This window comes from Hevea brasiliensis, chromosome 9 (genome assembly GCF_030052815.1).
Source record: "Hevea brasiliensis isolate MT/VB/25A 57/8 chromosome 9, ASM3005281v1, whole genome shotgun sequence".
NCBI lineage: Eukaryota > Viridiplantae > Streptophyta > Magnoliopsida > Malpighiales > Euphorbiaceae > Hevea > Hevea brasiliensis.
The window spans coordinates 17,853,227-18,126,136 of NC_079501.1; the positions used below are offsets into that span (position 1 = coordinate 17,853,227).

Here is a 272,910-nt window from a genome sequence, read left to right on the forward strand (position 1 = left end):
ATGCAGAATGGAAAAGTAGTGGCTTATGCTTTAAGGCAGCTGAAGAGGTATGAGCAAAACTACCCCACCCATGATTTAGAAATGGCGACTGTAGTCTTTTCACTAAAGATCTGGAGACACTACCTGTATGGTGAAGTGTGCGAGATATACACCGACCATAAGAGTTTGAAGTACATCTTCCAACAGAGGGATTTAAACTTGAGACATAGGAGATGGATGGAGCTTCTGAAAGACTATGATTGCACCATCCAGTACCACCCTGGGAAGGCCAATGTAGTAGCAAATGCTTTGAGCAGAAAATCTTCTAGCAGCTTGGCCACATATCAGTGGAGAAGAGACCGTTGATTCAGGAAGTACATGAGTTGATGGATCAAGGTCTAATCTTAGATATTTCTTATGAAGGGGTATTGTTAGCTCATTTTTCAGTGAGACCAGACCTACGAGACAGAGTTAGAGTTTCCCAGTACAGAGACCAGCAATGGATGAAGATCATAGAAAGAGTACAATAGGGTGAAGGTGGTGAGTTTGGATTTGCCAATGATGGTGCCCTTATGCAAGGTTCCAGGATATGTGTGCCCGACGTGGACAATCTCAGAAATGAAACCACAAGAGAGGTACACTATACACTGTACAATATCCACCCAGGCTCCACCAAGATTTAGCATGATGTGAAAGATAGTTATTGGTGGAATGGCGTGAAGAGAGACATAGCAGACTTCGTGTCCAAGTGCTTGACTTGTCAGAAGGTGAAGTTTGAACACCAGAGGCCATCAGGGAAGATGCAAGAGCTCCCTATCCCAGAATGGAAGTGGGAGATGATTACAATGGATTTTATGACTGCGTTGCCTCGTACCACGCAAGGATATGATTCGATATGGGTAATTGTAGACCGCCTAACTAAATCAGCCCATTTCTTGCCTATGAAGACTACATATTCTGTGGCACAGTACGCCTGACTCTATATTCAAGAAATCGTCAGATTGCATGGAGTTCCTGCTTCCATAATATCTGACAGAAGGCCCTAGTTCGCTTCTCGATTTTGGAGAAAGTTGAAGGAGGCACTTGGCACGCAGTTAAACTTTAGTACCGCTTTTCACCCTTAGACAAACGGACAATCCGAAAGGACAATCCAAACACTGGAAGACATGCTGCGCATGTGTGTTTTGGATTTTGGAGGTCAATGGGATTATCAGCTACCTTTGGTGGAGTTTGCCTACAATAACAGTTATCATTCCAGCATAGGGATGGCACCCTATGAGGCATTATATGGCAGAAAGTGTAGGTCTCCTCTGTGTTGGATGGAAATGGGAGAAGCGAAGGTGCATGATGTAGACCTAGTGCAGTACACTTCAGAGATGGTTCCTTTAATCAGGGAACGATTGAAAACAGCTTTCAGTAGGCAGAAGAGTTATGCAGATCCTAGGCGGAGGGATGTAGAGTTTGCAGTAGGCGACTATGTATTCCTGAAAGTTTCTCCAATGAAGGAAGTCATGAGATTTGGAAAGAAGGGCAAGTTTGCACCTCAATATATTAGACCTTTTGAGGTTACTGATAAAGTTGGAGCAGTTGCCTACCGGTTGGAGTTACCACCCAACCTTTCTCATATTCATCCTGTATTTCACATCTCCATGCTCAGGAAATACATTCTTGATCCTCCTCATGTGCTACAGTCGGATGTAATAGAGCTGAAAGAAAACCTGACGTTTGAGGAGCAACCTGTAGCCATAGTGGACTACCAAGTGAGGCAGTTAAGATCAAAACAGGTCCCTATAGTTAAGATTTTGTGGAGGAGTCAGTCAGTGGATGAGTGCACCTGGGAGTCAGAGCGGGACATGTGTAGCAAGTACCTTTATCTATTCAATGTGTAATTTTGTACTTTATTCTGCCTTGTGTAAATTCGAGGACGAATTTTCTATAAGGGGGGGAAGAATGTAACACCCCAAATTTTTAAATTTATTATTTTTGGGTAAATATTGATATTTTATTTTAGTTAAATATTAGGAAATTATTTGAAATTTTTTGGATTTTAGAAATCCGGTTCGATTTTTCGAAAATATAAAACTTTGATGATTTTTAAAAATTAATTTAAAGACCACGTGGCAAAACTAAAAATATATTTGGATCCTATGGATTTTTCTGAGTTTTCTGAAATTTTTTCAAAATTTTTGGACCTCGTTTTTGGTCCCAAGGTGGAGTAAAAATTTAATTTCAGATACCCTGAATCGAACCGATCGAATCGAACCGGCTGAATCGGGCCAGCTCCTTCTTCTTCTTCTTCTTCCTTCCCACGCGCGTTTTCCTCTCTTCCTCTCTATCCCGTTTTCTCTCTCCTCCCTCACCCCCAGGCTGCGCCACCGCCACCCAGCCTTCCCCACCTCGTCGGCGCACCGCCCCATCGCCTCCCCACAGCCGGCCGACGTCCCAGGCAGCCAGAAAATGCACGCGAACTCCTCCCCTACGCGGGCGTGACGCCTCACATTCCCGGCTGAAATTTGGCCGATCCGGCCACCGATTGGGCCGGGTCTTGTGTCAAATACTATCTACACCTCGAGAGCTTTCCATAGACACCAAAATCCATTGAGCGGTTTGTCTAATTTTTGTCCAGGAAGTTTTAGCCCATTTTGAATTTTGGGCTAGATTTCTCGCAAACTGTGAACCCCACGAGAAAACCGAGAGTACTAGAGCGCTCCACTCGTCGAGAGCTTCGCGGCAATATAAATTTCAAAATTTTTCGACACCGTTTTTTGGTGGGTCCCATGAAACTTCGTAGTATTTTTTCGAGTATTAAATGAGCTTAGAAAATTTCGCAAAAATTTTATACTAATCCCCGTGTTGTGGGCTTCGTGTAGGTACCTTCAATTCACGGAAATTCGACAGTTGTCTGGGTCTATGAATTTCCGGCCAGACAGACCGGCTACCGAAAAAGTCATGGAATTGGATCGAGATTTTGGCTACCCCAACATTGTCAGACATCCCGAGTGCGTCCCCGGAGTCGGAATCGGCACAGGTAAATCCGAACCTTGATTTTTCATAATTTTCTAGTGCTTAAATGGGATTAAAAATCCATAAAATATTCGTGGTAGCTCAGAAAATTATAATTCTTTTTGCATTAGCTTGGTAATATTGCTAAGGACCGCGGGGCAAAGTTTTAGAATTTTTAGAGTTTATTTGGGTAGTTTTTGCAAAAAGGATCAATTATAAAGACTAAACTGTAATTATACATATTGTGATTGAGTTGTGGGTGTATGGTTTGTGGATATAGAAGTGCGTTTTAAGCCCTTTTGCAGGTTGGGTAGGTCCTAGGTATAGGGAAGACTCTGCCGGATTTTCGGCACGACTTATGACATTTTTCATCTTTTTCTTAGTTGGTATTGAGTCAAATTTATTAAATGATTGTAATAAAATTATCAGGTGAGCCGGGATAGCCTTCCTCCTCCGCCCAGCCGCCACAGTGACTTCGGTTGAGTCTGTAAGTAAAATATTAATTTTAATTGTAATTTCGATATTATTATATGTTTAAGCATGCCCATGCATCACTTATATGTATATATCTATGTAGTTAAACTCTAGGCACGTTTTATGTTGCATTCACAACTGTTAAAGTGCCATGGTTGTTGTTATGATAATTTGGAGCCATGTGCGTGCGTTGGCGTGCATGTGATGTGGTGTTGGCTATGGACAGGATGGGTAAACACGGCTTGAGATCTTCGCTGGGACCCGGTCCTTCTGGGTAGACACGGCTTGCTGGGACCCCGATTTGGTTTATTAAGTGGAAGTCCGAGCTGAGTTCTTCGCTAGCACAGGTTGGATTAAGAGAGTTGTATAGGGGATCAGCTCCCATATATGTATTGTTTGACATTATCGGGTGTGTGAGTGCTCCAAATTACCTCTTTGCTATTATGATGTGAAAATATTGCCGATGTTGCATTTCACTTTACAGGGTGCATTAGTTTTAGATAGTTATAGAGATTATGGTTAAAATTGATATTTTACTCTCTGAGTCGAACGCTCACTCCTGTTTAATATTTTTCCAGGCTACAGGAGGATTATTGTTGTGGTTAACCTGCTTTTCTCCCTCGCAGGTCTTCTATTCATGTTTGTGTAATTCTGTTAACTTCTAAAATTTTCGCATGTGTTAGAAATATTTATTTGATTTGGGTCTGAAATATAAATTGTCATGTTGGACCTGTAAACTTATTATATGCATGTATGTTGGACTGGATGAGGGAGTTGAGCTCCCATTTATTTTTATGTTGTTATGAGTATGTGGAGGGTGAGCTAAGCTCCTCAATTGATTATATATATTGTGTTTACAGGTCGGGTGAGTCAAAAACTCCCTGTTGAAAGGTCCATTTTATGGCCGGACTCTGTCCGATTGAATTTTTGAAATTGGGCCCAAATGGGCCTTAGAGTTGGATTGAGGAATAGTTAGGCTTACTACAGGCTTCGGGGGCTTTAGACTGGCTCAAGTCCTAGTGCCGGTTCGGCCTATAGGTTGAGTCGTGACATAGATAGAGAGAAAATAACAAAAAAAAATTTTCCTTCTTTTAATTTTTTCTAAACAAGAAAAAGTGTGATTCCTCTTTATTGTTTTTTAATTATTTTTCTTCCTCTTATTGTCCACATGTCTAAAAGTTGCTCTCTCTCTCTCTCTCCGTCTCTCCGAATGGAAGACTTTGACGTTAGACTTAGAAGACATGAGCAGTAAAACCCAGCAAACACGCTAAAGAATTTCCAAGCTCCAAACTTTTAATTATGGCCACACCTTCAAAAAAAAAAAATAAATAAATAAAATAAAACGCAAAAGAAAAATCCCCAATCCCTAATCTAGAGAATATAACTATATTAGGAGTGAACAGATTTCGATTTAAAATGAAAAATTAAATCAAATTGAATCAATTTAATTCAACCGATTCGATTTTAAAATTTAATTGATTCGGTTCAGTTTATAAATTTTAATAAATTCAGTTAATTAATTCGGTTATTTTCATAAAAAAAATCGAAAAAAAATCAAACCAAATCAATATATATATATATAAAGGAAACCTCATGATTTTTTAGTTTTATTTTTTAAATTTTTTTAATTGAGATTTAATGTTGAAAATATGAAATCTTACAAAATTTGATTTGATCGGTTTAAAATCGAATCGATATTTATCGATTTTATTCGGTTCGATTTCCTCTTAATAATCAAGTTGGTTTGATTTTTAAAATTTTTAATTTTTGATTTTCGATTTTATCAGTTCGAAATCGAACCGACCGTTTACACACTCCTAAACTATATCACATTAGATTAGGGATTAGTATTTTTTTAATTAGAATTAATTTTTTTAATTTAATTATGTGTCAAGTGAATTTTATTGACTTCCAATAAAATAAGTCTGATGATTTGTCATGTTAGATTAGAGATATTTTACTCAAATTATTTTAAAAATTGAAAATTTTAAATTTTTGACCTATTGTACTAAAAGAAATTTAAATTAAATGGTGAAAACAATATTAAAATTATTATTATAATTAGGCTCTCAATATATTATTAATTATATATTTAATTTATAATAAATTATAACTTTAAATTATAACATTCTACTTCTCTTTATAAATTTTATTATAACCAAAAAAAAAAAAAAAACCGTCAATTAATTTGTTTTAGATGGGATAATGACTAGCCAAGGGTTAGTCATATGTTGGCACAATGCAATTTTACTTCAGTCTTCATCAATGGCTTTTCTAGGTTGCAATAGTGATATGAGAGAGCAAATCCATGAACAAAATTGTCTATGCACAAATAGAACGAATCAATTCTTGCGCTTAAACATACAAATTTAATAAATAATTTTTTAATTAAATTTTCGATTGTATTAGAAAAATGGTGAATTATTTTTTAAAAAATTATTCAATCAAAATTATTTATAAAATTTAAAAATTTATTTTTAAAAATATTTCTTATATTTAAGGTCTGCAAATTTTAAGAATGGTAATTCAAAAACTGTAATGTGGCATTTTTTTTTTTAAACTTTGTTTATCATTCTATTGGTATATATCAACTAATTTAAAAAATAATAAAAATAATCTATTAATTAACTTTTTTACATAATCTATTAATTAACTTATTTATTTATTAACACTTAAAATAAAATTATAACTAATTAAAATTTTACAATATAATTATAAAAATATGAAATTTAAAAAATATATATTAAGTTATGTTAATAAAATAAAAAATAAATAAATAATTCATGCAACAAAATGATTAGTTATTATTATATCTCAAATTAAAATTAAAAATATGAAATATAATTGAAATTAAATTTAAAATAGTTCAAAATAAATAAATAAATAAATAAATAAAATAAACTAAAATCAACCGAATTAATTAAATTCAATTCAGTTTTCTCCACAGTGCAATTTAGTATAATTTAATTTATTACAAATTTAATTATTATTATTATTTTATTATTTTTCAAATCAAACTAAATTGATTGATCTTCGGCCTCCTCCAAGTCATAAAATATCAAGAGCAATAAAGAAAGACATGAAGTCTTCATATTTTCCAATGAAACAAAAGTATTGATATTTGTCTAGATGATGTTTATTTATTGAAAAATATTAGAAAAAAAACTTTATAAGTTTTTTGCAATATTGCAAATTATAATATAAAAAATGTAAGAATTTAGTAAAACATATTATTGGTTATTAATTATTTTTTCATTATTTGAAAAAGTATATTATTATTTAATTAAATTTTTAAATATTTTGTATTTAAATAATTATAATTATAAAAATATTTAATATTCTATATATAATATTTAATTATTTAAATACAAAGTAAATAATTACTTAAATATAAAATTTAAAAGTAAAATATTTTATTAATAAAAAAAATTTATGAACTAAATTGTTTCAAATTAAAAAGAATATAATATAAATTAATTGTTAACTTAATGATAATGGGTAATTTATTAATGAAATTAAATTTCAGGAATAAATCGTTGATAAAGAAATATAAGGACTCATTTATACTTTTGATATACTTAAGAAATTAATATCTATTTATCTTAAAAAAAAATAGAAACACAAATACAAAATATAAACAATCACCTGAAAATAATTTGAGAAATAAATCAATAAAAATGGGAACAAAATTAAAATAAAGTAAAAAAAATGTCAAGGTATAATAAAAATATATTTTTTATTTTATTTAAAAAAAAAATTAAGTGAGGGGAGAATATATTAGTACAGGTTAAGGCACACCACCAGCCTTATTAAGAAATTATAGTGTAGTTTACTGATCATTCACTAAAAATGATGATTAGTAGGACTCGAATTCTTTAATTAACGGAAACATTGATTAAATCTTATTGGCTGATTTTTTTTTTTTGACAAAAATATTTTTATGATTTGATGCTCATGCATGATTCTAAGATTAGCATGAATTCTAAGATTTTACATCATTCTACCGCTTGGATAATCGAGTTTCGGGAGTAAAAAATGTTAGTATGTGAAGCTCAATCTTAATGTTACACTTTATTTTTTATGTCTATTATATTATAAGAAGACATTAAGTATTTTAATATAAATAATTAGGAGTGTGACATTGAAAAAGAATCGTAATTATAGAAATCAAACTATACCGGGTAAAATTTATTTTACTATTTTGATTCGATTCTTATTTTTTATTAAGAATTAAATCAAATTGAAAATCTGATTTTATACATATATTTTTTTTATTCGGTTCTTATTTTTTATTAAGAATCAAACCAATTTGAAAATCTAATTTTATACATATGTTTTTTTTTATAATTTTTTAGATATATTATATAGGTTGAGTAGAATTATATCTATAATCTAATATTAAATTTTATTCCTTTTAATTATCAATGCATTAAATCACTTTATAATAATTAATTTTATAGTTAAATTACCTTTTAGTTATATAATATATTTTCTAATACTTAATTATATATGTATCTTCTAGTTAAATATTATATAATCAAGAAATAGGTGAAAATAATATAATATACTTATTAAGGATTATATGTAAAATATATTTTTATATTAGTATTGTTATTTATATGTTTGAATTATTATTTTTGTTGGTATTTTAATAATATTTTTCTTTAAACTCACTTTTTTTTTTGTAATGAAATTAATTATATGAAAATGAAGGTATTATCATATTGAAAGAATGCTTAGAACTTGAAAGTGATTGTAGTTTTTTAGAGTAAAAAATGTGGCAATAAAATTTGACTTTATGCTATGCTTACTTATTTGGTATTATTTTATATTTGTGATGCAAATATTATACGGCTTATTATTGATGTTTAGTGCTAACTTTTATTTTTTATGTGAGGATTGTAAATTTGATTTTACTTATTAATTTTTTTAAATAAGTCTTCATTTTTATGTTAGCTTATTAGTTTGATATTAATGATCCGATTTCAATTCTAAAAAAATAAAAAAAATTGAAGTTTGAAATTGAAATCATATCAAATTGAAACTGCATACCTCTATAAATAACACGTGTTTCTCTCAAATTTTCATAAATTTAAAAGAAAATATTTTAAGTTAATTATAAAGAGTTGAGACATAAAGTTTCACCTCATTTCTTTTATTTTTCTCTCCCTTGCTCTTTCCTATTTAATATTCAAATAAGATAATTTAAAGAAACAATTTTTTACCTCTTTCTTTTCATTTTCTCCAATGCATCAAAATGTTTAGGTCAATGAGTTTGAAAAACTTTTTAAAGGGAAAAGAAAATAAAGGAAGGAAAATAAATAATATTTTTTTATTATTTTATGTATTTTTATTGAGATAAAAGAAAAATAAAAGAAATAAAAATAAAATAAAGTTATTTTTTTATTTTAAATGAGTTAAAAATAAAAAGAGGAAAGAAAGTTGTGATAAATTCATAATTTTATTTTATATATTCTTAAAAAAAATTAAATTAAAAAGATAATTTTGTGATTTTTCATGTTAAAAGCAACTTTTCTTCACATTTTTTTTTGAAATTTCTGTCTTAATTAGAGAAAAAATAACAAGAAAATTTTTGCTTCTTTTAATTTTTTCTAAATAAGAAAAAGTGTGAATCCTCTTTATTTTTTTTTTTTAATTATTTTTCTTCCTCTCACTGTCCACATATCTGAAAGAGGAGACTATTTGGTCACCTAAGGCCTGTTCACTTGTAGAATAGTTTTTTGAAAAATGTTTTCATATTCACATGTGTCAATTTTTTAAATAAAAATGAAAAATTTAATTTTTTAATTTTCTAAAATTTAATTAAAATATGGAAAACAACTTTCAATTGTTTTTCTTTATTGCAAAAATTTTATTTTCAAATTATTTTCTAAAAGGAAAATAATTATTTTTTCATAACAAAAATATACTTTTTATAATTAAAATTGAATAATTATTTAAAAAAAATATTTACAATAATAAAAAATTAATTTTATTATTAAAAACTAAATAAAAAACATATATTAAAAATTTTAAAAATAAAAATAAAATTTTAAATATATTCCACAATAATTTAAATTATTTTTTAACAATGAAAGATATTAATAATTTTTTTAATTTTTAACTATAAAATATTTTTCTATTATTCATATAAGTAAATATATTTTTCATATTTTTTTATAAAAAATAAAAATAATAATTTTCTTAGAAAATTGAAAACGCAAAAAGAAAACTGTTTTTCATCGCTGAACAGCCCCTTAATATTTCCTACCTTAATTAGAGCCCATCCCTTACTTTGGCCAGATCTTTACAGCTATCAAGTCGTGAAAGACCCGTCAAAGGAGAAATTTTATGGTATGGCGTAATTTCTCCCATCAAAGACACACACAGGTGTGAACAGAAAGACTCAAAAGACATGAAACTATCTTCAAAGCCCATGCCTATATCAGTGGCTCTCTCTCTCTCTCAACTGGCCAGACCTTTACAGGACTTAGAAGACTTTACTTAGTCTTATCGTATTAAGAGAAGACATGAGCAGTCAGACGCAGCAAACCCGCCAAAGAATTTCCAACCTCCAAACTTTTAATTATGGCCACACCTTTTGAAAAAAAATGGCAAAACGCAAAGGAAAAATCCCTAGTCTCTAATATGGAGAATGAAGTTTTAAAATTTGAAATATTAAAAATTTTATCTCATATAAAATAATAATTATTTAAAATTCTTTCACTACATCTTTTAAGAATTTTAAAATTATTAAGTTTATAATTTTAGATATTATAAAACTCCGCTTATTATGTTATATATTCTAAAAATCAACAATTTTTTAATTAAAATTTTTATTATATTAAAAAAATATGAATTATTTTTTAAATATTATTTATAAAATTTAAAAATTTATTTTTAAAAATATTTCTTATATTTAAGGTCTGCAAATTTTAAGAGTGATACTTCTATAACTGTAATGTGGCAATTTTTTTTTTACTTTGTTTATCATTCTATTGGTATGCATAAACTAATTTAGAAATAATAAAAATAATCTATTAATTAACTTTTTTACATAATCTATTAATCAACTTATTTATTTATTAGCACTTAAAAAAAATTATAATTAATCAAAGTTTTATAATATAACTATAAAAATATGAAATATAAAAAATATATATTAAGTTATGTTAATAAAATAAAAAATAAATAATTCATGCAACAAAATGATTAGTTATTATTATATCTCAAATTAAAATTAAAAATATGAAATATCTCTCTCAACTCTCAACTAAGCCTTTATCCCGAAAATTTGGGGCCGGCTGTATGGATTCTCTTTCTCTACTCTAAACAATTTTGGATTAAATCATCGGAAATGTGTAATGTTTCTAGGTATTGTTGTACTACTGTCCTCCAAGTTAGTTTAGGTCTACCTCTTTTTTTCTTTCTATCCTCTACCATGATGTGTTCTACTTGTCTAATTGAAGCCTCCGTATGTCTACACTTCACATGACTAAATCACCTCAGTCTCCATTCTCTCAACTTATCCTCAAGGTACCACTCTTACTTTTTCTCTAATACTCTCATTACGGACTTTATCTAGTATAGTATGGCCACTCATCCACTTTAATATTCTCATCTCCGCAACTCTTATCTTAGACACGTGCGACTCCTTCAGTGCCTAACACTCACTACCATATAAAATGGCCGGTCGTATGACTGTACGGTAAAATTTTCCTTTCAACTTATTGAAAATTTTGCGATCACATAAAACTCTCGTGGTACATCTCCACTTCAACCATCCAGCTATAATCCTATGACTAACATCCTCCTCACATCCCCCATCTACTTGAAGGACTGAGCCGAGATATTTAAAATGATTACTTTGGGACAGTATCACTCTATCCAAATTAACTCATTCCCTTTCACCAGTTCGACCTTTACTAAACTTGTAATGCATGTATTATGTATTCGTTCTACTTAACTTAAAACCTTTTGACTCTAGAGTACTTCTCCAAAACTCTAGCTTTCTATTGACTCTTTCTTACGTCTCATCTAATAGAACTATATCATCCGCAAACATCATGCATGTCACGACCCAACTTATGGGCCGGATCGGCACTAGGACCTGGGCCAGCCTAAAGCCTCCGAGACCCGTAGTAAGCCTAACAGTTTCTCAACCCAACTCTAAGGCCCATTTGGGCCCAATTTCAAGAATTCAATCGGATAGAGTCCGGCCATAAAATTGATCATTTAACGGGGATTTTTTGACTCGCTCGACCTGTAAACACAATATATAATAAATTGGGGAGCTCAGCTCACCCTCCACATAATAAAAAGGTCATAACTCAAATGAGAGCTTAGCTCCCTCATCCAATCCCATCATGCACATAATTAATAATCTTACAGGTCCAACATAACTTTTATAATACAGGTCCAAAATAAAATAAGTACTTTTAACACATGCAGAGTCTAAAAATTTAACTCAATTATACAAAATACATTAAATGCTATCAATGGACTTGCGAAGAAGAAGAGCAAGTTAGCCACAACAAATAATCCTCTTGTAGCCTGGAAAAAATAGATGAACAAGAGTGAGCATTCGACTCAGAGAGTAAAATATCAATTTTAACCATAATCTCTATAGCTATCTAAAGCTAATGCACCCTGCAGAGTGAAATGCAACATTGTCAATATTTTCATATCATAATAGCAAAAAGGCAATTTGGTGTAACACCCTAGGCAAATCCCACATCGATAAAACACGGGAGAGATGCTGGGTTCATAAGTTGACAGTTCGTAACCCCTATTGACGCGTTTTAAAACCGTGAGGGCTTCAGCCCAGAACGGACAATATCACTAGTGGTAGGGCCATTACATTTGTGGTATCGAGCGCTCGCGTGCAACCTTGAACGATGGTGGGGCAAACCTCAGCGAGGACGCTGAGTCCCATAAGGGGGGTGGATTGTAACACCCTAGGCAAATCCCACATCGACAAAACACGGGAGAGATGCTGGGTTCATAAGTTGACAGTTCGTAACCCCTATTGACGCGTTTTAAAACCGTGAGGGCTTCAGCCCAGAGCGGACAATATCACTAGTGGGCCGGGCCATTACAGCTAAGATCAAAACAGATCCCTATGGTTAAGGTTTTGTGGAGGAGCCAGTCAATGGAATAGTGCACCTGGGAGTCAGAGCGGGACATGCGTAGCAAGTACCCTTATCTATTCAATGTGTAATTCTGTACTTTATTTTGCCTTGTGTAAAAATTCAAGGATGAATTTTTTGTAAGAGGGAAAGAATGTAGCACCCCTAATTTTTAAATTTATTATTGTGTAGGTAAATATTAATATTTTATTTTATTTAAATTTTAGAAAATTATTTGAAAATTTTCAAATTTTAGAAATCTGGTTCGATTTTCCGAAAATATAAAACTTTGATGATTTTTAAAAATTAATTTAAATATCATGTGGCAAAACTAAAAATATATTTGGACTCTACGAATTTTATAGAATTTTTTTGGAATTTTTAGGCCTCGTTTTCTATCCCAAGGCAGAGTAAAATTTAAAATTTTGTATTTTGAATTGGACCGGCCGAATCGAACTGGACCGGATTGGACCGGCTAGCTCTTTTTCTTCTTCCTTCCACCACACGCCCGACACTTGTCCTTCCTCTCCCATTTTCTCTCTCCTCTAACCTCCTCTCGCCGTGCTGCCGTCACCCCAGCCCTCCCCACTCGCGGCGCTCGGTCGGCACCTCCCCACGTGGCCAATGCTCCAGGCCACCGGAAAATACGCGCAAAGTCCCCCCCCCCTACGCGCGAGCGTCGCTTTCCCTGCCAAAATCCGACCGATCCAGCTACCGATCAGACCGGGTCTTGTGTCAAAACTCTTCTACACCTCGAGAGCTTTCCATAAACACCAAGAACACCAAAATCCATCGAGCGGTTTGCCCAATTTTTGTCCAAGAAATTTTAGCCCATTTCGACTTTTGGGCTAAATTTCTTGCAAACCGTGAACCCCACGAGAAAATTTAGAGTACCGGAGTGCTCGACTCATCGAGAGTTTCGCGGCAATATAAATTTCAAAATTTTTTGATATCGTTTTTCAGTGGGTCCCACAAAACTTCATAGTGCTTTTCCGAGCATTAATGAGCTTAGAAAATTCTGTGAAAATTATATACTAACCCCCGTGTTGTGGGGTTCGTGTAGGTACTTTCAATTCACGGAAATTCAATGGTTGTCCGGGTCTGTAAATTTCGGGCCTGGCAGACAGGCTACCGAAAAAGTCTTGGAATTAGGTTGAGATTTTGGCTACCCCACCATTGTCAGACGTCCCGAGCGTGTTCCTAAGGTCAGAATCGGCATAGGTAAACCCGAACCTTGCTTTTTCTTAATTATCTTGTGCTTGAATTAGATTAAAAATCCATAAAATACTCGTGGTAGCTTAGAAAATTATAATTCATTTTGCATTAGCTTAATAATAATGCTAAGGACCGCGGGGCAAAGTTTTAGAATTTTTAGAGCTCATTTGGGTAGTTTTGGCAAAAGGGTTAATTATAAGGACTAAACTGTAATTTTCAATATTCTGATTGTTGACTATTTGGGGTTGTGTGATGTGATTGAGTTGTGAGTGTGTGGTTTGTGGATATAGAAATGTGTTTTAAGCTCTTTTGCAGGTTGGGTAAGTCCTAGGTATAGGGGAGACTCTGTCTGATTTTTGGCATGACTTAGGACATCTTTGGTCTTTTCTTAGTTTGTATTGAGTCAAATGTATTAAATAATTATAATAAAATTATCAGTTGAGCCAGGACAGCCTTCCTCCTCCGCCCAACCGCCGCAATGACTTCGGTTAAGTCTGTGAGTAAAATATTAATTTTAATTGTAATTTCGATATTATTATATGTTTAAGCATGCCCATGCATCACTTATAAGTATGTATTTATGTAGTTAAATACTAGGCAAGTTTTATGTTGCATTCATAATTGTTGAAGTGCCATGGATGTTGTTTGTGGTAATTTGGAGCAGTGTGTGTGCATGGCGTGCGTATGGTATGGTATTGGATATGGGCAGGACGGGTAGACACGGCTTGAGAGACACTCGCTGGGACCCGATCCTTCAGGGTAGACACGGCTTGAGAGACACTCGCTGGGACCTCGCATTTGGTTTATTAAACGAAAGTCCGGCTTAAGAGACACTCGCTGGTAGAGGTTGGATTAAGAGGGCTGTATAGGGGATCAGCTCCCATATACTTATTGTTTGACAGTGTTGGGTGTGTGAGTGCTCCAAATGTCATGACCCAGGGATGGGGTTGGGATGTGCTTGTTCAACCAGCTACGCACTGGGGTGGAAACTTCGTGTCCCACATCGGAAACGGGAAGAAAAGATTTGGGCCATATATGTGGGAGCCTTCCTCACCTGGTCAGCGCGCTTTTGGGAATGAAACCTCCCAAGGGACAACCGTGAGGCCCATGGGCCAAAGCGGACAATACTAACTGGAGAAGGATTGGGCTGTTACAATTTGGTATCGTGGACTCCTCTAGTACGGTGTGTGGTGCGAGGGCTTGTCACGACCCGGGGATGGGGTTGGGACGTGCTTGTTCAACCAGACTACGCCGGGTGGAAACTTCGTGTCCCACATCGGAAACGGGAAGAAAAGATTTGGGCCATATATGTGGGAGCCTTCCTCACCTGGTCAGCGCACTTTTGTGAATGAAACCTCCCAAGGGACAAATCCGTGAGGCCCATGGGCCAAAGCGGACAATACTAACTGGAGAAGGATCGGGCTGTTACATTAGCTGCCTCACTTGGTAATCTATTATGGCTACAGGTTGCTCCTCAAACGTTAGGTCTTCTTTCAGCTCTACCACATCCAGCTGTAGCACATGAGAAGGATCATGTATGTATTTCCTAAGCATAAAGATGCGAAATACATGATGAACATGAGAAAGATTGGGTGGTAACTCCAACCGGTAGGCAACTGCTCCAACTCTATCAGTAACCTCAAAATGTCTAATATAGCGAGGTGCCAACTTGCCATTATTTCCAAATCTCATGACTCCCTTCATCAGAGAAACCTTTAGGAATACGTAATCGCCTACTGCAAACTCTACATCCCTCCGTCTAGGATCTGCATAACTCTGCTGCCTACTGAAAGCTGTTTTTAATCGTTCCCTGATTAAAGGAACTATCTCTGAAGTGTATTGCACTAGGTCTATATCATGCACTTTTGCTTCTCCCATTTCCGTCCAACACAGAGAAGACCTACACTTTCTGCCATAAAGTGCCTCATAGGGTGCCATCCCTATGCTGACATGATAACTGTTGTTGTAGGCAAACTCCACCGAGGGTAGCTGATTATCCCATTGACCTCCAAAATCCAAAACACACATGCGACGCATGTTTTCCAATGTTTGGATTGTCCTTTCGGACTGCCCGTCTGTCTGAGGGTGAAAAGCGGTACTAAAGTTCAATTGTGTGCCAAGTGCCTCCTGCAACTTCCTTCAAAACTGAGAAGTGAACTGGGGCCCTCTGTCAAATATTATGGAAGCAGAAACTCCATGTAATCTAACTATTTCTCGAATATAGAGCCAGGCGTACTGTGCAACAGAATATGTGGTCTTCATAGGCAGAAAATGAGCTGATTTAGTTAAACAGTTTACAATTACCCATATCGAATCATATCCCCACGTGGTACAAGGCAACCCCGTTACAAAATCTATAGTAATCATTTCCCATTTCCATTCTGGGATAGGGAGCTCTTGCAGCTTCCCTGACGGCCTTTGGTGTTCAAACTTCACCTTCTGACAAGTCAAGCACTTGGAGACAAAGTTTGTTATGTCTCTCTTCATGCCATTCCACCAATAGCTATCTTTCACATCATGGTATATCTTGGTGGAGCCTGGGTGGACATTGTACAGTGTATAGTGTGCCTCTCACATGATTTCATTTCTGAGATTGTCCACGTCGAGCACACATATCCTGGAACCTTGCATAAGGGCGTCATCATTGGCAAATCCAAACTCACCACCTTCACCCTGCTGTACTCTTTTCTATAATCTGCATCAATTGCTGGTCTCTGTGCTAGGAAACTCTGACTCTGTCTCGCAAGTTTGGCCTCACTGAAAAATGGGCCAACAATACCCCCTTGATGAGTGGAGCACTCCGGTACTCTTGATTTTCTCGTGGGGTTCACGGTTTGCTAGAAATTTAGCCCAAAAGTCAAAATGGGCTAAAACTTCCTGGGCAAAAATTGGGCAAATCGCTTGATGGATTTTAGTGTTCTTGGTGTTTATGGAAAGCTCTCGAGGTGTAGAAGAGTTTTGACACAAGACCCTGTCTGATCGGTAGCCGGATCGGCCCAATTTTGGCCAGAAAAGCGAAGCGACGTGTGCGCGCAGGGGGGGACTTCGCGTGCATTTTCTGGCCGCCTGGAGCATTTTCTGGCCGCCTGGAGCGTCGACTGGCGGTGGGGAGGTGCTGGGGCGGCGCGCCGGCGAATGGGGAGGGTTGGGGTGGCGGCGCGGCGGCGAGAGGAGGTGAGAGGAGGAGAGAACGGGAGAGGAAGGAGAAGTGTTGGGCGCGCGGCAGAAGGAAGAAGAAAAAGAGCTGGTGGTCTGATTCGATCAGTCCGATCTGGTTCGATTCGGTCGGTCCAATTTAGGATACAAAATTTTGAATTTTTACTCTGCCTTGGGACCGAAAACGAGGCCAAAAAATTTTGAAAAAATTCTAAAAAACTCAGAAAAATTCGTAGAGTCCAAATATATTTTTAGTTTTGACACTGTCTTTAAATTAATTTTTAAAAATCATCAAAGTTTTATATTTTCGGAAAATCGAACCCGATTTCTAAAATCTGAAAAATTTCAAATAATTTTCTAAAATTTAAATAAAATAAAATATTAATATTTACCCACAAAATAATAAATTTAAAAATTAGAGGTGTTACAATGCACCAAGGGATACTTTTTTGTATATATTTCGTTAAGAATTGCAGTTTCTTAATTTTGAAACTAAATTTCTTTATTTTTTTTTATTTAAGCTAAAGAAATTAAGTGCTCAAATTTTTAATTTTCTTGAATTTTAGGCTAAATTGAATTTTTTAAATTAAATTAAATAAAAAAAATAAAAATAGACTAAATTAATTTTTTTTTCAGTAAGTAAAACCAATATTCAAATTAGGATGATTCTTCTTTTTATATAAAATTTAAAATTAAAAAATAAATTGAAATAAAAAGGGAGAAAAAATCTGAGCTCTACCATGGGAGGAGAGAGAGATTGATAGATACTTGGATACATGGAAACAAAATAGATAAATTATGAGTTTTATTAAACACTTTTTAAAATTTTTTTTGTTATATTATAAATTTATAAAGAGAAAAAGGTTATAAAAATTTCAACCCTTTAAGTTTTGTAGTACAAAATAAACATTAAACTATTAAAGTGCATTTTGAAGCAAATTTAAAAAAAATATTTAATAATTCCACTAATTTTTTTTATAATTAATCTAATTAAATAATAAATAAAATAATAACTAAATAATAGTGAGAATTAAATTTAAAATCTCTTGATTTTAAATGCTTAAACATTAGTGTTCATATAGAGAAAAATATTTATTTTATTTTATTTATTAAGTTGAGCTAATTCATATTTGTGTCTGAATTTACCGTGTGGTGGCATTAACGTAGATTTAGCGGCAGAGATTTCTCATCAAAAGTGAAACGGAAAAGAATAATGTTCGTAGGAGATTCATTAAGTTTGAACCAATGGCAATCGTTCACGTGTATACTTCTTGTGGCTGTTCCTAGTGTTAGCTATACCTCCGTGAGGACCAGAGGCCTCTCCACCTTCACATTCTCGGTGAGAATATCATTCCCTCTCCAATCCTACATTTTTATAATTTTACATGCATGCTTATGTAATATTTTTTACATGATGAAAATCATTGTCATTGAAATATTCATTGCTCAAATGCGAACAATACGATAATTATCTAGTCTTATTTAATTCAGCGATTAAAGATATATTATTTAGCTATTATATTTGGGTTTAAATTCTCATTTTTCTAATTTTCTCCTAAAAAAAATTATAGTAATATATAATAATAAAGTATTATAAAAGAAAAAATCTAATGCATGTTCGAATTTCCATTTTTCATTTAGTTATATTTTTTATTCAATGTACATAATATTTGAATTTTGTCACTTTTCAGTAATATATGTGATGTTTAGAGTTTAAGTATAATAAATCTGGATTAATGCACGGAAGTAACCTAAATTATATTTTCTCCACACAAAATATATATTTTTATGTAATTTATCCTATAATTAATATATCTAAATGTTAAAAATCTTATTTTGCAGGAATACAAAACAAAAGTGATGTTTTCACGCAATGCATTTCTAGTAGACACAGTGAATAAAAGTAAAGGCGCTGTTCTGAAACTGGATTCCATTGAAGGTGGAAAGTTATGGAAAGGAATTGATGTTTTGATATTCAATACTTGGCATTGGTGGCTTCACACTGGAAGAAAACAACCGTACATATATATTTTGCTCTTATTATTTCTATAATTATTGTATGTCAAGTATTCGTATATAATTTAGTTTTTTTTTTCAATTGTTAATTAGATGGAATTTTATCCAAGAGGGGAACAATGTGTACCAAGACATGGATCGATTGGTAGCATATGAGAAGGCTTTGAATACTTGGGCTAAATGGGTTGACACCAATGTAAATCCTGCAAAAACCATGGTCTTCTTCCAAGGAGTTTCACCAGATCATAACAAGTTCATTATCATATTAATTTTACCCAAAACCTTACATTAATTTTCATTACTTGATGATGGAATTAAGGAAAGCTAAATCTTTTTGTGGAATTACAATTTAATGTATTGATTTTAATTTGGCTAATTTTAATACTTTATTAAATTTTTATTCAATCAACCAAATTAAAATTCTAAATTTTACAAATTTTATCAATAAAATTAAGTTATTTTTTTAATCAAAGTAAAAATTAAGTTATTTTTATAAAAAATAATTAAAATTATTTTTAAATAATTTTATTAAAATATAAAAATTTTTATGAATGTGTGATATTAATACATGCTAATAATTTAATATTATAAAATATATTTTCATTTATATATAAATTACTTTTCATGAAATAAACGGAGATCAAGAGTAATAACATTAACAGGCTTTCTTACAAGAGCATATATTATTATTATTATTATTATTATTATTATATATATATGTTGTTTTGAAAACAGTGGAAGTGACTGGGGGGAGGACAAAGCAAGGTACTGCGAGGGGCAAAAGCAGCCAGTCTCAGGGCCAAATTATCCGGCGGGTCCCCACCCAGCAGAGCTCGTTGTAGAGAAATTATTGCGAGGTATACAAAAGCCAGTGTACTTGCTTAACGTCACTGCCCTTTCACAGCTAAGAAAAGATGGCCATCCCTCCGTCTATGGCCATGGAGGCCACAACGATATGGATTGCAGCCCTTGGTGTCTACCTGGTGTTCCTGATACTTGGAATCAACTTCTATATGCACTTCTCCTTCAATTTTATAACTAAACTATAGCCACCTACCTCACTTTTAAGTTGACCCCATCCCATCATATTATTATTATAGAGAAAGAAACGTATTATAGTTATTTGATGCACAAATTAATTTCTCCAAGTTATTTAAAAAAAATATTAATCTTTTATATTTTGATGTATCTTATTCTGATAATCAATAAATACAATATAATGAATATATATGAATATTTTGTTTGGACTTTTTTCTTAGTTGTGGTCAAATTATTATGATATCGATGTACCTTATAAGCATATTTGTGAAATCCAGATTATTTAATCAGAAAATTGGGAATTGAGCTATGGCTAGTCTAGTCAGTATTTAAAAACTGAAAATTACGAAAACTCATTAAAATTTATAAAATTCGTCAAATCCGATCATGAGTCATGCAAATTAATCGAGTTTTGATTTTCTTATTAATTTTTTTGATATTTTTGGATAGTTAATTTTAAAAATATTATCCATTAAAAATTAAGTAATATTAATTGAAAAAAATGATATATTTCTGGTATATGATAATATATTAAAATTAATTTATAAAAATTGCACGTATTTATTAAGGAAATATTAATTTATAAAAAACTTAATTGCTTAATATAAATTAAAATTATTAAATAGTATGTAATATAAATTAATATATTAATATTAAAAAATTATTGTACTAATGCCAATATATAAAAAGACTATTAGTTATTACTTGATGTAAAAATTTATACTTATTGAATAGTATTAATGATCAACATTGTGCCAATTCAATTACGTTTCAACTCCAACTAAACTTTAAATCTTTAATTATCTATCTTCATTAATTCTTAGACTGAACCAATTTTAAATATGATGATTATAAGAAATTCACTTTATTCATATAAAATAGATGCATCACAAATCAATTATAAAAGATAGTTTAGTTAAAGACATTAACTAAGAACAGTATCCAATACAAAATTATTTCAAAGCTTAGTAGAGGCCCATTATCCATAAGATGAAACAACAACACAATCAAAAGCTTAATAGGAAATACAATTTGCCGTCGCACTATCATCTTCACTATTTATTAACATAAATGCTTGTGCTAGTTTCTGTCAATTAGGAGTACTACATGCTTTCCACTTGAGTCATCTTGTGCACCTTCGAATAAAAGAATTAAGAATAATTAATTAGAGTTCTAAATCTTTGATTTTAAGTTGATATTAAGACTTTATAACAATTATCATAACATTTTAAATTTTTAACATAGAGAAAAAAATGACAAGCAATATACATATATGTGTGTGACTTCATATATACTTAGATTTGAAGATAGATGACAAAATGAATACCTGCTTCGTCAAATGTATTCCCTTTCTCTTAATGCACTCGAGCTTTAAGAAGTTTCTTTTTTGTTGAATTAAGTTGAGCAACAACATCATTGATATTCATTCGTTCTCTTGGTAACTCAACAGAACAAGATATTCCAATTTCAAATATTGAAATCAAGCACTCAATAATTATGTTATTCTGAACGCTACTAAAATTGTGATTATGGTTTGAAATTGAGTTGCCCAGGGTCATAGATCTTCCTTCAAGAAGAATTGGATCTACAATATCTGCGACTCTTTCAGGTAAAGCTATTTTGACAAAATTATGAAGGTTCAAACCTTCCATAAATATGCTATCAGTAGGTCTCTTCGCTGTGAACATTTCCAATAAGATTATGCCATAACCATATACATCACCGTAAGTTGATATTTTGCATCCCGCGCCATACTCTATGCATAGAAATGTACAAAAATTTGTTAAATATATAACTTTTTTGTATTATTAGTAAAAAAGAAGTGAAATTGTAGATATTAATAAAGATAAGCTATCAATGCATTTTACTTGCATATTTTTATAAAATTAAGAATAAAAAAGAGAATAAGAAATAAATAAAATATAAAGAAAGTATATTTACCTGGAGGAGTATAACCGATTGTTCCTCTTACACCGAAAGAACTTGACTTGTTTTGAAGGGTTTCCTCAGAAAAGAACTTTGCTAACCCAAAATCACTGACACGCCCAATCATTTCATCATCAAGGAGAATGTTACTTGGCTTGAGATCACAATGAATTATTGGTGTTTCACAGTGAAGATGGAGATACTCTATTGCAGAGGCAATATCAATTGCAATGTTTATTCTCTGAACAAGATTCAAAGTTTTTGCTGCTTCATCTGGCGTGGGAGTAGGATGCAACCATTCCTCCAAACTTCCATTGGTCATGAATTCATAAACCAAAGCCTTGAAATCATTGCCATGATGGTCAATGCTTGAGCATGCTGTTAATACCTTGACAAGATTTCGATGTCTGATGTTCCTCAATGCTTCACATTCAGCCATGAAACTCCTAGAAGCACCTCGACGCTGAAGGTTAAATACCTTGACAGCAATAGGAATAGCTCTTCCCTCTTCATCAAGCATTCCTTTATACACAGAGCCAAAGCTACCTGCACCAATTAAATTTGCTGAAGAGAATTCATTTGTTGCTCTTAGGAGACTATGATAAGACACCTTCAAAAGTGTATTCTCATAAGAGCTTGATCTATTATTGTCTCTTCTTTTCTTTCTTGATCGATAAAGAATGAAACATGCAAATACAAGTGTTACTCCAAGAAGTGGAGAGATTATGGAAATCACTATTGTCTTCATTCTCTTCTTCGGCTTATGATCAAAAGTGCATATAGGCAGCTGAAATTCAGGAATCCCACCACAAAGTTTATTATTTCCCTTGATCCATGTTGCACTTGCATTCTTGAAAACTCCGTTTAGTGGCACTTCACCTTCAAAATCATTGTATGATAGATTTAACTTTGCCAATAACTTAAAATCTTGCAGAAACTCTGCAATTTTGCCAGACAAATTGTTACGGGAAAGATCTAATACTCTAAGACCCCTCAATGATTCAAAGGATGAAGGAATGGGCCCTTGGAAAAAGTTTCCATCCATGTGCAACACTTCTAAACTATTGCAACTTCCAAGACTTTCAGGAATCTTACCCGACAACATATTATTAGAAACATCCAAAACCCCCAAGCTACCCAACTTTCCAACTTCTATGGGAAGATCACCATTCAAATGGTTATAAGACAAATCAGCAAGTATAGATAAAGAGGAGAGACTCATAAGTTGTGGGGGTATGGTACCACTAAGATTGTTGAAAGAAAGTTCGAAAGCTAGCAGTTTTTGGCATTTCCCTAGGCTGGAAGGGATATTGCCATGAAGATTATTTTCTCTCAAGCTGAATTGAAGCAACTCGGTCAGGTTTCCTAAAGATGATGGAATGTAGCCTGAGAAATTGTTGGTAAAAAGATACAATATCCTGAGGTTTCGAAGCTTTCCGATATTAGAAGGAATATTGCCTGAAAGTTTGTTACCATTTAATTGGAAAATTTTCAAGCTGATGAGGTTCTCAATTCCACTGGGGATTTTTCCATATATTTGATTGTCATGGAAAAATATTTCTGAGAGGTTTCTTGAGAAGTTGCAGATTTGTTGAGGTAACCTCCCTCCAAAATTGTTCTCCTCTATTCCTAATCTTACTAAAGCTGTGGCATTTGTCAAGGAGGGGAGAAAACTCAGGTCATCATCTTCGCCACTACCCAGGTAGTTTTTTGTAACAGAAAACCCTTTGAGCTTGTGTAGGTTTCCCGCCGAAGGCACTTTCCCAGTAAGCTTATTTCTAGCTAGCTGAAGCGTGACTATGTTTGAAGCATTGGATATTGAAATTGGAATTGAACCCGTGAAGTTATTGGTGGAGAAGGAAAGAATTTGAATATTTGGAAAAGTATTGCCTATCTCAGAGGGAAGGCTACCTTCAAAATGATTATAACCTACATCAAAAAGCACAATCGAAGAAAGATTGAAGATGGATGGTGGGATGGTACCTGAGAACCCATTTTCAAATAGATCCAATTCAGTAAGATTCATTAATTGGCCTAGAGAATGAGGAAGACTCCCAAACAAATTGTTATCACTGGCAAAGATTGCTTGAAGGGATGACAAGTTCCCCATAGAGGGAGGGATGGTTCCTGTCAGATTGTTTTGTCGCAGATCAATGATTTGAATCTTGGACAAGAAGCCAAGCTCCATTGGAATTGATCCTTCCAGCCGGTTATATTGAACTTGGAATGTAACAAGGTTAGAACAACCAGATATGTTAGGTGGGATTTCGCCGCTAAACGAGTTGTTCTGCAGAAATAAATTCTGCAGACGGTGTAAACGACCGATTTGGGGAGGGATAGCTTGGGTGAAGCTATTGTTGTGGAGGTTTAATTCCCGCAGAAAGCTCAAATTGCCAACATGTGGTGATATGGAGCCAGAGAGCTTGAGGGACTGCAAGTCTAGCACAGTCACCCTCTGGTGTCTACGGCCACACGTAACACCATGCCAATGGCAGAAGTTCAGGGTAGAATTCCATGAATGGACAACTCCTAGCGGGTCGCCATTAATGTTGGCCTTGAATTTGAGCAAGGCAAGCAGGTCTGTCTCATTATTGCCAGAGGCAGCCAAGATGTTGCAAGCAAGAACAAGAACAATAATATGTACGGAAAAGGATAGCGAGGGCACCATTGGATACGTGTGAGAAAGCATAATTTTTACTGGGTTTAATTTGGGTTGTATGTGCGGATTGGTCTCCAGTGATGCAAATAACCATTATTTATAGAATTTAATGCACCATGTGAACATGTCCAATGATCTCAAATTAAGCATACATGTGACGATAATAATTTTTTGAAACTCGAAGAAAATATAATACTAGTTTAACGTTTGTTTAGTAGTTTGATTAATATATTTGGTAACAGTTAAATGTCATTTTTTTTAAATAAATGCTAAAGCAATGCGTCTATTTTTTGTAGTGCGAGTAAAATTAAAAAAAAAATGTGAGTCAATTTGATCACGAAACTTAAAATTAGACCTTGTTAATTTCAAGTCAAGTCACACAACACAGATGTGAACATAAAGACCCAGCAAATGCACGAAAGAATCTCCATAAACCCCAGACATTTGCCCCTTGGATACTTAATGCTGCATGAGAAATGGAGAAAATAAATAAAAGAATTGAAGAGAAAAAAAAAATTTACATTTTGTTGTTTTGATAGATTATTAAAATATAAGATAATATAATTTCTCTCTTAAAATAATATTATACTTTATTTTTTTATGTCGTCTACTATATTATAAAAGGACATTTAAGTATTTTAATATAAATAACTAGGGGTGTGGTATAAAAAAAGAATCGTTATTATAGAAATTGAACCATATCGAGTAAATTTATTTTATTATTTTGATTCAATTCTGATTTTTTTTTTTCTTTTTCAAGAATCAAATCAAATTGAAAATCTAATTTTATACATATATATATATTTTTTTATGAGTTTTTAGATATATTATATAAGTTCAGTAAAATTATATATATAATCTAATATTAAATTTTGTTACTTTTATTTATCAATATATTAAATCACCTTATAATCTTTAATTTTATGGTTAAATTCCCTTTTAGTCATATAATATTTTTCTAATACTTAATTATATACGTATCTTCTAGTTAAATATTATATAATCAAGAAATATGTGAAAATAATATAATATACCTATTGAGGATTATATGTAAAATATATATTAAGGATTATATTTAAAATATATTTTTTTTATATTAGTATTTTTTCAGGTAATGAAATTAATTATAAAAAAATAAAGGTGTCATCGTATTGAAAGAATGCTTAGAACTTGAAAGTTGATTAAAGTTTTTTAGAGTAAAAAATGCAACAATAAAACTTGACTTTATGCTATGCTCACTGATTCGGTATTATTTTGTATTTGTGATGCAAATATTATATGACTCATTATTAATGTTTAGTGCTAACTTGTATTTTTTTATGTGAGGATTGTAAGTTTGATTTTATTTATTAAATTTTTTAAATAAATATTTATTTTTATACTAATTTGTTAGTTTTTTATTTTAATATTAATGGTTAAGTTTTGATTCTAAAAAAAATGAAAAAATTGAAGTTTGGAACTGAAACCATATTAAATCAAAATTACACACCCTTATAAATAACACTCATTTCTCTTCATTTTCTCACAGTTTTGAAGAAAAATATTTTGAGTTGATTATAAAGATTGAGAAATAAAATTTCACCTCATTTCTGTTATTTTTCTCTCCCTTATTATTTTTATTTAATATTCAAATAAGATAATTTAAAGAAGTAATTTTTTTCCTCTTTCTTTTCATTTCCTTCAAATGCAACAAAATGTTAAAGGTCAGTGAGTTTGAAAAACTTTTTAAAGGAAAAGAAAATAAAGAGAGAAAAATAAATAATATTTTTTATTATTTTATTTATTTTTATTGAGATTAAAGGAAAATAAAAGAAATAAAAATAAAGTTATTTTTTATTTAAAATGAGTTAAAAATAAAAAAGGAAAGAAAGTTGTGATAAATTTACAATTTTATCTTATATATTCTTAAAGAAAAACTTAAATGAAAAGGATAATTTTGTGATTTTTCATTTGAAAGGCAACTTTACTTCACATTTTTTTTTTAAATTTCTGTCCTAATTATAGAGAAAATAACAAGAAAATTTTTCCTTCTTTTAATTTTTTTCTAAAGTGTGAATCCTCTTTATCTTTTTTTTTTTTAATTATTTTTCTTCCTCTTATTGTCCACATATCTATAAGTGGAGGACCATTTGGTCACCCAAGACTTGTTCATTTGTAGAATAGTTTTCTGAAAAAAGTTTTTTAAGAATATCAAAAAACAGTTTCATATTCACAAATGAAAAACTGAAAAATTAATTTTTTAATTTTTTAAAATTTAATTAAAATATTGAAAACAACTTTCAATTGCTTTTCTTTATTACAAAAATTTTATTTTCAAATTATTTTCTGAAAGGAAAATAATGATTTTTTTACAACAAAAATGATACTTTTTATAATTAACATTTAATAATTATTTAAAAAAATTATTTACAATAATAAAAAAATTAATTATATTATTAAAAACTAAATAAACAACATATATTAAAATTTGTAAAATAAAAATAAAAATAAAAATTTAAATATATTCTACAATAATTTAAATTTTTTTTTAACTATGAAAGATATTAATAATTTTTTTTTAATTTTTAACTATAAAATAATTTTCTATTATTTATATAAGTAAATATATTTTTCATATTTTTTTTATAAAAAATAAAAATAAAAATTTTCTTAGAAAATTGAATACACCCTTAATATTTTCTACCTTAATTAGTGCCTATCACAATCACTCTTGGCCATTCCTCACTCAGGCGGAAAAGACTCAAAAGACATGAAACTATCTCCAAGGCCCACACCTTTATCAGTGGCTCTCTCTGTCTCTCTCTCTCTCACTCTCTCTCTCTCCGTGTGGAAGACTTCGACCTTGGACTTAGAAGACATGAGCTGTAAAACCCAGCAAACACGCTAAAGAATTTCCAAGCTCCAAACTTTTAATTATGGCCACACCTTTTAAAAAAAAAAAAATTGGTAAAACGCAAAAGAAAAATCCCTAATCCCTAATCTAGAGATTATAACTATACCCCGTTAGATTAAGGGTTAGGGATTAGTATTTTTTTAATTATAATTAATTTTTTTAATTTAAATTATAATTAATTTTTTTTTAATTTAATTATGTGTCACGCGAATTTTATTAACTTACAATAAAATAAGTCAGATGATGAACACATTTTACTTAAATTGATTTTAAGAATTGAAATTTTTAAATTTTTGACCTATTGTACTAAAAGAAATTTAAATTAAATCGTCCAAACAAGATTTAAATTATTATTATAATCAGGCTCTTAATATATTATTAATTTTATATTTAATTATAATAAATTATAAATTTTAATTATAAATTTTAATTAAAAAAAACCTTTAATTAATTTGTTTTAGATGGCATAATGACCAGTCATATGTTGGCACAATGCAATTTTAGTTCAGTCTTCATCAATGACCCTTAATTAATTAATTTTTTTTAATAAATTGATTCAGTTTTTGAAATTCTATCTCTTCAATTCTATTTGATTTTTTTTTTTAAATAATAAAATGAAACTAAACTGAATAGTATGTATATATATATATAAAATCTGAGCCTTAAAAATGTGTCGTGCTTAAAAAAGTGTTTAAAAAAATTGTCATGTGAAATAACCTATTATATATATATATATATATAACTTATCATATTAAATATTAATTTTTTATTCAAATATTTTTAAATTTAAAATATTAAAATGTTATCTCATATAAAAATAATAATTATTTAAAATTCTTTCATTATATCTTTTGAAAATGCAAGTTGGGAAATTACCAGAAAGATGATTGTCAGACAAGGCTAATATAAAAAGATTCATCAGCTGGCATAGAGTAGCAAGAATGTTACCAAACAAAGTATTTTCGTAGGCATAGAATCTCTGAAGGGAAGTTGCATTTCCAAAGGATAGAAAGATTTATCCCCACGAACTCTGCCTTAAATAGTTTACACTTAGTCGATCCCAAGCCTAGATAAAGAAGGAGGGTTGCGGTAGGTGACAACCAGTATAAAAATTTCGTCACACCCTTATGATATGGATTTAAATGATATAAACGTTGGGCATTCTCTACTTACGACGCGCTACATTAGAGCCCGGGTGTAGTGAGAAATATGCAATGGTGTAGGGCGTTCACCCAAAGCGATGCGTCATGACGGCGCCCTGGTGTGGTGTTAAATGAGCAAGGGTTTCCATATCATGGATGAGTGTGGGTAAAGAAGTTAATCCATAGGACAGATAGTAGAACAAATAGTGAAATATAACACAAGATAGGCATAAAGAACAATAAAAGATATCATAGAAAGATATAAATTAGGAAAGAACATGATAGGAGGAGAATCAGGGTTGGTACTTGGAATGTTGGATCACTTACAGGAAAACTAATGGAGCTCGTGGATACCTTAGAAAGGAGAAGGGTGAATATTGCTTGCATTCACGAGACCAAATGGGTAGGAGAGAAAAGCAAGGAAGTGGGTAATTCAGGGTACAAACTGTGGTTTACTGGAAAGGAGAGAAACAAGAACGGAATATGCATAATCATAGACAGGACATTGAAAGATGCTGTAATAGTTGTGAAAAGAGTAGAAGATAGAATTATACTAGTGAAGCTAGTGCTAAAAGGAGAAACAATAAATGTAGTTAGTGCTTATGCCCCACAAATAAGACTAGACAGTGAGAGTAAACAAAGGTTTTGGGAAGATATGGATGATCTAATGCAAAGCATACCGAATGAAGAGAATGTTTTCATCGGTAAAGATTTGAATGGACATATAGGAAGTGATAGGCAAGGTTATGAGAATGTTCATGAAGGTTTTGGATTTGGTAGCCGAAATGAAGAGGGAAAAAGCATTCTAGATTTTGCTATGGCATATGACCTAATACTAGCAAATACCTACTTTATAAAAAGAGAGTCACATTTAGTGACTTTCAAAAGTGGGTAACATAGAAGCCAAATTGACCTCTTCTTAATCAGGAAGACAAATAGAGCTCTATGCAAGGATTGCAAGGTCATTCCGGGAGAGGCTTTAACAAGTCAATATCGGTTAGTGGTCTTAGATGTCAAGTTTATGAACAATTCAAATAAGGTTAGAAGAAATAGTATAACTCGAATAAAGTGGTGGGAGTTTAAAGGGTAAAGCAAGTGAAGTTTAAAGATGAGCTTCTCGAGTCCGAAGCATGGAAGCTGGATATGGAGGCCAATGTTATGTGGATACAAATGACATCAAAGATTAGAGAAGTAGCTAGAAAAGTACTTGGAGAGTCTAGTGGACAGGGACCACCCTTAAAAGAGATATGGTGGTGGAATGAGAAAGTACAAAAGGCAATGAAGAGAAAGAGGAAATGGTATAAGAAATTACCTAAGTGTGATAATAATGAGGCATATGAACAGTACATGATAACAAAGAAATAGGTAAAAAAGGCAGTTAGTCAAGCAAGTGCGCAGGCCTTTCAAAAGTTATATATTTTTGATATTATTTTCTTTTCTTTGTTATAAATTTAGAATATATATTTTTTAGTTAATATAATTTTGATATAAATAAAATAAGTTATAAAAGGAAGATATGAAGTAATTAATTGAAGAAATAAAATATTTTTTAAATATGTTAATTTATATTTAAATAATAGAATAATTAAAATTAAATGTACAAATTAAATTATTAATTATTATACAAAGCATAAAAATTTGAATCTATAAAAGAATAAATAATATTAAAAATAAAAAATAAAATTCCTAAAAGTACAAATATTAAAAAATATATAAAATATAATTAAAAAATAAATATAAAAATAAAACATTAATTTAATTTGATGAGATTAATTTATAGTTTATATTAGATGAAATACATCTAAATTTCTTTAAAAAATCATTTATTGCATCTTGTAATTTAAAGTATGGATATATATATATATATTAAGAGAAAAAATTGCAATTATTAAAGCATATATATAAGATTTATTTAATTTAGAAGTTCTTGGAGTGTCTGATTTGAAGCCTATTCTTGTTATGATAAATGAAATGAGAGATATATTGGATTCTTTTGGGGTATGATTACTTGTTAGTGATGGCACATGAAGAGGTCCAAAATTTAACCAAACTCAGAATCTTGATGGGTCCAAAATGCAGCTGGTATTCTCCCATTCTCTTTGGACTTATTGCAAGAGCAACTTGTCAACTTAATTACAAAGACAAAATGATTTGTTGATTTGTTCCTTCACACATCAATGCTTTTGAAAAATTTTATAAAAATCGACATTTTCAATTTTTTTATAAAAAAAAACTGTAAATTCATATTATTTTAATTTGATAAATAACTAGCTGATTAATGTAATATTTTAATTTAAAAAGTAAATGAAAAGTTAAAGTGTGCTATAAACTATTTGATTAATTATAAAAAAAAAATACGTTACATGATGTATGCAAAAGATTAAATATTCAAAGGTAAAATGGTTAATTTAGCTCTTATACTTATTGGAAAGTTCAATTTAATTTTTTTTAACTTTTTTATTTAAATTAATTTAAAATTTTTAATTTTAATTTAATTTAACTCAAAAATTAAAATTTATAGACTAAATTTCTTAATTTTTTGATTTAAATAAAAAATTAAGAAGTGCAATTTCTTAATTTTAGAACTAAATTTCTTAATTTTTTTATTTAAGCTAAAAAAATTAAGTGCTCAATTTTTTAATTTTCTTGATTTTAGAGCTAAATTGAATTTTTTAAATTAAATTAAATAAAAAATTAAAAATATATTAAATTAATTTTTTTCAATAAATACAGAGTTATAATTGAGCTTTAAATCAATATTCAAATTAGGATGATTCTTCTTTTTTATATAAAATTTAAAATTAAAAAAAATTGAAATAAAAAGGGAGAAAAAATTTGAGCTCTACCATGGGAGGAGAGAGAGATTGATAGATACCTGGATACATGGAAACAAAATAGATAAATCATGAGTTTTATTAAAATTGTGAGAATTAAATTTAAAATCTCTTGATTTTAAATGCTTAAATATTAGTTTTCATATGGAGAAAAATATTTATTTTATTTTATTTATTAAGTTGAGCTAATTCATATTTGTGTCTGAATTTGCTGCGCGGTGGCATTGACGTAGATTTAACGACAGAGATTTCTTATCAAAAGTGAAACGGAAAAGAATAATGTTCGTAGGAGATTCGCTAAATTTGAACCAATAGCAATCGCTCACGTGTATGCTTCACGTGGCTGCTCCTAATGCTAGCTATACCTCCGTGAGGACCGGAGGCCTCTCCACCTTCACATTCCTTGTGAGAATATCATTCCCTCTCCAATCCTACATTTTTATAATTTTACATGCATGCTTACGTAATATTTTTTACATGATAAAAATCATTGTCATTGAAATATTCATTGCTCAAATGCTAGCAATACGATAATCATCTAGTCTTATTTAATTCAGTGATTAAAAATATATTATTTATCTGTTATATATGGATTTAAATTCCCAATTTTCTATTTTTTTTTAAATTATAGTAATATATAATAATAAAGTATTATAAAAGAAAAAATCTAATGCATGTTCGAATTTCCATTTTTCATTTAGTTATATTTTTTATTCAATATACATAATATTTTTAGAGTTTAAGTATAATGAATCTGGAGTAATGCATGTAAGTAACCTAAATTATATTTTCATCACACAAAATATATATTTTTATGTAATTTATCCTATAATTAATATATCTAAATGTTAAAAATCTTATTTTGCAGGAATACAAAACAAAAGTGATGTTTTCACGCAATGCATTTCTAGTAGACAAAGTGAATACAAGTAAAGGTGCTGTTCTGAAACTGGATTCCATTGAAGGTGGAAAGTTATGGAAAGGAATTGATGTTTTGATATTCAATACTTGGCATTGGTGGCTTCACACTGGAAGAAAACAACCGTACATATATATTTTGCTCTTATTATTTCTATAATTATTGTATGTCAAGTATTCGTATATAATTTAGTTTTTTTTTTCAATTGTTAATTAGATGGAATTTTATCCAAGAGGGGAACAATGTGTACCAAGACATGGATCGATTGGTAGCATATGAGAAGGCTTTGAATACTTGGGCTAAATGGGTTGACACCAATGTACATCCTGCAAAAACCATGGTCTTCTTCCAAGGAGTTTCACCCGATCATAACAAGTAAGTTCATTATCATATTAATTTTACCCAAAACCTTACATTAATTTTCATTACCTGATGATGGAATTAAGGAAAGCTATATCTTTTTGTGGAATTACAATTTAATTTATTGATTTTAATTTGGCTAATTTTAATATTTTATTAAATTTTTATTCAATCAACCAAATTAAAATTCTAAATTTTACAATTTTTATCAATAAAATTAAGTTATTTTTTTAATCAAAGTAGAAATTAAGTTATTTTTATAAAAAATAATTAAAATTAATTTTTAAAAATTTAATAATTTTACTAAAATATAAAAATTTTTATGAATGTGTGATATTAATACATGCTAATAATTTAATATTATAAAAAAAAGTTCATTTATATATAAATTACTTTTCATGAAATAAAAGGAGATCAACAGTAATAACATTAACAAGCTTTCTTACAAGAGCATATATTATTATTATTATTATTATTATTATTATTATTATTATTATATATGTTGTTTTGAAAACAGTGGAAGTGACTGGGGGGAGGACAAAGCAAGGTACTGCGAGGGGCAAAAGCAGCCAGTCTCAGGGCCAAATTATCCGGCGGGTCCCCACGCAGCAGAGCTCGTTGTAGAGAAAGTATTGCGAGGTATACAAAAGCCAGTGTACTTGCTTAACGTCACTGCCCTTTCACAGCTAAGAAAAGATGGCCATCCCTCCGTCTATGGCCATGGAGGCCCCAACGATATGGATTGCAGCCATTGGTGTCTACCTGCTGTTCCTGATACTTGGAATCAACTTCTATATGCACTTCTCCTTCAATTTTATAACTAAACTATAGCCACCTACCTCACTTTTAAGTTTACCTCATCCCATCATATTATTATTATTGAGAAAGAAAAGTATTATAGTTATTTGATGCACAAATTAATTTCTCCAAGTTATTTTAAAAAAAATATTAATCTTTTATATTTTGATGTATCTTATTCTTATAATCAATAAATACAATATAATGTATATATATGAATATTTTATTTGGATTTTTTCTTAGTTGTGGTCAAATTATTATGATATCAATGTACCTTATAAGTATAGTTGTGAAATCCAGATTATTTAATCAGAAAATTTGGAATTGGGCTATGGCTAGTCTAGTCAGTATTTAAAAACTGAAAATTACGAAAACTCATTAAAATTTATAAAATTCATCAAATCCGATCATGAGTCATGCAAATTAATCGAGTTTTGATTTTCTTATTAATTTTTTTTTTATCAAATGATGTCATTTTATGCACATGATAGTCATTAGTTAGTAACATGTGATAACTTTCTGTATGATAAAAAACTATAAAATAGATAGCTCTAAAGTGCTGTTATTGATGGCACAAATTTATTATTGATATTTTGGATAGTTAATTTTAAAAATATTATCCATTAAAAATTAAGTAATATTAATTGAAAAAAATGATATATTTTTGGTATATGATAATATATTAAAATTAATTTATAAAAATTGTACGTATTTATTAAGGAAATATTAATTTATAAAAAAATTAATTGCTTAATATAAATTAAAATTATTAAATAGTATGTAATATAAATTAATATATTAATATTAAAAAATTATTATACTAATGCCAATATATAAAAAGATTATTGGTTATTACTTGATGTAAAAATTAATACTTATTAAACAGTATCAATAATCAACATTGTGCCAATTCAATTACGTTTCAACTTCAGCTAAATTTTAAATCTTTAATTATCTGTCTTCATTAATTCTTAGACTGAACCAGTTTTAAATATGATGATTATAAGAAATTCACTTTATTCATATAAAATAGATGCATCACAAATCAATTATAAAAGATAGTTTAATTAAAGACATTAACTAAGAACAATATCCAATACAAAATTATTTCAAAGCTTAGTAGAGGCCTATTATCCATAAGATGAAACAACAACACAATCAAAAGCTTAATAGGAAATACAATTTGCCGTCGCACTATCATCTTCACTATTTATTAACATAAATGCTTGTGCTAGTTTCTGTCAATTAGGAGTACTGCATGCTTTCCACTTGAGTCATCTTGTGCACCTTCGAATAAAAGAATTAAGAATAATTAATTAGAGTTCTAAATCTTTGATTTTAAGTTGATATTAAGACTATAAAAATTATCATAACATTTTAAATTTTTAACATAGAGAAAAAAATGGCAAGCAATATACATATATGTGTGTGACTTCATATATACTTAGATTTGAAGATAGATGACAAAATGATTACCTGCTTCGTCAAATGTATTCCCTTTCTCTTAATGCACTCGAGCTTTAAGAAGTTTCTTTTTTGCTGAACTAAGTTGAGCAACAACATCATTGATATTCATTCGTTCTCTTGGTAACTCAACAGAACAAGATATTCCAATTTCAAATATTGAAATCAAGCACTCAAAAATTATGTTATTCTGAATGCTACTAAAATTATGATTATGGTTTGAAATTGAGTTGCCCAGGGTCATGGATCTTCCTTCAAGAAGAATTGGATCTACAATATCTACGACTCTTTCAGGCAAAGCTATTTTGACAAAATTATGAAGGTTCAAACTTTCCATAAATATGCTATCAGTAGGTTTCTTCGCTGTGAACATTTCCAATAAGATTATGCCATAACCATATACATCACCGTAAGTTGATATTTCGCATCCCGCGCCATACTCTATGCATAGAAATGCACAAAAATTTGTTAAATATATAACTTTTTTGTATTATTAGTAAAAAAGAAGTGAAATTGTAGATATTAATAAAGATAAGCTATCAATGCATTTTACTTGCATATTTTTATAAAATTAACAATAAAAAAGAGAATAAGAAATAAATAAAATATAAAGAAAGTATATTTACCTGGAGGAGTATAACCGATTGTTCCTCTTACACCGAAAGAACTTGACTTGTTTTGAAGGGTTTCCTCAGAAAAGAACTTTGCTAACCCAAAATCACTGACACGCCCAATCATTTCATCATCAAGGAGAATGTTACTTGGCTTGAGATCACAATGAATTATTGGTGTTTCACAGTGAAGATGGAGATACTCTATTGCAGAGGCAATATCAATTGCAATGTTTATTCTCTGAACAAGATTCAAAGTTTTTGCTTCTTCATCTGGCGTGGGAGTAGGATGCAACCATTCCTCCAAACTTCCATTGGTCATGAATTCATAAACCAAAGCCTTGAAATCATTGCCATGATGGTCAATGCTTGAGCATGCTGTTAATACCTTGACAAGATTTCGATGTCTGATGTTCCTCAATGCTTCACATTCAGCCATGAAACTCCTAGAAGCACCTCGACGCTGAAGGTTAAATACCTTGACAGCAATAGGAATAGCTCTTCCCTCTTCATCATGCATTCCTTTATACACAGAGCCAAAGCTACCTGCACCAATTAAATTTGCTGAAGAGAATTCATTTGTTGCTTTTAGGAGACTATGATAAGACACCTTCAAAAGTGTATTCTCATAAGAGCTTGATCTATTATTGTCTCTTCTTTTCTTTCTTGATCGATAAAGAATGAAACATGCAAATACAAGTGTTACTCCAAGAAGTGGGGAGATTATGGAAATCACTATTGTCTTCATTCTCTTCTTCGGCTTATGATCAAAAGTGCATATAGGCAGCTGAAATTCAGGAATCCCACCACAAAGTTTATTATTTCCCTTGATCCATGTTGCCCTTGCATTCTTGAAAACTCCGTTTAGTGGCACTTCACCTTCAAAATCATTGTATGATAGATTTAACTTTGCCAATAACTTAAAATCTTGCAGAAACTCTGCAATTTTGCCAGACAAATTGTTACGGGAAAGATCTAATACTCGAAGACCCCTCAATGATTCAAAGGATGAAGGAATGGGCCCTTGGAAAAAGTTTCCATCCATGTGCAACACTTCTAAACTATTGCAACTTCCAAGACTTTCAGGAATCTTACCCGACAACATATTATTAGAAACATCCAAAACCCCCAAGCTACCCAACTTTCCAACTTCTATGGGAAGATCACCATTCAAACGGTTATAAGACAAATCAACAAGTATAGATAAAGAGGAGAGACTCATAAGTTGTGGGGGTATGGTACCACTAAGATTGTTGAAAGAAAGTTCGAAAGCTAGCAATTTTTGGGGGGTATTTCCCTAGGCTGGAAGGCACTTTCCCAGTAAGCTTATTACTAGCTAGCTGAAGTCTGACTATGTTTGAAGCATTGGATATTGAAATAGGAATTGAACCCGTGAAGTTATTGAAGGAGATGGAAAGAAATTTAATATTTGGAAAAGTATTGCCTATCTCAGAGGGAAGGCTACCTTCAAACTGATTATAAGCTACATCAAAAAGCACAATCGAAGAAAGATTGAAGATGGATGGTGGGATGGTACCTGAAAACCCATTTGTGGATAGATCCCATATAGTAAGATTCATTAATTGGCCTAGAGAATGAGGGAATCTCCCAAAGAAATTATTTTCACTGGCATACATTGCTTGAAGGGATGACAAATTCCCCACAGATGGAGGGATGGTTCCTGTCAGATTGTTTCTTTGCAGATGAATAATTTGAACCTTGGACAAGAAGCCAAGCTCCATTGGAATTGATCCTTCCAGCTGGTTATTTTGAACTTGGAATGTAACAAGGTTAGAACAACCAGATATGTTTGGTGGGATTTCGCCGCTAAACGAGTTGTTCTGCATAAATAAATTCTGCAGACGGTGTAAACGACCGATTTGGGGAGGGATCGCTTGAGTGAAGCTATTGTTTTGAAGGTTTAATTCCCTTAGAAAGCTCAAATTGCCAACATGTGGTGATATGGAGCCAGAGAGCTTGAGGGACTGCAAGTCTAGCACAGTCACCCTCTGGTGTCTACGGCCACACGTAACACCATGCCAATGGCAGAAGTTCAGGGTAGAATTCCATGAATGGACAACTCCTAGCGGGTCGCCATTAATGTTGGCCTTGAATTTGAGCAAGGCAAGCAGGTCTGTCTCATTATTGCCAGAGGCAGCCAAGATGTTGCAAGCAAGAACAAGAACAATAATATGTACGGAAAAGGATAGCCAGGGCACCATTGGATACGTGTGAGAAAGCTTAATTTTTACTGGGTTTAATTTGGATTGCATGTGCGGATTGGTCTCCAGTGATGCAAATAACCATTATTTATAGAATTTAATGCACCATGTGAACTTGTCCAATGATCCCCTAATTAAGCATATATGTGATGTTAATAATTTTTTGAAACTCGAAGAAAATATAACACCAGTTTAACGTTTGACTAGTAGTTTAATTAATATATTTGGTAACACTTAAATGTCTTTTTTTTTAAATAAATGCTAAAGCAATGCGTCTATTTTTTATAGTGCGAGTAAAATTAAAAAAAAAAAAATGTGACCATATCGTATAGGGAAAATATTATTTAGTCTTATATTTTTAACAAAATTAAATGTCTTTTTTTTTTTTTTAATAAATGCTAAAGCAATGTGTCTATTTTTGTAGTGTGAGTAAAAGAAAAAAAAATGTGAGCATATCTTATAGGGAAAATATTGTTTAGTTTTATATTTTAATAAAATTAATTATTTAGTTTATGTATTTCTAAAAAAAATATACTATTTAGTCTTTATATTTTATTTTCATTGAATTATTTAATTTTTTTTGTTAAATTTTCTTTTAGTTAATCCGTGTTAAACTATTATTTAATCTCTCTATTTTAGTGAAAATAATTAGTTGATCATTGTATTTTGAAAAATACTACTATTTAGTCCCTTTAATTTAGTTAAACTAATTAGTTAGTTCATATATTTTGACAAATATATTTCTACTTGAAAATTTATTGTAGAAAGACTAAATCTGCAATTACATTTTTTTTGTATTGTTTAAATTATTTTCATTCAATTCTCTCCACATCATTTTTGTATTTTCTTTATTTAAAAATAATTTCCCTATATTATTACCTTAATTACTTGAAAATTTAGGAGAATTAATTAATCTTTTATATGTATAGCATATACCAATTTCCATCAAAAGATGAAAAATAGAAAGAGAATAAAAAGTAGAAGGGTATGGGTACAAATGAAAAGAAATATAGAAAGAGAAAAATAATGAAGGATAAGAAAAAAATAAGAGGGATACGGTCGTAATTTGGGTAAAAAAAAATAATATGAGAAATTAAATAATTAATAAACCCAAATTACAGATACCAACTAATACATTTTTTAAAATACAAGAACTAACTAATTAGTTTCGTTAAAAAACTAAATAGTAATTCTACTAGCATTAAACCTTTGACTAATAAAAAATTTGATAAATATACTAAATAGCTTAATAGAAATAAAATATATAGACTAAATAATATATTTTTTAAATAAGAGACTAAATAATTAACTTTATTAAAATATAAAGGCTAAATAATAATTTTTTTTCTAATAAAATTAGCAAATATTTGAAATAAGCTAACAGATGATTATAATTAAAATCAACACTATAAATATTTAAAAAAAAAACGATTTTAACAGCAAATTATTTTACTTCTAAAACACAAAAACTTTTTGTCAAAAAGAATAAACAGCAAGTACCATAATTAAAATTATTTAACAGTATTGAATTGATACCAACATTTAATATTATGTGAATGGTGTTGATTATTATTATTTTTAATATCAAATATCTTATAATGTTAAGTTTTATACTATTAAATCAATTACTTATTATATTAAAAAAAAGTAAATAACTGATAAAAATAGAATAATACACTTAGTTCAGTGTGGATGTTGATTTAGCGAAGGGACAGAATTGATGAATGAATGGGAACAAGCGATTGAAAATGTAAAATGAAGAAAACTGAATTTCAAAAGTTGAATTAAATTCAATGGAGCAGATAATTTTTCACTTTGTGAGTCAATTTGATCACGAAACTTAAAATTAGACCTTGTTAATTTCAAGTCAAGTCACACAACACAGATGTGAACATAAAGACCCAGCAAATGCACGAAAGAATCTCCATAAACCCCAGACATTTGCCCCTTGGATACTTAATGCTGCATGAGAAATGAAGAAATTAAATAAAAGAATTGAAGAGAAAAAAAAAATTACATTTTGTTGTTTGATAGATTATTAAAATACAAGATAATATAATTTCTCTCTTAAAATAATATTATACTTTATTTTTTTATGTCGTCTACTATATTATAAAAGGACATTTAAGTATTTTAATATAAATAATTAGAGGTGTGGTATCAAAAAAAAATCGTTATTATAGAAATCGAACCATATCGAGTAAATTTATTTTATTATTTTGATTCAATTCTGATTTTTTTTTCTTTTTCAAGAATCAAACCAAATTGAAAATCTAATTTTATACATATATATTTTTTTTATGAGTTTTTAGATATATTATATAAGTTCAGTAAAATTATATATATAATCTAATATTAAATTTTGTTAATTTTATTTATCAATATATTAAATCACCTTATAATCATTAATTTTATGGTTAAATTCCCTTTTAGTCATATAATATACTTTCTAATACTTAATTATATATGTATCTTCTAGTTAAATATTATATAATCAAGAAATATGTGAAAATAATATAATATACCTATTGAGGATTATATGTAAAATATATATTACGGATTATATTTAAAATATATTTTTTTATATTAGTATTGTTATTTATATGTTTGTATTATTATTTTTATTGGTATTTTAATAATATTTTTTCTTTCAACTCACTTTCTTTTTCAGATAATGAAATTAATTATATGAAAATAAAAGTGTCATCGTATTGAAAGAATGCTTAGAACTTGAAAGTTGATTAAAGTTTTTTAGAGTAAAACAATAAAACTTGACTTTATGCTATGCTCACTGATTTGGTATTATTTTGTATATGTGATGCAAATATTATATGACTCATTATTAATGTTTAGTGCTAACTTGTATTTTTTTTACGTGAGGATTGTAAGTTTGAATTTATTTATTAATTTTTTTAAATAAATATTTATTTTTATACTAATTTGTTAGTTTTTTATTTTAATATTAATGGTTAAGTTTTGATTCTAAAAAAAAAGAAAAAATTGAAGTTTGAAACTGAAACTATATCAAATTAAAATTACACACCCTTATAAATAACACTCATTTCTCTTCATTTTCTCACAGTTTTGAAGAAAAATATTTTGAGTTGATTATAAAGATTGAGAAATAAAATTTCACCTCATTTCTGTTATTTTTCTCTCCCTTATTATTTTTTATTTAATATTCAAATAAGATAATTTAAAGAAGTAATTTTTTTTCCTCTTTCTTTTCATTTCCTTCAAATGCAACAAAATGTTAAGGTCAGTGAGTTTGAAAAACTTTTTAAAGGAAAAGAAAATAAAGAGAGGAAAATAAATAATATTTTTTATTATTTTATTTATTTTTATTGAGATTAAAGGAAAATAAAATAAATAAAAATAAAGTTATTTTTTATTTAAAATGATTTAAAAATAAAAAAAGGAAAGAAAGTTGTGATAAATTTACAATTTTATCTTATATATTCTTAAAGAAAAACTTAAATTAAAAGGATAATTTTGTGATTTTTCATTTGAAAGGCAACTTTACTTCACATTTTTTTTTTTAAATTTCTGTCCTAATTATAGAGAAAATAACAAGAAAATTTTTCCTTCTTTTAATTTTTTTCTAAAGTGTGAATCCTCTTTATCTTTTTTTTTTTTTAATTATTTTTCTTCCTCTTATTGTCCACATATCTATAAGTGGAGGACCATTTGGTCACCCAAGACTTGTTCATTTGTAGAATAGTTTTCTGAAAAAAGTTTTTTAAGAATATCAAAAAAACAGTTTCATATTCACAAATGAAAAACCGAAAAATTAATTTTTTAATTTTTTAAAATTTAATTAAAATATTGAAAACAACTTTCAATTGCTTTTCTTTATTACAAAAATTTTATTTTCAAATTATTTTCTAAAAGGAAAATAATGATTTCTTTACAACAAAAATGATACTTTTTATAATTAACATTGAATAATTATTTAAAAAAATTATTTACAATAATAAAAAAAATTAATTATATTATTAAAAACTAAATAAACAACATATATTAAAATTTTAAAAATAAAAATAAAAATTTAAATATATTCTACAATAATTTAAATTATTTTTGTAACTATGAAAGATATTAATAATTTTTTTTTAACTATAAAATAATTTTCTATTATTTATATAAGTAAATATATTTTTCATATTTTTTTTATAAAAAATAAAAATAAAAATTTTCTTCGAAAATTGAATACACCCTTAATATTTTCTACCTTAAAATAAAGTAAAAAAAATGTCAAGGTATAATAAAAAATATATTTTTTATTTTATTTAAAAAAAATTAAGTGAGGGGAGAATATATTAGTACAGGCTAAGGCATACCACTAGCCTTATTAAGAAATTATAGTGTAATTTACTGATCGTCCACTAAAAATGATGATTAGTAGGACTCAAATTCTTTAATTAACGGAAACATTGATTAAATCTTATTGGCTGAATTAATTTTTCTTTTTGACAAAAATATTTTTATGATTTGATGCTTATGCATGATTCTAAGATTAGCATGAATTCTAAGATTTTACATCATTCTACCGTTTGGATAATCGAGTTTCAGGAGCCAAAAATGTTAGTATGTGAAGCTCAATCTTAATGTTACACTTTATTTTTTATGTCTATTATATTTTAAGAAGACATTTAAGTATTTTAATATAAATAATTAGGGGTGTGACATCGAAAAAGAATCGTTATTATAAAAATCAAACTATACCAAGTAAAATTTATTTTACTATTTTGATTCGATTCTTATTTTTTATTAAGAATCAAACCAAATTGAAAATCTGATTATATATATTATGATTTTTTAGAAATATTATATAAGTTGAGTAGAATTATATCTATAATCTAATATTAAATTTTATTCCTTTTAATTATCAATGTATTAAATCACTTTATAATAATTAATTATATGGTTAAATTACCTTTTAGTCATATAATATATTTTCTAATACTTAATTATATATGTATCTTCTAGTTAAATATTATATAATCAATAAATAGGTGAAAATAATATAATATACTTATTAAGAATTATATGTAAAATATATTTTTATATTAGTATTGTTATTTATATGTTTGAATTATTATTTTTGTTGGTATTTTAATAATATTTTTCTTTAAACTCACTTTTTTTTTTGTAATAAAATTAATTATATGAAAATGAAGGTATTATCATATTGAAAGAATGCTTAGAACTTGAAAGTGATTGTAGTTTTTTAGAGTAAAAAATGTGGCAATAAAATTTGACTTTATGCTATGCTTACTGATTTGGTATTATTTTATATTTGTGATGCAAATATTATACGGCTTATTATTAATGTTTAGTGCTAACTTTTATTTTTTATGTGAGGATTGTAAATTTGATTTTACTTATTAATTTTTTTAAATAAGTCTTCATTTTTATGTTAGCTTGTTAGTTTGATATTAATGATTCGATTTCAATTCTAAAATAATAAAAAAAATTGAAGTTTGAAACTGAAATCATATCAAATTGAAACTGCATACCTCTATAAATAACACACGTTTCTCTCAAATTTTCATAAATTTAAAAGAAAATATTTTAAGTTAATTATAAAGAGTTGAGAAATAAAGTTTCACCTCATTTCTTTTATTTTTCTCTCCCTTGCTCTTTCTTATTTAATATTCAAATAAGATAGTTTAAAGAAACAATTTTTTACCTCTTTCTTTTCATTTTCTCCAATGCATCAAAATGTTAAGGTCAATGAGTTTGAAAAACTTTTTAAAGGGAAAAGAAAATAAAGGAAGGAAAATAAATAATATTTTTTTATTATTTTATGTATTTTTATTGAGATAAAAGAAAAATAAAAGAAATAAAAATAAAATAAAGTTATTTTTTTTATTTTAAATGAGTTAAAAATAAAAAGAGGAAAGAAAGTTGTGATAAATTCATAATTTTATTTTATATATTCTTAAAAAAAATTAAATTAAAAAGATAATTTTGTGATTTTTCATGTTAAAAGCAACTTTTCTTCACATTTTTTTTTTAATTTCTGTCTTAATTAGAGAAAAAATAACAAGAAAATTTTTGCTTCTTTTAATTTTTTCTAAATAAGAAAAGTGTGAATCTTCTTTATTTTTTTTTTAAAATTATTTTTCTTCCTCTCATTGTCCACATATCTGAAAGAGGAGACTATTTGGTCACCTAAGGCCTGTTCACTTGTAGAATAGTTTTTTGAAAAATGTTTTCATATTCACAAGTGTCAATTTTTTAAATGAAAAATGAAAAATTTAATTTTTTAATTTTCTAAAATTTAATTAAAATATGGAAAACAACTTTCAATTGTTTTTCTTTATTGCAAAAATTTTATTTTCAAATTATTTTCTAAAAGGAAAATAATTATTTTTTCATAACAAAAATATACTTTTTATAATTAAAATTGAATAATTATTTAAAAAAAATATTTACAATAATAAAAAATTAATTTTATTATTAAAAACTAAATAAAAAACATATATTAAAAATAAAAATAAAATTTTAAATATATTCCACAATAATTTAAATTATTTTTTAACAATGAAAGATATTAATAATTTTTTTAATTTTTAACTATAAAATATTTTTCTATTATTTATATAAGTAAATATATTTTTCATATTTTTTTATAAAAAATAAAAATAATAATTTTCTTAGAAAATTGAAAACGCGAAAAGAAAACTGTTTTTCATCGCTGAACAGCCCCTTAATATTTCCTAGTGCCCATCCCTTACTTTGGCCAGATCTTTACAGCATTCCAGTCGTGAAAGACCCGTCAAAGGAGTAATTTTATGGTATGGCGTAATTTCTCCCATCAAAGACACACACAGGTGTGAACAGAAAGACTCAAAAGACATGAAACTATCTTCAAAGCCCATGCCTATATCAGTGGCTCTCTCTCTCTCTCTCTCTCTCTCTCTCTCTCTCTCTCTCTCTCTCTCAACTGGCCAGACTTTTACAGGACTTAGGGTCTGTTTGGTTTAACTGTTAAATATAACTAATAGCTATTAGCTGATAGCTGTTACTGTTAATGATAGCTGTTTTATGTTAAGTATTTGATAAAATTATATTAGCTGTTGCTGTTAATATGTGAAATGACTAATAAGGGTATATATCATATAATTTATTTAATTTCTAAATAAATATAAAATTATAAATTTATTACATTATATTATTTATTTTATTATTAAATTAAATATATAATTATTAAATTAATATATTATATTATTTAAATAAATATATAATTATTAATCTATTATATTATATCATTTATTTTATTATTGAAATAAAAAAATAATTATTTTTTAAGATAATTAAATAATTTTAAAAATATAGATAAAATAATAAAATAATTATTATTGTTAATAGAAAAATTTATAATTAATTTTAAGTTTTTAGATATAAATAAATATTTTATATTTTATGTTATTAATAAAAAATATTTTAACAAAGTTAAAATAATATTAATTTTCAAAATAAATAAAAAAGGATAATATAGTCAAAATAAAAAATAAAACCAAATCAGTTATCAGCGGATGAGAAACAGCTCTAAAAATAGAGTTGATACAATTTGCAGCTGATGGGTATCATATTAGTTGTACATCGCCATCACTCTATTTTTAAACTTGCAAACACTATAATTTCTGTTTGGGTGTTCATCGCCTATCACCATCACCAGCAACTAAACACTCTCTTAGAAGACTTTGAACTTGGACTTAGTCTTATCATATTAAGAGAAGACATGAGCAGTCAGACGCAGCAAACCCGCCAAAGAATTTCCAACCTCCAAACTTTTAATTATGGCCACACCTTTTGAAAAAAAATGGCAAAACGCAAAGGAAAAATCCCTAGTCTCTAATATGGAGAATGAAGTTTTAAAATTTGAAATATTAAAATTTTATCTCATATAAAAATAATAATTATTTAAAATTCTTTCACTACATCTTTTAAGAATTTTAAAATTATTAAGTTTATAATTTTAGATATTATAAAACTCCGCTTATTATGTTATATATTCTAAAAATCAATAATTTTTTAATTAAAATTTTTATTATATTAAAAAAATATGAATTATTTTTTAAAATTTATTTATAAAATTTAAAAATTTATTTTTAAAAATATTTCTTATGTTTAAGGTCTGCAAATTTTAAGAGTGATACTTCTATAACTGTAATGTGGCAATTTTTTTTTTTTTTAACTTTGTTTATCATTCTATTGGTATACATAAACTAATTTAGAAATAATAAAAATAATCTATTAATTAACTTTTTTACATAATCTATTAATCAACTTATTTATTTATTAGCACTTAAAATAAAATTATAATTAATTAAAGTTTTATAATATAACTATAAAAATATGAAATATAAAAAATATATATTAAGTTATGTTAATAAAATAAAAAATAAATAATTCATGCAACAAATGATTAGTTATTATTATATCTCAAATTAAAATTAAAAATATGAAATATCTCTCTCAACTCTCAACTAAGCCTTTATCCCGAAAATTTGGGGTCGGCTATATGGATTCTCTTTCTCTACTCTAAACGATTTTGGATTAAATCATCGGAAATGTGTAATGTTTCTAGGTATTGTTGTACTACTGTCCTCCAAGTCAGTTTAGGTCTACCCCTTTTTTTCTTTCTATCCTCTACCATAATGTGCTCTACTTGTCTAACTGGAGCCTCCGTATATCTATACTTCACATGACTAAACCACCTCAGTCTCCATTCTCTCAATTTATCCTCAAGGCACCACTTTTACTTTTTCTCTAATATTCTCATTATGGACTTTATCTAGTATAGTATGGCCACTCATCTACTTTAATATTCTCATCTCCGCAACTCTTATCTTAGACACGTGCGACTCCTTCAGTGCCTAACACTCACTACCATATAAAATGGCCGGTCGTATGACTGTACGGTAAAATTTTCCTTTCAACTTATTGAAAATTTTACGATCACATAAAACTCTCGTGGTACATCTCCACTTCAACCATCCAGCTATAATCCTATGACTAACATCCTCCTCACGTCTCCCATCTACTTGAAGGACTGAGCCGAGATATTTAAAATGATTACTTTGGGACAGTATCACTCTATCCAAATTAACTCATTCCCTATCACCAGTTCGATCTTCACTAAACTTGCAATGCATGTATTATGTATTCGTTCTACTTAACTTAAAACTCTTTGACTCTAAAGTACTTCTCCAAAACTCTAGCTTTCTATTGACTCTTTCTTACGTCTCATCTAACAGAACTATATCATCCGCAAACATGATGCATGTCACGACCCAACTTATGGGCCGGACCGGCACTAGGACTTGGGCCAGCCTAAAACCTCCGAGGTCCGTAGTAAGCCTAACTATTTCTCAACCCAACTCTAAGGCCCATTTGGGCCCAATTTCAAGAATTCAATTAGATAGAGTTCGGCCACAAAATGGATCATTTAACGGGGATTTTTTGACTCGCCCGACCTGTAAACACAATATATAATAAATTGGGGAGCTCAGCTCACCCTCCACATAATAAAAAGGTCATAACTCAAATGAAAGCTTAGCTCCCTCATCCAATCCCATCATGCACACAATTAATAATCTTACAGGTCCAACATAACTTTTATAATACAGGTCCAAAATAAAATAAGTACTTTTAACACATGCAGAGTCTAAAAATTTAACTCAATTATACAGAATACATTAAATGCTATCAATGGACCTGCGAAGAAGAAGAGCAAGTTAGCCACAACAAATAATCCTCTTGTAGCCTGGAAAAAATAGATGAACAAGAGTGAGCATTCGACTCAGAGAGTAAAATATCAATTTTAACCATAATCTCTATAGCTATCTAAAGCTAATGCACCATGTAGAGTGAAATGCAATATCGTCAATATTTTCATATCATAACAGTAAAAAGGCAATTTGGAGCACTCACACACCCAACACTGTCAAACAATACGTATATGGGAGCTGATCCCCTATACAGCCCTCTTAATCCAACCTCTGCCAGCGAGTGTTTCTCAAGCTGGACTTTCGCTTAATAAACCAAATGCGGGGTCCCAGCGAGTGTCTCTCAAGCTGTGTCTATCCCGAAGGATCTGGTCCCAGCGAGTGTCTCTCAAGCCGTGTCTACCCGTCCTGCCCATATCCAATACCATACCACACGCACGCCACGCACACACACTGCTCCAAATTACCACAAACAACATCCATGGCACTTTAACAATTATGAATGTAACATAAAATATGCCTAGTATTTAACTACATAAATATATATTTATAAGTGATGCATGGGCATGCTTAAACATATAATAATATCGAAATTACAATTAAAATTAATATTTTACTCACAGACTTAACCGAAGTCATTGCGGCGGTTGGGCGGAGGAGGAAGGCTGTCCTAGCTCACCTGATAATTTTATTACAATTATTTAATACATTTGACTCAATACAAACTAAGAAAAGACAAAAAAATGTCCTAAGTCGTGTCAAAAATCAGGCAGAGTCTCCCCTATACCTAGGACTTACTCAACCTACAAAAGGGCTTAAAGCACACTTCTATATTCACAAACCACACACTCACAACTCAATCACATCACACAGCCCCTCCTGGGCCCATCCAAATAGTCAACAATCAGAATATTGAAAATTACAGTTTAGTCCTTATAATTAACCCTTTTGCAAAAACTACCCAAATGAGTTCTAAAAATTCTAAAACTTTGCCCCGCGGTCCTTAGCATTATTACTAAGCTAATGCAAAAGGAATTATAATTTTCTAAGCTACCACGAGTATTTTATGGATTTTTAATCTAATTCAAGCACAAGATAGTTAAGAAAAAGCAAGGTTCGGGTTTACCTATGCCGATTCTGACCTTGGGAACACGCTCAGGATGTCTGACAATGGTGGGGTAGCCAAAATCTCAACTTAATTCCAAGACTTTTTCGGTAGCCTGTCTGCCTGGCCCGAAATTTACAGACCCGGACAACCATTGAATTTTCTCGAATTGAAAGTACCTACACGAAGCTCACAACACAGGGGTTAGTATATAATTTTCACAGAATTTTCTAAGCTCATTTAGTGCTCGGAAAAGCACTATGAAGTTTCGTGGGACCCACTGAAAAACGATATCAAAAAATTTTGAAATTTATATTGCCGCAAAGCTCTCAATGAGTGGAGCACTCCGGTACTCTCAATTTTCTTATGGGGTTCACGATTTGCGAGAAATTTAGCCCAAAATCAAAATGGGCTAAAACTTCTCGAATAAAAATTGGGCAAATCGCTCGATGGATTTTGGTGTTCTTGATGTCTATAGAAAGCTCTCGAGGTGTAGAAGAGTTTTGACACAAGACCCGATCTGATCGGTAGCTAGATCGATCGGATTTTAGCAGGGAAAGCGAAGCGATGCTCGCGCCCAGGGGGGGACTTCGCGCGTGTTTTCCGGTGCCCTGGAGTTTTGGCCAGCGGTGGGGAGGTGCTGGGGCAGAGCGCCGGCGAGTAGGGAGGGCTGGGGTGGCGGCGGCACTGCAAGAAGAGGTGAGAGGAGAGAGAAAATGGGAGAGGAAGGAGAAGTGTCGGGCATGTGGTGGAAGGAAGAAGAAAAAGAGCTGGCCGGTCCGATCCAGTCCGGTTTGATTCTGCCTGTCCAATTCAAGATACAAAATTTTAAATTTTTACTCTGCCTTGGGATCGAAAACGAAGCCCAAAAATTTCAAAAAAATTCAAAAAAACTCAAAAAAATTCGTAGAGTCTAAATATATTTTTAGTTTTGTCAAGTGATCTTTAAATTAATTTTTAAAAATCATCAAAGTTTTATATTTTCGAAAAATCGAACCCGATTTCTAAAATTCGAAAAATTTTAAATAATTTCCTAAAATTTAAATAAAATAAAATATTAATATTTACCCACAAAATAATAAATTTAAAAATTAGGGGTGTTATATTCTTCCCCTCTTACAAAAAATTCATCATCGAATTTTTACACAAGGCAGAATAAAGTACAGAATTACACATTGAATAGATAAGGGTACTTACTATGCATGTCCCGCTCTGACTCCCAGGTGCACTCTTCCACTGACTAGCTCCTCCACAAAACCTTAACCATAGAGATCTGTTTTGATCTTAACTGCCTCACTTGGTAGTCCACTATGGCTACAGGTTGCTCCTCAAAAGTCAGGTCTTCTTTCAGCTCTACCACTTCCAGCTGTAGCACATGAGAAGGATCAGGTATGTATTTCCTAAGCATGGAGATGCGAAATACATGATGAACATGAGAAAGGTTGGGTGGTAACTCCAACAGGTAGGTAACTGCTCCAACTCTATCAGTAACCTCAAAAGGTCTAATGTACCGAGGTGCCAACTTGCCATTATTTCCAAATCTCATGACTCCCTTCATCGGAGAAACCTTTAGAAATACGTAATCGCCTATTGAAAACTCTACATCCCTCCGTCTAGGATCTGCATAACTCTGCTGCCTACTGAAAGCTGTTTTTAATCGTTCCCTGATTAAAGGAACTATCTCTAAAGTGTACTGCACTAGGTCTATATCATGCACTTTTGCTTCTCCCATTTCCGTCCAACACAGAAAAGACCTACACTTTCTGCCATATAGTACCTCATAGGGTTCCATCCCTATGCTGGCATGATAACTGTTGTTGTAGGCAAACTCCACCGAGGGTAGCTGATTATCCCATTGACCTCCAAAATCCAAAACACACATGCGAAGCATGTTTTCCAATGTTTGGATTGTCCTTTTGGACTGCCCGTCTGTCTGAGGGTGGAAAGCGGTACTAAAGTTCAAGTGTGTGCCAAGTGCCTCCTGCAACTTCCTCCAAAACTGAGAAGTGAACTAGGGCCCTCTGTCAGATATTATGGAGCAGGAACTCCATGCAATCTAACTATTTCTCGAATATAGAGTCGAGCGTACTGTGCAACAAAATATGTGGTCTTCACAGGCAGAAAATGAGCTGATTTAGTTAGACGGTCTACAATTACCCATATCGAATCATATCCCGTCACAAAATCCATAGCAATCATTTCCCACTTCCATTCTAGGATAGGGAGCTCTTGCAGCTTCCCTAACGGCCTTTGGTGTTCAAACTTCACCTTCTGACAAGTCAAGCACTTGGACACAAAGTTTGCTATGTCTCTCTTCATGCCATTCCACCAATAGCTATCTTTCATATCATGGTACATCTTGGTATAGCCTGGGTGGACATTGTACAGTGTACAGTGTGCCTCTCGCATGATTTCATTTCTGAGATTGTCCACGTCGAGCACACATATCCTGGAACCTTGCATAAGGGCACCCTGCTGTACTCTTTCTATAATATGCATCAATTGCTGGTCTCTGTGCTGGGAAACTCTGACTCTGTCTCGCAAGTTTAGCCTCACTGAAAAATGGGCCAACAATACCCCCTTGATGAGTGGACCACTCCGGTACTCTCGATTTTCTCGTGGGGTTCACGGTTTGCTAGAAATTTAGCCCAAAAGTCGAAATGGGCTAAAACTTCCTGGGCAAAAATTGGGCAAATCGCTTGATGGATTTTGGTGTTCTTGTTGTCTATGGAAAGCTCTCGAGGTGTAGAAGAGTTTTGACACAAGACCCTGTCCGATCGGTAGCCAGATCGGCTGAATTTTGGCCAGAAAAGCAAAGTGACGTGTGCGCGCAGGGGGGGACTTTGCATGCGTTTTCTGGCTGCCTGGAGCGTTGACCGGCGGTGGGGAGGTGCTGGGGCGGCGCACCGGCAAGTGGGGAGGGTTGGGTGGTGGCGCACCGGCTAGAGGAGGTGAGAGGAGAGAGAAAACGGGAGAGGAAGGAGAAGTGTCAGGCGCACGGCAGAAGGAAGAAGCAAAAGAGCTGGCCGGTCTGATTCGATCGGTCCGATCTAGTTCGATTCGGTCAGTCCAATTTAAGATACAAAATTTTGAATTTTTACTCTGCCTTGGGACCAAAAACGAGGCCCAAAAATTTCGAAAAAATTCTAGAAAACTCAGAAAAATTCGTATAGTCCAAATATACTTTTAGTATTGACACGTTGTCTTTAAATTAATTTTTAAAAATCATCAAAGTTTTATATTTTCGGAAAATCGAACCCGATTTCTAAAATCCGAAAAATTTCAAATAATTTTCTAAAATTTAAATAAAATAAAATATTAATATTTACCCACAAAATAATAAATTTAAAAATTAGAGGTGTTACAATGCACCAAGGGATACTTTCTTATATATATTTCATTAAGAAGTGCAGTTTCTTAATTTTGAAACTAAATTTCTTAATTTTTTTTAGTTAAGCTAAAAAAATTAAGTGCTCAAATTTTTAATTTTCTTGATTTTTAGGCTAATTGAATTTTTTAAATTAAATTAAATAAAAAATTAAAAATAGATTAAATTAATTTTTTTTCAATAAGTAAAACCAATATTCAAATTAGGATGATTCTTCTTTTTATATAAAATTTAAAATTAAAAAAAAATTGAAATAAAAAGGGAGAAAAAATCTGAGCTCTACCATGGGAGGAGAGAGAGATTGATAGATACTTGGATACATGGAAACAAAATAGATAAATCATGAGTTTTATTAAACACTTTTTTAAAATTTTTTGTTATAATATAAATTTATAAAGAGAAAAAGGTTATAAAAATTTCAACCCTTTAAGTTTTGTAGTACAAAATAAACATTAAACTATTAAAGTGCATTTTGAAGCAAATTTAAAAAAAAAAATATTTAATAATTCCACTAATTTTTTTATAATTAATCCAATTAAATATAAATAAAATAATAACTAAATAATAGTGAGAATTAAATTTAAAATCTCTTGATTTTAAATGCTTAAACATTAGTCTTCATAGAGAGAAAAATATTTATTTTATTTTATTTATTAAGTTGAGCTAATTCATATTTGTGTCTGAATTTGCTGTGTGGTGGCATTGACGTAGATTTAACGGTGGAGACTTCTTATCAAAAGTGAAACGGAAAAGAATAATGTTCGTAGGAGATTCATTAAGTTTGAACCAATGGCAATCGCTCACGTGTATGCTTCATGTGGCTGTTCCTAATGCTAGCTATACCTCTGTGAGGACCGGAGGCCTCTCCACCTTCACATTCCCGGTGAGAATATCATTCCCTCTCCAATCCTACATTTTTATAATTTTGCATGCATGCTTATGTAATATTTTTTACATGATAAAAATCATTGTCATTGAAATATTCATTGCTCAAATGCAAACAATACGATAATCATCTATTCTTATTTAATTCAGTAATTAAATATATATTATTTATCTATTATATATGAATTTAAATCTAATGCACGTTTGAATTTTCATTTTTCATTTAGTTATATTTTTTATTTAATGTACATAATATTTAAATTTTGTCACTTTTCAGTAATGTATATGATTTTTAGAGTTTAAGTATAATGAATTTGGATTAATGCACGTAAGTAGCCTAAATCATATTTTCACCACACAAAATATATATTTTTATGTAATTTATCCTATAATTAATATATCTAAATGTTAAAAATGTTATTTTGCAGGAATACAAAACAAAAGTGATGTTTTCACGCAATGCATTTCTAGTAGACACAGTGAATACAAGTAAAGGTGCTGTTCTGAAACTGGATTCCATTGAAGGTGGAAAGTTATGGAAAGGAATTGATGTTTTGATGTTCAATACTTGGCATTGGTGGCTTCACACTGGAAGAAAACAACCGTACATTTATATTTTGCTCTTATTATTTCTATAATTATTGTATGTCAAGTATTCGTATATAATTTAGTTTATTTTTTCAATTGTTAATTAGATGGAATTTTATCCAAGAGGGGAACAATGTGTACCAAGACATGGATCGATTGGTAGCATATGAGAAGGCTTTGAATACTTGGGCTAAATGGGTTGACACCAATGTACAACCTGCAAAAACCATGGTCTTCTTCCAAGGAGTTTCACCCGATCATAACAAGTGAGTTCATTATCATATTAATTTTACCCAAAACCTTACATTAATTTTCATTACCTGATGATGGAATTAAGGAAAGCTATATCTTTTTGTGGAATTACAATTTAATTTATTGATTTTGATTTGGCTAATTTTAATACTTTATTAAATATTTATTCAATCAACCAAATTAAAATTCTAAATTTTACAAATTTTATCAATAAAATTAAGTTATTTTTTTAATCAAAGTAAAAATTAAGTTATTTTTATAAAAAATAATTAAAATTATTTTTAAAAATTTTAATAAAATATAAAAGTTTTTATGAATGTGTGATATTAATACATGTTAATAATTTAATATTATAAAAAATATTTTCATTTATATATAAATTACTTTTCATAAAATAAAAGGAGATCAACAGTAATAACATTAACAAGCTTTCTTACAAGAGCATATATTATTATTGTTATTATTATTCTTATATATGCTGTTTTGAAAACAGTGGAAGTGACTGGGGGGAGGACAAAGCAAGGTACTGCGAGGGACAAAAGCAGCCAGTCTCAGGGCCAAATTATCCGGCGGGTCCCCACCCAGCAGAGCTCGTTGTAGAGAAAGTATTGCGAGGTATACAAAAGCCAGTGTACTTGCTTAACGTCACTGCCCTTTCACAGCTAAGAAAAGATGGCCATCCCTCCGTCTATGGCCATGGAGGCCACAACGATATGGATTGCAGCCATTGGTGTCTACCTGGTGTTCCTGATACTTGGAATCAACTTCCATATGCACTTCTCCTTCAATTTTATAACTAAACTATAGCCACCTACTTCACTTTTAAGTTTACCCCATCCCATCATATTATTATTATTGAAAAAAAAAAAGTATTATAGTTATTTGATGCATAAATTAATTTCTCCAAATTATTTTTAAAAAAATATTAATCTTTTATATTTTGATGTATGTTATTCTTATAATCAATAAATACAATTTAATGTATATATATATATATATATATATATATATATATATATATATATATATATATATATATATATATGTGAATATTTTGTTTGGATGTTTTCTTAATTATGGTCAAATTATTATGATATCAATGTACCTTGTGTGTATAGTTGTGAAATCCAGATTATTTAATCAGAAAATTTGGAATTGAGCTCTGGCTAGTCTGGTCAGTATCTAAAAATTGAAAATTACGAAAACTCATTAAAATTTACAAAATTGGGTCAAATGATGTCTTTTTTTTATACACACGTCAATCATTAATTAATGGCACGTAATAACTTTCTTTAAGATAAAAAAAAATATATAAAATTATATAGTTATAAATTACTGTTATTGATGATGTAAATTTATTATTCATATTTTTGTATAGTTAACTTTAAAAATTATTGTTCATTAAAAATTAAGTTATATTAATTGAAATTAAGAGTAAATTAGATAAATTTACTAAATATTAGATAAATGATATATTTATGGTAATATATTAAAATTAATTTATAAAAATTGTACATATTTATTACGGTAATATTAATTTAATATATTAATATTTAATTTAATTATATATATTAATTTATAAAAAAATTAATTGCATAATATAATTATAATATTAATTAAATAGTATGCAATATAAATTAATATATTATATTAAAAAATTATTATACTAATATCAATATATAAAAGACTATTAGTTATATTACATGATATACAGTATTCATTCATGATGAACGTTGTGCTAATTTAATTACGATTCAACTCCAACTAAACTTTAAATCTTTAATTATTTACCTTCATCAATTTTCGAGCCGAGTCAATTTTAAATATCAGGATTATAAGAAATTCACTTTATTCATATAAAATAAATGCATCACAAATCAATTGTGAAAAATAGTTTAATTAAAGACATTAACTAAGAGCAATATCCAATGCAAAATAATTAAAAAAGCTTAGTAGAGGCCCATTATCCATAAGATGAAACAACAACACAATCAAAAGCTTAATAGGAAATACAATTTGTACATTAATTGTCGCACTATCATCGTCACTATTTATTAACAAAAATGCTTGTGCTTGTTTCTGTCAATTAGGAGTACTGCATGCTTTCCACTTGAGTCATCCTGTGCGCCTTCGAATAAAAGAATTAAGAATAATTAATAAGAGCTCTAAATCTTTGATTTTAAGTTGATATTAAGGCTATATAACGATTATCATAACATTTTAAATTTTTAACGTAGAAAAAAAAAAATGGCAAGCAATATACATATGTGTATGACTTCATATATATTTAGATTTGAAGATAGATGACAAAATGATTACCTGCTTCGTCAAATGTATTCCCTTTCTCTTAATGCACTCGAGCTTTAAGAAGTTTCTTTTTTGTTGAACTAAGTTGAGCAACAACGTCATTGATATTCATTCGTTCTCTTGGTAACTCAGCCGAACAAGATATCCCAATTTCAAATATTGAAATCAAGCACTCAAGAATTATGTTATTTTGAATGCTACTAAAATTGTGATTATGGTTTGAAATTGAGTTGTCCAGGGTCATGGAACTTCCTTCAAGAAGAATTGGATCTACAATATCAAAGACTCTTTCAGGTAAAGCTATTTTCACGAAATTATGAAGATTCAAACCTTCCATAAATATGTTATCAGTAGGTCTTTTTGCTGTGAACATCTCCAATAAGATTATGCCATAACCATATACATCACCGTAAGTTGATATTTCGAATCCCGCACCATACTCTATGCATAGAAATGTGTAAAAATTTATTAAATGCATAACTTTTTTGTATTATTAGTAAAAAAGAAGTGAAATTGCAGATACTAATAAAGATAAGCTATCAATGCATTTTACTTGAATATTTTTATAAAATTAAGAATAAAAAAGAGAATAAGAAATAAATAAAATATAAAGAAAGTATATTTACCTGGAGGAGTGTAACCGATTGTTCCTCTTACACCGAAAGAACTTGACTTGTTTTGAAGGGTTTCCTCAGAAAAGAACTTTGCTAACCCAAAATCACTTACACGCCCAATCATTTCATCATCAAGGAGAATATTACTTGGCTTGAGATCACAATGAATTATTGGTGTTTCACAGTGAAGATGGAGATACTCTATTGCAGAGGCAATATCAATTGCAATGTTTATTCTCTGAAGAAGATTCAAAGTTTTTGCTCCTTCATCTGGCGTGGGAGTAGGATGCAACCATTCCTCCAAACTTCCATTGGTCATGAATTCATAAACCAAAGCCTTGAAATCATTGCCATGATGGTCAATGCTTGAGCATGCTGTTAATACCTTGACAAGATTTCGATGTCTGATGTTCCTCAATGCTTCACATTCAGCCATGAAACTCCTAGAAGCACCTCGACGCTGAAGGTTAAATACCTTGACAGCAATAGGAATAGCTCTTCCCTCTTCATCAAGAATTCCTTTATACACAGAGCCAAAGCTACCTGCACCAATTAAATTTGCTGAAGAGAATTCATTTGTTGCTCTTAGGAGACTATGATAAGACACCTTCAAAAGTGTATTCTCATAAGAGCTTGATCTATTATTGTCTCTTCTTTTCTTTCTTGATCGATAAAGAATGAAACATGCAAATACAAGTGTTACTCCAAGAAGTGGAGAGATTATGGAAATCACTATTGTCTTCATTCTCTTCTTCGGCTTATGATCAAAAGTGCATATAGGTAGATGAAATTCAGGAATCCCACCACAAAGTTTATTATTTCCCTTGATCCATGTTGCCCTTGCATTCTTGAAAACTCCGTTTAGTGGCACTTCACCTTCAAAATCATTGTATGATAGATTTAACTTTGCCAATAACTTAAAATCTTGCAGAAACTCTGCAATTTTGCCAGACAAATTGTTACGGGAAAGATCTAATACTCGAAGACCCCTCAATGATTCAAAGGATGAAGGAATGGGCCCTTGGAAAAAGTTTCCATCCATGTGCAACACTTCTAAACTTTTGCAACTTCCAAGACTTTCAGGAATCTTACCCGACAACATATTATTACGAACATCCAAAATCCCCAAGTTACCCAACTTTCCAACTTCTATGGGAAGATCACCATTCAAATGGTTATAAGACAAATCAACAAGCATAGATAAAGAGGAGAGACTCATAAGTTGTGGGGGTATGGTACCACTAAGATTGTTGAAAGAAAGTTCGAAAGCTAGCAGTTTTTGGCATTTCCCTAGGCTGGAAGGGATATTGCCATGAAGATTATTTTCTCTCAAGCTGAATTGAAGCAACTCGGTCAGGTTTCCTAAAGATGATGGAATGTAGCCTGAGAAATTGTTGGTAGAAAGATGCAATATCCTGAGGTTTCGAAGCTTTCCGATATTAGAAGGAATATTGCCTGAAAGTTTGTTACCATTTAATTGGAAAATTTTCAAGCTGATGAGGTTCTCAATTCCACTGGGGATTTTTCCATACATTTGATTGTCATGGAAATATATTTCTGAGAGGTTTCTTGAGAAGTTGCAGATTTGTCGAGGTAACCTCCCTCCAAAATTGTTCTCCTCTATTCCTATTCTTTCTAAATCTGTGGCGTTTGTCAAGGATGGGAGAAAACTCAGGTCATCATCTTCGCCACTACCCAGGTAGTTTTTTGAAACAGAAAACCCTTTGAGCTTGTGTAGGTTTCCCACGGAAGGCACTTTCCCAGTAAGCTTATTACCAGCTAGCTGAAGTCTGACTATGTTTGAAGCATTGGATATTGAAATAGGAATTGAACCCGTGAAGTTATTGAAGGAGAAGGAAAGAAATTTAATATTTGGAAAAGTATTGCCTATCTCAGAGGGAAGGCTACCTTCAAACTGATTATAAGCTACATCAAAAAGCACAATCGAAGAAAGATTGAAGATGGATGGTGGGATGGTACCTGAAAACCCATTTGTGGATACATCCCATATAGTAAGATTCATTAATTGGCCTAGAGAATGAGGGAATCTCCAAAAGAAATTATTATCACTGGCATAGATTGCTTGAAGGGATGACAAATTCCCCACAGATGGAGGGATGGTTCCTGTCAGATTGTTTCTTTGCAGATCAATGATTTGAACCTTGGACAAGAAGCCAAGCTCCATTGGAATTGATCCTTCCAGCTGGTTATTTTGAACTTGGAATTTAACAAGGTTAGAACAACCAGATATGTTAGGTGGGATTTCGCCGCTAAACGAGTTGTTCTGCAGGAATAAATAGTGCAGACGGTGTAAACGACCGATTTGGGGGGGGATCGCTTGAGTGAAGCTATTGTTTTGGAGGTTTAATTCCCTTAGAAAGCTCAAATTGCCAACATGCGGTGATATGGAGCCAGAGAGCTTGAGGGACTGCAAGTCTAGCACAGTCACCCTCTGGTGTCTACGGCCACACGTAACACCATGCCAATGGCAGAAGTTCATGGTAGAATTCCATGAATGGACAACTCCTAGCGGGTCGCCATTAATGTTGGCCTTGAATTTGAGCAAGGCAAGCAGGTCTGTCTCATTATTGCCAGAGGCAGCCAAGATGTTGCAAGCAAGAACAAGAACAATAATATGTACGGAAAAGGATAGCCAGGGCACCATTGGATACGTGTGAGAAAGCTTAATTTTTACTGGGTTTAATTTGGATTGCATGTGCGGATTGGTCTCCAGTGATGCAAATAACCATTATTTATAGAATTTAATGCACCGTGTGAACATGTCCAATGATACCCTAATTAAGCATATATGTGATGTTAATAATTTTTTGAAACTCGAAGAAAATATAACACCAGTTTAACGTTTGACTAGTAGTTTAATTAATATATTTGGTAACAGTTAAATGTCTTTTTTTTTTTTTTAATAAATGCTAAAGCAATGTGTCTATTTTTTGTAGTGTGAGTAAAAGAAAAAAAAAATGTGAGCATATCTTATAGGGAAAATATTGTTTAGTTTTATATTTTAATAAAATTAATTATTTAATTTATGTATTTCTAAAAAAAATATACTATTTAGTTTTTATATTTTATTTTTATTAAATTATTTAATTTTTTTTTGTTAAATTTTCTTTTAGTCAACGTGTGTTAAACTATTATTTAATCTCTCTATTTTAGTGAAAATAATTAGTTCATCATTGTATTTTGAAAAATACTACTATTTAGTCCTTTAATTTAGTTAAACTAATTAGTTAGTTCCTATATTTTGACAAATATATTTCTACTTGAAAATTTATTGTAGAAAGACTAAATCTGCAATTACATTTTTTTTGTATTGTTTAAATTATTTTCATTCAATTCTCTCCACATCATTTTTGTATTTTCTTTATTTGAAAATAATTTCCCTATATTATTACCTTAATTACTTGAAAATTTAGGAGAATTAATTAATCTTTTATATGTATAGCATGTACCAATTTCTATCAAAAGATGAAAAATAGAAAGAGAATAAAAGGCAGAAGGGTATGGATGAAAATGAGAAGAAATATGGAAAGAGAAAAATAATGAAGGATAAGAAAAAAATAAGAGGGATACGGTCGTAATTTGGGTAAAAAAAATAATATGAGAAATTAAAGAATTAATAAACCCAAATTACAGATACCAACTAATATATTTTTTAAAATACAGGAACTAACTAATTAGTTTCACTAAAAAAATAAATAGTAATTCTACTGACATTAAACCTTTGACTAATAAAAAATTTGACAAATATACTAAATAGCTTAAGAGACATAAAATATATAAACTAAATAATATATTTTTTAAATAAGACACTAAATAGTTAATTTTATTAAAATATAAAGATTAAATAATAATTTTTTTTCTAATAAAATTAGCAAATATTTGAAATAAGCTAACAGATGATTATAATTAAAATCAACACTATAAATATTTAAAAAAAAAGGATTTTAACAGCAAATTATTTTACTTCTAAAACACAAAAACTTTTTGTCAAAAAGAATAAACAGCAAGTACCATAATTAAAATTATTTAACAGTATTGAATTGATACCAACATTTAATATTATGTGAATGGTGTTGATTATTATTATTTTTAATATCAAATATCTTATAATGTTAAGTTTTATACTATTAAATCAATTACTTATTATATTAAAAAAAAGTAAATAACTGATAAAAATAGAATAATACACTTAGCTCAGCATGGATGTTGATTTAGCGAAGGGACAGAATTGATGGATGAATGGGAACAGGCGATTGAAAATGTAAAATGAAGAAAACTGAAATTCAAAAGTTGAATTAAATTCAATGGAGCAGATAATTTTCCACTTTGTGAGTCAATTTGATCACGAAACTTAAAATTAGACCTTGTTAATTTCAAGTCAAGTCAAACAACACAGATGTGAACATAAAGACCCAGCAAATGCACGAAAGAATCTCCATAAACCCCAGACATTTGCCCCTTGGATACTTAATGCTGCATGAGAAATGAAGAAATTAAATAAAAGAATTGAAGAGAAAAAAAAAATTTACATTTTGTTGTTTTGATAGATTATTAAAATACAAGATAATATAATTTCTCTCTTAAAATAATATTATACTTTATTTTTTTATGTGTCTACTATATTATAAAAGGACATTTAAGTATTTTAATATAAATAACTAGGGGTGTGGTATCAAAAAAGAATCGTTATTATAAAAATTGAACCATACCGAGTAAATTTATTTTATTATTTTGATTCAATTCTATTTTTTTTTCTTTTCCAAGAATCAAACCAAATTGAAAATCTAATTTTATACATATATTTTTTTTTATGATTTTTTAGATATATTATATAAGTTCAGTAAAATTATATATATAATCTAATATTAAATTTTGTTACTTTTATTTATCAATATATTAAATCACCTTATAATCATTAATTATATGATTAAATTCCCTTTTAGTCATAAAATATACTTTCTAATACTTAATTATATATTTATCTTCTAGTTAAATATTATATAATCAAGAAATATGTGAAAATAATATAATATACCTAATGAGGATTATATGTAAAATATATATTAAGGATTATATTTAAAATATATTAGTATTGTTATTTATATGTTTGTATTATTATTTTTATTGGTATTTTAATAATATTTTTTCTTTCAACTCACTTTCTTTTTTGGGTAATGAAATTAATTATATGAAATTAAAGGTGTTATCGTATTGAAATAATACTTAGAACTTGAAAGTTGATTAAAGTTTTTTAGAGTAAAAAATGTGACAATAAAACTTGACTTTATGCTATGCTCACTGATTTGGTATTATTTTGTATTTGTGATGCAAATATTATATGACTCATTATTGATGTTTAGTGCTAACTTGTATTTTTTTTATGTGAGGATTGTAAGTTTGATTTTATTTATTAAAATTTTTAAATAAATATTTATTTTTATACTAATTTGTTAGTTTTTTATTTTAATATTAATGGTTAAGTTTTGATTCTAAAAAAAATGAAAAAATTGAAGTTTAGAACTGAAACCATATCAAATCAAAATTACACACCCTTATAAATAACACTCATTTCTCTTCATTTTCTCACAGTTTTGAAGAAAAATATTTTGAGTTGATTATAAAGATTGAGAAATAAAATTTCACCTCATTTCTGTTATTTTTCTCTCCCTTATTATTTTTTATTTAATATTCAAATAAGATAATTTAAAGAAGTAATTTTTTTTCCTCTTTCTTTTCATTTCCTTCAAATGCAACAAAATGTTAAGGTCAGTGAGTTTGAAAAACTTTTTAAAGGAAAAGAAAATAAAGAGAGGAAAATAAATAATATTTTTTATTATTTTATTTATTTTTATTGAGATTAAAGGAAAATAAAAGAAATAAAAATAAAGTTTTTTTTATTTAAAATGAGTTAAAAATAAAAAAGGAAAGAAAGTTGTGATAAATTTACAATTTTATCTTATATATTCTTAAAGAAAAACTTAAATTAAAAGGATAATTTTGTGATTTTTCATGTGAAATGCAAATTTACTTCACTTTTTTTTTTAAATTCTGTCCTAATTATAGACAAAATAACAAGAAAAATTTTCCTTCTTTTAATTTTTTCTAAAGTGTGAATCCTCTTTATCTTTTTTTTTTTTTTAATTATTTTTCTTCCTCTTATTGTCCACATATCTATAAGTGGAGGACCATTTGGTCACCCAAGACTTGTTCATTTGTAGAATAGTTTTCTGAAAAAAGTTTTTTAAGAATATCAAAAAACAGTTTCATATTCACAAATGAAAAACCGAAAAATTAATTTTTTACTTTTTTAAAATTTAATTAAAATATTGAAAACAACTTTCAATTGCTTTTCTTTATTACAAAAATTTTATTTTCAAATTATTTTCTAAAAGGAAAATAATGATTTTTTTACAACAAAAATGATACTTTTTATAATTAACATTGAATAATTATTTAAAAAAAATTATTTACAATAATAAAAAAAGTTAATTATATTATTAAAAACTAAATAAACAACATATATTAAAATTTTAAAAATAAAAATAAAAATTTAAATATATTCTACAATAATTTAAATTATTTTTTAACTATGAAAGATATTAATAATTTTTTTTATTTTTAACTATAAAATAATTTTCTATTATTTATATAAGTAAATATATTTTTCATATATTTTTTTATAAAAAATAAAAATAAAAATTTTCTTAGAAAATTGAATACACCCTTTATATTTTCTACCTTAATTAGTGCCTATCACAATCACTGTTGGCCATTCCTCACTTAGGCGGAAAAGACTCAAAAGACATGGAAGACTTTGACGTTAGACTTAGAAGACATGAGCAGTAAAACCCAGCAAACACGCTAAAGAATTTCCAAGCTCCAAACTTTTAATTATGGCCACACCTTTAAAAAAAAAAAATGGTAAAACGCAAAAGAAAAATCCCTAATCCCTAATCTAGAGATTATAATTATACCACGTTAGATTAGGGGTTAGGGATTAGTATTTTTTTTTAATTATAATTAATTTTTTTAATTTAATTATGTGTCACGTGAATTTTGTTGACTTACAATAAATAAGTCAGATGATTTGTCATGTTAGATGAACACATTTTACTCAAATTGATTTTAAAAATCGGAATTTTTAAATTTTTGACCTATTGTACTAAAAGAAATTTAAATTAAATCGTCCAAACAAGATTTAAATTATTATTATAATCAGGCTCTTAATATATTATTAATTTTATATTTAGTTATAATAAATTATAAATTCTAGTTCTCTTTATAAATTTTAATTAAAAAAAAACCTTTAATTAATTTGTTTTAGATGGGATAATGACTAGTCATATGTTGGCACAATGCAATTTTACTTCAGTCTTCATCAATGGCCCTTAATTAATTAATTTTTTTTAATAAATTGATTCAGTTTTTAAAATTCTATCTCTTCAATTCTATTTGATTTTTTTTAAATAATAAAGTGAAACTAAACTGAATAGTATATATATATATATATATATATATATATATATATATAATCTCAGCCTTAAAAATGTGTCGTGCTTAAAAAAGTGTTTAAAAAAATTGTCATGTGAAATAACCTATTATATATATATATATTTATATTAAATATTAATTTTTTATTTAAATATTTTTAAATTTAAAATATTAAAATCTTATCTCATATAAAAATACTAATTATTTAAAATTCTTTCATTATATCTTTTGAAAATGCAAGTTGGGAAATTACCAGAAAGATGATTGTCAGACAAGGCTAATATAAAAAGATTCATCAACTGGCATAGAGTAGCAGGAATGTTACCAAACAAAGTATTTTCGTAGGCATAGAATCTCTGAAGGGAAGTTGCATTTCCGAAGGATAGAGGAATTATCCCCACGAACTCCGCCTTAAATAGTTTACACTTAGTCGGTCCCAAGCTCGGATAAAGAAGGAGGGTTGTGGTAGGTGACAACCAGCATAAAAATTTCGTCACACCCTTATGATATGGATTTAAATGATATAAACGTTGAGCGTTTTCTACTTACGACGCACTACATCGGAGCCCGGGTGTAGTGAGAAATATGCAAGGGTGTAGGGCATTCACCGAAAGCGATGCGCCATGCCGGCGCTCTGGTGTGGTGTTAAATGAGCAAGGGTTTCCATATCATGGATGAGTGTGGGTAAAGAAGTTAATCCATAGGACAGATAGTAGAACAAATAGTGGAATAGAACACAAGATAGGCATAGAGAACAATAAAAGATATCATAGAAAGAGATCAATTAGGAAAGAACATGATAGGAGGAGAATCAGGGTTGGTACTTGGAATGTTGGATCACTTACAGGAAAACTAATGGAGCTTGTGGATACCATATAAAGGAGAAGGGTGAATATTGCTTGCATTCAGGAGATTAAATGGGTAGGAGAGAAAAGCAAGGAAGTGGGTAATTCAGGGTACAAACTGTGGTTTACCAGAAAGGAGAGAAACAAGAACGGAGTAGGCATAATCATAGACAGGGCATTGAAAGATGCTGTAATAGCTGTGAAAAGAGTAGGAGATAGGATTATACTAGTGAAGCTAGTGCTAGAAGGAGAAACAATAAATGTAGTTAGTGCTTATGCCCCACAAATAAGACTAGATAGTGAGAGTAAACAAAGGTTTTGGGAAGATATGGATGATCTAATGCAAAGCATACCGAATGAAGAGAATATTTTCATCGGTAAAGATTTGAATGGACATGTAGGAAGTGATAGGCAAGGTTATGAGAATGTTCATGGAGGTTTTGGATTTGGTAGCCGAAATGAAGAGGGAAAAAGCATTCTGGATTTTGCTATGGCATATGACCTAATACTAGCAAATACCTACTTTATAAAAAGAGAGTCACATTTAGTGACTTTCAAAAGTGGGCAACATAGAAGCCAAATTGTCCTCTTCTTAATCAGGAAGACAAATAGAGCTCTATGCAAGAATTGCAAGGTCATTCCGGGAGAGGCTTTAACAAGTCAATATCGGTTAGTGGTCTTAGATGTCAAGTTTAGGAACAATTCAAATAAGGTTAGAAGAAATAGTGTAGCTCGAATAAAGTGGTGGGAGTTTAAAGGAGTAAAGCAAGTGAAGTTTAAAGATGAACTTCTCGAGTCCGAAGCATGGAAGCTGGATATGGAGGCCAATGGTATGTGGATACAAATGGCATCAAAGATTAGAGAAGTAGCTAGAAAAGTATTTGGAGAGTCTAAAGGACAGGGACCACCCTTCAAAGAGATATGGTGGTGGAATGAGAAAGTACAAAAGGCAGTGAAGAGAAAGAGGAAATGGTATAAGAAATTACCTAAGTGTGATAATAATGAGGCATATGAACAGTACAAGATAGCAAAGAAAGAGGTAAAAAAGGCAGTTAGTAAAGCAAGAGTGCAGGCCTTTGAAAATTTATATGAGAAACTTGTAACTAAAGAATGGGAGAAAGATATTTATATATTAGCAAGGAGGAGAGAAAAGAAATGTCAAGATCTTAATCAAGTTAGGTGCATTAAAGATAAAGAAGGAAAAGTGTTGGTGAAAGATGAGGACATTTAAGAAAGATAGAGAAATATTTTTGATGATCTCTTTAATAATAGTCATATTAGAGTCCAAGTCCAATTATAATTAGGAAGTATAATTAATTTAACAAGTATAATTAGTTTAGGAAATTTAGTAGAATTTAAATTATAAAGTTTAATAATTAGAGTTCTAAAAGGACTAGGTTTTAGTGGCCTATATATATGAATAGTTGGTTGGCCATTATATGGAATGTATTGCAGAGAGCCCATAAAGTGGAGAGGTGTGTTGAATTCTGTGAGTTTTATTTGAGTGATTTTGAGGATGAGAAAAATAATTAGTGGTTGTAATTATTTTTCCTTGATAGTGAATTTGTTGATGGAGTAGGTTTACGCTAAACCACGTTAAATTTTGTGTTCTTTATTTTGTATGAGTGTGATTTTCACAACAAGTGGTATCAGAGCTGTGGTTTGAGATGTCAAAGATGGTGAGCACAAAATTTGAGGTGGAGCCGTTTGATGAGAAAAATAATTTTAGTTAGTGGCAAAGCACCGTAAAGGATGTCCATGTGCAACAAGGATTAATCAAAGCAATGAACGAGAAGCAACCAGCGACCATGAAAGATGATGAATGGGAAGAACTTCAACAAAGGGCTGTGAGTACTATTAGATTGACGTTAGCCCCAGATGTGAAGTACAATGTCTTAGAGGAGACCTCGCCTGTTGTTTTGTGGAAGAAATTGGAGAGCCTGTGCATGTCAAAATCACTCACAAATTGTTTGTACTTGAAGAAGGAGTTGTACCAACTCAGAATGGATGAAAGTAATGATGTGAGAGATCATCTTAATATTTTTAATAAATTAATTACCCAATTGGCTAGTGTTGGTGTGAAGATTGATGAAGAAGATAAAGCCCTCTTGCTTTTAACCTCTCTCCCACACTCTTATAAAAGCTTGGTATCAGCTCTAACAGTTGGGAATGAGACTTTGAAGGTGGAGGAGGTTACCGCAGTTATCTTGGATGATAAGAAATTCAAGAAGACAGGTAATAGCAATGAAGGTGGAGCTTTTGTTGCTGGTTCTAATCGTGGTAGAAGCAATTCACGTGGAAATAATTGGAGAAGGAATAGTAGATCTAGTTCAAGACCACGAGTAGACCATGAAGATAGAGAATGCTACTATTGTCATGAGAAGGGCTACATTCAATACCATTGTATGAAGATGAAAGAAGATCTTGTAGAATTTAAACAATTCAAAAGGAGTCGCGGAAAAGAAAAAAAAGGAACTGCTGCAATTACAATGGATGATGATATTGATAGTGAATGTTTGAATGTGGATGATGATAAGGAAAAGGCAAAAGATCCATTACAAGATGAGTGGTTAATGGATTCTACTTGCTCATTCCACATTTGCTCAAAGAAGGAGTGGTTTGATGTGATTGAAAAAAAGAAGGGAGAAAAAGTGAAGTTAGCTAATGGGAACAAGATAGAAGTTGAAGGTATTGGAAGAGTGAAAATCAAGCTGCATGGTGATTAAGTAAAAGTGTTCGATGAAGTGAGAAATGTTCGTAAATTTGAAAGAAACTTAATTTCCTTGGGTAAATTGGATTCTTTGGGTTATGGGTGTTCGATTCATGGTGGAGTTATGAGAGTTAGCCGAGGTGCTCTTGTGATCATGAAGGGTGAGAAAATTGGTATAAAGAATCTCTACAAATTGGAAGGAAGAACATTAATTGAAAGAATGCAAGTAGAAGCAAGAGGCAACATCAACAATCAAGAGTCCAAGGAAGTACCCAAGAGAAAATTGACTTTTGCAGAAATTGTGAAGACTAATTCCATTTGACTTGGAGGTGGAGATTGTTAGAGTCTAAGTCCAATTGAAATTAGGAAGTATAATTAATTTAGCAAGTATAATTAGTTTAGGAAATTTAGTAGAATTTAAATTATGAAGTTTAATAATTAGAATTCTAAAAGGACTACATTTTAGTGGCCTATATATATGAATAGTTGGTTGGTTATTATATGGAATGTATTGCAGAGAGCCCATAAAGTGGAGAGGTGTGTTGAATTCTGTGAGTTTTATTTGAGTGATTTTAAGAGTGAGAAAAATAATTAGTGGTTGTAATTATTTTTCCTTGATTGTGAATTTATTGGTGGAGTGGGTTTACGCTGAACCACGTTAAATTTTGTGTTCTTTATTTTGTGTGGGTGTGGTTTTCACAACAAGTCAAAATGATAATAGCGTGAATATAGACCACACAGTAATAGAAAATAATGTGAATTATTCTAGAAGGATTAGATCTTTAGAAGTAAAGGAAGCACTTAAGAGAATGAAAGTGAATAAAGCCTGTGGACTCGATGGAATACCAATTGAAGTGTGAAAGTGTTTGGGAGATATGAGAGTGGCATGGTTAACTAAATTATTTAATAAGATTCTAAACTCAAAGAAAATGCCAGATGAATAGAGGAGAAGTATTTTAGTACCTATTTTTAAAAATAAGGGAGACATATATAGTTGCTCAAACTATAGGGGAATTAAACTCATGAGCCATACTATGAAGTTGTGGGAGAGAGTTGTGGAACATCGACTATGTCATGATACTTCTATCTTTCCCAATCAATTTAGCCCTTATACTTATTGGAAAGTTCAATTTAATTTATTTTTTAATTTTTTTTATCTAAATTAATTCAAAAGTTTCAATTTAAATTTAATTTAACTCAAAAATTAAAATCTATGGACTAAATTTCTTAATTTCTTGATTTAAATAAAAAATTAAGAAGTGTAATTTCTTAATTTTGGAACTAAGTTTCTTAATTTTTTTATTTAAGCTAAAAAAAATTAAGTGCTCAATTTTTTAATTTTCTTGATTTTTAGACTAAATTAAATTTTTTAAATTAAATTAAATAAAAAATTAAAAATATACTAAATTAATTTTTTGCAATGTAATTGAGCTTTAAACCAATATTCAAATTAGGATGATTCTTATTTTTTATATAAAATTTAAAATTTAAAAAAAAATTGGAATAAAAAGGGAGAAAAAATTTGAGCTCTACAATGGGAGGAGAGAGAGATTGACAGATACTTGGATACATGGAAACAAAATAGATAAATCATGAGTTTTATTAAACACTTTTTAAAAAAATTTTTGTTATATTATAAATTTATAAAGAGAAAAAGGTTATAAAAATTTCAACCCTTTAAGTTTTGTACTACAAAATAAACATAAAACTATTAAAGTGCATTTTGAAGCAAATTTAAAAAAAAAATTTAATAATTCCACTAATTTTTTATAATTAATCCAATTAAATATAAATAAAATAATAACTAAATAATAGTGAGAATTTAATTTAAAATCTCTTGATTTTAAATGCTTAAACATTAGTCTTCATATAGAGAAAAATATTTATTTTATTTTATTTATTAAGTTGAACTAATTTATATTTGTGTCTGAATTTGCTGTGTAGTGGCATTGACGTAGATTCAACGGCAGAGATTTCTTATCAAAAGTGAGACGGAAAAGAATAATGTTCGTAGGAGATTCGCTAAGTTTGAACCAATGGCAATCGCTCACGTGTATGCTTCATGTGGCTGTTCCTAATGCTAGCTATACCTCCGTGAGGACCGGAGGCCTCTCCACCTTCACATTCCCGGTGAAAATACCATTCTCTCTCCAATCCTACATTTTTATAATTTTACATGCATGCTCACGTAATATTTTTTACATGATAAAAATCATTGTCATTGAAATATTCATTGCTCAAATGCAATCATCTATTCTTATTTAATTCAATGATTAAATATATATTATTTATCTATTATATATGAATTTAAATCTAATGCACGTTTGAATTTTCATTTTTTATTTAGTTATATTTTTTATTTAATGTACATAATATTTAAATTTTGTCACTTTTCAGTAATGTATATGATTTTTAGAGTTTAAGTATAATGAATTTGGATTAATGCACGTAAGTAGCCTAAATCATATTTTTACCACACAAAATATATATTTTTATGTAATTCATCCTATAATTAATATATATAAATGTTAAAAATCTTATTTTTCAGGAATACAAAACAAAAGTGATGTTTTCACGCAATGCATTTCTAGTAGACACAGTGAATACAAGTAAAGGTGCTGTTCTGAAACTGGATTCCATTGAAGGTGGAAAGTTATGGAAAGGAATTGATGTTTTGATATTCAATACTTGGCATTGGTGGCTTCACACTGGAAGAAAACAACCGTACATTTATATTTTGCTCTTATTATTTCTATAATTATTGTATGTCAAGTATTCGTATATAATTTAGTTTATTTTTTCAATTGTTAATTAGATGGAATTTTATCCAAGAGGGGAACAATGTGTACCAAGACATGGATCGATTGGTAGCATATGAGAAGGCTTTGAATACTTGGGCTAAATGGGTTGACACCAATGTACATCCTGCAAAAACCATGGTCTTCCTTCAAGGAGTTTCACCCGATCATAACAAGTAAGTTCATTATCATATTAATTTTACCCAAAACCTTACATTAATTTTCATTACTTGATGATGGAATTAAGGAAAGCTAAATCTTTTTGTGGAATTACAATTTAATTTATTGATTTTAATTTGGCTAATTTTAATATTTTATTAAATTTTTATTCAATCAACCAAATTAAAATTCTAAATTTTACAATTTTTATCAATAAAACTAAGTTATTTTTTTAATCAAAGTAGAAATTAAGTTATTTTTATAAAAAATAATTAAAATTATTTTTTATAATTTTAATAATTTTATTAAAATATAAAAGTTTTTATGAATGTGTGATATTAATACATGCTAATAATTTAAAATTATAAAAAATATTTTCATTTATATATAAATTACTTTTCATGAAATAAAAGGAGATCAACAGTAATAACATTAACAAGCTTTCTTACAAGAGCATATTATTATTATTATTATTATATATGTTTTTTTGAAAACAGTGGAAGTGACTGGGGGAGGACAAAGCAAGGTACTGCGAAGGGCAAAAGCAGCCAGTCTCAGGGCCAAATTATCCGGCGGGTCCCCACCCAGCAGAGCTCGTTGTAGAGAAAGTATTGCGAGGTATACAAAAGCCAGTGTACTTGCTTAACGTCACTGCCCTTTCACAGCTAAGAAAAGATGGCCATCCCTCCGTCTATGGCCATGGAGGCCACAACGATATGGATTGCAGCCATTGGTGTCTACCTGGTGTTCCTGATACTTGGAATCAACTTCTATATGCACTTCTCCTTCAATTTTATAACTAAACTATAGCCACCTACCTCACTTTTAAGTTTACCCCATCCCATCATATTATTATTATTGAGAAAGAAAAGTATTATAGTTATTTGATGCACAAATTAATTTCTCCAAGTTATTTTTTAAAAAAATATTAATCTTTTATATTTTGATGTATCTTATTCTTATAATCAATAAATACAATTTAATGTATATATATGAATTATTTTGTTTGGATGTTTTCTTATTAGTATTTAAAAACTGAAAATTACGAAAACTCATTAAAATTTATAAAATTCGTCAAATCCGATCATGAGTCATGCAAATTAATCGAGTTTTGATTTTCTTATTAATTTTTTTTTTTATCAAATGATGCCATTTTATACACATGATAGTCATTAGTTAGTAACATGTGATAACTTTCTGTATGATAAAAAATATAAAATAGATAGCTCTAAAGTGCTGTTATTGATGGCACAAATTTATTATTGATATTTTTGGATAGTTAATTTTAAAAATATTATCCATTAAAAATTAAGTAATATTAATTGAAAAAAATGATATATTTCTGGTATATGATAATATATTAAAATTAATTTATAAAAATTGTACTTATTTATTAAGGAAATTTATAAAAAAATTAATTGCTTAATATAAATTAAAATTATTAAATAGTATGTAATATAAATTAATATATTAATATTAAAAAATTATTATACTAATGCCAATATATAAAAAGACTATTAGTTATTACTTGATGTAAAAATTAATACTTATTGAACAGTATCAATGATCAACATTGTGCCAATTCAATTACGTTTCAACTCCAGCTAAACTTTAAATCTTTAATTATCTGTCTTCATTAATTCTTAGACTGAACCAGTTTTAAATATGATGATTATAAGAAATTCACTTTATTCATATAAAATAGATGCATCACAAATCAATTATAAAAGATAGTTTAATTAAAGACATTAACTAAGAACAATATCCAATACAAAATTATTTCAAAGCTTAGTAGAGGCCTATTATCCATAAGATGAAACAACAACACAATCAAAAGCTTAATAGGAAATACAATTTGCCGTCGCACTATCATCTTCACTATTTATTAACATAAATGCTTGTGCTAGTTTCTGTCAATTAGGAGTACTGCATGCTTTCCACTTGAGTCATCTTGTGCACCTTCGAATAAAAGAATTAAGAATAATTAATTAGAGTTCTAAATCTTTGATTTTAAGTTGATATTAAGACTTTATAACAATTATCATAACATTTTAAATTTTTAACATAGAGAAAAAAATAGCAAGCAATATACATATAAGTGTGTGACTTCATATATACTTAGATTTGAAGATAGATGACAAAATGATTACCTGCTTCGTCAAATGTATTCCCTTTCTCTTAATGCACTCGAGCTTTATGAAGTTTCTTTTTTGTTGAACTAAGTTGAGCAACAACATCATTGATATTCATTCGTTCTCTTGGTAACTCACAAGATATTCCAATTTCAAATATTGAAATCAAGCACTCAAGAATTATGTTATTCTGAATGCTACTAAAATTGTGATTATGGTTTGAAATTGAGTTGCCTAGGGTCATGGAACTTCCTTCAAGAAGAATTGGATCTACAATATCTGAGACTCTTTCAGGTAAAGCTATTTTGACAAAATTATGAAGGTTCAAACCTTCCATAAATATGCTATCAGTAGGTTTCTTCGCTGTGAACATTTTCAATAAGATTATGCCATAACCATATACATCACCGTAAGTTGATATTCATACTCTATGCATAGAAATGCACAAAAATTTGTCAAATATATAACTTTTTTGTATTATTAGTAAAAAAGAAGTGAAATTGTAGATATTAATAAAGATAAGCTATCAATGCATTTTACTTGCATATTTTTATAAAATTAAGAATAAAAAAGAGAATAAGAAATAAATAAAATATAAAGAAAGTTTATTTAGATTGTTCCTCTTACACGAAAGAACTTGACTTGTTTTGAAGGGTTTCCAGAAAAGAACTTTGCTAACCCAAAATCACTGACACGCCCAATCATTTCATCATCAAGGAGAATGTTACTTGGCTTGAGATCACAATGAATTATTGGTGTTTCACAGTGAAGATGGAGATACTCTATTGCAGAGGCAATATCAATTGCAATGTTTATTCTCTGAACAAGATTCAAAGTTTTTGCTGCTTCATCTGGCGTGGGAGTAGGATGCAACCATTCCTCCAAACTTCCATTGGTCATGAATTCATAAACCAAAGCCTTGAAATCATTGCCATGATGGTCAATGCTTGAGCATGCTGTTAATACCTTGACAAGATTTCGATGTCTGATGTTCCTCAATGCTTCACATTCAGCCATGAAACTCCTAGAAGCACCTCGACGCTGAAGGTTAAATACCTTGACAGCAATAGGAATAGCTCTTCCCTCTTCATCAAGCATTCCTTTATACACAGAGCCAAAGCTACCTGCACCAATTAAATTTGCTGAAGAGAATTCATTTGTTGCTCTTAGGAGACTATGATAAGACACCTTCAAAAGTGTATTCTCATAAGAGCTTGATCTATTATTGTCTCTTCTTTTCTTTCTTGATCGATAAAGAATGAAACATGCAAATACAAGTGTTACTCCAAGAAGTGGAGAGATTATGGAAATCACTATTGTCTTCATTCTCTTCTTCGGCTTATGATCAAAAGTGCATATAGGCAGCTGAAATTCAGGAATCCCACCACAAAGTTTATTATTTCCCTTGATCCATGTTGCACTTGCATTCTTGAAAACTCCGTTTAGTGGCACTTCACCTTCAAAATCATTGTATGATAGATTTAACTTTGCCAATAACTTAAAATCTTGCAGAAACTCTGCAATTTTGCCAGACAAATGGAAAGATCTAAAGACCCCTCAATGATTCAAAGGATGAAGGAATGGGCCCTTGGAAAAAGTTTCCATCCATGTGCAACACTTCTAAACTATTGCAACTTCCAAGACTTTCAGGAATCTTACCCGACAACATATTATTAGAAACATCCAAAACCCCCAAGCTACCCAACTTTCCAACTTCTATGGGAAGATCACCATTCAAATGGTTATAAGACAAATCAACAAGTATAGATAAAGAGGAGAGACTCATAAGTTGTGGGGGTATGGTACCACTAAGATTGTTGAAAGAAAGTTCGAAAGCTAGCAGTTTTTGGCATTTCCCTAGGCTGGAAGGGATATTGCCATGAAGATTATTTTCTCTCAAGCTGAATTGAAGCAACTCGGTCAGGTTTCCTAAAGATGATGGAATGTAGCCTGAGAAATTGTTGGTAAAAAGATACAATATCCTGAGGTTTCGAAGCTTTCCAATATTAGAAGGAATATTGCCTGAAAGTTTGTTACCACTTAATTGGAAAATTGTCAAGCTGATGAGGTTCTCAATTCCACTGGGGATTTTTCCATATATTTGATTGTCATTGAAATATATTTCTGAGAGGTTTCTTGAGAAGTTGCAGATTTGTTGAGGTAACCTCCCTCCAAAATTGTTCTCCTCTATTCCTAATCTTACTAAATCTGTGGCGTTTGTCAAGGATGGGAGAAAACTCAGGTCATCATCTTCGCCACTACCCAGGTAGTTTTTTGAAACAGAAAACCCTTTGAGCTTGTGTAGGTTTCCTAGCTGAAGTCTGACTATGTTTGAAGCATTGGATATTGAAATAGGAATTGAACCCGTGAAGTTATTGAAGGAGAATATTTGGAAAAGTAGTGCCTATCTCAGAGGGAAGGCTACCTTCAAACTGATTATAAGCTACATCAATAGCCGCAATAGAAGAAAGATTGAATATGGATTGTGGGATGGTACCTGAAAAACCATTTGTGGATAGATCCCATATAGTATGATTCATTAATTGGCCTAGAGAATGAGAGATTACTTGAAGGGATGACAATTCCCCACAGATGGAGGGATGGTTCCTGTCAGATTGTTGCAGATCAATGATTTGAACCTTGGACAAGAAGCCAAGCTCCATTGGAATTGATCCTTCCAGCTGGTTATATTGAACTTGGAATGTAACAAGGTTAGAACAACCAGATATGTTAACGAGTTGTTCTGCAGAAATAAATTCTGCAGACGGTGTAAACGACCGATTTGGGAGAGGATAGCTTTAGTGAAGCTATTGTTTTGGAGGTTTAATTCCTTAGAAAGCTCAAATTGCCAACATGTGGTGATATGGAGCCAGAGAGCTTGAGGGACTGCAAGTCTAGCACAGTCACCGTAACACCATGCCAATGGCAGAAGTTCATGGTAGAATTCCATGAATGTCGCCATTAATGTCGGCCTTGAATTTGAGCAAGGCAAGCAGGTCTGTCTCATTATTGCCAGAGGCAGCCAAGATGTTGCAAGCAAGAACAAGAACAATAATATGTACGGAAAAGGATAGCCAGGGCACCATTGGATACGTGTGAGAAAGCTTAATTTTTACTGGGTTTAATTTGGATTGCATGTGCGGATTGGTCTCCAGTGATGCAAATAACCATTATTTATAGAATTTAATGCACCATGTGAACTTGTCCAATGATCCCCTAATTAAGCATATATGTGATGTTAATAATTTTTTGAAACTCGAAGAAAATATAACACCAGTTTAACGTTTGACTAGTAGTTTAATTAATATATTTGGTAACACTTAAATGTCTTTTTTTTTTTTTTTAATAAATGCTAAAGCAATGTGTCTGTTTTTTGTAGTGTGAGTAAAAAAAAAAAATGTGAGCATATCTTATAGGGAAAATATTGTTTAGTTTTATATTTTAATAAAATTAATTCTTTAATTTATGTATTTCTAAAAAAAATATACTATTTAGTCTTTATATTTTATTTTTATTAAATTATTTAATTTTTTTTTGTTAAATTTTCTTTTAGTTAATGCGTGTTAAACTATTATTTAATCTCTCTATTTTAGTGAAAATAATTAGTTGATCATTGTATTTTGAAAAATACTACTATTTAGTCCCTTTAATTTAATTAAACTAATTAGTTAGTCTCTATATTTTGACAAATATATTTCTACTTGAAAATTTATTGTAGAAAGACTAAATCTGCAATCACATTTTTTTTGTATTGTTTAAATTATTTTCATTCAATTCTCTCCACATCATTTTTGTATTTTCTTTATTTGAAAATAATTTTCCTATATTATTACCTTAATTACTTTAAAATTTAGGAGAATTAATTAATCTTTTATATGTATAGCGTGTACCAATTTCTATCAAAAGATGAAAAATAGAAAGAGAATAAAAGGCAGAAGGGTATGGGTGAAAATGAGAAGAAATATGGAAAGAGAAAAATAATGAAGGATAAGAAAAAAATAAGAGGGATACGGTCGTAATTTGGGTAAAAAAAATAATATGAGAAATTAAAGAATTAATAAACCCAAATTACAGATACCAACTAATATATTTTTTAAAATACAGGAACTAACTAATTAGTTTTACTAAAAAACTAAATAGTAATTCTACTGACATTAAACCTTTGACTAATAAAAAATTTGACAAATATACTAAATAGCTTAAGAGACATAAAATATATAAACTAAATAATATATTTTTTAAATAAGACACTAAATAGTTAATTTTATTAAAATATAAAGATTAAATAATAATTTTTTTTCTAATAAAATTAGCAAATATTTGAAATAAGCTAACAGATGATTATAATTAAAATCAACACTATAAATATTTAAAAAAAAAGGATTTTAACAGCAAATTATTTTACTTCTAAAACACAAAAACTTTTTGTCAAAAAGAATAAACAGCAAGTACCATAATTAAAATTATTTAACAGTATTGAATTGATACCAACATTTAATATTATGTGAATGGTGTTGATTATTATTATTTTTAATATCAAATATCTTATAATGTTAAGTTTTATACTATTAAATCAATTACTTATTATATTAAAAAAAAGTAAATAACTGATAAAAATAGAATAATACACTTAGTTCAGTGTGAATGTTGATTTAGCGAAGGGACAGAATTGATGAATGAATGGGAACAGGCGATTGAAAATGTAAAATGAAGAAAACTGAATTTCAAAAGTTGAATTAAATTCAATGGAGCAGATAATTTTCCACTTTGTGAGTCAATTTGATCACGAAACTTAAAATTAGACCTTGTTAATTTCAAGTCAAGTCACACAACACAGATGTGAACATAAAGACCCAGCAAATGCACGAAAGAATCTCCATAAACCCCAGACATTTGCCCCTTGGATACTTAATGCTGCATGAGAAATGAAGAAATTAAATAAAAGAATTGAAAAGAAAAAAAAATTACATTTTGTTGTTTGATAGATTATTAAAATACAAGATAATATAATTTCTCTCTTAAAATAATATTATACTTTATTTTTTTATGTCGTCTACTATATTATAAAAGGACATTTAAGTATTTTAATATAAATAATTAGAGGTGTGGTATCAAAAAAAAATCGTTATTATAGAAATCGAACCATATCGAGTAAATTTATTTTATTATTTTGATTCAATTCTGATTTTTTTTTCTTTTTCAAGAATCAAACCAAATTGAAAATCTAATTTTATACATATATATTTTTTTTATGAGTTTTTAGATATATTATATAAGTTCAGTAAAATTATATATATAATCTAATATTAAATTTTGTTAATTTTATTTATCAATATATTAAATCACCTTATAATCATTAATTTTATGGTTAAATTCCCTTTTAGTCATATAATATACTTTCTAATACTTAATTATATATGTATCTTCTAGTTAAATATTATATAATCAAGAAATATGTGAAAATAATATAATATACCTATTGAGGATTATATGTAAAATATATATTAAGGATTATATTTAAAATATATTTTTTTATATTAGTATTGTTATTTATATGTTTGTATTATTATTTTTATTGGTATTTTAATAATATTTTTTCTTTCAACTCACTTTCTTTTTCAAGTAATGAAATTAATTATATGAAAATAAAGGTGTCATCGTATTGAAAGAATGCTTAGAACTTGAAAGTTGATTAAAGTTTTTTAGAGTAAAAAATGTGACAATAAAACTTGACTTTATGCTATGCTCACTGATTTGGTATTATTTTGTATTTGTGATGCAAATATTATATGACTCATTATTAATGTTTAGTGCTAACTTGTATTTTTTTATGTGAGGATTGTAAGTTTGAATTTATTTATTAATTTTTTTAAATAAATATTTATTTTTATACTAATTTGTTAGTTTTTTATTTTAATATTAATGGTTAAGTTTTGATTCTAAAAAAAAAGAAAAAATTGAAGTTTGAAACTGAAACCATATCAAATTAAAATTACACACCCTTATAAATAACACTCATTTCTCTTCATTTTCTCACAGTTTTGAAGAAAAATATTTTGAGTTGATTATAAAGATTGAGAAATAAAATTTCACCTCATTTCTGTTATTTTTCTCTCCCTTATTATTTTTTATTTAATATTCAAATAAGATAATTTAAAGAAGTAATTTTTTTTCCTCTTTCTTTTCATTTCCTTCAAATGCAACAAAATGTTAAGGTCAGTGAGTTTGAAAAACTTTTTAAAGGAAAAGAAAATAAAGAGAGGAAAATAAATAATATTTTTTATTATTTTATTTATTTTTATTGAGATTAAAGGAAAATAAAAGAAATAAAAATAAAGTTATTTTTTATTTAAAATGAGTTAAAAATAAAAAAAGGAAAGAAAGTTGTGATAAATTTACAATTTTATCTTATATATTCTTAAAGAAAAACTTAAATTAAAAGGATAATTTTGTGATTTTTCATTTGAAAGGCAACTTTACTTCACATTTTTTTTTTTAAATTTCTGTCCTAATTATAGAGAAAATAACAAGAAAATTTTTCCTTCTTTTAATTTTTTTCTAAAGTGTGAATCCTCTTTATCTTTTTTTTTTTTTTAATTATTTTTCTTCCTCTTATTGTCCACATATCTATAAGTGGAGGACCATTTGGTCACCCAAGACTTGTTCATTTGTAGAATAGTTTTCTGAAAAAAGTTTTTTAAGAATATCAAAAAAACAGTTTCATATTCACAAATGAAAAACCGAAAAATTAATTTTTTAATTTTTTAAAATTTAATTAAAATATTGAAAACAACTTTCAATTGCTTTTCTTTATTACAAAAATTTTATTTTCAAATTATTTTCTAAAAGGAAAATAATGATTTCTTTACAACAAAAATGATACTTTTTATAATTAACATTGAATAATTATTTAAAAAAAATTTTTACAATAATAAAAAAAATTAATTATATTATTAAAAACTAAATAAACAACATATATTAAAATTTTAAAAATAAAAATAAAAATTTAAATATATTCTACAATAATTTAAATTATTTTTGTAACTATGAAAGATATTAATAATTTTTTTTTTAACTATAAAATAATTTTCTATTATTTATATAAGTAAATATATTTTTCATATTTTTTTTTATAAAAAAATAAAAATAAAAATTTTCTTAGAAAATTGAATACACCCTTAATATTTTCTACCTTAAAATAAAGTAAAAAAAATGTCAAGGTATAATAAAAAATATATTTTTTATTTTATTTAAAAAAAATTAAGTGAGGGGAGAATATATTAGTACAGGTTAAGGCACACCACTAGCCTTATTAAGAAATTATAGTGTAATTTACTGATCGTCCACTAAAAATGATGATTAGTAGGACTCAAATTCTTTAATTAACGGAAACAATGATTAAATCTTATTGGCTGAATTAATTTTTCTTTTTGACAAAAATATTTTTATGATTTGATGCTTATGCATGATTCTAAGATTAGCATGAATTCTAAGATTTTACATCATTCTACCGTTTGGATAATCGAGTTTCAGGAGCCAAAAATGTTAGTATGTGAAGCTCAATCTTAATGTTACACTTTATTTTTTATGTCTATTATATTTTAAGAAGACATTTAAGTATTTTAATATAAATAATTAGGGGTGTGACATCAAAAAAGAATCGTTATTATAAAAATCAAACTATACCAAGTAAAATTTATTTTACTATTTTGATTCGATTCTTATTTTTTATTAAGAATCAAACCAAATTGAAAATCTGATTTTATATATATATATATATATATATATATATATATATATTATGATTTTTTAGAAATATTATATAAGTTGAGTAGAATTATATCTATAATCTAATATTAAATTTTATTCCTTTTAATTATCAATGCATTAAATCACTTTATAATAATTAATTATATGGTTAAATTACCTTTTAGTCATATAATATATTTTCTAATACTTAATTATATATGTATCTTCTAGTTAAATATTATATAATCAATAAATAGGTGAAAATAATATAATATACTTATTAAGAATTATATGTAAAATATATTTTTATATTAGTATTGTTATTTATATGTTTGAATTATTATTTTTGTTGGTATTTTAATAATATTTTTCTTTAAACTCACTTTTTTTTTGTAATGAAATTAATTATATGAAAATGAAGGTATTATCGTATTGAAAGAATGCTTTAGAACTTGAAAGTGATTGTAGTTTTTTAGAGTAAAAAATGTGGCAATAAAATTTGACTTTATGCTATGCTTACTAATTTGGTATTATTTTATATTTGTGATGCAAATATTATACGGCTTATTATTGATGTTTAGTGCTAACTTTTATTTTTTATGTGAGGATTGTAAATTTGATTTTACTTATTAATTTTTTTAAATAAGTCTTCATTTTTATGTTAGCTTGTTAGTTTAATATTAATGATTCGATTTCAATTCTAAAAAAATAAAAAAAATTGAAGTTTGAAACTGAAATCATATCAAATTGAAACTGCATACCTCTATAAATAACACACGTTTCTCTCAAATTTTCATAAATTTAAAAGAAAATATTTTAAGTTAATTATAAAGAGTTGAGAAATAAAGTTTCACCTCATTTCTTTTATTTTTCTCTCCCTTGCTCTTTCCTATTTAATATTCAAATAAGATAATTTAAAGAAACAATTTTTTACCTCTTTCTTTTCATTTTCTCCAATGCATCAAAATGTTAAGGTCAATGAGTTTGAAAAACTTTTTAAAGGGAAAAGAAAATAAAGGAAGGAAAATAAATAATATTTTTTTATTATTTTATGTATTTTTATTGAGATAAAAGAAAAATAAAAGAAATAAAAATAAAATAAAGTTATTTTTTTTTATTTTAAATGAGTTAAAAATAAAAAGAGGAAAGAAAGTTGTGATAAATTCATAATTTTATTTTATATATTCTTAAAAAAAATTAAATTAAAAAGATAATTTTGTGATTTTTCATGTTAAAAGCAACTTTTCTTCACATTTTTTTTTTAAATTTCTGTCTTAATTAGAGAAAAAATAACAAGAAAATTTTTGCTTCTTTTAATTTTTTCTAAATAAGAAAAAGTGTGAATCCTCTTTTTTTTTTTTTTTAATTATTTTTCTTCCTCTCACTGTCCACATATCTGAAAGAGGACACTATTTGGTCACCTAAGGCCTGTTCACTTGTAGAATAGTTTTTTGAAAAATGTTTTCATATTCACATGTGTCAATTTTTTAAATAAAAATGAAAATTTTAATTTTTTAATTTTCTAAAATTTAATTAAAATATGGAAAACAACTTTCAATTGTTTTTCTTTATTGCAAAAATTTTATTTTCAAATTATTTTCTAAAAGGAAAATAATTATTTTTTCATAACAAAAATATACTTTTTATAATTAAAATTGAATAATTATTTAAAAAAAATATTTACAATAATAAAAAATTAATTTTATTATTAAAAACTAAATAAAAAACATATATTAAAAATTTTAAAAATAAAAATAAAATTTTAAATATATTCCACAATAATTTAAATTATTTTTTAACAATGAAAGATATTAATAATTTTTTTAATTTTTAACTATAAAATATTTTTCTATTATTCATATAAGTAAATATATTTTTCATATTTTTTTATAAAAAATAAAAATAATAATTTTCTTAGAAAATTGAAAACGCAAAAAGAAAACTGTTTTTCATCGCTGAACAGCCCCTTAATATTTCCTACCTTAATTAGAGCCCATCCCTTACTTTGGCCAGATCTTTACAGCTATCAAGTCGTGAAAGACCCGTCAAAGGAGAAATTTTATGGTATGGCGTAATTTCTCCCATCAAAGACACACACAGGTGTGAACAGAAAGACTCAAAAGACATGAAACTATCTTCAAAGCCCATGCCTATATCAGTGGCTCTCTCTCTCTCTCAACTGGCCAGACCTTTACAGGACTTAGAAGACTTTACTTAGTCTTATCGTATTAAGAGAAGACATGAGCAGTCAGACGCAGCAAACCCGCCAAAGAATTTCCAACCTCCAAACTTTTAATTATGGCCACACCTTTTGAAAAAAAATGGCAAAACGCAAAGGAAAAATCCCTAGTCTCTAATATGGAGAATGAAGTTTTAAAATTTGAAATATTAAAAATTTTATCTCATATAAAATAATAATTATTTAAAATTCTTTCACTACATCTTTTAAGAATTTTAAAATTATTAAGTTTATAATTTTAGATATTATAAAACTCCGCTTATTATGTTATATATTCTAAAAATCAATAATTTTTTAATTAAAATTTTTATTATATTAAAAAAATATGAATTATTTTTTAAATATTATTTATAAAATTTAAAAATTTATTTTTAAAAATATTTCTTATATTTAAGGTCTGCAAATTTTAAGAGTGATACTTCTATAACTGTAATGTGGCAATTTTTTTTTTTTTTTTACTTTGTTTATCATTCTATTGGTATGCATAAACTAATTTAGAAATAATAAAAATAATCTATTAATTAACTTTTTTACATAATCTATTAATCAACTTATTTATTTATTAACACTTAAAAAAAATTATAATTAATCAAAGTTTTATAATATAACTATAAAAATATGAAATATAAAAAATATATATTAAGTTATGTTAATAAAATAAAAAATAAATAATTCATGCAACAAAATGATTAGTTATTATTATATCTCAAATTAAAATTAAAAATATGAAATATCTCTCTCAACTAAGCCTTTATCCCGAAAATTTGGGGTCGGCTGTATGGATTCTCTTTCTCTACTCTAAACAATTTTGGATTAAATCATCGGAAATGTGTAATGTTTTTAGGTATTGTTATACTACTGTCCTCCAAGTCAGTTTAGGTCTACCTCTTTTTTTCTTTCTATCCTCTACCATGATGTGTTCTACTTGTCTAATTGGAGCCTCCGTATGTCTACACTTCACATGACTAAATCACTTCAGTCTCCATTCTCCCAACTTATCCTCAAGGTACCACTCTTACTTTTTCTCTAATACTCTCATTACGGACTTTATCTAGTATAGTATGGCCACTCATCCACTTTAATATTCTCATCTCCGCAACTCTTATCTTAGACATGTGCGACTCCTTCAGTGCCTAACACTCACTACCATATAAAATGGCCGGTCGTATGACTGTACGGTAAAATTTTCCTTTCAACTTATTGGGAATTTTGCGATCACATAAAACTCTCGTGGTACATCTCCACTTCAACCATCCAGCTGTAATCCTATGACTAACATCCTCCTCACATCCCCCATCTACTTGAAGGACTGAGCCGAGATATTTAAAATGATTACTTTGGGACAGTATCACTCTATCCAAATTAACTCATTCCCTTTCACCAGTTCGACCTTTACTAAACTTGCAATGCATGTATTATGTATTCGTTCTACTTAACTTAAAACCCTTTGACTCTAGAGTACTTCTCCAAAACTCTAGCTTTTTATTGACTCTTTCTTACGTCTCATCTAATAGAACTATATCATCCGCAAACATCATGCATGTCACGACCCAACTTATGGGCCGGATCGGCACTAGGACCTGGGCCAGCCTAAAGCCTCCGAGACCCGTAGTAAGCCTAACAGTTTCTCAACCCAACTCTAAGGCCCATTTGGGCCCAATTTCAAGAATTCAATCGGATAGAGTCCGGCCATAAAATGGATCATTTAAAGGGGATTTTTTGACTCGCCCGACCTGTAAACACAATATATAATAAATTGGGGAGCTCAGCTCACCCTCCACATAATAAAAAGGTCATAACTCAAATGAGAGCTTAGCTCACTCATCCAATCCCATCATGCACATAATTAATAATCTTACAGGTCCAACATAACTTTTATAATACAGGTCCAAACTAAAATAAGTACTTTTAACACATGCAGAGTCTAAAAATTTAACTCAATTATACAGAATACATTAAATGCTATCAATGGATCTGCGAAGAAGAAGAGCAAGTTAGTCACAACAAATAATCCTCTTGTAGCCTGGAAAAAATAGATGAACAAGAGTGAGCATTCGACTCAGAGAGTAAAATATCAATTTTAACCATAATCTCTATAGCTATCTAAAGCTAATGCACCCTGCAGAGTGAAATGCAACATCGTTAATATTTTCATATCATAATAGCAAAAAGGCAATTTGGAGCACTCACACACCCAACACTGTCAAACAATAAGTATATGGGAGTTGATCCCCTATACAGCCCTCTTAATCCAACCTCTACCAGTGAGTTCTCTTAAGCCGGACTTTCGCTTAATAAACCAAATGCGAGGTCCCAGCGAGTGTCTCTCAAGCCGTGTTTACCCCGAAGGATCGGGTCCCAGCGAGTGTCTCTCAAGCCGTGTCTACCCGTCCTGCCCATATCCAATACCATACCATACGCACGCCATGCACACACACTGCTCCAAATTACCACAAACAACATCCATGGCACTTCAATAATTATGAATGCAACATAAAACTTGCCTAGTATTTAACTACATAAATACATACTTATAAGTGATGCATGGGCATGCTTAAACATATAATAATATTGAAATTACAATTAAAATTAATATTTTACTCACAGACTTAACCGAGGAGGAAGGCTGTTGGGCGGAGGAGGAAGGCTGTCCTGGCTCAACTGATAATTTTATTATAATTATTTAATACATTTGACTCAATACAAACTAAGAAAAGACCAAAGATGTCCTAAGTCGTGCCAAAAATCAGACAGAGTCTCCCCTATACCTAGGACTTACCCAACCTGCAAAAGAGCTTAAAACATATTTCTATATCCACAAACCACACGCTCACAACTCAATCACATCACACAACCCCTCCTGAGCACATCCAAATAGTCAACAATCAGAATATTGAAAATTACAGTTTAGTCCTTATAATTAACCCTTTTGCCAAAACTACCCAAATGAGCTCTAAAAATTCTAAAACTTTGCCCCGCGGTCCTTAGCATTATTATTAAGCTAATGCAAAAGGAATTATAATTTTCTAAGCTACCACGAGTATTTTATGGATTTTTAATCTAATTCAAGCACAAGATAATTAAGAAAAAGCAAGATTCGGGTTTACCTGCCGATTCTGACCTTGGGAACACGCTCGGGACGTCTGACAATGGTGGGGTAGCCAAAATCTCAACCTAATTCCAAAACTTTTTTGGTAGCCTGTCTGCCAGGCCTGAAATTTACAGACCCGGACAACCATTGAATTTCCATGAATTGAAAGTACCTACACGAACCCCACAACACGGGGGTTAGTATCTAATTTTCACAGAATTTTCTAAGCTCATTAATGCTCGGAAAAGCACTATGAAGTTTCGTGGGACCCACTGAAAAACGATATCAAAAAATTTTGAAATTTATATTGCCGCGAAACTCTCGATGAGTGGAGCACTCCGGTACTCTAAATTTTCTCGTGGGGTTCACGGTTTGCAAGAAATTTAGCCCAAAAGTCGAAATGGGCTAAAATTTCTTGGACAAAAATTGGGCAAACCGCTCGATGGATTTTGGTGTTCTTGGTGTTTATGGAAAGCTCTCGAGGTGTAGAAGAGTTTTGACACAAGACCTGATCTGATCGGTAGCTGGATCGGCCGGATTTTGTCAGGGAAAGCAAAGCGACGCTCGCGCGTAGGGGGGGGGGGACTTTGCGCGTGTTTTTCGGTGGCCTGGAGCATTGGCCAGCGGTGGGGAGGTGCTGGGGCGGAGCGCCGGCGAGTGGGGAGGGCTGGGGTGGTGGCGGCGGCGGCACGGCGAGAGAAGGTGAGAGGAGAGAGAAAACGGGAGAGTCCTAAGGCCCATTTGGGCTCAATTTCAAGAATTCAATCGGATAGAGTCCGGCCATAAAATGGATCATTTAACGGGAAATTTTTAACTCGCTCGACCTGTAAACACAATATATAATAAATTGGGGAACTCAGCTTACCTTTCACATAATAAAAAGGTCATAACTCAAATGAGAGCTTAGCTCCCTCATCCAATCCCATCATGCACATAATTAATAATCTTACAAGTCCAACATAACTTTTATAATACAGGTCCAAAATAAAATAAGTACTTTTAACACATGCAGAGTCTAAAAATTTAACTCAATTATACAGAATACATTAAATGCTATCAATGGACTTGCGAAGAAGAAGAGCAAGTTAGCCACAACAAATAATCCTCTTGTAGCCTGGAAAAAATAGATGAACAAGAGTGAGCATTCGACTCAGAGAGTAAAATATCAATTTTAACCATAATCTCTATAGCTATCTAAAGCTAATGCACCCTGCAGAGTGAAATGCAACATCGTCAATATTTTCATATCATAATAGCAAAAAGGCAATTTGGTGTAACACCCTAGGCAAATCCCACATCGATAAAACACGGGAGAGATGCTGGGTTCATAAGTTGACAGTTCGTAACCCCTATTGACGCGTTTTAAAACCGTGAGGGCTTCAGCCCAGAGCGGACAATATCACTAGTGGGCCGGGCCATTACATTTGTGGTATCAGAGCCGCTCCGCGTGCAACCTTGAACGATGGTGGGCCAAACCTCAGCGAGGACGCTGAGTCCCATAAGGGGGGTGGATTGTAACACCCTAGGCAAATCCCACATCGACAAAACACGGGAGATCTTTGGGTTCATAAGTTGACGATTCAGAACCCTATTGACGCGTTTTAAAACCGTGAGGGCTTCAGCCCAGAGCGGACAATATCACTAGTGGGCCGGGCCATTACAGCTAAGATCAAAACAGATCCCTATGGTTAAGGTTTTGTGGAGGAGCCAGTCAATGGAATAGTGCACCTGGGAGTCAGAGCGGGACATGCGTAGCAAGTACCCTTATCTATTCAATGTGTAATTCTGTACTTTATTTTGCCTTGTGTAAAAATTCGAGGATGAATTTTTTATAAGAGGGAAAGAATGTAGCACCCCTAATTTTTAAATTTATTATTGTGTAGGTAAATATTAATATTTTATTTTATTTAAATTTTAGAAAATTATTTGAAATTTTTCAAATTTTAGAAATCTGGTTCGATTTTCCGAAAATATAAAACTTTGATGATTTTTAAAAATTAATTTAAATATCATGTGGCAAAACTAAAAATATATTTGGACTCTACGAATTTTATAGAATTTTTTTGGAATTTTTAGGCCTCGTTTTCTATCCCAAGGCAGAGTAAAATTTAAAATTTTGTATTTTGAATTGGACCGGCCGAATCGAACTGGACCGGATTGGACCGGCCAGCTCTTTTTCTTCTTCCTTCCACCACACGCCCGACACTTGTCCTTCCTCTCCCATTTTCTCTCTCCTCTAACCTCCTCTCGCCGTGCCGCCGCCGCCACCACCCCAGCCCTCCCCACTCGCCGGCGCTCCGGCCCAGCACCTCCCCACCGCTGGCCAATGCTCCAGGCCACCGGAAAATACGCGCAAAGTCCCCCCCCCCTACGCGCGAGCGTCGCTTTGCTTTCCCTGCCAAAATCCGACCGATCCAGCTACCGATCAGACCGGGTCTTGTGTCAAAACTCTTCTACACCTCGAGAGCTTTCCATAAACACCAAGAACACCAAAATCCATCGAGCGGTTTGCCCAATTTTTGTCCAAGAAATTTTAGCCCATTTCGACTTTTGGGCTAAATTTCTTGCAAACCGTGAACCCCACGAGAAAATTTAGAGTACCGGAGTGCTCGACTCATCGAGAGTTTCGCGGCAATATAAATTTCAAAATTTTTTGATATCGTTTTTCAGTGGGTCCCACGAAACTTCATAGTGCTTTTCCGAGCATTAATGAGCTTAGAAAATTCTGTGAAAATTATATACTAACCCCCGTGTTGTGGGGTTCGTGTAGATACTTTCAATTCACGGAAATTCAATGGTTGTCAAATCAGTAAATTTCGGGCTGTGAGCATGCTCTGAAAAGTCTTGGAATTAGGTCGAGATTTTGGCTACCCTACCATTGTCAAACGTCCCGAGCGCGTTCCCGAGGTCGGAATCGGCATAGGTAAACCCGAACCTTACTTTTTCTTAATTATCCAATGCTTGAATGGGATTAAAAATCCATAAAATATTTATAGTAGCTTAGAAAATTTTAATTCCTTTTGCATTAGCTTAGTAATAATGCTAAGGACTGTAGGGCAAAGTTTTAGAATTTTTAAAGCTCATTTGGGTAGTTTTGGCAAAAGGGTTAATTATAAGGACTAAACTGTAATTTTTCATATTGTGATGGTTGACTATTTGGGGTTGTGTGATGTGATTGAGTTGTGGGTGCATGGTTTATGGATATAGAAGTGCTTTTTAAGCCCTTTTGCAGGTTGGGTAGGTCCTAGGTATAGGGGAGACTCTGCTGGATTTTCGACATGACTTAGGAGATCTTTGGTCTTTTCTTAGTTTGTATTGAGTCAAATGTACTAAATAATTATAATAAAATTATCAGGTGAGCCAGGACAGCCTTCCTCCTCCGCCCAACCGCCACAATGACTTCGGTTAAATCTGTGAGTAAAATATTAATTTTAATTGTAATTTCGATATTATTATATGTTCAAGCACGCCCATGCATCACTTATAAATATGTATCTATGTAGTTAAATACTAGGCAAGTTTTATGTTGCATTCATAATTGTTGAAGTGCCATGGATGTTGTTTGTGGTAATTTGGAGCAGTGTGTGTGCATGGCGTGCGTATGGTATGGTATTGGATATGGGCAGGACGGGTAGACACGGCTTGAGAGACACTCGCTGGGACCCGATCCTTCAGGGTAGACACGGCTTGAGAGACACTCGCTGGGACCTCGCATTTGGTTTATTAAACGAAAGTCCGGCTTAAGAGACACTCGCTGGTAGAGGTTGGATTAAGAGGGCTGTATAGGGGATCAGCTCCCATATACTTATTGTTTGACAGTGTTGGGTGTGTGAGTGCTCCAAATGTCACGACCCAGGGATGGGGTTGGGATGTGCTTGTTCAACCAGCTACGCACTGGGGTGGAAACTTCGTGTCCCACATCGGAAACGGGAAGAAAAGATTTGGGCCATATATGTGGGAGCCTTCCTCACACAGTCGGTAGCGCTTTTGGGAATGAAACCTCCCAAGGGACAACCGTGAGGCCCATGGGCCAAAGCGGACAATACTAACTGGAGAAGGATTGGGCTGTTACAATTTGGTATCAGAGCTGGACTCCCTCTAGTACGGTGTGTGGTGCGAGGACGCAGCGGGCCCAGTGGGCTTGTCACGACCAGGGGATGGGGTTGGGACGTGCTTGTTCAACCAGCCTACGACCGAGGTGGAAACCGTGTCCCACATCGGAACGGGAAGAAAAGATTTGGGCCATATCTGTGGGAGCCGTCCTCACCGGGTCAGCGCGCTTTGGGGAATGACCCCTCCCTAGTGACAACCGTGAGGCCCATGGGCCAAAGCGGACAAGACTAACTGGAGAAGGATCAGGCTGTTACATTAGCTGCCTCACTTGGTAGTCCACTATGGCTACATGTTGCTCCTCAAACGTCAAGTCTTCTTTCAGCTATACTACATCTGACTGTAGCACATGAGAAGGATCAGGTATATATTTCCAAAGCATGGAGATGTGAAATACATGATGAACATGAGAAAGATTGGGTGGTAACTCCAACGGGTAGGCAACTGCTCCAACTCTATCAGTAACCTCAAAATGTCTAATATAGCGAGGTGCCAACTTGCCATTATTTCCAAATCTCATGACTCCCTTCATCAGAGAAACCTTTAGGAATACGTAATCGTCTACTGCAAACTCTACATCCCTCCGTCTAGGATCTGCATAACTCTGCCTCTGAAATGCTTTTTTAATCGTTCACGATTAAAGGAACTATCTGAAGTGTATTGCACTAGGTCTATATCATGCAATTTGCTTCTCCCATTTCCGTCCAACACAGAGAAGACCTACACTTTCTGCCATAAAGTGCCTCATAGGGTGCCATCCCTATGCTGACATGATAACTGTTGTTGTAGGCAAACTCCACCGAGGGTAGCTGATTATCCCATTGACCTCCAAAATCCAAAACACACATGCGACGCATGTTTTCCAATGTTTGGATTGTCCTTTCGGACTGCCCGTCTGTCTGAGGGTGGAAAGCGGTACTAAAGTTCAATTGTGTGCCAAGTGCCTCCTGCAACTTCCTTCAAAACTGAGAAGTGAACTGGGGCCCTCTGTCAAATATTATGGAAGCAGAAACTCCATGTAATCTAACTATTTCTCGAATATAGAGCCAGGCGTACTGTGCAACAGAATATGTGGTCTTCATAGGCAGAAAATGAGCTGATTTAGTTAGACAGTTTACAATTACCCATATCGAATCATATCCCCACGTGGTACAAGGCAACCCCGTTACAAAATCTATAGTAATCATTTCCCATTTCCATTCTGGGATAGGGAGCTCTTGCAGCTTCCCTGACGGCCTTTGGTGTTCAAACTTCACCTTCTGACAAGTCAAGCACTTGGAGACAAAGTTTATTATGTCTCTCTTCATGCCATTCCACCAATAGCTATCTTTCACATCATGGTATATCTTGGTGGAGCCTGGGTGGACATTGTACAGTGTATAGTGTGCCTCTCACATGATTTCATTTCTGAGATTGTCCACGTCGAGCACACATATCCTGGAACCTTGCATAAGGGCGTCATCATTGGCAAATCCAAACTCACCACCTTCACCCTGCTGTACTCTTTTCTATAATCTGCATCAATTGCTGGTCTCTGTGCTAGGAAACTCTGACTCTGTCTCGCAAGTTTGGCCTCACTGAAAAATGGGCCAACAATACCCCCTTGATGAGTGGAGCACTCCGGTACTCTTGATTTTCTCGTGGGGTTCATGGTTTGCTAGAAATTTAGCCCAAAAGTCAAAATAGGCTAAAACTTCCTGGGCAAAAATTGGGCAAATCGCTTGATGGATTTTAGTGTTCTTGGTGTTTATGGAAAGCTCTCGAGGTGTAGAAGAGTTTTGACACAAGACCCTGTCTGATCGGTAGCCGGATCGGCCCACTTTTGGCCAGAAAAGCGGCGATGCGCTTGAGGGGGACTTCGCGCATTTTCCGCCGCTGGAGCGTCGGGCGGTGGGAGGTCTGGGGCGCGGCATGAATGGGGAGGTTGGGGTGAGGCGCGGCGAGAGGAGGTGAGAGGAGAGAGAGAACGGGAGAGGAAGGAGAAGTGTCGGGCGCGCGGCAGAAGGAAGAAGAAAAAGAGCTGGTGGTCTGATTCGATCAGTCCGATCTGGTTCGATTCGGTCGGTCCAATTTAGGATACAAAATTTTGAATTTTTACTCTGCCTTGGGACCGAAAACGAGGCCCAAAAATTTTGAAAAAATTCTAAAAAACTCAGAAAAATTCGTAGAGTCCAAATATATTTTTAGTTTTGACACTTTGTCTTTAAATTAATTTTTAAAAATCATCAAAGTTTTATATTTTCGGAAAATCGAACCCGATTTCTAAAATCCGAAAAATTTCAAATAATTTTCTAAAATTTAAATAAAATAAAATATTAATATTTACCCACAAAATAATAAATTTAAAAATTAGGGGTGTTACAATGCACCAAGGGATACTTTTTGTATATATTTCGTTAAGAAGTGCAGTTTCTTAATTTTGAAACTAAATTTCTTTTTTTTTTTTTATTTAAGCTAAAGAAATTAAGTGCTCAAATTTTTAATTTTCTTGAATTTTAGGCTAAATTGAATTTTTTAAATTAAATTAAATAAAAAATTAAAAATAGACTAAATTAATTTTTTTTTCAGTAAGTAAAACCAATATTCAAATTAGGATGATTCTTCTTTTTATATAAAATTTAAAATTAAAAAATAAATTGAAATAAAAAGGGAGAAAAAATCTGAGCTCTACCATGGGAGGAGAGAGAGATTGATAGATACTTGGATACATGGAAACAAAATAGATAAATTATGAGTTTTATTAAACACTTTTTAAAATTTTTTTTGTTATATTATAAATTTATAAAGAGAAAAAGGTTATAAAAATTTCAACCCTTTAAGTTTTGTAGTACAAAATAAACATTAAACTATTAAAGTGCATTTTGAAGCAAATTTAAAAAAAATATTTAATAATTCCACTAATTTTTTTTATAATTAATCTAATTAAATAATAAATAAAATAATAACTAAATAATAGTGAGAATTAAATTTAAAATCTCTTGATTTTAAATGCTTAAACATTAGTCTTCATATAGAGAAAAATATTTATTTTATTTTATTTATTAAGTTGAGCTAATTCATATTTGTGTCTGAATTTACCGTGTGGTGGCATTAACGTAGATTTAGCGGCAGAGATTTCTCATCAAAAGTGAAACGGAAGAGAATAATGTTCGTAGAAGATTCATTAAGTTTGAACCAATGGCAATCGTTCACGTGTATACTTCTTGTGGCTGTTCCTAGTGTTAGCTATACCTCCGTGAGGACCAGAGGCCTCTCCACCTTCACATTCTCGGTGAGAATATCATTCCCTCTCCAATCCTACATTTTTATAATTTTACATGCATGCTTATGTAATATTTTTTACATGATGAAAATCATTGTCATTGAAATATTCATTGCTCAAATGCGAACAATACGATAATTATCTAGTCTTATTTAATTCAGCGATTAAAGATATATTATTTAGCTATTATATTTGGGTTTAAATTCTCATTTTTCTAATTTTCTCCTAAAAAAAATTATAGTAATATATAATAATAAAGTATTATAAAAGAAAAAATCTAATGCATGTTCGAATTTCCATTTTTCATTTAGTTATATTTTTTATTCAATGTACATAATATTTGAATTTTGTCACTTTTCAGTAATATATGTGATGTTTAGAGTTTAAGTATAATAAATCTGGATTAATGCACGGAAGTAACCTAAATTATATTTTCTCCACACAAAATATATATTTTTATGTAATTTATCCTATAATTAATATATCTAAATGTTAAAAATCTTATTTTGCAGGAATACAAAACAAAAGTGATGTTTTCACGCAATGCATTTCTAGTAGACACAGTGAATAAAAGTAAAGGCGCTGTTCTGAAACTGGATTCCATTGAAGGTGGAAAGTTATGGAAAGGAATTGATGTTTTGATATTCAATACTTGGCATTGGTGGCTTCACACTGGAAGAAAACAACCGTACATATATATTTTGCTCTTATTATTTCTATAATTATTGTATGTCAAGTATTCGTATATAATTTAGTTTTTTTTTTCAATTGTTAATTAGATGGAATTTTATCCAAGAGGGGAACAATGTGTACCAAGACATGGATCGATTGGTAGCATATGAGAAGGCTTTGAATACTTGGGCTAAATGGGTTGACACCAATGTACATCCTGCAAAAACCATGGTCTTCTTCCAAGGAGTTTCACCCGATCATAACAAGTAAGTTCATTATCATATTAATTTTACCCAAAACCTTACATTAATTTTCATTACCTGATGATGGAATTAAGGAAAGCTATATCTTTTTGTGGAATTACAATTTAATTTATTGATTTTAATTTGGCTAATTTTAATATTTTATTAAATTTTTATTCAATCAACCAAATTAAAATTCTAAATTTTACAATTTTTATCAATAAAACTAAGTTATTTTTTTAATCAAAGTAGAAATTAAGTTATTTTTATAAAAAATAATTAAATTATTTTTTAAAATTTTAATAATTTTATTAAAATATAAATTTTTTTATGAATGTGTGATATTAATACATGCTAATAATTTAATATTATAAAAAAAATATTCATTTATATATAAATTACTTTTCATGAAATAAAATTAACAAGCTTTCTTACAAGTGCATATTATTATTATTATTATTATTATTATATATGTTGTTTTGAAAACAGTGGAAGTGACTGGGGGGAGGACAAAGCAAGGTACTGCGAGGGGCAAAAGCAGCCAGTCTCAGGGCCAAATTATCCGGCGGGTCCCCACGCAGCAGAGCTCGTTGTAGAGAAAGTATTGCGAGGTATACAAAAGCCAGTGTACTTGCTTAACGTCACTGCCCTTTCACAGCTAAGAAAAGATGGCCATCCCTCCGTCTATGGCCATGGAGGCCCCAACGATATGGATTGCAGCCATTGGTGTCTACCTGCTGTTCCTGATACTTGGAATCAACTTCTATATGCACTTCTCCTTCAATTTTATAACTAAACTATAGCCACCTACCTCACTTTTAAGTTTACCTCATCCCATCATATTATTATTATTGAGAAAGAAAAGTATTATAGTTATTTGATGCACAAATTAATTTCTCCAAGTTATTTTAAAAAAAATATTAATCTTTTATATTTTGATGTATCTTATTCTTATAATCAATAAATATAATATAATGTATATATATGAATATTTTATTTGGATTTTTTCTTAGTTGTGGTCAAATTATTATGATATTAATGTACCTTATAAGTATAGTTGTGAAATCCAGATTATTTAATCAGAAAATTTGGAATTGGGCTATGGCTAGTCTAGTCAGTATTTAAAAATTGAAAATTACGAAAACTCATTAAAATTTATAAAATTCATCAAACCCGATCATGAGTCATGCAAATTAATCGAGTTTTGATTTTCTTATTAATTTTTTTTTTATCAAATGATGCCATTTTATACACATGATAGTCATTAGTTAGTAACATGTGATAACTTTCTGTATGATAAAAAACTATAAAATAGATAGCTCTAAAGTGCTGTTATTGATGGCACAAATTTATTATTGATATTTTGGATAGTTAATTTTAAAAATATTATCCATTAAAAATTAAGTAATATTAATTGAAAAAAATGATATATTTCTGGTATATGATAATATATTAAAATTAATTTATAAAAATTGTACGTATTTATTAAGGAAATATTAATTTATAAAAAAATTAATTGCTTAATATAAATTAAAATTATTAAATAGTATGTAATATAAATTAATATATTAATATTAAAAAATTATTATACTAATGCCAATATATAAAAAGATTATTGGTTATTACTTGATGTAAAAATTAATACTTATTGAACAGTATCAATAATCAACATGTTGCCAATTCAATTACGTTTCAACTTCAGCTAAATTTTAAATCTTTAATTATCTGTCTTCATTAATTCTTAGACTGAACCAGTTTTAAATATGATGATTATAAGAAATTCACTTTATTCATATAAAATAGATGCACCACAAATCAATTATAAAAGATAGTTTAATTAAAGACATTAACTAAGAACAATATCCAATACAAAATTATTTCAAAGCTTAGTAGAGGCCTATTATCCATAAGATGAAACAACAACACAATCAAAAGCTTAATAAGAAATACAATTTGCCGTCGCACTATCATCTTCACTATTTATTAACATAAATGCTTGTGCTAGTTTCTGTCAATTAGGAGTACTGCATGCTTTCCACTTGAGTCATCTTGTGCACCTTCGAATAAAAGAATTAAGAATAATTAATTAGAGTTCTAAATCTTTGATTTTAAGTTGATATTAAGACTTTATAAAAATTATCATAACATTTTAAATTTTTAACATAGAGAAAAAAATGGCAAGCAATATACATATTTGTGTGTGACTTCATATATACTTAGATTTGAAGATAGATGACAAAATGATTACCTGCTTCGTCAAATGTATTCCCTTTCTCTTAATGCACTCGAGCTTTAAGAAGTTTCTTTTTTGCTTAACTAAGTTGAGCAACAACATCATTGATATTCATTCGTTCTCTTGGTAACTCAACAGAACAAGATATTCCAATTTCAAATATTGAAATCAAGCACTAAAAAATTATGTTATTCTGAATGCTACTAAAATTGTGATTATGGTTTGAAATTGAGTTGCCCAGGGTCATGGATCTTCCTTCAAGAAGAATTGGATCTACAATATCTACGACTCTTTCAGGTAAAGCTATTTTGACAAAATTATGAAGGTTCAAACCTTCCATAAATATGCTATCAGTAGGTCTCTTCGCTGTGAACATTTCCAATAAAATTATGCCATAACCATATACATCACCGTAAGTTGATATTTCGCATCCCGCTCCATACTCTATGCATAGAAATGCACAAAAATTTATTAAATATATAACTTTTTTGTATTATTAGTAAAAAAGAAGTGAAATTGTAGATATTAATAAAGATAAGCTATCAATCATATTTTTATAAAATTAACAATAAAAAAGAGAATAAGAAATAAATAAAATATAAAGAAAGTATATTTACCTGGAGGAGTATAACCGATTGTTCCTCTTACACCGAAAGAACTTGACTTGTTTTGAAGGGTTTCCTCAGAAAAGAACTTTGCTAACCCAAAATCACTGACAAGCCCAATCATTTCATCATCAAGGAGAATGTTACTTGGCTTGAGATCACAATGAATTATTGGTGTTTCACAGTGAAGATGGAGATACTGTATTGCAGAGGCAATATCAATTGCAATGTTTATTCTCTGAACAAGATTCAAAGTTTTTGCTTCTTCATCTGGCGTGGGAGTAGGATGCAACCATTCCTCCAAACTTCCATTGGTCATGAATTCATAAACCAAAGCCTTGAAATCATTGCCATGATGGTCAATGCTTGAGCATGCTGTTAATACCTTGACAAGATTTCGATGTCTGATGTTCCTCAATGCTTCACATTCAGCCATGAAACTCCTAGAAGCACCTCGACGCTGAAGGTTAAATACCTTGACAGCAATAGGAATAGCTCTTCCCTCTTCATCATGCATTCCTTTATACACAGAGCCATAGCTACCTGCACCAATTAAATTTGCTGAAGAGAATTCATTTGTTGCTCTTAGGAGACTATGATAAGACACCTTCAAAAGTGTATTCTCATAAGAGCTTGATCTATTATTGTCTCTTCTTTTCTTTCTTGATCGATAAAGAATGAAACATGCAAATACAAGTGTTACTCCAAGAAGTGGAGAGATTATGGAAATCACTATTGTCTTCATTCTCTTCTTCGGCTTATGATCAAAAGTGCATATAGGCAGCTGAAATTCAGGAATCCCACCACAAAGTTTATTATTTCCCTTGATCCATGTTGCCCTTGCATTCTTGAAAACTCCGTTTAGTGGCACTTCACCTTCAAAATCATTGTATGATAGATTTAACTTTGCCAATAACTTAAAATCTTGCAGAAACTCTGCAATTTTGCCAGACAAATTGTTACGGGAAAGATCTAATACTCGAAGACCCCTCAATGATTCAAAGGATGAAGGAATGGGCCCTTGGAAAAAGTTTCCATCCATGTGCAACACTTCTAAACTATTGCAACTTCCAAGACTTTCAGGAATCTTACCCGACAACATATTATTAGAAACATCCAAAACCCCCAAGCTACCCAACTTTCCAACTTCTATGGGAAGATCACCATTCAAATGGTTATAAGACAAATCAGCAAGTATAGATAAAGAGGAGAGACTCATAAGTTGTGGGGGTATGGTACCACTAAGATTGTTGAAAGAAAGTTCGAAAGCTAGCAGTTTTTGGCATTTCCCTAGGCTGGAAGGGATATTGCCATGAAGATTATTTTCTCTCAAGCTGAATTGAAGCAACTCGGTCAGGTTTCCTAAAGATGATGGAATGTAGCCTGAGAAATTGTTGGTAAAAAGATACAATATCCTGAGGTTTCGAAGCTTTCCGATATTAGAAGGAATATTGCCTGAAAGTTTGTTACCATTTAATTGGAAAATTTTCAAGCTGATGAGGTTCTCAATTCCACTGGGGATTTTTCCATATATTTGATTGTCATTGAAATATATTTCTGAGAGGTTTCTTGAGAAGTTGCAGATTTGTTGAGGTAACCTCCCTCCAAAATTGTTCTCCTCTATTCCTAATCTTTCTAAATCTGTGGCGTTTGTCAAGGATGGGAGAAAACTCAGGTCATCATCTTCGCCACTACCCAGGTAGTTTTTTGAAACAGAAAACCCTTTGAGCTTGTGTAGGTTTCCCACGGAAGGCACTTTCCCAGTAAGCTTATTACTAGCTAGCTGAAGTCTGACTATGTTTGAAGCATTGGATATTGAAATAGGAATTGAACCCGTGAAGTTATTGAAGGAGATGGAAAGAAATTTAATATTTGGAAAAGTATTGCCTATCTCAGAGGGAAGGCTACCTTCAAACTGATTATAAGCTACATCAAAAAGCACAATCGAAGAAAGATTGAAGATGGATGGTGGGATGGTACCTGAGAACCCATTTTCAAATAGATCCAATTCAGTAAGATTCATTAATTGGCCTAGAGAATGAGGAAGACTCCCAAACAAATTGTTATCACTGGCAAAGATTACTTGAAGGGATGACAAGTTCCCCATAGAGGGAGGGATGGTTCCTGTCAGATTGTTTTGTAGCAGATCAATGATTTGAATCTTGGACAAGAAGCCAAGCTCCATTGGAATTGATCCTTCCAGCTGGTTATATTGAACTTGGAATGTAACAAGGTTAGAACAACCAGATATGTTAGGTGGGATTTCGCCGCTAAACGAGTTGTTCTGCAGAAATAAATTCTGCAGACGGTGTAAACGACCGATTTGGGGAGGGATAGCTTGGGTGAAGCTATTGTTTTGGAGGTTTAATTCCCGTAGAAAGCTCAAATTGCCAACATGTGGTGATATGGAGCCAGAGAGCTTGAGGGACTGCAAGTCTAGCACAGTCACCCTCTGGTGTCTACGGCCACACGTAACACCATGCCAATGGCAGAAGTTCAGGGTAGAATTCCATGAATGGACAACTCCTAGCGGGTCGCCATTAATGTTGGCCTTGAATTTGAGCAAGGCAAGCAGGTCTGTCTCATTATTGCCAGAGGCAGCCAAGATGTTGCAAGCAAGAACAAGAACAATAATATGTACGGAAAAGGATAGCGAGGGCACCATTGGATACGTGTGAGAAAGCATAATTTTTACTGGGTTTAATTTGGATTGTATGTGCGGATTGGTCTCCAGTGATGCAAATAACCATTATTTATAGAATTTAATGCACCATGTGAACATGTCCAATGATCTCAAATTAAGCATACATGTGACGATAATAATTTTTTGAAACTCGAAGAAAATATAATACTAGTTTAACGTTTGTTTAGTAGTTTGATTAATATATTTGGTAACAGTTAAATGTCATTTTTTTTAAATAAATGCTAAAGCAATGCGTCTATTTTTTGTAGTGCGAGTAAAATTAAAAAAAAAATGTGAGCATATGGTATAGGGAAAATATTATTTTGTCTTATATTTTCAACAAAATTAATTATTTGATCTATGTATTTCTAAAAAAATATACTATTTAGTCTCTATATTTTACTTTTGTCAAATTATTTAATTTTTTCATTAAATTTTTTGTTAGTGAATGCATATTAAAATACTATTTAATCTCTCTATTTTAATAAAACTAATTAATTGATCATTGTATTTTAAAAAAGACTACTATTTAGTGTCTCTAATCTAGTGAAACTTATTAGTTAATAGATGAAAATTTTGTTGTAGAAAGACTGAATTTGCAATTACTTTTTTTTAAACTGTTTAAATTATTTTCATTTAATTCTCTTTGCATCATTTTTATATTTTCTTTATTTGAAAATGATTTTTCTAGATTATCACCTTAATTACTTGAAAATTTAGGAGAATTGATTAATTTTTTTATATGTGTAGAAAGTACCAATTTTTATCAAAAGATGAAAAGTAGAGAGAGAATGAGGGGGAAAAGGGTAAAGAGGAAGGAAAATGGGGAGAGAAATAATGAAAGATAAGAAAGAAATAAAAAAAGATATGATTGCAATTTGGGTAAAAAAAATAATATGAGAAATTAAAAAATTAACTGAACAAAATCACAGATATCAACTAATATGTTTTTCAAAATATATGAACTAACTAATTAATTTCATTAAAATAGATGAATTAAATATTAATTTTACTGGCATTAAACCTTTGACTAGCATAAACTTTGACGGATGGATAAATAATTTAACAGAAATAAAATATAGAGACTAAATAAATATATTTTTTAAAATAAAAGACTAAATAATTAATTTTATTAAAATATAAAAATTAAATATTAATTTTTTTTTCCTGATAAAATTACCAAATATATGAAACAAGCTAACGTATAGAAGATGATTATAATTAAAATCAACACTATAAATATTTAAAAAAAAAAGGATTTTAACAGCAAATTATTTTACTTCTAAAACATAAAAACTTATTGTCAAAAAGAATAAACAGCAAGTACCATAATTAAAACTATTTAACAATATTGAATTGATACCAACATTTAATAGTATGTGAATGGCGTTGATTATTATTATTTTTAATATCAAATATCTTATAATGTTAAGTTTTATGCTATTAAATCCATTATTTATTATATTAAAAAACTAAAAACTGATAAAATTAGAATAATAGACTTATCTCATTTTCCAGTCGTCAATTTCTTTGAAATTTCACCCTTAAATTTTTCTGGACTTTTTTTTTTCTTCTGTCCTTCAATTTCCACAATTTCTTTTCATTGTTTGGTTGTCAGTCATATCAAGCTCAGCGTGGATGTTGATTTAGCGAAGGGATAGAATTGATGGATGAATGGTATATTTATAATTTCAAATGAACAGGCGATTGAAAATGTAAAATGAAGAAAACTGAATTTCAAAAGTGTAATTAAATTAAATGGGGCAGATATTTTCCATCTTGTGAGTCAATTTGATCACGAAACTTAAAATTAGACCTTGTTAATTTCAAGTCAAGTCACACAACACAGATGTGAACATAAAGACCCAGCAAATGCACGAAAGAATCTCCATAAACCCCAGACATTTACCCCTTAGATACTTAATGCTACATGAGAAATGAAGAAATTAAATAAAAGAATTGAAGAGAAAAAAAAAATTTTACATTTTGTTGTTTTGATATATTATTAAAATACATGATAATATAGTTTCTCTCTTAAAATAATATTATACTTTATTTTTTTATGTCGTCTACTATATTATAAAAGAACATTTAAGTATTTTAATATAAATAACTAGGGATGTGGTATCAAAAAAGAATCGTTATTATAGAAATCGAACCATATCGAGTAAATTTATTTTATTATTTTGATTCAATTCTGATTTTTTTTTTCTTTTTCAAGAATCAAACCAAATTGAAAATCTAATTTTATACATATATATTTTTTTATGATTTTTTAGATATATTATATAAGTTCAGTAAAATTATATATATAATCTAATATTAAATTTTGTTACTTTTATTTATCAATATATTAAATCACCTTATAATCATTAATTTTATGGTTAAATTCCCTTTTAGTCATATAATATATTTTCTAAAACTTAATTATATATGTATCTTCTAGTTAAATATTATATAATCAAGAAATATGTGAAAATAATATAATATACCTATTGAGGATTATATGTAAAATATATATTAAGGATTATATTTAAAATATATTTTTTTGATATTAGTATTGTTATTTATATGTTTGTGTTATTATTTTTATTGGTATTTTAATAATATTTTTTCTTTCAACTCACTTTCTTTTTAAGGTAATGAAATTAATTATATGAAATTAAAGGTGTCATCGTATTGAAATAATGCTTAGAATTTGAAAGTTGATTAAAGTTTTTTAGAGTAAAAAATGTGACAATAAAACTTGACTTTATGCTATGCTCACTGATTTGGTATTATTTTGTATTTGTGATGCAAATATTGTATGACTCATTATTAATGTTTAGTGCTAACTTCTATTTTTTTATGTGAGGATTGTAAGTTTGATTTTATTTATTAATTTTTTAAAATAAATATTTATTTTTATACTAATTTGTTAATTTTTTATTTTAATATTAATGGTTAAGTTTTGATTCTAAAAAAATGAAAAAATTGAAGTTTGGAACTGAAACCATATTAAATCAAAATTATACACCCTTATAAATAACACTCATTTCTCTTCATTTTCTCACAGTTTTGAAGAAAAATATTTTGAGTTGATTATAAAGATTGAGAAATAAAATTTCACCTCATTTCTGTTATTTTTCTCTCCCTTATTATTTTTATTTAATATTCAAATAAGATAATTTAAAGAAGTAATTTTTTTTCCTCTTTCTTTTCATTTCCTTCAAATGCAACAAAATGTTAAAGGTTAGAGAGTTTGAAAAACTTTTTAAAGGAAAAGAAAATAAAGAGAGAAAAATAAATAATATTTTTTATTATTTTATTTATTTTTATTGAGATTAAAGGAAAATAAAAGAAATAAAAATAAAGTTATTTTTTATTTAAAATGAGTTAAAAATAAAAAAGGAAAGAAAGTTGTGATAAATTTACAATTTTATCTTATATATTCTTAAAGAAAAACTTAAATGAAAAGGATAATTTTGTGATTTTTCATTTGAAAGGCAACTTTACTTCACATTTTTTTTTTAAATTTCTGTCCTAATTATAGAGAAAATAACAAGAAAATTTTTCCTTCTTTTAATTTTTTTCTAAAGTGTGAATCCTCTTTATCTTTTTTTTTTTTTTAATTATCTTCCTCTTATTGTCCACATATCTATAAGTGGAGGACCATTTGGTCACCCAAGACTTGTTCATTTGTAGAATAGTTTTCTGAAAAAAGTTTTTTAAGAATATCAAAAAACAGTTTCATATTCACAAATGAAAAACTGAAAAATTAATTTTTTAATTTTTTAAATTTAATTAAAATATTGAAAACAACTTTCAATTGCTTTTCTTTATTACAAAAATTTTATTTTCAAATTATTTTCTAAAAGGAAAATAATGATTTTTTTACAACAAAAATGATACTTTTTATAATTAACATTGAATAATTATTTTAAAAAAATTATTTACAATAATAAAAAAAAATAATTACATTATTAAAAACTAAATAAACAACATATATTAAAATTTTAAAAATAAAAATAAAAATTTAAATATATTCTACAATAATTTAAATTATTTTTTAACTATGAAAGATATTAATAGTTTTTTTTTTTTTTAAATATAAAATAATTTTCTATCATTTATATAAATAAATATATTTTTCATATTTTTTTATGAAAAATAAAAATAAAAATTTTCTTAGAAAATTGAATACAGCCTTAATGTTTTCTATCTTAATTAGTGCCTATCACAATCACTCTTGGCCATTCCTCACTTACGCGGAAAAGACTCAAAAGACATGAAACTATCTCCAAGGCCCACACCTTTATCAGTGGCTCTCTCTCCGCGAGGAAGGCTTCGACCTGGACTTAGAAGACATGAGCAGTAAAACCCAGCAAACACGCTAAAGAATTTCCAAGCTCCAAACTTTTAATTCTGGCCACACCTTTAAAAAAAAAAAAAAAATGGTAAAACGCAAAAGAAAAATCCCTAATCCCTAATCTAGAGATTATAATTATACCACGTTAGATTAGGGGTTAGGGATTAGTATTTTTTTTAATTATAATTAATTTTTTTAATTTAATTATGTGTCACGTGAATTTTGTTGACTTATAATAAAATAAATCAGATGATTTGCCATGTTAGATGAACACATTTTACTCAAATTGATTTTAAAAATTAGAATTTTTAAAATTTTGACCTATTGTACTAAAAGAAATTTAAATTAAATCATCCAAACAAGATTTAAATTATTATTATAATCTGGCTCTTAATATATTATTAATTTTATATTTAATTATAATAAATTATAAATTCTAGTTCTCTTTATAAATTTTAATTAAAAAAAAACCTTTAATTAATTTGTTTTAGATGGGATAATGACTAGTCATATGTTGACACAATGCAATTTTACTTCAGTCTTCATCAATGGCCCTTAATTAATTAATTTTTTTTAATAAATTGATTCAGTTTTTAAAATTCTATCTCTTCAATTCTATTTGATTTTTTTTAAATAATAAAATGAAACTAAACTGAATAGTATATATATATATAATCTCAGCCTTAAAAATGTGTCGTGCTTAAAAGTGTTTAAAAAAATTGTCATGTGAAATAACCTATTATATATATATATAACTTATTATATTAAATATTAATTTTTTATTTAAATATTTTTAAATTTAAAATATTAAAATCTTATCTCATATAAAAATAATAATTATTTAAAATTCTTTCATTATATCTTTTGAAAATGCAAGTTGGGAAATTACCAGAAAGATGATTGTCAGACAAGGCTAATATAAAAAGATTCATCAACTGGCATAGAGCAGCAGGAATGTTACCAAACAAAGTATTTTCGTAGGCATAGAATCTCTGAAGGGAAGTTGCATTTCCGAAGGATAGAGGAATTATCCCCATGAACTCCGCCTTAAATAGTTTACACTTAGTCGGTCCCAAGCTTGGATAAAGAAGGAGGGTTATGGTAGGTGACAATCAGCATAAAAATTTCGTCACACCCTTATGATATGGATTTAAATGATATAAATGTTGAGCGTTTTCTACTTATGACACGCTACATCGGAGCCCTGGTGTAGTGAGAAATATGCAAGGGTGTAGGGCATTCACCAAAAGCGATGCCCTGGTGTGGTGTTAAATGAGCAAGGGTTTCCATATCATGGATGAGTGTGGGTAAAGAAGTTAATCCATAGGACAGATAGTAGAACAAATAGTGGAATAGAACACAAGATAGGCATAGAGAACAATAAAAGATATCATAGAAAGAGATCAATTAGGAAAGAACATGATAGGAGGAGAATCAGGGTTGGTACTTGGAATATTGGATCACTTACAGGAAAACTAATGGAGCTCGTGGATACCTTAGAAAGGAGAAAGGTGAATATTGCTTACATTCAGGAGACTAAATGGGTAGGAGAGAAAAGCAAGAAAGTGGGTAATTCAGAGTACAAACTGTGATTTACCGGAAAGGAGAGAAACAAGAACAGAGTAGGCATAATCATAGACAGGACGTTAAAAGATGCTGTAATAGTTGTGAAAAGAGTAGGAGATAGAATTATACTAGTGAAGCTAGTGCTAGAAGGAGAAACAATAAATGTAGTTAGTGCTTATGCCCTACAAATAAGACTAGATAGTGAGAGTAAACAAAAGTTTTGTGAATATATGGATGATCTAATGCAAAGCATACCGAATGAAGAGATTGTTTTCATCGGTAATGATTTGAATGGACATGTAGGAAGTGATAGGCAAGGTTATGAGAATGTTCATGGAGGTTTTGGATTTGGTAGCCGAAATGAAGAGAGAAAAAGCATTCTGGATTTTGCTATGGCATATGACCTAGTACTAGCAAATACCTACTTTAAAGAAAGTCACATTTAGTGACTTTCAAAAGTGGGTAACATAGAAGCCAATTTGACCTCTTCTTAATCAGAAAGACAAATAGAGCTCTATGCAAGGATTGCAAGGTCATTCCGGGAGAGGCTTTAACAAGTCAATATCGGTTAGTGGTCTTAGATGTCAAGTTTATGAACAATTCAAATAAGGTTAGAAGAAATAGTATAGCTCGAATAAAGTGGTGGGAGTTTAAAGGAGTAAAGCAAGTGAAGTTTAAAGATGAGCTTCTCGAGTCCGAAGCATGAAAGCTGGATATGGAGGCCAATGTTATGTGGATACAAATGGCATCAAAGATTAGAGAAGTAGCTAGAAAAGTACTTGGAGAGTCTAGTGGACAGGAACCACCCTTAAAAGATATATGGTGGTGGAATGAGGAAGTACAAAAGGCAGTGAAGACAAAGAGGAAATGGTATAAGAAATTACCTAAGTGTGATAATAATGAGGCATATGAACAGTACAAGATAGCAAAGAAAGAGGTAAAAAAGGCAGTTAGTCAAGCAAGAGCGCAGGCCTTTGAAAAGTTATATATTTTTAATATTATTTTCTTTTCTTTGTTATAAATTTAGAATATATATTTTTTTAGTTAATATAATTTTGATATAAATAAAATAAGTTATAAAAGGAAGATATGAAGTAATTAATTGAAGAAATAAAATATTTTTTAAATATGTTAATTTATATTTAAATAATAGAATAATTAAAATTAAATGTACAAATTAAATTATTAATTATTATACAAAGCATAAAAATTTGAATCTATAAAAGAATAAATAAAATTAAAAATAAAAAATAAAATTCCTAAAAGTACAAATATTAAAAAATATATAAAATATAATTAAAAAATAAATATAAAAATAAAACATTAATTTAATTTGATGAGATTAATTTATAGTTTATATTAGATGAAATACATCTAAATTTCTTTAAAAAAATCATTTATTGCATCTTGTAATTTAAAGTATATATATATATATATATATATATATATATATATATATATATATATATATTAAGAGAAAAAATTGCAATTATTAAAGCATATATATAAGATTTATTTAATTTAGAAGTTCTTGGAGTGTCTAATTTGAAGCCTATTGTTGTTATGATAAATGAAATGAGAGATATATTGGATTCTTTTGGGGTATGATTACTTGTTAGTGATGGCACATGAAGAGTCCAAAATTTAACCAAACTCAGAATCTTGATGGGTCCAAAATGCAGCTGGTATTCTCCCATTCTCTTTGGACTTATTGCAAGAGCAACTTGTCAACTTAATTACAAAGACAAAATGATTTGTTGATTTGTTCCTTTCACACATCAATGCTTTTGAAAAATTTTATAAAAATCAACATTTTCAATTTTTTTATAAAAAAAAAACTCTAAATTCATATTATTTTAATTTGATAAATAACTAGCTGATTAATGTAATATTTTAATTTAAAAAGTACATGAAAAATTAAAGTGTGCTATAAACTATTTGATTAATTATAAAAAAAAAATACGTTACATGATGTATGCAAAAGATTAAATATTCAAAGGCAAAATGGTTAATTTAGCCCTTATACTTATTGGAAAGTTTAATTTAATTTATTTTTTAATTTTTTATCTAAATTAATTCAAAAGTTTCAATTTAAAATTAATTTAACTCAATAATTAAAATTTATAGACTAAATTTCTTAATTTCTTGATTTAAATAAAAAATTAAGTAGTGCAATTTCTTAATTTTGAAACTAAATTTCTTGATTTTTTTATTTAAGCTAAAAAAATTAAGTGCTCAATTTTTTAATTTTCTTGATTTTTGGGTTAAATTAATTTTTTTAAATTAAATTAAATAAAAAAATAAAAAATATACTAAATTAATTTTTTTCAATAAATATAGAGGTGTAATTGAGCTTTAAACCAATATTCAAATTAGGATGATTCTTCTTTTTTATATAAAATTTAAAATTAATAAAAAAAATTGAAATAAAAAGGGAGAAAAAATTTGAGCTCTACCATGGGAGGAGAGAGAGATTGATAGATACTTGGATACATGGAAACAAAATAGATAAATCATGAGTTTTATTAAAATTGTGAGAATTAAATTTAAAATCTCTTGATTTTAAATGCTTAAACATTAGTCTTCATATAGAGAAAAATATTTATTTTATTTTATTTATTAAGTTGAGCTAATTCATATTTGTGTCTGAATTTGCTGTGCGGTGGCATTGACATAGATTTAACGGCAGAGATTTCTTATCAAAAGTGAAACGGAAAAGAATAATGTTCGTAGGAGATTCGCTAAGTTTGAACCAATGGCAATCGCTCACGTGTATGCTTCATGTAGCTGTTCCTAATGCTAGCTATACCTCCGTGAGGACCGAAGGCCTCTCCACCTTCACATTCCCGGTGAGAATATCATTCCCTTGCCAATCCTACATTTTTATAATTTTACATGCATGCTTACGTAATATTTTTTACATGATAAAAATCATTGTCATTGAAATATTCATTGCTCAAATGCTAACAATATGATAATCATCTAGTCTTATTTAATTCAGTGATTAAAAATATATTATTTACCTGTTATATATGGATTTAAATTCCCACTTTTTAATTTTTTTTTAAAACATTATAGTAATATATAATAATAAAGTATTATAAAAGAAAAAATCTAATGCATGTTCGAATTTCCATTTTTCATTTAGTTATATTTTTTATTCAATATATATAATATTTGGAGAAGGAATAGTAGATCGAGTTCAAGACCACGAGTAGACCATGAAGATAGAGAATGCTACTATTGTCATGAGAAGGGCCACATTCAATACCATTGTATGAAGATGAAGGAAGATCTTGTAGAATTTAAACAATTCAAAAGGAGTCGCGGAAAAGAAAAAGAAGGAACTGCTGCAATTGCAATGGATGATGATATTGATAGTGAATGTTTGAATGTGGATGATGATAAGGAAAAGGCAAAAGATCCATTACAAGATGAGTGGTTAATGGATTCTACTTGCCCATTCCATATTTGCTCAAAGAATGAGTGGTTTGATGTGATTGAAAAAAAGAAGGGAGAAAAAGTGAAGTTAGCTAATGGGAACAAGATAGAAGTTGAAGGTATTGGAAGAGTGAAAATCAAGCTGCATGGTGATCAAGTAAAAGTGTTCGATGAAGTGAGATATGTTCCTAAATTTGAAAGGAACTTAATTTCCTTGGGTAAATTAGATTCTTTGGGTTATGGGTGTTCGATTCATGGTGGAGTCATGAGAGTTAGCCGAGGTGCTCTTGTGATCATGAAGGGTGAGAAGATTGGTATAAAGAATCTCTACAAATTGGAAGGAAGAACATTAATTGAAAGAATGTAAGTGGAAGCAAGAGGCAACATCAACAATCAAGAGTGCAAGGAAGTACCCAAGAGAAAATTGATTTTTGCAGAAATTGTGAAGACTAATTCCATTTGACTTGGAGGTGGAGATTGTTAGAGTCTAAGTCCAATTGAAATTAGGAAGTATAATTAATTTAGCAAGTATAATTAGTTTAGGAAATTTAGTAAAATTTAAATTATGAAGTTTAATAATTAGAGTTCTAAAAAGACTAGATTTTAGTGGCCTATATATATGAATAGTTGGTTGGCCATTATATGGAATGTATTGTAGAGAGCCCATAAAGTGGAGAGGTGTGTTGAATTCTGTGAGTTTTATTTGAGTGATTTTAAAAGTGAGACAAATAATCAGTGGTTGTAATTATTTTTCCTTGATTGTGAATTTATTGGTGGAGTAGGTTTACGCTAAACCACGTTAAATTTTGTGTTCTTTATTTTGTGTGGGTGTGATTTTCACAACAAGTCAAAATAGTAATAGCGTGAATATAGACCACACAGTAATAGAAAATAATGTGAATTATTCTAGAAGGATTAGATCTTTAGAAGTAAAGGAAGTACTTAAGAGAATGAAAGTGAATAAAACCTGTGGACTCAATGGAATACCAATTGAAGTGTGAAAGTGTTTGGGAGATATGGGAGTGGCATGGTTAACTAAATTATTTAATAAGATTCTAAACTCAAAGAAAATGCCGGATGAATGGAGGAGGAGTATTTTAGTACCTATTTTTAAAAATAAGGGAGACATACATAGTTGCTCAAACTATAGGAGAATTAAACTCATGAGCCATACTATGAAGTTGTGGGAGAGAGTTGTGGAACATCGACTACGTCATGATACTTCTATCTTTCCCAATCAATTTAGCCCTTATACTTATTGGAAAGTTCAATTTAATTTATTTTTTAATTTTTTTATCTAAATTAATTCAAAAGTTTCAATTTAAATTTAATTTAACTCAAAAATTAAAATTTATGGACTAAATTTCTTAATTTCTTGATTTAAATAAAAAATTAAGAAGTGTAATTTCTTAATTTTGGAACTAAGTTTCTTAATTTTTTTATTTAAGCTAAAAAAAAATTAAGTGCTCAATTTTTTAATTTTCTTGATTTTTAGTCTAAATTAATTTTTTTAAATTAAATTAAATAAAAAATTAAAAATATAATAAATTAATTTTTTGCAATGTAATTGAGCTTTAAACCAATATTCAAATTAGGATGATTCTTCTTTTTTATATAAAATTTAAAATTAAAAAAAAATTGAAATAAAAAGGGAGAAAAAATTTGAGCTCTACCATGGGAGGAGAGAGAGATTGATAGATACTTGGATACATGGAAACAAAATAGATAAATCATGAGTTTTATTAAACACTTTGTAAAATTTTTTTGTTATATTATAAATTTATAAAGAAAAAAAAATAAAAATTTCCAACCCTTTAAGTTTGTACTACAAAAAAAAAATAAAACTATTAAAGTGCATTTTTTGAAGCAAAAAAAAAAAAATTTAATAATTCTACTAATTTTTTATAATTAATCCAATTAAATATAAATAAAATAATAACTAAATAATAGTGAGAATTAAATTTAAAATCTCTTGATTTTAAATGCTTAAACATTAGTCTTTATATAGAGAAAAATATTTATTTTATTTTATTTATTAAGTTGAGCTAATTCATATTTATGTTTGAATTTGCTGTGCGGTGGCATTGACGTAGATTTAACGGCAGAGATTTCTTATTAAAAGTGAAACGGAAAAGAATAATGTTCGTAGGAGATTCGCTAAGTTTGAACCAATGGCAATCGCTCACGTGTATGCTTCATGTGACTGTTCCTAATGCTAGCTATACCTCCGTGAGGACCGGAGGCCTCTCCACCTTCACATTCCCGGTGAGAATATCATTCCCTCTCCAATCCTACATTTTTATAATTTTACATGCATGCTTATGTAATATTTTTTACATGATAAAAATCATTGTCATTGAAATATTCATTGCTCAAATGCTAGCAATACGATAATCATCTAGTCTTATTTAATTCAGTGATTAAAAATATATTATTTATCTGTTATATATGAATTTAAATTCCCACTTTTTAAATTTTTTTTTAAAACATTATAGTAATATATAATAATAAAGTATTATAAAAGAAAAAATCTAATGCATGTTCGAATTTCCATTTTTCATTTAGTTATATTTTTTATTCAATATATATAATATTTTTAGAGTTTAAGTATAATGAATCTGGAGTAATGCACGTAAGTAGCTTAAATCATATTTTCACCTCACAAAATATATATTTTTATGTAATTTATCCTATAATTAATATATCTAAATGTTAAAAATCTTATTTTGCAGGAATACAAAACAAAAGTGATGTTTTCACGCAATGCATTTCTAGTAGACACAGTGAATACAAGTAAAGGTGCTGTTCTGAAACTGGATTCCATTGAAGGTGGAAAGTTATGGAAAGGAATTGATGTTTTGATATTCAATACTTGGCATTGGTGGCTTCACACTGGAAGAAAACAACCGTACATATATATTTTGCTCTTATTATTTCTATAATTATTGTATGTCAAGTATTCGTATATAATTTAGTTTATTTTTTCAATTGTTAATTAGATGGAATTTTATCCAAGAGGGGAACAATGTGTACCAAGACATGGATCGATTGGTAGCATATGAGAAGGCTTTGAATACTTGGGCTAAATGGGTTGACACCAATGTACATCCTGCAAAAACCATGGTCTTCTTCCAAGGAGTTTCACCCGATCATAACAAGTAAGTTCATTATCATATTAATTTTACCCAAAACCTCACATTAATTTTCATTACCTGATGATGGAATTAAGGAAAGATAAATCTTTTTGTGGAATTACAATTTAATTTATTGATTTTAATTTGGCTAATTTTAATACTTTATTAAATTTTTATTCAATCAACCAAATTAAAATTCTAAATTTTACAATTTTTATCAATAAAATTAAGTTATTTTTTTAATCAAAGTAGAAATTAAGTTATTTTTATAAAAAATAATTAAAATTATTTTTAAAATTTTAATAATTTTATTAAAATATAAAAGTTTTTATGAATGTGTGATATTAATACATGTTAATAATTTAATATTATAAAAAATATTTTCATTTATATATAAATTACTTTTCATGAAATAAACAGGAGATCAACACTAATAACATTAACAAGCTTTCTTACAAGAGCATATATTATTATTATTATTATTATTATTATTATTATATATGTTGTTTTGAAAACAGTGGAAGTGACTGGGGGGAGGACAAAGCAAGGTACTGCGAGGGGCAAAAGCAGCCAGTCTCAGGGCCAAATTATCCGGCGGGTCCCCACCCAGCAGAGCTCGTTGTAGAGAAAGTATTGTGAGGTTTACAAAAGCCAGTGTACTTGCTTAACGTCACTGCCCTTTCACAGCTAAGAAAAGATGGCCATCCCTCCGTCTATGGCCATGGAGGCCACAACGATATGGATTGCAGCCATTGGTGTCTACCTGGTGTTCCTGATACTTGGAATCAACTTCTATATGCACTTCTCCTTCAATTTTATAACTAAACTATAGCCACCTACCTCACTTTTAAGTTTACCCCATCCCATCATATTATTATTATTGAGAAAGAAAAGTATTATAGTTATTTGATGCACAAATTAATTTCTCCAAGTTATTTTAAAAAAAATATTAATCTTTTATATTTTGATGTATCTTATTCTTATAATCAATAAATACAATTTAATGTATATATATGAATTATTTTGTTTGGATGTTTTCTTATTAGTATTTAAAAACTGAAAATTACGAAAACTCATTAAAATTTATAAAATTCGTCAAATCCGATCATGAGTCATGCAAATTAATCGAGTTTTGATTTTCTTATTAATTTTTTTTTTTATCAAATGATGCCATTTTATACACATGATAGTCATTAGTTAGTAACATGTGATAACTTTCTGTATGATAAAAAATATAAAATAGATAGCTCTAAAGTGCTGTTATTGATGGCACAAATTTATTATTGATATTTTTGGATAGTTAATTTTAAAAATATTATCCATTAAAAATTAAGTAATATTAATTGAAAAAAATGATATATTTCTGGTATATGATAATATATTAAAATTAATTTATAAAAATTGTACGTATTTATTAAGGAAATATTAATTTATAAAAAAATTAATTGCTTAATATAAATTAAAATTATTAAATAGTATGTAATATAAATTAATATATTAATATTAAAAAATTATTATACTAATGCCAATATATAAAAAGACTATTAGTTATTACTTGATGTAAAAATTAATACTTATTGAACAATATTAATGATCAACATTGTGCCAATTCAATTACGTTTCAACTCCGGCTAAACTTTAAATCTTTAATTATCTGTCTTCATTAATTCTTAGACTGAACCAGTTTTAAATATGATGATTATAAGAAATTCACTTTATTCATATAAAATAGATGCATCACAAATCAATTATAAAAGATAGTTTAATTAAAGACATTAACTAAGAACAATATCCAATACAAAATTATTTCAAAGCTTAGTAGAGGCCTATTATCCATAAGATGAAACAACAACACAATCAAAAGCTTAATAGGAAATACAATTTGCCGTCGCACTATCATCTTCACTATTTATTAACATAAATGCTTGTGCTAGTTTCTGTCAATTAGGAGTACTGCATGCTTTCCACTTGAGTCATCTTGTGCACCTTCGAATAAAAGAATTAAGAATAATTAATTAGAGTTCTAAATCTTTGATTTTAAGTTGATATTAAGACTTTATAACAATTATCATAACATTTTAAATTTTTAACATAGAGAAAAAAATGGCAAGCAATATACATATATGTGTGTGACTTCATATATACTTAGATTTGAAGATAGATGACAAAATGATTACCTGCTTCGTCAAATGTATTCCCTTTCTCTTAATGCACTCGAGCTTTAAGAAGTTTCTTTTTTGTTGAACTAAGTTGAGCAACAACATCATTGATATTCATTCGTTCTCTTGGTAACTCAACAGAACAAGATATTCCAATTTCAAATATTGAAATCAAGCACTCAAGAATTATGTTATTCTGAATGCTACTAAAATTGTGATTATGGTTTGAAATTGAGTTGCCTAGGGTCATGGAACTTCCTTCAAGAAGAATTGGATCTACAATATCTGCGACTCTTTCAGGTAAAGCTATTTTGACAAAATTATGAAGGTTCAAACCTACTGATAGAACCTTCCATAAATATGCTATCAGTAGGTTTCTTCGCTGTGAACATTTCCAATAAGATTATGCCATAACCATATACATCACCGTAAGTTGATATTTCGCATCCCGCGCCATACTCTATGCATAGAAATGCACAAAAATTTGTCAAATATATAACTTTTTTGTATTATTAGTAAAAAAGAAGTGAAATTGTAGATATTAATAAAGATAAGCTATCAATGCATTTTACTTGCATATTTTTATAAAATTAAGAATAAAAAAGAGAATAAGAAATAAATAAAATATAAAGAAAGTTTATTTACCTGGAGGAGTATAACCGATTGTTCCTCTTACACCGAAAGAACTTGACTTGTTTTGAAGGGTTTCCTCAGAAAAGAACTTTGCTAACCCAAAATCACTGACACGCCCAATCATTTCATCATCAAGGAGAATGTTACTTGGCTTGAGATCACAATGAATTATTGGTGTTTCACAGTGAAGATGGAGATACTCTATTGCAGAGGCAATATCAATTGCAATGTTTATTCTCTGAACAAGATTCAAAGTTTTCTTGCTTCATCTGGCGTGGGAGTAGGATGCAACCATTCCTCCAAACTTCCATTGGTCATGAATTCATAAACCAAAGCCTTGAAATCATTGCCATGATGGTCAATGCTTGAGCATGCTGTTAATACCTTGACAAGATTTCGATGTCGATGTTCCTCAATGCTTCACATTCAGCCATGAAACTCCTAGAAGCACCTCGACGAAGGTTAAATACCTTGACAATAGGAATAGCTCTTCCCTCTTCATCAAGCATTCCTTTATACACAGAGCCAAAGCTACTGCACCAATTAAATTTCTGAAGAGAATTCATTTGTTGCTCTTAGGAGACTATGATAAGACACCTTCAAAAGTGTATTCTCATAAGAGCTTGATCTATTATTGTCTCTTCTTTTCTTTCTTGATCGATAAAGAATGAAACATGCAAATACAAGTGTTACTCCAAGAAGTGGAGAGATTATTGAAATCACTATTGTCTTCATTCTCTTCTTGACTTATGATCAAAAGTGCATATAGGCAGCTGAAATTCAGGAATCCCACCACAAAGTTTATTATTTCCCTTGATCCATGTTGCACTTGCATTCTTGAAAACTCCGTTTAGTGGCACTTCACCTTCAAAATCATTGTATGATAGATTTAACTTTGCCAATAACTTAAAATCTTGCAGAAACTCTGCAATTTTGCCAGACAAATTGTTACGGGAAAGATCTAATACTCGAAGACCCCTCAATGATTCAAAGGATGAAGGAATGGGCCCTTGGAAAAAGTTTCCATCCATGAGCAACACTTCTAAACTATTGCAACTTCCAAGACTTTCAGGAATCTTACCCGACAACATATTATTAGAAACATCCAAAACCCCCAAGCTACCCAACTTTCCAACTTCTATGGGAAGATCACCATTCAAATGGTTATAAGACAAATCAACAAGTATAGATAAAGAGGAGAGACTCATAAGTTGTGGGGGTATGGTACCACTAATATTGTTGAAAGAAAGTTCGAAAGCTAGCAGTTTTTGGCATTTCCCTAGGCTGGAAGGGATATTGCCATGAAGATTATTTTCTCTCAAGCTGAATTGAAGCAACTCGGTCAGGTTTCCTAAAGATGATGGAATGTAGCCTGAGAAATTGTTGGTAAAAAAATACAATATCCTGAGGTTTCGAAGCTTTCCAATATTAGAAGGAATATTGCCTGAAAGTTTGTTACCACTTAATTGGAAAATTGTCAAGCTGATGAGGTTCTCAATTCCACTGGGGATTTTTCCATATATTTGATTGTCATTGAAATATATTTTTGAGAGGTTTCTTGAGAAGTTGCAGATTTGTTGAGGTAACCTCCCTGCAAAATTGTTCTCCTCTATTCCTAATCTTACTAAATCTGTGGCGTTTGTCAAGGATGGGAGAAAACTTAGGTCATCATCTTCGCCACTACCCAGGTAGTTTTTTGAAACAGAAAACCCTTCGAGCTTGTGTAGGTTTCCCACGGAAGGCACTTTCCCAGTAAGCTTATTACCACCTAGCTGAAGTCTGACTATGTTTGAAGCATTGGATATTGAAATAGGAATTGAACCCGTGAAGTTATTGAAGGAGATGAAAAGAAATTTAATATTTGGAAAAGTATTGCCTATCTCAGAGGGAAGGCTACCTTCAAACTGATTATAAGCTACATCAAAAAGCACAATCAAAGAAAGATTGAAGATGGATGGTGGGATGGTACCTGAAAACCCATTTGTGGATAGATCCCATATAGTAAGATTCATTAATTGGCCTAGAGAATGAGGGAATCTCCCAAAGAAATTATTATCACTGGCATAGATTACTTGAAGGGATGACAAATTCCCCACAGATGGAGGGATGGTTCCTGTCAGATTGTTTCTTTGCAGATTGATGCACACATTTTGCATAATCATTTAGGTCTAATTTCATAACCATTTTACTTGATTATTAGTCATTTTTAGCTAATTTCATTAGTTAATTAGTTAGTTTTTCATAATTGTCAATTTTGCACTAATTTGTATTTTTACTTTGTTTTGTAGGAAAAATGGTGTTTTTGAAGGACTAAAGAGAATTTTGCCATTGAGGATGTCTTCTACGACCAAAGATGCCAAAAACAAGTTTTCAAGTGAAATATGCATTGACCAAAGCGTGCATAACTTGTCGCATAAGCTATGCGATCTGCATAAGGAGGAAGATCAACTGTTCGAGAACCAGTAGAAATGTGCATAAGGAGACCGCATAGCTTATGCACATTCTCACCTCCCTTATGCACATTCACGAAATTGTGCATAACCTATGCACTAAGTCATGCGACCGCATAAGTGACCCAGAATCAGTAGAAATCGCATAAGGGTGCATAACTTATGCGATCCACTTATGCTGATCCCATGAAGAGTTCATTAATGAGTGGCGGAAGATTCCCTCAAATAATTCCTCCTAGAACATACTATTTTAGGGCTCCATGTCGGAAAAATGCTATATATAGTCTCATTTTCCCATTTTAGAGGGGAGCAAAGGAGGAGAAAAGGAAAGGAGGTGCAGAATTTGAAGAGTCATTTTCACCTTCCACACCATTTTCAACTAAGATTTGCAGATTTCTTTCTTTCTTTACACTTTTCTACATTTCTAGTGTTTAATTCCTTACTTCTTAGCTTAGATTAAAGCTTTATTTCCATTTAAACTCATCATATCTTGTAAGCATTATGGATAGTGAGTAGTTTACTTTTGATTATGGAGTAAGGGTTGTAATATTTGAGATATTTTGTGGATTTTGATTGGGTAATCCATATTTTGTGGTCTTAATGAGTTTTATTCATTTCTTGTATGCTTAATTACATGCTTAATGTAGGATCCCATTGAGTAATGTTCTTAATCCATGGTTGAAGCACCGAAAGGAGAAGGCCTTGTGATAGATAATCAAGAAATTGGACTTAATTAACTTAGACCTAGAAATAGGCTAAGGATTAAGAGGATTCACAGATTAATTAAAGAACTTAATGGGTCTTAATTAATTCTAACTCCACGAAAGTAGGATTAGTTTGATTAAGACACTCTTTGTCTCACTCGAAAGGGAATTCAAAGGATTTAAGAATTAATCTCCTTAAAACTCATAAGTTTCATAAGATTGGACAATCAATTTAAAATCCCAAAATAGCTCGAATATGAAATCCCGAACTCCGGAATCATCTTTTTACCATTGTTAATTTCTAATCGAATTTAATCATTTGCCATTTTAAATATTGCCATATTTGAACTTGCTTATTTCTATTTGATGCAATTTTAGTTTAATTAATACATTGTTGAATAGAATATTAAATTTGCACATTTAGATTTCATACTCCATTACCCATTAATTCATTATTTTAATTTCATAAATACTTCAATTTAATCAACTTTTATATCAAAAATTCAATCATTAACACAACTCCTCGTGGGATCGATATTTTTCTATACTACTTGTACGACCCGTGCACTTGCGGTTGGGACGCATCAAGTTTTTGGCGCCGTTGCCGGGGAGTTGTTTGTTTAAGATTGAATTCTTGATCATTTTAGTTGTTTTTAGTTTTATCTTTGTTATCTTTTCATTTTGTGTTTGTTTGTTCTTTTTCAGGTACTTTAATCTTTTATGAGAAGAGCTAGAAGCTCAAGTGACACAACCTTACTGTTTAATCCTGAAATTGAGAAATTTTGTAAGGCCAACAAGAAAGAAACCAGAAGAAGGAAGGAAGCATTGAGAGAAACTAAATTAGAAGCGAAATGGCTGATGAAAGAATTAGAATTGGTGTTGGTAATCTTGGATATTGTCAAAACAATGAAAATGAAGCCCACTGGGAAGAAGTTGTTAATGAAAACGTGCCTAGGGGAATTATGATGGATCATGCTTTTCCTCGTTTTGATGACTTGAGAGAGAGCATAGCAAGACCAAGGATTGATGCAAACAGTTACAAGATGGATTTTGGAGTTCTTCAAATGATCCAAAACTCTCAATTTGGAGGACATCCTTCTGAAAATCCACACACACACCTGAAGAAGTTTGCTATGATTTGCGACATGCAAAAACAACTGGAGTGTCGATGATGCAGCAAGATTGAAGCTATTCCCATTCTCTTTGAAAGATAGAGCATTGGATTGGCTTGATTCTTTACCTCACAACTCCATTACAAATTGGGAGCAACTAACTGATGCATTTCTTGCACAATATTTTCCACCTGGAAAAACTCAAGAGTTGAGGAATCAAATGACAGCTTTCAGACCAAGAGAAGATGAAACTCTTTATGAGTCATGGATGAGATGGAAGGAATTGGAAAGATTATGCCCACATCATGCCATTCCAAAATGGATGATAAATCAGAATTTCTACACAAATGTCACTCCTGCAATCAGAGGAATTATTGATGCTCAAACAGGAGGAGAATTTATTATTAAGCATGAAGATGAAGCTTATGAGCTATTGGAGAAAATTGCAAAGAATACTCATCTTTGGAGTAGTCCAAGAGGACCAGCTCCAACTCAGAAAAGGCAAGCTGCTGGGATGTATGATCTTGATCCATTCAACATGATTAATGCAAAGTTCGATGCACTTACAAATGTCCTTGCTAAGAAGATGGAAGATTTGAGTATGTTGGTTAGTTCATCATCATTAGCTGGAAGTTCACAACAAGTGGCTTATGCAGAGGAAACTACCAGCTGTGGAGTAGATTATGGAGAACAAGCAGCATATGTTGGTAACTATGGAAACAAGCAAATGGGGAATCCTTATTCTCAAACTTACAATCCAAATTGGAGGAATCATCCCAACTTTTCATGGGGCAATCAGCAAGGTCAAGTTCAAAATCAGAATTTTCAACCACAACAGCAGAGTCAAGTTCCATATCAGCAAAATAGGCAACCATTGCCTAATTTTCAGCAGAAAAATATGAACCCTCCACCAAAACAGCAAGAACGAAATTCCACCACTGAAGCTTTATTGCAACAGATTCTTGCCAACCAAAATAAGCATGATGAGGAGATGAAAACAAGGCTGGAACAGATGCAAACACATAACAGAATGCTGAAAAATCAGATTGCACAACAAGCATCTTCCTCAAGTGCCAAATCTTTTGGAAAGCTTCCAAGTTAACCAGAAAATCCAAGAGAAGCGATGTCAAGCTATTACTTTAAGAAGTGGAAAAGTTATAAATGATGAGAAGAGTGAAAGCAGTGAGAAGAGAGAAAATGGAAAGAAAGTGATGAGAGTGAAAAACAAGAGAGTGCAGAAAAATGTAAGGAGAAATTTGAAGAAAAGGAAGAGAAATATATACCTCCTGAGCCATACAAGCCACAACTTCCCTTTCCACAAAGATTTCACAAAGCCAAGCTTGATAGGCAATTTGGGAAGTTCTTAGAGGTTTTGAAGAAACTTTACATAAATGTGCCTTTTGTTGATGCTCTTTCACAAATGCCCTCTTATGCCAAATTCTTGAAAGAAATTCTCTCAAACAAGAGGAAACTTGAAGATGATGAAGCTGTAGCTTTGTGAGAAGAATGTAGTGCTATCCTCCAAAGGAAACTTCCTCCAAAGCTTAAGGATCCAGGAGTTTTCAATTCCATGCCACATTGGAGAGTCTTGTTCTACAAAAGCTCTATGTGATTTAGGGGCAGTGTTAGCCTTATGCCCCTTTCTATCTATGAGAAGCTCAACATGGGAGATCTAAAGCCAACCCACATTTCTCTTCAGTTAGCTGACAGAACAATCAAGTATCCTGAAGGGATTTTGGAAAATGTGCCCCTGAAGGTTGGAAAGTTCTATATACCTGTTGACTTTGTCATCTTGGACATGGAGGAAGATTCTAATATTCCAATTATATTGGGGAGACCCTTCTAGCTACAGCAGGAGCATTGATTGATGTGAAAGGAGAAAAGCTTACTCTTAGGGTTGGTGAAGAGCAATTAATTTTCAATATTAATAACTCTATGAAGAAGCATCATTCTGAAGCTGATACTTGCTTGAGAGTTGATATTATTGATGAGCTGGTTGAAGAACACTTCAGAAAGAAATATCCAGAAGATCCACTTGAAAATTGTTTGGTTCATGGAGGAGGCATAGACTATGACAACCCTCATGTAGCTGCATATACTCAACACTTAGAGGGAAGTCCACCATTCATTTCTGCTCCAGTTTTTCAACTCACACAAAAGGAAAAAGTCGAATTTAAGCAACCATCATTCAAGGAAGAAGATGCACCTAAGGTAGAACTTAAGCAACTTCCTTCTCAGCTCAGGTATGAATTTCTTGGCACTAATAACACTTATCCAGTAATTGTAAATGCAAACTTGAGTACTTTAGAAGCTGATAAGTTGTTAAGAGTGTTGAGAAAATTTAGGAAAGTTTTGGGATACACCATAGATGACATTAAGGGAATAAGCCCACACTTTTGCATGCATAGAATCATTTTGGAAGAAAATTGTAAACCATCTATTGAACATCAAAGGAGGTTGAACCCAAATATGAAAGAAGTTGTTAAAAAGGAAATATTGAAGTTGCTTGATGCGAGGATCATATATCCCATCTCGAGACGATGCTTGGGTGAGCCAGTACATGTTGTCCCAAAAGGGTGGAATAGCGGTGGTCAAAAATGAAAATAATGAATTAATTCCCACTAGACGGTGACTAGTTGGCGAATGTGCATAGATTCTGAGAAAATTAAATGTTGCCACTAGAAACGATCACTTTCCAATTCCCTTACTGGATCAGATGTTGGAAAGTCTAGCTAGGCATTCTTACTTTTGCTATATAGATGGATATTCAGGTTTTTTTCAAATCCCTATCCATCCAAATGATCAAGAGAAAACCACTTTTACTTGTCCATATGGAACCTTTGCTTATAGAAGGATGCCATTTGGGTTGTGTAATGCACCACCACTTTTCAGAGGTGCATGATGGCAATCTTCTCGATTTCATTGAAGACATAATGGAGGTTTTTATGGGCGATTTTTCTGTTTATGGATCTTCTTTTGATATATGCTTGGCTAACCTTTCTAAAATTTTGCGATGTGGAATCTGACCTTGTGTTAAATCGGGAAAAGTGTCATTTCATGGTTCAGAAGGGATAGTGCTTGGACATTTGGTGTCTAACAGAGGAATAGAGGTTGATAAAGCCAAAGTTGAAGTGATAGAAGATGGCTCCTACCAATGTCAAGGGAATTCGAAGTTTCCTAGGACACGCGGGTTCTCTGACGCTTTATTAAGGATTTTTCTAAAATAGCTAAACCTTTGTCTAATTTGTTAAGTAATGACACACCATTTGAATTTGACCAAGAGTGTTTGGATGCCTTTTGCAGGTTGAAGCAAGCTCTCATCACTGCACCAATCATGCAACCACCTGATTGGAGCCTACCTTTTGAAATTATGTGTGATGCTAGCAACTATGCAATTGGGGCATTCTTGGTCAAAGAAAGGACAAAAGGCTTATGCTATTTATTATGCTAGTAGAACCTTTGGATGAGGCTCAAACAAATTATGCAACAACTGAAAAGGAATTTTTGGCAATTGTCTTTGCATTGGAAAAGTTCAGACCTTACATTATTGACTCAAAGGTGGTTATATTTTCAGATCATGCAGCCATCAGGTATTTGCTCCGTAAAAAGGAGGCCAAACCGAGGCTCATTAGGTGGATTCTGATGCTACAAGAATTTGATTTGGAGATTAGAGATAAGAAAGGAGCTGAAAATGTAGTTGCTGACAATCTTAGTAGGTTGAAATTGGATGGTGAAGAATTGGATGAAATCCCTATTGATGAGTTTTTCTTGGATGACCAACTTTTCTCTCTTGTTGCTAAACTACCTTGGTATGCAGACTTTGTGAATTATCTATCTTGTGGAGTTTTACCTCTAGGTATGACATGGCAACAAAAGAAAAAGTTTCTGCATGAAGTGAAGTTTTATAGATGGGATGATCCTTTACTCTTTAGGAGATGTTGTGATGGTCTAATTAGAAGATGTATTCCTGAAGAGGAAGTCCAGAGTATTTTGCATCATTGCCATGCTTCTGATTATGGAGGTCATTTTGGCATCTCTAAGACAGCTAGTAAAATTTTGCAAGCTGGTTTCTTTTGGCCAAATCTTTTTAAGGATGTGAGGAAATTTGTGTTGAATTGTGATAAATGTCAAAGGAGTGGAAATTTGTCAAAAAGAGATCAAATGCCCCTAAATAATATTCTTGAAGTGGAATTATTTGATGTTTGGGAATAGATTTTATGGGGCCATTCCCTCCTTCATATGGTAATAGATACATCTTAGTTGGGGTTGACTATGTGTCAAAGTGGGTGGAAGCTATTGCAACTCCAACTAATGATGCTAGAGTGGTAGTGAAATTTTTGAAGAAATTTGTCTTGAGCAGATTTGGAGCTCCTAGGGCTATAATTAGTGATGGGGGTTCCCATTTTTGTAATAAGCAATTTGAGAGCTTAATGAGGAAGTATGGTGTAGTGCACAAGATAGCTACCCCATACCATCCTCAAACTTCAGGACAAGTTGAAATTTCTAACAGAGAGCTCAAGCATATTTTGGAGAAAACAGTGAACAATTCTAGGAAAGATTGGTCTATCAAACTAGATGATGCTTTATGGGCATATAGGACTGCCTACAAAATCCCTATAGGAACTACTCCCTTTAGGTTGGTGTATGGTAAGTCTTGTCATTTACCTGTGGAGCTGGAACATAGAGCATATTGGGCCATTCAGACCTTGAATTTTGATCTTAAGCAAGCTGGTGAGAATAGGTTGTTACAACTTAATGAGCTTGAGGAATTGAGGATGGATGCTTATGAAAGTGCTCGTATTTACAAAGAAAGAACTAAAGTTTGGCATGATAAGCATCTGAGGAAAAAGGAATTCAAAGAAGGTGATTCAGTTTTGTTGTTCAACTCAAGATTGAAATTGTTCCCTGGAAAACTCAAGTCAAGGTGGACTGGTCCATATAGAGTTTCTAAGGTTTTCCCTTATGGAGCAATAGAAATTTGGAGTGAAAAATCTGGGAATTTTAAGGTCAATGGGCATAGATTGAAGCATTACATAACTGGAGACCCAATACTAGGAGCAAGCTGTTACAAGCTCTCCAATCCCTCACCTCTTTTCAGTAAAATTCATGAAGAGTCCAGCTAAGGACTATAAATTAGCCCTCTTGGGAGGCATCCCAAGTCCTTTTATTTTGCTTTTGTTGATTTACTTTCATTTTCATTAATTTTGTTTTTATCTTAAATCTCCCCAAATTAAAATTTTGACATTGTTAAATCTTGTCCCTTGTAGATGTAATTCAATGAAGAAAGGCTGGTGAACTGTTGGGGAAGTAATTCTTAACTTGAAAAATTTTGTCCTTCAAAAGAACTGATAAGCTATTCTTTGCATAACTGTGCAGAGCTACAATCTAGTTCATGCAGAGGAAAATAAAATCTGCTGACAAAAAGGGTGTCTGCAGCAAATGGCTTGTATTTTTGATGAGGTTGGATGTATATCAATGGAGAAAGGTTGGTGAACTGCTGAAATTGCTATCTGGTTTATGCAGAGCAGAAAAATAGAATCTGCAGCAGATCACTTGTGTTTTTGGTGAGGTTGGGTGGGTAATTTTCTAATATTTGTGCTTATAATGATATTATGGTGGTTAGTTGGTCATTTTTGCAGTTTCGAGCTCCTTTGGGGTTGTAGGATTCAAGGTAGAAATGTTGCATTTTCTTGGCAAATCTTGGAGACTTCATTTCATCATTTGTGGTTAGATGCAACTTCATGCAAATTTTATGGAGTTTTATGTGCTAAATGTTGATTTGCAGAATTTGTCTTAAAATGGCATAGTTCTCAAAGGTCTTTTATGTAGGATCCATTTTTACATGCTTGTGTGATGCACTTTTGATGAACTTTGAATATATTGATGTGTTTTTGATGAAAATTTCTCATGGTTTGTGCTTCATAGAATTATATTTCATCATTCCAGGGTATTTTTCACACTTGCAATTCATGTTCTATTGCATTCTTGATCTTGTTGAATTGTGCATAAGCAACTGCATAACTTATGCAATCCTGCATAACCAAAATTCTTGCCATTTTTCACCTTTATTGCAAGTGCATAAGGAGAGTGCATAGCTTATGCAACTCTGCATAACCTCATTTTGTCAAATTTCATATCTGTTAAAACTTGCATAAGGTGAGTGCATGACTTATGCACTTCTGCATAACTTCAAATCCTTCATTTTCTCTCTCTGCCGAAGTTTGCATAAGGTGAGTGCATGACTTATGCATACGCATAACCAAAAATCCAAAACTCCACTGCGAAGGGTGCATAAGCGAGTGCATAACCTATGCATACGCATGACCAGAAACCAGAAAAATCAATCTTAGAGGGTGCATAAGGAAGGTGCATAAGTTATGCACTTCCGCATAACCAAGAACTCCAAAAATACAACCTTGCCGAGACCGCATAAGCAATGTGCATAACCTATGCATACGCATAACCAATCGAAAATCCCAAAAGTTGCGAGACTGCATAAGCAATGTGCATAGCCTATGCATACGCATAACCAAAATTAATTTCAAAACCTACGCGAGTGCATAAGCGAGTGCATAGCTTATGCACATCTGCATGACCACCAACCAAAATTCCAAAAATTGCGAGCGGTGCATAAGCGAGTGCATAACCTATGCATACGCATGACCGATTTACGAAACACCACTGCCGAGAGATGCATAAGGAGTGCATAACTTATGCACTCCCGCATGACTCGCTCCTCACCATTTCAGTCAGAGACATGCATAAGGGCGATTGCATAACCTATGCACTTGTGCATAAGCATTTCTCTGAAATTTAAATCCTTTTGAAACATGTACAAAAGAGTGCACAGGTTATGCATAAATCATTTTCCCCTTATGCAGTCTCCTACAAACCCGATTCAAATTCATTTTCGGCAAAGAAAATTCCCACCACCTCCACTTCCCGACTCTTCACCCCCACGACCGCCCTTCAACCTTCATTCTTTCCGGCATTCTCGCCGTCTCTCTCCCATCTTCTCCACCAGCGCTCTCATCACGAAAACCCTAAATCCCCCTACATTTTCATTTCCCCCTATCTCTTCCCCAATCGGCAATGGATTCCCCTCCACATTCCCGCCCCGCCTCCCCTCTCGAAGTCTCTCCATTGTCTTCGATTGTATGTGGTTGGTGGAGGTGGTGGGGGTGTCGTTTGTGGTGGAGGATTGGAAGTGGGGTGTATCGAAGACAATGGAGAGACTTCGAGAGGGGAGGCGGGGCGGGAATGTGGAGGGGAATCCATTGCCGATTGGGGAAGAGATAGGGGGAAATGAAAATGTAGGGGGATTTAGGGTTTTCGTGATGAGAGCGCTGGTGGAGAAGATGGGAGAGAGACGGCGAGAATGCCGGAAAGAATGAAGGTTGAAGGGCGGTCGTGGGGGTGAAGAGTCGGGAAGTGGAGGTGGTGGGAATTTTCTTTGCCGAAAATGAATTTGAATCGGGTTTGTAGGAGACTGCATAAGGGGAAAATGATTTATGCATAACCTGTGCACTCTTTTGTACATGTTTCAAAAGGATTTAAATTTCAGAGAAATGCTTATGCACAAGTGCATAGGTTATGCACTGTCCTTATGCATGTCTCGGTGACCCTGAAATGGTGAGGAGCGAAGTCATGCGGGAGTGCATAAGTTATGCACTCCCCTTATGCATCTCTCGGCAGAAGTGGTGTTTCAGAAAATCGGGTCATGCAGAAGTGCATAGGTTATGCACTCTGCTTATGCACTGTTCGGCAATTTTTGGAATTTTGGTTGGTGGTCATGCAGATGTGCATAAGCTATGCACTCTGCTTATGCACTCTGCGGTAGGTTTTGAAATTCAGAATTTTGGTTATGCAGAAGTGCATAGGCTATGCACATTGCTTATGCAGGTCTCGGCAACTTTTGGGATTTTCTGATTTCTGGTTATGCAGAAGTGCATAGGTTATGCACATTGCTTATGCAGGTCTCGGCAAGGTTGTATTTTTGGAGTTCTTGGTTATGCGGAAGTGCATAACTTATGCACCTTCCTTATGCACCCCTCGGCAAGATTGATTTTTCTGGGTTTCTGGTCATGCAGAAGTGCATAGGTTATGCACTCTGCTTATGCACCCTTCGGCAGAATTGGAGTTTTGGATTTTTGGTTATGCAGAAGTGCATAAGTCATGCACTCACCTTATGCAAACTTCGGCAGAGAGAGAAAATGAAGGATTTGAAGTTATGCAGAAGTGCATAAGTCATGCACTCACCTTATGCAAGTTTTAACAGATATGAAATTTGACAAAATGAGGTTATGCAGAGTTGCATAAGCCATGCACTCTCCTTATGCACTTGCAATAAAGGTGAAAAATGGCAAGAATTTTGGTTATGCAGGATTGCATAAGTTATGCAGTTGCTTATGCACAATTCAACAAGATCAAGAATGCAATAGAACATGAATTGCAAGTGTGAAAAATACCCTGGAATGATGAAATATAATTCTATGAAGCACAAACCATGAGAAATTTTCATCAAAAACACATCAATATATTCAAAGTTCATCAAAAGTGCATCACACAAGCATGTAAAAATGGATCCTACATAAAAGACCTTTGAGAACTATGCCATTTTAAGACAAATTCTGCAAATCAACATTTAGCACATAAAACTCCATAAAATTTGCATGAAGTTGCATCTAACCACAAATGATGAAATGAAGTCTCCAAGATTTGCCAAGAAAATGCAACATTTCTACCTTGAATCCTACAACCCCAAAGGAGCTCGAAACTGCAAAAATGACCAACTAACCACCATAATATCATTATAAGCACAAATATTAGAAAATTACCCACCAAACCTCACCAAAAACACAAGTGATCTGCTGCAGATTCTATTTTTCTGCTCTGCATAAACCAGATAGCAATTTCAGCAGTTCACCAACCTTTCTCCATTGATATACATCCAACCTCATCAAAAATACAAGCCATTTGCTGCAGACACCCTTTTTTTGCTGCAGATTTTATTTTTCCTCTGCATGAACTAGATTGCAGCTCCTGCACAGATTATGCAGCAAAAGCTTATCAGTTCTTTTGAAGGACAAAATTTTTCAAGTTAAGAATTACTTCCCCAACAGTTCACCTTTTCTTCATTGAATTACATCTACAAGGGACAAGATTTAACAATGTCAAAATTTTAATTTGGGGAGATTTAAGATAAAAACAAAATTAATGAAAATGAAAGTAAATCAACAAAAGCAAAATAAAAGGACTTGGGATGCCTCCCAAGAGGGCTAATTTATAGTCCTTAGTGGACTCTTCATGAATTTTCTTGAAAAGAGGTGAGGGATTGGAGAGCTTGTAACACTTGCTCCTAGTATTGGGTCTCCAGTTATGTAATGCTTCAATCTATGCCCATTGACCTTAAAATTCTGATTTTTCACTCCAAATTTCTATTGCTCCATAAGGGAAAACCTTAGAAACTCTATATGGACCAGTCCACCTTGACTTGAGTTTTCCAGGGAACAATTTCAATCTTGAGTTGAACAACAAAACTGAATCACCTTCTTTGAATTCCTTTTTCCTCAGATGCTTATCATGCCAAACTTTAGTTCTTTCTTTGTAAATACGAGCACTTTCATAAGCATCCATCCTCAATTCCTCAAGCTCATTAAGTTGTAACAACCTATTCTCACCAGCTTGTTTAAGATCAAAATTCAAGGTCTGAATGGCCCAATATGCTCTATGTTCCAGCTCCACAGGTAAATGACAAGACTTACCATACACCAACCTAAAGGGAGTAGTTCCTATAGGGGTTTTGTAGGCAGTCCTATATGCCCATAAAGCATCATCTAGTTTGATAGACCAATCTTTCCTAGAATTGTTCATCGCTTTTCTCCAAAATATGCTTGAGCTCTCTGTTAGAAATTTCAACTTGTCTGAAGTTTGAGGATGGTATGGGGTAGCTATCTTGTGCACTACACCATACTTCCTCATTAAGCTCTCAAATTGCTTATTACAAAAATGGGAACCCCCATCACTAATTATAGCCCTAGGAGCTCCAAATCTGCTCAAGACAAATTTCTTCAAAAATTTCACTACCACTCTAGCATCATTAGTTGGAGTTGCAATAGCTTCCACCCACTTTGACACATAGTCAACCCCAACTAAGATGTATCTATTACCATATGAAGGAGGGAATGGCCCCATAAAATCTATTCCCCAAACATCAAATAATTCCACTTCAAGAATATTATTTAGGGGCATTTGATCTCTTTTTGACAAATTTCCACTCCTTTGACATTTATCACAATTCAACACAAATTTCCTCACATCCTTAAAAAGATTTGGCCAAAAGAAACCAGCTTGCAAAATTTTACTAGCTGTCTTAGAGATGCCAAAATGACCTCCATAATCAGAAGCATGGCAATGATGCAAAATACTCTGGACTTCCTCTTCAGGAATACATCTTCTAATTAGACCATCACAACATCTCCTAAAGAGTAAAGGATCATCCCATCTATAAAACTTCACTTCATGCAGAAACTTTTTCTTTTGTTGCCATGTCATACCTAGAGGTAAAACTCCACAAGATAGATAATTCACAAAGTCTGCATACCAAGGTAGTTTAGCAACAAGAGAGAAAAGTTGGTCATCCAAGAAAAACTCATCAATAGGGATTTCATCCAATTCTTCACCATCCAATTTCAACCTACTAAGATTGTCAGCAACTACATTTTCAGCTCCTTTCTTATCTCTAATCTCCAAATCAAATTCTTGTAGCATCGATCCACCTAATGAGCCTCGGTTTGGCCTCCTTTACTGAGCAAATACGATGGTGCATGATCTGAAAATATAACCACCTTTGAGTCAATAATGTAAGGTCCGAACTTTTCCAATGCAAAGACAATTGCCAAAAATTCCTTTTCGGTTGTTGCATAATTTGTTTGAGCCTCATCCAGTTGTTCTACTAGCATAATAAATAGCATAAGCCTTTTGTCCTTTCTTTGACCAAGAACAGCCAATTGCATAGTTGCTAGCATCACACATAATTTCAAAAGGTAGGCTCCAATCGGTGGTTGCATTATTGGTGCGTGATGAGAGCTTGCTTCAACTCGCAAAAGGCATCCAAACACTCATGGTCAAAATCAAAACCTGTCTCATTACTAAAAAAATTAGACAAAGGTTTAGCTATTTTAGAAAAATCCTTAATAAAGCGTCAGAGAACCGGCGTGTCCTAGGAAACTTCGAATTCCCTTGACATTGGTAGGAGGAGCCATCTTCTCTATCACTTCAACTTTGGCTTTATCAACCTCTATTCCTCTGTTAGACACCAAATGTCCAAGCACTATCCCTTCCTGAACCATGAAATGACACTATTCCCGCTTTAACACAAGGTCGATTCGCACATCTGCAAAATTTTAGAAAGGTTAGCCAAGCATATATCAAAAGAAGATCCATAAGCGTAAAAATCGTCCATAAAAACCTCCATTATGTCTTCAATGAAATCTGAGAAGATTGCCATCATGCACCTCTGAAAAGTGGCTGGTGCATTACACAACCCAAATGGCATCCTTCTATAAGCAAAGGTTCCATATGGACAAGTAAAAGTGGTTTTCTCTTGATCATTTGGATGGATAGGGATTTGAAAAAAACCTGAATATCCATCTAAATAGCAAAAGTAAGAATGCCTAGCTAGTCTTTCCAACATCTGATCAATGAAGGGAAGTGGAAAGTGATCTTTTCTAGTGGCAACATTTAATTTTCTGTAATCTATGCACATTCGCCAACTAGTCACCGTTCTAGTGGGAATTAATTCATTATTTTCATTTTTGACCACTGTCATTCCACCCTTTTTTGGGACAACATGTACTGGGCTCACCCAAGTACTGTCTGAGATGGGATATATGATCCCTGCATCAAGCAACTTCAAAATTTCCTTTTTAACAACTTCTTTCATATTTGGGTTCAACCTCCTCTGATGTTCAATAGATGGTTTACAATTTTCTTCCAAACTGATTCTATGCATGCAAAAATGTGGGCTTATTCCCTTAATGTCATCTATGGTGTATCCCAAAACTTTCCTAAATTTTCTCAACACTCTTAACAACTTATCAGCTTCTAAAGTACTCAAGTTTGCATTTACAATTACTGGATAAGTGTTATTAGTGCCAAGAAATTCATACCTGAGCTGAGAAGGAAGTTGCTTAAGTTCTACCTTAGGTGCATCTTCTTCCTTGAATGATGATTGCTTAAATTCTGCTTTTTCCTTTTGTGTGAGTTGAAAAACTGGAGCAGAAATGAATGGTGGACTTCCCTCTAAGTGTTGAGTATATGCAGCTACATGAGGGTTGTCATAGTCTATGCCTCCTCCATGAACCAAACAATTTTCAAGTGGATCTTCTGGATATTTCTTTCTGAAGTGTTCTTCAACCAGCTCATCAATAATATCAACTCTCAAGCAAGTATCAGCTTCAGAATGATGCTTCTTCATAGAGTTATTAATATTGAAAATTAATTGCTCTTCACCAACCCTAAGAGTAAGCTTTTCTCCTTTCACATCAATCAATGCTCCTGCTGTAGCTAGAAAGGGTCTCCCCAATATAATTGGAATATTAGAATCTTCCTCCATGTCCAAGATGACAAAGTCAACAGGTATATAGAACTTTCCAACCTTCAGGGGCACATTTTCCAAAATCCCTTCAGGATACTTGATTGTTCTGTCAGCTAACTGAAGAGAAATGTGGGTTGGCTTTAGATCTCCCATGTTGAGCTTCTCATAGATAGAAAGGGGCATAAGGCTAACACTGGCCCCTAAATCACATAGAGCTTTTGTAGAACAAGACTCTCCAATGTGGCATGGAATTGAAAAACTCCCTGGATCCTTAAGCTTTGGAGGAAGTTTCCTTTGGAGGATAGCACTACATTCTTCTGTCAAAGCTACAGTTTCATCATCTTCAAGTTTCCTCTTGTTTGAGAGAATTTCTTTCAAGAATTTTGCATAAGAGGGCATTTGTGAAAGAGCATCAACAAAAGGCACATTTATGTAAAGTTTCTTCAAAACCTCTAAGAACTTCCCAAATTGCCTATCAAGCTTGGCTTTGTGAAATCTTTGTGGAAAGGGAAGTTGTGGCTTGTATGGCTCAGGAGGTATATATTTCTCTTCCTTTTCTTCAAATTTCTCCTTACATTTTTCTGCACTCTCTTGTTTTTCACTCTCATCAGTCCCTTTTCCATTTTCTCTCTTCTCACTGTTTTCACTCTTCTCATCATTTATAACTTTTCCACTTCTTAAAGTAATAGCTTGACACTGGCCACCCTGCAGTAGAAACTGAGCCTATTGCACAACCAGAAACCCAACCTTTCACACCAGTCCCACAGCACCCTACTACACCTACCCCACCCCCTCAGCCTACTCAGGACATCCCAGCAGCCTCTGCTCAGCCCATTCCTCCTACAGCTGAACCTACCTCATCCACAGCACCTCCTGCATTCAACACTAAAGCCTTATTCACCTACCTTGACAGGCTTAGTGATGATATCTACTTTGTGGATAGGAAGCTTGACAGTGGTCTTGATACACTAAAGGATCGTCATGATCAACTATTTGACCTTGTCATGGAAACCAGGGACAAACAGAAAGAACTGAAGGAGATGGTGAAGCAACTCATGATCTTTCTGGGCATGCCACCCCCACCTCCATCACCTCCTCCTGCACCATCATTTCGACAGCCGGCAGCAGCCACCAGCCCCTTAGCAACATCCTTGGACAAAGGAAAAACAATAGACGTAGATTAGTGTTTAGTTTACTTTTGTTCAATATTGTAGGACCTTTTCTTTGTAAATATGTTCAAACATTTATAGTTTGTTTTGGATTTTGTTTGTTTGTTCTGAATTAGTTTCTTTTAAATTCTGTTTCTTTTGAAGTTTTATTGGATAGCTATTACATTAGTCTTCTTTACTTTTATTGCACTTATTGCCTTTTTGTACATATTTGCCCATACTTTGTCTATATTTCCATACTTTTACTGCTGGTTGTACATTTCCCCTTACCAATTCCCATGCAGCAGCTTTTGTATACACTGCACAGCTATGAATTTCCTCATGCATCACCTTTGCATAGCCTGTGCAACTCTTTACGCTATACAGCTGCACGAGTTGTATTTTCCTTATGCAACTGTCCTGCATAGCCTATGCAACATCTATTGCCTCTTATGCAGCACCGCATGGCTTATGCACCTTACCTATGCACATGTTCTGGACAGCACTTAACTATGCATAACCTGTGCAGCTTCTTATGCATCCCTTTAACTTGAACTCTCATACCAGGTAACTCTTTCTTTTTGTTCTTAATTTTTACAATTCCTGGTCAATATTATTTGCTTTGAGTTTTGGATATCTACTGTTTGAGACATTGAGGACAATGTCTAATTTTGAGTTTGGGGGTGCACATTTTGATTTTTAGCTTTATTTTTCACATTTTGAGTATAAGAGCATCTCATCCCATTTCATTTACATATATTGTAAATATTTTACATATACATCCATACATACATATTCATTACACATTTACACACACATTATACATCACTTAGAAATTGTACAAATTGCATACAAATAGGCTTCCTCCATTTAGTTCATGCATTACTCATTTTAGGAATCATACACCATGCATTAAAATCTTTTGCCAAATCCCTTGAGTATTGAAAATGTGCCTATGAGAGTGATTTGACTCACCTTTTAGTTGGGTTTGTGGATTGAAAGTTCCTAAAAGGTGCAAGGTTTTGAAGTGTCTATCCCTTGCCTATATCTTCTTAGCCAAAAAGCCACCCAACTAGTCATTTAGAGATTGGAGTGTTTAGAGGGAGTTATTGGATATAAGGTAGTCAAATGATGTCTCACCAATCCTAGAACAAATTTTCTAAACCTTTCAAGGCGAAATATCAGCTTATACTTGAAAAGAGAGATGATTAGGCATTCTTTGATTTAAACCTTCTCATTTTAAACCTTTGACCCTTTTCTTAATTAAAATTACCCTTGCAAACCCCTTTTGAGCCTTTTTATCCCTAATTTTCTTGAATCCCTTATTGCTACCTAGCCAATGAACCAAACACTCCAACCCTTTTCATGAGAATAATATTGAATATTAGGTACACTTTCTAAAAATAAAAATAAAAAAAAAAAAGAAAAAAATATACAAAAAAAAAAAAGAGAAGAAGTGCTTGTCATCTTGTAAAAGTGCTAGTATATGTGCTTTTCACTATTGCCATTCAAAATGAAAGAAATCCACCCAAAGTATTAAAAGAAATGAGTTTGGGGGTGGCATTTTTAGGGACAATCATCAAAAGAAAATGCAAAATACAAGTCTAAAGTATCAAAATGTCCCTCCATTTTTATGTGTTTTGTAAACTATGCTAGCACTTGACAATTCTCATTGTGTACTTCTCTCCTCCATATATACAAAAAAAAAAAAAAAGAAAAAAAGAAGAAAAAGAAAAAAAATTATAATAAAATAAGAAGTGTACCTTATGTTTAAAAATTGAAAATATTCTCATGCTTTGAATACTTTTTACCCATCTTTCTTCTTAGCCTCATTTTGAACCCCATGGCCCCATTACATCCCTAAAAAGACCTTTGATCTCTTGATAGTACTAGCTACATTAGTGGAGATAGGAGTAGGGAATTTGCCTATGGGATTGGAAAATTATTCATTCATTCATTCAATTCCATCATTCCATATGGAGACACTTTGACTATTGATTGTTCTAGAATTCCTTTTGAGCATGACTCTCTCTTTTGATTGGTTGGTTTGGGGATTTTGAATGATAATTGACTTGATGGCTAAGCGGTGAAAGTTTGGATAAGCATTAGATTCTTTGCATTTTGAGGGATGGGTATATGGATTGTTGGTATGGCTAAAGGTGTATTAAGTTACTTTAATTGGTAATTTTCATAACTCCTTGGATAAGGCACCCCTAAAAACTTTGCATCACATTTTAAAGTTTGCTTGAGGACAAGCAAAAGCCTGAGTTTGGGGGTATTTGATGCACATATTTTGCATAGTCATTTAGGTCTAATTTCACAATCATTTTATTTGGTTATTAGTCATTTTTAGCTAATTTCATTAGTTAATTAGTTAGTTTTTCATAGTTGTCAATTTTGCACTAATTTGTAATTTTTACTTTGTTTTGTAGGAAAAATGGTGTTTTTGAAGGACTAAAGAGAATTTTGCCATTGAGGAGTGTCTTCTACAGCAAAAAGATGCCAAAAACAAGTTTTCAAGCTGAAATATGCATTGACCAAACTGTGCATAACTTGCCGCATAAGCTATGCAGTTCTGCATAAGGAGGAAGAACACTGTTCCAGAACCAGCCGAAATGTGCATAAGGAGACTGCATAGCTTATGCACATTCTCACCTCCCTTATGCAGATTCACGAAATTGTGCATAACCTATGCACCAAGTCATGCAGCTTCGCATAAGTGACCCAGAATCGGAATCGCATAAGGAATCGCATAACTTATGCATCCACTTATGCAGTCCCATAAAGAGTTCATTAATGAGCTGGCAGAAGATTCCCTTAATGTATTCCTCCTAGAACATACTATTTTAGGGCTCCATGTCAGAAAAATGCTATATATAGTCTCATTTTCCCATTTTAGAGGGGGGCAAGGAGCAAAGAAGAAGAAGAGGAGGCTGAGCAGAATTTGAAGAGTCATTTTCACCTTCCACACCATTTTCAACTAAGATTTGCAGATTTCTTTCTTTCTTTACACTTTTCTACATTTCTAGTGTTTAATTCCTTACTTCTTAGCTTAGATTAAAGCTTTATTTCCATTTAAACTCATCATATCTTGTAAGCATTATGGATAGTGAGTAGTTTACTTTTGATTCTGGAGTAAGGGTTGTAATATTTGAGATATTTTGTGGATTTTGATTGGGTAATCCATATTTTGTGGTCTTAATGAGTTTTATTCATTTCTTGTATGCTTAATGACATGCTTAATGTAGGATCCCATTGAGTAATGTTCTTAATCCATGGTTGAAGCACCGAAAGGAGAAGGCCTTGTGATAGATAATCAAGAAATTGGACTTAATTAACTTAGACCTAGAAATAGGCTAAGGATTAAGAGGGTTCACAGATTAATTAAGGAACTTAATGGGTCTTAATTAATTCTAACTCCACGAAAGTAGGATTAGTTTGATTAAGGCACTCTTTGTCTCACTCGAAAGGGAATTCAAAGGATTTAAGAATTAATCTCCTTAAAACTCATAAGTTTCATAAGATTGGACAATCAATTTAAAATCCCAAAATAGCTCGAATATGAAATCCCGAACTCCGGAATCATCTTTTTACCATTGTTAATTTCTAATCGAATTTAATCATTTGCCATTTTAAATATTGCCATATTTGAACTTGCTTATTTCTATTTGATGCAATTTTAGTTTAATTAATACATTGTTGAATAGAATATTAAATTTGCACATTTAGATTTCATACTCCATTACCCATTAATTCATTATTTTAATTTCATAAATACTTCAATTTAATCAACTTTTATATCAAAAATTCAATCATTAACACAACTCCTCGTGGGATCGATATTTTTCTATACTACTTGTACGACCCGTGCACTTGCGGTTGGGACGCATCAGTCATCGTATTGAAAGAATGCTTAGAACTTGAAAGTTGATTAAAGTTTTTTAGAGTAAAACAATAAAACTTGACTTTATGCTATGCTCACTGATTTGGTATTATTTTGTATTTGTGATGCAAATATTATATGACTCATTATTAATGTTTAGTGCTAACTTGTATTTTTTTTACGTGAGGATTGTAAGTTTGAATTTATTTATTAATTTTTTTAAATAAATATTTATTTTTATACTAATTTGTTAGTTTTTTATTTTAATATTAATGGTTAAGTTTTGATTCTAAAAAAAAAGAAAAAATTGAAGTTTGAAACTGAAACCATATCAAATTAAAATTACACACCCTTATAAATAACACTCATTTCTCTTCATTTTCTCACAGTTTTGAAGAAAAATATTTTGAGTTGATTATAAAGATTGAGAAATAAAATTTCACCTCATTTCTGTTATTTTTCTCTCCCTTATTTTTTATTTAATATTCAAATAAGATAATTTAAAGAAGTAATTTTTTTTCCTCTTTCTTTTCATTTCCTTCAAATGCAACAAAATGTTAAGGTCAGTGAGTTTGAAAAACTTTTTAAAGGAAAAGAAAATAAAGAGAGGAAAATAAATAATATTTTTCATTATTTTATTTATTTTTATTGAGATTAAAGGAAAATAAAATAAATAAAAATAAAGTTATTTTTTATTTAAAATGATTTAAAAATAAAAAAGGAAAGAAAGTTGTGATAAATTTACAATTTTATCTTATATATTCTTAAAGAAAAACTTAAATTAAAAGGATAATTTTGTGATTTTTCATTTGAAAGGCAACTTTACTTCACATTTTTTTTTTTAAATTTCTGTCCTAATTATAGAGAAAATAACAAGAAAATTTTTCCTTCTTTTAATTTTTTTTCTAAAGTGTGAATCCTCTTTATCTTTTTTTTTTTTTTAATTATTTTTCTTCCTCTTATTGTCCACATATCTATAAGTGGAGGACCATTTGGTCACCCAAGACTTGTTCAGTTGTAGAATAGTTTTCTGAAAAAAGTTTTTTAAGAATATCCAAAAAACAGTTTCATATTCACAAATGAAAAACCGAAAAATTAATTTTTTAATTTTTTAAAATTTAATTAAAATATTGAAAACAACTTTCAATTGCTTTTCTTTATTACAAAAATTTTATTTTCAAATTATTTTCTAAAAGGAAATAATGATTTCTTTACAACAAAAATGATACTTTTTATAATTAACATTGAATAATTATTTAAAAAAATTATTTACAATAATAAAAAAAATTAATTATATTATTAAAAACTAAATAAACAACATATATTAAAATTTTAAAAATAAAAATAAAAATTTAAATATATTCTACAATAATTTAAATTATTTTTGTAACTATGAAAGATATTAATAATTTTTTTTTAACTATAAAATAATTTTCTATTATTTATATAAGTAAATATATTTTTCATATTTTTTTTATAAAAAATAAAAATAAAAATTTTCTTCGAAAATTGAATACACCCTTAATATTTTCTACCTTAAAATAAAGTAAAAAAAATGTCAAGGTATAATAAAAAATATATTTTTTATTTTATTTAAAAAAATTAAGTGAGGAGAATATATTAGTACAGGCTAAGGCATACCACTAGCCTTATTAAGAAATTATAGTGTAATTTACTGATCGTCCACTAAAAATGATGATTAGTAGTAATCAAATTCTTTAATTAACTGAAACATTGAAAAAATCTTATTGGCTTAATTAATATAACTTTTATACAAAATTATTATTAACATTTGATGCTTATGCATGATTCTAAGATTAGCATGAATTCTAAGATTTTACATCATTCTACCGTTTGGATAATCGAGTTTCAGGAGCCAAAAATGTTAGTATGTGAAGCTCAATCTTAATGTTACACTTTATTTTTTATGTCTATTATATTTTAAGAAGACATTTAAGTATTTTAATATAAATAATTAGGGGTGTGACATCGAAAAAGAATCGTTATTATAAAAATCAAACTATACCAAGTAAAATTTATTTTACTATTTTGATTCGATTCTTATTTTTTATTAAGAATCAAACCAAATTGAAAATCTGATTATATATATTATGATTTTTTAGAAATATTATATAAGTTGAGTAGAATTATATCTATAATCTAATATTAAATTTTATTCCTTTTAATTATCAATGCATTAAATCACTTTATAATAATTAATTATATGGTTAAATTACCTTTTAGTCATATAATATATTTTCTAATACTTAATTATATATGTATCTTCTAGTTAAATATTATATAATCAATAAATAGGTGAAAATAATATAATATACTTATTAAGAATTATATGTAAAATATATTTTTATATTAGTATTGTTATTTATATGTTTGAATTATTATTTTTGTTGGTATTTTAATAATATTTTTCTTTAAACTCACTTTTTTTTTTTGTAATGAAATTAATTATATGAAAATGAAGGTATTATCATATTGAAAGAATGCTTAGAACTTGAAAGTGATTGTAGTTTTTTAGAGTAAAAAATGTGGCAATAAAATTTGACTTTATGCTATGCTTACTGATTTGGTATTATTTTATATTTGTGATGCAAATATTATACGGCTTATTATTAATGTTTAGTGCTAACTTTTATTTTTTATGTGAGGATTGTAAATTTGATTTTACTTATTAATTTTTTTAAATAAGTCTTCATTTTTCTGTTAGCTTGTTAGTTTGATATTAATGATTCGATTTCAATTCTAAAAAAATAAAAAAAATTGAAGTTTGAAACTGAAATCATATCAAATTGAAACTGCATACCTCTATAAATAACAAGCGTTTCTCTCAAATTTTCATAAATTTAAAAGAAAATATTTTAAGTTAATTATAAAGAGTTGAGAAATAAAGTTTCACCTCATTTCTTTTATTTTTCTCTCCCTTGCTCTTTCTTATTTAATATTCAAATAAGATAATTTAAAGAAACAATTTTTTACCTCTTTCTTTTCATTTTCTCCAATGCATCAAAATGTTAAGGTCAATGAGTTTGAAAAACTTTTTAAAGGGAAAAGAAAATAAAGGAAGGAAAATAAATAATATTTTTTTATTATTTTATGTATTTTTATTGAGATAAAAGAAAAATAAAAGAAATAAAAATAAAATAAAGTTATTTTTTTTATTTTAAATGAGTTAAAAATAAAAAGAGGAAAGAAAGTTGTGATAAATTCATAATTTTATTTTATATATTCTTAAAAAAAATTAAATTAAAAAGATAATTTTGTGATTTTTCATGTTAAAAGCAACTTTTCTTCACATTTTTTTTTTAATTTCTGTCTTAATTAGAGAAAAAATAACAAGAAAATTTTTGCTTCTTTTAATTTTTTCTAAATAAGAAAAGTGTGAATCTTCTTTATTTTTTTTTTAAAATTATTTTTCTTCCTCTCATTGTCCACATATCTGAAAGAGGAGACTATTTGGTCACCTAAGGCCTGTTCACTTGTAGAATAGTTTTTTGAAAAATGTTTTCATATTCACAAGTGTCAATTTTTTAAATGAAAAATGAAAAATTTAATTTTTTAATTTTCTAAAATTTAATTAAAATATGGAAAACAACTTTCAATTGTTTTTCTTTATTGCAAAAATTTTATTTTCAAATTATTTTCTAAAAGGAAAATAATTATTTTTTCATAACAAAAATATACTTTTTATAATTAAAATTGAATAATTATTTAAAAAAAATATTTACAATAATAAAAAATTAATTTTATTATTAAAAACTAAATAAAAAACATATATTAAAAATAAAAATAAAATTTTAAATATATTCCACAATAATTTAAATTATTTTTTAACAATGAAAGATATTAATAATTTTTTTAATTTTTAACTATAAAATATTTTTCTATTATTTATATAAGTAAATATATTTTTCATATTTTTTTATAAAAAATAAAAATAATAATTTTCTTAGAAAATTGAAAACGCGAAAAGAAAACTGTTTTTCATCGCTGAACAGCCCCTTAATATTTCCTAGTGCCCATCCCTTACTTTGGCCAGATCTTTACAGCATTCCAGTCGTGAAAGACCCGTCAAAGGAGTAATTTTATGGTATGGCGTAATTTCTCCCATCAAAGACACACACAGGTGTGAACAGAAAGACTCAAAAGACATGAAACTATCTTCAAAGCCCATGCCTATATCAGTGGCTCTCTCTCTCTCTCTCTCTCTCTCTCTCAACTGGCCAGACTTTTACAGGACTTAGGGTCTGTTTGGTTTAACTGTTAAATATAACTAATAGCTATTACTGTTAGTTGATGATAGCTGTTTTATGTTAAGTATTTGCTAAAATTATATTAGCTGTTGCTGTTAATATGTGAAATAACTAATAAGGGTATATATCATATAATTTATTTAATTTCTAAATAAATATAAAATTATAAATTTATTACATTATATTATTTATTTTATTATTAAATTAAATATATAATTATTAAATTAATATATTATATTATTTAAATAAATATATAATTATTAATCTATTATATTATATCATTTATTTTATTATTGAAATAAAAAAATAATTATTTTTTAAGATAATTAAATAATTTTAAAAATATAGATAAAATAATAAAATAATTATTATTGTTAATAGAAAAATTTATAATTAATTTTAAGTTTTTAGATATAAATAAATATTTTATATTTTATGTTATTAATAAAAAATATTTTAACAAAGTTAAAATAATATTAATTTTCAAAATAAATAAAAAAGGATAATATGGTCAAAATAAAAAATAAAACCAAATCAGTTATCAGCGGATGAGAAACAGCTCTAAAAATAGAGTTGATACAATCTGCAGCTGATGGGTATCATATCAGTTGTACATCAGCTATCAGCTCTATTTTTTTAAACTTGCCAAACACTATAATTTACCTGTTTGGGTGTTCATCAGCTATCAGCTGCACCCAACAAGTAAACTAAACACCCTCTTAGAAGACTTTGAACTTGGACTTAGTCTTATCATATTAAGAGAAGACATGAGCAGTCAGACGCAGCAAACCCGCCAAAGAATTTCCAACCTCCAAACTTTTAATTATGGCCACACCTTTTGAAAAAAAATGGCAAAACGCAAAGGAAAAATCCCTAGTCTCTAATATGGAGAATGAAGTTTTAAAATTTGAAATATTAAAATTTTATCTCATATAAAAATAATAATTATTTAAAATTCTTTCACTACATCTTTTAAGAATTTTAAAATTATTAAGTTTATAATTTTAGATATTATAAAACTCCACTTATTATGTTATATATTCTAAAAATCAATAATTTTTTAATTAAAATTTTTATTATATTAAAAAAATATGAATTATTTTTTAAAATTTATTTATAAAATTTAAAAATTTATTTTTAAAAATATTTCTTATGTTTAAGGTCTGCAAATTTTAAGAGTGATACTTCTATAACTGTAATGTGGCAATTTTTTTTTTTTTTAACTTTGTTTATCATTCTATTGGTATACATAAACTAATTTAGAAATAATAAAAATAATCTATTAATTAACTTTTTTACATAATCTATTAATCAACTTATTTATTTATTAGCACTTAAAATAAAATTATAATTAATTAAAGTTTTATAATATAACTATAAAAATATGAAATATAAAAAATATATATTAAGTTATGTTAACAAAATAAAAAATAAATAATTCATGCAACAAAATGATTAGTTATTATTATATCTCAAATTAAAATTAAAAATATGAATTATCTCTCTCAACTCTCAACTAAGCCTTTATTCCGAAAATTTGGGGTCGGCTATATGGATTCTCTTTATCTACTCTAAACGATTTTGGATTAAATCATCGGAAATGTGTAATGTTTCTAGGTATTGTTGTACTACTGTCCTCTAAGTCAGTTTAGGTCTACCCCTTTTTTTCTTTCTATCCTCTACCATAATGTGCTATACTTGTCTAATTGGAGCCTCCGTATGTCTACACTTCACATGACTAAACCACCTCAGTCTCCATTCTCTCAACTTATCCTCAAGGCACCACTTTTACTTTTTCTCTAATATTCTCATTATGGACTTTATCTAGTATAGTATGGCCACTCATCTACTTTAATATTCTCATCTCCGCAACTCTTATCTTAGACACGTGCGACTCCTTCAGTGCCTAACACTCACTACCATATAAAATGGCCGGTCGTATGACTGTACGGTAAAATTTTCCTTTCAACTTATTGAAAATTTTACGATCACATAAAACTCTCGTGGTACATCTCCACTTCAACCATCCAGCTATAATCCTATGACTAACATCCTCCTCACGTCCCCCATCTACTTGAAGGACTGAGCCGAGATATTTAAAATGATTACTTTGGGACAGTATCACTCTATCCAAATTAACTTATTCCCTATCACCAGTTCGATCTTCACTAAACTTGCAATGCATGTATTATGTATTCATTCTACTTAACTTAAAACCCTTTGACTCTAAAGTACTTCTCCAAAACTCTAGCTTTCTATTGACTCTTTCTTACGTCTCATCTAACAGAACTATATCATCCGCAAACATCATGCATGTCACGACCCAACCTATGGGCCGGACCGGCACTAGGACTTGGGCCAGCCTAAAGCCTCTGAGGCCCGTAGTAAGCCTAACTATTTCTCAACCCAACTCTAAGGCCCATTTGGGCCCAATTTCAAGAGTTCAATTAGATAGAGTTCGGCCACAAAATGGATCATTTAACGGGGATTTTTTGACTCGCCCGACCTGTAAACACAATATATAATAAATTGGGGAGCTCAGCTCACCCTCCACATAATAAAAAGGTCATAACTTAAATGAAAGCTTAGCTCCCTCATCCAATCCCATCATGCACACAATTAATAATCTTACAGGTCCAACATAACTTTTATAATACAGGTCCAAAATAAAATAAGTACTTTTAACACATGCAGAGTCTAAAAATTTAACTCAATTATACAGAATACATTAAATGCTATCAATGGACCTGCGAAGAAGAAGAGCAAGTTAGCCACAACAAATAATACTCTTGTAGCCTGGAAAAAATAGATGAACAAGAGTGAGCATTCGACTCAGAGAGTAAAATATCAATTTTAACCATAATCTCTATAGCTATCTAAAGCTAATGCACCCTGTAGAGTGAAATGCAATATTGTCAATATTTTCATATCATAACAGTAAAAAGGCAATTTGGAGCACTCACACACCCAACACTATCAAACAATACGTATATGGGAGCTGATCCCCTATACAGCCCTCTTAATCCAACCTCTGCCAGCGAGTGTTTCTCAAGCTGGACTTTCGCTTAATAAACCAAATGCGGGGTCCCAGCGAGTGTCTCTCAAGCTGTGTCTATCCCGAAGGATCTGGTCCCAGCGAGTGTCTCTCAAGCCGTGTCTACCTGTCCTGCCCATATCCAATACCATACCACACGCACGCCACGCACACACACTGCTCCAAATTACCACAAACAACATCCATGGCACTTCAACAATTATGAATGCAACATAAAATATGCCTAGTATTTAACTACATAAATACATATTTATAAGTGATGCATGGGCATGCTTAAACATATAATAATATCGAAATTACAATTAAAGTTAATATTTTACTCACAGACTTAACCGAAGTCATTGCGGCGGTTGGGCGGAGGAGGAAGGCTGTCCTAGCTCACCTAATAATTTTATTACAATTATTTAATACATTTGACTCAATACAAACTAAGAAAAGACAAAAAATGTCATAAGTCGTGCCGAAAATCAGGCAGAGTCTCCCCTATACCTAGGACTTACTCAACCTACAAAAGGGCTTAAAACACACTTCTATATCCACAAACCACACACTCACAACTCAATCACATCACACAGCCCCTCCTGGGCCCATCCAAATAGTCAACAATCAGAATATTGAAAATTACAGTTTAGTCCTTATAATTAACCCTTTTGCAAAAACTACCCAAATGAGCTCTAAAAATTCTAAGACTTTGCCCCGCGGTCCTTAGCATTATTACTAAGCTAATGCAAAAGGAATTATAATTTTCTAAGCTACCACGAGTATTTTATGAATTTTTAATCTAATTCAAGCACAAGATAATTAAGAAAAAGCAAGGTTCGGGTTTACCTATGCCGATTCTGACCTTGGGAACACGCTCGGGACATCTGACAATGGTGGGCTAGCCAAAATCTCAACTTAATTCTAAGACTTTTTCGGTAGCCTGTCTGCCTGGCCCGAAATTTACAGACCCGGACAACCATTGAATTTTCTTGAATTGAAAGTACCTACACGAAGCCCACAACACAGGGGTTAGTATATAATTTTCACAGAATTTTCTAAGCTCATTTAGTGCTCGGAAAAGCACTATGAATTTTCTAAGCTCTTGCAGCTTCCCTAACGGCCTTTGGTGTTCAAACTTCACCTTCTGACAAGTCAAGCACTTGGACACAAAGTTTGCTATGTCTCTCTTCATGCCATTCCACCAATAGCTATCTTTCATATCATTGTACATCTTGGTATAGCCTGGGTGGACATTGTACAGTGTGCCTCTCGCATGATTTCATTTCTGAGATTGTCCACGTCGAGCACACATATCCTGGAACCTTGCATAAGGGCACCCTGCTGTACTCTTTCTATAATATGCATCAATTGCTGGTCTCTGTGCTGGGAAACTCTGACTCTGTCTCGCAAGTTTAGCCTCACTGAAAAATGGGCCAACAATACCCCCTTGATGAGTGGACCACTCCGGTACTCTCGATTTTCTCGTGGGGTTCACGGTTTGCTAGAAATTTAGCCCAAAAGTCGAAATGGGCTAAAACTTCCTGGGCAAAAATTGGGCAAATCGCTTAATGGATTTTGGTGTTCTCGTTGTCTATGGAAAGCTCTCGAGGTGTAGAAGAGTTTTGACACAAGACCCTGTCCGATCGGTAGCCGGATCGGGCGAATTTTGGCCAGAAAAGCGAAGTGACGTGTGCGCGCAGGGGGGGACTTCGCATGCGTTTTCTGGCTGCCTGGAGCGTTGACCGGCGGTGGGGAGGTGCTGGGGCGGCGCACCGGCGAGTGGGGAGGGTTGGGGTGGCGGCGCACCGGCTAGAGGAGGTGAGAGGAGAGAGAAAACAGGAGAGGAAGGAGAAGTGTCGGGCGCACGGCAGAAGGAAGAAGAAAAAGAGCTGGCCGGTCTGATTCGATCGGTCCGATCTGGTTCGATTCGGTCAGTCCAATTTAAGATACAAAATTTTGAATTTTTACTCTGCCTTGGGACAAAAAACGAGGCCCAAAAATTTCAAAAAAATTCTAGAAAACTCAGAAAAATTCGTATAGTTCAAATATATTTTTAGTTTTGACACGTTGTCTTTAAATTAATTTTTAAAAATCATCAAAGTTTTATATTTTCGGAAAATCGAACCCGATTTCTAAAATCCGAAAAATTTCAAATAATTTCCTAAAATTTAAATAAAATAAAATATTAATATTTACCTACAAAATAATAAATTTAAAAATTAGAGGTGTTACAATGCACCAAGGGATACTTTCTTATATATATTTCATTAAGAAGTGCAGTTTCTTAATTTTGAAACTAAATTTCTTAATTTTTTTTAGTTAAGCTAAAAAAATTAAGTGCTCAAATTTTTAATTTTCTTGATTTTTAAGCTAATTGAATTTTTTAAATTAAATTAAATAAAAAATTAAAAATAGATTAAATTAATTTTTTTTCAATAAGTAAAACCAATATTCAAATTAGGATGATTCTTCTTTTTATATAAAATTTAAAATTAAAAAAAAAATTGAAATAAAAAGGGAGAAAAAATCTGAGCTCTACCATGGGAGGAGAGAGAGAGATTGATAGATACTTGGATACATGGAAACAAAATAGATAAATCATGAGTTTTATTAAACACTTTTAAAATTTTTTGTTATAATATAAATTTATAAAGAGAAAAAGGTTATAAAAATTTCAACCCTTTAAGTTTTGTAGTACAAAATAAACATTAAACTATTAAAGTGCATTTTGAAGCAAATTTAAAAAAAAATATTTAATAATTCCTCTAATTTTTTTATAATTAATCCAATTAAATATAAATAAAATAATAACTAAATAATAGTGAGAATTAAATTTAAAATCTCTTGATTTTAAATGCTTAAACATTAGTCTTCATATAGAGAAAAATATTTATTTTATTTTATTTATTAAGTTGAGCTAATTCATATTTGTGTCTGAATTTGCTGTGCGGTGGCATTGACGTAGATTCAACGGCAGAGATTTCTTATCAAAAGTGAAACGGAAAAGAATAATGTTCGTAGGAGATTCGCTAAGTTTGAACCAATGGCAATCGCTCACGTGTATGCTTCATGTGTCTGTTCCTAATGCTAGCTACACCTCCGTGAGGACCGGAGGCCTCTCCACCTTCACATTCCCGGTGAGAATATCATTCCCTCTTCAATCCTACATTTTTATAATTTTACATGCATGTTTACGTAATATTTTTTACATGATAAAAATCATTGTCATTGAAATATTCATTGCTCAAATGCTAACAATACGATAATCATCTAGTCTTATTTAATTCAGTGATTAAATATATATTATTTACCTATTATATATGAATTTAAATCTATTGCATGTTTGAATTTTCATTTTTCATTTAGTTATATTTTTTATTTAATGTACATAATATTTAAATTTTGTCACTTTTCAGTAATGTAGGTGATTTTTAGAGTTTAAGTATAATAAATCTGGATTAATGCATGCAAGTAACCTAAATCATATTTTTACCACACAAAATATATATTTTTATGTAATTTATCCTATAATTAATATATCTAAATGTTAAATATCTTATTTTGCAGGAATACAAAACAAAAGTGATGTTTTCACGCAATGCATTTCTAGTAGACACAGTGAATACAAGTAAAGGTGCTGTTCTGAAACTGGATTCCATTGAAGGTGGAAAGTTATGGAAAGGAATTGATGTTTTGATATTCAATACTTGGCATTGGTGGCTTCACACTGGAAGAAAACAACCGTACATATATATTTTGCTCTTATTATTTCTATAATTATTGTATGTCAAGTATTCGTATATAATTTAGTTTTTTTTTTTCAATTGTTAATTAGATGGAATTTTATCCAAGAGGGGAACAATGTGTACCAAGACATGGATCGATTGGTAGCATATGAGAAGGCTTTGAATACTTGGGCTAAATGGGTTGACACCAATGTACATCCTGCAAAAACCATGGTCTTCTTCCAAGGAGTTTCACCCGATCATAACAAGTAAGTTCATTATCATATTAATTTTACCCAAAACCTTACATTAATTTTCATTATCTAATGATGGAATTAAGGAAAGCTAAATCTTTTTGTGGAATTATAATTTAATTTATTGATTTTAATTTGGCTAATTTTAATATTTTATTAAATTTTTATTCAATCAACCAAATTAAAATTCTAAATTTTACAATTTTTATCAATAAAATTAAGTTATTTTTTTAATCAAAGTAGAAATTAAGTTATTTTTATAAAAAATAATTAAAATTATTTTTTAAAATTTTAATAATTTTATTAAAATATAAAAATTTTTAAGAATGTGTGATATGCTAATGATTTAATATTATAAAAAAATGTTCATTTATATATAAATTACTTTTCATGAAATAAAAGGAGATCAACAGTAATAACATTAACAAGCTTTCTTACAAGAGCATATATTATTATTATTATTATTATTATTATTATTATTATATATGTTGTTTTGAAAACAGTGGAAGTGACTGGGGGGAGGACAAAGCAACGTACTGCGAGGGGCAAAAGCAGCCGGTCTCAGGGCCAAATTATCCGGCGGGTCCCCACCCAGCAGAGCTCGTTGTAGAGAAAGTATTGCGAGGAATACAAAAGCCAGTGTACTTGCTTAACGTCACTGCCCTTTCACAGCTAAGAAAAGATGGCCATCCCTCCGTCTATGGCCATGGAGGCCACAACGATATGGATTGCAGCCATTGGTGTCTACCTGGTGTTCCTGATACTTGGAATCAACTTCTATATGCACTTCTCCTTCAATTTTATAACTAAACTATAGCCACCTATCTCACTTTTAAGTTTACCCCATCCCATCATATTATTATTATTGAGAAAGAAAAGTATTATAGTTATTTGATGCACAAATTAATTTATAAAAATTGTACGTATTTATTAAGGAAATATTAATTTATAAAAAAATTAATTGCTTAATATAAATTAAAATTATTAAATAGTATGTAATATAAATTAATATATTAATATTAAAAAATTATTATACTAATGCCAATATATAAAAAGATTATTAGTTATTACTTGATGTAAAAATTAATACTTATTGAACAGTATCAATGATCAACATTGTGCCAATTCAATTACGTTTCAACTCCAGCTAAACTTTAAATCTTTAATTATCTGTCTTCATTAATTCTTAGACTGAACTAGTTTTAAATATGATGATTATAAGAAATTCACTTTATTCATATAAAATAGATGCATCACAAATCAATTATAAAAGATAGTTTAATTAAAGACATTAACTAAGAACAATATCCAATACAAAATTATTTCAAAGCTTAGTAGAGGCCTATTATCCATAAGATGAAACAACAACACAATCAAAAGCTTAATAGGAAATACAATTTGCCGTCGCACTATCATCTTCACTATTTATTAACATAAATGCTTGTGCTAGTTTCTGTCAATTAGGAGTACTGCATGCTTTCCACTTGAGTCATCTTGTGCACCTTCGAATAAAAGAATTAAGAATAATTAATTAGAGTTCTAAATCTTTGATTTTAAGTTGATATTAAGACTTCATAACAATTATCATAACATTTTAAATTTTTAACATAGAGAAAAAAATGGCAAGCAATATACATATAAGTGTGTGACTTCATATATACTTAGATTTGAAGATAGATGACAAAATGATTACCTGCTTCGTCAAATGTATTCCCTTTCTCTTAATGCACTCGAGCTTTAAGAAGTTTCTTTTTTGTTGAACTAAGTTGAGCAACAACATCATTGATATTCATTCGTTCTCTTGGTAACTCAACAGAACAAGATATCCCAATTTCAAATATTGAAATCAAGCACTCAAGAATTATGTTATTCTGAATGCTACAAAAATTGTGATTATGGTTTGAAATTGAGTTGCCCAGGGTCATGGATGAACCTTCAAGAAGAATTGTATCTACAATATCTGCGACTCTTTCAGGTAAAGCTATTTTGACAAAATTATGAAGATTCAAACCTTCCATAAATATGCTATCAGTAGGTCTCTTCGCTGTGAACATTTCCAATAAGATTATGCCATAACCATATAAATCACCGTAAGTTAATATTTCGCATCTCGCGCCATACTCTATGCATAGAAATGCACAAAAATTTGTTAAATATATAACTTTTTTGTATTATTAGTAAAAAAGAAGTGAAATTGTAGATATTAATAAAGATAAGCTATCAATGCATTTTACTTGCATATTTTTATAAAATTAAGAATAAAAAAGAGAATAAGAAATAAATAAAATATAAAGAAAGTATATTTACCTGGAGGAGTATAACCGATTGTTCCTCTTACACCGAAAGAACTTGACTTGTTTTGAAGGGTTTCCTCAGAAAAGAACTTTGCTAACCCAAAATCACTTACACGCCCAATCATTTCATCATCAAGGAGAATGTTACTTGGCTTGAGATCACAATGAATTATTGGTGTTTCACAGTGAAGATGGAGATACTCTATTGCAGAGGCAATATCAATTGCAATGTTTATTCTCTGAACAAGATTCAAAGTTTTTGCTGCTTCATCTGGCGTGGGAGTAGGATGCAACCATTCCTCCAAACTTCCATTGGTCATGAATTCATAAACCAAAGCCTTGAAATCATTGCCATGATGGTCAATGCTTGAGCATGCTGTTAATACCTTGACAAGATTTCGATGTCTGATGTTCCTCAATGCTTCACATTCAGCCATGAAACTCCTAGAAGCACCTCGACGCTGAAGGTTAAATACCTTGACAGCAATAGGAATAGCTCTTCCCTCTTCATCAAGCATTCCTTTATACACAGAGCCAAAGCTACCTGCACCAATTAAATTTGCTGAAGAGAATTCATTTGTTGCTCTTAGGAGACTATGATAAGACACCTTCAAAAGTGTATTCTCATAAGAGCTTGATCTATTATTGTCTCTTCTTTTCTTTCTTGATCGATAAAGAATGAAACATGCAAATACAAGTGTTACTCCAAGAAGTGGAGAGATTATGGAAATCACTATTTTCTTCATTCTCTTCTTCGGCTTATGATCAAAAGTGCATATAGGCAGCTGAAATTCAGGAATCCCACCACAAAGTTTATTATTTCCCTTGATCCATGTTGCACTTGCATTCTTGAAAACTCCGTTTAGTGGCACTTCACCTTCAAAATCATTGTATGATAGATTTAACTTTGCCAATAACTTAAAATCTTGTAGAAACTCTACAATTTTGCCAGAGAAATTGTTACGGGAAAGATCTAATACTCGAAGACCCCTCAATGATTCAAAGGATGAAGGAATGGGCCCTTGGAAAAAGTTTCCATCCATGCGAAACACTTCTAAACTATTGCAACTTCCAAGACTTTCAGGAATCTTACCCGACAACATATTATTAGAAACATCCAAAATCCCCAAGCTACTCAACTTTCCAACTTCTATGGGAAGATCACCATTCAAATGGTTATAAGACAAATCAACAAGTATAGATAAAGAGGAGAGACTCATAAGTTGTGGGGGTATGGTACCACTAAGATTGTTGAAAGAAAGTTCGAAAGCTGGCAGTTTTTGGCATTTCCCTAGGCTGGAAGGGATATTGCCATGAAGATTATTTTCTCTCAAGCTGAATTGAAGCAACTCGGTCAGGTTTCCTAAAGATGATGGAATGTAGCCTGAGAAATTGTTGGTAGAAAGATACAATATCCTGAGGTTTCGAAGCTTTCCGATATTAGAAGGAATATTGCCTGAAAGTTTGTTACCAGTTAATTGGAAAATTGTCAAGCTGATGAGGTTCTCAATTTCACTGGGGATTTTTCCATATATTTGATTGTCATGGAAATATATTTCTGAGAGGTTTCTTGAGAAGTTGCAGATTTGTTGAGGTAACCTCCCTCCAAAATTGTTCTCCTCTATTCCTATTCTTACTAAATCTGTGGCGTTTGTCAAGGATGGGAGAAAACTCAGGTCATCATCTTCGCCACTACCCAGGTAGTTTTTTGAAACAGAAAACCCTTTGAGCTTGTGTAGGTTTCCCACCGAAGGCACTTTCCCAGTAAGCTTATTACTAGCTAGCTGAAGTATGACTATGTTTGAAGCATTGGATATTGAAATAGGAATTGAACCCGTGAAGTTATTGAAGGAGAAGGAAAGAGCTTTAATATTTGGAAAAGTATTGCCTATCTCAGAGGGAAGGCTACCTTCAAACTGATTATAAGCTACATTAAAAAGCACAATCGAAGAAAGATTGAAGATGGATGGTGGGATGGTACCTGAAAACCCATTTGTGGATAGATCCAATTTAGTAAGATTCATTAATTGGCCTAGAGAATGAGGGAATCTCCCAAACAAATTATTATCACTGGCATGGATTGCTTGAAGGGATGACAAATTCCCCAAAGATGGAGGGATGGTTCCTGTCAGATTGTTTCTTTGCAGATCAATGATTTGAACCTTGGACAAGAAGCCAAGCTCCATTGGAATTGATCCTTCCAGCTGGTTATATTGAACTTGGAATGTAACAAGGTTAGAACAACCAGATATGTTAGGTGGGATTTCGCCGCTAAACGAGTTGTTCTGCAGAAATAAATTCTGCAGACGGTGTAAACGACCGATTTGGGGAGGGATCGCTTGAGTGAAGCTATTGTTTTGGAGGTTTAATTCCCTTAGAAAGCTCAAATTGCCAACATGTGGTGATATGGAGCCAGAGAGCTTGAGGGACTGCAAGTCTAGCACAGTCACCCTCTGGTGTCTACGGCCACACGTAACACCATGCCAATGGCAGAAGTTCAGGGTAGAATTCCATGAATGGACAACTCCTAGCGGGTCGCCATTAATGTTGGCCTTGAATTTGAGCAAGGCAAGCAGGTCTGTTTCATTATTGCCAGAGGCAGCCAAGATGTTGCAAGCAAGAACAAGAACAATAATATGTACGGAAAAGGATAGCGAGGGCACCATTGGATACGTGTGAGAAAGCTTAATTTTTACTGGGTTTAATTTGGATTGCATGTGCGGATTGGTCTCCAGTGATGCAAATAACCATTATTTATAGAATTTAATGCACCATGTGAACTTGTCCAATGATCCCCTAATTAAGCATATATGTGATGTTAATAATTTTTTGAAACTCGAAGAAAATATAACACCAGTTTAACGTTTGACTAGTAGTTTAATTAATATATTTGGTAACACTTAAATGTCTTTTTTTTTTTTTTTAATAAATGCTAAAGCAATGTGTCTGTTTTTTGTAGTGTGAGTAAAAAAAAAAAAAATGTGAGCATATCTTATAGGGGAAATATTGTTTAGTTTTATATTTTAATAAAATTAATTATTTAATTTATGTATTTCTAAAAAAAATATACTATTTAGTCTTTATATTTTATTTTTATTAAATTATTTAATTTTTTTTGTTAAATTTTCTTTTAGTTAATGCGTGTTAAACTATTATTTAATCTCTCTATTTTAGTGAAAATAATTAGTTGATAATTGTATTTTGAAAAATACTAATATTTAGTCCTTTTAATTTAGTTAAACTAATTAGTTAGTCCCTATATTTTGATAAATATATTTCTACTTGAAAATTTATTGTAGAAAGACTAAATCTGCAATTACATTTTTTTTGTATTGTTTAAATTATTTTCATTCAATTCTCTCCACATCATTTTTGTATTTTCTTTATTTGAAAATAATTTTCCTATATTATTACCTTAATTACTTGAAAATTTAGGAGAATTAATTAATCTTTTATATGTATAGCGTGTACCAATTTCTATCAAAAGATGAAAAATAGAAAGAGAATAAAAGGTAGAAGGGTATGGGTGCAAATGAGAAGAAATATGGAAAGAGAAAAATAATGAAGGATAAGAAAAAAATAAGAGGGATACGGTCGTAATTTGGGTAAAAAAAAATAATATGAGAAATTAAACAATTAATAAACCCAAATTACAGATACCAACTAATATATTTTTTAAAATACAGGCACTAACTAATTAGTTTCACTAAAAAACTAAATAGTAATTCTACTGACATTAAACCTTTGACTAATAAAAAATTTGACAAATATACTAAATAGCTTAAGAGACATAAAATATATAAACTAAATAATATATTTTTTAAATAAGACACTAAATAGTTAATTTTATTAAAATATAAAGATTAAATAATAATTTTTTTTCTAATAAAATTAGCAAATATTTGAAATAAGCTAACAGATGATTATAATTAAAATCAACACTATAAATATTTAAAAAAAAAAAGGATTTTAACAGCAAATTATTTTACTTCTAAAACACAAAAACTTTTTGTCAAAAAGAATAAACAGCAAGTACCATAATTAAAATTATTTAACAGTATTGAATTGATACCAACATTTAATAGTATGTGAATGGTGTTGATTATTATTATTTTTAATATCAAATATCTTATAATGTTAAGTTTTATACTATTAAATCAATTACTTATTATATTAAAAAAAAGTAAATAACTGATAAAAATAGAATAATACACTTAGCTCAGTGTGGATGTTGATTTAGCGAAGGGACAGAATTGATGGATGAATGGGAACAGGCGATTGAAAATGTAAAATGAAGAAAATTGAATTTCAAAAGTTGAATTAAATTCAATGGAGCAAATATTTTCCATCTTGTGAGTCAATTTGATCACGAAACTTAAAATTAGACCTTGATAATTTCAAGTCAAGTCACACAACACAGATGTGAACATAAAGACCCAGCAAATGCACGAAAGAATCTCCATAAACCCCAGACATTTACCCCTTGGATACTTAATGCTGCATGAGAAATGGAGAAAATAAATAAAAGAATTGAAGAGAAAAAAAAATTACATTTTGTTGTTTTGATAGATTATTAAAATACAAGATAATATAATTTCTCATGTTGTTTACTATATTATAAAAGGATATTTAAGTATTTTAATATAAATAACTAGGGGTGTGATATCAAAAAAAATCGTTATTATAGAAATCGAACCATATCGAGTAAATTTATTTTATTATTTTGATTCAATTTTGATTTTTTTTCTTTTTCAAGAATCAAACCAAATTGAAAATCTAATTTTATACATATATATATTTTAGATATATTATATAAATTCAGTAAAATTATATATATAATCTAATATTAAATTTTGTTACTTTTATTTATCAATATATTAAATCACCTTATAATCATTAATTTTATGGTTAAATTCCCTTTTAGTTGTATAATATACTTTCTAATACTTGATTATATATGTATCTTCTAGTTAAATATTATATAATCAAGAAATATGCGAAAATAATATAATATTCCTATTGAGGATTATATGTAAAATATATATTAAGGATTATATTTAAAATATTTATTTTTATATTAGTATTGTTATTTATATGTTTGTATTATTATTTTTATTAGTATTTTAATAATATTTTTTCTTTCAACTCACTTTCTTTTTCAAGTAATGAAATTAATTATATAAAATTGAATGTGTCATCGTATTGAAAGAATGCTTAGAACTTGAAAGTTGATTAAAGTTTTTTAGAGTAAAAAATGTGATAATAAAACTTGACTTTATGCTATGCTAACTGATTTGGTATTATTTTGTATTTGTGATGCAAATATTACGACTCATTATTGATGTTTAGTGCTAACTTGTATTTTTTTATGTGAGGATTGTAAGTTTGATTTTATTTATTAAAATTTTTAAATAAATATTTATTTTTATACTAATTTGTTAGTTTTTTATTTTAATATTAATGGTTAAGTTTTGATTCTAAAAAAAATGAAAAAATTGAAGTTTGGAACTGAAACCATATCAAATCAAAATTACACACCCTTATAAATAACACTCATTTCTCTTCATTTTCTCACAGTTTTGAAGAAAAATATTTTGAGTTGATTATAAAGATTGAGAAATAAAATTTCACCTCATTTCTGTTATTTTTCTCTCCCTTATTATTTTTTATTTAATATTCAAATAAGATAATTTAAAGAAGTAATTTTTTTTCCTCTTTCTTTTCATTTCCTTCAAATGCAACAAAATGTTAAGGTCAGTGAGTTTGAAAAACTTTTTAAAGGAAAAGAAAATAAAGAGAGGAAAATAAATAATATTTTTTATTATTTTATTTATTTTTATTGAGATTAAAGGAAAATGAAAGAAATAAAAATAAAGTTATTTTTTTATTTAAAATGAGTTAAAAATAAAAAAGGAAAGAAAGTTGTGATAAATTTACAATTTTATCTTATATATTCTTAAAGAAAAACTTAAATTAAAAGGATAATTTTGTGATTTTTCATTTGAAAGGCAACTTTACTTCACATTTTTTTTTTTAAATTTCTGTCCTAATTATAGAGAAAATAACAAGAAAATTTTTCCTTCTTTTAATTTTTTCTAAAGTGTGAATCCTCTTTATCTTTTTTTTTTTTAATTATTTTTCTTCCTCTTATTGTCCACATATCTATAAGTGGAGGACCATTTGGTCACCCAAGACTTGTTCATTTGTAGAATAGTTTTCTGAAAAAAGTTTTTTAAGAATATCAAAAAACAGTTTCATATTCACAAATGAAAAACCGAAAAATTAATTTTTTAATTTTTTAAAATTTAATTAAAATATTGAAAACAACTTTCAATTGCTTTTCTTTATTACAAAAAATTTATTTTCAAATTATTTTCTAAAAGGAAAATAATGATTTTTTTACAGCAAAAATGATACTTTTTATAATTAACATTGAATAATGATTTAAAAAAAATTATTTAAAATAATAAAAAAATTAATTATATTATTAAAAACTAAATAAACAACATATATTAAAATTTTAAAAATAAAAATAAAAATTTAAATATATTCTACAATAATTTAAATTATTTTTTAACTATGAAAGATATTAATAATTTTTTTTATTTTTAACTATAAAATAATTTTCTATTATTTATATAAGTAAATATATTTTTCATATTTTTTTTATAAAAAATAAAAATAAAAATTTTCTTAGAAAATTGAATACACCCTTAGTATTTTCTACTTTAATTAGGGGGTGTTTAGTTTACCTGTTGGGTGCAGCTGATATGATACCCATCAGCTGCAGTTTGTATCAGCTCTATTTTTAGAGCTGTTTCTCATCAGCTGATAGCTGATATGATTTTATTTTTTATTTTGACCATATTATCTTTTTTTATTTAACTTAAAAATTAATATTATTAATATTTTTATTTTTTTATTTGTAATTTTAACATTTTAATTAACATGTTTCAACTTTGTTAAAATATTTTTTATTAATAACATAAAATATAAAATATTTATTTATATCAAAAAACTTAAAATTAATTATAAATTTTTCTATTAACAATAATAATTATTTTATTATTTTATCTATATTTTTAAAATTATTTAATTATCTTAAAAAAATAATTATTTTCTTATTTCAATAATAAAATAAATGATATAATATAAAAGATTAATAATTATATATTTATTTAAATAATATAATATATTAATTTAATAATTATATATTTAATTTAATAATAAAATAAATAATATAATATAATAAATTTATAATTTTATATTTATTTAAATAATAAAATAAATTATATGATATATACCCTTATTAGTCATTTTACATGTTAACAGCAACAGCTAAATATAATTTTACCAAACACTTAATATAAAACAACTATCATTTATCATATATTTTATCACCAATAACAATAATAATTTATCATCAGCTAACAATAACAGCTATCAGCTACCAACTATCAGTTATATTCAACAATTAATCCAAATAGGCTCTTAGTGCCTATCACAATCACTGTTGGCCATTCCTCACTTAGGCGGAAAAGACTCAAAAGACATGAAACTATCTCCAAGGCCCACACCTTTATCAGCGGCTCTCTCTCTCTCTCCCTCTCTCTTTCTCCGAGGGGAAGACTTCGACCCTGGACTTAGAAGACATGAGCAGTAAAACCCAGCAAACACGCTAAAGAATTTCCAAGCTCCAAACTTTTAATTATGGCCACACCTTTAAAAAAAAAATGGTAAAACGCAAAAGAAAAATCCCTAATCCCTAATCTAGAGATTATAATTATACCACGTTAGATTAGGGGTTAGGGATTAGTATTTTTTTTTAATTATAATTAATTTTTTTAATTTAATTATATATCACGCGAATTTTGTTGACTTACAATAAAATAAGTCAGATGATTTGCCATGTTAGATGAACACATTTTACTCAAATTGATTTTAAAAATCGGAATTTTTAAATTTTTGACCTATTGTACTAAAAGAAATTTAAATTAAATCGTCCATACAAGATTTAAATTATTATTATAATCAGGCTCATAATATATTATTAATTTTATATTTAATTATAATAAATTATAAATTTTAATTATAAATTCTAGTTCTCTTTATAAATTTTAATTAAAAAAAAACCTTTAATTAATTTGTTTTAGATGGGATAATGACTAGTCATATGTTGACACAATGCAATTTTACTTCAGTCTTCATCAATGACCCTTAATTAATTAATTTTTTTTAATAAATTGATTCAGTTTTTAAAATTCTATCTCTTCAATTCTATTTGATTTTTTTTTAAATAATAAAATGAAACTAAACTGAATAGTATGTATATATATATAATCTGAGCCTTAAAAATGCGTCGTGCTTAAAAAAGTGTTTAAAAAAATTGTCATGTGAAATAACCTATTATATATATATATTTATATATATATATATAACTTATATTAAATATTAATTTTTTATTTAAATATTTTTAAATTTAAAATATTAAAATCTTATCTCATATAAAAATAATAATTATTTAAAATTCTTTCATTATATCTTTTGAAAATGCAAGTTGGGAAATTACCAGAAAGATGATTGTCAGACTAGGCTAATATAAAAAGATTCATCAACTGGCATAGAGTAGAAGGAATATTACCAAACAAAGTATTTTCGTAGGCATAGAATCTCTGAAGGGAAGTTGCATTTCCGAAGGATAGAGGAATTATCCCCACGAACTCCGCCTTAAATAGTTTACACTTAGTCGGTCCCAAGCCCGGATAAAGAAGGAGGGTTGCGGTAGGTGACAACCAGCATAAAAATTTCGTCACACCCTTATGATATGGATTTAAATGATATAAACGTTGAGCGTTCTCTACTTACGACGCGCTACATCGGAGCCCGGGTGTAATGAGAAATATGCAAGGGTGTAGGGCGTTCACCGAAAGCGATGCGCCATGCCGGTGCCCTGGTGTGGTGTTAAATGAGCAAGGGTTTCCATATCATGGATGAATGTGGGTAAAGAAGTTAATCCATAGGATAGATAGTAGAACAAATAGTGGAATAGAACACAAGATAGGCATAGAGAACAATAAAAGATATCATAGAAAGAGATCAATTAGGAAAGAACATGATAGGAGGAGAATCAGGGTTGATACTTGGAATGTTGGATCACTTACAGGAAAACTAATGGAGCTCGTGGATACCTTAGAAAGGAGAAGGGTGAATATTGCTTGCATTCTGGAGACTAAATGGGTAGGAGAGAAAAGCAAGGAAGTGGGTAATTCAGGGTACAAACTGTGGTTTACCAAAAAGGAGAGAAACAAGAATGGAGTAGGCATAATCATAGACAGGACATTGAAAAATACTGTAATAGTTGTGAAAAGAGTAGGAGATAGAATTATACTAGTGAAGCTAGTGCTAGAAGGAGAAACAAATAATGTAGTTAGTGCTTATGCCCCACAAATAAGACTAGATAGTGAGAGTAAATAAAGGTTTTGGGAAGATATGGATGATCTAATGCGAAGCATACCGAATGAAGAGAATGTTTTCATCGGTAAAGATTTGAATGGACATGTAGGAAGTGATAGGCAAGGTTATGAGAATGTTCATGGAGGTTTTGGATTTGGTAGCCGAAATGAAGAGGGAAAAAACATTCTGGATTTTGCTATGGCATATGACCTAATACTAGCAAATACCTATTTTATAAAAAGAAAGTCACATTTAGTAACTTTTAAAAGTGGGTAACATAGAAGCCAAATTGATCTCTTTTTAATCAGGAAGACAAATAGAGCTCTATGCAAGGATTGCAAAGTCATTCCGGGAGAGGCTTTAACAAGTCAATATCGGTTAGTGGTCTTAGATGTCAAGTTTATGAACAATTCAAATAAGGTTAGAAGAAATAGTGTAGCTCGAATAAAGTGGTGGGAGTTTAAAGGAGTAAAGCAAGTGAAGTTTAAAGATGAGCTTCTCGAGTCCGAAGCATGGAAGCTGGATATGGAGGCCAATGGTATGTGGATACAAATGGCATCAAAGATTAGAGAAGTAGCTAGAAAAGTGCTTGGAGAGTCTAGTAGACAGGGACCACCCTTAAAATAGATATGGTGGTGGAATAAGGAAGTACAAAAGGCAGTGAAGAGAAAAGAGGAAATGGTATAAGAAATTACCTAAGTGTGATAATAATGAGGCATATGAACAGTACAAGGTAGCAAAGAAAGAGGTAAAAAAGACAGTTAGTCAAGTAAGAGCGCAGGCCTTTGAAAAGTTATATGAGAAACTTGGAACTAAAAAATGGGAGAAAGATATTTATAGATTAGCAAGGAGGAGAGAAAAGAAATGTCAAGATCTTAATTAAGTTAGGTGCATTAAAGATAAAGAAAGAAAAGTGTTGGTGAAAGATGAGGATATTTAAGAAAGATAGAGAAATTATTTTGATGATCTCTTTAATAATAGTCATGTTAGAGTCCAAGTCCAATTGGAATTAGGAAGTATAATTAATTTAGCAAGTATAATTAGTTTAGGAAATTTAGTAGAATTTAAATTATGAAGTTTAATAATTAGAGTTCTAAAAGGACTAGATTTTAGTGGCCTATATATATGAATAGTTGGTTGGCCATTATATGGAATGTATTGCAGAGAGCCCATAAAATGGAGAGGTGTGTTGAATTCTGTGAGTTTTATTTGAGTGATTTTGAGGGTGAGAAAAATAATTAGTGGTTGTAATTATTTTTTCTTGATAGTGAATTTGTTAGTGGAGTAGGTTTACGCTGAACCATGTTAAATTTTATGTTCTTTATTTTGTGTGGGTGTGGTTTTCACAACAAGTGATATCAGACTTGTGGTTTGAGATGTCAAAGATGGTAAGCACAAAATTTGAGGTGGAGCCGTTTGATGAGAAAAATAATTTCAGTTTGTGGCAAAGTACCGTAAAGGATGTCCTTGTGCAACAAGGATTAATCAAAGCAATGAACGAGAAGCAACCAACGACCATGAAAGATGATGAATGGGAAGAACTTCAACAAAGGGCTGTGAATACTATTAGATTGACGTTAGCCCTAGATGTGAAGTACAATGTCTTAGAGGAGACATCGCCTGTTGTTTTGTGGAAGAAATTGGAGAGTCTGTACATGTCAAAATCACTCACAAATCATTTGTACTTGAAGAAGGAGTTGTACCAACTCAGAATGGATGAAAGTACTGATGTGAGGGATCATCTTAATATTTTTAATAAATTAATTACCCAATTAGCTAGTGTTGGTGTGACGATTGATGAAGAAGATAAAGCCCTCTTGCTTTTAACCTCTCTCCCACACTCTTATAAAAGCTTGTTAACAGCTCTAACAGTTGGGAAGGAGACTTTGAAGGTGGAGGAGGTTACCGCAGTTATCTTGGATGATGAGAAGTTCAAGAAGATAGGTAATAGCAATGAAGGTGGGGCTTTTGTTGCTGGTTCTAATCATGGTAGAAGCAATTCATGTGGAAATAATTGGAGAAGGAATAGTAGATCGAGTTCAAGACCATGAGTAGACCATGAAGATAGAGAATGCTGCTATTGTTATGAGAAGGGCCACATTCAATACCATTGTATGAAGATGAAAGAAGATCTTGTAGAATTTAAACAATTCAAAAGGAGTCGCGGAAAAGAAAAAGAAGGAACTGCTGCAATTGCAATAGATGATGATATTGATAGTGAATGTTTGAATGTGAATGATGATAAGGAAAAGGCAAAAGATCCATTACAAGATGAGTGGTTAATAGATTCTACTTGCCCATTCCATATTTGCTCAAAGAAGGAGTGGCTTGATGTGATTGAAAAAAAGAAGGGAGAAAAAGTGAAGTTAGCCAATGGGAACAAGATAGAAGTTGAAGGTATTGGAAGAGTGAAAATCAAGCTGCATGGTGATCAAGTAAAAGTGTTTGATGAAGTGAGATATGTTCGTAAATTTGAAAGGAACTTAATTTCCTTGGGTAAATTGGATTCTTTGGGTTATGGGTGTTCGATTTATGGTGGAGTCATGAGAGTTAGCCGAGGTGCTCTTGTGATCATGAAGAGTGAGAAGATTGGTACAAAGAATCTCTACAAATTAGAAGGAAGAACATTGATTGGAAGAATGCAAGTGGAAGCAAGAGGCAACATCAACAATCAAGAGTGCAAGGAAGTACTCAAGAGAAAATTAACTTTTACAGAAATTGTGAAGACTAATTCCATTTGACTTGGAGATGGAGATTGTTAGAGTCCAAGTCCAATTGGAATTAGGAAGTATAATTAATTTAGCAAGTATAATTAGTTTAGGAAATTTAGTAGAATTTAAATTATGAAGTTTAATAATTAAAGTTCTAAAAGGACTAGGTTTTAGTAGCCTATATATATGAAAAGTTGGTTGGCCATTATATGGAATGTATTGCAGAGAGCCCATAAAGTGGAGAGGTGTGTTGAATTCTGTGAGTTTTATTTGAGTGATTTTGAGAGTGAGAAAAATAATTAGTGGTTGTAATTATTTTTCCTTGATAGTGAATTTGTTGGTGGAGTGGGTTTACGTTGAACCACGTTAAATTTTGCGTTCTTTATTTTGTGTGGGTATGGTTTTCACAACAAGTCAAAATGGTAATAGCGTGAATATAGACCACACAGTAATAGAAAAGAATGTGAATTATACTAGAAGGATTAGATCTTTAGAAGTAAAGGAAGCACTTAAGAGAATGAAAGTGGATAAAGCCTGTGGACTTAATGGAATACCAATTGAAGTGTGAAAGTGTTTGGGAGATATGGGAGTGGCATGGTTAACTAGATTATTTAATAAGATTCTAAACTCAAAGAAAATGCCGGATGAATGTAGGAGGAGTATTTTAGTACTTATTTTTAAAAATAAGGGAGACATACATAGTTGCTCAAACTATAGGGGAATTAAACTCATGAGCCATACTATGAAGTTGTGGGAGAGAGTTGTGGAATATTGACTACGTCATGATACTTCTATCTCTCCCAATCAATTTGGCTTCATGCCCGGTCGTTCAACTATGGAAGCGATCTTTCTCATTAGAAACTTGATGGTGAAATATAGAGATGTGAAGAAAGATCTACACATAGTTTTTATTGATTTAGAGAAGGCTTATAATAGTGTTCCAAGAGATGTCTTATGGAGAGTGTTAGAACAAAAAGGGGTATCTATTAGGTACATACAAGTGTTGAAAGATATGTATGAAGGAACAACTACTACTGTGCGTACAGTGGGAGGGGATACAAGAGATTTTCCTATCTCAGTTGGATTACACCAAGGTTTAGCCGCAAGCCCTTACCTTCTTACATTAGTTTTAGATGAATTGATGAAACATATACAAGGGAGTATCCCTTGGTGCATGATGTTTGCGGATGATATAATTCTAATAGATGAGAGCAAGAAGGAGTCGATAGAAAACTAGAACTTTGGAGAAGTACTCTAGAGTCAAAGGGTTTTAAGTTAAGTAGAACGAAGACAGAATACATGCATTGCAAGTTCAGCGAATGTCAAACTGGTGAAAGGGAATGAGTTAGTTTGGATGGAGTGGTACTGTCTCAAAGTAATCACTTTAAATATCTTGGCTCAGTCTTTCAAGTAGATGGGGGATGTGAGGAGGGTATTAGTCATAGGATTAAAGCCGAATGATTGAAGTGGAGACGTGCCACGAGAGTTTTATGTGATCGCAAGATTCCCAATAAGTTGAAAGGAAAATTTTACCGTACAGCCATATGATCGACCATATAACAATTTTATATAGTAGTGAGTGTTGAGAACTGAAGGAGTCGTATGTGTCTAAGATAAGAGTTGCAGAGATGAAGATGTTAAGGTGGATGAATGGCCATACTAGACTAGATAAAGTCTATAATGAGAGTATTAGAGAAAAGGTAGGAGTAGTGCCAATTGAGGTGGTTTGGACATGTGAAGCGTAGACATACGGAGACTCAAATTAGACAAGTAGAGCACATTAGGTTAGAGAATAGAAAGAGAAGAAGGGGTAAACCTAAACTGACTTGGAGGAGAGTAGTACAATGTGACCTAGAAGCATTACACATTCCTGAGGATTTAACCCAAAATCGTTTAGAGTGGAAAAAGATAATCCATATAGCCGACCCCAAATTTTTGGAATAAAGGCTTAGTTGAGTTGAGTTGAGTTGAGAGGAATTATCCCCACGAAATGATTGTGGGCTAAAGAAAGATACTGAAACTTGAACAAGAGTCGAAGCTCCATAGGAATTCCTCCCTCCAGAAGATTGTTTTGGACTCTGAAAGAAATGAGATTAGAGCTTATGTTGGCAGGAATTTTCCTAGCAATGGAATTATTGTGCGGAGCTAATGTCTGCAGGCGGCGGACATTACCAATCTGAGGAGTGATTTCACCACCAAAGCAGTTGTTCCGGAGATACAATTCCCCTAAAAAGTTCAGGTTTCCAATGAATGGGGATATGGAAACTGAGAGCTTGAGGGATCGGAGGTCCAACACAGTGATCCTAAGGTGCCTGCTGCCACATGAAACACCATACCAGAGGCAGAAGTGGGTGGTATAATTCCAAGAGTTTAAGACTCCAAGTGGGTCTTCATTAATATTTGCCTTGAATTGGAGCAAAGCTAGTTGGTCAGTGTTGTTGGCATTATTATTACTTGCAGAGGTGAGGGATAACATGCACACAAGAAAAGCAATTGCGCCATGGATGGAAATAGATGAGAAATACTGCATTAAGCAGCTCAAGTGACAGAAGTATTTGGTGTTGGTGATTATTGATGGCTGTGATACTATTGATACACTAAAATTATATAATTTCATAAAAATTCAATTCATGTAATGAAAAATACTACTAAAAATTCAAAACACTCAAAAGTTTAAATTATATTTATATTCTTAAAGAAAATAAAAATAAAAATACTTATTTGTATTTTAATTATTTTAAATAATAAAATTCATTAAATTTTATCATCTTAAAATTTATTTTAAACAAGTCAATTTTATAGTAAAATTATCTGATCAATATTTTCAATAAAATAAAATTCTAATAAACAGTGAATATGCAGCACACTGTAAATAGGTGAAAATTTCAGCCATTGGTCTAGAAGTTTAGAAGTGCATGTATACCAGAAAAGGCCTGAGGAAATCTATATTTAAATAATCAAAGGATAAATACCATTGACTTGACTGAGAAATTTGCCCAGGGCTGGCACTTCTTGACTTGGAAGGTTTTTTTTTTTTTTTAATCAGATTGTTTCATTTGATTCAAACTTAAATAATTGAGGGATATGCATAATTATGGAAGACTTTTGACCGTTGAAAAGTCTATCCTCACTTAAATGGGTTGGTAGCCCTTTTCTTTAGGAAATCAAAAAGCAGAACCCTATCCTCCAACCAGAGAAAAATATTGGGTAAACATCATTTACTGACCAATACAATCTTCCATAAAAACACAATTATGGATAAAGATCCAATCCTAATTTTAATTATGTATAATGATTTATCACCTTGAGATGTTTGAGACCATATAAAGCTAATATTATCTTGGCACCACGTGAGTTTATACATAGCTGAGTTTGAGGGCTCCTGGCCAATTGATGATATAAAAAAGCATATTCCAGTATTCAATACTTGCTCAAAGATATTCCCAGATACGGGCTTGAAAAATATGAAATCCTTCAAAGATATTCGGATAGATCTTCCTGGTTCTCCAGAGCCCAGATAACCACTCTCCCATCTAATCCTGTAAGGTAAAATGCGTATAATTGATGAATGCAAATATAAGTAAATCAGATTTGGACAACTAATTGACATTTTTCTTCACTCACCTGAAGTGCTGAAGCGCAGCGTTCTGGAACTGCCCTCCTCCCCAAGAGACACAATGCAACTATAGCTCCAAGAAACATAGCATTATTCAATGATCTCCACAAAATCTAAAGGTGGTTAAAGACATCATGGCCAACTAAATCACACCCCTTTGGATTAAGATACTCTCATGTTCGTGCAAATATGATTTATCATATTTACACAAATCATCAATCCTTCAATTAAAAATGAAGGATTGAGATTTCATTATTTAGCATATAACCACCTATTCTCCAAAAATTACATTTTAATTTTTGAATCATTTGTTTCAATCTAAGGATTAAGATTACACAAACATGATAGGTCATGTTTAGCCAAAAATGAGAGGATCCAAATCCTACTAGTTTTCACTCCACACAGCACATGAACGTGCATATGGGGGCAGTGTAAATCAGTGAATTGAATTTGGGTTTGGGCTAATTGAATAGAAAATTTTAAGTGATCAATAAAAATTAGTCCCTGCTACAAGCATAATGTTCCTGCACTCCAACATGTTGGAGGGACGATTTATATCAGAGGACAAAACTTTATAACCAAAACAGGAATAACTTCAGCAAACCAATTAAAATAACAAGGAATAGGAAGAAAAGTAACAGAGCAGTTTAAGTGACAGTACTTTATGCAGTTCTCATGAATGCCTCCACGTGATCTTGAAGGATCAATGCCATCATTGCTCACACCAGTCTTTGATTGGCCATAAAATTTTCCAAATGCCTCAGAAAACTGGTAGTGTACAAAAAGAAAAGTCTAATGTCAAAAGCAAAAAATAAAGAAAAGAAAGACATAATGGAAACTTATGTTTTTATATTCATCTGGAGCAGTGATTTCATTAAGATAGCAAGTCCTTCTAAGCCTTGTGCATTGAGAATGCGCTTAATGGCTTCAATTGTAACAAAGTAAAATTGAAGCAATAATTTTCAAGCACTTCAGGTGTCATGATCCCTATATCCTGTGTTAGTTGAACTTGGGAACAAGCTTATGATGTGGCACCTTCTGATACACATTAATCCATTATTGCAACTTGCTAGTTTATTTATACCTATGTAAACTGGAATGCTCTTAGAAATTTCAGTAAGTGGCACAAATTTTATATTGTCTATACCTTTTACAATATAGCAATCCATTTCACAACCATGCAGTGTGAAAATTGTGAAAAAAAGAAAAAAAAAATTCAAAAGTTCAACTGAAGTATTCCATGGGAGCAACAAATTTGGCATAAATCTTAATCCAGCATACCTGTGAACCATACTTTGACCCTGAAAATGAAGATTTCCTTTCACCAAGGAACCTGACAAAGCTCCTAAAAGAAATTAAGAAAAAACCAAAGACATCACTTCACTGGCCTCGCAGTTTCTCACTCAAGATATCACTAGCTAGCTTATTCAAAGTCGACATGGTAAAAGTTCTCTCATTTGGTAAAATCCCTATATTTATGAATATGGGAGAGGCCACTCAAGCTGGCAAATAATTATCAACTTCTGAGAACCCCTCAATGTCTGACAAGCCAATGTTCTCCCCATCCAACATGCAAATGAATGCTTACAAATACACATCAGAACTATAGGAAAACTGTTCTATACAAGAAAAGCACCAATCATCCAACATCAACACTATATGAAACAGAATGCAAATATGCAATCTTTGAAATAATGCAACTTTCAAAAGGAGAACAAATTACCAACTAAGAAGCTACACATACACGTGATCGTAAATACATTGTTTTGATGAACACCAATGATTTGTTACTAAAGGCTGGCAAACAAGTCTAACATGCAGAAAAATAAAAATAAAAGGATAAAGTATAAGTCCAACCTCAAGTAACCTCCCTCCCCCAACCTCAAGTGCTTACAAAATCAATAGTTCTTCTATAAGTTTTACATACCATATTCCTCTTTCATCAGCTCCAAAAACCATTGGATTGCAATCAAATCCCACACCTATGACCATTTTCTCAGAAACAAATAAGACCTGGAAACAAGTAATACATAATCCATGGTTCATGGATGAACATGAAGTTAGTCACAAATGGTTGAGAAAATAACTAAAAACTTAGAAGAATAATAAGAGTGGACGCTGACCCACATCACGAAGAGGTAAGTCGCGAAATGCAACATTTTGGGCCAGTGGGGAAGGACCAACATCATCAACAAAGTAAATCATAGAATTATGACCTGTAAAACAGAAAAATGGCAGATACACAAGGAATAGCCAGCTCCAATTAAATTTCAATATATTTGATGCCTCTAAAGTTTATATGCTAGAAACTTAATATAGATGAATAAGCACATTCAAATCAAGCATAAGCGATGTTCTTATTAATTCTGGCAATGAAAGCTAGTTAAAAGTCAATTTTCAAAGTGCAAAGTATACAAATTTAAATAACATTTTCTGCCGAATGGAATTTAATTTGATATAGTGAATAAAACTTATGACTGCTAATAATGCATGGAAGCCTGTGACGCCAAAAGCTTTAACTTTGCAAGTGATATACAGCAGAGAGACATTTCTGACCTACATAAGCTAATGTATTGCCACTTGGTGACCACTTGACACCAAATGCCCAGGAAAATGAGAGATCAAGCTGAATAATTTGCTGTTTCAACAGAAAATTAGCATGAAAAAAAGTTAATGCCATGCAGCATCAATAAAATGACAGAAGGATGAAACAAATATATATCAAAATATTACAATCTAATTAGGGATCAAACAATTCAGATGAAGGAAAAATTACAAAAAGCTCACAAAGTGCATAATTGCAATTCTAAATGCAATAACAAAGGTTCACATTAAAATCTTTATAGCCTTAGGTTTCCTGCCAAAACAAATCAAGCATTTATAATTTTTGCATGACATTTTTTGTGTGCCTTGCCAAAAAAAAACAAAGTCAAGAATAGAAGAAAATTTCTTAAATACAGAATTTAGTACTAGACAGAAAAAAGCTTGCAATATTAAACATGCAGCCCCCGACACATTTTATAACAGTTGCATGAATTTTCACATCAAGTCCAGCAGAGAGGAAATATGGCTAGTTGGTGACTAGCATGTTATACTTGAAAACTGATACATAAGCATTTCCATTTCATGGCATTGGCATGGATTGATTATGGCGTCCTATTGCCTTTTTCCTTTTCCTCTCAAAACATTATAGACCCATACTTTCTGCAAAACAGGACATCACATCAAGGATAATAAATTAAAAATATAAAAATAAAAAAACTCCCACTATTGGAAAAGCCTTCAATTAATTTCACACTTAAATTGCCTCAAAACTAAGACCAAGAAAAAGACTAAACCTCTTCCTATCACATGAATAATAACAACCACAACATTTTTTACGAGGCAAAATTTGCAAATAATGTACTTCCCTGAGGAAGTCAAGATCACACGTCCATTAGATAATCAGTGGACTGGATGGCTTAAATTTGCCAAAAAAATCCAATGCAACAAAAGATGCACAAGAAACAAGAGAAACATATCAACTTAAACAAATTGCCTCCAACAACCAGACCACCATACAAACTTGGAAAAGAAAACAGTAAAAAATCAAACCTCTCCAAATTTGGAGTCTGAAGAAGAGCCTGCTTTTGAGTCCCTGGCCATGGGTAAAGGAAATCACAAATAGATAAGTGCTTAGACAATGTGAAATAGAACACAAGAATGAATAAAGTAACAATGCTCCAAAATTATGTTAAACATACCTTGTATCAACACCTTTTATGAAGGTGGAAAAAACTCGACATTTTCCATCAGTAGATGTTGTTGCAAGAAGGATCTGTAGTTAAAATAAAAAAAATAAAAAAAAACTTTGAGAGAGCAAGAGATTATATGTGCGTGTGTGCACACAAGCTAGGGCTGGTGCCTCTAGCTCCTTACACCTCACTATATATATATATAAACACATCATTACTCTCTCTCTTTCTCTCTGTCTCTTAGGCATACATCAAGTTGTTCTACTAATGTAAATTTTGCTTCCATTCCATGAAAAATGCTGCTACTAATCACCACTAATAGTCACCTTCTTTATGTTGATTCCCTGCATCATAAAAGAAAAACCTCTGCAGGTAGCTATATCACCTATTTCTTCTTTACATTTGATATCCCTACAACCATTGGATTGTTACTTAAATACACACAGGGATCAAGAAATCCAATTTGTTATGCCATAGCCAAGGGAAGAAAACCCCATCTCCAGTACTGCTTCATATCCTTTTATTGCTTCCCTATTGCTCTCAAAAAGGGTTCAGATGCTTGCAAAATGTCAAGCAGTATTTTGAAAATTCATTCTCTCTTCTTTGAGAACATGTTGAGTCATTAATTTAAGGCACAATCTAACCTTTGCCAAAACCAGGTCTAATACATGCAAACAGATATTGCAATTAATAAGAATTGGTTTGAGTAAAGATCCAAGGAATGCACTAACTTCTTTACAGCTTTACAAAACAAGCAGAGAAAGCACTAACATTATTAGGGTGCCAAGCAACACTTGTGACAGAGGAATCATGTCTCTTCCTGATAAGTTTGCTAACCCACCTGTAGAAGTGCACAATTAAGCAAACAAAGATCAACCAAAATAAGAAGTTTTTACAAATTACCTTCATGATATAATTATGTATAATCAAAATGTTTAATGCAGATTAAAATGAGCTAATGTCACTTTAAACAATTTAAGTAGGTAATACCAAAATGATGAAAACTTTTCTCAACAATTAAAGCAGAGACAGAGAAATAAAGGATATAGAAATTAATTGACCATTTAATGCAACTCCTGGACGTCAACAACATAAATATTTTCAGGTATGTTCACATAATAAAATTTGGACCAGGAGACAAACTGCATAACATTAATAACCCTAGCTTCGAGTTGCACAAGAGTATACAGGCTAAAGTACAAGAATTTCTTCCCTAACAGAATTCAAGCAAATATATGAGTAATCATAGTCAAAAAGCCAAAACAATATAAACCCAAAAATAGGTAGAAAAAGATAGAAATTATTTAGTAATTACCAGTTGTTGTCTTGCTCATAATAGCATATACACACTGTTTTAGCTCCACTTCCAACAGCAAACTTATTCTCTGGGAATAGAACAAGAAAACAATAAATCCTGCTTGCAACCACATTGCTTTTGCAGTTATAATAATAACACAAAGAAACCTAGGCATTGTCCATAAGAACACAAAAGGCATACTCTATAAACAATAATGTGGAAGTTGGTGTTAAGATTCACCATGACTGCTAGGTATCACCAATACAACTACTAGAGCCTAGATATAGGAAACGTTCAATATAAACACACAAATACCAATGTTAGTAACATATATTTCTCCATAATACGGCACACACTAGTATTAGATCACAAAATGAAGAAAGATAGGCATGAAGTCCATAGCATTTCTCAGACAAATAAAACAAGTGAATAAGTAAAATTTCCATTTTCATTTTAGATTTTTTTTTGGGGTCATCTCGGTGCATATATATCTATAGGTTTTATCAAAATGATACAGAATTGTAGGAATCACAAGAGAGAACCGACGACACAGAAGACACATCAATTATCAAATTAATTGACCTTATTAAACATAAATACAAATTCCACCAAACTTTGATCTACAAATAAATTTGCAATTAAGGTTGCCAGCTCTAAATTTGACTTCATGTATAAAGCAATTAAGCAACATCAAAAATTGACATGAGGCCACAATGCTTCAAGAAAGGTTAGTAACTAGTTACATGTAGAAACCTTGGTCGCAAAAGGCAAAATGAAAACCTTAACTCAAACAACTATTTTTTTTCAGTACCTCTTGGACTCCACTGCACACAAAGTGCAGCACGGTTAAGCCTGAGGATAACAAGGGTTGGTACCCATTCTGGCCCTTCTCGGTTCCATACATATCTTGAAAGGAAACAATGCATTCAGCAAACAAGAAGACATTGAAAAAGAGAAAATAAACATATTTAGTAACAGTAGTCTCACTCTCATGTTAGTGCAAGTAGGCACAAGTGAGAAAGAGGGGACGAGAGAGAGATTTCCAAAATTAATGCTAAAACTTTTTTTTTTCATTTTTGCTAAAAAATAACTATAAGGAAATCAAACAAGTAGGCACTTACGAATTTCGATCATGAGATGCAGTAACAATTCTGTTTGATCTTGGACTCCAATCTATCCCAGAGACAATTTGATCATGCTGAGACCAAAAATGAATGGCAGAAGCTTAGGAGATAAATATAGCTAAGATAGATGCATACACTGTCCCACAATTAGATAAGGAAAGGAAAGCAGCCACTAAATCTAAAACAGGCACACACCACAAAAGTATGCAAGTGTTGAAACTTAATGGTAAAGAAAAAAAGTTAAATGGGTTTCAGGAAAACTTAACATAAAATTGAAGCAAAATATTTATCCAAATGAACAAACAAGAAAGGTATTATTGAATCCATGGTAATATTCAGATTGAAAAAAAGAATCACACAACACATGGTAATATTCAGACTATCCAGGCATTACAACAGAAAAAACGAATAAGAAACTGAAAATAAGGGACACAGAAGGTATTCCAATGTCCAATGCATGAGGCATTCCATTGTGAGTTTGAGGGAGGTTAGGATATATGTAGCCTTCCCCTTGCATTGCAATGAGACCTTCCATGATTTGAACCAATGGCCTCCAAGTGAAAACAAATTAACCATAATTTTGCACCAAGGCTCACCCCCAAAGTAATTTAGACATCAAGAGAAAACTATTTTTTCCCAATATACTGTTCTAAGTGAGTATCCAAACAGCCAAAGAGTCTGTGACAATTCAAACTGTGCATGCAACAAAATGATAATTTCATAATGCCAAAACAGTAAATTAAGTGGATGTACACATAAAATAAAAATTGAAAAAGAACAAGTACCTTTTGGAGGACATGTACCCTCTCCCATTTGTCTTGGGAGGATCTATAAATGTGAACTTCATTATTATTGGGACAAAGTGCAATCACTGCAAATTGAATGGAGAAATATAAAAATATCACTACTCAAGAAAATCATTTTTATTAATACACAAGTTGTCATTTCGATAAATTGGGATTTGGAAAGGATGAGTATTTGAATGGCTTTATGTGGTGTTTGATGATGTTTCACTTGAGACACCAATCCAAATTCAATTTTTTGATGCATACCTATCAAAATGGACCCTAAGACAACCAATGAACATGAAAAATGTACCAACAGGAATCTTTATTCGAACAAACATAAAAGAGGTCCAAAATCAGTGCTTAATCAAATACAAATTCGATTTCTTTTTCCTACATTTTCCAAGAAATCAAACAGAAAAAGAAAGAATATCATTTATAAAACATAAAAAGAGGAAGAAGAAAGTTAGTTACTAGAGTGATCAGGACTCCAAGCGTGGCAAGTTATGCACGGGGCGAACTGGTGAACTGCGACGGCCGCCATTTCTCGCACTTTTGCTCGATTATCTGCAGATAACGTAAAAGCTGCTGATCACTTTTCACCCATGAATTTTGACTTGGACCTGAATCTTGATTTTTCTAGGAAGACGACCTCAAATTATTGCAATTTTCAGATCCAAATGCAGATCAGATAAACAGAGACAGGGTGAGTTTGTTTTCTGTTCATCTGTTGTCGTTTGGTCTAAGCAATGCACCTTTCATTAACTCCTTTTTTAATTAAAATAATATTTTTATTCCTTTATTCTTATTATATTACTCATAATATTAATAGTAATTTCTTTTTATTTATCGTACTCTTTGTGCTGAATAACACTAACCTATGCCTAACACATGCAAATGGCTTCAAATCAATCCAATCTCTTTAATAGATTTAATTTATATATTTTTTAATTTAATATATAAAAATAGTATAATATTTTAAATTTTTTATTAATTATTTTAAATTTTATATTTATTATTTTTATTTCTTAAATTTTTTAATAAAAATTTTATAATATATATATATATATATATATATATATATATATATATATATATATATATATATCTAAATTTGTATTAACCATGTAAGTAATATTATGAAATAAAATATCACTTGTGTTTATGTATTAGTCATGTGATGATATTATAAAAAAAATAATACTATATAATAAATTTTAAAAATTATTTTTTTATTTTATATATATAAATAACTAAATTTTATTTACTAAATTAAAAATCACAAATTATAAATAAATTTAATGCCATATGAATGATATGGCTCCTAATAATAATTAAAAAAAAGTGTGATTAATGACTAAATCTATTAAACATGCGTAAAAAAAAATTAATTGACGAAATAAATTTTCAATGAAATAATAATATAATTAATAAATATAATATAAAAATCATAAACAACGATGACATATAAGATTGTATAAAATATTTTTCCATTAAAAATTTGTAAAATCTTAATAAACCAAGAGTCATTAATAAGTATGGATTCAGTTAACTATTAAACTTCACTTAATAGATTTAGGTTGATTCTCTTTCTTATTATTAAAATAGACATAGTTTATTGTACACAATATATAATAATTAAAAATATAAATTTTAATATAGTTATTATATATATAAAAAAATTTTATCATATAACAGTGAAAATTTGAATTAGTTTAATTATTAATATTTTTATAATTATCAATTATTTCTTATAATTATAAATAACTCATTAATATAAAAAATCAATTTAGAGACAAAATATTTATAATTAATAAATTTTTAAAAATAATATAATTTATATAATACTTAAAATCAAATTTGTTGTAATTATGAGAGGAAAAAACTCCCCTTTACTAAACTAAAACTCTTGGAACTGATTTAGAATTATTATTAAACTGTAACACCTCTAATTTTTAAATTTATTATTTTGTGGATAAATATTAATATTTTATTTTATTTAAATTTTATAAAATTATTTGAAATTTTACGAATTTTAGAAATCGAGTTCGATTTTCTGAAAATATAAAACTTTGATGATTTTTAAAAATTAATTTAAAGACCACGTGGTAAAACCAAAAATATATTTGGACTTTACGAATTTTTCTGAGTTTTTTAGAATTTTTTTGGAGTTTTGGGGCCTCGTTTTTTGTCCCAATGCAGAGTAAAATTTCAAAATTTTGTATCTGAATCGAACCAACCGAATCGAACCGGACCGGATCGGACCAATAGAATCGGACTGACCACTTCTTTTTCTTCTTCCTTCGGCGTGCACGCCTGACACTCCTTCTTTCTCTCCCATTTTCTCTCTCCTCTCTCCTCCTCTCGCCGGGCCACCGCCGCCCTAGCCTTCCCAGCTCGCCGGCGCGCTGCCCCAGCCTATCCCCCTCGCCGACCGTCGCCTGAGGAGCCGAAAAAACGCGCCCGAAGAAGCCCCAACTCGCAGCGCATGGTTTCGTCTTCTAGAGCCAATTCTGGCCGATCCAGCCACCAATCGGACCGAGTCTTGTGTCAAAATCCATCTACCCACGTGGTTTGCCCAATTTTTGTCTGGGAAGTTTTAGCCCATTTCGATGTTTGGGCTAAATTTCTCGCAAACCGTGAACCCCACGAGAAAACTGAGAGTACCGGAGTGCTCCACTCGTTGAGAGCTTAGCGGCAATACCAATTTCAAAATTTTCTGATACCGTTTTTCGATGGGTCCTATGAAACTTCGTAGTATTTTTTCGAGCACTAAATGAGCTTAGAAAATTTCATAAAAATTATATACTAACCCCCGTGTTGTAGGCTTCGTGTAGGTACCTTCAATTCAAGGAAATTCAATGGTTGCCCAAATCTGTAAATTTCGGGCCAGGCAGACAAGCTACCGAAAAAATCCTGAAATTGGGTCGAAATTTTAGCTACCCCACCGAGGTCGGAATCGGCATAGGTAAACTCGAGCTTTACTTTTTTCTAATTATTTAGTGCTTGAATTGGATTAAAAATTCATAAAATATTCGTGTAGCTTAGAAAATTATAATTCCTTTTGCATTAGCTTAATAATATTGCTAAGGACCGCGGGACAAAGTTTTAGAATTTTTAGAGCTTATTTGTGTAGTATTTACAAAAGAGTTAATTATAAGGACTAAACTGTAATTTTTCATATTATGATTTTTGACTGTTTGGATGGGTCAAAGAAGGGCTATGTAATGTGATTGAATTGTGGGTGTGTGTTTTGTAGATATAGAAGTGCGTTTTAAGCCATTTTGCAGGTTGGGTAGGTCCTAGGTATAGGGCGGAATCTGCCAGATTTTCGACATGACTTAAAATATCTTTGGTCTTTTCTTAGTTTGTATTTAGTCAAATGTATTAAATAATTATAATAAAATTGTCAGGTGAGCCGGGACAGCCTTCCTCCTCCGCCCAGCCACCACAGTGACTTCGGTTAAGTCTGTGAGTAAAATATTAATTTTAATTGTAATTTCAATATTATTATATGTTCAAACATGCTCATGCATCACTTATAAATATGTATCTATGTAGTTAAACACTAGACACGTTTTATATTGCATTCACAATTGTTGAAGTGCCATAGATATTGTTTGTGGTAGTCTGGAGCAGTGTGTGTGCGTGGCATGCGTGTGGTATGGTATTGGATATGGAAAGGACGGGTAGACATGACTTGAGAGACACTCGCTGGGACTCGGTCTTTCGGGGGTAGACAAGGCTTGAGAGACACTAGCTGGGACCCCACATTTGGTTTATTAAGCGAAAATCCTGCTTGAGGGACACTCGCTGGCAGAGGTTGGATTAAGAGGGTTGTATAGGGGATCAGCTCTCATATATGTATTGTTTGACAGTATTGGGTGTGTGAGCGCTCCAAATTTCTTTTTTGTTGTTATGATATGAAAATTATGATGATGTTCCATTTCACTTCACAGGGTGCATTAGTTTCAGATTGTTATAGAGATTATAGTTAAAATTGATATTTTGTTTTCTAAGTCGAACGCTCACTCCTGTTCATCTATTTTGTCACGACCCAACCTATGGGCCGGACCGGCACTAGGACCTGGGCCAGCTTAAAGCCCCCGAGGCCCGTAGTAAGCCTAACTATTCCTCAAATCCATAACCAGACCCACAATTTAGGCCCAATATGCATATAAAATAATTTAAATCAAACTGTTAAAATTTCATTTCGAGCCAACTTAGCCCATAAATTTTCAGAAACTAAAATCAGGGGAGCCCAGCTCAACCCTGTTACCTCATTTACAAACTGTTTAAATACCATACAAATCTTCATTTATTAATCTTAAAAATTTAAGTTCACACAACCTCTACCAAGGTCCACACTATTTCTAACACATGCGGAGTTCTAGATTTTTAATTTAGAAAAGATAGTAAAACAATTAAATAATTGACGTTAAACCTGCGAGGAAGAAAACAGGTTGCTCTGTAAAATAACTCCTCCTGTGGCCTGTAAAAATTTTTGAACAGGAGTGAGCGTTCGACTCAGAGAGTAAAATATCAATCTTAACTATAATCTCTATAACTATCTGAAACTAATGCAACCTGTAGAGTGAAATGCAACATTAACATCATATTCACATCATAGCATCAAAAAGGTAATTTGGAGCACTCACACACCCTGTAACATCATTCATAGTATATGGGAGCTGATCCCCTATACAGCTCTCTTAAATCCAATCTGGTGCAAGAACTCACTCGGACTTCCACTTAAATACCAAATCGGGTCCTGAAGAACTCAAGTGTCTACCCAAGGACCGGGTCGAAGAACTCAAGCCGTGTCTACCCGTCCTATCCATAGTCCACACCACATCACACGCACGCCAACGCACGACACCGCTGCTCCAAATTACCACAACAACACTCATGGCACATTAACAGTTATCAATGCAACATAATTCGTGCCTAGAGTTTAACTACTTAAATATATGCATATAAGTGATGCATGGGCATGCTGAACATATAATAATATCGAAATTACAGTTAAAATTAATATTTTACTCACAAACTTGACGACAATCACTGTGGCGGCGGAGGAAAAGGTGTCAGCTCACGACAATTATATTACATCTATTTAATAAATTTGACTCAATACAAACAAAGAAAAGATCAAGCACGTCCTAAGTCGTAGAAAATCAGTCTCCTGTACCTAGGACCTACCCAACCCGCAAAAGGGCTAAAAACGCACTTCTATATCCACAATCCATATATCCACAACTCAATCACATCTCACACCCCATCCTGGGCCCATCACATCAATCCTTCATCACATTATGGAAAATTTTCAATTTAGTCCTTATAATTGATCATTTTTGCAATAATTGCCCAAACAAGCTCTAAAAATTATAAAACTTTGCCTCATGGTCCTTAGCAATATTACTAAGCTATTGCAAAAGAATCGTAATTTTCTAAGCTACCACGAATATTTTATGAATTTTTAATCCTATTTAAGCACTAGAAAATTACGAAAAAGCAAGGTTGGGTTTACCTTTGCCGATTCCGACTTGAACGCGCCGGGATGCCCGACAATGGTGGGGTAGCCAAAACCTCGATCCAATTCGAGACTTTTCCAGTGCATGCCGGAAATTCACAGATCCGGACAACCCGAATTTCCGCGAATTGAGGATACCTACACGAAGCCCAATAATAATATATAAAAATCGGGGTGTTACATTCTTCCCCTTACAGAAAATTCGTCCTCGAATTTTACACAAGCGAATAAAGCACATGATTATACATTGAACAAATAAGTACTTGCTACGCATGTCCCGTTCGACTTCAGTGCACTCTTCCACCGATCGACTCCTCCACAAAACCTTAACCATAGGGATCTGTTTTGATCTCACTGTCTCACTTGGTAGTCCACTATGGCTACAGTCGCTCCTCAAATGTCAAATTTTCTTTTAGCTCTATCACATCGGCATAAAGACATGAGAAGGATCGGGAATGTATTTCTGAGCATGGAGATGTGAAACACGGGATGAACGTGAGAGAGGTTGGGTGGTAGCTCCAACCGGTAGGCAATCGCTCCAACTCTATCCGTAACCTCAAAATGTCCGATATCTTGAGGTGCCAACTTGCCCTTCTTCCGAATCTCATGACTCCTTCATTGGAGATACCTTAGAATACATAGTCGCGCAAACTCCACATCCCTCCGTCTGGGTGCATAACTTTTCTCTCATCAAAGTTGTCCTCGATCGTTCTCGATTAAAAGAACTACCTCAAGTGTCTTGCACTAGGTCTACATCATGCACTTTCGCTTCCCCATTTCTGTCCAACATAGAGAGACCTACACTTTCTTCCATATAGTGCCTCATAGGGTGCCATCCTATCTTTGGAGTGATAATCGTTGTTGTAGGCAAACTCCACTAAAGCTAGCCGCTCATCCCATTGACCTCCAAAATCCAAAACACTCATGCGAAGCATGTCTTCGATGTTTGGATCGTCCTTCGTCCGTCTGCGAGGGTGGAAAGCCGTCTTGAAGTTCAATGTGTGCCAAGTGCCTCCTGCAACTTTCTCCAAAACCGAAGTGAGGGGCCCTGGATATTATGGGCCAACTCCATGCAATCTGACTATTTCTCGAATGTAGAGTCGGGCATACTGTGCCACAGAATATGTAGTCTTCACAGGTAATAAGTGAGCTGATTTGGTCAAGCGATCTATAATTACCCATATCGAATCATATCCTCGCGTGGTACGAGGCAACCCAGTCACAAAATCCATAGTGATCATTTCCCACTTCCATTCTGGGATAGGGAGCTCTTGCAGCTTCCCTGACGGTCTCTGGTGTTCAAACTTCACCTTCTGACAAGTCAAGCACTTGGACACAAAGTCTGCAATGTCTCTCTTCATGCCATTCCACGAGCTATCTTTCACATCATGGTACATCTTGGTGGAACACAGGTGGATCTTGTGTAGTGTGCCTCTTGCATGATTTCATTCCTGAGATTGTCCACATCGGGCACACATATTCTAGAACCTTGCACTAGGGCGCCATCATTGGCAAATCCAAACTCACCACCATCACCGTACTCTTTCTATGATCTTCATCAATTGTTGGTCTCTGGCCGGGAAACTCTAACTCTGTCCCTCAAGTCCGGCCTCACCGAAAAGTGAGCTAACAATACCCATCATCGAAAGATCTAGGATTAAACCTTGATCCATCAACTCATGTACCTCCCGAATCTCTCTTCTCTGAAATGTGCGCCAAAGCGCGGAAGATTTTCTCGCTAAAGCATCTGCTACTACATTGGCCTTCCTGTGGTGGTACTGGATGGGGCAATCATAGTCTTCGTAAGCTCCATCCATCTCCTCTGTCTCAAGTTTAAATCCTCTGTTGGAAGATGTACTTCAAACTCTTATGGTCGGTGTATATCTCGACGCTTCACCATACAGTAGTGTCTCCATTTTTAGTGCAAAGATTACACGCCATTTCCAAATCATGGGTGGGGTAGTTCGCTCATGCCTCTTCTGCCTTGAAGCATAAGCCACTACTTTTCCATTCCGCATCAAAACACACCCTAGGCCAACTCTAGAGGCATCACAAACACGGTGTATCCTTCACCGCTCATAGGTAGTGTTAACACGGGCGGTGGTTAGACACTCCTTATCCTCATCATTATAACCGACTCTATCGAGCTCTCTTCTGTCCTTTGCATCTTATCCACTTCCCTTTTCCTATTTTTGGTATTGTTGGTATCATTTCAACTCTGTACTTATTCCTTAATTTTAGTCCTATCTCATCCTTACACCTTTTCCTTCAAAGATGTCTATCCCATCATCAACTTTAACTTTCTTTTTATTTCTTAGTCTTATCTTGAATACTAGTTTCATTACTTCAAGAATTCTAACCCTATGATTTACTCCTACCAAAGACATTCTTCACCTTATGTAACACTTATAATTACCCATAGAAATTTTTTTTTCTTGTATCCCTTTTTCCAACTTAACTATCGAACATTATCATTCCCTATCACCTTAGTAGGAAATTGCTTATCTGGATGAATATGAGCCCCATAAACTATAAGTTCCATCCGAACTAACACTACTGTAGGAAATATGTGTCATGCCTTAATTCCAAACAAGATACTTCACGTGTTCATTCTCCTTAATATAATCATATATCCGCCCATAGCTTTCTAAACTTCAACCTCAAATTACCCATCAACAATTTCATCTATTGAATCTCAACCATAAATAGTACTTCCTCCACTCATAGTTTAAAAGTTTGCAAGCCTTAGTAGCTAACTCAATTTAACTCTGTCATTACTCTGTTCGTCCTTTCATACTTAATACTAGGTATGCACTTACTGTCATTCTCATATCAGGAAATTATGTATGAATTTGTGCCTACTAAACTCTCAATAACTAGGTCTCCTTGACTCAGTTTCTGTTCCTTATATAACCTTCTAGAACCAAAAGCACAAGCTAAACTTGAAAAGAAAGAAAATATCCTCGTATATTCAACTACACCCGATTGTCATATTATAACGTTTCACCTAAGTTTCTTGGTCTTTCTCTCCAAATTTCATCATCTCCTAGCACAATTATGCTCTACCTATAAGGTATCATCTGCATGAACCCTTTACCGTACAATTTTCCTTCTTGACATAATATTTTATAATTTATTAACTTTACTTATACTCGACCTATGATTCATATCTATCATCGTTTTTATTGTGCCCTTAACTTTTGTTGATTCCTGAAAGATTTCTCTCACTAATAAATTCTTTCAACACTAATTCCACCCTTATCTAGGGTCATTAATTTGATCCCTTAGACTGACTTTTATTCAACTTACTGCTTACTAACTTCTCTTTCTCTACCTATTTAGGTAGTCCGCAATACCATCGCACACCTTCTAACATTTACTCATTATTATTGTATTCCATACCTCCATCACTTTTCTCACTAATGTGATCCCATTTTGGGTTTTCCATCCTTGTCATTCTCCTTGCCAAGAATAACACTTAGCCTATCCTATATCTTAACTTTGTTTCTTTTATTATGCGCTCTTTAGGTTGTCCTTTCATTTATTTCCTTTGTCTTACCCAAAATAGAACTTGACTATTCTATCCCTGGTTCCATTCTTTTCCTAACATAATATTGTACTTGCTAACTATATCTTCAGAGTCTCTATCGCGTTATCATATGTCTGCTACTGATTTGGTCCTTTGACCACTCTAGCTAGTACTTCCACTAGCATTTAGATTATATTGCATCTGCAATCAATTGTCCAAACTTTCATTCTGCACTTTCTTTATCCATTGGCCTTCTGTGATTTATCTTCGCTAATTTATTACTCTTAACACTATTATTATTATTATTATTTTCCATGTTTACTCAATTCCAAAACTTAAGATTTCGGGCACCCAAACCCGTCATCCAATTCAAAGGATTTACATCCATCGTGATCTGATTATATATGATTCCTATAATGGAACTTGTATCCTTTCCAGGATACCCGAGCCAACTACTCTCTACCACACTCTACAGTCCCATCTGGGACACTATTCCATAAGTCATCATTATCTTAATAACCTTGATCCATTGAAAGATAGGACTATATCCTAACTTGTCGCAACAAAGGTACTACATCTACCACCTTGCCGAACCATGTCAAGTTAATGACTCTTTTATCATATCATAGCTCTATAAATCATCAATTCATAGTTTCGACCTTCTCTAGGTAGTAGAGTTGTACTTTATTCCATCTTGATACACACAAGGTATACTATTCTCACTCTATAAGTGTCACCTTTACTTTGCAACTAGTCCAAACCTGCAGTCCGATGGCAACTCTTGATGTAACTCTAGCTCATGTCAGTAATCGAGTCACCGACTCTAGTTATCACCCAACCGTGACCTTTCAATATTCTAACTCTAGACTCTTAGCAGAGTTCCCAACTCCTCTGCAAATATAGAACTACTGCTCGCATAACTGTACCAAAGCAGAAGCCATCTCAAACACCCTCATTATGGAGCACCACGGGATGCACGCAGCTCTACACAATAATCTCATGTCGATCAGTAATCTGCGACTACAGAGCGGACATCGAGAACATTGTATAGTTACTACGATACGTCTGACGGACTAGGTCTCCTAATTTCTTATCTCTCTGAATCTTCTATTATCACAAACTTATTACATTGGGTCATCTACCGATGACGCAAGAGTGGTATCCTCATCCTTATCTAGGCAACTGTATTTTTAAGACTCACTTTTATGTACTCGTGTCTTACGAAATGGGCACACCATTTAAACCCATAAAAATATAACATTTCTTGGAGTACGTATCCTCATGATAGATCTCACATGTCTACTAACTCTATTTCACATTTCTGTACTCCACGAAAATCAAGACACTAATCGAGGTAATCTTATATTTCCGAGGTATAACGTAGAATCTAGAAACAAAGAATTACAGAAAAGAAATCCTATACTCCGCATGTGACTCCTAGTAGACTCTTCCCAACATTTTAGACAAACATTCCTAAGAATCTGGAGCCTAAGCTCGATACCACATTTGTCACGACCCAACCTATGGGCCCAAGACTAGGACTGGGCACCTTAAAGCCCCGAGGCCCGTAGTAAGCATAACTATTCCTCAAATCCATAACCAGGTCCACAATTTAGGCCCAATATGCATATAAAATAATTTAAATCAAATCATTAAAATTTCATTTGAGCCAACTTAGCCTGTAAATTTTCAGAACTAAAATCGTGGAGCCAGCTCAACCTTTACCTCATTTACAAACTGTTTAAATACCATACAAATCTTCATTTATTAATCTTAAAAATTTAAGTTCACACAACCTCTACCAAGGTTCACACTATTTCTAACACATGCGGAGTTCTAGATTTTTAATTTAGAAAAGATAGTAAAACAATTGAATAATTGACGTTAAACTGCGAGGAAGAAAACAGGTTGCTCAGAAAATAACTCCTCCTGTGGCTCAGAAAATTTTTGAACAGAGGAGCGTCGACTCAGAGAGTAAAATATCAATCTTAAATATAATATCTAAAACTATCTGAAAGTAATGAAACAATTAGAGTGAAATCCAACATTAACATCATATTCACATCATAGCATCAAAAAGGTAATTTGGAGCACTCACACACCCTGTAACATCATTCATAGTATATGGGAGCTGATCCCCTATACAGCTCTCTTAAATCCAATCTGGTGCCAGCGAAGAACTCAGCTCGGACTTCCACTTAAATACCAAATCGGGGTCCCAGCGAAGAACTCAAGCCGTGTCTACCCCGAAGGACCGGGTCCCAGCGAAGAACTCAAGCCGTGTCTACCCGTCCTATCCATAGTCCACACCACATCACACGCACGCCAACGCACGCACACTGCTCCAAATTACCACAACAACACTCATGGCACATTAACAGTTATCAATGCAACATAATTCGTGCCTAGAGTTTAACTACTTAAATATATGCATATAAGTGATGCATGGGCATGCTGAACATATAATAATATCGAAATTACAGTTAAAATTAATATTTTACTCACAAACTTGACGACAATCACTGTGGCGGCTGGGCGGAGGAAAAAGGCTGTCCCGGCTCACCTGACAATTATATTACATCTATTTAATAAATTTGACTCAATACAAACAAAGAAAAAGATCAAGTACGTCCTAAGTCGTGCCGAAAATCCGGCAGAGTCTCCCCTGTACCTAGGACCTACCCAACCTGCAAAAGGGCTAAAAAACGCACTTCTATATTCACAATCCATATATCCACAACTCAATCACATCACACAGCCCATCCTGGGCCCATCAAATCAATCATTCATCACAATATGGAAAAATTTCAATTTAGTCCTTATAATTGATCATTTTTGCAAAAATTGCCCAAACAAGCTCTAAAAATTATAAAACTTTGCCCCGCGGTCCTTAGCAATATTACTAAGCTATTGCAAAAAGAATCGTAATTTTCTAAGCTACCACGAATATTTTATGAATTTTTAATCCTATTTAAGCACTAGAAAATTACGAAAAAGCAAGGTTCGGGTTTACCTTTGCCGATTCCGACTTCGGGAACGCGCTCGGGATGCCTGACAATGGTGGGGTAGCCAAAACCTCGATCCAATTCGGAGACTTTTCAATTCACAGATCCGGACAACTGTCGAATTTCCGCGAATTGAGGATACCTACACGAAGCCCAATAATAATATATAAAAAATCAGGGGTGTTACATATTTTTTCAGGCTACAGGAGGATTATTTATTGTGGCTAACCTGCTCTTCTTCTTTGCAGGTCCATTGATAGTATTTAATGTATTTTGTACAATTGAGTTAAATTTTAGATTTCGCATGTGTTAGAAGTACTTATTTTTATTTTGGGTCTGTATTATAAAAGTTATGTTAGACCTGTAAAATTTTTAATTGTATGTATGATAGGATTGGATGAGGGAGCTGAACTTTCATTTGAGTTATGATATTTTGATTATGTGGAGGGTGAGCTGAGCTTCCCAATTTATTATATATTGTGTTTAGAGGTCGAGCGAGTAAAAAACTCCTCGTTAAATAGTCCATTTTATGGCCGGATTCTCCATTTGAATTCTTGAATTTAGGTCCAAATGGACCTTAGAGTTGGGTTGAAGAATAATTAGGCTTACTATGGATCTCGGGGGCTTTAAGCTGGTTCAGATTCTAGTACCGGTCTGGCCCATAGATCAGGTCGTAACATATATTTTTTAAAATATATTAATTAAATAATACTAAAAACTAATTAAAAATAAATTTAATAAATTTTAATTATATAAATGTTAAAATAATAAATCAGATTCATTAAAAAAAAAAAAAAGGAGGAAGAAGAAAGAAAGAAAGGAGCGGCTTGATTCATGGTTTCAGTTCGGTTTTTTATTAAAGCAGAACACGTTGATACATTGTAAGAGCGTAAGTGCTATCCACACTAGAACCACCCCCCTCCGGTCTCCACCTCTCAGAGAGAAGCAAAAGAAACAAAAATGCTATCCACACTACAGCCTCCTCGCTCTCTCTCTCGCTTCTCTTTCCACCTTCCCTCCATTAAACCCCGCTGTCTCACCTTTGCTCTTTCTTCATCATCCTCAACCTCACTGCCACTTGCCACTTCCGCCGTCGCAGACCAATCCCCACAATCCTCCCAAATCCTCAGCATCCGTCACTCCCTTCTCTCTCGCCACCTAACCGCAACCCAACTCGCCGAGTCCTATTTAACCCGCCTCAGGCTCACTGAGCCTCAGCTCAAATGCTTCCTACACATCTCCGACAACGTGTTAAAACAGGCCCAAGAGATCGACGACAAGATTGACAAGGGTGAGGATGTGGGTCCTCTTGCTGGGGTGCTTGTTGGGGTCAAGGATAATATATGTACGTCCGATATGCCGTCCACCGGTGGGTCCCGTATTTTGGAGAATTATCGAGCGCCGTATGATGCAACGGCGGTCAGGAGAATGAAGGAGAAGGGTGCCATTTTGGTGGGAAAGACTAATTTGGATGAATTTGGCATGGGAAGTACCACTGAAGGTTCTGCTTTTCAGGTTTGAGGGTCGAGTTTATTTTTTTATTTCTTTAATTTTGGAGTAAATATTGTGGTTTTTACTTCAATTTTTGTTGTTCTCCTTGTTGTGATTATCATTTATATGATAAATCATGGAACCCTTTTAGCAAGTGCAAGTTTTTCTTTACTACTATCTTGAAGTGGTTAAACCAAAAATCTATTGTTGTGGTTTAACTGAATTTTGATATTGTTTGATATCCTCTCTAGTTCAATTGATCAAAATTTTCCGAAGTAAAAAAATTCCGCCTTTGCATTTGAATAATGTGCATCACTATTATGTTGGTTTGGCAAAACAACCACAATTCGCTGCTCTATGTATATTTGTCCTTTAGCTTCAGCTATGCTTTCAAGTTATATCTGGGATTTTTTTTTCTTAATTATTTTGAGACTTTGAGTTAAAAGTACAATTGCATGTCACTCAATGTTTAGTCTCCATTAACATGAATGTTCCAAGCTGCCATATATAATTCTAAAGATGTTAATTTTATTTCACTCTGAGCACAAATGCACCTGGAGTTGATTTTTAGCTGGTGAGTAACATTTCATGCTGGTAACTAGAGTTGGTTTACTCAGGTGATGCATGTTTTCATTCATTAGGTGACCTCAAACCCTTGGGATCTGTCTCGGGTACCTGGGGGATCATCAGGAGGATCAGCTGCAGCTGTTTCTGCTCGGCAATGCGTAGTATCACTGGGAAGTGATACTGGTGGAAGCGTAAGACAGCCAGCATCATTTTGTGGTGTTGTAGGATTGAAGCCAACCTATGGGCGTGTGTCAAGATTTGGACTTATGGCTTATGCTTCATCACTTGATGTTATTGGATGCTTTGGTACATCAGTCGCTGATACTGGAATGCTTCTTCATGCAATTTCTGGTCATGATAGATATGATGCCACTAGCAGTAAAAGGGTATGGAAATCATCTACCCTCATCTATAGATGGCTTAATTTTAAGGACAGTCTTTCCATGTTTTCTTGACAAATTATAATCTTATCTTATAACCTAGAGTCCTAGCTTTTGATTCCGATGTGTATGGAAAAGGAAGTGACCAAAATTTACATGTATTTTTGTTTTGGGGGGTTTGATTAATTGGTCAATCCATTGGATGTTAAATAGTTAACGCGCCAACTGGGAAAAGTTGACATCTCCATTGCTGTGTTACTATACTTGTTAAAAGGATTACTGTGAAATTTAAGCACTTCAGTGCAATTAGCAACTGCAATGAGCAACTTATAGTTTAGTATTGTTAATTGTTTGTATTGATTTTCTGGGTTTAAAGCCTTCTGGTTTCTTATTTTGTTATAATTAGAGTGTCTCTTCAGGAGGTTCCTGATTTCACAACTCAGTTCACTTCTGCGAATCTTGTGGAATCTAGACCATTGAAAGGATTGAGGGTTGGTCTTATACGTGAAACTCTTGATGATGGTGTTGATAATGGGGTAAAATCTGCAATCAGTGGCGCTGCATCGCACCTAGAAGAATTAGGATGCACTGTGACAGAGGTTCAAATCTTAAGCTTTCTTTGTTCAACACTTCAACCCTTTTTTTTTTATCTATGGATTTTCCTATAAATTACAGTTGTTCTCCTCCATTGACTTTAAAATGTTCATTTACAGGTATCATTGCCATCTTTCTCCCTTGGTTTACCAGCTTACTATATTCTTGCGTCTTCAGAATCATCTTCCAACTTATCACGTTATGATGGTGTCAGGTGAATTTCTAACAGATTATCTCATTTAAATTTTATTTTGATGCCTATAATGGGCTAATAACTCTTTTTATTTATTTGTTTGCTTGAGTTTGATCACTTTGCTATATTAATTTTATGAAATTTTTTTGGGATTGCCAATGATAGAGAAGCAAATTTGGATGATTCATGTACTTGAGCTAAGAGAATAAAGCTAAATGCTCAAAATTAGCATCAATGTGACCTTAGGTGTTGTTGCTTTGCCTTCAAGTGACTTGATTATTGCAGTTGAAAGAGAGAGAGAGCGAAATAGAGAAAGAGAAAGAGAAACATGCTGATACAGGTGGCTTATGCCATCTGGAGTTTAGATGAAAGATAATTAAGCTAAAATGTCTAAATTAATGATGAGCATCTTGGCCCGTAGATTTTGTTACATTGCTTGTAAACTTTGGGAATTTTCAGGGCTTCACTTCAAGGGTCTTTCTCCTATAGTCTCTCTCTCTCTCTCTCTCTCTCTCTCTCTCTCTCTCTCTCTCTCTCTCTCTTTCTCTTTCGAGAATTCTATGCCTTTTGTGGCTTTACAATATTTATTCTCATAAAATAAGAAATACCTATTGGGTTTATAGACAATTCATCATCATTTAATTTTAAAACTCTGCCCACAACAAAAAGAATGTGCTTTCAACCAGGGTTTATTGCCTTCCTCCCTCTTCATGTTTCTGTCTTTATAATGCTTGTTCATATGCAATGACACATGCAAAAACATTAACATGTAAGCTATCATCTTCTGCTTGACTTCCAGGTATGGAAAGCAAGCTGTTGCTGATGAGTTAAATCTGCTTTATGGGGATTCTCGAGCAAAAGGATTTGGTCCTGAGGTACTATTGTCTTGCTTAAATTATGTAGATCTGAAATGAAAAATCATCTAAAATGTTGCAAGAGTTTCATTGCCATCTTCTATTATCATGGATAACCTCAAGGCTAAAATTATAAGTTAGTTGAGAAGAAAAATCTAGTTTAAGTTGTACCTGTTAGGAACCCTAAAGTTTCTATGCATGTTTGCAGGTCAAAATGAGAATTTTGATGGGAACATATGCCCTTTCAGCTGGTTATTATGATGCATATTATAAGCGTGCTCAACAGGTAACATGAGTTTAAAAGGTGGATGTGTGATGCACCTAGTCCATACCTTAAAGAGGATGAATGTGGTTACCAGGAGTCTTGATGTGTTCAGTGGGTTTAACACCATGATTCTGTAGAGTTCTTGAATTTCTTGACTTTTGAATTTCCGTTGACAAATTTGGACAAGTGACTTGGAATATGTTTGGCTACTTCTATGATTCGAGCATCTAATTTTGTAACACAGAATATTTAGTAATTTAGTATAGGATTCTTATTTTTTCTAAAAATCAATAAAAATTTCAAGAGCTTTTAAGATCTTCAAGAAGAAATTTATGATTTTAATAGTGTTTTAGGTGAGGACTTTAATCCAGAGAAGCTTCAAGGCTGCATTAGATGCAAATGACATCCTAATTTCTCCTGCTGCTCCTTCTGCTGCTTATAAGATTGGTATGTTTGGGCTACTTGTTTTGACTTTGTGCACCTTGATAGTCTCAGTTTAAAAGTAAATATCCAACTAATTTAATGTTTACAGGTGAAAAGAAAAATGATCCGTTGGCAATGTATGCTGGTGACATAATGACCGTAAGCAAATTTGTGCTTCTTTATCTTCTTTCTGCCTAATTGCACCCGCCTCCCTCCACTATTGTTTTACCTCTATGGATGCTTTGGATTCTGATCTGTATTTGATTTTTCAACCTTGAACAATATGCCACGAGTTAAAGATTGGCTGAGGAAAATAGAAAAATTGTATTTTAGATTTGGAAAGGGAGAGAGAGTGAGGGATCTTAAACATTAAAAAGCCGGTTTTGCCATGCTGAAATATTTACGAAATTTATGCTTGCTGTTAGTGACTTTAAAAAATTTTTATGTGGTTAATTATGTGCTGCTCTTTGTAAGAATAATAAAGAAGAAAGAAAATCAGGTCATTGCTTGACTGTAGGAGGCGTGAAACGCAGAAGATGCACCAGAGTGGTTCCTTACATTTGGAATCAGTAAAGGATCATGAAATAAAACAACAATAGAATAGAGATTTTCCTGACTTCATCCAGGATTGCTTTGTGAAAGATGAAAACTTTAGCAGTCTGAAATGTGTATGGTAGCTAAATAAATTTATTATTTAATTTAACAAGAATATTGCTTAAAAAATTTGCCCAAGATTCCTAGAACTATTGCAATGTTAACATCAATTTTGTTTCAATTTTTGCGAATTTGTGATCTAATTTTTTTACAGTTCTGCTGCTTCTTGTTTAGTATCAACCTGATCTTATTTTTCTTTTCTCATTTAGCAATTGTATCCTTGGTACAGGTCAACGTTAACTTGGCAGGGTTACCTGCATTGGTTTTGCCATGTGGATTTGTTGAAGAGGGGCCTGCAGGACTTCCTGTTGGTTTTCAAATGATTGGAGCTGCATTTGATGAGGTATCAACATCTCATTCTTTGTAGTGATGCTGTTGGAGAAACTCCTCTGGTTCACCTTTAACTCCAGTTTGAAAAGCTTTACTAAAAGAAATGGGTTGCAACCTAGCATGGTTGTTAGCTGATGTTTGGAAGAATAAATCACTTTGAAGTATAATGATAAATAGATAAAAGTTCTGTGAGGCTTGACCTTATATTTTGTTCCTCTTCTTTTCAAAATCAAACACTTTTGTCCTTAGAGTTTTCTATAATTTAACACTTTAGTAATTTTATAGACCAAAAGACTGTTTTTTGGCCTAAACTACATTATTTTTGACATAATTGATTTAAAAAAAAGGAGTACTAGGGGTTTTTGGTGATTTCCCTGTAAGAAAATCCTGAGAAGGATATGGGCTATTAGAAAAAACTCATAAGAAAGTATTAATTGCAGATTGGATCAAGTATGGTATGTTTCTGCAACTCCATCCAGAAATACCTGGTAAAATTGTATTTTACGAAACTTCTGCTGCAATATGTTATAGTTTGGGTTAATTGTGAGTTGGTTTATGAACTGCAACTTGGTGCTTCTGTATTCTTGGGTTGTAGAGCTGCTGCTCATTGATAATAATCTATTTATTTCTGCTGGCTTTGTCTAGTCTTGGTTAATCATTGATGTTGCTTGTAAACAATGGTATCGAGTCAAGACTCCTGAAAGCATATTCAAAACAAGAGGAAGCATTGATCTGGCTTGGTTTTCCCCTTTGTCAACCATAAAAAATGTACACACCATCATCAACTAGCTTATAAATTAACATATGAATATATTGTATCGTTGCAAAGGATGTAAACAATTTGCAGATTCCTGTTTGAGGAAATACAGCAATTCTTTTTCTCTTCTTTGTTCTCCATTGTCATGAATTAGATAGTAGACAGATTTTTGATCATTAGTTTTTTTGTTATCATGCTTTCACCTTTCAGGCAAAATTACTCAAGGTTGGTCATATCTTTGAGCAAACTCTTCAAGGTTACAGATTTGTCCCTCCACTGGTAGCAGAAGATGTATGCTAGCATCAGTCATCTCTACTCCTTTTGAGGAGGCTTAAACCTTGTGCAAATGCAATGGGTCATTCAGTATAATAACAAATTTGATGGAAGTATCTGTTGGTATAGCTTGATGTAACCTCACCTAGGTTTAGCAACATTATTGCTCCAGTGAGGGTAATTCTCAGAATGAGTTGTTCCTGATGCAAGTTATTATTTGATAGACCCTTACTATATTCATTTTTGAAATGTTTGGTCCATATTTGTCCAAAGTACGTTGCAGAGGCATTAATCCATGAAAGGGAGTTGGGTCTGTCTTGTGTATGTTAATGCTTTGTTAGGTTGAAGTTTGTGGATGCTAAAGAAATTTTTGTTCGAAATTGTTGTTCTGTTCTTTCTTTATTTTATAGCTACATAAGATACACACACACATATATATATATATATATATATATATATATATGTGTGTGTGTACTGTATAAAATTATTTTATAATATTACAACTTGGACTAAAATCAGAAAAATATAAAATTGAGGTTATTTATATTTTATTAAGCCTTAATTAATGTAAAGTGCCTAATGGATTGGATACAGCAGAAGTAAAATTGATTCTGTGGGACAGCAAAAGGTAAAACTTTTTTCTGTGGTCGTTAAAGTTAACTGAGCACGAATTTACCCGCCAATCAAACCGTGTGCTCTGTATCCCACCGGTCACGTTAGCAAACACGACAATATCCTATCCCTTGTCTTCACTATAGATACGCCTGCGTAAATTCCCAACGAGCTGTCCCTTGACACATAGGAAACGGTGCACGTTAGCAAATGGCGCGCACATTAGAAAGAAAAGAAATAAGGAAAAATAAGAAGATTTCCGTTCGTTGTCAGAATCGGAACCGTCTCTTTCCATCTCCGATCGATCACTCCGTAAGCTCCGATATATTATCTATTCATTTATGTTTCGTCATGTTATGGAAGTATCGATTTGATGGTGTCTTTTAGAGGCGATTTATCTGTAATTTTGTTTTAGAGGAGATTTATTGATTTCTTTGTGCATTTTCACATGCATGCGAGTGGCAATGATATGAGTGGAAAATAATTTGAGAATTTTAATTTGTATGAATGTGAATAGTATGTTTGGTTGCTGAGAAAACTGAAGAAAATGGTTATAACATTGCAGTGTTTCTTGTTTCATTTTCATAACAAATTGAAAATCCCAGCTTCTTGTAGATTTAATTTCTACCCAGAAACACGTCTTTATATTTAATGGTAAAAAAACTTAATTGGATTATTGGATTCATCCTTTTAGGACTTATTATTATTTTTTTTTAGCTAGTCATCGATCATTGGTTAATTGGATTGGATTAGTGATCTTGGTTAAGTTGGTATGTATTTGTTATTGACTGGACTGTACCTTGTTTCTACTAGCCTTAACAAGGGCATATTTCGAGGAAGAGAGGTCAAGTAATATGCCTGAAAGAAAGAGGAAGGCTCCTACATTGGTTGATCTTTGTGTTAATGTGGCAATAAGTCATGTGAGGTACTTAGGAGACGTTGGGGAAACAGATTTACTTATCCTTGATCGCATTTTACCACATTGTTCATTGGACCAGTTGATGCATGTAGAGAAAAGCACAGTAGTAAGATGGTTTACATCATTTTTTATTATGTTTTGCATTTTGTTTAGAATTATTCATATATATATAATTTTTGGTTAATTGATATAGGGGCGAGATCTTAGCCCAGTAACTGATAAGCTATGGAAGAGATTCTATGAGCTGCAGTTTGGCGAGGCAAATGCTAATCTTGCAATAGAGAGGATGAGCAGGTGCAAAGCTTCCTTTCGCTGGAGAGACCTATATGAGGTACCTCTTTTTATCCCTTAAGTTACTATTGTTCTGAACATTTATCCATACATACACAAATGCAAATATATATAATATTTTTAAAATTTTCTTTGAAGTGGACCACTTTTATGTTTCTTGACATGGATTTATTTATTTCTTTGTTTTGCAGCTCATGTAATGAAACATCATTTCCTTACAAAATATTCGTTCTAACAGGGGTGAAATTTTTGTAGGCAAAACTGAAGGTTATTGCTAAGCAGGAGGATGAAGCAGTTGCTCGACTTCGGCAATCATACAAAAAGGAAGATACTAGTATGTTCTTCTTTTACTTGGCATATTTATGTTTCATTGCATATTGTTATGATTTGTAAAGCATATTTCTAAATTTTACTTTGTATTCTTCCTCGTTACTTATGATACTTTCACATATATGATTTATATTGTGGAGTCATTAAAGGCCACCAAGTTTCAGATAACGAGTTTTTAGCAGCCACTATTAGGAACTCTAATGTCGTAAATGGGATTAGGTGTGAACTCTGGCGTAGCATTAGCTGCTATGATTTATAAATAATCAAAATTCTTAACCCATGTTCAATTTTTGTAGAAAAACAAAGTAAGCAAATTCGTCTTTGCACAAAGGTTCCACCTTCAGGCAGTAAAAGAAACTTTTATGGAGGTAATCTTTCCCTGTTCTCTTCTAATTTAACTTGCAGCCCTTTTGCAGAGGCGCTGAAACTGTAGAGGATGTATTACAAATTTGTATGCTTTGTCGGTATCACTTTGAATATTTGTCTTAAGGAAGTGGACCTGGATACAATCTTTCCAATGTGAAGAGCAACTTGATGAAGAAATCAAAAATAGAATTTCTTAAGAGGTAACATTTCTTATGCATGCTAATTTTAGGAAATCATGAAACTTTGTGTTTTAACTCCGCCTAAGTAGTTTGTGCTTAGCCGGTCCCAAGCCCGGATAAAGGAGGAGGGTTGCGGTAGGTGACAACCAGCGTAAAAATTTCGTCACACCCTATGATATGGATTCAAATGATATAAACGTTGGGGCGTCCTCTACTAACGACGCGCTACATCGGAACCCGGGTGTAGTGATAAATATGCAAGGGTGTAGGGCGTTCACCGAAAGCGACGCGCCATGCCGGCGCCCGGGTGTGGTGTTAAGTGAGCAAGGGTTCCCACATCATGGACTAGTGTAGGTAAAGAAGTTAGTCCATAAGACAGATAATAGAATAAATAGTGGAACAGAACACAAGATAGACATAGAAAATAATAAAAGATATCATAGAAGGAGACCAATTAGGAAGGAGCAGGATAGGAGGAGGATCAGGGTTGGTACTTGGAATGTTGGATCACTTACAGGAAAATTAATGGAGCTTGTGGATACCTTGGAAAGGAGAAGGGTGAATATTGCTTGCATTCAGGAGACTAAATGGGTAGGAGAGAAAAGTAAGGAAGTGGGTAATTCAGGGTATAAATTGTGGTTTACCGGAAAGGAGAGAAACAAGAACGGAATGGGTATAATCATAGACAGGACATTGAAAGACGCAGTAGTAGCTGTGAAAAGAGTAGGAGATAGAATTATACTAGTAAAGCTAGTACTAGACGGAGAAACAATAAATATAGTTAGTGCTTATGCCCCACAAATAGGACTAGACAGTGAGAGTAAACAAAGGTTTTGGGAAGATATGGATGATTTAATGCAAAGCATACCGAATGAAGAGAATGTTTTCATTGGTGGAGATTTGAATGGACATGTAGGAAGTGATAGGCAAGGTTATGAGAATGTTCATGGAGGTTTTGGTTTTGGCAGTCGAAATGAGGAGGGAAAAAGCATCCTGGATTTTGCTATGGCATACGACCTAATACTAGCAAATACCTACTTTATAAAAAGAGAGTCACATTTAGTGACTTTCAAAAGTGGGCAACATAGAAGCCAAATCGACTTCCTCTTAACCAGGAAGACAAATAGAGCTCTATGCAAGGATTGCAAGGTCATTCCAGGAGGCTTTAACAAGTCAACATAGGTTGGTGGTCTTGGATGTCAAGTTTAGGAACAATTCAAGTAAGGTCAGAAGAAATAGTGTAGCTCGAACAAAGTGGTGGGAGTTCAAAGGAGTAAAGCAAGTGAAGTTCAAAAATGAGCTTCTTGAGTCCGAAGTATGGAAGCTAGATATGGAGGCCAATGATATGTGGATACAGATGGCATCAAAGATTAGAGAAGTAGCTAGAAAAGTACTTGGGGAGTCTAAAGGACATGGACCACCCTCAAAAGAGAGATGGTGGTGGAATGAGGAAGTATAAAAGGCAGTGAAGAGAAAAAGGGAATGGTATAAGAAATTACCTAAATGTGATAATAATGAGGCATATGAACAGTACAAGATAGCAAAGAAAGAGGCAAAAAGGCGATTAGCCAAGCAAGAGCATGTGCCTTTGAAAAGTTATATGAGAAACTTGGAACTAAAGAAGGGAGAAAGATATTTAGAGATTAGCAAGGAGTAGAGAAAGGAAATGTCAAGATCTCAATCAAGTTAGGTGCATTAAGGATAAAAAAGGAAAAGTGTTGGTGAAAGATGAGGACATTAAAGAAAGATGAAGAAATTATTTTAATGATCTCTTTAATAATAGTCAAAATGGAAATAGCGTGAATATAGATTATAGAACAATAGAAAAGAATGTAAATTATACTAGAAGGATTAGATCTTTAGAAGTAAAGGAAGCACTTAAGAGAATGAAAGTAGGTAAAGCCTGTGGACCCGATGAAATACCAATTGAAGTATGGAAGTATTTGGGAGATATGGGAGTGGCATGGTTAACTAAATTATTTAATAAGATTCTAAACTCAAAGAAAATGCCTGATGAATGGAGGAAGAGTATTTTAGTACCTATTTTTAAAAATAAGGGAGACATACAGAGTTGCTCAAACTATAGGGGAATTAAACTCATGAGCCATACTATGAAGTTGTGGGAGAGAGTTGTGGAGCATCGACTACGTCATGATACTTCTATCTCTCTCAATCAATTTGGTTTCATGCCCGGTCGTTCAACTATGGAAGCGATCTTTCTCATTAGAAGCTTGATGGAGAAATATAGAGATGTGAAGAAAGATCTACACATGGTTTTTATTGATTTGGAGAAGGCTTATGATAGTGTTCCAAAAGAGGTCTTATGGAATGCGTTAGAACAAAAGAGGGTATCTATTAGGTACATACAAGTATTGAAAGATATGTATGAAGGAGCAACTACTATTGTGCGCACAGTGGGAGGAGACAAGAGATTTTCCGATCTCAATTGGATTACACCAAGGATCAGCCATAAGCCCTTACCTTTTTACATTAGTTTTAGATGAACTGACGAAACATATACAAGAGAGTATTCCTTGGTGCATGATGTTTGCGGATGATATTGTTCTGATAGATGAGACACGAGGAGTCAATAGGAAGCTAGAACTTTGGAGAAGTACTCTAGAGTCAAAGGGTTTTAAGTTAAGTAGAACGAAGACAGAATACATGCATTGCAAGTTCAGTGAAGGCCAAACTGGTGATAGGGAAGGCGTTAGTTTGAATGGAGTGGCACTGTCCCAAAGTAATCACTTTAAATATCTAGGCTCAGTCCTTCAAGTAGATGGGGGATGTGAGGAGGATGTTAGTCATAGGATTAAAGCCGGATGGTTGAAGTGGAGACGTGCCACGGGAGTTTTATGTGATCGTAAGATTTCCAATAAATTAAAAGGAAAATTTTACCGTACAGACATACGACCCGCTATCCTAGAGGGTAGTGAGTGTTGGGCACTGAAAGAGTCGTATGCATCTAAGATAAGAGTTGCAGAGATGAGAATGTTAAGGTGGATGAGTGGTCATACTAGACTAGATAAAGTCCGTAATGAAAGTATTAGAGAAAATATAGGAGTGGTGTCAATTGAAGATAAGTTGAGAGAAGGGAGATTGAGGTGGTTTGGTCATGTGAAGCATAGACATACGGAGGCTCCAGTTAGACAAGTAGAACACATTAGGCTAGAGGATAGAAAGAAAAAAAGGGGTAGACCTAAATTGACTTGGAGGAGAGTAGTACAGCATGACTTAGAAGCATTACACATTTCTGAGGATTTAACCCAAAATCGTTCAGAGTGGAAAAAGCGAATCCATATAGCCGACCCCAAATTTTTGGTATAAAGGCTTAGTTGAGTTGAGTTGAGTTGAGTATGAAACTTTGTGTTTTCTAATTTTATGATGATGATATTAAATGCTACTAATTCTAATTCTTCCATATATAGCAGTGGATTAGTAAGCTATAACACGTAACAAGTTAGATAGAGACTAAGAAAAAAATCAATTCTTTCACATTTTAAAAAAAAGAAAAGAGAAGAAAAAGTGTCTTTTAATATTGAAGTATACCTTTATACTTTGTAATGTTTTTGAAGTAACTTAAATTTGAACCATGTATGTATGTCTGGCTGCAGCAAGTTATCATGTAATCAATTTTCTCATTTAAAGAAAGAAGAAAGAAAAGAAAGAAACTTTGAAGCCTTTTGTACATTTGTGTTTTTACTGGGGCCTTGGTTTACTGGCCAAAACATTTCACATTTTTTAGATGAGTTAAACCAAAAATAATTGTTCAATTTTTTTTTTTTTTAAATTCTTGCTTTATTGCTTTTGACCAGCCGAGAAGTGAAAAATATTGCAGCCATGAAGAAAATTTCGGTGCCAAGAAATAATAGGTAATATTGTCAGTGTGCCGTTTTATTATTTTGTCCATAAAATGCTACTCATAAATATACGCACCATTCATGTCTGCTTCTTGCTCTACAGTGCCTCCACTGTGACAAAGACTGGGGGCTTTCCTGGAAATAATTCCGCATCATCTTCTAGACATACAAAGTCATTCGACAGGAGATTCTAGAAGCATGTGATCTGAGGCTTTGCATTGTCAACAATGGGAGCAAAACAAAATGATTTATTTACCTGAACTTTGAAACATTTAAATTTTCAATTTGAATACGTAAATGCACAAGCTGATTCCCTCTGCGTCTGCATCCACATTACAACCTTCCATTTTGAGAGAGCAATATGTCAGACTTGTAATATATTCTTTTTACTCGAGTATTTGTCACAGTAATGACACATTCATATGAATGGTTATAATTGTTGTATTTTGATGCTCTCTTTTAAGGTACAATTTGAACTCCCGCATTATCATGCTTTGTAATCTTCAACTAAGGTTCTAATGACTTACAAGGGAGAGTACACCCTTGGCCTCATTTCCAATTCTTTCTTTACGAGACCATAAACGTGTAATTTTTGGTAGCAAATTGTAATTGGACAGCCCACTTGGTAGCAAAGAAAACCTTAATCATTCCATTTTCGATGAGATGGTCCCAATTTTTGGGATGGATTTGAATGGTAGGCTTTGCTAAAATAGATTCAGGTTATCTTTAAGGAGGAGATTCTTGTGTTCGATTGAGAGAGAGAGGGGTCAAGAGAACGAAAACGAGGGGAATCCGAGAGATAAAAAAGAGATTTAATTTAATGTTTTTAAATTATTCGTCTACTTAAACACCTTGCATGGATAAAAATATCAGTTAACAATTGCTTTGCTATTCGACGAATCAAATTTTAAGGAGATTTATATGACAAATTAATATTTAAAGACAATGTTAGATATACTTCTAGGGAAAGATATCCCAAAGAAGCATCTATGGAATTTGATGCTCCATAGAAATTGACAATTATCCTCGGCAAGCCATCACAATCAAGGCCAAATCAATAAAATGAGTAGTACATACTGGCAAGAAATGATTAAAACCAGAAAATAAAACATTTCATGGCATTTCTTTCCAGCTATGAATTGCAAAATATTATTTTGTATTTGAATACAAATACAGAGCAAACCGTGACAGTTATGCTCCAATAGTGGCCTAAATATTCGGAGTTACATTTATTCCCTCATTCTTATAATTTTCACATAATTATTTCATTTTTCCCCTCCCCTTCAAATTGACATATTAAATGAACCCAATGAACGCCTAAATCCCAGATCCAGCAAGCCGGCGCCTAGAGGCATTTGAAACAGAAACTTGACCAAGCCTATCTGCATCGCTTGTTTCCATCCTTTCTTTGAGTGGCATATAATGTCGAAGCCATGCCCCAGTGTAGACCTATACAACCAGACAACATTCACAAACATAACAAATTGCTGCAAAATTTCTTCCTAACACAATTCTTTCCAGCATTCATGTCCAGTTTGATGATGAAAAAAGAAAGCCTACAACCACTGGATGAGCCTAAAATTCTATATAAGAACAAAGCATGCAAGTATTTAGTCATAAATAGAGTTTTTGATTACCAATTCTTGAAAATTTCAGTTAGTTTTCGGTTATAGTTTAAGTTACCTTTGAAATAGTAACCAAAATAACCAAATTTTATTAATTAATGAATATATATTATTGATAATTATTTTATAGGTTAGTTAGAAATTTGGTTCAGTTTGGTTTGGTTAACCAAATCCTCACTCCTAGAAATAAGTATAGAAATGTATCCATATATGTTATAGATTCAGATATGGAAGAAGTAACAGCAACAACAATAGTAATAGTAGCTGCCAAAAAGCAGTTGTAGACAATCCCCAATTAACTTCTTGAATAGGCACCAAGCCATCACTTCCATTTTTTGATGTCCCATAATTTTATAGATCTATACATTATGCCTCCTAGATCTGCACCGTGTATGTCCTGTAATTGTTACAACCCTAGTCCTTACCGTCAACTTTGTGAATAAATGAAACCCCAATACACTTCTTCCACTCAAATCCTCCAGATTTTTGTTTTCTTTTCCATGAAACCTACCAATAGTGCAACGATCTTGATAGTGACTGTACGACACAACTTCTCTTGAGATATTAGATAACATCAAATATATGCAACTAGCACTGCGATTCAATTAAAAAAATTGTCTACATCAATAACAACTAAATCTCAATCCAAACTAGTTGAGCTCAACTATATAGATCATTTTTCACCATTCAATTCTATTTGAAACCAATCCCAAACAAATGATTGTCTGAATGAACAAAATTAACCAGTCTCTATGAGAATTGGGTGAGGTTCCGATAGTATGATTTTAGCTTTTTATCACAGTTAACAGCATTCACAATTACTAGATTTCTAAATATTACAATCACACATAAAGCAAATTGTAGTCTATTGCCACTGACAAGAATTTTTCGAGAGCAAAAATTTTGGAAAAGGAATGTACAACCCTAAACACTGTCACTTTAACTGTGGCATGTCTTTTACACCCTAAAATAAGTCCTTGATCAGAGGTATTACTTCTCTAACATTTGCTATTAACTTATCAAGGGGAACTTAAAAGGATGTTAGAATCAGATTGATTCAACTCCAGCCTCTCTAAAAGAGGCCATGGACCCAGATCAGAATTTGGTTCAAAATTTTCACCAGAGCACATAACCAACGTCAACTATAACAGTACAGTTATCATATTGGTTTACTTGTAAAGATTAACCACACAGGTTCTTGCTTAACAAAACCTAGTTGGTCTGCCATGTGACATGGCATCAATTGCAGATTTTAGAGAAAGGTTCATGTATATAACAAAACTGAATTATAAACAATAATCAAACAAAATACATCAAGAAGAAACCCAAAAAAAATTCAAGTAATAGTTAGAATGAACCTGCTGTGGTCTCATTATCTTTGTATCAGGATCATCCAGTGACTCTCGCCAGTGTGCTAAGTAACCAGCCATTCGAGGAATAGCAAATAATACAGGGAAGAACTCCGTTGGAAATCCCATTGCTCTGTTAACAAGAATTTATTATCGTCAACAATTTTGCGCTTTAGAAAAAATTAACAAGATATATTGTATTTCCAGTCAGACCAAGCACCATAGAAGTTGATGTTATCTTATCTCTACCTATATATTAATCCAGAGTAGAAATCAACATTTGGATATAGCTTCCTCTTAACGAAATATTCATCAGATAGTGCAGCTTTCTCCAAAGCAACTGCTACCTGCAAAGAACACAATTAATGCTTAGGAGATTGGAAATCACATCCACAATCTTATAGTGTATTGAACATCTTCAATAAAACAGATTACAAATTAAATACCAAAAGCCTAACCAGACTGTCATTAGATAAAGCACTTTTTTTTTCTTTATGATCAACTTACACAAGTTTAAACATAGATTCTAAGTTCTGATAACCACAAAGAATCTCACATATTGAGACCATTGCATAAACAAATGAAATAAGGTGGGGACATGCATAGAGACAAGATCATGAAAAAACATAAAGGCATTACAATAATTTGGTATAAATGTTTATGATTTGTTTCTCCTCATTCATGCTTAAAAAAATAACATGGCCATTACATAGCTGAAAACATATTTATTTAAAGCACAAAAACTAGTTTCAAGATCCTATGCAATGCCCAACTTAAAGTCAGCCAAACTAATTTTAACACACTTCCAACACCTATTACATACCAGAATGTGTCCAAGAAATTGATCCTTTTTAAACTTGACATGAATGTCAATTATTTTTAAATTAATTGCCCTTCACGAGTATTTTGGTTTGGTTTGGTTCCGCTTTTACATTTCTAGTAATTCAATTCTTGTTTTTTCAATTCGGTTTTGGTTTGTAACCGAACTGACCAAATGAACACCCCTAGAGCCTACCATTGTATTGGGATTTTTAATTTTCATGAAAAGTTTTTTCTCTCACTTCATGGGAAAAGTGTTTTGCTTTTGTCTTTTAAAAATATATTTTTTAATATGTAAATAAAAAAATGCTTTTTATTTTTTCTTATAAATTAGCAAAAAGCAAAAAAAGTTACCTTTTAGCAATTAACCGAATGCTACCTTAATGCTTTGCTTGAATTTGGTGCAATATTTTTAGTTTAGAATAATTGCATATGTTATTGTTACATTGTTTTGCATTATATTAAAATTTAATGCTTAAGATAATTTACATGAGATCTTATTAGGACCAACAAAGGTCTTCTAGATTAAAGTGGTTTAGATAACTAATGATACCAGAAATGTCAACTCAATATGAAATATTATTTGTTACTAGATAAAAACAAATTGGATATGGTATGTTTATATTTTCAGAATTTTTCATTGCTGCGTACCTTAATTCATGTCATGTCATATGTCTGTCCCCACATCGTAGTGTCAATATAAGACAAGACAAATTAGATAGAACATGATAGAGAGTAGGAAATTACCTCAATAAGAGGATCTCGACCAACAATAGAAAATACTTCCTCTGCTAGTTTCTTAATGACTTTTGCTCTGGGATCATAGTTTTTGTACACCCTATGTCCAAAACCCGACATCTTTCGCTTCCTAAAAAAATGGAAAGTTGAAAGAAAAATCATAACTTTGACGAAATAAAAGCATTTTTCCTGAGAAGGTATTTGTCATGCAATGTGTTTGGGAAATAAAAATACACATAAATCAAAAGCAACATTCACCTGTTTTTCACACCCTCAATGAAGTCTGGAATGTTCTCAACAGTTCCGATCTCACTCAACATCTTAAGCACAGCCTAAAACAAGCAAGTAACAGGAAAAAGTTTACTGACTGGTGCCTTAAACAAAATAACAGAAACAGGCAACTCACTGTTGGCATAAAATATAACTTGAGAACAACAAAATAAGATCTAAAAGTAGTGGGGAAGAGAGAGAGAGAGAGAGAGAGAGAGATCTAGGAACTAATTTTAACTTTTAAGCATGGCATTGAATAATGAAGTCATAACAATATGCTTGCCTCATTTGCTCCACCATGAAGAGGACCGTACAGTGCTCCAACAGCCCCAGCAAGAGAAGTGTATACATCGACACCACTGCAAATAGAAACTTCAAATTTGAGAAAAGACTAAGGGCTGCTTTGTTTCAGATGAGAATTAGGATGTGCACCTCGATGCAAGATGCCTGGCAGCAGCAGTGGAGCAATTCATTTCATGCTCTGCATGCAGTATGAAAAGTATGTCTAGCACTCGAGCAAGTCGAGGATTAGGTTTATATGATCGATTAGCTCTGCAAGTTCATAGAAAAGTAGTTTTAATTAGGACAAAAAAGGCAAAATATTCCTTCTAGCAATAATTATAAGATTTTAGTAAAAAGACTGGCCATTATGGCATGTCATTCATTAGTTTTACAAATGGAACCTCCATTTCTTTTTAAAAGAGAATGCATAAAGAATATGTATATAACATGGCAATGTGGCAAGAAAATGGAATGTAAAAGAATTAATAAAAGAAATTTTAAAAAAAATCAGAAAGATTATTGTTTTTGCAAAATATGTTGAAAACCACATCAATGAGAACAAACTTGCATTTCACAAAAATAAACATGGTATCTAGATATCAATGAAAAGATGCCACACCACATACAGTGAATCTAGCATGTACAAGAAGTTCTCTGCGTAAGAAAGGTTGCTGGAAGGCAAAACTGGAGGCCTGCCTGCCAACCTCAAATATGCTGCTGCTGCAATAGTAGGTGCCTACAAAATATTACATGAATTAAAGAATTAGGTATAAAACGAAGTGTTACAGCATAGCAGTGACTGAACCATTTATCTCGAATCAAGGAGAAGAGAGAATACACATAAAATAATTAAACAGTAGACCTTTCCAAGAATGCGAGCAATTTGTTTGTCTCTGACTTGTTTGGACTTGTAAAGATCTTGCCCCTGCACCAATAAAAAAGATCTGATCAGAAATGTCTGGAAACCTCATAAAATCAATAAAATACATCTCAAATTAAACATTTAATTAAAAAAAAGAACAATCGTTAAACTAAATTTGATGTTCTCCAATCCCAACACTGTGACTTCAGGAGCCAGTTTACAACCATTAGTCAACCATTACCATAACCTTCAAGTATTTTGCAATTTCAATTAAAAAATCGTGCAATAGAACAAAAATACTGTTTCACTATATCCAATATATGCAACATGCCCATGCGCAATGCTCCTCTTCTTAAAGCTAAAATATGAACTTACTCTAAGAGCAGGATTAGCGTCAGGATGAAAGATCGAAAGAGCACTCATTGCACTGACAAGTACACCCATTGGGTGTGCATCATGAGGCATTGCCTGTATAATATCCTACAAAACAAATTTAACAAATGTCAGAAACAAAAGTTGAATTAAACTTATAAACAAGAACTTTTCATATCATTGTTATATGAAACAAAAAATATACATTTGTTTCTTGATGCTAGAGTCACATTTCACGCTCATTTATTGAGACTCAGACAAGGCCTGCTAAAAAATGGAACTTCTTCGCATCAAGTAATATCAAACTTTATCAAAATATCACAAGAATTCTCGGAACACCAAGTAATGTAGAAATTATGCTTCCAGTAGGGAAAAAGAAATTATATATGAATCACATAGGCCAAGCAGCAGAAATCCAGAAGCTTTGTGTTTTCTATCAAAAAGCATGCAATTAAGTGATCCAAATTTTTCCTAGTGGTGAAAGAAATTCATCTTATTCAGATTCTTTTTACTAATTAAATCATTAAAATATAGAAAGTTAAGGTGGTTACCGTGTTGTTTGAATGCAAAATGATTGACTAGCAACACTCTTCAAAAAGAAAAGCTAGATATATTGATGGATACAAAGAGGGACAGACAGACAAACAAACAAACTCTTAAAAAAATGGGTCAAGCCTAACTCAACTCCAAAAGCTAGTAGCTCAAGGGGGGAGAAGTGTCTAAGGCCATATAAGGGGCACATTAACTCTAGCTCAAACCAATATGGGATCCTAACACATACACACGCGCACACACAAACTCCTCATGCTCAGGACCGAACACCTAGAGTGTGATATGCTTATTGGAGCCCTATATATTGGTTAGGGAGGCTCTGATACCATATTAAGAAAATGGGTCAAGCCTAACTCACCCTCAAAAGCTAGCTCAAGGGGGGAGAAAACCCAAGGCTATATAAGGGGCACATTAACCCTATCCCAAACCAATGTGGGATCTTAACACAGACAATGGAAACAGATCTTATCAATGTTGCTCTGCCCAAAAATAATCCCTAGATTTTTGTCAGTAAATGCATAATTACCAAATTTGTCAGGATAGTTGAAAGTGATGAGAACAATTCACAGCTCACAGGATTTCAAGGAATAAACCCAATATCAAATCCCACTACCCAAATTAGATAACATATTGTATCAATAATGGGCTAATGGTTTTTTTCATATCACTTGATTCTTGCTAGGCGCCACTGACTTCAATTAAAATGCTATGCTACTCTTGTTGAAGAGGGCTAAAAGTTGTGACATTGTTACTAAAGTAGGAAAGAAGGGAGACACACAACTCAGACTAAAATACTCTGAAGCAAAACTTGAGGAATTTTTTTCCTCAAAAAACAGCAAATTGTTGGAAATGGATGGTGCTTAGTATGTGCATCTGATTGCGAGTGTTGCGGTTCATAACTCATGCTTCTCTATAAACATATAATAGAACTAGTAGCCTGCATCTGCCAATAAAGTACTAACTTCCCCAGCATAAATGATATTTAGAACCATAAAACCACATTCAGCAACATAACCTCCTAGAAAAAATCACACGTCTTATTATATTTTGGAAAAATTAACATGGAAATTGGGTTTTATGGCAATTATGAAAATTCTTAAAATAATGATGTTTAAAAAAACAAATAAAGATTATTAACTAAAAAGCATGTAATGCTGCACATCCAGAAATGATGTTTTGGTTACTGTGAGAGGTAGAGGATTATACCAAAATGCCCTGTGGTACAGCGGAATGCTGAGAAATAGCAAATTCCCAGTCTGCTAACTGACTTTCAGATGGCAAGTTCCCATACACTAAAAGAAGGAAACATATTTAAATAAGATCTCAACCAATAACAAAAAAAGCAAGTATGATGCATTTGTGGAAGAAACAGACAGATAAAAATGTTTGAAAATTAATTATAAAGTAGCAATTTGGTAATATTTAGTTTAGAAAAAATTCACCCTTTTCTTTTCGTTTGAGGGAGGGAGTGGAGATGAAAGAGGAGCAAACTAGTTTTTGGCCCAGCCATTGGAGAAATTATTGGCTATCACCATGATTCCATGTACGATAGCCTACAATGGCAAGCCAATAATAAATAGACATATAAGTACAAGTAGGTTCCATAAAAATATGACTACCAAGCCCCTTTTTTTTTCCAAACTAATTAATAACTGAAATGGTCTATATATCTATCGTTTATTGGCTTGCCATTTCATATCAAACAGCCTACATGGATCGTAGGATATAATTTCTCCAGTCATCGGGACATAATTCTATACCCAGTCCAACAGTAATAAAACAAATGGAAAGATAAAAGAACAAACAACACAATTTCATCACAGATTAACGAAATTATATTCTGCTCACATACTCCCCAGTCTCTAGTCTCCGGCACGGTATTTACAAATAAGAAAATAATGTTCTTTTAGCATTCTCATTTTTCTTTTTCTCTCTTTTTCTTTTTCTCAGTTATGACATCTCAATGCATATACATCTTTCTAATAGACTTAACCCATTTTCTTGTCCAATGTCTCATCCAATGTCCAAGTCAACCTAGCTCATGAAACTTGTGAAAAGGTCCAAAACATTTAAGAAACCTTGCACAAATTGCATTACATTTTTCAATGTTCACAAACAATGTAGAGTAGGCTACATTCGGTGTGAGAGACAGGACAACATAGGATCAATTAACGACACCTGACAATAAAACAAGAGAATATGTTTTAAAAAAAAAAAAAAGAGAAGATAAATAATTATTAATATATTAAAATATAATATAATAGCAAATAAATAATATATTTAATATAATAAATTAATATACAGAATATGATATAAAATCATAACAAATATATAAATAATACTAAATGTATTTTATTATTCTTGTCGCATGGCACTAAACAGGTAAAGAGACAGAAACAAGGACGACTTGTCCTGTCAGTTGATGTACCAAACACAGCACTATGATCTCAATGCACAAGCTGAATAGTTTTTGTACCATTTGCTATGGAACTAATTATAGATTTCAAAGGAACGAGCAACTGACTATTGGCATTTCTATTTAGTTAAATACAATAGCAAAAAGTGAACATCTTAATCAAAACAGATGAATTGACAGAATGAAAGACAAGAATAAAAAAGCTAGTATTTCCTTGTTCTTGAAGTGTACGTGGCAATGCTCTAAGATACCAAGAATGTATAAAGTGGAAAAACGCACGTAGGCATACCTCAAACTCAAGAAATTGCTTTTCTTTTTGAGACATCTCAATGTGGCAAGTGGTTTAACTTGCAAAGAGAGGGCCTCAAAATAAAATTCAGTCAGTCACTCTTGAATCAAGATTATGATTCCTTGGAAATCTATGTGTGTAACAAGTTCCAAAAATTATTACCACTATGGATAATTACAAAGGGTACTCACATATGAGGTAGGACACTTCCAAAAAGGTGCTACTCTCAGCCAACTCCTCTATTGGGTAGCCTCTATATCTGAGGATACCCTCGTCACCATCGATGTAAGAAATTGAAGACTGAACAGGAGCCGTGTTGAGATAACCTGGGTCATAAAGTTTGAGCCCCTTGTCATCCTTTCCAGCTGATATCTGTAAGAAGTTTCACAGCTATCAGATCAATTGCACATCAAGATTAACAGTACATAAACAAAAATTAGCCCAATCAAATTAAAATTAATTAGTGATCCGTGATCGTATTCATGTGCTATATGAAAAAAAAAAAAAAAACTTCAAGAACAGGAATAGATCATCAAAGAGGATAATAATACCTTTTTGAAATCAGAGGCTTTGACTGTGCCATGTTCAGAGACCTGAATTTGATACTTCTTACCGTTCCTCTCATCAATGACGGTGAGAGTTCTCTGTAAGTTTCCCGGCGGCGGGACCAGGGCGGAGACACTCTGCGCCTCTAAAACGGGAGGCGAAATCGAGGCCGACTCAATCGACGCCGCGGCAGTAAGGTGAGCTGCGAGCACGGCCAACCGGCCACTAGCAGCGATGGAGAAGGAGGAAGAGTCGGATTTTGACATGGTTAGATTAAGTGAAACCACTAGTGTTGATTAATTACTTGAGAGAATAGAGAGAAGGCAGCGTCTGCGTTATGGGGCTTTTTCTACAGAGCAAAAAAAAAAATAATAATAATATTAAGAAAATAAATTTATTTTCGGAAATCACGACTGCTAACGTGGCAATGGCGGTACTAATCCAATTGCTACACCACCTGAGGAGTTGTTCAGGTCGTTAGCTAGCCGAAACTAGATGGCCGCTGATACATATATTTTAATATTTATTTTTAATTTATAATTAATAATTTTCAAATAATATGAAAATATATTTAAATTACATTTTGTGGCTTTATTTTTCATATTTATTTATTTTGTTTGTTAAAAAATACGTGGCACAATCGCCAAGAGCTTTATCAGACAGAGACTGGATGATATGCAAATACTCGCTGTCGATGTAGGTTATTGGTCAACTCGCCAAGCGATTGTTCCACGTTGTGTTGTTGATGACGTGTCTAAACAATTTGAGGAGTAGTTATTAGATGATCATTTTAGCGCATGTGGCCAAAGAGATTAGATTTCGCACGCGCGAATAGGATAATCCTCATAGGAATGCTAAATAGTAGTTGAGATATGATACCACCGTTGCCTACCATCACAACATATTTAATAATTCTTCGTATATTTCTTAACTAATTAAAAAAAAATTATGCAAATTAATTTTTAATAAGAAACAAAATATTTTTAAAATTCATTATATGCATAAACTTATTGGCAAAATTATTTGTTAAAAATTTATTTTCAATAAATTTCTAAAATAATTTATTATTTGAAATTTCACCGCTGTGCATATATATTTTAAAGAAGTCAAATTTTATTTTATTTTATTATTTTTTTGAAAACAGTTTTTTTTGAAATTTTTTATAACAATAATTTTTCTTATTATTAATGGATATTATTAATAACGTTTTTAACTTTTTGACTGGTTTTATCCATGAAAAAAAATTAGAAAAATAAATAGAGGGATAAAAATATTTGTGTGATTAAATGATAGAAATAATTAATTTAATTTTAAAAAACTGGGATGCTAAAAATATTAAAAAATATATATTTTTCTCATTTTTTATTTTTTATTTTATATTTAAAATAAATAAAAAATATATATACAAGTCCGCTAGTTTTCATAGGGGCATTTTGTCTCAAAATGGAATGAAAGTAAAGAGGGAAACAGCGGCGTAATGCTTGTACGTACGTGTGGCACTGCGTTACCACGTAAGGCTCTGACTTGTGGCATACTACTGTAAAATTATAAAATTCTGAGTTTAAATATTAATTAGAATTAAATTAATAAAAAATAATTTTAATATTATTAAATTAAAATTTATTAATTATATATACATATGTTGAAAAAGATGTTAGCCCAAAATGTGAAAGTAACCCAGTTGGGGTCAAAGTGTGGAGTGACAGGCCAGGCTTCGGTGAATGGGTAAGGTTGGCAAATATTGGCTAGTCGACAAAGTGTGAAGACCCCCATTGATGAGGTCTGCAGAGAAGAAGCGTGAGAAATAGTAGTTTGGTGTGACAACTGACATTTATTTCCTTGTTTTTCACTCTCCCACTCCATTAGGGGTGGGCGGGAAGTGGCTGGCCTCGTGGGCTTTCTGGGTTTGGGTTCTACTTGGTTGTTGTTTTCTTTGAAAGGGGAAGTTTCCCGTTTGGTTCTTTTCAAAATGGTTGCCCATCGCCCTGAGAGGGTGGGGAGGGATTGACAATGATAGTACTAAATTTTAAGTGGATATTTACTACTCCTCCTTCAATTTTACATTTAAATTATATATATAATTTTTTTTTAAAGTAAATATCACAATATTAAGACAGAATATGCAAATTGAAAATGAAAGAGCAAAGCAATTGAGCAATTAAAAAGTGCACTGAAAATCACTGTTTGCAAAGGTTAAAAAGTATTTTGAAATGCAAGGGAAAAAGAGCAGTGAGAACTGAGACATTCATGTCTTACTCTAGACTCTAGGTGAGTAGTGTAGTGTCCTTGTGAGTCTGTCCCCTTGTGGTCTTGTTTCATCAAACACTCCTGCCTGCTTTTGCTTGTACCCTTAAACCCCACTTCCTTTTTGTTTTCTTTTTCCATCTTAATACTTACTTTTTTTTTTTTAAATAAAGCATTTCTAAATTTTATTAAAGTCTTAATGGAAGATTGATATGAATAATAAAAGATTTTATATATCTTAAATAAAGTTGAGTATTTAATTTTTGTAATAAAAAAATATTTATTAAAAGTGTTTTATCTTAAAGTCTCTTCAATATGAATAGAATTAAGTCAAATTCAGTGACCTACAAGGTATTTGTAATATATTTTTAAAAAAATCAAAGAATTTTTTAATTTAATTATATAATAATTACATTGATATCTTCCTTTTTATTTGTTCCTCTGAGCTTCATTTTTAAAATTTGTCCTCAAGCTGTGGGGTAGTATTCTCAATCAGTCTTTGTTGTAAAAATGCTTTTTGGATGGGGCCTTCTTCAAATTCAGAACAATAATTTCATGTCTTTTCTTTTTACTACTGAACCTCACAATTTCTTGACAAAAAAAAAAAACTCACAATTAAATTTCATCATGTAGTGAAAATAAAGCCTAAGTATATATATATATATATATATATATATATATATATATATATATTTCTTAAACATTTCCCAATAAAGACAAGTTGCAAAACATAAGTCTCATCTAAAATTATTATCCCAAATTTATTTTATTTATTATAAATAATTTAAAACTTTGGTTCTCCTACCATTCCATCCCAGTTTTGCATCACAGTCATATGCTCAATTCTGAAATCCCTCCAAGACAACGGACCACAACAACCAATTAGGCCACGTTCTGTGCAGCAAATATGATTATTGTGACAACAAATGTAGTAACAATCTGGGATTGAAGTAGATGCCTTCAGAGACAATGTCAGATTTTTATTCTAGCATGCCCTTATTGAAATTTTTAGAAGTGCCAATATCTCATAGCTGAAGCATGAGTGATTAAACTTTATGAGCACATCAACTTTCTAATTTAATGGTTCAGTCTGTAATTTCTACAGTGGCTAAAGATGGCATAAAATTTGGCAAACTCTTTGGGAGTAGAATACCGTCAAACTGAATATTGAAATGCTCAGTATGTTCCTGATTATAGCCACATGTAGAGGCTTCTCTGCTAAATATTGGCAACCCAGAATAGCAGAAGAACCTTAATTTTCTGTTGAAGTTAGCAGAGCCTGGAATAACCTATTGCAAACAAAGCCTGGAAAGCCTTTATCAAATTCTAACAGATCAAATGCCATTACTAATTTTTATATGAACTACCAGAAAATAAAATAAAACAAAATAAGAAGCTAAAGAAAACCCGCAATTTTAATTTAGAGAAGTGATTAATATGATACTAAAATCACTAAAACAGTATTGGGTGCAATACAAGAACAAGAAGACCACCAAATAGAAAGAATGGTTTGGAGAACCCGTGATAAGCTTCAGATTTCCTGATCAAAGAGCTATTCTTGCTGGTTTCACAGACACCAACTCCAACTTCAATCTTGACATTATATGCTTCAGTTGGACTCAAACATAGGCCTGGATTACCACTTAGGTCCAAATTCCTTCCTAGCCTCTTCAAGAAACTTGCATCGAAAGGCACAACTCCTCCCAACAAGTTTCTGCTAAGATTCAAGTGATAAATGTGAGAGAGACTGGCAAAACCTGCCGGAATTTCACCTATCAATCTGTTGTTCTGAAGAGACAATGTGCTTAGATTCATCAACAGAGAAAAGCTGGGTGGAATAGTGCCTGAATACCCCGAATTGGCAAGCCTTAGCTCTTGTAGTTTCACTAGCTTACCGAACCCTACTGGCAAAGGAATACTTATTGGATTGTCATCCATGATAAAATACTGCAAGCTTTGTAACTTTGACAATCCGGCTGGAAAATTTCCACTGAATCTGTTGTTACTCAAAGCCATGAAAGCCAATGAACTGAGCTTCTCTATGGTATCAGGAATACGACCATTAAGCGAATTTGAACTCAAATCAAGTTTCTGAAGCAAACCCAGTTGGCCGATAGTGCCTGGAATTGTGCCAGTAAGCGAATTATAGCTTAGATCAAGGCCCACTAGGTTTCTAAGATTACCCAATCCAATTGGTATAGCACCTGTGAGAATATTATAGCTCAAATCAAGGTGTATCAAGGAGCTCAACCTAAAAATCCCAACCGGAATAGGCCCAGAAAGGCGATTTTGTGACAATGTGAGGATTTGTAAGGACTTTAGGAAGGAAATTTGAGGTGGGATTGGACCAACAAGCGCTGGGTTTGATCTAAGACTAAGTTGCTGAAGCGAAGAATTTGACAGTCTATTTGGAGGAACAGAGAGAAGGGTTTTGGTGTGAGTGAAACAATTCAAGAAGAAAACAGATTGAAGAAAAGGAAGAGCAAAGATTTGGTTAGGAAATGTAGCAGTGCTCTTGCATGTTGGATTTGGACGAGTACCAAAATCAAGCCTCGAGACATGGAAGTGGTTATCTGGTCCTAATCGGCACTCAATTCCAGGCCAAAGTGAGTCAGACTTACAAGGGTTGGGGTAAGAAGTTCTCCAGGATTGATCAGAGGACAAGGAGTCCATGATCCTGAAAAGGGTCTCAGCCTCCGAGTGAAGCATGTCGTTGGTTGACAGGAGACTCTTATTAGGGGCTGGTGCTGGCGGTTGTTTCCTTGCATGGGTGATGGAGACAGAAGGAAGAGGAGAGAGAAAGAAGGGAAGCAGAAGAAGAAACATAGTGGGAACTGAAGGTGAAAGGGTAAAGCAACTGCAAAACATTGTGAAGAGGTATGGAAGAGGTGTAGTGGTCAGGTGCAGCAGTTGCTTGGGTGGTTTTAGAAGTGAGCAGTTTAATTTGATGCGTGAGAGAGACCAACCATGAGAGAGAGAGAGAGAGAGAGAGAGAGAGAGATGTGATTGATAGGATGGGTGGGTAGTGACTTTATGAGTGGGGTCATGACATTTGAGTGAGAATGTGAAGCCAAGGTAGGGTCAAAAGATGGACATGATTTTGGAGAGGAAGAGAGATGTGCGTTGGGAGCATGTTTCACTTTATCAGACAACAGACATGAGCCGATGGTGTTAAATTCCTGTGAAATTTTGTTCATAAAATGCAGATTTCTCATAAACTCCTTCCTTCGTTGATAAACAAGACTATATGCAAAATCATGGAAATGGAAGACAAAGCAAAGCCAAATGATAAACTAAAATTGAGATATCCCTTTTCTATCAAATTGATTTTATGAGAAAGTTATTTCATATGGAATAAATTTTAAAACAATATAATTCATTTAAATTATGTTATTTAGAATAATTAATGAAATAAACGTAGTTATTTTCCTATTTCATCTTTATTTATAAAACAATAACATAAGTGAAATGAGTATTTGTGTTTAATAGAAAATTTTGTTAAATAAATTAATTTTTTATGAAATTATGTCGTTCTTATATAAATTCCTTTCTTTCAAAATAAATCTTTTTAACTAAAATAATTAAATTTTAGTAATTTAAAATTTTCCAAATATAAGAATTAATCATATAGAATTTAATTATTTCATTTTTAGACTTTTCAAATACAAATAAAGTCTTTTATTAAAAATTCAAAACAACCTTATTTTAAATTATATTTATCTCTTTATAAATAAAGGCAAAATAAAAAACCATATATATACATTCACATCATTTATCAATTATTTTAAATAATAAAATTCGAATAAATTCTATCATTTTTAATTTAATTTGAATTCTTGCATAAAGCCATTTCAAACGATATGCAAAGAAGAATTTTTCAGGAAAGGAATATATATGAATTTATAACAGACTGACCTGATTCAAATTTATGCAAGTTTTTATAAATTTATAGAGTTTTAGGATTGAGTAGCAATTGGGTAGGAGAGATCAGCGCGCTGGAGACTCATGATAATTTACAGCAGGCCAGACTAGCACCGGAAGAGGGTGGACTGGGCCATATGTGATGGGTTACAAGAGCGTGCAGCTACAGTATTAAGGTTTAGGATTTGTTTGAAATTACTGTTAAAAAAATATTAATTAGAGAATATTAATAACTAATTTAAAATTAAATTTAATAAATTTTAATTATAAAAATATTAAAATAAAAAATAATTAAAAAATTTTTTTTTAACAATATCTAAAATGATTTTTTTCGTAAAAATAATTTTGGCTTTCTAACATCACCAAGTATACTGTAAAGAGCATCTCCTATTGAGTGTTTATGTGTTTCGTGTGTAGGTGGGGAATGGGCTAGTTATCTATATATCATACTCCTCATTTCTTTTACTAAATTTATATTTAAATAAAGAAACTTAGATGACCTACCCATATCATTAATGAAAATATAAAAATATTGGAAATTTTTAAATTTTAAGATTTGTATTCATTTGATCAAGCTATTAATCTAAAGGCAATTAACCCTTTTCTTTAATATTATAGAAAAAAAAAAAGGGTTTATAACTAAGAGATCAGAAACCTCATTTGGGAGATGCAACCTAGGGGATTAAAATTGAACAAAAAGTACATGAAAATGACAAACTTCTAATTTTCCCCCTACATTAATAGAACTGATTCAATAAGCAACAACTAAAAAACTAAACAAGAAATCGGAAAACAGAGCATACCATGGCCATTTTCAAGAGGCCAAATAGTAGAGAAACTTGAGATCATAAATACACACGATAACCTCATTTACCTTTGTGCAGAGATCACCCAGGCTTTCCTGCAATTATAGGTATAAATTTTAGGCAATCCAAAGTAGACAAGAAAATTGATGAATTAAGAATCAAATTGTGCAGGAAAATTGCAAATTCCGAAAGCAACTCTTGATGACTTAATTTGCAAAGATTCATTCATTCTTCATGACAATACCTTCATTCAACACTGCAACTTTTAATATCATTCTGCTGTGCAACATCCTTCCCAGTTTCAACAGATGTCCCTGGAACAACCTCTCCTTCAACTTTTGCTGTTTGTGGAAGACTCTCACCAGCAACAGGAGAAAGATTCAAGTCATTAATTTCATGGGCTATGTCACCACCATTTGGGTCAACAACCTTATCTGCTGCATTACTGGACTCTGCTGCTTTACCTTCAGAAGCTGCATGGTTAGTCTCTGATCGCTCACCTTCAACAGCAGCATGACTTGGTTCAGAATGATCAAGCTCACCATCAGCATGATGTGGCTGCAAACCTTCAACCTCACCATCTGCAAGAACTAGCTGCTGTTGATCATCCTTGCTATCAACAGGAGATAATTGAATCTGATTATCCTTGGTAGCTGCACTGTGAAATTGAGACAGGGCATCCTCACCAGCTGCATCACATTGCGCTCTATCATCCTTCCTCTTGCGTTTCCGGTTTGTCTTCTTGCTCAACTTCTTTCTTGCTTTATCCTTTTTCTTCACTCTTTTGCCAAATTTAATGGATGAATGATCAATGTGACTAATAACACGACAATGACAACATAAATGCATCGGATCAGCCCTGAATGGTGTAGCGTAAAATTGAATTGGCTCAACCTCCCTAGCAGTATAATATTGTACTGAATCATCCTTCCTCTTACGTTTACCCTTGGTGTTCCTTCTTACACGTTCCTTTTCCCTTTTTCTTTTGCCAATTTCATTTTGTGAAGTGACTGCAACTATGGTTGCATCTCCATCATGGTCTTCTTTCTGTGAAGTGGCTGCAACTATGGTTGCATTTCCATCATGGTCTTCTTTCTGTGAAGTCGTTGCAACTACGGTTGTATCTTCAACGAGGTCTCCTATCTGTGAATTGACTGAAATTACTGTTTCATCTGCGATATGGTCCCCTAAACAATCATGTGCAATAGACCTGATCCTGGTTATAGAGTCAATTTGCATGGGATCCAACCCTTCGGTTAAGAATGTATCTGCTAAATGTGCAATATCTCTTAAACCAGCATTCTGTAAAAGGTTTGAAGAAAAACAGTAGAAGATACTCATTAATTTTAGTTGAAATAATTAGTAAAGATCAATAAAAGAGGCTTAGAATTACCATTCTCTTCTTTTTGGTTCTGAACTTTACTGTTCTCTGAAACTGAGGCAAGGGAGACACTGGCCTTCCTACAAATTTACGTGTAATTCTTGAATACCAGTGCATGTATTCTCTTTCATCAACTCTGCCACCATCATCTTGCACAATGTGGAGTTTACGGGCTGACCATTCACTAAGCTCTGATTCCATTTTCCCCGACAGGTCTATCCCACTGTCAACTCCACGGCTCTTTCTCTCCCAATGATCCACATCTTTTGGGATTCCTTGAAGCATGCCAATTTGCCTTAAGCAACGATCAGGGAGGTGTCTTTCTGCCTTGTCGAAGCAGATCAACATTGTCTTTGATCTCCCAAGAATCAAACTACTTCTGACACTTTTTGGAATTAAATTACTGTCCAAATTATTGTAAGGAACCCACTCCACCTGCATTGCAAGTTGCAACAGCTCATGAACTTAAAAGTAGAGTAATATGTATCAGCCATAATACAAAGTAGTATTATTTTCTGATTAGACACTAAAGAGAATTTATATTGAACAATAAGAAAACTCACATCACATGGTTTTAGGGAGTCCAATGCCTTACGATAAAATATTATGTCCCGTTTCACTGTTGCAGCACTTTGTTTTCCCTTCCACCAATGTACAAATGGGAAACAATCACGGACTGGCTCTTGGTAAAAATTTGGTCGGCCAATATTAAGGTGAAAGTAACTCCAACACTGCAAAGAACAATAAATGATCCATGTCAACATTCTATCCAACACTATCAAGATAGAAAGATATCAGTTACTTTATGGATCAACCCACTAGCCACCCAGACCAAGAGGTCTACAGAATAACTTACCTTTACAATGGGAATTATTTAATTACACATCACCATGACAAAAGATACTTTCACATGTACTTTCACATGTTACTTTCTACTTCAGAAATTTTAGAAATAATGGCACCAAAAATGTATGCTGATATTTATGAGTTTGTTCCTTTTTTACATATATTTTACAGTCAGCATTTGCATAGACCATAACCTCTCTCCTCAGAACCAACTAAATAATCAATACAGAAATAAAGCATAATTCCAGCAAGTTAAACTTCTAAATCCCAGTTAGGTAGCAAAAGGTAGTATAAAGTTCATTTTTTGTTCTACTTTATCTTCCAAATTTTAGCACAAACTTGAATTAATTTTTGGTAGCCACACCACATAGAGATGATTCGAGAATATTGGAAAAAAAAAATCAGCAACAAGGTAAGGCTATAAATACTTGCATTCTTTTACTTCCATTATAGAACCTCATTTCCTCAATAACAAGTAACAGTGAATGGTATACTAGTGTAGTGATCAAAACATGGGGGAAAAATGTTAGATCTTATGCCTTATGAGGGGGGAATCTATATATCTGTACCTCTAACAAATATATCCATAAAAGACAAGCAGAAGTAGAAATAAGTGCCTGCCTTTCTGAGCGCCCAATATGTCATCAGTTCAACATAGTGTGAGGACCCAAATGTGAAGAGTTCAATCCAATCAAATAGGTCTCCAAAGTCCCCAAGTAGTGCTTAGATCAATAGGTTTGATGCTTGATCTCAATTAGAAAAACCCTAACTTTAGTTTATAGGTTTAGGGTCTGATACTTAAATTTTGACTGCCAAATTTACTGTTTTCCAGTGGGTTTCAAATCGGCTTTCTTCTTACAAGTACAAATAGCCCTTGTCCTCAGTTCTATCGTGTTTTTCAATAATAATAGCATGGTCAATTTAGGCAAAGCCTCTAAAACTTTACCTCACAGTATTATGTTTACCTACTTAATTCAAAGTCTGACGAGGTATATTAACCCCTGTTGATATCAACATAGCTCTTGCCAGCCCCCTTTAAGATATTTCCTCCATTAAAAAGTAAAGAAGAAAAGGCCAATGTAACAAACCTGTAGTAGTGTCAAACAACCGCTGATTGTACTTTGAGATTTAAGAGATGCTCTACCAAGTGCTCTATACAAAAAAGCCAATGCTGCAGCACCCCATGCATACTTTCCTGCCTTTTCAAAATCGTCAAACAGTGGGAGGTACATGATAGGGACTTTGTTCCCAGTAGTAGTTGAAAAGATTGTACTTCCCACAAGGTACAAAAGGTAAGCACGTGTGTGGCGCTCAATCTCTTCCAGTGGTGAATCGTCAGGACACTGGGAGAAGTACTCCTTCAACCAACTTAGTTTTACCATTCCGCCACTCATGTACCCAGTATCAGGGACCCTTCCCAGAAACTTTTCACAGACTGACTTGCACGAAGTATATGTTACACCTAGGACAGGTTCTCCATCAATTGCTAACCCAAGCAACAATGCAACATCTTCAAGGGTTATTGTCATTTCTCCAACCCTCAAGTGAAAGGTGTTTGTTTCTTTCCTCCATCTCTCAACAAGAGCAGAAATGAGTGGATTGTCTAGGCTAATAGAAGGAAACCTTCTTAAATATCCAAACCCAGCCTTCTCCACCAACTCAATTTGTCGTTGTGTAAGCCTCCATTCACCCAACTTTGAAGTGTGCTCATGACATCTAAGCACACCACGCTCCTATAACATGTTATAACGAAATTATGAATGATCATCACTATCAAAAAGAAGGGGGATAATTTGTTTAACAGCAAACTGCACCTGCCCATCCCATACTGCCGAGGAGACATGGTTTTCTTGGTCATAAAGTACAGAAGCATCAATTGGCCCAGGATTGGTTGCATTTTGGTCCATTAGCGATACAGAACCATCAGCTGGTCCAGAACTGTTTACACCAGTTTCCATGACTGCTACTAAGGAAAACTCAAAAACAAGAACAAAGGAACTGTCAGTTCGAAAATAATTGACGAATATATTCTAGTAGATATACGTGTATATGCATGTCAAAACATTTCATCCCCCTGGAAGAAAGTCTTTTTTTCCATTATAATGATATGCATACTTTGAAGAAAAAGTCTTTCTTCCATTATTATTATAATTATAGTTGAAAAAATGATCAAGTTCCACATTAAAATTTGTAATAGTACAAGACAGAAAATTAACTTTCACATTCTAAAATTTGATTTTCCACAACAAATCATATTTGCCAATTCAGCTCCATTGCAATGAAATTAACGAATACATGTCATTCGAAACTCAAAATTGATATGAGAAATTTTCCATTCAACTTCTCCACAATCTTTGCCGTTCTGATCTCTCCAGGCAAGCTGAATTATATAAATTTGGATGGTTTTTCTTAATTTTTATTTTTAATTTGTAGTTTAGCAAATTATAGAGCAACATATCTACTTCTATAATTAAGATATTTACACTAGCAAAAATTTTCAGGTTAACTAATAATATTATTGTGTATATACCTATACCCGATACCTAAGCTGAAATGAACCACCATAATAGATCTAACAATAAGAAATCCAGAAAAGAAACCAAACCAGTACCCATACTTCCACCAATTGGTTGGTTGACGTTGAGCTTCAAGAATTCAAGACAAAAAGTCTAAATCACTGAACAATTTAAAATTCTGCCGGAAAGTACTTCCGTTAAGGATTCTCCAGGGAAAAAAGTTACATTTTCTCAACAATAAAAAATGAATTCAGAGACCCAAAAGTTCATTTATTTAATATAAACTCTGCAAAAAATAAAAAACCGCCAGCTTTCTGATGGTAGATTATAAACTATAACAGAAATTAAAAATATTTTATGTTTTCCTTTCGTTCCTTTTCTTTCCCTTAAATTTTCCGGTGGTTTTCTGAGAAACCAAACACAGGCGTGATATTAGACAAACAATAAAAGTACTGAAATGATACGGCAAAAAGGTAGGCAAGGAGAGAGTAGATAAACTAACCTCTGAAGTCTGAACAGAAAAACGAGAGAGGAATTAGCAAAACGACGATTCGAATTCCCAAACCATGAAAACCAGATATCTGAGATAGGATAACCCTAAAACGACGGTGTCGTACCTGCACGAGTATCAGATTTATGAATAAGTGGGGTGGCTATTGTGAAAATTTACAAAGAAAGCCCTCATGCTTGAGATGGAGAAAAACGAGAGGTCGTTTGGCATCCAGAGCAGGTATTATTATTATTATTATTATTATTATACGCCTTCGGTCACAGGTTACTAATTTTTATGTTTTTCCTTTGAGTTTTTTTTCGATCTATTTACTAAATATTTAACGGAATCATTTTGCTAATAACTTGAGAAAAATTCACATTAAATTAGATTTCATTATACCATTTTCAGTAGGTATTTTCGTTTCATTATCTACAATCTTGTTGGCATGAAATCAAGTAATTCAACACGGCATCATGAATGGTCAGTTTCGAACCGATTTGGTTCAAAATTTAGAGGACAAGAATTGGGTCCCCTAATGATCTCTTGATTTCGGTTTCGATCCAATTTTAATCGGTACCAGGGGTATCAGGACCAGGATGTTTACTAATTACTATGAACTTTGCACTGCCATGAATCTTTCACTGAAGGGGACCAAGCAGAATATTACGAATGAACAAACATGAAGCAATGAACTAAATAAGAGAAGAAAAGGTTGATAGATTTTACAAAAGGCACCAACATTCATGCCAAGCATGTTTTGCACCTACAACTGAACTGACTTGAAATGAAAATTTAAAACGAAACATAAAATGCTGAATTTGTCAAACATGAACCAGGCTACCAGCTCCTCTCCAGTTGCCTCCTGAAACAGCTAGCAATCTGGCATAGAGCTATCTGAAACAGCTAGCAATCTGGCATAGAGCTATCTGAAACCGCTAGCAATCTGGCATAGAGCTATCTTATGGCAAAGAATAATACAAGACTGGCCATTCCAGGGGTACAAACTATGAGAACATTCGAAGGAAGTTGTTGGCATATGCCATGGGCTTAACGTCAGGATGAGGCTGCAAATTGAATACAAAAAAGAGGGTGAAAAAATTGGAGTCGCATCATTTTCACATTCCACAAACACATATCCAGTCAAACAAAAATGCTAAAAAAACCTTGTTATCTTAAAAAAGAGAAGGGAAAAGAACAAAAGAATTTGTTAAAAGAAAAGACTACTGACCACTGCTGAGAACGTAACAATATTTGGTTTCAACTCGGGGGCTTCAAATTGCATAAAAGCACCCTTATTACCCATCTGAAAAGCGCAAAATACAAGCAAAATTCAAGACAAGCGATATTACCATAACCGTGTGTGCTCCAAGATGTATTGAAATGGCTAGGATAAATGATAAGCAGTTTACTTTCTAGATACAAAATAAAATGATGCACTCCCAGTAATACTGGAATTTTTAATTCCTTTAAAAGAATAAGGAATTGAGGGTACAGTGATGTACAGAAAACAAAATGAAACTTGAGAAACAAATCCTACAAATTATGGCAGAGCAGAGCAGGGTAATCAACATGAGTATTGTATTAAAAATCCTACAAATTCCACAAATCCTACAAATCCTTTTGTATACATTCGTGCCAAGCTCAAAATTTCTTGTTACAACTAAAAACAAAACTCAAATTGCAATGGTAAAGTTTTTATAATCTATTCCCAACACTTTTAGAAAAGAGTGTCAAAATTTGATTACCTGATCGCAATAATTTGGGGCAGAGAAAACAGTAATAAGTTTCCCATCATGCTCAATCTCATAGCCTTCATCCTTTACTTCGTGAGATCGTACAACTAAATCTGTCAGTTGTGCAAATGAGTAATGCATTAGAAGAGACCAACATAAAAAACAATAATAGTCATGATGCTCGAAGATCACTACCTAGATTATTTTCCAGCAAAAATTTTTCGGTCACATCCACACCAAAAGAAAGGCCAACACCCCTCTTGCTAGGACCTCTTCCTGGGTAAGGTTGTGGATCACTCCATAGCAATTCACACATCAACCCTATTGAAAATCAGATGAAGTGTAAGAACAAAACACATACATTGCAAAAACTAATGATCAAATATTTCAAAAACTTTATCAAGACATCAGGAAAAAAACCTGCATCTCCCCTTATATACATAAATTCAGTATGCCATTTAAATTATAATTAAAGTTTCATCTAAACTAATGGCATAGCATGTAGTGGGTTGAAAAAAAAAAAAAAAAAGAGGATCTTGAAGATAAAAGGTCATAAAGTAGGAGTCAACTCACTCAGTATCTGTGAAAACAATGAACCATGTCATTCCCATAACATTTCATGTCATTATAGCAGTGACCATGTCATGCCTATAACATTCTCACTTGTTATAGCAGTGACTCCAGGAAAAAAATGATACAACTAAACCAAACTCTCTTAACAAGGATGGATAAACGAGGCAGAAAAGAAGAAATGTTGTTGGCAAATGAAAATGTTAACTTTACCACAATGAATGAGGAAAAAATATGAAATCCTGAAAATTTTTCATTTACTTTACCAAACGAGGATCTTGAAGATAAAAAGTCATAAAGTAGGAGTCAACTCACCCAGTATCGGCGAAAACAATGAACTGTGTAATGCCTATAACATTTTCAGTCGTTATAGCAGTGACTCCAGGAAAAAAATGATACAACTAAACCAAATTCTCTTAACAAGGATGTATAAAGGAGGCTGGAAAGAAGAAATGTTGTTGGCAAATGAAAATGTTAACTTTGCCACAATGAATGAGGAAAAAATATGAAATTCTGAAAATTTTTCATTTACTTTTTCCCTTCAGATATATATGCTACTACGTAACTGGTGTCTTCAATAATATCCAGCTATTTACACCAGAACTTCCTAGACACCGCACAAGGAACACCTTATAGAACACTTTTAACTGCCTTTCTTCATATAACCTAAGGTAAATTATTATTTAGTCCATGAGTTTTGACAAAATCAATGACTCAGTCCCTGTATTTTTCAAACCGATTTAGTCAGTCCTTGAAATTTAATTCCATTAACACTTTAGTCCTCTGTTCACTTTTAGAACTCTTTTATACATGCATGCTCAAAGGCGAAATTTATACATATTAAAATTTGTTCTTTTAGAAATTTCTTGGAAAATTTTATTCTTCAAAATAAATTTTTTGAGAAATAATTTTCTTTGAAATTAATTTTGTTAAAAAACATTTTTTGAAAATATTTTCGTTGAAAATTTCTTTTTAAAAAAATTATATATTAATTTTGTCAAACCCCAATTACTAAATAGTCACTTAACTAAGGGCAATAAGGTCTTTTCATGTGTATATAACTGAAAAAGTGTATCTTCTTGGACGGAGGAACTAATTCATTAATGGATTCAAATCAAAGCACAGGAACGAACTCATTAATCATGTCGACGGAGGAACTAATTCATTAATGGATTCAAATCAAAGCACAGGAACGAACTCATTAATCATGTCAAACTACAGGGACTAAATTATAATAACATAATATCAAGCACAAAAGTACTTAACATAGGCACATAGCATATTAATAAAAATATGCAAGAATAAAGCTTGCATGGTATGTTGATAAACCTCCTCAGCGCAAAAAGATAGCCAACAAAAGGCTACAAAAGATAGAAGTGAATGAAAACTACTATTAATTGAATCCACACACCCACATTCCAGAAATAATGACCAAAGTATCTCATAAATCATCGAGGGGAAGCATTCCCGCAACAACAATAAAAATCAGTTTGCCACACTGAGCAATCAATGACAAAATTCAATTGTCTCAACATATGTGCACCTCACTAATCAGAATCATTTTAGAAACTTGAGATGACTGGATTGGGCTAATAGCTGTCAACATTGATAGATGTCAAGATAAAATAAAAAGTGACATAATGGCAAGAGGATCCAAAGAACACAAAAACATTAATTTAAGGAATAAATAAATAGATGCGGCTTACCTTCCTCAGGGGGCTCACAAAACCGATCAATGGCTCTAATGTCAGATAGCTTCACCCCATCAACACTAAAAAGACCTCCATGAACTACAAATACCTTATCATTTATTACGTGAGCCAAAGGCAAACAACAAAAGACTTCTGCAAAGAGTTCCACAAATGTCTCGCTCAATTTCGACCTGACCTCACCCTCAAAACCATATATCTTGTTCATACTCTTGCTTTCATGATTTCCTCTAGAAAGATATATGGCTGAAAGTTTTAGAAATGGGTAAGTATACTGAACATGAAAATGGAATTACTTTACTAGCAATTAAAAGCATAAGGAAACAACAAAAGAACACATGACTTTTTAATGTTGAAACAAGATATAATAATATTAAGAATAATAATAGCAAGAACAACTGGAAAAATGACAAAAATAAAACTTGATGATAATAATAATACATCATTACAGAAAAGGATTAATTAAACAAAATGTTTGTTAAATAACCAAAGAGGATAAACCTGATGGACACATGCACTTAAATGCAAACAATGTGAGGATGACCTCCACAGAAAATGATCCCCTATCGACAAAATCACCATTGAACAGATATGGATTCTCTTCAGAGGGAAGACCATTCAGCTCAAAAATATTTAACAGATCATAGAACTGCAAGCATCACAAAGCAGGATTAAATCCCATAGGATGAGGCAGAAAAACAACAAAAGATAATCAATAATGAATAGCTTGGACCAACAAGACATTCAAGTAAAAAAGCAACAAATGTAGCAATAATGAATTGATAATTAAAGCATGGACACGTGCATCTAATCTTCTGTCTCTTATTAGGCATGACAAGAACGCATCTTTAAGATCAGAAACAAAAGAAGTTTCCATTTCATCTTCTTCAAATCATTGAAATCATACACCCATGACCGCATTGTATCTCATCCTCCACCATGCGTCAATACAAATCTTGCTATCTTTTGGCTTTAATATCAAAATGAAAAATGACAGAAGACAGTTAAAGAAGGACGAAGCTTCAAACTAAAACATGCAGCAGACAGAATTTATTGAAAGAATTCTTCAAGGCCTTATAGGATAATATGTTGCCATTTAAGAATTGTCATTGGGTATTATTGAAATTAAAAGAACAACATCAAAAGTCAGATTTAGCTATGGTATGCCATGAATCATATCCATTAAATGCTCTCTCTCCTCACCTAATAGGCTAATACACTAGAGGTAGTTAGCAGTTATATTCTCATTTGGCAATCCAAAATCCAAATACTATATTTTAGGCTCACCTCAACAATTTATTAAATTATGGATAACGCCTCTCTTCACCCATTAAGTGCGTTTCATTCACACATAAAAAATGTAGGCAAGAAGTTGATAATTACACTTAGATTCTAAAGAAGTATCATATTGAGTTTGAAGGTCCAATTCTGCAAGTGCATGACAGATGTAATGTGATTACCTGACCATGTACATCTCCACAAACAGTGAAATGCTTCCCATCAGGAATATTTATATCAACCAGAGAAGGCAGAGCTCGTAACATTTCTCTTGTTTGTAACACTATCTGGAATGCATATCTAAAACATTGCCACAACATACATAGCAACAGCATTAGATCAACCAAATGGCATAAACCAAGTTCATGATTATCTTTGCTAATCATACCGTTTGTGTAAGCACTTTTGATTCTTGAAGTCATTCATCATTTTCTTGACAAAATTCAAAGTAACAGTGTCTCCCTCTATCCTAGCACCCGAATAATGTGGCTCCACATCTAGGATAGCAAAAGAAAATTGATTTTATTAATGTACAGGAGTAAGTTTCTTCTCGTACCCAAAAAGATAGACTATAGCAAATAAACAATTAATGTGAAAAGAAGGGGGGGGGGGGGGGGGGCGGCGGCGGGGGGCCCGGTGTGGGTGTGTGGAAGGGAGGGGAATGGGTTGGTGTTTAGGAGAGAAAGATGCAGGCAGCAAAGTCATCCGTACAAAAGAAGGCATAGGACTAGTCTACAAGCTAGAAGCGTATTCCCCTCCAGAGTTTTTAACAGAACACAATACCAATGAGGCAGAATATTCAGATCTCAGAAATTTTCTAGAATAACTAATTTACATCTACTCTTTCTTATCCATTTATATTTATTACTTATTTTCATTTACGTTTTTTGTTTGACAATTAAATGAATTGGCATGGTGCAAGAACAAGCTTCAGGGGATTACGAAATAAAGGCAAATGTTATTGTCAAATAGAAATGCATGTTTAAAGCAACATTTAGGTTACGAAAAAGGATTGTGACCATAACATTTATTAACCCTCAGCTCAAACCTAGGTCAAGTATTTGTGACTTTCTAAAAACACCACTACCCCTCCAGCCACCCCACCAACATGCCCCTAAGACCACCAGTATCACCATCACTACTGCCACCACCATTGCAGCTGTTTCCCTTCCCACCAAAATCACAGCTGCCGCCAAAACTGTCGCTGCTACTGGTGCTATGCCCACTTGGGTGGGCACAGATGATGAACTGGGGCCAGTCCCTATGACGATAATGTAGAAATTTATAATTAATACTTACCATGAGTATAAATCTGACTAGGAGAAAATAAACACAGCAATAAATAAAATCATACTTTAATATTGATCAAACTTAGGCAGATATAAAATATATTATCTTGGACCTGCTCCAAAATTCAAACCAAGCAAAGATGAAACTTAACCCTGACATGATCAACAATCAGCAATAACCTCACTCATTAAGTAGATGGAGCATTGGAATTGAATATGAAGCATCTGAACTTAATGAAGACACTTTGAGAAGAATCACCATGCTCCAAGTGACCCCATCATGTAGTGCCTTGGGAGGCCAAAGAGGATTAGAAACTTTTAATCTTATAACCTTCAGAGAAATTGGTGTCCAAAAGAATCTCATTCACCAAAATCAGAATAAAATGAAAATCCATACTAATTAACCACAAAAACTTTTTCAAGTAAAGAAAAAATGAAGGGGAAAAATAGAGCACTTGAAACAGATCAAAGCCCTGTGTCCTGATGGTATGATGATGTTTAAAAATATTAGGATGCCAAGAAGAAGCTTCAACGTTATTCAGATAACTTTTTGAGAATGAAAATTTTGTTTCTGGTTTGAATGATACTTTGATATCCCTAAGCAAGGCTGGGCAAGAGATATAACAGACTATAAGCCCATTAGCCTTGTGGGTACTGTTTGTAAAAGGTAGGCTCTAGTGATTGCCATCAATGAAGTTTGGTGATAAGTGGGTTTGATGTAGCATCTCATTCTTTACATAGAGCTCACACAGTCTATCAAACAAAATGACAGTGTTTAGTGGGAACAAGTCAGCATGCTCTGTGAAGGGAATACAAATTCTCAATGTTTTTCTCATTCCAATGAAGGGAACCAATATTATTTGAAATTAGACATCAAGACCACTTACAATATACATTTTGAAGGCTGGACTTTAGTTAAATGAAAAAAAATGAATGAGGAAGTGTATAATTTTTCAGCCAGATACTCTGCCATCACAAATGGCAACAAGATATTTTTCAGCTACTAGTGGTTCATGGCAAGGAGATCCTCTTTCTCCTTCTATTCATCCTTTTAAAATAAGTCCTTGTGCACAACATTGGTGAGAGCCACTAAAGCTGGTACGCTAAATAGTTTTAGAGTGGGTAGATAGATTTGCATAAGGAAGTTTTTATGCTTTTCATCTCCATTTCACTGAAAATACAATTGTCTCTTATAGGTGAAAATATGGATACTCAAGCGGCTAAGGATATACAGGGAAGTGGGAAACTTAACTTTCTATTCAAGCCTCTAATTAAGAGCAACCACAGAAAATCTCTTAGTTCTTCACCCTCTCTCATTTCCTAGTAAAGATGACTTCTTTTTCTTTTTCATCTCCTTATATATATGAGAGTATTTTTTCTCACCCTTTTTATGAGATTTTTTTACTACTTATCTCATGATTTGAAGGTTAGTTTAAAAAGAAGAAAACTGCAGGTGATTTTGCTGCTTGACCAAACAACAAACCCAACTCATACAATCTTATGTTGGGTTCAGCTGAGAGGAATGAGCAATAGATTGGCAGTTTCAAGTCCAGATTTTTTGGAACCAAATAAAATAAATTTGGGTCCACAGAAAAGCTCCAACTAGACCCAAGTCTTACTACTATAACACTTCAGCTAATAGCTCTTGATCTTCAGCAAACACCTCAACTAATCAAATAAAATGAAGCAAATGCCAAATAGCCTTAAAAATGTAATGCAGATCAATAATGGAGAGAAAAGAAAATAGAGCTTGGGAAATAAAAAAGGCTCAGGGATTTCAAAGTCCAGAGAAACCAGGAAAGCAAAAAGACAGGGAGAAGAAAAGAGGAAGAATAGAGCAGGGAGAAGAAGAAATTGAAAGCTGAAGAAAAAAAAATTATAATGCTCAATTGAACATCCTAATGCATGCAAAATTGTTTTCTCCAGAGTAAATTCCATAAATAAAAGAAAAGAATACCCAACAATAAATATCTAAATTTATTATTATTGCTAATTTAAATTTGCCATGATTTCTAATTAAAGTTTATTTGATAATGAATAATGATTACTGTCATAATAATTATAAAACAAAAACAAATGTTATCGTGACATTCTGCAATAAATAATAAACCTTCTTGAGGCAAATAAGAAGATCCATTCACCGACAACCCCTTGATAGCATGCAACAACCTATAGAAGTTACGTACATGAATCAAGGCTATATAAATAGCTCAGTGACAACAAAGGAGCAGGAGAATCAATACAAAACAAAGCATATCAAGATCAAAAAACCTACAATGTCCAGAACTTCGGAAGGACAGAGATTCTTCTTTTAAAATAAATTTAAATTGAGAGAGAGTTGATCCACTTGCCCAGCCCACAAAAAAAAAAAAAAAGAAATCACTATAAATTGTAGTAGATGCATGAAATTGACCAGAAATTCATATTTATATTATTCATATATTACATATATGAATTAACACGTCTATAGGTCTTTTATTCAAAATAATAAATCAATAACTGCAGTTAAATGTCAAGAACTACCTGTGCATCAAATTAATTCTGAAATTAGTGACAAGATTTTAGAAATAGTTTCAGATTTGTGGGATGATTTAGAAGTTTTGGCTTGGTAGGCTTAGAATGGGGCCCTAAAGGCAGTCCATCTCTCTTTAACCCTCTCAGTATGCCTAATGTCAATAACCCTCTCAGTATGCATAATGTTCTCTTGGACATTATGCCATCAAGCATTGCTTACAAATGCTACACACACTAACAAGTCTCTATATGATATAATTAGCAAGCTTTACAACCAAAACCAGCGAAGCCATTGAAGAATCAAAATAAGGGTTCATATGTCTTTCCTTTGGAATATGTGTTTTAACACATTCCCCATTATATTAAAATGTTTTAACATCACCAAATGACCACTAATGACAGGAAAAGAGGGAGGGAGAGAGGGGTAAATTTCACTCGCCATTACTAGTCACTAATGCATATATTGTCACTAAACTTCAATTTGAGACAATAAATAATTTTTCCAATTTTTATAACCATAAAATCATTGGGATCTAAATTATCTAATTCCAAGTAAATCCTTGCCAGAATGTTGACTTAGCATTCGTGATGGAATTTTTTAATACACTCCATAGTATTAGTGAGTTGCTAAATATTTTATGTCTATTTTCTCTCCCTCTCAACTCTGTCTTTCTCATTGCCCTCAGATCTATGTATAAGCCAGCTGACCCATCAAATTAAGTGAAAACTCAATCAATTTCTATTTTCATCATCATATTCTAAATAGTAACAAACCAAACACAGAAAATTTTAAATTTTGTTCACCTTCCTAAATTTTCTCAACTACCCAAATATGGAAAAAGCAAAAAAAGGAAAAAAAACAAAAAAAAAAAAGAAAGAAAGAAAAGAAAACAGAAACAAAATGTTTAGCTAGCTCATTTAGAGTATTAGACTCCAAAATACATTAATGAATTCCAATATGGATGCGAGGTCACAATTTTGGCAAGAATCTTGCCCGAACTAGGTTCCAATGGTTTTATTGTTACATAAATTAAAGTTAAATTATTCATAAGTGACAAAATGACAAATATGTGCATTAGTGATAAGTTCAACTCAATGACAGCGAATGAGCTTTACCCAGAGAGAGAGGGAAGGCACAAAAAAAAAAAACGAAAAAAGAAGCAGAAGAGATACTAAAGACACACAAGTAGAAGTCAGCACAGAGAATCAGTACCTATAGACTGAAAATCAATAGAATCAGCTACTGAGCGCCTTTCAGACTCCGGTGCAGCAATTGCTTCTTCAAACTTAAGCTTCATTACAGCCTTCTCACATTCCTTTAATTTCTTGATAGCATCAGGATCATTTGGACAGATTTTCTTGACCTAAAATTAAGCATATGATATATAAGCATCAAGTACTGGCATACCACAGCATACTTTTTTTACTGAAATATACCAAATACCTTCACATCTTACTAAGACAAGGGACCTGCTGCCCAGAATAATAAGCTAAAATAATGAAAATGAGCACACAAAGTGTAACAAGTAATTAAGAAAATCATATTTAAAAAAGGTACAAAATCCTAATAGATGGAAGTTTTAGTAGATTCTTTTAATTGTATCAATTAATTTTGTTGGTCATTTGTCCTACAATTTATTGAGAAATTATAAGATATTCACATCCCTACTCAAGACCTTCTCTGAGAATAGAAGGTTTTTTCTCCGCAATCCATTGAGTAGAAAAAAACAAGAAATCCATTCAATTTGTACTCTGTACCATTTTGGCATGACTTTTGAAAATATACAATGGAAATTCGGGGTTTTGTAAGGGTATCTGAGGGACCAAGACAATTTAAGCCAGCTTTTACAAAGCTTTTATCAATATGAAAATCTAAGCAAAATGTCTGCAGTCTGAAGAACATGGCAATATTCTGACTTCATATGTTAATGCCACATTAAAACCCCATTAGTTTCATCAAAACTAGCATTCATCTACCTAAAATTCTAAATACATAAAAACTGGAGTGCAACATAATAAGGGAGGTCCACCAAACTTAAAATTCAATTATAATCACTAAATAAACAAAAAGAAAAATCATTATTACACATTTCTGACAAAAAAATGTAAGCCAGACCCAACAGGGATACAGTAGATGCCTCCAGCCATTTCTAAGAACAGAGGAAGGCCAGGAGTCAGAACCGCAGTGGCACACAAGAAGCTCAAGTTCAGCCCCCCACAGTTCCCCAGTGGTCCTAAATCAGCCCTTCTCTATACCATCTGAGCTGCTCCAGTGGGCTGAACAACCTACCACATACCTAAGAAAGATGGGCCATCTTTAGGGAGCAACTACCATCCCTTGTAAGTTCAGTGATCGAGATCCTGAGAAAAGCAACAAGTATCTGGCCTTGTCAATATGTGCTGACATAATCCTTTCAGTCATGCTTACCAACCAGTCAAGCACCACTATTTCTTTCTGGAGAGTAGATATTACCTAAATCTCATCAGAACAAAACAAGTGCACTGAACATTATTGTCCGCTTTTCCAGAACAGTGCCCAGTTGTGAGTTAATTACAGGATAGGGCATGCACAGTGGGTTTACCATTTTATGACATTATCATGTCATTGATGTACAATCCTAGGTTCTCACCGCCAGAATTTTTTAATTCAACAGAAACCAATTATGCCTGTTGTGGCTAAATCCTCATAAAGAAAAATAAAACAGACAATTGTGTAAAGGGCCTACAAAAAATATAAAATCAATTATTTCCTTATATTAAATGCCTAAAGGAAAATAATGATTATGAATAGGTCCTCTCCAATATAGGCTTTGGTCATGCTTAGGACTTGGACTATGCCTATAGAGCATAGACAAGAATACATTGCATCAGTCAGTTACCATCTTCTATTGTAGTTCCACTCTTTATGACATGATAACCTATTACCCTCAACTCATGGTAGTTTTGATAGTTAATACCCTAATTGATGAACTAAGAGTTTATATCCTTATAGTTTTCTTTTCTTCAGTGTTTTTCTAGAATTCAATTACGTCAAGTCCTATGCCAAAATCCTCCATTTTTTGTTTGGCAAAACTATCCGAAAAATAAATATCATAAACCTAATTGTGACTTATGCAAATGCAATGGCAGGGTTTTTGAAAAAGAGAAGCACAGCTCAAATGCTATGAGACTATAAAATCTCTATTAGTTTGATAGGTTAATTTTATGTAATCACATTTAGACCAGCTATGCTCTATGATAATGACTGCTCAGCAAAGGAGTAACAAGTTAATAAAATGAGCATAACTAAGATGAGAATTTTCAAATAGCCGAGCCAAGTCACAGGCAAAAACACAACACATTTTTGGATAACAAATTTATGAAATCAGAGGAAAGAGGTAGCTGTACACATTAAAGTTATAAATTGAATAAGGATAAGGCCTGAACAAAAATAAAAATGAGAAGACTAAAACCTGAACCAAAAAACCCATTTAACCACTCCAACTGTTTTTGTTTCAGTTTTTCAGTTCAATTTCAGTTTTATGTACTTAAAAAAAATAGTTTGGTTAATCAACCAATATTATTATATATTATATATAATATAATTACACATATAATAATATTATTTTAATTCTAAAGATAATTAACCTTAATTCTCCAACGACTAAACTATTCTCTTTCCTTACCATTTTCACTTACACTGTAGTTCTCTTCTGACCTCTCTCTACAATCTCTCATCAATCCGAATGTATAACAGACCAAGCTAGCAATCATCACCAATTAAGCTAAGAATCACCAAAAATCATGCTACTACTCACCATCAACCTATTCTGCCTTTTTCATAGTCTATTGTTCTCTTCTCAGTTCTCCTTCACTCTTCCAAATCTCTCATTGGTCACTTTCATTGCCATCAATCATCAATCAAGCTGTGATTTTTTTTTTTTGGTTCAATCTTTTTGAATAAGATAAATTTTGTTTATTTTTTATTTCCTATGATTCTGGTACAAGAAATTACATATTTGGATGTAAACTAGTGTTTTGATTTCAATTTCTGAATAGTTCATTGAAAATTCGAATAAATTTGATTGGGGCTTGTTGATTAAGTTTGGGGATGTGGGTAGATGATTTAGGTTTACTTTTAAATGCAGACAAATTCTTTATTCAAAATTTCTAGGTTTTATTTTGATTGTGTTTTACAACTTACAGTTTTATGAATTACTACTCTTACCATGATTTAAATTCAGTTTTTAACCAGAAATTCAGTTAACCAGTTAATGGATTAATTATATAAAAAAAAAATGTTCAGTTTCAGTTTAAATATTATTCAAAATGAACCGATAGGTTTGGCTTGTAAAATAAGCTGATGGTTCAGAAAGCACCCCCTGATAAGGATCATGAATGTAGAATAGCACAGGAATGATCATAATAACATAGGTATTGTTAACGAGGAACTAGATATCATCCTCCTAATAGCTTAGAACTTCTAACATCAATAGGCCAATAATAAGCTACAGAAATTGAATTCAAGATATAAAACCAAAGCAGATGATCAGTAGAGTATATCAACAGTAGGCACAAGCAAATGAATTGAAGTGGTTCAGCAGGTGAGATGGTCCTATCCTATGCAGAGTTCATAATTTAACCCACCTCACTTAAACAAGATTAAATTCAAAACCAATAAAATGCATTACATGTAATATATAGCTAAAAAAAAGGTGACCAAGTACATCCAATGTATAGCTACTTAGCTAAAAATTCTTGGAAGAGTAAAGAAGCAATAAAAACTCTTAACAATTCAAGCAACAAGTTTCATACATGACACACCAAGTCGCAAACTTACAAGGGCCCCCACATGATGAAAAAGACAACAAAGATAATGAAACAAATATCTTCTCTCCAGTTAACCAACACTAAACAAAAGCCCACAAAATCATAATCACCTGTTGGAAGTCCCTTAGTGCTTCTTTGAATTTTCCCATAGCAAGAAAAGCAGCACCTCGTCTGTAATAACCCTGCAATTCATAAAACTATGAAGACAAAAGCACAGCAAATCACAAGCGAAATCAGAAAAATCTCAGCAAGCAATGCATGCCTTCGAATATTTAGGATCAATTTCAATAGCCTTTGAAGCATCCTGTATTGCACAACCATACTCCTCCAATTTTGTATGTGCAAAAGCACGATTAGCCCAGTAAAAAGCATTCTGGCCATTTAATTCAATCGCTTGCGTATACAGATCAATGGCCTGACCAAACTTATAGGCTGAAAAGCAAAAGATTGACAAGAATAATACATAATTCAAACAAACAGCATGAGAAATACAGAAACTGTTTCTATTCACAGACCAACATAGAAATAGCTTGCAAGATTTAAACTTCAAACTAAAGGAGCAAAAGAACCGAAGCAGCAAACCTTTAAAAGCTTCATTAGCAAGAACTTTGATTTCTTCAGCTCGTGAAACAGTTGAATCTTGAGATTCCATATCGGGCATATCCGTTATAGTTCAATCCAAGAATGTTTGAATATTAGCAAACGCTGGACTCCATAAATACTCTACGTCTGTGGCACACAATTATTGCATATTGTTGTGAGTTGGAAATTAAAAATGCTTAGCTGTGATTGAGACTTTCTTTTCAACAAATTATGGAAAAATGGCATTGCGGATACCTCGGAAAATGGAAGAATCAGACATGCAATGATCAGATGATTTGCTCGTCCATAGGCTGGTGGGGATTGAGTATTGATTGCGGCTAGGGCTATTGTTCGTTGAACCAGAGAGCTCAGTGATGAGAGAGAGAGAAATAGACAAGGGTGAAAGTCAGTGCCAGTATACTAGACTGGGTAGCAGACTTTTGAGAAGGGTTTCTTCTAGTCAGACAAATGAAACGGTACCGTATTTAACGGCCGGGCTGGTTTGATTGGAACCGGCCGGGACCGGTTCAATCCGAGTCCAAGACTGTTAACCAACTTGTCAACGGTTCCAAATTGGTCGAGAACCGCGCACTTTCAAGGTTTGGCTCAGTTTTCTCTTCTCATTTAACCTTGAATGGGATTGAATTAAAATGATAGTTCAATTGATTTGAAGTTTTAAGGAAATAAATTTAGTAAATCAACTATTAGAATATCGTAATCTTCATTAAACCGAAATTACTGCAATTGAAATCATGAAAATTTGACACGCAATTCTGATTTAAGATAATTTTCTTTCACAAATCAAAATCATCAATCTCAATTTAAAACCAAATTAAAACCGGCTCGTAACGAACTCTAATACCATGCATAATGGCAAACAACCGCAGAAATAAACGACTGACTAGACCATAATTTTCTTTCCTATACATTATTACCAATCAAATTCATAATATTTATAATAATATTTAAAAGGTGAAAAAATAATTTATAAAAAGTTATTAAAAAAATTATGGTCAATAAAAAAATTTAGATATTTTTATATTTAACTGTTTATTTAATTGCTATTTTATTAAATATTAATATTTTAAATATTCACTATATAAATAATTTAAGACATAATAATTATTAAAGTAACTAATACTGCTAAACATAATATTAATAAATGAAATTTCCGTATGTAATAATATATTTATAATTTTAAATCATCAAATTTGAAAGAATTTATTTAAAAATTAGGTTTACCAAACATCTCAAATTAATAATTAAAATTTTAAATACTGACAGTTAACTATCAATCACTCGATTAATGCATACATTTAAGCTGCATTTGATAATTAAAATTTAACAGGAAAAATAATTATAAATGTTTTAAATTTCAGTGATTTTGTTCATAAATGCTATATTCTTGAAAATAAAAATACAATTCTTAAATAATTATAAAAAGATTTAATATTTATAATAATATATTTATAACAAAAAAAAACTTTATAAATATTGCCAAAAATCGCGATTGATATAATAGATTTCAAATAATAATTATCAGTAGGTTTTAATTTAGTTCATTATTGGGCCCCACTTGTTTATGCATTTTTTAACATTTAGGATATTTAAAAAATAAATTAATAAAAAAATATTTTATTAGTCAAAGAAAAAATTAAATTATTTTTAAAAAAATACTTTTTTTAAGAAAATATATTTTTCTTTCTAAATTTGATAATAAAAAAACTTATAAATAAATGATATAAACACATATACTTAATTTAACATTATAATTAGATAGAAAAAATAATTTTCATATATAAATTATTTTTTACAAAATAAATAAATTTTAACAGTTAATATCATATTTAAATTTTTATTTTTAATTTCTAATTAATAATATATTTTTAATAAAGTATGTATGGTGTATGTGTTAATATATATTAGTTAGGTATATTTAAATTAATGGTATTGTTGTAATTTACTTTACTTTTTTCACTGTATATTCAAATATAAGAATTTTACATTTTGTTGTTGAAAAAGAAAAAGAATTATTTATTTTAAATAAATTTAAAATTATAACGTCATAAATAATAATAGAACGAGATGTTTGTATTTGACACGTAGATTGAAAAGAAGTGTTAATAATATAATTTTTTAGGATATCATTAATTTATGCTTATGTGGTAATGACGTGTTAATTTTTTAATATTAAGAAATATGCTTTATTATATTATGAGATCCATTAAAATAAAATAAAATAAAAATTATTTAATCAGAAAGGATTTAATGGTGTTATCTTTATCTTTTCTTTGAAATATTTACCTGCGTTATCCTTTTTTTTTGGTCAAAGTAACTGTGTTATCTTAAAAGTCTTAATCTTGTTATTGTTATTGTCATTGTCATCTCACGTCAAGCATATAATACTGACCTATTTATATTAAAAACTTATAAGCCAAAGTTTTTTAAGTCAATTGTTTAAATTTTAATATAAAAATATAAAATGTTTTATCCAATTATAAAATTAAAATTAAAGAAAATATATGACATTTTATAAAATATTTTTTTATTACTAAATAATAAAATCATATAACACACCCCTTACAATTAAAAAAAAAATTATCTGTCAATACAAAGCACCATCATTATTATTTTCTCTTTTAAAATATATAATACTTAAATTTTAATATATATTAAATATATTACATTTCATTTTATATTTTTAATTAAATAATTATTTAAATTTATTAAAAAATAAATTTAAGTGAAATTTTTAAATAAAATTATTATCTTTTAATTATATTAAATTTTATGTCAAATTTCTCTTAAAAGTTTTTGAGTTTTTAGTTTTATTAGAAGTTCGACCGCCTTAGTCTAAAAAAAAAAAAAAATAAATAAAAGTTTTTTTTAGAATAATAATAATAATAGTAAAAGGGAGAAATGTGCGTTCGGTTGCGGTCTCATAGGTCGCTGTCAGTCATAAATTAGGGAAAAAAGAACAAAACCAGTAAGCCCACTCTCTCTCTCTTGAGCGGGAAAATGAATAAAAGCTTCTCTATTCTCTCTCTTTCCATATTTAACACTTACGTTCTCTCTCTATCCTCATCTATGGAACTTCTTCACCTCTATCATCATCATCTCTTCTGTTATCATGCCATGCCTTCCTCCTTCTTTGGTCTTTGATTTCTGGGTCCCTTTGTGAAGCTCCTTTCTGAGCGATCTCGGGTCTTGTTTAGTTGTTTTGCTTAGTGTCTTTAGCTCTGAATTTGAGAGATAGCTAGTGAGCTAGTCTTTGGTCGTCTCATACGGCTGTGGGTGCTGTGTGGAGTTGAGGAAGAAACATGGCGGTTGCTTTTGACGAGGGATTCTCGATTCGGTTAGTTTTTGAGTTTGTTGAGGAAAATATCTCTTTTTTGTACTAATTTTCTTTTGGTTTGCTTTGCTTTTCAATTTTGGTGGTTATATTTTTGATCATATTTGGTTTGGTACGGACAGTGAATACACAGCTAAGATGAGGGCGGTGGATGTGGGAAAATGCTGGCCGTTTGGCGCTAGTGGTGGTGGAGAAGACCCAGATGAAAATGAAATCAGCGAACAACGCCTAGAAGCTCTCCTCCCTCCAATCACCGTCACCAAATTCCGCTGGTGGTCCCATGAGCTGAGCAAGATTCAACAACAGCAACAACAAGGAGTTGCTGGTATTCCAGGAAATGAGGCCAAGGAGGAGGACGAGGAGAAATTGGAGATTGTGTGTCCGGTTTGTGGGAATTTCGCGGCGGCCACTCTGAAAGCGGTTAATGCTCATGTTGATAGCTGTCTTGCTCATGCTCAAAGAGAGGATAGAAGGAATATGAGAATGTCATTGAAGGCCAAATCCAAATCTCCTAAGAAAAGATCCATTATTGAGATCTTTGCAGTTTCGCCACAGATTGAGAAGGTCGTTGATGATGATACTATAGCAGATGATGATGATTTTCCTCATGCTCATGATGATGGTGATTTGGATGTTTTGAAGACAAAGCATGATGAGCAGAAAAGAAAAAAGGTTAATATCAACAAGAAGAAGATAAAGAAAGCAGCGATTGCGAACAAGTTGATGCTGGACCAGAAGAAAAAGAAATTGAAAAAGAAGAAGATGAAGAACAAGAAGGGGCCAATAACAAATAAGGTACGTGATTTACATCATAAAATATTGTTGATTGCTTGAGCATGTTGTGATTTTATGTGCATTTTCGAAGAATGCTTATAATTCATTGCAAGCAAAGAAACAATAGGGTTGATTGTAGTTACTAACTACTGTAGGCTTGTGATGTTTCCGAGATGTTTGATTAATTGAATTTTAAGCATAACGGTACTTTGTGAATGCGTTTTCCAATTGGGTTTTGGTCTTTCTTTTTCACGTCCTGCTTCAAATCACTGCTGAAAAAGCTGGTTAACACTGTATCTATTTGAAGAATCAGAGCTAGCAGTGGCCTTGTAAAAGTACTTGGAGCCATTTGAGATCTGTATTATAAAGAGAGTGTTAAAGAAAGGAAAAGGAAAAACGAGAAATGGGGTTTTCATGTTTGCTAAGGCTTGAGCAGGAAATGGATGTAAGGTGTGTTGTGGTGCTCCAGCTGTGTTGTACGGGTTAGGCAGAGAGGACTTTCATATATATAAGGTGCTGAGGTTTATTTTCTTTGATTTTTTGCATATAATTAACATCCAGCCATTAATTGTTGCCATTACTGTTTTCCTAAGATAACAATGGGGATCTTAGGAACGTGGCAAGTATTTGATGGAATCTTTCCGATATTGGTAATATAAATCTGATATGAATGCCTAAGATGTGGCCCTCGGAAGGTAAAGAGCGCTTTAAGTGAGGCAACTCTATTACCTTTAGCTTTGTTTAGATAGATGGCTGCTTATCTCGTGTATCCGGTGAAATGGGTATATTCTAACAAGTATAATATTGAGAAAAATTTAAAGTAAATCTGTCAGTGTCTCATGACCTGATTGTTAGCCAAGAGACGCATCTTTATGATATGGGCATCATCCGTTGCATGTCCATTGGCATGCCAAACAATCTTTAATGATCTTCGGTTAAATCACGTACTTCTTGTTCAACATCTTCAAGGAAGGAATCCCAAAGAGCTAATATGTTGTGATGGTAGCAAGGGATTGTTCACTGAGCTTATGGTATTTTTGGGTAATCCATAATTTCATACTTTTGGTCTTCTGGCCTAGATCCGCGCTGTTAATATGACGTTGGGCTAGAATAGCACTGTCCATCCGGTGGTGTGGGACTATCCTAGCGGTAGATGTATTGCTACTATCTGCATCATGATGTTGCCAAAATTTACCTGATTATCATATCATTACTATGCTACATGAGATCTGTAGGAACTATATAATGATGTAGCTAAGTTAACATGTCGACTAATTCATGACCTTTTTAAGTGAGGAAGGCATCTCAGATTGCCTGCATGGCAGTTTCTTGCTTGTTACAGCTGATCTTTCTATGCCTCACAAGGAATTCGCTCCTACATGTTTGATGATTTAGGGAAAGATAAAACAGGAATGCTGTTGTGAGCTTGATAATATTGATGTGAATTAATTAGTAACTAAAACTTTTATGGCTGATGCTTAATGATCGAAATGATCTCAGTTTTGGTCGGCTGAAGTATGATGACAAATTTTATTAGATTGCTGTATAAAACATTGCTAAAATAAATAAGGTCAGGAAAATTGCCTCTTGATAAGTCAAGGGCTATAAATAGTAACATCATTATATTTGGATTGCACAATCATATTTAAATTGCAACTTCTATTTGGTCCTCGGAAAATCATCTGGACTGCATATAAATTATAAACAGTAAAGTTCCAGTCAAAGCAAACTTGGACTGATGGCTGTGTAAAGATCAAGGAATAAAGGATGCCTGTATGTTATGGTAACCCCGAAGGACTGCTGCCATGACATGAAAATCCAGCAGATAGGTGGCTACATTATTCATACCAGAATTTAATATACCCTAGCAGTGGATGGATTGTAGGATAATCATTGAGAAAATTAACTTGGGAGAAATTTATGGCTAAAATCATGTTACTGGTTGTGGGTTATTTTGAAGATAAAGTAGTTGTTTAGATATTTAATATTTAAGCTTTAGAATGCTTCCGCATTTCAACTGGAATTCTGATTTCCCTATTTGCATGGATGACGTTATTTAGATACTTACCTTTTCATTTATGACAAACAGCTTGTTAAATGTCGTTTCATTCACCTGGATGAACTTTATAATCCTGAAAATGTTTCAGTCTTTATATTCTGAAGTAGGAACTAGTAGGGGAATAACAATGATAAGAAAATAAAAAACTATATAGATATTTTAGGTTCAATTTTTCATTTTAATATCATGATCATAAAAAGGTTGCTGTATATTTATAGTTTTTTTTTTTTAAAAAAAAAAAAATTGTAACATGATTGATTTCTTTGGAACATATGGTATGCTATTTACAGTTCTATGATGTCACAAATTGTATATGCTATTTTGGCTTCAGTTCCAGATGATGATATATAATTATGTTGAATACCTTTTATAAATGGATTTGCATGTCATGTCATGTCATGTCATGCTTTTCCAGTTGAAGTAGTTTCAACTTTGAAGTATGTGATTGCAAATATGTTGTATAAATTAATGCATTTCCATAAAAGAGGGTATAAATATATTAGGGGAAAAAGGCAGAATGGTCATCTTCTGAACTGGTTGCTTGAATATAATTTTTATATAAAAAGTTGTGGACCAGGAGAGTTCCAAATACATAAGGTCTTGCTTAAACATGGTTCAATCTGGTGTTCAGCATATCTTTCGATGCATATTTTTTGGAACCACAATCTTTTCTTCTCCATGTGTGTCATATATTTATTTCCATAAGCTTTATTTCAGACTTCATTTTGGTGCTGAACATATCTTTCTCTGCAAAATTTAAGGCACCTTTTTACAAACAATGTCTTTTATTCTCTATAGAAGCTTCTTCTTATTTATTTATTCCTTATAAGCATGGGACATCACTTGTGAAAGACAAAATATACCAGCCAGAAAAAGATTTCTGCTAACTGTTAAAATATAATTCATATGTAAGATTATTCACCTAAACAAACTTTATAAACAAGACTTGCATCTGATTTCTCTATTGAAATCTTTGAATAAAGCGGCCCAATCCAATTTTTTAAGATTTAGTCAACTGGTAAGTTGTTACGTATCTTTTGTTCTCCATATTCACTAATTGTTTTAAAAGCTTTGAAGTGTCAACAGAATTTGATGATTGATTCTACTCCACTTGCATTGAAGTTTTGACTATGATTTCAGGACACTTTCAGAATTGAATGTTGAGCCTTATCTTCTAAATGAAATATGGTGAGAATGCCACAATGTATTGAATACATGGATTGGAGGGTTATAACTGTATAAGAACCCCACTTTTCTAGTTGACATGTGAAACTATGAAAATAAATTGCTAATTAAGGGGGAGAGACCCATAGACATAACCTGCATAATCTGGAAGCTCCTAAAACTCCTGAAAGGAGCCAAAGATTCCAACGAAAAGTTCATGTGAAACAATTACGTGGACCTACATTTCTTGCTGAGGGTCTTTGATATATGTTCCTACATATACTCCATTTAAGTTGATTTATTTGCACTACAGATGTTGCAATGCTTTATTTTGTTCTTGAATTGCATGCCATGCAACATCTAAGGCTACTAAGATGGCACTTCTGTCAAGCCTTCTCTAATTTCTTCCATAAGCATTACTTGCACACAACACTGCCTCTCTATAATTACTCAAAGAATCCGACATATACAGTGGATAAGCTCATTCTTGTTTTAGATGTAACCATGAAATACTTGATCCTATTATTCTTGCTGATGCAATTGGTATGGTCAATTCTAAAATCACACTGCATATTCTATAATTTAGTTGAACATGTTTTTGTCGAACAATATGTTTTGACCATTGAATGACACATTTATCTAATTGTAAATATCTTTTGTGGCCTAGACTGATAACTTGTTTGTCTCAGGGGAGTGCTATGATGCTTAAATTGCCAATTTCCGTTGATTGTTCAACAAAAGCATATAAGTCATTTTGCAATAAAGGGGTTGCAAAAGACATTTTGGATGGCGTTTCAATCCAGAGAAATAGATTGGGACTGAAAGGCTCTATACAAAAGAAACACGGTGTTCAGGCATCAAAATTTATTGCAAAGCACCGGAAAGCAGCCATTCATGTTCGTGGTATTCTTAAAAGTAATATGAAACTTATTCCTCAGCAGAATTCTGAGATTTGCAACTTACCAGGTGGTAGTCAAACGAATTGTTGTGAACTTCAACATTCAGACAGGCATGTCAGGTTCTCAGGTAAAGATGACATACTCGGTCCAAGGAAGAGAAACTTAAGTTCCAATGTTCAAAATATGTTTGGCACATACAGAGATGCCCTTGCTTCTCAGTTGGAGGATGACCACTCCTCAGAAAATGATAAACAATCAGCTTCTGTGAGGGTGAATGGAACTAGTGATGTTTCTGTTAGCACTGGAAATGGAAGTGTGCGGCAAACAAAGATTAGCAAGAATCAGTTGCCAGGTATTCATGATCCTGTTGGTATGCCAAATTTTCTGAGCCCGTATCAAGGAAAAGAGCAGCATACCTCAGATAGATCACCCCCAAGCCAAGTTATAATTCGTGATGACAATTTGCATATTTTCGATCAAGGATATCAAACTGCACCACAAAATCCCACATATGCTGGCATTTTGAGACTCCTTCCTACAATGAATGAAGCAAAAAATCTCCATGTAAATTCTCAGTTATGCGGTAACGTAACAATGGCTTCCAATCCAAGAGGAAAGTTAGTTGATTATTTCGAAGATCACAAAGATGGATTTGCAGCCGGGGGTTTGTTGGCAAGTACAAGGGCATCTATGCAGCCTCCATCATGCGATTTTGCTTCATTTGACAGCGCAATCACGAGGGTTTCCTTTATGCCACAATCTTCCATCAAAAGTATCAGTGGGCAATCTTTGCAATGCCAACCATTTTTTCATCTTTCTCCAATGGAATTTATGAATTCAGGCTGCCAGCAAGGAGTAGGTGCCTTGAGTGAAAAGTGCATAGATGGGGAATTTTGTGGCCTACCTCTCAACTCACATGGTCAACTAATGCAGGTGAGTTCAAGTGGTAATGTTGGTTTACAACAGCCAAAGAAGTCCACTTTGATAACTGCAAGTAGATCATCTCCACGCAATGCTGTCGTACCTGGAAGTTTGGGAAATTTTGTAAGTGAAAAGCATCCTATTGAGCAGGCAGTTGCAAAAGGCCAGTTAAATTTGTTACCTATACAGAAGAATCATAATGTACAATTTCCAGCTAGATTTTGTGTTAATGAGTTGCCAAATACTGGAAGACTGGATGTCCATTTGCTAAATTCTGAGGGCAGAACTAACAATAGTGTCCACCCGTCAGATTCAAGGCCAAGTTTGATGAATATATCTCTCAATCAATGGAGGCAGTATGGTCAGAATCAGAACGAAAAGGGAACTCAGATGATTCATCTGAAGGAAAATTCAGATAACATAGCACTGGAAACTGCACGACCAACAATGAGGTTGATGGGAAAAGATGTTGCAATTGGGAGAAGTAACATAGAGATGCAAGGGTTTGATGATGAAAAGATCTGGACAGATAAAGAAATCATACAAGAGTGTCATCCTGCAAGTATTGTTCTGGATAATTCCTTGCACAATAGACGTATTCAACAGGACAGGGTTTTGTTCCCAGCATTAGGAAAATCAGAGGAAAGTTTGCTTTATCCTCTAGAAGCTGAAAATCAGGCCTCACAAAGCAATTTCTGGGTGAAAGTTTCAGAATCTAGATCACACCCATATTTCAACTGGAAAACTAATGCTGCTTTCCAAAATGGTCACCTTTCTGTTAACAGGATTGCTAGTTCTCAGATGCACCCTTCTGCTTGTCCGTCCTCTCCTCTTGATATGATATGTAAGGGAGCCAACTTTCAGGAGTCACTTCTATCTGGTGCTGAAACTGTTAGTATCAGCTCTCAGCTGCCGATACCGTCTTCTTCTCTGGAAACACATCCATGTATGGGTGGGATACCTGCTAAAATAAATTGCCGGCAGAATCTACCACATACAAGGAAATCAGCCTTTGGCTTTCCCTTCTTACGCCCTGATTGTAGTAAACGTGTCCAGTCATCTTCTTTTGCAAGCTCCTCTAGGAACCTGCCTCCAGGGTTGACGACCATACAAGTGAAACCAGCAACTATGCCTTCTCAGACTCTTCCTGATGTGGGTGGTAAACATCATCATTGCAATACTACTGGAACTGATTTTCTTACTGCTTTTCACCATTCATCTGCAGTTTCCCATTCTCATAGTTCCATGGTTTCAAACCCACACCTGAAGAGTTCATTTGGATCAGCATTGTTTGTTCAACCTCCATTCTTTCCATTCAGTGCAGGAATTAATCCAAATTTTTCCATGAACATGAGCTATGGGAACAACATTAATGTTGGAGAGAGAATGAAGTCAAATACTTTTGGCATTAATCTGCCTGACCATTACCAGAAAATCAGAAAGAGGCCTGCAGCAACAGCAGATGATTTGTTGAGATCCACAAAAATGCCTAGACCGATCTGTGAAGATTCAAATGCAGCCACAGAGCTGGCGAGAGGGAAATCTAGCAGTGAAATCTGGCATAACGCTGGGGCACATCAACCCAATTCAAATGGGAATAAAGCTATTGAAGTAGGATGTGGTCCAAATGAGGCCGAGAAGGAGGGGCTTGGAACTTCACATGACGTTGATTCTTGCAAAGCAGATGGTATGGTGAAATCAGGTCCCATTAAACTTACTGCAGGAGCAAAGCACGTCCTGAAACCCAGTGGGAATATGGATCAAGATAATTCCAGGCTCATGCATTCAACCATCCCTTTTGCTGCTGTGACTGATTGTGACAGTTTTTTGGATTCTCAGAAGAAATCAATGATTTACAGGTTTTAGGGGTATGTCCTGTCAAATGCATATGTGCCTTGCCTATGTCTCTGTGCTTGTTCATGCTTATTAAATGTAACATAAATCAGACGTAATGAAACATTTTAAAGCCGAGGTTTCTTCTTTTTTTCCTGTTAAAACTTGGCTCTAGGTGTGAAATTATGTAATAACAATTTACAATTAATATTGCAACTTCTGAATGTTGTGCTGTGCTGTTTGATATTTGCTTCTTTGATCAAGTGCTATCCTTCCAGGGTCTCTGCTGCACCTGTTCGTGTGTTGGGAAAAAAATATGAACAATTTATTTTGTCTCTTGTCAGTTCATAAAAATAACAACAAATTAATATAAAATACACAGGAAAAAAAATCTATGTTGATAAAAAGGAATTTTAGTGAATTTCTTAAAAGATTTCAAAGTATAATTGAAATTAGAGTTCAAAATAGAAAAAAAAAATTTATGATTTACTTTTTATGTAACATATCATGATGGGACAACATAATACTAGGTTGTATGAAAAAAAAAAAGCTGAATTTTTTAGGAATTAGCAATTTAATTCAAAATTTCTAATTTGATAATTTTGTATAATTTAATGAATAATTTATTCAATTGACTAAAATTGAACATAATTATAAGAAAAAATAACACTTTATTAATTAAGAAAATAAAAGAATTAATTTTTAAAATAAGTAAGAAATTATAAATAAATACTTTTTACTTAGAAATTATTACTTATTTAATAGAGTAAAAAATTGTATTATCTTGTTCTCATTTAACAAAATTAACACTTAAGTTTAATATTTCATATCATTTTTTGTCATTTTGATATATTAAATTACTTTTAAACGCCTTTTAATCAAGTATTTAAATTATTTAAAATTTATTTTTAAGATTAATAACAAAATAATTTTAAGAAATATTATCAAATAATTAATTACTTATTTTTAAATTTACTTATAAATTAAAAAATACATTTTAAAATAAAAATCGAAAGAAAATAGCTAAATCTCAATTTTAGTGTATCCTATCATATTTGTCGCCATATATTAGTAAAATTTGATATGTATATCCATCCAATCTAATTGCTTTCTTATATTCTATTATTATTTTCTTTATTTTTTAATGCAAAGTTATTATATATATATATATATATATATATATATATATATACTTTTTTTCTAAAAAAAAAAAAAAAAGGTGCACAGGGTTATGGCTACAAGCCAAATAGAAATGGTACAACAAGAGAGATAAAAGAATCATTTCTTCATTGTACACCAATAATGATCCCTTTTCTTGGCTTTGTATGGCATTTTCATCATATGAATGAAATACACATGTACAATTCAATTTGCTGCAGGATTTGTGAGAGAGGAAGTGCTATCAGTGCTTTTTGACTTCTCTTTCAGCCTGAAAAGTCAGTAAACTCATCATCAAGTATAAATATATAATATATAGAGAGAGAACAGAAGAGAGGAAATGTTTTTTAATTGCTTACAGCTCTGATAGCTCTCTCAAAAGCATCCCAGCCATATTTTTCAACATATTGCGCCACTGATTTCCTAGCATCGAGGCTCATCATCTGGAGAATCTTCCTTTGATCCTCTGAATAGCTTCCGCTCGCTCTGCCTCCGATCTTCACATACTTCCGGACCAGATTCTCGTAAATATATGCAGCCCCATTGAATGTAGGCAACACCAGCCACATACAAAACACCAGCTTTATGTATGCCCAGAATGGAAGCCTGATCATGCATGAATATATATATTTTTTTCACAAATATAAAATCGGAGTAATTTTCGCAAATGGAGGGAAGTTGATGTCTAAACCCGGTTTATGAACAAGTGGGACTAGACAAGAATTAAATACACAGTCAGCTTAGACAGGTTTCAAATACGAGTTGCTTTTATTGAGAGATGAGCAGAAGAAGATGAAGAAGAAGGCGGCAGCTTACCAGATTAGTATTCTCCAGCAGGATAACTCAAATAGGGTTATGAATGAATAAATTATCCAATATGTTAGCCATTGCTGGTCATCAAGCGTTGAAGGGCTTTCGATAGCTCGCAAAGATGCATATCTATTCACCCATATGAAAACTTAACATCAATATACACGTACACATGTATATATATAAGTAATTATATTAAAGAAATATATCAACTTACAATGGGAAAAGAAGCATGATTCCTGGCCTGGTTCAATACAGAAATTATCAGATTTTTGCATTATGATACATCAAGAAATTGGATGTGGCACTTAGGTATTAAAAGAAAAATCATGAATAAATTAACATGAAGAAATGAAGTCACTGTAAATATATAATACCCCACAAGGGCGTCCAAACGCTTTGCAATAACTCCAAGAAAACCCATGTTGAAATTAATTAATGCTGTTGCTCTGATCTTCTGATTTATTCGATCAATCAACGAAAAGATTTATAAAGATAAAGATTAATGAAAGAGAGAAAATGCATGGGAAGGATCAGAAAATCCGCAAAGGATTTTATGGGTATGTGTGTTGCTCATGAAACCAAGTAAAGAATTTGTCTAGGCCAAGCCTAAAGTTTTCTTTCCCCCAAAGAACAAGAAAAGCATTGACCGAAAGAAAGATGAGGGAAAGGGCAAACTTGGAGCTGCCTCCTTGCCTTAATTTGGGAACCATAACTTGAATGTCACAGACGTTACCTTTCTTTTTCTCGCTCATCTCTTCCTTTCCAAATCAAAAGTTTATCTTACTCTTGAAAGGATTTTTCGCAATGAATAAATGACCTGTTTTAATGAAATTGTACGTAGATTATTTAATTATGAACTTTTATAACAAAATGTATACAGTTTCAATTGCAATGGGTAAAATATCCATTCCCTTATGCAACTTTTTTCATGGGGAAAATTACATGGCTATCAAATTGTATAAAATAATGAATAAACTATTTACTTTAATGAAAAATTATATAATTTGTTTAAATACGTAAATTTTCATTAAGTTTTCCAATCTATCCATTTTTATTGTGCAGAACATCCATTCAGGGGAAAAAAATTTAAATAACCCAATATTCGTTTAAATGCATATAATAGAGAGTTTCATTAATTTATCGTGATATCTCCATTTCTCAATTAAGCATATGAAATCTTTCAAGGACCAGCTTCTATAGCTAGATTGATCTGCCACTATCGGACACGAATCTACTTGATCAGTTCTTAGCGTAGCCAAGTTGCCTTTATCATCTTTTGCTGGTTGGGCAGAGTTTGTTTGAGCTGTAGCTGGTTCGGTTGCTGGGGGATCAAGGTCCATTTGATCAGTTTCTGGCTGGTCGATTAGTTTCTGGTGAAGCTTGGTTGCATCACTTTGATATTCAGACAGGAGACCCATGAACAAGTTGAGTAAATGCTGGACCTTTTATATTGACGCCATTGCTGGAATAATATCTTCTCTCAAGAGTTTTTGCTTTCTCATTCCCTGCAAAATGTGAGACGGGAGAAATCAGACGATGTTTAGCCAATGCATTTTGCCTAAAATAATCTTAACTAAAAATTGAGAAAAATAGAAGAATTAATTATGATTGTGAAGCTACTTGAAACAGTATTCCTGGGATCACAAGCTAGAAACATCACTAATAATATAAATATTGTAGAACCACAATCATTGAATATGGGATCACGCATTTGTAAAATATGTGAAGGAATCTTTACAAGCACACAAGGTTGCCAAGCCAAATTCTTTGTATCCGCAGATGTGGATTCAGCCATCCCAGCAGGCAATCCAAGAAAGCGTTCACAGAACTCTCGCAAACCAGACTTGTCTGCCTCCCTGCAAACAAAGTTTTCCATTTTTATTATTATTTTTTTTCTTCTTTTACCAAACAAAGATATAGATATGTCAATTTCCTGGCTAAATGCTTCCCTGAGGAAGGCCCACGTGTACTTTGCACCACCAATGGTAATGTACTAATGTGCATCAGTGGAATCACAGAGTTCAGATAAAAACCTGTCAAAGAAGCGCATGTAAGACACCAGGCACTGGCAATATTCATTTGGGGACTTTCAAGCCAAAGACTGAGCCTCCAAATGAGTGCATGTCTGCACTACATCATTTGTCCTCCTGTAAAAACACATTGTAACGGTTCAAACGTAAGGAGCAAGTTATTTTAACCATAAACATGAACTTGAAAGCTTTAACCAGAAACAGAGACATCATGAAGCAAAGAATCACATGCAAAATCACATAAACAGGACCGAGAAACAAATAAATTGGTTGTCATTAGTTTTCATGAGATAAATTCCACAGCCCCTGCTAAGTAGCAGTACAAGATAAGTTTAGCAAGGCTACTAAGTTACTATTCTATTTAGCATGCTCAATATAACACAATCTAGTATTTTTCAAAAATTCAGCAAAATTTTTCAACCAATGATTGGACAAATGATCCAACCTGGCTTTCTGGCCAAATGATCCTAACATCCATCTGCAATGCAGCCAGCTCAAAACTCTGAATCACACCCAAATTCCAGGGGCCAGCAAAAAAATTATGGAAGGAACCAACCATCTACCACCTTTAGCCAACACACAAGATTCATTTCAAACAGGAAGACATGATGTGTAGCCAAACCAACAGCAAGAGAACCAGATTTTGATGACTTTGCAGATATAACTTTAGTTGTTCCTGAAAGAGTAATGAAAACAATCGTCCGATTCAAGAGGTAGATGCCACAATACGTACACAAAATTAAAACCCCACCAAACAAGATATTGTGGAATGTGAGTACCAGATATCTAACCCTTTGTGGAAGAGTTTGATCTGAAGCAATTAGAGATGTAAATAAGTCCTGAAGATGACAGCTCCAGTTGATTAGATCCCATACATACAATGATCCCTTGCTTGTGACCACTAAGAACTTCATCACTCATCACAAATTATAAGGTTGCCGTGGATCCCATCATCACAGTTGGCATGGCACACCTCCCACACTTTCTGTAAACCTATAACTCCAGCTAGTGTGAAAATGTCTAACAGGTTACAGAATGCCTATTTTAAACATTTAAATTTCATAACTACCACCCCATTTAACCAGCTCCTTCAACATGGTTTCCAGTGAATTTTTGAGTGCCTGCCAATGTAGATTATCATAGCCAGAGCCCAGGATGATCTCACCAACCTGAACTGTCATTTTTATGGCCAAGAAGACTATCAACCAACTCAAGGCCGTGAGAACTCTGTTATTTTCCCATTTAACACCTATGGAACAAATATTTACAAGCATAACTACCTATCATCAGATAAAGTTCAAGTCAGTTCTATGAGTGAGAGCATTATATGTGCCCCGATTTAGCTTCATTCCTCTTCTTATCATGTCATCCTTAAATTCAAAAGCTTTTCTTAGTTCTCCTGCTATGCAGCAACCATATATCATAAAATTGTATGCTACTGCATCAGGTTTGAGACCCTTGTCAAGCATAGTGTGCCACAATTTGACAGCTTCCTGCACATTACCCCTTTTACAATGCTCATAGATAATTGTTGAATAAGTAATGTGATCTGGGAAAATACCATTGTCTGTCATTTCATTCAAAATCTTTGTTGCTTCCTGAATCATACCCAATTTGCAAAAGCCCCGGATAATTATATTATATGAAACAGTGTTTGCTAGAAAACCTTTAAGCAATGCATTATGAAGCTCCACAGCTTTCTCCATGTTCCCTTTCTTGGTAAGGCAGTCAAGGAAACAAACAAATGTGATTTGATTTGGAGTGATATTTCCAATCAATATTTCCTTAAAAAGAAGCTCAGCCTTATCCATGAATCCTGCCTTACACAAACCATTTATCAGAGCAGTGTACGTTACAATATTTGGAATGCATCCTTCATCAATCATTATATCCCAAAGGCCAAATGCCTCCTTCAAATTCCCTGCCTTGCTATGCCTCTCAATCATGTTTGTATATATTACGTTATCAGGTCTTAATCCTTGATCATGCATCTCTTTCAAAAGACCAAATAATGTCCTAATATCATGTTCTCGTATGGTTCCATCTATAAGTATAGCGTAACACACAAGATCCATGTTCATTCCTCTCTCCATCATCTCACGAGAAGCACTTAACGCATCCCAGAATCTTCCTTCCTTGCAATAACCATGCAGAAGGGCACCATAACAGATCTCATTTAACTTATGATGCCCTTTGTGAAGATCATCAATGAACTCTTTGGCTTCAGATACTCTTCCAATAGAACATAGGCCACTTATTATAGGCCTAAAGGTATATGTGTCTGGAACAAGGCCCTTCTCTACCATTTCATCAAGTAATTCAAAGGCTTTTACCGTGTTTCCTTGCCTGCAATGTCCTTCAATCATAACATTATAAGTGACCTCATTTGGCATGACGTTCTGTTCTCTCATTTCATCAAACCATCTAATTGCCTCAATCATCATATTTGCTTGACAAAGGCCAGATATTATTGCAGTAAAGGTATACACATTTGGTGCAATGCCCTTACCAGTCATCTCATCGTACAACCCAAATGCCTTGTCCAAGTCTCCTTCATTGCAGTATCCATCTATTAGTGATGTGTAGGTTACCACAGTTGGTGCCAAACCTTTATCAAGCATTGCATCAAAAAAAGAATTTGCTGCACTCAAATTTCCCAACTTGCAGTGACCATTTATCAGGGAATTGTACGGATAGACTGTAACTTTTATCCCTTCCTCAGTCATTCTTCCAAGTAAATGAATTGCAATATCCAGTTTTCCCCTTCTACAAAATGAATCAATAAGAATAGAATAAGTGATATCATTGGCACATAAACCCTTCTGTCCCATTTCCTTGAATAGCAGCTCTGCTTCATCAAATTTTCCATCTTTACATAAAGAATTGATCAATGCATTGTATACAAACAAATTAGGCATCGCTCCAACTCTTCCAACCTTGTTTACCAAATGAAAAGCAACTCCAATCTGCCCCTTCCTCCTCATCCCTTCAACCAAACCTGAAACAGCTGCCTCACTTGGTACAAATCCCAATTCAATCATTTCATTCAATATCTCCACGCCAAATTCAAACTCCTGTACTTTGCAGAGCCCAAGTACAATAGTACAATAAGTAACCACATCTGCTTTTAGACCTTTTTGAACCAAACCATTCTTAATCTCAACAGCCTCCCAAACTCTCTGGCTCTTGCAAAGCCCATGAATTAACACATTATACAACACTACACTCAATTCACAACCACTGGACTCCATCCATTGAACCATTTTCTTTGCCTTTACAAAATCCTTCAACTCACACAAGCTTCGAATTACAGCTGTATGGATATAAATATCAGGCTTAATATTCACGCTCGCAATCTCATCAAACAACATTAAAACTGTATCAAATCGTCTAATCCTTAAAAAACCATTTAACAGGGCACTCAAAGTCCTAACTTGAGGCATCAAATTACAGTTCTTCATTAACCTGAATATCATAACACCATCAAAAACTCTCTTATTCTGCACATAAATATGAATCAACAAGTCAAAACCCAAACTAGAATTAAATCCACATTCCTTGAAAGAATCCAAAAGAGCATCAAAAACCTCACTTGGATCCAACCCACGAAAAAGCAATGTTTGCAATACTGAAGAAGCAGGCCAGTATAAATTAGCATTAACCAGTGCATGAATTAGAATACAAAACGACATGGTTGAGTGGCTAAAGTTCTTGTGCAAGCCCAGGAAGTTAAAGAACCTCAAAGCTAACCTGGAATCATCGAGGGACCGCATTAGGAGCTTCTCAATATGGTGAGGCCTTAACTTGCTTGAAATGAATGGCTCGTTCAATGCAATTGTCCAGCTTTGCTTTCCACGTAAAATGCCTGAGAGGATGGCTATAAATTGCGAGTCTTGGTATTTGTCGTCATTATCTTGAACTACGGAGGATCTGAAGTCGCAAAAGTATTTGGGTTTGGCGTGGGATATAGTGATGGGTTTCAGAAATGGTCTATGAGGACGAGAGAGTTTCATAATTAGGGATTGATAGGAGATGGGGTTTCAGGTCAGGGACATGGAGGATGGAGCATGATTAGTTATAATTGACAACTGGGAAGTGCTTTAACGAGAACAAATGGAGAAACGAAGCCAAATTGGTGTTAGAAGGGATGCAACTGTGGGGCTGCGACGGGTTGGGTTGAGTGGAGGCAAGCCCAACCCATAGCGACTAGCTTTTGAGTCTGGATGAGCCTTCACTGGGCCAGACAGAAGCCCCTTTCCAACCACAGTGTCTGTTTGATAATGTTATTTAATTATTAAAAATTATTTCCTTAAAAATTTTAAAATTTCATATATCTTGATTATTTATTTTATTTTATTTTTGTTCATGAAATTGAAGAAATTACTAAAGATTATGATTCTTTTTTAATTTACCCTTCATTTTACAAACCCTAAAAACTCATTCCTCCTCCTTCGCTCTTTCTCTCTCTCTCTCTCTCTCTCTCTCTCTCGCGTTCCGTCATTTATCTGCTGCTTTTATCTGTTGGCTTTTTATCGTTAACTTCCAAAGGTTTTCACTAACAATTTATTTTTCTTCATCTTGAATCCGCTGTTGCACCGGCATCTGAAAGCGCATACCACCGTCGAGGCTTCGCTGCCACTATGGCTCTACTGCTGTCACAGACAGTTGTCCGGAACCACCAAATCAAGTGGGTGATTCCTATTCGTATCTGGAGATATTATTCGACTCTATATATTGTTGATTGGCATGCGATTAAGCTCTTCATAATCCTAATTTAATTCCATGTTGATTCTGTAATGAGTATTTTGGATTTATTTTGTTGGTTTTCATTTTTTCATTGATAATAATTCTGTTTTTTCTTAATTTTCTCTGAAATTTGCTTATGATGAGCAGATATCAGTGAACTATCAGGTTCATGCAATGGATCTGTCAGATGCAGTAATAGTCAAATCCAGCAGATTAAAATCTGTGGTGTGGAATGACTTTGACAGGGTGAAAAAAGGGGACACATTTGTTGCAATTTGTAGGCATTGTAAGAAAAAACTTAGTGGATCAAGTAGTAGTGGAACCTCTCATTTGAGGAACCATTTGATTAGGTGTCAGAGAAGATCTAACCATGGCATTACTCAATTTCTGTCATCAAGGGAAAAGAAAAAGGAAGGAACCCTTGCTCTTGCCAATGTAAACGTTGATCAGGAGCAAACAAGGGATGAACCACTAATCGTTGTGAATTATAAATTTGATAAATTTGAACAAGGGCAAGTGAAAGATGATGCCGGTAGCGTTGCAAGTGGTAACTTTGATCAAAGGCGAAGCCAATTTGATATTGCTCGCATGATTATTTTACATGGTTATCCAGTTCAAATGGTTGAGCATGTTGGATTCAGGGTTTTTGTTAAGAATCTGCAGCCATTGTTTGAGATTGTAACAACTGACAGAGTTGAGGCTGATTGTATGGATATTTATTCACAAGAGAAACAAAAGGTTTATGAAGTACTGGATAAATTACCTGGCAAGATCAGCCTTAGTGCCAATTTGTGGTCTGCTTTCGATGATGCTGAGTACTTGTGTTTAACAGCACACTACATTGATGAAGCTTGGCAATTGAAGAAGAAGACATTGAATTTCGTCTTGGTTGATCCGACTCATACAGAAGACGTGCGTTCAGAAGTCATCATGACATGTCTGATGGACTGGGATATAGACCGTAAGCTGTTTTCAATGACATTTGATAGTCATTCTGCCAATGACAATGTTGTCCATAGAATCAGAGATCGGCTGTCTCAGAATAGGTTCCTCTACTGCAATGGTATGTTATTTGATACACGCTGTGCTGTAAGTCTTATGAAGGTGATGGTTCATGATTCACTGGAGGTGCTCTCTGTGGTGACACACAAAATTCGGGAAAGCATTCGTTATGTTAGAAGTTCACAAGTTACTCTGATGAAGTTCAATGAGATTGCCTCAGAAGGTGGAGTTGAGAGTCAGAAGTGCTTATGTCTTGACAATCCATCGCGATGGGACTCTACATATTTTATGCTTGAAGTTGCCTTGGAATACAGGTGGGTATTTTCTCGTCTTCAGGAGCAAGACATTGCCTATTCAATGTGCCCAACTGATTTAGAGTGGGAGAGGGTGAGGACAGTTACAAGCTATTTGAAGCACTTTGTTGAAGTTGCTAATGTTTTTGTAAAGGACAAGTATCCGACTGCAAATATATATTTTTCTGAGATCTGTGATATTCACTTGCACTTAATTGAATGGTGCAAGAATTCAGATGATTTTATTAGTTCTATGGCATTAAAGATAAAAAGCAAGTTTGATGAATATTGGGAAAAATGCAGTTTTTCTTTAGCAGTTGCAGCAATGTTAGATCCTCGATTCAAGATAAAATTGATCGAGTATTACTATCAACAAATATTTGGTACTGGTTCTGCAGAGTTAATTGATGAAGTTTTTGAGTATATAAAGGCACTGTACAATGAACATTCGATTGGCTCTCCATTAGCTTCTTTTGACCAAGGTTTGACTTGCCAAGTGAGTGGTAGCGCTGGATGCTTACCTAGCTCTGGACGGGACAGTAAAGATAGACTGATGGGATATGACAAATTTCTCCATGAAACTTCCCAGAGTCAAGGTATAAGATCAGATTTGGACAAGTACCTGGAAGAGCCTCTCTTTCCTCGCAGTGTTGATTTCAACATATTAAATTGGTGGAAAGTTCACACTCCCAGGTACCCTATCCTAGCCATGATGGCACGGAATATTTTGGGAATTCCCATGTCAAAAGTTACACCAGAGTTTGCTTTTGACAATGGAGGGAGGGTGCTTGATCGTGAATGGAGTTCCCTGCGACCAACTACTGTTCAAGCTTTGATGTGTTCACAAGATTGGATCGGTGAAGTAGAAAAATGATACATTATCAATATTATTCTTAAGTTTATTTAGATATTCTTTGTCTATAGACTTACTTTCCCAGTCGGATTAACCATTCTCCCCCAAGCTTTTTTTGCAGATTAGCAAGTCAGCTTTGCTAAACCCTCTTTTAATCCCTCTATCCTTGATATTTTCAATTGATCTATGTTAATACCGGCATTATTCTCCATATTTCATGAGGATTGGTGGATAATTGTGATTTGATTATTCTTAGATATTTTGCAAAGGGCTGTTCATCATATTTTCTATGCTATAATTTTTGTGCTGTCCCTACAATTTCTAGATTTGATCTGTGTTTTGCAGGAAGCGAAGTACAGTTTCAGTTTTCTGATTGTAAAGGATGTATCATGATCAGGTTTAGCTTTTATGATTGTAACCGTAAATACCACTTTTAATCTAGCATGGTATGAGGAATTGAATTAACTGATGCCTTGGTTCTTAAACTCATTCATCCTGGATTTAATGCTCTGTCTCTTGCACATTGAGTTTAAGACAACAACTGTTGACATAATTGTATTTTGCAATGACACTTTAATACCCAAGAAACTATTGAGTTTTAACTAAAATCTCTCTTTATGTTTATTTGAAATTTAGATAATGGCAAAAACCAATAGATGGTATTTCATCAAATGGGTGTTATGCTTTCTTGGAGGGAAAATTGTTAACACAGACTTCATTTTTTGAGTCATTTTTGTAACAACTAGGAAAAAAAAAAATGATTTGACTGTTGGCGTGTGATAGTGGGTTTCCACTATTATTGCCAACATTTTAAAAAAAAAAAAGGATTCAAAAAAAAAACGGGAGGAGGAACCCCCTTCATTTTCCCTTCTCTCCTCTTCTCCCCTCTCTTCTTCTTCTTTCTTTCTCAGGTGATCGGCCGGCTACCAGTCGGCGGCTTCCCACCCAGCAGGCGACTCTCCGGCGACGGTAAGAGCCACCAGAAACGGCGGCAAGAGAGGGAGGAGAGAGAGAAAATGCGCGCACAGTGGGCAGCGGTTTTTCGGCGCGATTCTGGCTTCATCCGACGTCCGATCGAGGCGATTCAGGTGGCGTTGGAAAGCTTGTTCCGAGAGCTTGTTCCGAGAGCTTTCTTTTGATACTAATTTTGCAGCAAATGGAGGTCGGATGAGTGAGATATGGAGGAGAGAAGTTTCGGGTTTTTCAAGCTTTTTCGTCAGATCTAGGACGATCCGATCGTTGGATCGACGATCCGATACCACATATGGATTGAGGAAGAAGAGAGGAACATGGTGGTATGATCAGTTCCGGCAAATGTCGCTGGCGACCGGTGACCGACCACCGTGCGCGGTGGTTTCGGCGGTGGCTCTGGTGGGCTATGGAGATAATTCAACTTCCAGAGGCTTCCTCATAAATTTTTGGAATTTTTGAGACAGATAAACTTCGGGTAAGACAATTGTTATTATTTCTCTGTCTGGGGAGCATAAATACAGTATTTCTTAAACAGGAAAAATTGGAGAAAAATTCTAAAAAAAATATATGATGAAAGTAAAATTATTTGGAGATATTCTATGGTGTTTGTTGAATTTTTGAATGATTGTAGAATATTTTTGAAAAATATAGATGGATTTTAGTTAGATTTTTAGCATATGGGCATATAAGATTATTTGAAATTTAGATAATTAAATTTTATATAATTGGCTGAAGCTTGAGGATGGAGGTTTAAATATGTGAATATTTAATTGGGTTGAATTAAGAATATGTTAGATGTTGGAAACTTATAGAATCGAGTAAAATTCTTGAATAAAATATTTATGGGTAATTAGAAAATTTTAATTCATTTTGCAATAGCCTTATAATATTATTAAGGACCGCGGGGCAAAATTTTAGAATTTTTAGAGCTTGTTTGAGTGGATTTTTGAAAAATGTCAATTATAGGGACTAAAATGTAATTTTTAAGATTTTGAGTATTGTCTGATTTGGAGGGCCCAGGAGGGGCCATGCGATATTGATGAGATGTGATTGTGGAAATTGAGAATTTAGAAGTGTTATTTGAGCCTTTTTGCAGGTTGGGTAGGTCCCCGGTATAGAGAAAATTTTGCCGAATTTTCGGTATGAATTAGGCTGTCTATTGCCTCTTTAGAGTTTTATCTTAACTTAGTACTAATAAATTTATAATTTAATTATTAGGTGATCAAGGTCAGCTATTTTTCTGCATCCAGCAGCCACAATAGTCATCGGTGTATTGTGAGTAAAATATTAATTTTAATTGTAATTTCGATATTATTATATGTTCAGGCATGCCTATGCATCACTTATATGTATGTATCTATATAGTTAAACTCTAGGCACTTTTTATGTTGCATTTATAACTATGAAAGTGCCATGTATGTTGTTGTGATAATTTGGAGTAGTGTGCGTGCGTTGGTGTGCGTGTGATGTGGTGTGGACTATGGATAGGACGGGTAGACACGGCTTGAGATCTTCGCTGGGACCCGGTCCTTCGAGGTAGACATGGCTTGAGTTCTTCGCTGGGACCCCGATTTGGTTATTAAGTGGAAGTCCGACTTGAGTTCTTCGCTGGCACAGTTGGAATTAAGAGAGCTGTATAGGGGATCAGCTCCCATATATATTATGATTGATATGATTGGGTGCGTGAGTGCTCCAAATTACCTTTTTGCTGTTATGATGTGAAAATGTTGCAGATGTTGCATTTCACTCTTCAGGGTGCATTAGCTTTAGATAGTTATAGAGATTATGGTTAAAATTGATATTTTACTCTCTGAGTCAAACGCTCACTCCTGTTCAATATTTTTCCAGGCCACAGGAGGAGACATTTTTCAGAATAACCTGTCCCTTTCCTCACAGGTTATGAAAAGATTACTTAACTATATTATTATTATCTAAATTTGTAATTTAGAATTCCGCATGTACTAGTAGTAGCATTAATCCTGTCAGGAATTGCATGAACTTAAGTTTTTGTATTAACAAATGAAAATTTTTTATGAGTTTTAAATAGTTTGTAAATGGTGTAACAGGGTTGAGCTGGGCTCCCCTAATTTTAGTTTCTGATAATTACTGGGCTAAGTTGGCCGGAAATAAAGTTATAACAGCTTAATTTAAATTATTTCATATGCATATTGGCCCTTAATTATGGGCCTACTCATGGGTTGAGGAATAGTTAGGCTTACTACGGGCCTCGGGGGCTTTAGGTTGGCCCAGGTCTTAGTGCCGGTCCGGCCCATAGGTTGGGTCGTGACAAATGTGGTATCAGAGCTTAGGCTCTAGATTCATGGGAAAGAATATACTTGGGAGTGTAAAAGGAGTCTTGTTAGGATGTTACATGCGGAGTATAGGATTCTGTTTCGTCTTTTTCTGTAATTCTTTGTTTCTAGATTCTGCGTTATACCTCGGGAAATATAAAAGTGTCTCAATTAGTGTCTTGATTTTCGTGGAGTGCATAGAAATGTGAAATAGAGTTAGTAGACATGTGAGGTCTATCATGAGGATACGTACTCCAAGAAATGTTATATTTTTGTCAGTATGGGTTTAAATGGTGTGTCCATTTCGTGTAAGGCACGAGTACATAAAAGTGAGTCTTAAAAGTACAGTTGCCCTAGATAAGGATAAGGATACCACTGCTGGCAGTCATCAGTAGATGACCCAGTCAGAATAAGTTCGTGATAATAGAAGATTCAGGAGAGATAAGAAATTAGGAGACCTAGTTTGTCAGGACGTATCGTAGTAACTATACAATGTTCTCGATGTCTGCTTTGTAAGCTGCAGATTACAGTACCGACATGAGATTATTGTGTAGAGCTACGTACATCCCCGTGGTGCTCCATAATGAGGGTGTTTGCGGATGGCTTCTGTTTTGGTACAGTTATGCCAGAACAGAGTTCTATATTTGCAGAGGAGTTGGGAACTCCTGGTTAAGAGTCTAGAGTTAGAATATTGAAAGGTCACAGTTGGGTGATAACTAAAGTCAGTGACTCAATTACCCTAGCATGAGCTAGAGTTACATCAAGAGTTGCTATCAGACCAGAGGTTTCGGATTAGTTGCAAAGTAAAGGTGACACCTATAGAGTGAGACCATCTAGTCTTCGGTATGGAATTTTGGATGGTTTTTGCAGAACGATAGACGTTTTGCTTAGAACTTAGTGAGAATAGAATACCTTGTGTGTATTAGCAAGGTGTAAAGTACAACCCTACTATCTAGAGAAGGTCGAAATTATGAATTGATGATTTACAGAGCTATGATATAATAAAAGAGACATTGATTTGACATGGTTTTGGGCAAGGTGGTAAATATGGTACCTTTGTTGCAGCAAGTTAGGGTATAGTCCTATCTTTTCAGAAGGAATCGAAAGTTATTACTAATAATGGTGACCAACAAAATAATACCCCAGATGGGACTGTAGAGCGTGGTAGAGAGTAGTTGGCTCGGGTATCTTACAGAGGATACAAGTTCCATTATAGGAATCATATATAATCAGATCACGATGGATGTAAATCCTTTGAATTGGATGACGGGTTTGGGTGCCCGGAATCTTAAGTTTTGGCTAATTGAGTAAACATGAATAATAATAATAATAATAATAATAATAATAATAATAATAATAATAATAAAATTGCTATAGAATCAGTTCTCGAGGTAATAAGGGTATTATGTAAGCTAAAGGATAAGAATAGAAATCATACGATAAAAGTATGACTGCAATTTCCTGAGTTCTTTTTTAACTTCATATTGTTCAAAACAATAGTATAATCTAATTATAATAGTGTTAAGAGTAATAAATTAGTGAAGATAAATTGTAGAAGGCCAATGGATAGAGAGTGCAGAATGAAGGCTTGGACAATTGGTGCCAAATGCAATATAATCTAAATGCCAGTAGAAGTATTAGCTAGAGTGGTCAAAGGTCCAAATCTGAATAGCACAGATATGTGATAACGTGGTAGAGACTCTGAAAGATATAGTTAGCAAGTACAGCTGTCATGTTAGGAAGAAGAATGAAACCAGGAATAGAATAATCAAGTTCTATTTTGGGTAAGACAAAGGAAATAAATGAAAGGACAACCTAAAGAGCGCATAATAAAAGGAACAAAGTTAAGATATAAGGTAGGCTAAGTGTTATTATTGACAAGGTGAATGACAAGGATGGAGAACCCAAAATGAGACCATATTAGTGAGAATAGTGATGGAGGTGTGGAATCTGGTAATGTGATACTCATAGCATGATATAGTTGAGGAAGTGTCAGGAGCTAAATTATAGAGCTTGGAGTTTCATGATTGGATCATACTCTATCTATTCTCTATTTCTAAAGTGAAGTGGATAGTAATGGGGCAAGATTCTTTTAACTAGTTAACAGTATCAAGAAGATTAGGCGAGGAATATAATAATAATAAGCAAAAGCTAGAAGGTGTGCGATGATATTGTGGATTATCTAATTAGGCAGAGAAGAAGAAGTTAGTAAGTAGTAAGTAGAATAAAAGTTAATCTAAGGGATCAAAAAGGTATGATGAGAGGAAAAGAATGATAGATAATGACACAGAGGCTTTAGGTTAGACTTTTGAGATAGTGAGAAGGTAATTAGAGGTTCATTATGAATGTCAGGCAAACATTTTTAGTGTGATCAACAGAATCACTTTGTAGTGAAGCAATAGCGACATGACAACAGTAGGGGTAGAACGAAAAGTGACAAGTTTGGGTGGTTATAAATCACTAGAAAGTTCAATGATCAAATTAATGATCATAGATAAGGGTGGAATTAGTGTTGGAAGAATTTGTTAGTGAGAGAAATCTTTCAGGAATCAACAAAAGTTAAAGGCACAATATAAATGATGATAGATATGAATCAAAGGTCGAGTATAAGTAAAGTTAATAAATTATAAAATATTATATCAGAAGGACAATGGTACGGTAAAGGGTTCATGCAGATGATGCATTATGGGTAGAGCACAATTGTGCTAGGAGATGATGAAATTTGAAGAGAAAGACTAAGAAACATAGGTTAAAGGTTATTATATGGACAATCGGGCGTAGTTGAGTATAAGAGGATATTTTTCTTTCTTTTCAAGTTTAGTTTGTGCTATTGGTTCTAGAGGGTTATATAAGGAACAAAAACTGAGTCAAGGAAACTTAGTTATTTAAGAGTTTGGTAGGCACCGATCCATACACAATTTCCTGATATGAGAATGATAGTAAGTGCATACCTAGTGTTAAGTATGAAAGGATGATCAGAGTGATAACATGAGTTAAATCGAGCTAGTTACTAGGGCTTACAACCCTTTTGAACTATAAGCTAGGGGGAGTGCTAATTGCTAATGAGTTACAGTGAATAGAATTGTTGCTAATGGGAAAAGTTGAGACTGAAGTTTGGAAAGCTATGGGCAGTATATGTGATTATATTAAGGAGAATAAATATGTGAAGTATCTTGTTTGAAATTAAGGCATGACACATATTTCCCACAGCTGTGTTAGTTCAGATGGAACTTATAGTTTATGGAGCTCCTATCCATCTAGGATGTGTAATTTCCTACTAAGAGAGGTAGGGAATGATAATGTTCTGATAGCTAAGTTGGGAAAGGGGATACAAAAAGAATTTTCTATGGTTAATTAGAAGTGTTACAAAAGGTGAAGAATGTGCTGGTAGGAGAAAATCGTAAGGTTAGAATTCTCGAAGTAATAAAACTAGTAATCAAGATAAGACTAAGAAATAAAATGAAAGTTAAAGTTGATGATGGGATGGACATTCTTGAATAAAAAGGTGTAAGGGTGAAATAAGATTAAGATTTAGGAATAAGTGCAGCAGGTTGAAAAGATATCAATAATAGCAGAAATAGGAAAAGAAAGTGGATAAGATCCAAAGGTTAGGAAGAAAGCTCGATAGAGCTAGTTATAATGATGAGGATAAGGAGGAATAGGTATGATAGGAACACACTAAGAGATGTTTAAAAACAAGTTATTATGAGATGATAGATTAAAGGAGTAGTAGAGCCTCGATCTGAGTGCCAATGTGTCAGAAGTAGGCCACATATTAAGAAGTTATAGGAAGAAGTCTAGATATTTCCATTCTAGAGAAGGAGTGAGAATTGATAAAGTCGCATGGATTGAGTTGTCAGGGAATATAAACACTTTTGTTACCTAGAAGGAGAGATCCAGTTTACTTTCCAATGTTGATAAATGATACACTTGGCCCTTGGAGGAGACTCTACCTGACTAATTACATAAGATGGATAGAGGTTGGTCTAAGTACCTTAGTAATGACACAAAAGAGATTAAAAATTTGGAGTATCATGGAAGTGAGAAGATTTATATGTATTGACCACTGAGGTCATAAGAAGAGTGAAGATCTCGAATAAGATGCCTAGATTAGGTGCTACAGGAAAGCTACTCATAGGATACCATAGAATAAGGAACATAAGTTATGTCATTGGGGAAACAGAGTTAATTAAAACAAAGGAATGATGACTGAAGTCACCAAGAGACATGTTGGGGCGTAATAAAAGTGAGGTAAGCATCAAAGTTGATTGAAGTTATGAGACATCAAGTCTAGAACAGTGAGGTATAGCGAATACTTGAAATGTCAGAAAAATAGTCAATGAATAGTTATAAAATAAAAACCCTCTAGAAGGAGATGATGACAAATAGGACACTATAGTAGAATCAGAGAGCGGTAGAATATCATATATAATATACGAAGAGTTTGAAGAATAAATATTTTACCAATCTAATGATTGCACTTATTCTAATAATCTTCTTTTCTTCATTTCTTTATTTATTCGAAAATTAGAAGACGAATTTTTCTTAAGGAGGGAATAATGTAACAACTAGGGAAAAAAAAAATGATTTGACTGTTGGCGTGTGACAGTGGGTTTCCACTGTCACTGCCAACATTTAAAAAAAAAAAAAAAAAAAAAATTGGGATTCAAAAAAAAAAGGGGAGGACCCCCCCCCCCCCCCCCCATTTTCCCTTCTCTCCTCTTCTCCCCTCTCTTCTTCTTCTTCTTTCTTTCTCCGGCGACGGCAAGAGCCACCAGAAACAGCGGCAAGAGAGGGAAGAGAGAGAGAAAACGCGTGCACAGTGGGCAGCGGCTTTCCGGCGAGATTCCAGCTTCATCCGACGTCCGATCGAGGTGATTCAGGTGGCGTTGGAAAGCTTATTCCGAGAGCTTTCTTTTGATACCAATTTTGCAGCAAATGGAGGTCGGATGAGTGAGATATGGAGAAGAGAAGTTTTAGGTTTTTCAAGCTTTTTCGTCAGATCTAGGACGATCCGACCGTTGGATCGACGATCCGAGACCACATATGGACTGAGGAAGAGGAGAGGAACATGGTGGTATGATCAGTTCCGGCAAATGTCGCCGGCGACCGGCGGCTGGTCACCGTGCCCTGTGGTTCCGGCGGTGGCTCTGGTGGGCTATGGAGATAATTCAACTTCCAGAGGCTTCCTCATAAATTTTTGGAATTTTTGAGACACAGATAAACTTCGGGTAAGACAATTTCTATTATTTCTCTGTCTGAGGAGCATAAATATAGTATTTCTTAAACAGGAAAAATTGGAGAAAAATTCTAAGAAAAATATATGATGAAAGTAAAATTATTTGGAGATATTCTATGGTGTTTGTTGAATTTTTTAGTGATTGTAGAATATTTTTGAAAAATATAGATGGATTTTAGTTAGATTTTTAGCATATGGGCATATAAGATTATTTGAAATTTAGATAATTAAATTTTATATAATTGGTTGAAGCTTGAGGATGGAGGTTTAAATATGTGAATATTTAATTGGGTTGAATTAAGAATATGTTAGATATTGAAAACTTATGGAATCGAGTAAAATTCTTGAATAAAATATTCATGGGTGATTAGAAAATTTCAATTCATTTTGCAATAGCCTTATAATATTATTAAGGACCGCGGGGCAAAATTTTAGAATTTTTAGAGCTTGTTTGGGTGGATTTTTGAAAAATGTCAATTATAGGGACTAAAATGTAATTTTTAAGATTTTGAGTATTGTCTGATTTGGAGGGCCCAGGAGGGGCCATGTGATATTGATGAGATGTGATTATGGAAATTGAGAATTTAGAAGTGTTATTTGAGCCTTTTTGCAGGTTGGGTAGGTCCCAAGTATAGGGGAAATTCTGCCGGATTTCCGGCATGAATTAGGCTGTCTATTGCCTCTTTAGAGTTTTATCTTAACTTAGTACTAATAAATTTATAATGTAATTATTAGGTGATCGAGATCAGCTATTTTTCTGTATCCAACAGCCACAATAGTCATCGGTGTACTGTGAGTAAAATATTAATTTTAATTGTAATTTCGATATTATTATATGTTCAGGCATGCCTATGCATCACTTATATGTATGTATCTATGTAGTTAAACTCTAGTCACGTTTTATGTTGCATTCATAACTGTGAAAGTGCCATGTGTGTTGTTGTGGTAATTTGGAGCAGTGTGCGTGCGTTGGCGTACGTGTGATGTGGTGTGGACTATGGATAGGACGGGTAGACACGGCTTGAGATCTTCACTGGGACCCGGTCCTTCGGGGTAGACACGGCTTGAGTTCTTCGCTGGGACCCCAATTTGGTTATTAAGTGAAAGTCCGAGCTGAGTTCTTCGCTGGCACAGTTGGAATTAAGAGAGTTGTATAGGGGATCAGCTCCCATATATATTATGATTGATATTATTAGGTGCATGAGTGCTCCAAATTATCTTTTTGCTGTTATGATGTGAAAATGTTGCCGATGTTGCATTTCACTCTTCAGGATGCATTAGCTTTAGATAGTTATAGAGATTATGGTTAAAATTGATATTTTACTCTCTGAGTCGAACGCTCACTCCTGTTCAATATTTTTCCAGGCCACAGGAGGAGACATTTTTCAGAATAACCTGTCCTTTTCCTCACAGGTTATGAAAAGATTACTTAACTGTATTATTATTATCTAAATTTATAATTTAGAACTCCGCATGTACTAGTAGTAGCATTAATCCTGTCAAGAATTGCATGAACTTAAGTTTTTATATTAACAAATGAAAAATTTTTATGAGTTTTAAATAGTTTGTAAATGGTGTAACAGGGTTGAGATGGACTCTCCTAATTTTAGTTTCTGATAATTACTGGGCTAAGTTGGCCCGAAATAAAGTTATAACAGCGTAATTTAAATTACTTCATATGCATATTGGGCCTTAATAGGCCTACTCATGAGTTGAGGAATAGTTAGGCTTACTATAGGCCTCGGAGACTTTAGACTGGCCCAGATCCTAGTGCCGGTCCGGCCCATAGGTTGGGTCGTGACAATTTTATTGTTGCAACTGAATAAAATTTGCTGTATATTTTAAAAATGTAATCTTATCTCGCCAAACTTTTTTGGACCGTCTTTTATATATATATATATATATATATATATATATATATATATATATATATATATATATATATAAGGTATAGTCTTATAGTTCGCAAGGGGCAGCGCAAAGTCCATGATTCCAATGGTGCTGGGAATGGGATTATCAGTCTGCTTCAGACCCCAACAATCCAACCCGCAGAGATTCCTTCAAATTGCCACTGGATCCAGTATAAGAAGTTAAGGATCAAATAGTAGATTTTTTTTTTTTTTTTTTTTTATATTTTTTTTTTATTTTTTTATTTTTTTTTTTTAAAAAATCATAACTCAAACTCACTCTCACAATTCAACTTTTTTTTTTTCCAAAAAATTATAATGATATATATATTCTCTCTTCTTCTCTCCACTCTCTTTTTTTTTTTTTTTTTTTTTTTATCTTTTCTTCTTCTAAAACGCTACAAAATTACCAAAAAAACATTCAAACTCCGTTTTTTTTTTTTATTTTTTAAACTTCTTAAACCTTTTTAAGGGGAGCTCAATAAACCTGCGGTTCAGAACTTCCTTCCAAACTCCATCGGTTTTGGTTGGGGTTGTTGATTTTTTGAACCTTTGAACCCGGCGGAGAGAATCAGATAATGCGGTTTTCGAAAGTGTACACCCTATCAAATAGTATTTATATCTTTTAAAAATTTTAAAATATTATAAATAATTTAAAAAAATCCTCCAAACTTAGCGTGTTTATAGATTATTTTTTTTTTAAATAATGAGAAAATTATACATCTGTGTGAGCATTTTTTATTTTATCTAAAAATTTAATTTTATTAATTTTAATTCTTAAACTTTAACTTTAGTTTCAGTTTTCACGATTAATTTATTTAAAACATATTAAATTGACTAATTAACAAAAATTTTTAAAATTATAACCATGAAAATTACCCATAAAATGGATATTTTCTTTTTTAAAAAAATTCAGATAGCCAAGGGGCTACTATATGTCATTTAAAATTTTAACCTCGAAGCAAACATTTAATTACATGTCTACCAACTCAACAAACACTTAAAAAAATAATAAAAAAACTACTAAAAAGAGCTTAGTTTTAAAGCCTCAATGAGTTTTAATTTAATGAAATTAGAATTATCTTTAAGGCTTTATTTATTTTATAAAAATAATTTATATATTAAAAATATTTTTCATACAAATTAATTTTTAAAATTTTTTTGATAAAAATATTTTTTATTATTTAATTATAATGTGTTTTATATCATATAAATATTAATATTTTATATTTTAATAAAATTATCAAAATCAGAAAGATGATTTTTTAAAGAGAGATATTTTTTTAAAAAATAATTTAATTTTCTCTTTAAAAAAATATATTTTTCATTAGTTAATTTTTTTAAATATTTAAATACTAAAAATATAAAAAATATATTTTTTTTAAAAAAAATTTCTAAATAAACAGAGCCTAAATTATGAAATTTTAAGTTAGAGTTCAAGTGAAACTAATTATCACAAAGAGCTTAGGAAGTGGTAAACATAAAATATAGTAAATTAAAACAAAAGAAGCTGAAATAAAGGGAATATATAGAGAGAGAGAATCATAGAGATGGTACATAAATTTCCACAAAATGTACTATGCAGATATATATACATATAGAGACAGAGAGAGATGGTGAAAGGGTTAGTTGCATTTATGGTATTAGTTATAAAATTGAATATGGGCATCATTCACCATCATTAAATTTAGAAGTTACGAGAGAAACATCACACGTATACACATACATGTGGTAGTGCAGCAGCTTAGCATAGAGTGGTCCCCTTTAATTATACCCATCCCCATGAGATCTCAAATGGATTATTGCATGTACTGTTTCAAGGCCCAGCAAATGCATCTTCACCAAATCAATCAACTTTGCATCTTCTATTGCACCTAATTATAAATGTTTTTGTGTGTGTGCTCAAATGCATGTGGACATTTTCTTTTGCCAATTTTCTTCCCATCCATTTGTGTTTCCACCAAAATGTTGCAATTATTCCAAAGATATCCCCAACACCTTGGTTGCCTTCTAATGTTTGTTAAAATTCCTTCTCTTTTTGGTTATTTTCGCCTTGCATTATTGCCAGTTTTGGATTTACTTTGGCATTGATACTGATAGGTTCCTACCTTATTCAGATTTTTTGTATTATAGAATTTTACAAGTAGTTTTCTTCTTTCAAATTAAGCATATGAGGTTTTTTTTTTTTTAATCTTCATTTTAATATAATGTTATATTAAGGCCTAAAGATAATATAAATATAATGTGTTGAATGATAAATCACTAGTCATCTTGATGTTATATATTCAATACAACTCAACTCAACTCAACTAAGCCTTTATTCCAAAAATTTGGGGTCGACTATATGGATTCGTTTTCTCCACTTTAAACGATTTTGAGTTAAATTCTTAGAAATATGTAATACTTCTAGGTCATGTTGTACTACTCTCCTCCAAATCAGTTTAGGTCTACCCATTTTTTTCTTTCTATCCTCTAACCTAATATGCTCTACTTGTCTAACTGGAGCCTCCGTATATCTACGCTTCACATGACCAAACCACCTCAATCTCCCTTCCCTCAACTTATCTTCAATTGGCACCACTCCTACCTTTTCTCTAATACTCTCATTACGGACTTTATCTAGTCTAGTATGGCCACTCATCCACCTTAATATTCTCATCTCTGCAACTCTTATCTTAGACGCATACGACTCTTTCAGTGTCCAACACTCACTACTATATAACATAGCCGGTCGTATGGCTATATGGTATATTTAAAATTATTTTCTTATTTATTAAATTGTATTTATATAATATATGCACATTATTCCACTACATATATATATATATATATATATATATTAACTAACAAAGATTAATTAACCTTTGCTCTAAAAAAAACACACACACAGAGAGATCCATTTTAACCTAATATTGATAATAAGTGAATAATTATTTGTTATTGATTAGGACTTGATATTGAAAAATTAATTAGAGTCATGTGAAGAAGATAATTCTTCTTCTGAGATTCATTAATCTTTTTTTTTTCCATAAAAACAGGTATTTACATAAAAACATGTGTTTAGCTAAATCAGAAAATGAATAAATAATTAAAGGACTATTGATCCAACTACAGTTGTATTAATAAATAATTAAGACTGGCATCCAGCAGTACAACTAATGTCATTTTCAATGGCAAATATAATGTGAGGTATGGTTTTATGCTTGTAGTATTGGGACATCATACCTTAAGTTACAGTGTCTTCTCTAAATATTGAAAATTAACCTCTTTAAAATTTGTAACTGTCCTCCTTAATAATATCTTCTCTAAAAATTAAGCTTGAGACATCTTATTATTTAAATTACTTTTCAAAGTAAAAAAAATTATTATTATTTTAATAAAAAAAATGTAATTTTATTAAAAATAAATTGAGAAAAATTGTAAATATTTTATTAAAAGTCTTATGAGTTTTAATTTTACATATTGAATCGTGTTTAAAATTATGAGATTTTAAATTTAATTTTCAATTGAAATGAAATAATAATAATAATAATAATAATAGTGAAAAATCTATCATGATTTAAATTGAAAAATTTATATAATCTATGATGTTGATTTGAAATTACCTTAATGACAACCAAAGCTTTGTTATTTTCATAATTATCTAAACATTTTCCAGACAAAATGAATTAATAGCCTAATGTGTTTACCACTCAAATCTGCCTGAAAAAAAAAAATAATAAATTGTTACTAAAAATACCAAAAGGTATAATTTTTCTCTTCGTCACTGCATTGGCACTAAATTTTAATTTGTGACTTATAAATAATTAAAATTATTTTATAATAATAAAATAAGTGTATCTAATTTTGACTAAATCTCCACTGTAAATGTTGATTTGGCAGCCCTTTTAATTAATCTCTATTTTCATCATTATTTTCAAAATATATAGTAGCAAATTAACCTAACACAAAAGAAAAAGAAATTATTCACCTTCTTGAATTTTCTTAGCAACTGACTAAATTGTAAAGATGAGAACAAAGAATCTGACTTATTGGAGGAGATTAGGAGTGTGCAGTTTCGATTTTAGTTTGGTTCCTAGTAGGAGTGGGAACCGAAATTAAAGTTTGGTTTTTTTGGTTTTTTGGAACTAGAACCAAATTTTAGTTTAGTTTCGGTTCAGTTCTTAGTGCATTTAGTTCCAATTCGGTTCCAGCTCTGATTCTGATTCCTACATTCAAATTATTATGTTTAAAAATAATTGTATACTTCTAACATCAATCAAGATAATAATATTAATATTAAAATAATAATATTAATATCCAAATAGAATATCAATAAAATAATATAAAATCAAACTAATAATTCTCACATATAAATACATAATAATGCCTAGTATCTATAATCAGTGCCATTAATATTTTCACATTTCAAATTATAAAATAACAGCGAATCAATACAATACAATAAAAAGCATAATATAAAGTTTCACTCACATTTTACCAAAAAAAAAAACAAAACTTTCATATTCCTTATAACTACACTTTTCACATAAAAAGAACTCTTTCAAGCCTTCATCCAATATGATGTTACTTTTATTTTTACCCAATAAATATGTTAATAGATGAATAATTTGAATTAATTAAAGGTAAAAAAATATTAAGTCAATTTATAACTCACAATATCTAGAAATCCACTCTAGTTTTAGAATAATAATATCCATAACCCCAGTATTTTCAGTAATCTTTGAATTTCATTACATGCAAAAATATAAGTTAAAAGAAAAAAAAATTACAAACATTGAATTCTAAATTATTTTTAATTAAACAAATATTTTATTATTTTTATTTCTTAATTAACAAAAATATTATAATTTAACATATCGTTTATCTATTTATAAGATAGTCATGAGATAATGTTAAAATAGTTATAATAGAGTTTTTATAATTAAAACTTTTTAAAATTAAAACTAAGATAGCTAATATAATTTTAAATCACTTCATAAATTAGGTTATATATATATATATATAATTTTGTTGAAACTGTATAATATCTCTAAAAAATCATTAAAAAAAATATGTGTAAAATCGGTTCGGTTTAGTTTAGGTATAATTCTTCATGAAGAACAAGAACAGAACCAAAACAATAGATTAAGTTTGGTTCGATACAATTCAGTTCC

General features: G+C 32.1%; 23 protein-coding genes, 2 long non-coding RNA genes, 1 other non-coding gene and 2 pseudogenes across 34 annotated transcripts; 11 read left to right on the plus strand and 17 right to left on the minus strand.

Annotated features, from left to right (window-relative positions):
- Positions 1-18,804: 18,804 nt before the first annotated feature.
- Positions 18,805-19,172, plus strand: LOC131183148 (uncharacterized). Its single transcript, XR_009151289.1, has 2 exons — positions 18,805-18,973; positions 19,065-19,172. It is a non-coding gene; the product is annotated as an uncharacterized LOC131183148 (long non-coding RNA).
- Positions 19,173-20,934: 1,762 nt separating this feature from the next.
- On the minus strand, positions 20,935-24,641 carry LOC131183145 (probable LRR receptor-like serine/threonine-protein kinase At3g47570). The gene is made up of 3 exons (XM_058153241.1): positions 21,951-24,641; positions 21,337-21,765; positions 20,935-21,145 (listed from the first exon to the last, which is right to left on the minus strand). Exons 1-2 carry the CDS (start codon positions 24,622-24,624, stop codon positions 21,365-21,367), a joined length of 3,075 nt encoding a protein of 1,024 aa, XP_058009224.1. The 5' UTR covers positions 24,625-24,641; the 3' UTR covers positions 20,935-21,145; positions 21,337-21,364.
- Positions 24,642-32,225: 7,584 nt separating this feature from the next.
- LOC131182819 (protein trichome birefringence-like 43) lies at positions 32,226-33,566 on the plus strand. Its single transcript, XM_058152142.1, has 4 exons — positions 32,226-32,231; positions 32,332-32,507; positions 32,599-32,757; positions 33,260-33,566. The coding sequence occupies exons 1-4, from the start codon at positions 32,226-32,228 to the stop codon at positions 33,564-33,566; spliced, it is 648 nt and encodes a 215-aa protein (XP_058008125.1).
- A 1,019-nt stretch (positions 33,567-34,585) lies between these two features.
- LOC110671417 (probable LRR receptor-like serine/threonine-protein kinase At3g47570) lies at positions 34,586-37,995 on the minus strand. Its single transcript, XM_058152143.1, has 4 exons — positions 36,919-37,995; positions 35,631-36,767; positions 35,017-35,445; positions 34,586-34,827 (listed from the first exon to the last, which is right to left on the minus strand). Exons 1-3 carry the CDS (start codon positions 37,886-37,888, stop codon positions 35,045-35,047), a joined length of 2,508 nt encoding a protein of 835 aa, XP_058008126.1. The 5' UTR covers positions 37,889-37,995; the 3' UTR covers positions 34,586-34,827; positions 35,017-35,044.
- A 13,534-nt stretch (positions 37,996-51,529) lies between these two features.
- LOC110671415 (protein trichome birefringence-like 43) lies at positions 51,530-54,615 on the plus strand. The gene is made up of 5 exons (XM_058152145.1): positions 51,530-51,591; positions 52,782-52,953; positions 53,384-53,559; positions 53,651-53,809; positions 54,289-54,615. The coding sequence occupies exons 1-5, from the start codon at positions 51,530-51,532 to the stop codon at positions 54,593-54,595; spliced, it is 876 nt and encodes a 291-aa protein (XP_058008128.1). The 3' UTR covers positions 54,596-54,615.
- A 1,107-nt stretch (positions 54,616-55,722) lies between these two features.
- On the minus strand, positions 55,723-59,493 carry LOC110671416 (probable LRR receptor-like serine/threonine-protein kinase At3g47570). The gene is made up of 3 exons (XM_058153244.1): positions 56,729-59,493; positions 56,115-56,543; positions 55,723-55,923 (listed from the first exon to the last, which is right to left on the minus strand). The coding sequence occupies exons 1-2, from the start codon at positions 59,430-59,432 to the stop codon at positions 56,143-56,145; spliced, it is 3,105 nt and encodes a 1,034-aa protein (XP_058009227.1). The 5' UTR covers positions 59,433-59,493; the 3' UTR covers positions 55,723-55,923; positions 56,115-56,142.
- A 10,267-nt stretch (positions 59,494-69,760) lies between these two features.
- LOC131183149 (protein trichome birefringence-like 43) lies at positions 69,761-71,611 on the plus strand (annotated as a pseudogene).
- Positions 71,612-73,481: 1,870 nt separating this feature from the next.
- LOC131182820 (probable LRR receptor-like serine/threonine-protein kinase At3g47570) lies at positions 73,482-75,834 on the minus strand. The gene is made up of 4 exons (XM_058152146.1): positions 75,453-75,834; positions 75,298-75,369; positions 74,532-75,197; positions 73,482-74,428 (listed from the first exon to the last, which is right to left on the minus strand). The coding sequence occupies exons 1-4, from the start codon at positions 75,832-75,834 to the stop codon at positions 73,482-73,484; spliced, it is 2,067 nt and encodes a 688-aa protein (XP_058008129.1).
- Positions 75,835-75,836: 2 nt separating this feature from the next.
- On the plus strand, positions 75,837-95,048 carry LOC131182821 (protein trichome birefringence-like 43). Its single transcript, XM_058152147.1, has 7 exons — positions 75,837-75,965; positions 86,576-86,653; positions 91,868-92,010; positions 93,161-93,332; positions 93,836-94,011; positions 94,103-94,261; positions 94,727-95,048. Exons 1-7 carry the CDS (start codon positions 75,837-75,839, stop codon positions 95,031-95,033), a joined length of 1,164 nt encoding a protein of 387 aa, XP_058008130.1. The 3' UTR covers positions 95,034-95,048.
- A 1,190-nt stretch (positions 95,049-96,238) lies between these two features.
- Positions 96,239-99,777, minus strand: LOC131182822 (probable LRR receptor-like serine/threonine-protein kinase At3g47570). The gene is made up of 3 exons (XM_058152148.1): positions 97,088-99,777; positions 96,804-96,914; positions 96,239-96,294 (listed from the first exon to the last, which is right to left on the minus strand). The coding sequence occupies exons 1-3, from the start codon at positions 99,759-99,761 to the stop codon at positions 96,239-96,241; spliced, it is 2,841 nt and encodes a 946-aa protein (XP_058008131.1). The 5' UTR covers positions 99,762-99,777.
- Positions 99,778-111,177: 11,400 nt separating this feature from the next.
- On the plus strand, positions 111,178-113,279 carry LOC110671413 (protein trichome birefringence-like 43). Its single transcript, XM_058153245.1, has 4 exons — positions 111,178-111,378; positions 111,846-112,021; positions 112,113-112,271; positions 112,766-113,279. The coding sequence occupies exons 1-4, from the start codon at positions 111,253-111,255 to the stop codon at positions 112,884-112,886; spliced, it is 582 nt and encodes a 193-aa protein (XP_058009228.1). The 5' UTR covers positions 111,178-111,252; the 3' UTR covers positions 112,887-113,279.
- Positions 113,280-114,726: 1,447 nt separating this feature from the next.
- LOC131182823 (probable LRR receptor-like serine/threonine-protein kinase At3g47570) lies at positions 114,727-115,605 on the minus strand (annotated as a pseudogene).
- A 165-nt stretch (positions 115,606-115,770) lies between these two features.
- Positions 115,771-117,201, minus strand: LOC131182824 (putative receptor-like protein kinase At3g47110). The gene has a single exon (XM_058152149.1). It carries the CDS (start codon positions 117,199-117,201, stop codon positions 115,771-115,773), a length of 1,431 nt encoding a protein of 476 aa, XP_058008132.1.
- Positions 117,202-119,509: 2,308 nt separating this feature from the next.
- On the minus strand, positions 119,510-119,617 carry LOC131183602 (small nucleolar RNA R71). The gene has a single exon (XR_009151645.1). It is a non-coding gene; the product is annotated as a small nucleolar RNA R71 (small nucleolar RNA).
- A 6,845-nt stretch (positions 119,618-126,462) lies between these two features.
- Positions 126,463-149,060, plus strand: LOC131182825 (protein trichome birefringence-like 43). Its single transcript, XM_058152150.1, has 5 exons — positions 126,463-126,677; positions 147,205-147,376; positions 147,807-147,982; positions 148,075-148,233; positions 148,722-149,060. The coding sequence occupies exons 1-5, from the start codon at positions 126,463-126,465 to the stop codon at positions 149,026-149,028; spliced, it is 1,029 nt and encodes a 342-aa protein (XP_058008133.1). The 3' UTR covers positions 149,029-149,060.
- Positions 149,061-149,478: 418 nt separating this feature from the next.
- Positions 149,479-153,178, minus strand: LOC131182826 (probable LRR receptor-like serine/threonine-protein kinase At3g47570). Its single transcript, XM_058152152.1, has 3 exons — positions 150,526-153,178; positions 149,912-150,340; positions 149,479-149,720 (listed from the first exon to the last, which is right to left on the minus strand). Exons 1-2 carry the CDS (start codon positions 153,176-153,178, stop codon positions 149,940-149,942), a joined length of 3,054 nt encoding a protein of 1,017 aa, XP_058008135.1. The 3' UTR covers positions 149,479-149,720; positions 149,912-149,939.
- Positions 153,179-165,879: 12,701 nt separating this feature from the next.
- Positions 165,880-173,989, minus strand: LOC110673687 (actin-related protein 2/3 complex subunit 1A-like). 2 transcript variants are annotated; one of them, XM_021836846.2, is made up of 15 exons: positions 173,707-173,989; positions 173,233-173,318; positions 172,445-172,521; positions 172,135-172,229; positions 171,342-171,411; positions 170,798-170,867; positions 170,036-170,109; positions 169,887-169,929; positions 168,849-168,930; positions 168,420-168,508; positions 168,220-168,305; positions 167,574-167,637; positions 166,954-167,060; positions 166,301-166,359; positions 165,880-166,215 (listed from the first exon to the last, which is right to left on the minus strand). In XM_021836846.2, exons 1-15 carry the CDS (start codon positions 173,774-173,776, stop codon positions 166,151-166,153), a joined length of 1,137 nt encoding a protein of 378 aa, XP_021692538.2. In that variant the 5' UTR covers positions 173,777-173,989; the 3' UTR covers positions 165,880-166,150. The 2 variants fall into 2 exon arrangements, with proteins under 2 accessions (XP_021692538.2, XP_021692536.2); XM_021836844.2 differs by having other exon boundaries at positions 172,135-172,250.
- A 3,537-nt stretch (positions 173,990-177,526) lies between these two features.
- On the minus strand, positions 177,527-184,925 carry LOC131183150 (uncharacterized). Its single transcript, XR_009151290.1, has 2 exons — positions 184,800-184,925; positions 177,527-177,724 (listed from the first exon to the last, which is right to left on the minus strand). It is a non-coding gene; the product is annotated as an uncharacterized LOC131183150 (long non-coding RNA).
- Positions 184,926-186,170: 1,245 nt separating this feature from the next.
- Positions 186,171-192,482, plus strand: LOC110658974 (glutamyl-tRNA(Gln) amidotransferase subunit A, chloroplastic/mitochondrial). The gene is made up of 10 exons (XM_021816775.2): positions 186,171-186,814; positions 187,432-187,743; positions 188,157-188,336; positions 188,451-188,545; positions 189,324-189,399; positions 189,587-189,664; positions 189,997-190,090; positions 190,176-190,225; positions 190,950-191,063; positions 192,018-192,482. The coding sequence occupies exons 1-10, from the start codon at positions 186,260-186,262 to the stop codon at positions 192,105-192,107; spliced, it is 1,644 nt and encodes a 547-aa protein (XP_021672467.2). The 5' UTR covers positions 186,171-186,259; the 3' UTR covers positions 192,108-192,482.
- A 346-nt stretch (positions 192,483-192,828) lies between these two features.
- LOC110658975 (uncharacterized) lies at positions 192,829-199,196 on the plus strand. Its single transcript, XM_021816776.2, has 8 exons — positions 192,829-193,004; positions 193,506-193,717; positions 193,805-193,942; positions 194,158-194,236; positions 194,529-194,600; positions 194,723-194,798; positions 198,593-198,649; positions 198,741-199,196. Exons 2-8 carry the CDS (start codon positions 193,547-193,549, stop codon positions 198,829-198,831), a joined length of 684 nt encoding a protein of 227 aa, XP_021672468.2. The 5' UTR covers positions 192,829-193,004; positions 193,506-193,546; the 3' UTR covers positions 198,832-199,196.
- Positions 199,197-199,727: 531 nt separating this feature from the next.
- Positions 199,728-209,160, minus strand: LOC110658976 (citrate synthase, glyoxysomal). Of its 2 annotated transcripts, XM_021816778.2 has the most exons (13): positions 208,763-209,138; positions 208,403-208,583; positions 206,713-206,798; positions 204,958-205,062; positions 204,583-204,645; positions 204,347-204,456; positions 203,871-203,990; positions 203,722-203,797; positions 203,427-203,500; positions 203,178-203,298; positions 201,861-201,958; positions 201,621-201,744; positions 199,728-200,086 (listed from the first exon to the last, which is right to left on the minus strand). In XM_021816778.2, exons 1-13 carry the CDS (start codon positions 209,021-209,023, stop codon positions 199,955-199,957), a joined length of 1,551 nt encoding a protein of 516 aa, XP_021672470.2. In that variant the 5' UTR covers positions 209,024-209,138; the 3' UTR covers positions 199,728-199,954. The 2 variants fall into 2 exon arrangements, with proteins under 2 accessions (XP_021672470.2, XP_058009230.1); XM_058153247.1 differs by lacking the exon at positions 199,728-200,086 and having other exon boundaries at positions 201,832-201,958; positions 208,763-209,160.
- A 3,238-nt stretch (positions 209,161-212,398) lies between these two features.
- On the minus strand, positions 212,399-214,326 carry LOC110658977 (receptor like protein 29-like). The gene has a single exon (XM_058153248.1). It carries the CDS (start codon positions 213,867-213,869, stop codon positions 212,454-212,456), a length of 1,416 nt encoding a protein of 471 aa, XP_058009231.1. The 5' UTR covers positions 213,870-214,326; the 3' UTR covers positions 212,399-212,453.
- Positions 214,327-215,632: 1,306 nt separating this feature from the next.
- On the minus strand, positions 215,633-221,143 carry LOC110659019 (protein MAIN-LIKE 2). Of its 4 annotated transcripts, XM_058153250.1 has the most exons (7): positions 220,567-220,929; positions 219,770-219,921; positions 219,044-219,688; positions 217,673-217,840; positions 217,122-217,544; positions 215,973-217,030; positions 215,633-215,823 (listed from the first exon to the last, which is right to left on the minus strand). In XM_058153250.1, the coding sequence occupies exons 1-6, from the start codon at positions 220,568-220,570 to the stop codon at positions 215,975-215,977; spliced, it is 2,448 nt and encodes an 815-aa protein (XP_058009233.1). In that variant the 5' UTR covers positions 220,571-220,929; the 3' UTR covers positions 215,633-215,823; positions 215,973-215,974. The 4 variants fall into 4 exon arrangements, with proteins under 4 accessions (XP_058009233.1, XP_058009236.1, XP_058009234.1 ...); XM_058153253.1 differs by lacking the exon at positions 220,567-220,929 and adding an exon at positions 220,974-221,143 and having other exon boundaries at positions 215,633-217,030; positions 219,770-219,931; XM_058153251.1 differs by lacking the exon at positions 220,567-220,929 and adding an exon at positions 220,974-221,142 and having other exon boundaries at positions 215,633-217,030.
- Positions 221,144-221,644: 501 nt separating this feature from the next.
- On the minus strand, positions 221,645-235,894 carry LOC110658980 (serine/threonine-protein phosphatase 5). Of its 3 annotated transcripts, XR_009151291.1 has the most exons (15): positions 235,704-235,894; positions 235,449-235,595; positions 235,129-235,298; positions 234,977-235,048; positions 231,271-231,421; positions 227,303-227,515; positions 226,643-226,751; positions 226,437-226,554; positions 225,478-225,625; positions 224,974-225,222; positions 222,893-223,018; positions 222,710-222,810; positions 222,193-222,267; positions 221,859-222,028; positions 221,645-221,826 (listed from the first exon to the last, which is right to left on the minus strand). XR_009151291.1 is itself a non-coding variant. In XM_021816781.2 (14 exons), the coding sequence occupies exons 2-14, from the start codon at positions 235,525-235,527 to the stop codon at positions 221,969-221,971; spliced, it is 1,671 nt and encodes a 556-aa protein (XP_021672473.1). In that variant the 5' UTR covers positions 235,528-235,595; positions 235,704-235,894; the 3' UTR covers positions 221,645-221,968. The 3 variants fall into 3 exon arrangements, 2 of the variants coding, with proteins under 2 accessions (XP_021672473.1, XP_021672476.1); XM_021816781.2 differs by having other exon boundaries at positions 221,645-222,028; XM_021816784.2 differs by lacking the exon at positions 227,303-227,515 and having other exon boundaries at positions 221,645-222,028.
- Positions 235,895-238,440: 2,546 nt separating this feature from the next.
- On the plus strand, positions 238,441-246,694 carry LOC110658981 (uncharacterized). The gene is made up of 3 exons (XM_021816788.2): positions 238,441-238,803; positions 238,923-239,595; positions 243,487-246,694. Exons 1-3 carry the CDS (start codon positions 238,769-238,771, stop codon positions 246,481-246,483), a joined length of 3,705 nt encoding a protein of 1,234 aa, XP_021672480.2. The 5' UTR covers positions 238,441-238,768; the 3' UTR covers positions 246,484-246,694.
- Positions 246,695-247,722: 1,028 nt separating this feature from the next.
- On the minus strand, positions 247,723-249,376 carry LOC110658982 (HVA22-like protein f). Its single transcript, XM_021816789.2, has 5 exons — positions 248,796-249,376; positions 248,636-248,662; positions 248,425-248,547; positions 247,968-248,214; positions 247,723-247,879 (listed from the first exon to the last, which is right to left on the minus strand). Exons 1-5 carry the CDS (start codon positions 248,840-248,842, stop codon positions 247,853-247,855), a joined length of 471 nt encoding a protein of 156 aa, XP_021672481.2. The 5' UTR covers positions 248,843-249,376; the 3' UTR covers positions 247,723-247,852.
- Positions 249,377-249,506: 130 nt separating this feature from the next.
- Positions 249,507-254,571, minus strand: LOC110658983 (putative pentatricopeptide repeat-containing protein At5g59900). Of its 2 annotated transcripts, none has more exons than XM_058153254.1 (5): positions 251,243-254,571; positions 250,897-251,127; positions 250,455-250,568; positions 250,160-250,277; positions 249,507-249,926 (listed from the first exon to the last, which is right to left on the minus strand). In XM_058153254.1, the coding sequence occupies exon 1, from the start codon at positions 254,462-254,464 to the stop codon at positions 251,738-251,740; it is 2,727 nt and encodes a 908-aa protein (XP_058009237.1). In that variant the 5' UTR covers positions 254,465-254,571; the 3' UTR covers positions 249,507-249,926; positions 250,160-250,277; positions 250,455-250,568; positions 250,897-251,127; positions 251,243-251,737. The 2 variants fall into 2 exon arrangements, with proteins under 2 accessions (XP_058009237.1, XP_021672485.2); XM_021816793.2 differs by having other exon boundaries at positions 251,231-254,571.
- Positions 254,572-254,846: 275 nt separating this feature from the next.
- On the plus strand, positions 254,847-257,830 carry LOC110658984 (zinc finger BED domain-containing protein RICESLEEPER 2). The gene is made up of 2 exons (XM_021816798.2): positions 254,847-255,138; positions 255,345-257,830. Exon 2 carries the CDS (start codon positions 255,372-255,374, stop codon positions 257,364-257,366), a length of 1,995 nt encoding a protein of 664 aa, XP_021672490.2. The 5' UTR covers positions 254,847-255,138; positions 255,345-255,371; the 3' UTR covers positions 257,367-257,830.
- Positions 257,831-272,910: the final 15,080 nt, after the last annotated feature.

Excerpts from the sequence above, each read along its gene's own strand:
- LOC110658975 (XM_021816776.2), top strand. The coding sequence starts at position 193,547 with ATGCCTGAAAGAAAGAGGAAGGCTCCTACATTGGTTGATCTTTGTGTT. Across the intron at positions 194,237-194,528 it reads ATACAAAAAGGAAGATACTA|AAAAACAAAGTAAGCAAATT; the intron begins GTATGTTCTTCT and ends CAATTTTTGTAG. Across the intron at positions 198,650-198,740 it reads TCGGTGCCAAGAAATAATAG|TGCCTCCACTGTGACAAAGA; the intron begins GTAATATTGTCA and ends CTTGCTCTACAG.
- LOC110659019 (XM_058153250.1), bottom strand. Across the intron at positions 217,545-217,672 it reads ACTCCCTAAAACCATGTGAT|GTGGAGTGGGTTCCTTACAA; the intron begins GTGAGTTTTCTT and ends CTTGCAATGCAG. Across the intron at positions 217,031-217,121 it reads GAACCAAAAAGAAGAGAATG|AATGCTGGTTTAAGAGATAT; the intron begins GTAATTCTAAGC and ends AACCTTTTACAG.
- LOC131182826 (XM_058152152.1), bottom strand. The coding sequence starts at position 153,178 with ATGGTGCCCTCGCTATCCTTTTCCGTACATATTATTGTTCTTGTTCTT. Across the intron at positions 150,341-150,525 it reads AATCGGTTATACTCCTCCAG|AGTATGGCGCGAGATGCGAA; the intron begins GTAAATATACTT and ends TTCTATGCATAG.
- LOC110673687 (XM_021836844.2), bottom strand. The coding sequence starts at position 173,776 with ATGGCGGCCGTCGCAGTTCACCAGTTCGCCCCGTGCATAACTTGCCAC. Across the intron at positions 172,522-173,232 it reads GGGTACATGTCCTCCAAAAG|CATGATCAAATTGTCTCTGG; the intron begins GTACTTGTTCTT and ends TTTTGGTCTCAG. Across the intron at positions 171,412-172,134 it reads TGTGCAGTGGAGTCCAAGAG|AGAATAAGTTTGCTGTTGGA; the intron begins GTACTGAAAAAA and ends TTCTATTCCCAG.
- LOC131182822 (XM_058152148.1), bottom strand. The coding sequence starts at position 99,761 with ATGCTTTCTCACACGTATCCAATGGTGCCCTCGCTATCCTTTTCCGTA. Across the intron at positions 96,915-97,087 it reads AATCGGTTATACTCCTCCAG|AGTATGGAGCGGGATGCGAA; the intron begins GTAAATATACTT and ends TTCTATGCATAG. Across the intron at positions 96,295-96,803 it reads TGATAGCATATTTATGGAAG|GTGCACAAGATGACTCAAGT; the intron begins GTTTGAACCTTC and ends TTTTATTCGAAG.
- LOC131182820 (XM_058152146.1), bottom strand. The coding sequence starts at position 75,834 with ATGGCGACATTCATGGAATTCTACCATGAACTTCTGCCATTGGCATGG. Across the intron at positions 75,370-75,452 it reads CCCTCCATCTGTGGGGAATT|GTACCATCCCACAATCCATA; the intron begins GTCATCCCTTCA and ends ATGGTTTTTCAG. Across the intron at positions 75,198-75,297 it reads AGCTTATAATCAGTTTGAAG|TCAGACTTCAGCTAGGAAAC; the intron begins GTAGCCTTCCCT and ends CTTCAAACATAG.
- LOC131182821 (XM_058152147.1), top strand. The coding sequence starts at position 75,837 with ATGTCGGCCTTGAATTTGAGCAAGGCAAGCAGGTCTGTCTCATTATTG. Across the intron at positions 75,966-86,575 it reads GCCAGGGCACCATTGGATAC|CGGTGGGGAGGTGCTGGGGC; the intron begins GTGTGAGAAAGC and ends AGCATTGGCCAG. Across the intron at positions 93,333-93,835 it reads TCTCCACCTTCACATTCTCG|GAATACAAAACAAAAGTGAT; the intron begins GTGAGAATATCA and ends CTTATTTTGCAG.
- LOC110658977 (XM_058153248.1), bottom strand. The coding sequence starts at position 213,869 with ATGTTTTGCAGTTGCTTTACCCTTTCACCTTCAGTTCCCACTATGTTT.
- LOC110658974 (XM_021816775.2), top strand. The coding sequence starts at position 186,260 with ATGCTATCCACACTACAGCCTCCTCGCTCTCTCTCTCGCTTCTCTTTC. Across the intron at positions 188,546-189,323 it reads TCACGTTATGATGGTGTCAG|GTATGGAAAGCAAGCTGTTG; the intron begins GTGAATTTCTAA and ends CTTGACTTCCAG. Across the intron at positions 191,064-192,017 it reads TTGGAGCTGCATTTGATGAG|GCAAAATTACTCAAGGTTGG; the intron begins GTATCAACATCT and ends TTCACCTTTCAG.
- LOC110671413 (XM_058153245.1), top strand. The coding sequence starts at position 111,253 with ATGTTCGTAGGAGATTCGCTAAGTTTGAACCAATGGCAATCGCTCACG. Across the intron at positions 111,379-111,845 it reads TCTCCACCTTCACATTCCCG|GAATACAAAACAAAAGTGAT; the intron begins GTGAGAATATCA and ends CTTATTTTGCAG. Across the intron at positions 112,022-112,112 it reads CACACTGGAAGAAAACAACC|ATGGAATTTTATCCAAGAGG; the intron begins GTACATATATAT and ends ATTGTTAATTAG.
- LOC131183145 (XM_058153241.1), bottom strand. The coding sequence starts at position 24,624 with ATGCTTTCTCACACGTATCCAATGGTGCCCTCGCTATCCTTTTCCGTA. Across the intron at positions 21,766-21,950 it reads AATCGGTTATACTCCTCCAG|AGTATGGCGCGGGATGCAAA; the intron begins GTAAATATACTT and ends TTCTATGCATAG.
- LOC110658983 (XM_058153254.1), bottom strand. The coding sequence starts at position 254,464 with ATGAAACTCTCTCGTCCTCATAGACCATTTCTGAAACCCATCACTATA.
- LOC110658980 (XM_021816781.2), bottom strand. The coding sequence starts at position 235,527 with ATGCCCGATATGGAATCTCAAGATTCAACTGTTTCACGAGCTGAAGAA. Across the intron at positions 235,049-235,128 it reads TTGATCCTAAATATTCGAAG|GGTTATTACAGACGAGGTGC; the intron begins GCATGCATTGCT and ends TATGAATTGCAG. Across the intron at positions 222,268-222,709 it reads CCCCAAATTATTGCGATCAG|ATGGGTAATAAGGGTGCTTT; the intron begins GTAATCAAATTT and ends TGCGCTTTTCAG.
- LOC110658982 (XM_021816789.2), bottom strand. The coding sequence starts at position 248,842 with ATGGGTTTTCTTGGAGTTATTGCAAAGCGTTTGGACGCCCTTGTGGG. Across the intron at positions 248,663-248,795 it reads CGTTTGGACGCCCTTGTGGG|GCCAGGAATCATGCTTCTTT; the intron begins GTATTATATATT and ends GTATTGAACCAG. Across the intron at positions 247,880-247,967 it reads TTGAGAGAGCTATCAGAGCT|GCTGAAAGAGAAGTCAAAAA; the intron begins GTAAGCAATTAA and ends CTGACTTTTCAG.
- LOC131182824 (XM_058152149.1), bottom strand. The coding sequence starts at position 117,201 with ATGATTATGCAAAATGTGTGCATCAATCTGCAAAGAAACAATCTGACA.
- LOC131182819 (XM_058152142.1), top strand. Across the intron at positions 32,508-32,598 it reads CACACTGGAAGAAAACAACC|ATGGAATTTTATCCAAGAGG; the intron begins GTACATATATAT and ends ATTGTTAATTAG. Across the intron at positions 32,758-33,259 it reads GTTTCACCCGATCATAACAA|TGGAAGTGACTGGGGGGAGG; the intron begins GTAAGTTCATTA and ends TTTTGAAAACAG.
- LOC110658981 (XM_021816788.2), top strand. The coding sequence starts at position 238,769 with ATGGCGGTTGCTTTTGACGAGGGATTCTCGATTCG. Across the intron at positions 238,804-238,922 it reads GACGAGGGATTCTCGATTCG|TGAATACACAGCTAAGATGA; the intron begins GTTAGTTTTTGA and ends TGGTACGGACAG. Across the intron at positions 239,596-243,486 it reads AGGGGCCAATAACAAATAAG|GGGAGTGCTATGATGCTTAA; the intron begins GTACGTGATTTA and ends TGTTTGTCTCAG.
- LOC110671415 (XM_058152145.1), top strand. The coding sequence starts at position 51,530 with ATGCGTTTTCTGGCTGCCTGGAGCGTTGACCGGCGGTGGGGAGGTGCT. Across the intron at positions 51,592-52,781 it reads GGTGCTGGGGCGGCGCACCG|ATTTAACGGTGGAGACTTCT; the intron begins GCAAGTGGGGAG and ends GCATTGACGTAG. Across the intron at positions 53,560-53,650 it reads CACACTGGAAGAAAACAACC|ATGGAATTTTATCCAAGAGG; the intron begins GTACATTTATAT and ends ATTGTTAATTAG.
- LOC110658976 (XM_021816778.2), bottom strand. The coding sequence starts at position 209,023 with ATGTCAAAATCCGACTCTTCCTCCTTCTCCATCGCTGCTAGTGGCCGG. Across the intron at positions 204,646-204,957 it reads ACGCTAATCCTGCTCTTAGA|GGGCAAGATCTTTACAAGTC; the intron begins GTAAGTTCATAT and ends TTATTGGTGCAG. Across the intron at positions 203,299-203,426 it reads ATTGAGGGTGTGAAAAACAG|GAAGCGAAAGATGTCGGGTT; the intron begins GTGAATGTTGCT and ends CCATTTTTTTAG.
- LOC110671416 (XM_058153244.1), bottom strand. The coding sequence starts at position 59,432 with ATGCAATCCAAATTAAACCCAGTAAAAATTAAGCTTTCTCACACGTAT. Across the intron at positions 56,544-56,728 it reads AATCGGTTACACTCCTCCAG|AGTATGGTGCGGGATTCGAA; the intron begins GTAAATATACTT and ends TTCTATGCATAG.
- LOC110658984 (XM_021816798.2), top strand. The coding sequence starts at position 255,372 with ATGGATCTGTCAGATGCAGTAATAGTCAAATCCAGCAGATTAAAATCT.
- LOC131182825 (XM_058152150.1), top strand. The coding sequence starts at position 126,463 with ATGTGGTTGGTGGAGGTGGTGGGGGTGTCGTTTGTGGTGGAGGATTGG. Across the intron at positions 147,377-147,806 it reads TCTCCACCTTCACATTCCCG|GAATACAAAACAAAAGTGAT; the intron begins GTGAGAATATCA and ends CTTATTTTGCAG. Across the intron at positions 147,983-148,074 it reads CACACTGGAAGAAAACAACC|ATGGAATTTTATCCAAGAGG; the intron begins GTACATATATAT and ends ATTGTTAATTAG.
- LOC110671417 (XM_058152143.1), bottom strand. The coding sequence starts at position 37,888 with ATGCAATCCAAATTAAACCCAGTAAAAATTAAGCTTTCTCACACGTAT. Across the intron at positions 36,768-36,918 it reads TACTGGGAAAGTGCCTTCCA|AAGTTGGAAAGTTGGGTAGC; the intron begins GCCTAGGGAAAT and ends ATCTTCCCATAG. Across the intron at positions 35,446-35,630 it reads AATCGGTTATACTCCTCCAG|AGTATGGCGCGGGATGCGAA; the intron begins GTAAATATACTT and ends TTCTATGCATAG.